General features: G+C 46.4%; 2 protein-coding genes across 4 annotated transcripts; one reads left to right on the top strand and one right to left on the bottom strand.

Moving 5' to 3' along the window:
* The first annotated feature begins 19,513 nt into the window (after positions 1 to 19,513).
* Positions 19,514 to 32,794, top strand: LOC117677648 (basal cell adhesion molecule-like). Its single transcript, XM_034437973.3, has 8 exons — positions 19,514 to 21,482; positions 24,840 to 24,964; positions 25,642 to 25,843; positions 26,342 to 26,484; positions 27,298 to 27,463; positions 30,178 to 30,313; positions 31,706 to 31,810; positions 32,352 to 32,794. Exons 1-7 carry the CDS (start codon positions 21,407 to 21,409, stop codon positions 31,794 to 31,796), a joined length of 939 nt encoding a protein of 312 aa, XP_034293864.3. The 5' UTR covers positions 19,514 to 21,406; the 3' UTR covers positions 31,797 to 31,810; positions 32,352 to 32,794.
* An 11,594-nt stretch (positions 32,795 to 44,388) lies between these two features.
* CADM4 (cell adhesion molecule 4) lies at positions 44,389 to 207,895 on the bottom strand. Of its 3 annotated transcripts, none has more exons than XM_034437974.3 (9): positions 205,930 to 206,112; positions 60,329 to 60,475; positions 59,910 to 60,062; positions 57,600 to 57,734; positions 55,841 to 56,002; positions 51,996 to 52,086; positions 47,960 to 48,132; positions 46,511 to 46,639; positions 44,389 to 44,732 (listed from the first exon to the last, which is right to left on the bottom strand). In XM_034437974.3, exons 1-9 carry the CDS (start codon positions 206,006 to 206,008, stop codon positions 44,623 to 44,625), a joined length of 1,179 nt encoding a protein of 392 aa, XP_034293865.1. In that variant the 5' UTR covers positions 206,009 to 206,112; the 3' UTR covers positions 44,389 to 44,622. The 3 variants fall into 3 exon arrangements, with proteins under 3 accessions (XP_034293865.1, XP_087732197.1, XP_034293866.2); XM_087876071.1 differs by lacking the exon at positions 205,930 to 206,112 and adding an exon at positions 207,786 to 207,895 and having other exon boundaries at positions 44,390 to 44,732; XM_034437975.3 differs by lacking the exon at positions 205,930 to 206,112 and adding an exon at positions 116,689 to 116,770 and having other exon boundaries at positions 44,390 to 44,732.
* Positions 207,896 to 260,550: the final 52,655 nt, after the last annotated feature.

Here is a 260,550-nt window from a genome sequence, read left to right as displayed (position 1 = left end):
CATTTTCACCCCACTCCAGGGGAAGGATGCTGCAAAATCCTCATTTCCGCCCGATCAGCTGGGAATCGAGGGCAGAGAATAGATGGGGGCAGGGCCAGTCAGAGGTGGTATTTACTGGTTCTCCAAACTACTCAAAATTCCCGCTACCAGTTCTCCAAAAATGGTCAGAACCTGCTGAATAGCACCTCTGGCAATGCGGTTGTTAAGTGAATCTGGCTTCACTTAACAACCAAATCTGGCTTTGATTTGCCGGTCAGAAGGTCACAAAAACATGATCCTATTGTCCTCAGGCGGACCCTGCAACCGTCTTAAATACAAGTTAAGTGTGGAAAACAGTCACTTTTTTCAGTGCCATTGTAACTCCAAACGGTGCCTCAACGAACTGTTGTAAGCTGAGGACTAGTTGTATGTGGCCATTGCTAAATGAACTCAGTCCAGCGTCCATTGGACATGACTCAGCTAACTGGGGGAAATTGGAGCTGTCCTTCAACCTATCTGGGAAGCACCAGTTTGGAGAAAGGCGTTTGAAAGATTAAAAATCCATCTTAAATCGTCCTTCTGACCCCAGCGTTGTGCCAAATCAAGGACTGAATAATAGGAAGCTTGAGAAGCGCTTTGAACATTTCAGCGTCGTCGTGGGTATGAAAGGGAGCTCCTCTTAAGTTTCCCGTTCTGCTGATGAAACAAATCAAAAGTCCTGCCAGGAAGAAAAAGACGAGTTGACAGGGGGAACGTATCTCAAACAACTCATCTAAGAAGCTCCGTTTTGTCAAGGTGGGAATTTGATCTCGTGTCAAAGGAGAGCCAGAAAGCACGTGAAATCTAAATGTTGCTCGGGGATGACATTAGAGACGCAACCTCACTCAGCCTGCAGATCGGTTTCTCTTTTGAACAGTCCTCACTTTGTCATCTCCGCTACCCCAGGTTCTTTCTCCATGCCAGGGTCTTCCTCACTGGGGAGCCAGGGAACATGTCTTCCCTCCCTCGCTTGCCAGCCAAGCCTTGGTCTCCGTTATGCCGGGTTAATTGCTGGCAGTACTAAGTCAGGAGATTGCATTTGGCGCCTTCCAGCTTCAAACCACTTGAGTTTTTCAACATGGTTTAGCTGCCAACAATACCCACTCCAAGTTTAAGCCACGTAAGACCTAAATCCTCAAAAAGCCTTCTGGGCAGGAGCACCAGGGACGTCAATTCCCCTACCCCGTTTCCCTCTCGTCCACCCCATTCCCGTCCCTTCGGCAAAAAATAACCGGATAAAATTAGCAGATAGAGCAACAGGAGAAGCTTCTCCTGTTAAATTTTGGCCTAGCAGCAATAAAATATTTGGGATATAACAATCATATGATTAATCATATTTCAACTCATTCATCTTTGCCCCGGGCATCACACGTGGGATTATGAACTGTTCCCTTCTCTTCTGCCCCATAAATCCTTTTATGGGTTATTGTTCTTTTTTATGTTATCTCTAATTGAGGTTTCCGAGGTTTTTTTTTTTTTTTTTTTTTTTTTTACAGTTGCAAATTGTTCTGAGGCTGCCAGGAAAAGCGGCATAAATCTGGCTTTTATTTTTACAGCAGCTTAACAAAGCCCAGTAGCCTTAGAGAGGATGTGCCAGGCTTAGAAAAAACTGCAGGTAGTCCTTGACTTACAACCATTTTATTTATTTATTTATTTATATGCCGCCCTTCTCCGGAGACTCAGGGCGGCTTACAATGCGTTAAGCAATAGCCTTCATACTTTTGTATATTTATACAAAGTCAGCTTATTGCCCCCACAATCCGGGTCCTCATTTTACCTACCTTAGAAAGGATGGAAGGCTGAGTCAACCTTGAGCCTGGTGAGATTTGAACTTGCAGTAATTGCAGGCAGCTCATGTTAATAACAGTGCTTTAGTCTGCTGCGCCACCAGGGCTCTGACCAATCCTCGCACTTATGACATGTCCTAAGTGGCAGCGTCCTCATGGCCAGTGGGTGCTTGGCAACTGGCACGTACCTAAGTGGCAGTGTTGTGGCCTGATGGGTGCCGGTCCCTCCAACAGCCGAATCAGATGAGGAGGAGGAGGTGTGGGAGTTAGAGTCAGCATCAAGGCAACCTGAGAGATCCAAGGGGAAAGTGGGAATGGAGTTGTCAGAGAGAGAGAGAGAGAAAGAGGCGGAGCCTGGGCTGCCCGTCAGCTTTCAGATGGAGAGTCAACAGCCCCCAGGTCTGGAGGTGGCTGATGAGGAAGAGGAGGAACAGCTGGGTCCAGTGCCTAACGCACGGATGTGCAGAAGGCAGAGGAGAGGAGAGCAGTGGAAATCTATGAGCCAGTCCTTGGGATGGAAGAGCCACCGCTGCTAGCTCTGGGGATAAAAGGCAGGGGGGCGGAGATGAATAGATGTGCCAGACAACTATTCATCTCCCGGCCAGACGGACTTGTTAGCCTGAGGTGAAGGAGAAACTTTTTGCCGGGGCTGCCGGTGTTCCTAATAAAGGAATCTTTGAGTTCATTTCAGATGGTTTGTGGTGTTTGGGGGGCTGGGTCAGAACAGGCAGCATCCCAGGATCATGTGACGTGATCAGCATTTGCGACCTTCGCAACCAGCTTCCGACAAACAAAGCCAACGGGGTGGGACGTCGGATTTGCTTAACAAACCATATGCTTCGTTTAACAACTGCAACAATTCACTTAACAACCTTGACCAAAAAAAAAAATGGTGGTCATAAAATCGGACGTGACTCGCTCAACAACCCCCTTGCTTAACGATGAAAATTCTGGCCCCAATTGTGGACGTCAGGTCGAGAACCACCTGTCTTGAGCTGCACTAGGATTCGAACCCAGCTCTCCTCGGTATGAATTTAATGCATTCTTATCTGCTGCTCCCGCTTTGGTATTTCGCCCAGAAACATTATTTCTGGTGTGAAAGTTTCTCACTTTGTGCATTTTCATCCTAAATGAAATACGCGAAGCTCTCCAACTGTGTCTCGCGTTCATCCGTCTCTCTTTATTAAAAAAAAGGCCTGCTTGCATTTTCCAAAAGAGGCAGAGAATCCAAACTCAAAGCAAAACAACAGAAATATAAAACACAAATAGACTAATAGGATTACAGGGAGCAAAAACTGCCAATCAACGGCATTCTAATTTTAAGAGCATAAGCCGCTCTTAAAATGATGTTGAAGGGGACTTCTAAATATTATACTCTCATTTCCCCCAAATCCTTTAAAAAAAAAAAAATCCCTCTGAGGCTTTAATCTTTTTCTCCCTTCAATTTATATGGTGCAGAATAGGTGGCATGATAGGAGTATTCCAGTATTTGAGGGGCTGCCACAAGGAGGAAGGGGGTCCATTTATTTTCCAAAGCACCAGAAGGCGAGACAAGAAACAATGGATGGAATCTAATCAAGGAGAGAAGCAACCTGGAATTAAGGAGAAACTTCCTAACAGTGAGAACAATTAACCAGTGGAACAGCTTGCCTCCAGAAGTCGTGGCTGCTCCATCACTGGAAGTTTTTAAGAAGAGACTGGACAGCCAACTGTCTGAAATGGTAGGGTCTCCTGCTTGAGCAGGGGGTTGGACTAGAAGACCTCCAAGGTCCCTTCCGGCTCTTTCCTGATTGATTGAGAAGTGTGAAACCAATGTCAACTTGCAAAGCTTTCAAGTTGCCATGAGCAGGAGGGAGGGAGAACTGAAGTGAATTCCATACATTCTTTCCGACCGCAATCAGAAGGAGGGTGTTAGGTTTCACAGCCAGCCGAAGTGGGTAATTGGAGAATGTTATTTATGACATGGCCAGAGAGGAGGCAAGAGACAGGGTCATAGGGGAACGTAAATCTACGCAGGATCAGTCCTAACTGCATCCCAGTATTGCCGGAATGGTGCTCCTAATAAATGACTATATTTCCTTTGAAGTTTGGATCATGGCTCATGAATTAATTAGGGCAGTTTTCAGAAACTTGACAATCATACTGTATAGCAGTGATGGCTAACCTTTTTGTCGTCGTGTGCCAAAAGCGGGAGGAGCACAGTGGGGTCGCACATGCGCATGTGGAGCCTTGCGAGGGTGAAAAACGGGCCTACCGTGCCCACCCTTACTTTTGGCACACAATGGACCGGTGGGCACGGTAGGCCCGTTTTTCACCCTCGCAAGGCTCCAGAGGCTTTTTTGGAGCCTGGGGAGGGCAAAAACAGCCTTCCCCACACCCTTGGAGGCCCTTCGGAGGTCAGAAACAGCCCGTTTCCCAACTTCCGGTGGGACTGGAAGGCCCGAAAATCAGCTGGCTGGCACGCACATGCGCGCTGGAGCTGAGCTAGGGCAATGCTTGAATGCCCACAGATATGGCTCCACGTGCCACCTGTGGCACCCGTGCCATAGGTTCGCCATCACGGCTGTATAGAATGACCACATTGGTTAGATTCAAAAACTCTCCTGGACATAAAACCTGGAGCATACAACAATGTGGAGCCACGTACTAATGATAGATTCAGGCCCTCCTGGGATCTCAAGAGGGTCTTCAATGGGTCCCTAGCCCACATGAGATGAAAAGAAAGGGAGGGGGGGCATATTATGAAACTCTGAGGCCAGAAGTTGGAAGAGAATCTTCTTCGTCTTCCATAAAGCTGTAAACAGGGCATAATTCTGAGCAGCTTTAAGTACAGATGATGGACCTCAGCTGGCTGACCTTGTGGGTCAAGGTCTGGTTTTGTTAATTTTACTGATTTATTTCTGTTGTACTTCCAACCTCCTAAGGCTTTTGAAGCAAGGCAATACATCAATGTTTTAATCAATCAGTCAGTCAAGTTCAGTGGGACGTGTCCATCAGTCTTACAGGGAGCAACTAAAATCAAGGGGATTTGAATTAGTCATCAGGTTCAATCAGCTCCGACTTGATTTCTGGCATTAGACTTTGCATCCGAGGTTCTGTATCATCCTTATCTCAAATCTAGTGCATTTTAGACATGGTGTTTGCAACTTTCCTATACATTGGTCATGCTGGTTTATAAGGAATATATAGGTGGTACACGACTTACAAGGAACGCGGTGGCTCAGTGGCTAAAACGCCGAGCTTCTCGATTAGAAGGTCGGCAGTTCAGCGGTTCGAATCCCTAGTGCCGCGTAATGGGGGGAGCTCCCGTTACTTGTCTCAGATTCTGCCAACCTAGCAGTTCGAAAGCACATAAAAATGCAAGTAGAAAAATAGGGACCACACCTTTGGTGGGAAGGTAACAGCGTTCCGTGTGCCTTTGGCGTTGAGTCATGCCGGCCACATGACCATAGAGACGTCTTCGGACAGCGCTGGCTCTTCGGCTTTGAAACGGAGATGAGCACCGCCCCCTAGAGTCTCATACGACTAGCACATATGTGCGAGGGGAGCCTTCACCTTTACTTTACACGACTTACACCAATTCATTCAAGGTTACAACGGCACTGAAAAAAATGACGTGACAATTTTTCATACTTACGACATATTGCAGCATCCCCATGGTCATGTGATCCAAATTCGGAAGTTTGGCAACTGACTCATATTTATGACGGTTGCAGTGTTCCAGGGTCACATGACCTCCTTTATGCACTACCTGACTCTGTGGTTTCTTCCCCAAACCCCAAAAACTTTAACCTTAAACTCTCTACTGTTGACCTCACCCCATTCCTAAGAGGTCTGTAAGGGGCGTGCATAAGCGCACCAGCGTGCCTACCGTCCCTGTCCTAATATTCGTTTTTACTTACTCTTTTCATGTATTCAAATTATGTTTATACTTTTACCTGTTATCTTATATGTGCTTGACAAAATAAACTTATGACTTATAATTTATGACTTTATGTTTCTTTAGACAGCTAGGCAACAACTGCAGTGAGCTAGAAGAGACTGGAGTTCGCTCCCTGTTTATATATAGTAGTTTGCAGTGGTGGGTTCCTCCCGGTTCGGCCGAACCGGTAGCAGTGACGATATGACATCACCGAACCGGTTCTCCCGCCCGCCCCTGCATTATTCCTACCTTTTATTTCTTCTTTTTTAGCCCAGCTGATAGGTGCAGCAGAGTGGATTGCCGCACCTCAGCTGGGCAGATTCATAATGCGCTTGCGCGGAGCGTCTGCACGAAGAGAACCCGTAGTAAAGCCAGTTAGAACCCACCACTGGTAGTTTGTCTTGTCCTTGTTGGCAGGAGGGTTATTTTCTCCTTGGTAGTTCCTCCATTAAAGTATTGGTTTCCTCTTGACTGTTTGTTCTAGTGTTAATCCTGGAGTTAATCCCCGTTTATCTGCATGTTGTTTGTTGGCAAGCAAGAGGCGTTCTGATCTTTTTGTTTCCTTTATAGCTTTTTTTTTATTGCCTCTTTTGTTTGTATATGTTGTTTATGTGCCTTCTAGCACTGGAGAGGTTTACCTGGGAAGGAAAAATCAGCAAGCCAATAACCAAGTTCAGGGAGGACCAAGAACTCCACTGTTCAACCCTGAGTTAGAGAGATTGCCTTCTATTGAAAACCAGTCGAATTCCAGAATCCCACGAAGCACATGCTGGGTTTTAAAATGCAAGTATTTCCACTCCCAATCGCCTTAGGCCTGCTAAGTCTTTATTTAAAAGAAAGAAGACAGAAGAATAATAACCCTAGTATAGAGCAAGGAGGTGCAATCTGCCATTGATGTCAAATAGTAGGAAAAACAGCGTAGACAAGGGTGGCTAAACGTGGAAGGGAAATTCTGGGAGTTGAAGTCCACAAAGTTCTTAAAAATTTCCAAAGTTGGACACACCCACTCTAGAGAGTTTTTGCCAGGACAAATTTATGTCCAGGACAAATGTCCTGTGAGTGATCCACATTTTTAAAAAAAATATTTTTTTATTGTTTACATATAAATATATTGAATACAGTGTAATTGTCCTGGAGTTCCACTTGCCGTGAAACAAAGGTAAAAACAAAATAACATATATACTATTTTAAACAGTGCTAGTGTTGTACAGTAATGTCTGACCATCTAGTATGTCAATTTATCTATCTGTCAGCACGTCAAGATGCATTTATCCTAGTGCTGACATGAGAAGGAGAACGCAAGTGTCTGCAACGGGACGGTTGCCTTTCACCTACTTATTTTAGCTGGAGATAATGTCCCCTAGGAGATGGATGGGAGGGGGGAAATTCTTTGAGTTGGAGCAGTAGATTAGGGGTGAATGATTGGGAAGATGGCCAATGAATGCAGAGGAGTGGGGGAAGGAAGAGGAGGGATTTTGGTCAGCACGTCAGTGCTGGCTGCATGGAGTCAGTGTAAAAGTTGCCGTGCTAAATAAAATGGAAGTTAGTTTCTAAAAAGACTTTGTTTGAGACGCAATTTATTTGAAGACGGCCTGAAAACCTGACACTATCATTCTAATACCTTTCCAAGTCCACCTAACCTAATTCTTTCGCATTCCAACTTCTACCTCGTGTTTCTAACCATTAATAGAAACTATCCCATGTAGCATAGAATTCTGTATCTCCTTTCTCTTTTATTTTTAGCATTAGTCTGTCCATTTCCGCACAGACCAGTATCTTCCTTATCGTCTCCTCCTCTGAGGGGGTGTTTTCGCACTTCCACTGCTGCGCATACACAATTCTTGTGGCGGTCAAGAGGTGTAATACTAAGTATATTCAGTGGTGGGATTCAACATTTTTTACTACCAGTTCTGTGGGCGTGGCTTGGTGGGCGTGGCAAGGGAAGGATACTGTAAAATCTCCATTCCCACCCCACTTCAGGGGAAGGTTACTGCAAAATCCCCATTTCCTCCTGATCAGCTGGGACTCAGGAGGCAGAGAATAGATGGGGGCGGGGCCAGTCAGAGGTGGTATTTACCGGTTCTCCGAATTACTCAAAATTTCCGCTACCAGTTCTCCAGAACTGGTCAGAACCTGCTGAAACCCACTTCTGGGTGTATTGTCCCTTTATCATAACCATCTGATATACCTAGTAAAAAAATAATTCTGGCTTAAACTCTATATGTTGTCTGGTCATTTGTTCTAATCACATATGCATTTGTATCCAAAATTTCCTTGCCTTGTCCACCACATGTGGTACTATGTGCCAGGTATTTGTTTACATTTCTAACAGTTTGGGGACATATTGTTAAACATTTTGGCCAATCTTGCCGGGGACAGATTGAATGACCCAGATTTTTGAATTAACACCAGGGAGGGAGGGAGATGCTCCATTTTCTCTTACGAGCTGCGAGATAACAAATTTTCTGTTCTAATCCCACTTAGATAATTATTTCCCTCTCTTATCCTGGCAGGCACCCAATAACTTGCTAGACACTTAATCATCATTAATATCTAACCTTCCCTCGCTGCCTGAGATTAGCAATTTCAAGCCTGGAGGAAGAGAGCCAGGTTGAAGAGGTATACAACTCCTTGGCGAGTCCAGTTCCACGGAATACCATCCTCACTGCTCTGGGCTCACCACGGTTGAGTGAAAAAGGACCCACTGATGCGGGTCCTGTAAATTATTAATTGGGACAATTTTTTAAAATTGTGAGTCTGTTTATCTCAGCCCTGGCACCTGCCTTAGTGTACCTCCTGCTTTGGTACCTGTCCCGTAGATTCTAAATTAGCCAGAAACACAAGAACGTCTGAAAACAGAGAAGACGCTAATGATCTTGATTTCTGAGTGACAAGCCTAATGGACTAGTCCGGGTGTCAGCAACCTGCGGCTCTGGAGCTGCATGCGGCTCTTTGGGCTCTTGGCTGTGGCTCCCTGTCGGGTGATCCCACCGCTGACTGGGCCCGCCCCTCTCCTTCCTCTCCCAGTCACTCCTCGCCTGGCCTGAGAAGGTAAGGGTGATGGTGGGGGATGGAGAAGTGGCCAGGGCAAAAACAGAGAGATACAGAGAGAGGGGGAGAGAGAGAGAGAGACATAGAGAGATACAGAGAGAGAGAGGGAGAAAGAGGGGAGAGAGAGGGAGAGGGAGGTGTCAAAAGGAGCCTTGGTAGTACAGTGGTCTAAAGCACCCTGTTATTAAGACCACCTGCCTGCAATTACTGCAGGTTCGAATCTCGCCAGGCTCAAGGTTGACTCAGCCTTCCATCCTTTCTAAGGTAGGTAAATTGAGGACCCAGTTTGTGGGGACAATAAGCTGACTTTGTATAAAAATATACAAAAAGGATGAAGGCTATTGCTGAGCACATTGTAAGCTGCCCTGAGTCTCCGGAGAAGGGTGGCATATAAATCAAATTAAAAAAAAAAAATTAAAAAAAAAGGGTTTTGTGGTTCCCCGTGTTTTTTAACAACTGGTTCTCTGCCCTAATGACTAGCTAGGTAGGTGTGGCTGGGGGGTGGTGTCATGTGACTGGTGGAAGTGAGTGATGTCAAATTGGCCACGCCCACCCAGGTTTTGTGGCTCCCGGTGTTTTCTTTTCTGTGGGAAACAGGTCCAAATGGCCCTTTGAGTGTTTAAGGTTGCAGACCCCTGCACTAGTCACAATGGCTAATGATTAGGAGATCTGAGAATTGTTCCTCATCCAGGATTGGGATGCTATGAATTCCCAACACTTGGAAACTGCTGCAACCAGTATTTTGAACTGCACTTAGAAATATACTGGTATTCAGTAGGTGGGAATAGCGCAACTGGCCAGTAACACATGGACCACTGCATTCTGAACCCTTTGAAGTTTGCAGATGTTTCTCAAGGGGAGTTCCATAGTGAGATATTAGCTCCCAGCAGTCTTGAGCTGGGCAAGTTATAAATATTAATATAATATTTATATTATATATAATAATATAACGGGATCGTGCACGATCCTGTTGCGAACCAGTAGTAAAGGTAAGTAGAACCCACCCCTGTCTTAGACAAAACCTTCCACTGACAGGAAGTCTGCATTTTCCAAAATAAAATAAAATAAAATAAAATATTTGCTAACCTTATACTAAGCAGGGCATTTTCATTGTGTCTCACTGTTTCTCAGAACTTAAAAAGAGGGGGGGAAATCCTTCCTTTTTTCTTGAAAGCAAAGGGATTTCCCCCCCCCCCTCCATCTGAGTTTAGATGTTACTTTCTCAGCCTCGGAAATTTCGTTCCTCTTAATGAGATTCTTTTAACTGCCTTTAAATTCTCACTGATGTTTGGTTCTGTGGAACTCCTCAGATCTCCTTTGAAATGGAGTGGTAAATCAACTCACACCTCAGGGCCCTGCCAGATAATCAGAAGTGTCAATTCGTTTTATTTATTCTTATTTAATTTTTGTTAAATTTATATGACTGCGCCTACCTCACAAAGAAGTGACTCGGGAAGTCTATGATTAGACTGGAAAAGCCCATTCCGATGCTCTGAGTCAATCCAGAAGGATATAGAATAACAGAATAACAGACTTGGAAGGGACTTTAGAGGTCTTCTAGTCCAATCCTCCACACAAGCAGGAAACCTTATACTATTTCAGACAAATGGGTCTCCAATCTCTTCTCAAAAACCTGCGTTGGAGCATTTACAACTTCTGGAAGCTAGTTGTTCCACTGGTTAATTGTTCTCACTGTCAGGAAATTTCTCCTTAGTTCTAGGTTGCTTCTCTCCTTGACGAGTTTCCATCCATTGCTTCTTGTTCTACCTTCTGATGATTTGGAAACTAGGTTGACCCTCTCTTCTTTATGGCTTAGATATTGGAAGGTGGCTATCATGTCACCTCTAGTCCTTTTGTTTCCCCCAAAATAAGACATCCCCTGATAATAAGCCCAATTGGGCTTTTGAGCGCATGGCAATAAGGCCAAGCTCTTATTTCAAGGTTCAAAAAAAATATAAGACAGGGTCTTATTTTTGGGGAAACACAGTAGATATACCCAATTCCTGTAACTGTGGTTTGTATGTCCTAGCCCCCAGCCCCCTACCATCTTCTATGGCCATCAAGGTCAAGTGGAGTTCAAGATGGATGCACCCCTATGCTACTCTCACCAGAGACCAATCCCATTTCTGTCCCATACAAGATCTGATTCCTGGTTGAAAGAAATCCAGATAATCCACTTCATTCAGGGTCCCCTGAAGCTGTAGAGCAACCTACCTTCTCAACCACCTGTTCCCAAAAAGGGAAGGTTAGATGCTAGACAAAAATTGTCCAGTATAGTAAGGTTCAGTGATGCCTTCCTGGAGACCTTCTCCCAGGCTTCCTTCATTCAAAGAATTCACTGCAACTAGAACCCCCTCACACTATATTCTCCAAGATGCTTTAACAAGCTAGGAGGAACATGGATCTTAGATGGGTGGGCTTCAACTCCCAGAATTCCCCAGCCAGTCTGCAAGGGAATCCTGGGAGTTGAAGTCCACACATCTGAAGGTTGACAAGATTGAACGCTGAGTCGAGCTCACATCGTGAGGACCCTGTCCACTTCCTCATTCCAGGAAATACAACTCTGGACTTTCCAACTGCTCGCACAAAAGGTCAAATTAGGTGGCAACTGATCTGCCTCTTGACGTTTCGTCCCACCCCATCTTCCCATGGGGCTTCCTGTGCTCTCCTTCTCTCCACGTGTTCTCCAGGAGAAGCCTTTGAGATCAACCAAGATCAGGCACACACTGCCCTTTGTTGACGATTCCACAATGAAAACTGAGACATTCAGTTATATGTTGAGTCACGATACGTATAAAAGGACAGTTTGTCTTTTAGGAGATCAGAGTCCCCCGTCTTCTGAAAAAAATCCAATGTGCAACTTCCTTCTTTCACCATGTTATTCTATGGGGAGCAAAAAAAAAATAAAAAATTAACAGGATATAATTGACTATAAAAAAAAAAAAGAATCCAGTGGAATTTGCTCATTACTTTCCTCCAGCAGCCTCTGTTAGACGGGCCATCCTGTGGTCTCTTGAGCCATGGATTTAATTTATGATGACCACAGTGTGGTCATCAGCAACTGACCACATCTGGGTCACAAGCCCTCACTGGCAACCCACCCCACTTGCTCTGTGATGTCATCAAAGCTCAGGGTTTCTGAAAGACAAGGGAGATGCAGGAACCCTTTGGCTCTACTGTCATGACCTGTGGTCACCGATGGATGGTCTCTTTTCTTCCCTACCAAAGAGGTCAGGATCTGTTTTTTCCTTTCTTCTGATTATGGCAATCTACAAATATCTTGGTTTTTTTTTAAATCTTCACAAAATCGACCTTCTAACGAGACCTGGTTTCTGGCTCTGCTATAAATCATTATTCTTGGTGTTGGTACCAACATTCTTCTTGACTGTTGACTCTGTTGCAAGCAGAGGTTCGACAAGTTATTCAAAGAATGGGGTCAAAGCCACCTCCCTAAAAGTATTTTCCACTACTATTAAACATCCAAGCCCATCTTCCCCGCTGTTGTACTGACACACCAGTGATTGTGTGACCATCCCTTGAAAGAAGATAGTGGGTGATGATAGTGGGCAGAAGAAGGCATTCTAAGGTCCCCAAAGTTTCTCCGAGCCACTGAGATGCCAAAGAGAGTGTGACTCGAGGCTTGCAAAAAGAAGAAGATTTTATTTTTGGCCAAAACAAAATACTGGGTGAAATCCAGCAGGTTCTGACAGGTTCTGGAGAACCGGTAGCAGAAATTTTGAGTAGTTCGGAGAACCGGCAAATACCACCTCTGGCTGGCTCCAGAGTGGGGTGAGAATGGAGATTTTGCAATATCCTTCCCCCTGGAGTGGGGAGGAAATAGAGATTTTGCAGTATCCTTCCCCCAGGAGTGGGGAGGGAATGGAGATTTTGCAATATCCAACCCTCAGGAGCGGGGTGGGAATGGAGATTTTGCAGTATCCTTCCACTGCCATGCCCACCAAGCCACGCCCACCAAGCCATGCCCACAGAACTGGTAGTAAAAAAAATTGAATTCCACCACTGGGTGAAACTATAGCCAGAACATACAGACACAATGCATGTAAGGAGTAGTCCTTTTCTACCTTCAGACATCAGTTTGGTACCCAATTCTGGCCCCCTGGCCAGTGGTGGGTTTCAAAATTTTTTACTACCGGTTCTGGGGGTGTGGCTTGGTGGGCGTGGCTTGGTGGGCGTGGCAGGGGAAGCCATTCCCGCCCCACTCCAGGGGAAGGATACTTCAAAATCCCCATTTCCTCCTGATCAGCTGGGACTCGGGAGGCAGAGAATAGATGGGGGTGGGGCCAGTCAGAGATGGTATTTACCGGTTCTCCGAACTACTCAAAATTTCTGCTACCGGTTCTCCAGAACTGGTCAGAGCCTGCTGAAACCCACCTCTGCCCCTGGCCCATGCCTTCCTTATAGCCCCATTGGCCGTGCAGCAAGGAACAGGGGGGCTGAGAGCTTAGCAACACAGGTATTTGCCCAATGTAACCCTGCCAAACCATGACATACCCCGCACCAGGCACCGAGTTGTACACAAAAACAAGATAACAGGAGTTAGGTCAAATGGCAGAAGCAAATGGCAGAGGCAATTCTAATTCTTACAGGAGCAAAGCAATTCTTACAGAAGCGAAATAGCAAGCTATTATTATGTTCCAGTAAATTCTACCTCTTCTACTATTATTACGTTCCATAACGCTCTTCCTTGGCAAAGGCAGCGAATGCTCTTTTTTTTTTTTTTTTAAATATTAAATTGTAAGCATTGGGTTACGACTTCTGGTTTGCCCTGCAACATCACGGGAGTCTGGTTTGATCGAACGGCAACTCTAATGAATGGGATTAAGTGCCGTTTTTATGGAATCGTGTTCTTGTGTTTTTGTTTTTTTATGTGGCTTTTCGCTAACTCAATAAGATGGATGGAATGATTGTTTTGTGGGGTTTTTTTAAAAAACAAACCAACAAAGAAAGTATGCTGTTTATTAAGACGTCTTAAACGGATTGTTCTGTTTCTTACTGCAAAGAAGCACTTTGGAACGTAATCTCAAATTGGAAACGTGAGACCCTCTTAAAGGATAATGGCTAATGGTGATGGATGCAGGCCTGCATCGGGTTGATCCTTGGCACTGTAAAGTTAATGATACTATAAACAAACCCAGTTCCAGGGGTGAAATGCTCTCGGTTCAGACCAGCTCGGGCGATTAGGTAGCGATGGTGGCGGGCAGTTCGGAGAACCGGTAGCAAAAATCCTTGCCCCCGCTCCCCCATCCCTGTATGTGTAGGCAGCTGAGCCGCGCGATCATCAGAGGCTTTTTTTCTTTTAAATGCCTCTGACGAGCCAAGCTCTGACGATCCCAGCTGAGTTGCCTGCCAATCAGCTGAGATCATCAGAGCCTTTTGAAAGCATTTTTTTACATGGTTTTACATGTAAAAAAATGGTTTTAAAAGTAAAAAAAAAAAATTGGCCACGCCTACCGTCACATTACCCCCCCACACCAAGCCACGCCCACAGAATCGGTGGGAACAAATTTTAGATTTCACCACTGCCCAGTTCCTTTTTCGCTAGTCAGCTAGCCCGAAGTTAATATCTGGAGCTGATTTACTGCCAGATAACTTTCATAATGTCTAAAATGGACTGCCACATTAGATAGAAAGACTGCCGTATAATTATAGATATATTAGATTTTTCTGATCCCTTTTGGCTATATCGTCCATTGTGTGCAAATGAGGAGCAGCTCAGCGACCTTCACATACAGTTATAATAATTTTATTACAGTAATAATAACAGTTATATAAGCCACAGTTAGGATTACCGTGGTCTGCTGAATGAGCCACCGTTTACACATCATTGTACAGGTAGTCCTCGACTTAACAACAGCTCATTCAGTGACCGTTCAAAGTTACAATGGTACTGGAGAAAAAAGTGACTTATGACCATTTTTCACACTTATGACTATTGCGGCATCCCTACAGTCACGTGATCAAAATTCAGATGCTTGGCCACTTGTACATATTTATGATGGCTGAAGTGTCCCAGGTCACGGGATCACCTTTTGCGACGTTCCAACAAGCAAACTCAATGGGGAAGCCAGATTCACTTAACGACCGTATGACTAAGTTAACAACTGCAGTGATTCACTTAACAACCGTAGCAAGAAAGATCGTAAAATGGGGCAAAACCCACTTAACAATTGTCTTCAGTAGATTATAGACGTTTTGTGCTCAGTTATGGTCGTAATTCAAGGACTACCTGTATTAGATTTTCTGTTCCCTTTTGGTTATATTGTCCATTGTGTGTAAATGAGCAGCAGCCGGCTTCATATGCAGCAATAAACCATTGTTAGGGTTACCATGGTTTGTTGAATAAGCCCGATTCACACATAATTTATACAACAGCACCATAATGCTTGGTGTAAATCCTTGGTAGTATTGACTTTGAAAATCTGAAATTACAGTATGGCAAGAAATAGCTACGGCATATTCTATATCAGTTTGGTGCAATTGTTAAAGACACCAGGCTAGATACTGGGAGATCCTGAGTTCTAGTTCTTTGAACCCAAAGCCAGACGAGTGACCTTGGGCCAGTCACCTCCTTTCAGCCCTAGGAAGGTGGCAATGGCAAATCACTTGCCAAGAAAACTGTCTATGCAGTTATTAGGAGTCAAGATTATCTGGAAGGTATGCATAAACACACAAACACAGACACGAATCTACATATATCTAGATTTTTATCTTCATAGATAACACACACACCAACAGCTATATATGCTTTCGGATTCTACCCTGGTTTTTAAACATGCTTTTGATCCTTTGTCTAGCTGTGCTGTATTTTTGATGTGAAATGATCAAAGGCAGAAAAAACTTTGCTAAGTTAAAAAAAAAACCACAAATGGGGGTGGCTGGGAGAGACGCCAAGAGGAATACGGGAGGACCCTGCATTATTTTTCAGGTGCTTGGCTCAATCGGGAAGAGATTCTTATATTTTGCTTTGAGTCAGGTGGACAATCTTCTCCCATCTCACTCTTTTTCAAACTTGGCAACTTTTAAGATGCGTAGACTTTGGCCTCTAAAATTCCCCACCCAAGGCAGAATCCAGACAGTTGAGTCAACTTGTTCTTAAAGATCCGGTCTCAAACCACTTTGCGTTTTAATAGAATACTGTATGTACTTCCTTGTATGACAAACGGCGGGGCAGATGCTTCTCGAACCAAAGCAAAAAGTGAGCATTGTTTGACAAAGCTCTGAAATGTTTAATGAACCTGATAAATCTATCTATTTATCTGTCTGTCTGTCTACAATCTATCTATCTATCTATCTATCTATCTATCTATCTATCTATCTATCTCTACCTATCTATCTACATTTCTCTATCAATCTTTATCATCTATCATCTCATCTATCAATCATCTATCAAGCTATCAAGCTATCTATCATCTATCTATCAACTATTTATTATCTATTTATCTATCATCTACCTAACTATCATCTATCAAGCTATCTATCATCATTATCATCTATATCATCTATCTATCTATCTATCTATCTATCTATCTATCTATCTATCCATCCATCCATCCATCCATCCATCCATCCATCCATCTATCTATCTATCTGCTTATTTACTTGCTTATTTATTTGATTTTTTATCCTGCCTTTATTACTACACATAGCTCAAGATGGCAAACATACATAATGCTCCTTCCTTCTCCTGTTTTCTCACAACAACCCGGTGAGGTAGGTTGGACTCAGAGAGAGCAAGTGGCCCAAAGTCACCCAGCTGGCTTTCATGCCTAAGGCAGAACTAGAATTCAGAGGCTCCTGGTAATTGGCCCAAAGTCACCCAGTTGGCTTTCATGCCCAAGACGGGAGTAGATCACAGCTTCCTGGTTTCTAGGCCAGCATCTTAACCATTACACCGAATTGGCTCATTTCCCAGGATTTGTACCGCAGTAAAAAGATAGAGGATCTGCAAGATATAATACAAAAGCTCAAGTTGACAGATGGGATGATGCAATCAAAGCCCCACACATTTTTAATGCCTCATGCATGCAAAAAAGTCAAGATGGCGGCAGTCACGACAATGCAATTAAAGCGCTTCTCACTTTGATTTCATCATCACAGCCATTTTGATTTATTTTTTTTTAAATGTATTTTGCAAACATCCCTGCTACAAAGTCAAGACCAAAGACATTATAGTACCAACTACCTCACAGGGTGATTGTCATGGGGAAAATAAGAGGAGGAAGGAGTATTAGGTATGTTGACTGCCTTGCATTGTTTATAAATAAGAACAGAAGGTGCTTTTTTTTCCAAAAGGCAACTGGATTATTTTTTGTTTGTTTTTGTTTTATTTTTATTCAAATAAAAAACAGTCCAGTTGCCTTTTGGGAAAAAGCGCAATTTTGCGATGACCGTGACCTGGATTACTGAGATTCTCCACAGACAAGAATAAAGGTAGGATAAAAAATGAAGTGGTGCGGGATTGATTTTATTAATTTAATAATAACAACAAACAAAACTTGGCTGATTTAAAAAGCTAAGCAATAATTCCTCCGGTTTTTAGCTGGATGGGCAACCACGAGAAAAGAGCGTAAAGGTTTAAAAAGTCAAAATCTGGAAAGCCAAAAGCTTCCCCAGAGGAAATAATAAAACCCAAGGCCAAGAAAACAAGATGCAGCAGATTTGTCCTGAAATCCCCAGGAGCTGAACATGACTTTAAGCATTTCTCTTCATCTTTACCATTTTCCCAACAGGGATTTCAAAATAAGTCACACACACACACACACAAACACACACACACACACACACACAAACACACACACATGACTTCTTTGTCTCTCTCGTCAAAACAAGGAAGTGGTGACTTTTCTGTGGTGAGGCAGTTAAAACCCCCCCCCCCGGCATCCGGCACATAATTTTCTCATTTTAATTATTTTTAGCTTGCCGACTGAGACTCCCCTAAAGCTTCATTTCATCAGGCCAGAATTCAGTCTTCACCGGAGTTCCAATTTGAAGGCCAAAAAAAAAAAAATCCCTCAAAAATCATAAGCCTTGTTGTGAAATCTTAAGTGCGGCCATCACTTTTGTTTTCTGTTCACTTATCTGAAAGGCTTACGGAGAAAACCCACAACTTTGTGCTGTGCAATGTTTGTGCCAGCAGAAACGGAGGAAGAGGGGAGGGTTGTGGAAATTTGCAACTTCTCTAGGCCGGTGGAAATTCCCAGAGACAAGGAGTCTGGGTTTGAATTACTTCACCTTGAGAAAAACCGCAATGTTTTTCTCCCTTCTCTCAATTCCAGCAGCTCATTCTCTGGCCTCTCTCTGGCCTCCTTAAGTCATAAGACAGGCGGTCCTCGAGTTACAGCCGCAACCCAGCCCAACATTTACGTTGCTAAGTGACACATTTGTGAAACGAGGTTTGCCCCATTTTACGACTTAACAGTAACGGTAACAGAGTTGGGAGGGACCTTGGAAGTCACCTAATCCAACCCCCCCCCTTAGGGATTTTCTTGCCACCGTTGTTAAGTGAAGCAATTGTTAATTTAGTAACACGGTGGTGAGGCGAATCTGGGCTTCCCTGTTGGATTTTGCTTGTCAGAAGGTCGCAAAAGGGGATCGTGTGACCTCGGGACGCTGCAACCGTCGTAAATGTGAACCAGTTGCCAAGCGTCCGAATTTTATTCACATGGTCATAGGGATGCTGTAATGGTCGTAAGTGTGAAAAATGGTCGTAAGTCACTTTTTTTCAGAGCCGTTGTAACTTTGAATGGTGACTAAATGAAGTATTGTAAGTCGAGGGCTCCCTGTAGGGGCAGTCCTTGACTTATGACCAGAAAGGGGACCCGAATTTCCATTGTTAAGAAAGGCAGGTATTAACTCAGTGGTGCCCAATCTTACAATCATTTTTGTCACAGTTATTAAGCGAATCATGCAGTCGTTAAGCAAATCCAGCTTCCCTCCTTGACTTTGCTTGTCGGAAGCCGGCTGGGAAGGTTCCCAAGTGGGGATCACAACACCCCAGGATGCTGCAACCATTGTATGTGCTAGTTGCCTGAATTTGGATCGCAGGACTCTGGGGAATGCTGTGATGACAGTCGCAAGTGTGAGAACCAGTCACAAGTCGCTTTTTCAGTGCCACTGTAACTTCAGTCACTAAATGAATGGTTGCAAGTCTAGGGACTACCAGCATTCCTCCAAATCCTACCTCCGCTTTTCTTCGAAGATAACAGAATAACGGAATTGGAAGGGACCTTGGAGGTCTTCTAGTCCAACCCCGTGCTCGAGCAAGAAACCCTATATCAGTGTTTCTCAACCTTGGAAGCTTGAAGATGGGTGGACTTCAACTCTGTACTAGAGTAGACAGAGCCTGTAGTACAGTGGACTAAAGCACTGTTATTAACATCTGCTGCTTGCAATTACTGCAAGTTCGAATCTCCCCAGGCTCAAGGTTGACTCAGCCTTCCATCCTTTCAAAGGTAGGTGAAATGAGGACCCGGACTGTGGGGGCAATAAGCTGACTTTGTATAAATATACTTTGTATAATATACTTTATAATATACTATAATATACCTTGTATAAATATACAAAAGGATGAAGGCTATTGCTTAACGCATTGTAAGCCGCCCTGAGTCTCTGGAGAAGGGCGGCATATAAATTAAAGGAAAAAAAAAAAACCTCCCAGAATCCCCCAGCCAGCACTTTTTCCCTGCTGGCTGGGGGATTCTGGGAGTTGAAGTCCACCCATCTTCAAGCTACCAAGGTTGAGATACACTGCCCTACCCCATTCCAGACAAGGGGCTGTCCAGCCTCTTCTTAAAAACCTCCAGTGATGGAGCCCCCCCAACATCTGGGAGAAAGCCACAGTCTGGGCCCCGAAGAACCCATCGGCCACCCCTGAGTGGGCAAACAAGCCACCATCATCAAACTCGACCGATTCCAACGAGAATTGCTGTCGGGGGGGGCGGGAAGCGCAATCCCCAGCGGAGGAGCCCCGCGGTCTTCGCCCCGCCAGCTTGGGCCAGTGGCCCCTTTCTAGTGGCAGGGCAAGGCGAGGACGGCGGGGACCAACCGACCCACCGGACGACGCCAACGCCTCGAGAGACGCTCGGAAGTCGCCCGGCGGCGGTTAGAATGAAGGCGAGGGGGATTGTGGAGGACCGTCCCGGGCTCGGGGTGCAGTGAGCCGCGGTAGGTAGCCAGCCATCCAGCCGGCCGTCCAACCACTTAACTGGCCACTCAGCCGGCCGCCCAGCCAAGCGGGAGCTCAGGCAGGCAGGCAGGCAGCAACAGCAGCAGCAGAGGCGCTGCTCCCAGGGCAGCGGGGGGATTGTGGCGGACGGTCCCGGACTCGGGGTGCAGTGAGCCGCGGTAGGTAGCCAGCCACTCAGCCGGCCGGCCGGCCGGACACTCAACTGGTCACTCAACCGGCCGGCCGGACACTCAACTGGCCACTCAGCCGGCCGTCCAACCACTCAACCGGCCGGACACTCAACTGGCCACTCAGCCGTCCATCCAACCACTCAACCGGCCGGCCGGACACTCAACTGGCCACTCAGCCGGCCGGCCGGACACTCAACTGGCCACTCAACCGGCCGGCCGGACACTCAATTGGCCACTCAGCCGGCCGTCCAACCACTCAACCGGCCGGCCGGACACTCAACTGGCCACTCAGCCGTCCATCCAACCACTCAACCGGCCGGCCGGACACTCAACTGGCCACTCAGCCGGCCGGCCGGACACTCAACTGGCCACTCAACCGGCCGGCCGGACACTCAATTGGCCACTCAGCCGGCCGTCCAACCACTCAACCGGCCGGCCGGACACTCAACTGGCCACTCAGCCGTCCATCCAACCACTCAACCGGCCGGACACTCAATTGGCCACTCAGCCGGCCGTCCAACCACTCAACCGGCCGGCCGGACACTCAATTGGCCACTCAGCCGGCCGTCCAACCACTCAACCGGCCGGCCGGACACTCAACTGGCCACTCAGCCGGCCGTCCAACCACTCAACCGGCCGGACACTCAACTGGCCACTCAGCCGGCCGTCCAACCACTCAGCCGGCCGGCCGGACACTCAACTGGCCACTCAGCCGTCCATCCAACCACTCAACCGGCCGGCCGGACACTCAACTGGCCACTCAGCCGGCCGTCCATCCAAGCGAGAGATCAGCCAAGCAAGCTCAGGCAGGCAGGCAGGCAGGCAGGCAGCAACAGCAGCAGAGGCGCTGCTCCCCGGGCAGGAAAAGGAAACCAAGCAAGCCAAAACAACAACAACAATAACAAAAAAACCCCAACCACGCAGCAGCCTCCGTCCGCCCCCTCGCGGGCTCCTTCTGCGCCCTGCCCGATCTTGAGTTCCTCGAACCGGTTTCGCCGGTTTAGCGATTAACTCCCCTTCCCCGCCCCTCCCGCCCAGCGCTTGCCCGGCAGACGCCTCCCCCGCTCCAAAAGCCCCAGAGCGCCGAGGCCACTCAGACGGGTCCTCCTTCCCCGACTTTCTCGCCTCCCTTGTGCCCAGCTAGCCCTGCCGGACCCCGGCCAAGCCCTTCCGCGCGCGATCGCCCGCCTTTCCTGCTTTTGTTGCAGCCCCAGCGCCGAAGCCGAGGAGGAAACTCAGCCGTCGGAGCGCCATGGCGCAGTTGTTCGGTCCTCGGGGTTGGCTCTTAGCCGCGGCCTTCAGCGCGACCCTCCGCTTCTCTCGTGCAGGTGAGTCGGATCGCGGGGTACCTGCATTCCCGCCCCCCTCCCCTCCTAGGAAAAGCAGGCTGGGTTCACACGCCACGGAAGAGGCTCCTTGTTGGAGGGTCAGCGCGGGTTGTGTGAACCCAGCGGGCAGAAGAACCTGGGTCGGGGGGGGGTGTGGCTAAACTTTGCAGGGGTCTCCAACCTTGGCAACTTTAAGCCTGGGGGACTTCAACTCCCAGAATTCCCCAGCCAGCAAAGCGCCCCCCCCCCCGGCTTAAAGTTGCCAAAGTTGGAGACCCCCTGGGCTAAAAGCGTGGAAAGTGTGGTCGTAAGTCGAGGACTACCTGTAGTCTAAAGCAGGGGTCTCCAACCTTGGCAACTTTAAGCCTAGCGGACTTCAACTCTCAGAATTCCCCAGCCAGCTTTCTGGGAGAATTCTGGGAGTTGAAGTCCGACAGGAGAGCTTTGCTGGCTGGGGGATTCTGGGAGTTGAAGTCCGACAGGAGAGCTTTGCTGGCTGGGGAATTCTGGGAGTTGAAGTCCCCCAGGCTTAAAGTTGCCAAAGTTGGAGACCCCTGGGCTAAAAGCGTGGAAATTGGGGTCTATAGAAATTCTCAGTTATCCAGGTCCTGCTTGTCCCCAAAGGTGCTTTTTTTTTTTTTTTCCTCCAAGAGGCAACCGGACATTCTTGGTTATTTCTTTTGAAGACGTTTCGCTTCTGATCACCAGAGGTTTCTTCAGTTCTGGCAGGATAAGTGGGAGGAAATGGTGCAAAAAAATTGGTGCATATAAGAATATCGGGCCACGGCAGCCAGTTTCTTCTTGCACAGGGGGGGGAAAAAGGGGGGGTTTCCTTTAAAAAGTCACCCAGGAGAGTAAGAGGAGCAACTCCAGCTATGATGATCCTTCTGGCTGTTTTTTTAGGATCCCAACCTCCCAATGCTCTTTCTTATTTATTTATTTATTTATATTGATTGATTGATTGGTTGGTTGATTGGTTGGTTCGATTTATATGCCGCCCTTCTCTGGAGACTCAGGGCTGCTTACAATGCGTTAAGCAATAGCCTTCATACTTTTGTATATACCTGCTTAGTAGGGCTTTTGGGCCCCCTTAAGCGGTGTTCTTTTTTTATACAAAGTCAGCTTATTGCCCCCACAATCCGGGTCCTCATTTTACCTACCTCGGAAGGAGGGAAGGCTGAGTCAACCTTGAGCCCGGTGAGATTTGAACTTGCAGTAATTGCAGGCAGCTGGTGCTACTTAATTCCACTTTAGTCTGCTGCGCCACCAAGGCTCTTTTAGCTTTTACGGGCCCAATTTTCACTTTCGTTGACTTTCCCAGGGAAAATGCCCCCCCTCCCCCCGCGCCGGCTTGTGCACCCCTAACTAACCTTTGGACGGACGAGCAAAAAAAGATTGGCCAAGCCCGTTTTGTGTGTGTGTGCAGAAAGGCAATGAACCCTGGATAAAGGGGGGAGGGGGGGCTGGGGGGGTTGGGGGAAAAATGGGCTGTGACTGCAATGCAAAAAACAAACAAACAAAACCCAAACATTTTCTGCTGGGTTTCCTTTTTTTTTTTGTTTTTTTTTTTGAACCCGCTTACCCGACTCCGTTTGCCGGGGGGGGCAGGGGGTGTAGGACAGACGTTTCGTGCAGAGAAAGCTCCGGCTTTAGTCACTGGAAGAGAGTCAGGCGGGTCAGGCGAGAAACCATGCTGTGTCGTTGGACAAGTGTAATCTTGGTCTCCAGCGCTTCCTCTTTTTTTTTTTTCTTTCTTTTTTTTTCAAGGAACTCGCAGTTGAATGTTGACATTTCTGAGAGGAGGAGTTTTTTATGACTTAGAGATGGGGTGGGGGGAGCTGTTTTCTTTTTCCTCCACGGAGCAAAACTGAAGGTGGCAACCTTCTTCCTGGCTTCACAGAGACCTCAGTTTTAGCACAGCATAACCAATCTGGCTGGGACATGTTTGAATCTATCTATCTATCTATCTATCTATCTATCTATCTATCTATCTATCTATGTTTGAATCTATCTATCTATCTATGTTTGAATCTATTTATGTTTGAATCTATCTATTATGTTTGAATCTATCTATCTATGTTTGAATCTATCTATCTATCTATCTATCTATGTTTGAATCTATCTATTTATCTATGTTTGAATCTATTTATGTTTGAATCTATCTATCTATGTTTGAATCTATCTATCTATCTATGTTTGAATCTATCTATCTATGTTTGAATCTATCTATCTATCTATCTATCTATGTTTGAATCTATCTATCTATCTATGTTTGAATCTATTTATGTTTGAATCTATCTATTATGTTTGAATCTATCTATCTATGTTTGAATCTATCTATCTATCTATCTATGTTTGAATCTATCTATCTATGTTTGAATCTATCTATCTATCTATCTATGTTTGAATCTATCTATTTATCTATGTTTGAATCTACCTATCTACCTATGTTTGAATCTATCTATCTATCTATCCATCCATCCATTCATCCATCCATCTATCTTCTGTCATCTATCTTTCCTTTTTTTTAATCTTTTTCTTTCTTTCTTGTCTATTATCTATCTATCTTCTATCATCTATCTATCTATATCTATCTATCTACCGTGTTTCCCCGAAAACAAGACCCTGTCTTATATTTTTTTGAACCCTGAAATAAGCGCTTGGCCTTATTGCCATGCACTCAAAAGCCCAATTGGGCTTATTATCAGGGGATGTCTTATTTGAGGGGAAACAGGGTATCTATCTCTAACTGTCCTTCTTTCCTTCCTTCCTTTTCTTTCTTCCTTCCTTCCTTCCTTTCTATCTATCTATCTACCTATCTATATCTTTTCCTTCCTTTCTTGTCTGTCTGTCTGTCTGTCTGTCTGTCTATCTATCTATCTATCTATCTATCTATCTATCTATCTATCTAATCTATCTATCATCTAATTTGCTTGCTGCCCATATAGAATAACAGAGTTGGAAGGGACCTTGGAGGTCTTCTAGACCAACCCCTGCTTAAGCAGAAAACCCCATAGCATTTCAGACAAATGATTATCCAACCTCTTTTTAAAAACCTCCAGTTATGGAGCACCTACAACTTCTGGAGGCAAGTCGTTCCACTGATTAATGGTTCTCACTGTCAGGAAATTCCTCCTTCGTTCTAGGTTGCTTCTCTCCTTGATTAGTTTCCACCCATTGCTTCTTGTTCTGCCTTCAGGTGCTTTGGAGAAGAGCTTGACTCCCTCTTCTTTGTGGCAGCCCCTGAGATATTGGAAGGCTGCTCTCATGTCTCCCCTAGTCCTTCTTTTCATTAAACTAGGCATACCCAGTTCCTGCAACTGTTCTTATATATTTATTTCCAACTTTATAATCCAGGATTCACCACCATCCGTCTGACTGACCAGGAGGGCCCTATCCTTGAGGGCAACAATGTGACTTTGGAATGCCTGGTCAGTTATGGGGAAAATATGTCAGACTTCACCTTCCAAAAATACAGCAAGGTAGGTTAATCAAGGAATTTGCTTTGACCATGCCTGCCTCTAACAAGCAAGCCTCCGTTGATACCGTAGAATTAGAATGATTAGAATAGGAATAGAAGGAATAGAATTAGAAATATGGAATAGAATAGAATAGAATAGAATAGAATAGAATAGAATAGAATAGAATAGAATAGAAGAATAGAATAGAATAGAATAGAATAGAATAGAATAGAATAGAATAGAATAGAACAGAACAGAACAGAACAGAACAGAACAGAACAGAACAGAACAGAACAATGGAACAGAAAACAGAACAGAAAAAATAGAACGGAATAGAATAGAACAGAACAAAACAGAACAACAGAACAGAACAGAAAATAGAATAGAACAGAACAAAACAATAGAAAATAGAATGGAACAGAACAGAACAGAATAGAATAGAATACAGTACTTTATTTGGTCAAGTGTGATTAGACACACAAGGAATTTTGTCTTTGGTGCAGAAGCTCTCAATGTACATGCAAATCAACAGAGTAATAATAACCATAAGACGATACCAATACAATTTAGCTTATTAGTGTCCGACCTTGGCAACTTTAAGCCTTGTGGACTTCAACTCCCAGAATTCCCCAGCCACAAACAGTGAGCTGTTGCCAATTAAGGCTCCCGATCCACATTGATCTTTCTCCCACCTCCAGTGGCTCCGTTCTTGGATCTCTTTGGATCAATCTCACGACTTGCGTTGCTGGTTTTACGATGTCGCCGTGAGTCACGACAACGGGCGCCTCCTTCTGACCATCAGCGACATCCAATCTTGGCACGCCGGACCCTACCGCTGTGCCAGCCTGAATGCCACCGACAACACCACCGTCTCGGATGAACTGGACTTGCAGATGGAGTGTACGTGGGGGGTTTGGATTCCCCCTCTAGCCACCAGAGGGCAGTAGATAAACAGGAGATGAGGACTAGGAGATTGCGTTACCCTTTCCTCTTAGAAGACTAGGCTCCTGCAGTTCACACTCCGCATATCCTTGGGATCTGCAGTAGAGTGTTTAGCTGAAGAAGACCAAGAATGGAAAGAGAGGGATTTGAAATGCCAATAAAAAGCACATTTATGAGCGGAGGGAAAAAAATACTCTCCTAGGCACGGTTGATTCTCAATCAGCACGGTGCCATTAACAGGACAGATTTAGAAGCAGAAGCAACTGATGTGAAGCCATGCTGGTTCTTTACAGAATGATATATGTAGGTGGGGGGGGGGATCGATGGAAAACCGCTTCTGAGCCCCAGCAACGGAGACCCTGAACCCTCACCAGGCTGGCATTCCGAATTAAGAAGGGGCGGGGATGATGGGAAAGGAGGAGGACTGACTTTCGGTGTCTTCTCCCCCTTCCTCAGATCTGCACAAAGTCTTCATCAGCCAATCCAACTCCTGGTGTGGTACGGTAGGAGACTCCATAACGGTCCTTGAAGGCGACAGCCTGCAACTTCAGTGTTCAGCGGACGCCTCCAAGGCACCGCTCTACGAGTGGATTCGACAGGTAAGAGAGCCGGAACAAGACTTCAGAATGGAGCAGGATAACAGAGTTGGAAGGGACCTTGGAGGTCTTAATTTAATTTAATTTAATTAATTAAATTTATATGCCGCCCCTCTCCGAAGACTCAGGGCGGCTCACGATACATTTTAAAAAATAATTATAAAAAAACATTGAAGAATTAAAAACATTAAAAACATTAAAAACTCATTCACGCCATTCATGGCCGGATCTTGCCAGATCACAAGAGTGAGATCAACGGCCCCAGGCCTGCCAGAAAAGCCAGGTCTTCACTGCTTTCCGGAAGGCCAATAGGGTGGGGATGGTCCGGACCTCAGGAGGTAACTGGTTCCAGAGAGCTGGGGCAGCCACAGAGAAGGCCCTCCCCCGCGGGCCCACCAGCCGGCATTGTTTAGCTGACGGGACCCGGAGGAGACCAACTCTCTGGGATCTTACCAGTCGCTAGGAGCTATGCGGTAGAAGGCAGTCTCAAAGATAACCTGGCCCTGAGCCATGTAGGGCTTTAATGGTAATAACCAACACCTTGATGGCGAACCTATGGCATGCATGTACATGCATACACGTTCTGGTTTGGGCACTCGGAGCTGAAAAGGTTCGCCATCTCTGCCCTAGAAACTCCAGTTGCCTTTTTAAAAGCACCTTTGGGACAACCATAACCTGGATGATTGAGCATCTCCGTAGACACTTTCCCAAGTCGTCTTTTCAGGTGTCAGAAAGCTAGCGGAGTTTGATAGCTTCATGATGTAGACCAAAAGCTTTCTCTTATCTGTGTTTTTTTTTTTCCCCTCCTATAAATAGGGAGATGACTGGATCCTGCCCTCAGGTTCCTTAACTCTCTCCAAGATAACCCAGGAGCAAGCCGGGACCTACACTTGCCAGGCCCACCATCCAACTTTGCCTCAGTTGACCAAGAGCAAATCAATCCGTTTGCTGGTGGAGAGCACCAAGCGCAGCTTCAGTTTTGGTGAGAAGCCCTGAATTTGGACGTCCAATATGAAGTCTGGCCACTTGGTATCTTCCATATTTGTTGGGAGAACTTCCAGGAAAAGAGCCCATCAGCTGTTGAGACCCTTGTTGAGTTCCATCATCTTTAACTAGGAACATCTGAGCTTCTCCACGCAGCAGCGACCCTCTGACCCAATCAAGCCCATTTCTCATTTCCTGCTGCCACAAACAACAATATTTACAGTCCAGCCTTGCATACGATTACCTAGAAATTAAATCCTGCTGTTTAGTAGGAGTTACTTGCAGACAACGTTTCTGTGGGATTGAGATCATAGATGGCTTTCCACAAAAAAGAGGCCACCAAAATGTTTGCAGCTAAGACTAGCTTGCTGTGTGGACATAACCATGTTGGTTTGTAAAACATAGTTCGTATGGCCTGGTAAGTAGGCCATGCAGCCAACTTCTTGTGGTTTGCTCAGACTACTATTAAACAATGACTTAGTATGATCTAGGAAACAGGCTGATTTGGATCTAGATTTCATCAGCCCGGCCTCCTCATTCATCTTCTTGAAAGTTGAAAGAGTCATAAAACAAGTCCCTTCAGTAGGACTCTTTTTAGGACCAATTAAGGCTCCTCTCGTTGAGGGACGTGGTGGCTCAGTGGCTAAAACACTGAGCTTGTCGATTAAAAGGTCGGCAGTTCAGCGGTTCGAATCCCTAATGCTGCATACTGGGGTGAGCTCCCATTACTTGTCCCAGCTTCTGACAACCTAGCAGTTTGAAAGCACGTAAAAAATGCAAGTAGAAAAATAGGGACCATCTTTGGTGGGAAGGTAACAGCGTTCCGTGAGCCTTTGGCATTTAGTCATGCCGGCCACATGACCACAGAGACGTGTTCAGACAGCGCTGGCTCTTCGGCTTCAAAACGGAGATGAGCACTGCCCCCTAGAGTCGAAAACGACTAGCACTAGATGTGCGAGGGGAATCTCTACCTAGGGCTCCTCTCAGATTGACTCTTTCGAAGTGATCAGTGTCCCTCAGGCAACATAGTTAATTTGTAACACAACCTTCTTTTAGTAATGGCAGTATTGCAATAAATATAAAGGCCTCGTAGGATCACATGTAGATCACATGTAGATTGTGACCAGCTATAAGCTGAGGGCATATACCATTCCAGCATCTGATTTTTTTCCCCCCAATATAAACAGTGATGCGTTTCAATGGTTAGATGGCCTAGACCAGGGGTGTCAAACTCACGGCCCGCGGGCCAGATGTGTCACATGCTGGCCACGCCCACTCCCAGTTTAGCGAAGGGATAAAGTCGCAATACGTCACGTGACGACAACGTGACGCCATGAGTTTGACACCCCTGGCCTGGACATCGGTATTTAAACATGGATCTTTTTAACATTTATATTTTATTACATTTTACAGATCTAAGTGAAATGTTAATATATATATATTGCTAGTCCATGCATGATAAAGGTAAAGGAGTCCGCTAGTTGTTGCCAATTATAGGGGGCAGTACTTATCTCCATTGCAAGACCATAGAGCCAGCACTGTCTGAGGACATTTCTGCGGTCATGTGACCAGCATGTGATGTCACGGAGTGCTATTACCTTCCCACAGAAAGGGTACCTATTTATCTACTTCATTTGCATGGTTTCGAACTGCTAGGTTGGAAGGAGCTGGGGCGAGGACGGGACCTCACCCCGTTGAGTGACGCTCGGGTCTCAAACCTGGGCTGCCGGCTTTCCCGCTGCCAAGCCCAGTGTCTTAACCACAGAGGCTGCTCCCGTGTATGACATGCCATACGCTAAGTAAATAAATAATCCTATTAGGTTTGCAGTAGTGGTGAATAGCTCGAGTGTAGGTTGAGGGTGAACGTTCGTTCACCGAGCTTGTGGGTTGGTTCCTGAACGTTTATAGTTACCAGGTTAGGTAACATCTTCAGTGGAAATTTAGGGGATGTCAGAACACTGACACCCCCTAAATCCAGGGATGGGATTCAGCCGGTTTGGACCAGTTCGGGCAAACCAGATGCTAATTTGACATCTGATTCAGATGTAAACCAATAGATGCAAGGACTGGCTGGCCTTGCCCACCCTGCCCCTCCCCTCCCAGGAGTCTCCACGTGGCCTGTTTTGGATGGTAGGTAAGTGCAGGGCTCTGGGAGGGCGAAAAACGGGCCTCCCGGAAGTTCCCGGAGGGCCTTCAGAGCTTGGGGGAGGTCATTTTCGCCCTCCCAGAGGCTCGAGAAAGACCTCTGGAGCCTGGGGAGGGCAAAAATGCCCTTGTGATGCAGGAGGCCGAGTAGGCCATGCCCTCCAGCAACCAGGCAGAGAACCCCTTGCTAAAATTTTTGAATCCCACCCCTGCCTAAATCTCCGCTAAAGATGTTACCTAGCCTGGTAACGAAACTTTCAGAAACCCAGCCACAAGCTCGGAGGATGAACCTCCGCCCTCAAACCTATTAGGATCCAGACACTCCATGTAGCGTGGCACGTCCTTTACGGGAGAAACCTAATGAAAACCACCCTCTGAAACCAGCCCTGCCTAATTTGAAGGCTTGCTGGTGCCACTCCTCTTTTAATAACACCGTAGCTGCCGTCTCCCTGCAGGTGATCCCGTGGGCACGGCTGACTGCCCTTCTCTGTCCTCTGATGGAGGCAGATGGGTGGAGGGCACCGGGGCCGGTTCCCATTTTTGTCGCTGACCCTTTGTCTTCTCCAGAGTCCGTGATGTCCCTCAGCACCCCAATGCTGGCCCTGGCGGTGGCCCTACCAGCCGTGCTGTTGCTGCTGTTGATCTTGATCTTCGCCTTCCTCATTCCACGTCACCGGGCAGCTGTCCAGAAGAAAATGGCTTTGTGAGTGTCCGGTGGGATTTTTGGGGCTGCGGTGGTCAGAGACATGCCTGCTCTGGTCCCAGGTAGTCTTCGGAGAGGGGCGACATATAAATTGAATTAATTAAATTAAATTTGAATTTTTATTTTTTATTTTTTTTTTTGCACCCAAAATTTGGCCTGTCCCACCCACATTAGCTACCATTCCTGTTAGTCCTAGTAGGGGCTCATCGCAAATAGCGGAATCTAACCTATGGACTCACAGAAGATGGAATTGGTCGTGATCATTTCACGACCTGAGGAGCCTGAGTGGCGTAGGAGGCTAATGCCTCCTACTAAGGCAGCATTTAGCATCCAGCTGCCTGCAATTACTGCGAGTTCAATTCTCACCAGGCTCAAGGTCGACTCAGCCTTCCATCCTTTCTAAGGTGGGTAAAATGAGGACCCGGTTCGTGGGGGCAATAAGCTGACTTTGTATAACATATACAAAAGTATGAAGGCTATTGCTTAACGCACTGTAAGCCGCCCTGAGTCTCTGGAAAAGGGTGGCATATAAAAATAAATAAAAATAAAATAAAAATAAAAATTTCTCCTTTAAGCAGAGCTTAAAGTTGATTCTGCAGGTGCAGAGAATTCAGTTCCAGCCAAAACATTGTTTTTTACAGAAGGTTTTATAGAATATATAGGATGGAGGTGGGATGGAGTGAGGAATAGAATAGAATAGAATAGAATGGAATGGAATAGAATAGAATAGAATAGAATAGAATAGAATAGAATAGAATAGAATAGAATAGAATAGAATAGAATAGAATAGAATAGAATAGAATAGAATAGAATACTATCATGTCGCCCCTAATTATTCTTTTCTTTAGACTAGCCCAGGGGTCAGCAACCTGCGGCTCTGGAGCCGCATGTGGCTCTTTCACCCCTCTGCTGCGGCTCCCTCTCACTCAAAATATGTGTCACAATCGCCAATGTGTGACACCCGCCGACACACAATTTATTGAGCTTTTCAACCCCTGGATAAATCCAAGAAAAGAAAAGTTTCAGAAGAAAACAGAATGTTTAATTCAACTACATATGCTAGTTTTGTGGCCGCTCAAGAAATAGTCAGGCACGGGAAGGGTTTTGTGGCTCCCGGTGTTTTCTTTTCTTTGGGAAATGGGTCCAAATTGCTCTTTGTGTGTTTAAAGTTGCAGACCCCTGGACTAGCCGGACCCCTTGCTTTGGGTCTTCCTACTGCTGAGTTTAACAGAGACTTACTGAGCTACCTCTGGGAAGCGGGAATGGATAAACAAGCACGGAGGAACCAGTAACAACATTTGCCCCTGTTCCTCAGACCAGACCAGGCCGTGTGTTGCTCAGATTGTGTGTTTATGAATCAGAAACGGTTAACGTTGGTCTTTTCCTTCATAGGGAGGAATCTGGCCAGCGAACTCCCATTTACAAAGGCAGCCTCGACTCTGTGCCTTCCGTTGGGGGAGACACCCAGCCTCTGGTGATGTGAAGCAGATACCCCCGGTTAGTAAACTTGTACAGCGCGATCTCTTTCTTCTGAAATCCTGGGGAAGATCTCTTCATTCTTGATTTAAAGTCTGTTAGAGATTCTCAGTCATCCGGGTCACAGTTTGTCCCCAAGGTGTGTTTTTTTTCAGGAGGCAACTGGACTTTCTTGGGTTTTTTTTCCTTTTGAAGACGTTTCGCTTCTCATCCGAGGAGCTTCTTCAGCTGTGACAGGATAGTGGGGATCTGGAAGGATTTATATTCAGGGGTGGGCTTCAAAAATTTTAGCAAGGGGTTCTGTGCCCAGTTGCTGGGTGGATGTGGCCATGGTGGGCGTGGCCCAGGGGTGAAATCCAGCAGGTAAATTATTTAAATCCCGCCACTGTTTAAGATGTGTGAACTTCCAACTTCTAGAACCTCCAAACTGACTGGGGAATTCTGGGAGCTGAAGTCCACCCACACATCTTAAAAGTTGTCAAATTTGGAAAAACATGGAGTTAAAATATTCTTTGCAACAACTACCAGCTGTGTTAACTTTTTTTTCCTCCCTTTTCGGTAGGATGAAACGGACTTTTTCAAGATCCAACTTTTCTTCCTGTATTGAATATGGACTGGCGGCAATATCTTTGGTGTACAGTAACTGGTTGTTTTTGTGTATATTTGGGGGAATTGTTATCTTGGCTTTTGGGGGGGAATCTGTTGGGAAGAATTGAGGGGGGGCAGCAGTGATATTGGGGTTCCTACGAATCTCTCCTTTCCGGCTACATTAGCTGCTCTTTGCCTGCCATTCTGTTACCCTTTTTAGGCTAAAATACTATTGTTTTTTTTTCCTGTGGCTCATTTGGCCAATATCTGCCCTGACCAGCATTACTTCTTTCATGTTTGGACAGATGCTGACTCTTTAATATTTTTACTTTTTAACTTCGAGTTAATGATTGAAGAATAAGGCACTGGGATATTACACAGTTTGTTTGTTGAAAATAAACAAACATTTGCTCTTTTTTTTTTACAATCGTGCTTGTTCTCCAGCAGAAGAAAATTTGTAATAAAAGAGAGAAGCCCTATTTTTTTTTAAAAAAATGAATCCTATCGAAGACAGGAAAACTCCGATTATGAAAGGCAAAGTTGACATTCTATAACCAAGAGGAGGATCAGACCCTCAAAAATTGGTGGGGAGGGGGTGGGGGTGGAAGGGAAGGCAGATTAACACTGTATCCACATCAAGGTGTTTTGTTTTTTCTTGTTTGGAGTGTATTCTGCACCCCATCTCCTCAATTTCATTCATGCATGGTCCTCGGTAAGTCCCTTTGCAAGAGACTGCAAATATATTCTCACCTTTTCTGCAAAACGTAGCATTGGAAACACGGAGGGATATAAAACAATCGCTTATTATTTTACGAACCTTGCAAAAAGTCTTCCCTCTCTTTGGCCTGTGGTTCAGTCCAACATCTTGTTGGATGAGAATATATATATATTCTCCAACATTTTGTTGGAGAATATATATATATATATATTCTCCAACAAAAAGAGAATATATATATATATATTCTCCTTTTAGACTCTTGCCGTGATCCAGAGTCGTCCTGCAGCTCTCCATCCCTGACCCAGAGGGGTGTTTTTGTTAGAGCTTTGCGTTCAGTCTTAAGGTGATAATGCCTTGAATTTCAGCGGTGTTTTGCTATTATTTGCATACAAGCGCATGCAGAAGAAGGGGAGGGCAGTTGGTGTACGGAGGACCCAGTATATATCATGCTGTCTCCGCACTATGCAGTTTAAATGTCCCCCCATCCGGCACTTCCTTTCATCAAAATAAAAAATAACAGAATCTTGCCACGGTAGCGGTTCGGAGCGAGTGGCAACAGGGTTTCCCCCCCACCCTTTTATCACCCGCATTGTCTACGGCGCCCCAGGGGGCTATAAACCAGGCCGAGCCAAAGACAGCGCAGAGCGGTGTTTCCCCCAACTTCTACCAAAACCAATCATAAAAGGCCTCCGTTGGATATTCAGTCCTCGTAAAAAAACCCGCACCGTCTCTTCCATCTCTGGGTACATCAAAAGCTGGGCCTCTCCATCATGCCAAATCAGCGGTACTCACATTATCGGGGAGAACAAATCGGGCAATGGGGTGATTACGGTTAGGGGTTGTTTTGCATCTTCCCCAGAGGCACCCCTCTTATGCCAAGGTGTACCACCTGGTCTAGGGTAACCCCTAGTTATCCATAGACAATCCAGGATAACTGGATTGCCTTTCAGAATTTATGTTCTTGTTCTTTTTTTAAAAAAAAAGTGAGGGGGAGAGCTATTGCTTGCTTTTCCAATATAGTTAAAACAAAATGAACTCCGCTTTTTAAGAAGGGTCTTATCCCCAGGGAAGAGGGAACCTGTGAAAGTTAACATGGAATATAATAAGCAGAGTGGAGTCTTATACACTGCTGTAGTGTTTCTCAATCCAAGCCACAGGATAGGAGGATTTCAACTCCCAGAATTCCCCAGCCATGGCAGGCGGACTTCAACTCCCAGAATTCCCCAGCCATCACGGGCAGACTTCAACTCCCAGAATTCCCCAGCCATCACAGGCAGACTTCAACTCCAGAATTCCCTAGCCATCACAGGCAGACTTCAACTCCCAGAATTCCCCAGCCATCACAGGCAGACTTCAACTCCCAGAATTCCCCAGCCATGACAGGCGGACTTCAACTCCCAGAATTCCCCAGCCATCACAGGCAGACTTCAACTCCCAGAATTCCCCAGCCATCACAGGCAGACTTCAACTCCCAGAATTCCCCAGCCATCACAGGCAGACTTCAACTCCCAGAATTCCCCAGCAATCACACAGGGACTTCAACTCCCAGCATTCTCCAGCCATCACAGGCAGACTTCAACTCCCAGAATTCCCTAGCCATCTCAGGCGGACTTCAACTCCCAGAATTCCCCACTCATTACGTGTGGACTTCAACTCCCAGCATTCTCCAGCCATCAAGCATGGACCTGAACTCCCCAGCCAGCATTCTGGTAGTTGAAGTCCACACCTCTGAAAGTTGTTGAGCTAGAAAAATGTGGATCTATTAGGGAGTTGATAACTGCCATGATATTTGGGCTGTAAAAAAAGAAACGGCCAGAGAAATCAACCGCGTTCTGACATAAGGTGATAACCTGATTCGTAAAACATGTGAGGACAAGACAACATGTTGGATTTCCACAATGCTGAGTCATAAACTACCCAGTCTTCATTTAGCTTCTCCTAGGATATTGTGAAATTTACATTATCCGCTTTTATCAAGGCGCCTGTGCTTTGACAGCTCTATACTAACAGCAATGAAGCCAGATAAGTGTGTGTGTGTGTGTTTTCTGCACCAGATTTGCATGTCATGCTTGTCATCTGGAAATGGAATGCAGCCAAATTCCTTTCCCCAACAGGGCATCCTTTCAGCTTTCAGGGGAGGGAGGTGGGCATGGTTTCAACAGCAAAGATTGACAGCCTGGGTCAATTTTCTCTCGGATGTATAAAAGATTAGATCGTAAAAGAGCAATGCATTTTAAGAAGCGGTGGTTACATCTACAGATTCAGAGAAACGGGTGCCCCTTGAAATTGCAAGTTCCTTGCTACCTGGGCTAACCCTCCACCTGGGTGTCCTCTCAAATTGTGAAGCTAGAATAGTAGCTGGCAAAAATGGCACTTAAGAATGGGTTGTACATGAGGCCATCCTGAGCAAATCCATCTGCCAGACTTCCCTTCCTTTGCCAGGAAAGAAGACGTAGCAGAGGTCCCTCAGCTCCTCCTTCATTTCCCATCTTGTACTCTGGATCTGTTCTGCAGACATATAGCATGCCTCTAGATTCAGCTTCCCAACAGGAATGAATACCCTAAGATTGAATATATATTTTTCAAAAATATATGCCCAACCAATCTTGCCAGGAGGCCACCAAGAAGAAAACTCACCGTCCACCCATCTGGTGTTTGGCCCAAATCACCCAGCCGGCTTTAATGCCTAAGGCAGGACTAGAACTCACCATCTCCTGGTGATTGGCCCAAAGTCACCCATCCAGTTTTCATACCTAGAGAGGGACTAGAACTCTCTGCCTCTTGATGATTAGGCCAGACACCCAGCTGGCTTTCATGCCCAAAGCAGGACTAGAAGTCACTGTCTCCTGGTGATTGGCCTAAAATCTCCAATCATCCCTAAGAGGGGACTAGAACTCACCGTCTCCCGGTGTTTGGCCCAAAGTCACCCAGCCAGTTTTCATATATAAAGCAAGACTAGAACTCACTATCTCCTGATGATTGGCTCAAAGTCACCCAGCTGGTTTTCATACCTAAAAGAGGACTAGAACTCACCATCTCCCAGTGATTGACCCAAAGTCATGCAGCCGGTTTTCATGTCTTAAGATAGGACTAGAATTCACTGTCTCCCAGTGATTGGCCCACCCAGCCACTTTTCATGCCTAACACAGACTAGAACTTACTATCTCCTGATGGTTAGCCCGGTCACCCAGCTGATTTTGATCCTGAAAATGGAACTAGAACTCACAGTCCTGGTGCTTAGCCAAAAATCACGCAGTTGTCTTTCGTGCCTAAGGTGGGACTAGAACTCACCATCTCTTGGTTTCTAGGCGAGGCCAAACTGGCATCTCATCTCCTGCCCTCCCTGATGCCAACCAACCTCACTGCTTAGTTTAATTCTTGTTTCAACCTCGCACTTTAATCCTGGATGACAAGAGGAAGAGCAAATGGCTCTATTATACCTCTGCCACGGCCATGCCCACAAGTGTGGCACAAGTGAGCTGATGAGGATTCATAGAGAAGGGGGCCCATGTTTAGATAGGGAAGGCTCCCGTACTCCACAATTTCATGTTGGAGGCTTCACACCCCCACCCCCACCGAAAGGTTGGAGGTAGATTGGATTAGGCAAACCAATGAAGCCAAAGAGCAGAAGGCTGCAAAGATGCTTACCTGTTAATGAGCGAAATGAGATTCGTTAAGAACAATTTCCTTCTTAAGATGAGTTTTGCTGCCCCAGTGAGCAGACACCATCCATCTTGGCTCTGGCAGCTGCCATAATTTTTAGCATTAGGGACAGACGGGCCCATTGGTTTTGATTCAGAAAAGGGCAGGAGAGCAAAATGGGACCAGGAAACCTGGGAAATCATTGCAAATCAAAAGGCCACTCCAAGGGCAGGGAGGATGGATCCGTTTCTATCCTCCTGGCATTTATTTTTTTAGTGATCATCTAAAATAACCATTTAGAAAAGCTGCTCTTCCTCTCCAATATGGTGTGTATAACAGTTTATAAAACTGAGATAAATTTACTGGCAAGCAGCAAAAATAGGAACCCACAGTCTGTGAATCCCAAATGAGAACTAAGGATGCGGAGTCCAGGTGGTGCAGTGGTTAAATGCAGTATTGCAGGCTAATTCTGCTCACTGCCAGCAATTCGACCCTTACCAGTTCAAGGTTGGCTCAGCTTTCCATCCTTCCGAGATGGGTAAAATGAGGACCCAGATTGTTGAGGACAATAGGCTGACTCTGTAAACCGCTGAGAGAGGGCTGTAAAAGCACTGTGAAGCAGCATATAAGTCTAAGTGCTATTGCTATTGCTATTGCTATTGCAGCGTTCCCTGACACGATGCCTTCCAGATTGCTTGGACTACAGTTCCCATCTGCGGGTGGGCTATTGGCATTGACTGGGACTAATGAAAGTTGGAAGGGAAAAAACTTACAAGGAATATCACTTGGGAAAGTTAGATTTGGGAGAGAATTTGACTAGAAGACTTCCAAGGTTCCTTTCAACTCGATTATTCTGAAATTCTGTACTGTGTGTAGTAGATTCACTTGAAATTATAAATTCATGGGATACTACCGTGTTTCCCTGAAAATACGACCTACTCCGAAAGTAAGTCCTAGCTTGATTTTTACATGTGTGCCCAATATACCGTATTTTTCGGAGTATAAGACGCACCGGAGTATAAGACACAACTTAGTTTTTGGGGAGGAAAATAAGAAAAAAGCTGATTGTCAGGTGGATCGGCCTCCCCGAATACTCCCAATCAGCTGTTCCCAGAGGTGAATTTTAGCAACAGGTTCCTTGGTTGTGAGCTCTGTGCCTTGCTTTTTTTTTTTTTTTTGCTTTTTTTTCTGCCTCTGAAACTTCTGAAACTCTGTTTCAGAAAAAACTTTTTTTCCTGCCTCTGAAAGCCACCGAAACAGAGCTTCAGAAAAAAAAAAGCCTCTGAAGCTCTGTTTGGGGGCTTCGTTTCTGAAGCTTCGTTTCTGATGCTTTTTTCAGCCTCTGAAACCTCCGTTTGAGAAGCTGGGCGGGGATATATTTGGAGTATAAAACACACCCAGATTTTCACCCTCTTTTTTGGGAGAAAAAGATGTGTCTTATACTCCGAAAAATACGGTAAGCCCTACCCCCCAAAATAAACCCTAATTAAAACCCCACCCACTCCAGGGTGCATGGGTAAAATTTAAGCTAGGGTGAGGATAGGAGGATGGAGCTGCCCTATTACTTACCTTCAGACAGTTGCAGCCAGGCCTCGCACACCCAAACACCTGCCTTGCTGGCCCATTTCTTCTGCAGCTGGCAAGGCCGGCAAGGCTTTCCTGAAGGCCTCTACAGGTGTTAACAGACTGTTATCAGCTGCAGAGGCCTTCTGTAGAAGAAATGGGTGTAAGGCCTCTGACAGCGAAAAGGAGGCTGGGGGTGATGCACGCAAGTGAGGTGAGTCAGTGGACAACATCTCCCCCCAAAATAAGACCTGGTGCCTTTTTTGGTGGAAAAAAATATATAAGACAGGTCTTATTTTCAGGGAAACACGGTAATTGGAAGGGCCCAGATTTATCTAGAATGAAAATCAAGAGGAAAGTTGTGATGATGACATAATCCAAAGAACGGACATTCAGCCAAAGACGTTTGAGGCTAATTCTGGTGGGGAAACGATAGTTGCAACATCAGTGAAGCATGCTGCATGGTTGGACAATTTCTGCCGCTTTGTCCCCAGTATTTCGGTGCCGTTGTTGCTTCCATAAAAAGAGCTGCAAACCGTAGAATTTATACCATCTTGTTTAACATTAAATCCCCACCCACCCACTTCTCCGATTGTCTTAAAATATATTTTTCCTGGGAGTTCCCAGCTGAAATATTTTCCAGCAGAAGAGTTTTGTACAGGATGACAGATGGGAACGCTGGGAAGGAACCCTCTGGGGTAATAAAAATCAGAGCGAAGGAAAGAAACGGAAGGCAGCGGAAAGCGCAAAGCGCCAGAATGCCGGCTCTATTTCCAGCGGAATCGGACTTGAAATATTTTGTTGCAAGATTTCGGCTGAACCACCAGCAGCACAAAATGTGGCCACAGGGTGTGGGGAGTGACGAAGGCCGCAAGATGGTTAAGACGCAGCTACGAGAACATGAGGACCTCGAGTAAAGTCTGAGCAAAGAGCACAAGAGCCTTGGTAGTACAGTGGTTTAATGCACCCTGTTATTAACACAGCTGCCTGCAATTTCTGCAGGTTCAAATCTTACCAGGCTCAAGGTTGACTCAGCCTTCCATCCTTTCTAAGGTAGGTGAAATGAGGACCCAGTTTGTGGGGGCAATAAGCTGACTTTGTATAAATATACAAAAGTATGAAGGCTATTGCTTAATGCACTGTAAGCTGCCCTGAGTCTCCGGAGAAGGGCGGCATATAAATCAAATTAAAAAATAAAATAAAAAAAATTCATGGTGGTTGCAGGGAAAGGACCCGCCAAGGATACTACAGGCCGTCCTCCACTTACAAATGAGCCCCAAATTCCTGTTGCTAAGCGAGACAGTATAGTTTCGCCCCATTTTACAACCTTTCTTGCTACAGTTGTTAAATGAATTTGTCGTCCCCCGTTGACTTTGCTAGTCAGGTCGCCAAAAGGAGAACACGTGACCTCAGGACACTGCAACCGTCATAAATACGAGCCAGTTGCCAAAAGTCCGAATTCTGATCACATGACTATGGGGAATGGCTGCAATGGTTATTGTGTGTGAAAAATGGTCCTGAGCCTTGGTAGTACAGTGGTCTAAAGCACCCTGTTATTAAGACCAGCTGCCTGCAATTACTGCAGGTTCGAATCTCCCCAGGCTAAAGGTTGACTCAGCCTTCCATCCTTTCTAAGGTAGGTAAATTGAGGACCCAGTTTGTGGGGGCAATAAGCTCACTTTGTATAAATATACAAAAAGGATGAAGGCTATTGCTTAACGCATTGTAAGCCGCCCTGAGTCTCCGGAGAAGGGCGGCATATAAATCGAACCAATAAATAAATAAATAAATAAATGAAGGACTTACCTGTGGTGGAGGCCTCATTTGAATCCCTCCTCAGGAACACAGCTTGCTACTCATCCAAACTCCCTTGCAAAGTTATTAAGAGAATGCGCAGGAAGGTGCTTCGGGGAGCAAAAAAGGATCTAGACCAATAGTGTCAAACAAACTCAGTTTCATTGAGGGCTGAATCAGGGTTGCGCTTGACTTCGGGGGGGGAGGTTGCGGGGTGGACATAGCCCGGATAGACATGGCCAGCTCAACGTCACTTGTGTCAGAGGCACCTGTGGCAGCCCGAGCACTTTGCCAGAGAAAACGGGCTCCCAAGCTCCATTTTTGGCTGTGACGGCATCCTGCAACCCTCCGCCAGCGAAAATGGAGTTCGGGAGGGTAGCCCTCCCAAGCTCCGTTTTTGCTGGCAAAGGCATCACACGCCAGTTCTTTGCTGTTTCCAGGGCAGCCCCGGAGGCCACATCTAAGCACCGTCCAGATCCAGGCCCCGGGGCCTTGAGTTTGACACCCCGATCTAGACTGATCTACTTCTGTAGTGTGATCTACCCCTCCCGTGTGGATCCTTGGGGAAGCAAGCAAATCTCTAATTTCCCTTTCTGAAAATAGCACTAATCTCTAGAAACAGCCCAATATTAAAGTCCAAGGGTGTGACTCATCTGGCACAGCTGATGTTCCTGCTTTATTTATTTATTTTATTCCACCTTTATTTATTCATTTTATTCCACTAAAACCTTATGGTAGGACTCAACAAGCACAAATGTAATGTCTAATTATGGATAAGGTACCAACAGTGCTGGAGCTTGTAGGCGGGCTGTCATTAATTCTTTTAAAACGTAGGCAGTCCCAATGCTTTCTAAGTCCTCAGAGTATTGCAGAGTTGTGTGTAACAATGTCAACCTCTTCCAAATTGTTGCAATCTCTTACTACTACAGTAGTAGTAGTACTCTGGGCTTAGGTGACGGTTCAAAGTTCCAGGGGCATTGAAAACGTCATTTACGACCGTTTTTTTCACACTTACGACCCTTACATGCTCACGTGATCGAAGTCCAGAGGCTTGGCAACTTGACTCGTATTTATGACAGTTGCACGGTATCTTGGGGTCCTGTGAGAGCCTTTTTGCGACCTTCTGACAAGCAAAGTCAGAATCCGGGGGAGGCGGATTGGCTCAGCCAACGTGTTGCTGGCATAACAACTGCAGTAGTTCGTTTTGACAAAATGGGGCAAAAAAGGTCGTACAACGGGGGCAAAACTCATTTAACAGATGACTTGCTTAGCCACACAAATTTTGGGCTCAATTGCGGTTGTAAGATGAGGACTACCTGCCATCTCCTCTTCCACAAGAGAGCAGCAGTCAAATGCCCCCATTTAGCTCTTTCTGAGGGCATCAGGCTGGGCAGAGGCTGGCCTTCCAAGTGCCACACGACCCCATTGCTGTGTTTACTGTGGGCACCTGTGAAGTCTGAAATTGAAAATAGCCTAGTGCAGGGGGGTTGGGGAATTATGGGCCTTTTATGGCTTGTGCACTTCAACTCCCAGAATTCCTCAGCCAGTATGGGGAACTATGGGCCTTTTATGACCTGTGGACTTCAACTCCCAGAATTCCTCAGCCAGTATGGGGAACTATGGCCTTTATGACCTGTGGACTTCAACTCCCAGAATTCCTCAGCCAGTATGGTGAATTATGGGTCTTTTATGACCTGTGGACTTCAACTCCCAGAATTCCTCAGCCAGTATGGGGAATTATGGGTCTTTTACGACCTGTGGACTTCAACTCCCAGAATTCTGGGAGTTGAAGTCCACAAGTCATAAAAGAGCCATTGTTCCCAACTTCTGGCCTAGTGGATGTATCCCATTATGTGCAGGTTGCCCCCCCCCCCGCCCCGCCCCCCCGTTCTGCAACCTTCACTGCAGGCTTGTGCACGCTCATGAACAAGGATCGCACAACCACTGATGTTAAAAGAATTAATCAGGGGGATTTATTGAAGTATCAAAGGTGGTTAAAAGGCAGACATAGATATTTACATATATATTAACTTTCGGGCACGGGGGAAACAGTCTTGGGCTGCAGAGGAATAAGCCCCTCTGTACACATCCCAATCCCCAGTTATATATTAATTATTATATTTTTCCTTTTTTTTTTTTAATCTCCCCTTCTTTCCAAGACACAAACAATAAAAAATAAAAAAACTGCGAGCCAGAGACGGACACAGAATCACATGGTCAGTTTTCTTCTTCTGTTTTTTTTGTTTGCAAGTTTTCTCCCCAGACAAGAGACAAAGGGGGAAGGGATGTGGGGAGGGTGGGGGGAGAGATTTGCAGAGAGAACGGCAGGGAAGAGGGGAAGGGTGGGCATTTACTGGCACAAATGAGAAAAGTCTGCAAAAATCCTGGAAGGAACCATCGGGAATCACCAGGCGTTAGGACGTTTAGAGAATGTGTTGGAAATGCCCCGGGGGTGGGGGGTGTAGACCGGGGCGAAGCACAAGAAGGGGGCCGGGGAACGGCAGCTGCCTTGGGAAGGGTGAGATAGGAAAGGAAGTTCCCCAAAATTCAGCTATTCCAGGCATTATTATTATTTTTAAAAAAAAATCCACAGCAGTCCGTTGCAATTCTCCGTGGGGCAAAGCAGATATTTTTAAGAGTGGCTCCTGAACCCATCTTCTACCACAGCTGCATCTTAGAAGGTGAAGTTCATTGAAACAGGATCCAAGCCTGGGGCTGAGTAGTCTCTAACATTCTGGTTCTGTTTGTTTGTTTGTTTGTTTGTTTGTTTGTTTCATTTTGCAGAGCAGCCAAAATCAGCTTCTTCTGAAGGAGATGGACTGGGGAGAAGAGGAGGAGGAGGAGGAGGGAGAGGGAGAAGGGGAGAGGACGAGGAGTGGAGAGGAAAAGAGGAGAAGGAAAGCAGAGGAAGAGAAAGAGGAGGGGGGAGAAGAGAGAAGGAAAGAAGAAGAGGAAGAGGAGAGGGTAATCTAGGCCAGGGGTCTCCAACCTTGGCAACTTTTAAGACTTGTGGACTTCAACTCCCAAGAAAGCTGGCTGAAAGAATTCTGGGAGTCGGAAGTCCACAAGTCTTAAAGTTGCCAAGGTTGGAGACCCCTGATCTAAGCTACCTTGGGGTGTTGGGTCAGAGAGCAGGATGGTCATCACCACCTACACAAAAGGGAGGGAGGTAAGAGGAGGAGCTGGAGACAAGTAATCTGCATTCACCAATATATTTAAGCCGGCTGGACTTAAAAACATAACAATAAAAAAATAGCCACTTAGTCTTCCACTTTCCGCAGAAGCTGGCCCGAGAAAGCTGTGCTGCTGTCCAGGTGGACGGATGACGAGGGGTGAACATGGTGTGGGAATTGGATGCTCAGGTGGCCTTTGTGGGTCCCATTTCCTGCCGTCTGGCCAAGAATGTCACAATAACAAGGATGAGACAGACAGACAGACAGACAGACAGACACCCCCCCCGTCCTCTTCCTCCCTCCCTCGCCCTCCCTCGCCCTTCCCAAAACTATCATGGCTTTGAAGAAATAAAACCTGCTTCTGACAGCCCAAGAGTCCTCGAGCAGCTCGGCCCTGACCGGGAAAAGCATGCAGCCGAAAAGGATTTCCCCCCCACCCTGAAGAGACACCCCTCCCCCCTCAAAGACATCCCCAAGACGCCTCTCGGGCCAGACGGCCATCACGACGGCACTCCTGAATGGCGGGATGACGGAGGGCGAGGGACGCAGACACAAGGTATCTACATGGTCATCCAGAACCTGGAACTCAAGATCAAGGGTTCTCCATCCATCCAGAAGACCGGGGTGGCCCCCAAAGCTACCCCCATTAGCCCTGCCCTCCCTCTCCAGATACTGTGAATCTCAGTGCTAATACCTGGGAAGGTCGGATATAACAAGCAATGGGGGGGGGAGGGGGCACTGGGACATCCCTCACCTTCAACATCCAATGGGCCTTCCACCTCCCATTTGGACTTTATATACAAACAGCCCCTTTCCCCCCCACCCCTCAAAAGTACTGATTCCACCCCAAAGGGGGAAAAAAAATATGCAGCAGCTCTGCCCCCCATCCCGCTTTTTTTTTTTTTTGAGGGGGTGGGGGACAGAGCTAAGCATGCCTACCCAGCCCTACCAAATTAACCGGGTGGGGATGAAAAGGTTTTGGTGGAAAGAGGCATCTGAAGGCAGAGGGGGGAGGGGGTGGAGCTTCCTGGATAAGGGGAGGGGTTAAAAAGTCCTCGGTTTCAAAAATCAAACCGGGAAAAGAGTGGCAGCTGCCGGTGGTCGGTTTTGTACACGATGGGGTTTTTTTTTTTTTTTTTGTATTCCTTAAAGCATCTTTTCGTTCGGGTTTTTTCCGTTTTTGAAGCCAGCCCTCCCCACCACCCCCCACAAGCCGGCTTTTCTCCAATCCTCTCTCCCCTTTTCCAGCACGCACCCCTTCCTTCCTTCGCCAGCTTCTCCCCACACAGCACCCAACACCCCTTTCCCCCGCTTCTCCTCCTCCTCCTCCTCCTCCTCCTCTTCCTTTCCCCGGCTTAGATGAAAAACTCCTCCTTGCGTTTATGACCATCTCCGCCATTCAGAAAAGCCTCGCGGGCTTCTCCGTGCTCATCCAGACCACTGGCCTCGTGCGTCAAGTAGGAACCTGTGAGGGCAGAAAAGAGGGGGGGAAGAGAGAGAGGGGGTGGATTAAGTGTGTCCCCCAAACTGGCTCCACTCTTGTCTAGTTCAGGGGTGTCCAACCAGGGGTAGGATTCAGCCGGTTTGAGCGAACCGTTAGCCTTCTCCCCCCCCTCCCCACCAGGCCCTCCGGAGATAGGAAACAGCCTGTTTCCCTACTTCTGGTGGGCCCAGAAGGCCCGAAAATCAGCTGGCTGGCACGCTCATGCACGCCAGAGCTGAGCTGGCGTGCCCATTGATATGGCTACATGTGCCACCTGTGGCACGCATGCCATAGGTTTGCCATCACGGTGCTAGGACTTATTTTCCGGTTGGGTCTTATTTTCGGGGGGAAATAAGAGCCTGGTTTAGCTCTGCAGACTAAAGCACCATAATTAACATCCAGCTGTCTGCAATTACACCGGTTCAAATCTCCCCAGGCTCAAGGTTGACTCAGCCTTCCATCCTTTCTAAGGTAGGTAAATTGAGGACCCAGTTTGTGGGGGCAATAAGCTGACTTTGTATAAATATACAAAAGAATGAAGGCTATTGCTTAGCGCACTGTAAGCCGCCCTGAGTCTCCGGAGAAGGGTGGCATATAAATCAAATTATATATATATATAAAAAAAGGTATTCTCTGGGTAACAGAACAAAGATGATAAGGAAGAGCCAGCCAGGCATCTGGCTTTATGGATTGGGCAGCCTTTGTCAATCCAGTGCCTTTCAGAGGTTGTGACCGTCATCCCACCAGCCACAAGAGACATCGTAGCTGCAACAGAAGTCTTACAGCTGTGGCTCTAAGGTGGGACCGCTTTGCCTGGAAGACTCGTGTTTAAGAATTACAAGTGAGATCACAGCCCATCAGGGCTGAATCACAAACCCATCCCAATTCGACTGGATGCCAAAAAAAAAACAGCAGCTTCAGTCCAGGAAGGCAGACAATAATAACTCTTGCAAGCCACAGGAGAACCAGCAAACCATGACACTCATAGATCATGTCAAGTGCCATCATATTTCAATCCAACTCACACACCTACATGCTGTTAGCTCTGGCGCATTATTTAAGGTATGTACAAGGCCAAGTTATTTGTGAGGCTGAAGGTATCTGCTCATCCCACTAGGTCAGATAGACTAGAGATTCTATGGGGTGGGGACTTCAGAGGCACACCTTCTCTGTAGCCACCCCAGACGTTTAGAATAGCCTACTGAGATACTGAGAGCACGTGGTGGCTCAGTGACTAAGATGCTGAGCTTATCAATCGAAAGGTCGGCAGTTCAGCGGTTTCAAATCCCTAGTGCCGCGTAACGGGGTGAGCTCCCGTTACTTGTCCCAGCTTCTGCCAACCTAGCAGTCCAAAAGCACATTAAAAAAAATGCAAGGTGAAAAATAGAGCCCATTTTTGGCCTCCCAAACCCCCCATGCATCATATTTTTGCCCTCCCCGGCCCCCAGGAGCACTCCGCAGGCCTCCCAAACCCTTTGCGCATCCCGTTTTTGCAAAAAACGGGATGCGCAGAGGGTTTGGGAGGCCTGCGGAGTGGTCCTGGGGACCGGGGAGGGCAACAACTTTTTTTTTCTTGTTTACCTCTTCGAAATCTTGGTGCGCCTTGTACTCCGGTGTGTCTTATAGTCCGAAAAAATACAGTACATGCTTGCAATGCCCACTTAGAAGCAATCCGAGAAAGAACATCAGGTTCCCATTCATTGGTCAGAGGTGAGAGATGAGGTTACTTAAAGAGACCCTCCTGGGTTCCCCTCACTAACCTTTCTGCCGGATGGAGCACCACACCATGACGATGAGTACGCAGATGACGAGAAAGACGAGGAGAGCCAGGATGCCCCCCACAATGGCATAGGGCACTGAAGTCTGGGCCTCTACAATAGCCCCAGGATCTGCAAAGGACAAAGAAGGTGCTGAAGACACGAAAGGAAGGTGGAAACGTCTCTGGCAAGAATTGCGCTGCTTTGCAAAAGGAAAGGGGGAAGGAAGAGTCTCCTCCATTTTTCCTATTTCTGGCCACCCTCCCTCTTGGCAGAGGAGAGCCAAAGGCCCGCAGCCAACAGGGAGCCATTTCCACCCCAGGCCTCAGCAGAAAATGTTTCACCTTGACTTCTGTGGAGATTCTCAAGTCATCCAGGTCGTGGTTGTCCCATTTTTTTTTTCCCAGAGGCAACTGGGCTGTTTTGTTTTTCTTTGAAGACGTTTCACTTCTCATCCAAGAAGCGTCTTCAGTTCTTCAGAAGAGAAGAGTCCTCCTTCAGAGCTGAAGAAGCTTCTCGGATGAGAAGCAAAACGTCTTTAAAGGAAAACCAGGAAGTCCAGTTGCCTCTTGAAATAAAAGCACTGTTGGATTTCACCTTGGCACCTTGAAAGGATGAGCTTTGCAGTTGGTCCTCATCAACAGCTGGCTGACCCAGACTGAAAGGGGCTCCATCTCCATCTGGTGGCCGCCATCTTGTGCTAGTTTTACATGAAAGGCATTGGGCAGGGAGTGGGAGGAGGAAGGGGGTTTAGCGTAGATCAGGAGTGTTAAACTCAAGGCCCGGGGGCCGGATCCGGCCCACAGGGTGCTTTGATCTGGCTTGCGGGGCCGCCCTGGAAACAGCAAAAGACCGGCCTGCGGTGCCTCTGCCAGTGAAAACGGAGCTCGCGAGGGCTATGGGCAGCCCTCCCGGGCTCCATTTTCACTGGCAGAGAGTTGCAGGAGGCCATCACAGCCGAAAACGGAGCTCAGGAGCCTGTTTTCTCTGCAAAGCGCTCAGGCCGCCACAGGCGCCCCTGACACACGTGACATCGAGCTGGCCACACCCACCCTGGCCATGCCGCCCTCTTGCCCCCCCCAAAATCAAGTTTGACACCCCTGGTGTAGATAGTCACTGTCCAAAGTTAAATATTGGGACCAGAATTTCCAGTGCTAATCAAATTGGTTGCTAAGCGACTCGTGCCTGATTTTTTACAACCAGGGCTGGGTATGCAGGGGGGCACTGCATTATGGGTGTGGGAATGCGCGCGCACGACCCCCACCCCTTGGTGCCCCACCACACCGCGCTTTTGGCACACGACGGCAAAAAGGTTAGCCATCGCTGTCCTAGACCCAAATGCGAGGGCTGGATCTGGGACCACAAAGACCAAAAGGAGCAAATGCCGGAAGATCGGGAATGTGAGGTTCTAGGTTGAGGCAGAAGCCGAGGTGGCTGCAAAATTTGACTTACCATAAACCACCAGAACGTACTGGTCCGAGGACCGTCCATGTTTATTGGCCACTTGGCACGAGTAGGTGCCGTTATCCAGCATGCTGAGACTGGGGATGGTCAGGACTTCGCCCTCTATCAGGGCTCGCTCGGGCAACGTGTCATTCGCTCGGCTCCATTTAATGTCTCTGGGCCTGAAAGGGGCACCCAAAAGAATCTGTTAGCCTGTGCCTCAACCCCGCCCTCCTTCGCTGCTGCCGCCTTCTGGCCACCAGCACAGCATCCTTTCCACCTACACACACACACATACTTTCGAAAAAGCAGCTCTTTTCTCTTCAAGGTTATCCGCTGCCAGACCAGGTGATGGATGGACACGTGAGGCAGTGGCTGGATCAAGGGGCACTCGAGTAATAACTCTGCTCAGGAATTGTACCCATCAGTCAGGCGGGTCAGGGAGAGAGGCAAGGACAACTTGTTCACAAAAGGGTGGGAGAAAAAAAAATTGAGGATCGGGTCTCGGGACCTGTAGGAAGTTAGCACCCACCCATCTCCTAGAAGAATGAAATATTCTAGGAAATATTAAAAAGGCAAAACATGATACCTCCCTGGATGAGAAATGGAGAAACATGTTTTTTGAGGCAGGAAGCAGGCTCACTCTTAATAGCCGCCACCCTCCTCAATAGCCCACAGCAGATGTCAGCACTTAAGAAATAAAAAGATAGCTAGGTCTATTCATAAGCAAATGCCCTCACCCAAGATCCAACAAAGGTAGGGTTAACCATCTACCCATTTAGCAGCATAACTCACCACGTGGCACCTGGGGAGATTGCATCACCCAGCAAGGCTCAACCAAGCCTGGGACTCAAAAGACAACCTACAAAGTTACCCAGGCATGGCCCCATGGGAGTCTGACAACCAATCAGAATACAAGCTCAAATTCAAAACCCAACAGAGGGTATAAATCTCTTTCTCTCTCTCATCCATGTGCTTTTTTGCCCAGGACCTCAACACCATGTGATCCTGTCCACCATTAAACCATCTTTTCAAGCAGTTTCCATGTTTCCAGTGTCTTTCTCCCCACTTGGAACTGAACCCAGATGGACATTTCTTCCAACAAACCCTAATGGGACAGGAAGACATTTAGGCAAAATGGCTGGCTATTGATGGTAGCCACAGCCAAGACAGGAATCCTTTTTCTTAAAAAAATATATATATATATTTAGTTTATTTAAAAAAAAAAAAAGTTAAAATACGAAACACCAAACTATTGGGAGGGTGGGGTGGGGAAAGAAAAAACACAAGAAAGAAGACATTAAAAAGTACCTTTTTTAAAAAAGATTAACTCATATATACATAGAGTAGCATCCTGCTGATTAATATAATACAACAGTGTGAATCTCCCACTCCTTACAAAACAGGCCAAAAGAATTTTATATCAATAACAAAATAGTTAAGAGGGAAATGATACAAATAATACACAAAGATATAAAAACAATAAAGATTATCTGTAATAATGAAAAGGGAAAAAAAGGGGGCAAGATTAAAATTCCCCCAAACCTTCTGTTAACCAACTGTTATGGTAATTGACTCGTAGAAAATTTACTACACGCTTCAATCCAACATCATCCCCCAAAATTAAGCCTAATTGATCCCGGATCCAATAACCGTGTCTAGCAATTATCAGTGGCTGATTGGTTAAATACAATAAATCCAATTTTCAAAGCCAATCTACCCAGGACAGAAATCCTGCCCCCTCTTGTGCAGAGAAGAGCAACAAAGATGATTAGGGGACTGGAGGCTAAAACATATGAAGAACGGATGCAGGAACTGGGGATGTCTAGTTTAATGAAAAGAAGGACTAGGGGAGACATGATAGCAGTCTTCCAATATCTCAGGGGCTGCCCCAAAGAAGAAGGAGTCAAGCTCTTCTCCAAAGCACCTGAGGGCAGGACAAGAAGCAACGGGTGGAAACTAATCAAGGAGAGAAGCAACTTAGAACTAAGGAGAAATTTCCTAACAGTTGGAACAATTAATCAGTGGAACAACTTGCCTCCAGAAGTTGTGAATGCTCCAACACTGGAAGTTTTTAAAGAAGAGATTGGATAACCATTTGTCTGAAGTGGTGTAGGGTTTCCTGCCTGAGCAGGGGGTTGGACTAGAAGACCTCCAAGGTCCCTTCCAACTCTGTTGTTCTATTCTATTCTATTCTATTCTATTCTATTCTATTCTATTCTATTCTATTCTATTTTTGAGCCTGTTGGCATTAGTGGCAAAATACAGAGATGAAAGACAGACACAATGAGCCAGGAGCAAGCAAGGGTTTGTTTCCTGTCCTAGTTTTGCATATTCTTCCCGCCCCCCCCCCAAATTACGTCTCCTTCGCCAAGGTTATATAACAACACGCCAAACCCGACCGTCGGAGGAGAAAAGTGACTCAAATGTGCATGTGCCACCAACAGCTATTCCTCTTCTAAACTGCCATTGGCTGTGAAAACTGTCTCCCATGTCTCATTTTTCACACATGCACGCACACACCGTTTTTGAAACAGCTGATGCTCCAAAACAGAGAGAAGTCAAAATTGAAATCAACATCTCCCGGAAGAGAATGAGATAATTTGTGCTAGATCAAAAAGGTTCTCAGTTGGTTTATAATAATAAGAACTTTATTGTCATTGTACACAGTATGTAGTGGCAAAAAAAAATAGGGCTCCCCCATCACTAGATTGGACCAATCGAATTGTAGAAATTAAGATTTAGGTGGGAGGGGCAGGAGTCAATGAGTCTTGAAGTTCATCATCATCATCATGCTGGCTGGGGAATTCTGGGAGTTGAAGTCCACACATTTTCAATGGTCAAGGTTAAGAAACACTGTTTTATGGCATTCCACTCCAATAACTTTAAACTCTGGCCTCCATTTCGTATTTGGTTCTGCCCTTCAAGCCCAAATATCTTATTTTAGAAATGGAACCAGTTAGTGGACCTTGAAATCTTAAAGTTTGTTGTTGTTTTTTTTTTTTTTAAAAAGGCAGAACTTTCAAACTTAAAATCTGCCCAGTTCTTTTCTAAGACATCCTGTACCCTGGGCTACAGGCAGGGTGAGAAATTTATTTATTAGATGTTTATCCTGCTTTTACTATTTTTATAAATAACTCAAAGCAGCAACCATAGCTAATACTCCTTCCTCCTCCTATTTTCCCCACAACAACCCTGTGAGGTAGGTTGGACTAAGAGCGAGAGAGACTGGCTCAACATCCCCCAGCTGGTGTTCATGCCTAAGGCGGGACTAGAACTCACTGTCTCCTAGTGATTGGCTCAAAGTCACCCAGTCGGCTTTCATACCTAAGGTGTGACTAGAACTCACAGTCTCCTGGTGATTGGCTCAAAGTCACACAAGCTTTCATGCCTAAAGCAGGACTAGAACTCACTGTCTTCTGGTGATTGGCTCACCCAGTCAGCTTTCATGCTTAAGGCAGAACTAGAACTCACACTCTTCCCAGCATGCTCTCTGGGGAATTCTGGGAGCTGAAGTCCGCACAGCTTAAAGTTGCTAAGGTTCAGAAACATTGCTCCAGAATTCCACACCCACACCCATTGGCCACGCTGGCTAAAAATCAGAAATCTGCAAGTTCTCTCCGAGGTTCCCCGGATGGCTGATCAGCTGTTCTCCAGGAACTGCTTCCCCCATCAAGAGACCCAAAAGCAAAAAGGCCTTTTGTGAAAAGTTGGGTTTTTGATCTATTGTTTTAGTTAAAATGCAAACAGAGGCAGATTTGGTCTAATAATCAATACCCTTGGTTGATGAAGCCCAAAATATTCCAATATCTTACTTGACAGCTCTCATTTGTTAGGGGTCGCCAATTTTAGCTTTTCTCAGCACCAGATTTGGGTTTTAATAAATGTCAGTAAAAATTGGTTTGTTTTTTTTAAAAAAAAAAACAGGATAACCGCTGCCATAACCATGTACTTCTTTTCCCCAGATTTTCTGCACAAGGTTCTTTCCTGCTGCCACCAAAATAAGTCCAAAATGTGCTTTTTCCCATCCAGAAAAAGGACTTACAGTGGGTTGCCGTTTACAGCGCAAGTCAAAATTAAGGTGTCTCCTTCCCTCATGACTCCCTGAGGGGGATGAATTCTTGCTGTGGGTGAATCTAGAAAAAGAGAAAGAGAAAAAAAAGAACCGAAATAATAATAATATCCTGCTAACAATTTGTAGCCAATACAAAATATAAATAAAAAATTTGTATTCTCAAAAGACCCTGGAGATTCCTGCCTTTTCTTGGCTTAAAAATACACAAACTCTTCAAGAACAAGTAGACGCAAACTATAGAACCAACTGTTCCCTCAGAATGTAGGAATCTGATCTGACGCCACAGCAAGTTTAGAATTATTTGCAGGTAGCCCTCGAGTTACGACCTTAATGGAACATGCCCATCATGGTTTTAAATCGTAAGAGTCATAAAATGGATCAGCCACATCACCAACCCGATTTTTCGACCTCTGCTGTGGTGCTTGTTAAGCTAACGTGGTGGTAGAAAGTGAATACGGCGGTCACTGAGCAAATGCCATGGTGGTCGTTAAGCAAATCTATTTTAAGTGCCAGTTTGGGGCATAAACCATGGTCACGTGACTATGGGATGCTAAAAGGTAAAGGTAAGGGTTCCTCTTGCACATATGTGCTAGTTGTTCCTGACTCTAGGGGGCAGTGCTCATCTCCATTTCAAAGCCGAAGAGCCAGCGCTGTCCGAAGACGTCTCCGTGGTCATGTGGCCGGCATGACTACACGCCAAAGGTGCACGGAATGCTGTTACCTTCCCACCAAAGGTGGTCCCTATTTTTTCTACTTGCATTTTTTACATGCTTTCAAACTGCTAGGTTGGCAGAAGCTGGGACAAGTCACGGGAGCTCACCCCACTATGCGGCACTAGGGATTCAAACAGCTGAACTGCTGACCTTTCAATCGACAAACTCAGCGTCTTAGCCACTGAGCCACCGCATCCCTTCATGGGATGCTACAAATGGTTATAAATGCAGCCAAATTGTCGAGCATCTGAGGTAACAGGATTGCATGTGGGGGGGGGGGGCAACTGTTGGAACTTTGGATTCGGGTCATAAGTCCCCTTTTTGAGTCCTGTTGCAACTTTGAACTGTCGCTACGTCGTAAGTCAAAGACTAGCTGCATTCCCCTCGGTAGCTTTTCTTTAACAAGGACGGTCGAATTAAAAGACAGAGGCAGATGTTGGCTTCCGTCAAACATGTTCAGGTTGGTTCAAAATGTTTCTGACAGCTCATTGAAGGAGTCCCTTTGTAGCCATTGTAGGAGGGAACTCACGGAAGCAAAGAAATATCACAGCCCGGTCGCCCTTATTCCGACATACCAATTTGAATCAAAGGCAGAAGCTTGAGGGAGCTGCAGCTTTTGTGAGCTTTTGAATCCAGTGTGTGAGTCGGAAAAGGTGCTCCCGGTTTCCTTCTGATCTCTGGAAGGAATCCTGGCATCCGTCTCCGTGTGACAGCCTTTCAGATTTTTTGACGAGTTGCTATCCTTGTTCCTTTAATCTCTCTTCACAAGATTTAGTTTCCACTCTTCTGACCGTCTTCTCACACTTCTCTGAACTAGTTCCAGATTGCCTTTCCCCCCCCCCTCCTTTTTCTTTTCTTTCTTTCTTTCTTTTTTGACTCATATCACACGGCTGTCTCAGGCGGCTGTCTCTTAATACGCTACCCTTGCAAGTTCTTCTCCACAAAAGAGGCAGAGCCAAGCCAAAAATTCCCCGCTCCGCAGAGGTGCAATTGATCCGTTTTCCTAAAATATTAACTTTGCATTTGACAACGTGTCCAGCCTCCCGGTTAGCTTCCTGCCCTCTTTCCCAGCTGATCAAGACCGTTTCAAATTTTATTTCTGCCTCCTTAGAATATTAGCTAACCTGCTCAGCCAAGGGTCATCCGCAAATGATCAGCATTCTCTCTGCTCCCTCATCAAAAGTCATTAAAATGCTGGAGAGCTGGGGTTGAACCGTGATGCATCTTCGCTCCCCCCTCTGATGAAGAACCTTCTCTGCACACTTTGACCTAAGATTTTCAAGCCAGCTATCTGTCTACTTCATGTCACACCACCCAGCCTACACTTAACTACTTTGCTAATCAGACTACGGTAGAGTGTACTTGTTCAAATGCTGCTTCTGGGCTTCTCTGCGGCATCTGGTTGATCGATGGGAAAACAGGACATTGAACTAGATGAGTTTTTAATCTGATCTAAGAAAGCTGCTCTCGCTCTTTGTTCTCCAGTTTAAAATGCTGGAGTCAAGCTCTTCTCCAAAAGCACCTGAAGGCAGGACAAGAAGCAACGGGTGGACACTAATCAAGGAGAGAAGCAACTTAGAACTAAGGAGAAATTTCCTGACAGTGAGAACAATTAATCAGTGGAACAGCCTGCCACCAGAAGTTGTGGGTGCTCCATCACTGGAGGTTTTTAAAATGAGATTGGACAACCCTTTGTCTGAAGTGGTGTAAAAGTTTCCTGCCTAAGCAGGGGGTTGGACTACAACAGTGATGGCTAACCTTTATGTCACTGTGTGCCTGCATCCATAATGCAATGCACGCATGACTGACCCCCCCACCCCACGGCCCATTTTGGGCCTAGCAAGCCTCCCTGCAGCCTCCTGGGATCAAAAACGGACCACAGGGGGCCCGTTTTTGGTCCCAGGAGGCTGCAGGGAGGCCTGCTAGGCCCAAAACGGGCCACCGGGGGGGGGCGCTGCACCCCCCCACTCCCTACTGCCCCCTGCGCATGTGCGCGTGACCCCCCTGTCCCCCGCACATGCGCATGCGACACCCCCACCCCCCGGGTAGGCAGAGATCTGAAAATCAGCTGGCTGGCAGGAGGTGGGCGTATACGGGGTGGAGCTGAGTTGGGCGGGGGACTAGAAGGCCTCCAAAGTCCCTTCCAACTCTGTTATTCTACTCTATTCTACTACTATTGGTTTTTTATATATATCCAAAATATAGCGCAGGACCCCTTCAATACCCAGGCTCTGGCAGAAACTCTGAGATTGAGGAAGATACATGCCACCCATAGGAGTGAGAAGGGAGTTTAAAATATACATATATAACTTTATATATATATATATGCTTTCTTTACATGCTGGATTTGTAAACCAGTAATTTCTATAGCCAGAAGTGTGAACGTTTTACATCACTATCCCCTCAGAAACTTCATCCATCATTAATGCCTTTAAAAAAAACCCTACACTTTATTTATTGTCAACAACCTTAGAAACCTGCTAGTAGGCAGAAAAAGGCAGAATTAAAAAAAAAAAAAATCAAAATGAGTGCGTAACGTAGTAAAGCTGTTTTTCAAGCACAGCTCCCAAAGCAGAGCAGCTAAATAAAATATTTTAAAATAATAAGCCAAGAATTAATATCGATATTAATAGAATAGAATAACAGAGTTGGAAGGGACCTTGGAGATCTTCTAGTCCAACCCCCTGCTTAGGCAGGAAACCCTACACCACTTCAGACAAATGGTTATCCAACATCTTCTTAAAAATTTCCAGTGTTGGAGCAGTCACAACTTCTGCAGGCAAGTTGTTCCACTGATTAATTGACTAGATTAACTAATTCTACTTTAATAGAATTTTGCAAGTCTGAAAGTACTTCAGACTTTTTAACAGCCTGTCTGTTAGGCCGGATCCTTGCTTAATTTTTTCCTCTGACCGATAAACCACTGAGGATTCATAATTGTTGCCCCCTTCATTCCAACAAGACAGGGGGAAAAAAGGGCAACCAGGATGCAAAATGCAACATGGCTTCATTTCTCGATCTCGCTAACCCAATCCCGTCTTACAAAATCTTTCTACCTCTCCTGCGCCCCTCCCTCCCTAGGGAGCTCCAGCGGTCACTTACACTGTACATCTAGCACGTACTGCGTCTGCTTCCGCTGACCACGCAGTGCCGGGTGGATGGCTTCACACGTCACAATGCTGCTGTGGTCCTTGCGATCCACCCGGAAACGCACCATGCTGTTGATGCTGAATACTTTCCCATTTTCTTGCTTGCTGCTTGTTCCTGAAATACACACAAATGGTGCACCAGCCCCGTCAGATAACCCTAGCGAGCAGTTAACAACTCCCCTTTAAATCAGGGGTGTCTGACCTTGGCAGCTTTTAAGATATGTGGACTTCAACTCCCAGATATGTACCATGTTTCCCCGAAAATAAGACCTGTCTTATATTTTTTTGAAAGCTGAAATAAGTGGTTGGCCTTATTTTCAAGGAGGTCTTATTATTTTGGGGAGCATGAAGCAAGATGGGGATCCTTTTGCTGTCTTACCTGATTTCCAGCTCTGTCTCCCTAACCCTAACCAGAGGAAATGGCGGGGACCGGCTGCACATTTAAATATTTTCAGGGGGGAGGCTTATTTTAGTGCATGCACTCAAAAACCCGATTGAGTTTATTATCCGGGGAGGTCTTATTTTCGGGGAAACAGGGTATTATACCAGGGGTGTCAAACCCAATTTCAGTGAGGACTGGATCAGGACTGTGGTTGACTTGGGGGGGGGGCGACTGAGTGGGTGTGGCCGACTGGGTGGGCATGACCAGCTGTACACCACTCCCCAAACTGCTGGCATGTTTCCTCTTTGCATTGGGTAGACCAGGCCGAAGCCACGTTGGCCTGATGTTGCCACTTCGTACTGGGTAGACCGGGCCGAAGCAGCGCAGGCCGGCCCCTTACATTTCCCAGGATGGTCCCACAGGTCGGATCCAACCACATCACAGTCTGGATGTGGCCCGTGGGCCTTGAGTTTGACACCCCTGTATTATATGGATGATCTCAACAACTGATTCTGGGCGGACTCAAAATAAAAACAATTTAAAACATTACAAAAGTTAACATACACAATGGACAAGCAGCATCAACCCAAATCACTAGCCTAACTAAGAAGAGGGTCAACTTTGACACCCCCAGGCCTGGGCAAAAAAACCCCCTGTATCTTTATTGGAGAAATAGTTGTTGTCCATCCAAAATTGTCAGGCGGGAACTCAAAAGTGCTTTTTTTATTTAAAAAAAAAAGTCAACTGGATTGTTTTTTAGGAGGAGAAGAGGAGGAGAGGAGGAGGAGGTGAAGGAAAAAGAAGAGGAGGAGGAGGAAAAGGAAGAAGAAAAAGAAAAGGAGGAGGAGGAAGAGGAAGAGGAAGAGGAGGAAGAAAAAGAAGAAGGAAGAAGAGGAGAAGGAAGAAGAGAAGGAAGAAGAAGAAGAGGAGGAGGAGAAAGAAGAAGAAGAAGAAGAAGAAGAGGACGAGGAGGAAGAAAAAGAGGAGGAGGAGAAGGAAGAAGAAAAAGAAGGAAGGGGGAAGGAGGAGGAGTTCCACTTCTCATCCAAGAAGCTTCATCATGGATGGAGCTCCTTGGATAAGAAGCGAAACTACAGTCCAGATACCTTTTGAGCACTTTTGAGACAACTATGACCTGGATGACAGAGACTCTCCATAGACATGTAAGGCAGACGTATCCTCTCACCACTCAAGGCATCTAACTGGAGGATAGATCAAGTGGAAGAATAGGTTGACTTTGGCCTAAACGCCAACAGGAGAAGTGGTGCCTGGATCCCACTTCCCAGGAAATATATTCCACAGGGGCCCAATTCAGCATTTGGAATGACACCTTTTATCTCTTTCCGGTCCCGGTACCAGCGCAGGGTGGCCGCAGGGCGTGACCTGGGAACACTGCAGGTGAGTTCAACTTCTCCTCCTTCTACCGCCTGTTCCTTCACCTCCACTAAAGGACTGTCCGGGGGAACTGGAAGAAGAAAAACCAGGCAGATCATTAGTCATCCCCTCTTTCACCTCACATCCCATGGCTGAATCCTTCACTCAGTACCTGAACCGCCTCCAATGCGGCAACTTTCTTAATTAATATTTCAACGGTTAGTGATAGTTGGGAGGAGATGTCTTCACCCAAGCTTCTCAGTTCGGAGAAGGTCATTTTAGGAAGGAAAACAAGGACTTAGCCTTCTACAATGAAGCAAAGAAGAAAAACAAAGAGAGGCCCAAGGGATGGGCATGAATTTCTGAAGATTACAAGGGTTTGCTAAATCCCTTGACCTCTATTTGTTCCTTCCAACATTTCGTGCTTGCAAAATAAGATAGATTTTTTTTTTTTTTTTTAAAGGAGTTATAGCTTTTGTTTTACTTGCATCAATGCTTCCACTGATGTTCTCCTAAGGACGAATCCAAATCTTTTCTCTCTCACTCTCACTCTCTGAAGATTATCTGCTCCCCTACTGCCAAAGGCTGACCTTGAAAAACGATCATGTCTTCTAATAGTCTTTTGTCTGGCAGGTTAGGTAGATTCCTGAAAGTGTGACTTTCAGAAAGGCTACAGCTCAGCGTCAAAGCACATGTTCAGCACGCTAAAGATCTTAGGTTCAATCTCTGAGCTCTCCTGAGGGGGAATAAAGCAGACGGGTCTGAAATTGTGGACAGCTATTGAAGCCCGTCTAGACAATCGTATTGCCAGAATGTTCTTTGCACCGGCAGCTTCCAAAACATACCTGATTTTTTTTTTCCCCTTTGGGTCGGCTGCAGTCAGACTTAGAGGCAGGGGTGAGATTCAGCTGGCTCGGACCAGTTCGGGTGAACAGGTAGCTCCGAGGATCAGCTGAGAGTGAACCGGTTCGCTCCGATGATCAGCTGGGCCCGCCTGCCCGCTTCTGCGCTATACCGACCTATATTTCCTTTGTTTGAAGCCCAGCTGATAGGCGCGGCAGAGCGGATTGCCATGCCTCAGCTGTTTTACTCACTGGGACTGCAGTAAAAGGCTGTACTTCCTGAGAATGCTCAGGAAGATAAATCTATCTCAGCATCTACTTCTGTCCTACTATCGCAGCACCATTGAGAGTGTCCTGACCTATGGCATTCTTGCATGGTATGGGAGCAGCTCTGTAGCGGACAAAAAAGCTCTACAGAGAATCATTAAAACCGTCCAGAATATCATCGGACTCCAGCTCCCAACCCTGGACGATATCTTCGAATCTCGCTGTTTGAGAAAGTTGCATAACAGAGACTCTTCCCATCCCTGCTTACAATCTTTTTGGACTGTTGCCTTCTGGCAGAAGATACAGAACAATTAAAACTCGGACCTCACGTTTTCTGAATAGTTTTTATCCCAGAGCTATAATTGCACTCAACAATGAACTAAAGGGCCACCATCAGTGAGCTGTTGGACAGCATTACTTGGTCTGTTGTGTGGATGTTTGGGTGGTTTAGGGGTGGGGAATTGTGGTGGGTGGGAGTGTGTTTGGGGATTGTTACCCTGTTTCCCCCAAAATAAGATATCCCCTGATAATAAGCCCAATCGGGCTTTTGAGTGCATGGCAATAAGACCTGGTCTTTGGGTGTTAAGTGAATTTCGTTGTATGGGTATACTGTGTATACACGTACAATGACAATAAAGTTATTATTATTGTTGTTATTATAGAAGATAAGTTTTTCAAAAGCACTGTGCGCAGGGGAAGCGTGTGTTTGGACCACTCACAAGGGAAGCAAGCATGTGTGCACAAAGCAGGCGCCCAGCGAACCAGCTGTTACACCAGTTGAATCCCACCACTGCTTAGAGGGGTGAACTTTAGAGGGATGAGTTTTGGGAAATGAGTGAAAAGCCCTTTGCCAGATTGAAGGGTATGAAATCAGAGCAACATATACACACTGAACAGGGGAGGCAAATGGTTCCCCCATGCATATTATCAAGCAATTGAGTATTGTAAACTCAAGGGATGATACCAGCAGACCTGCTGCTTTTAATCTGGAGCAGCCCCATCCTGGTCAAGTGGTGGTGGTGTGTGTGTGTGGGGGGGGGAATATTCAGTTTAAAAGACTAAACTATGGGTGTCCAACCTTGGCAACTTTAAGATTTGTTGGACTTCAACTCCCAGAATTCCCCAGCCAGCCAGTTGCTTAGCAGGGTGACGCCTACCCAGGACTGTAAGGATGGCAATCTGATGATGAGTGTCTTCTGTGTACAGCTGGCAATAGTATCCACCTTCATCTTCCAGACGGGCGTTGGAGAGCACAATGCGGACTTGTTTTTGGGTGAACTCCACCAACTGGAAACGTTCATCCTTCAAGGCTGTAAGGAGCAGAAGGGAAATATGTCAGTTGTGGACCAATAAAATAAACAAGGATCATCTTCATCTCCCAGGTCACAACAAGCCACAGTCATGGTTCTGAACACTCCTGGTCTCCAGTTCAGGACAACATTGTAGATCAACATGGAAGGAACATCAAGAAAGTAGATGACCCAACTTCCATGTGGCTTCGTGGCTCTTTAGATCAAACCGAGATCCCATCCCCAGCCCACAATTTGACACCTTGAAGCCTTAGAAACAAGGTTACCTCGCGTGCCGTTGAAGAAGAGCGTCTGCCGAGATGGATTCTGGATCACCACGATGGAACCATCGTATTGGTGCAGTTTGCAATTGATCTCAGCCTGTCCGCCTTCTGCTACCGTCACATTCTCGGCTTGGACCTCCTGAGCTCTAGCTGGGATGGAGAAAAAGAGAGAAGGGGTCACCAGCCTTATTTCCTGGAGAAAGGACATCTGGTCATCATCAAGGAAGTCTGCTTACTGGGTGGACCTATCCTTATCAAAACCAGCTTCTTGCAAAGTTGATGGACTTCAAGGTAGCTTTGGAAATTCCGTGTCGGTGAGAACTAACTCAAAATAAGGATGAGCAAGATACTAAGCCCTAAGAAATGACTTACTGCCACTTCAAGAGTGTTCTCCAAGCAAACCCAGAGGGGAGCAGAAGAGGTCAGAAAACGAGTCAGAAAAACCATGCTGCTCCCCAACTTCAGCTGCCACATCTGGGTTGCAAAACTCCCCCTGGCCATTTGATGGCAGGAGAGAGTAAGAGTTCTTTGCTATTAGCTAGTGTGTATCCAGTAATCGTCATTTTGCCCAAATATGATTGGCCTACCTAATAATGTAATGGCGAACCTTTTCGGCACCGAGTGCTGAAAAGGTCGTGTGGAAAGGTCGCGCATGCACGCACACACTCATCGGGGCCATGCTCTGGAAAAGCCAAACTTCTGGGTTCTAGCGCACATGCGCGCCTGACAATCAGCTGGCCAGCAAGTGAGCATGTGCAGGCCGGTTTCCAACACTGCCATGCACATGAATGGATCGCGCTCTGGAAAAGCCGAACTTCCAGGCTCTGGCACGCATGCGCACCCACAATCAGCTGGCTGGCACACATGTGCTCACTGGTTTTCGGCACTGCCGCGCATACGAAGGACAGCTGATCGTAACACGCGCATGTGTGCCCGAAACTCGGAAGACAAACAGGCAAGGCTGCGCGTCCCGGGTGACATGGCTTCACATGCTACTTTGGGCACGCATGCTATAGGTTCGCCTTCACGGGTCTAGCCTCACTATTGGTGTGTGTGCGTGTATGTGTTTTTATTATAATTTTGTCCCAATAAAGGAGAATATTTATAGCTCAGTGTTACGCCGAGGGCTCCTTGATGCTAGTGCTGTGATTAGCACTGATAATGTTATCTAGTTTGGATAATGAAAGTCTGCAAGAAAGCAAACCAAGCTCAGAGAGCACCAAGGATCGCTTATTATAATTTTGGCTTGTTTTATGTGAGGCCATCTAGAACTATTCATCTGCCTAACTGGTTTATGCAGACTATAATCTGAATGATAATGGTCAGCGGTCAGCGGGTGGAGAGCCTTGCCAAGCGGCTAAGAGCCGGAGGGAAATCCGGACGATCTCCTTCTCGTCCTTTGAAGCTTAACTAATCGTCCTTCCCATCCTCACAAGTCAGCTATTATTCCACAGAGGCGTAAACAAGAGGACATCGGAGTAACACACAAAAAAACGGTAAAGTAAAAACGTGAAAAGAGGAGGGCATGACAGGTGTTGCTGGAGAATTCCTTATAGGAACAGCCTCATCCCGGGTGTGTGGATTACAAGGCATAATAAAATAAAATAAAATAGCAGGTTGCATGGCCTCGTGTAGGCATTTCAGGGACTGCGTGCAATCTTAAGGAAATACACAGTGCTTCGTTGAACCCAGTCCTGGCGGGTATTTATTTATACCTCTTAACAATCCCCCCCCCTTTTTCCCTGCCTGTAGGACAACACGGAAAATATTAAAACCCTTTTTATAAATAGCACAGAGACAAAAGGGCCCCAGGCCAGTGTTAGCGCCGTGTTCTTCCCACACCATGCTTCAGCCCCTGTTAAATAAATGCTAAGTAGTGGAAACCTCCCTGCTAATAGGCTTAGCGCGATTCCAAGGTTCGCCGGTATTATCCATGCTAAACGCCAAGAGGCACTGTACACAACCCTGCACAAGACAAACGCGACATAAACTGAGCTTTAAACTTGTGACTTAGCCGCAGCCTTCACTGCATCGCTTTCAACTCCGGGCATTTTGAAATGGGGAGAGGGTTTGTATTAATTAAAAAGGAATAGAACAGAAGAAGAGCTGATCTATTCCATTCCATTCCATTCCAATTTCTATTTTATTGTTCTGTTCCTGTTCTGTTCTGTTCTGTTCTGCTCTATGTTTTTTGTTTTTTTTTTAATTTGATTTATATGCCGCCCTTCTCCGGAGACTCAGGAGGGCTTACAATGTGTTCAGCAATAGCCTTCATCCTTTTGTATATTTTTATACAAAGTCAGCTTATTGCCCCCACAAACTGGGTCCTCATTTCACCTACCTTAGAAAGGATGAAAGGCTGAGTCAACCTTGAGCCTTGGAGAGATTCGAACCAGCAGAAATTGCAGGCAGCTGTGTTAATGACAGGGTGCACTAAACCACTGTACTATCAAGGCTACGCTACGCTACGCTATGCAGTGGCGCAGTAGTTAAGAGTGCAGTAGTTCAGGCTACTTCTGCTGACTGCCAGCTGCCTGCAATTTGGCAGTTCAAATCTCACCAGGCTCAAGGCTGACTCAGCCTTCCATCCTTCCGAGGTGGGTAAAATGAGAACTCAAATTGTTTTGGGCAATAGGCTGACTCTGTAAACCGCTTAGAGAGGGCTGTAAAGCACGGTAAAGCAATATATAAGTCTAAGTGCTATTGCTATTGCTATTGCTATTGCTATTGCTATTGCTATTGTTATTGCTAATTCTATTCTATTCTATTCTATTCTATTCTATTCTATTCTATTCTATTCTATTCTATTCTATTCTATTCTATTCTAATCTAATCTAATCTATTCTATTCTTCTATTTCTATTCACTACTCAAAATGTGGGGATGCAAAGGTCTATCAAAGAAGAGAGGAAGTGAGAGATAGAGGAGGTCCTGGGGCGATGGACTGCAGGAAGTCCTCGACTTATGACCACAATTGAGCCCCAAATTTATGTTGCAAAGCGAGTCATTTGTTAAGTGAATTTTGCCCCATTTTACGACCTTTCTTGCCACACTCAAGACTGAAGATTCCCCTTGGGAGTTGGGTGACATAGAAATATGATTAATTAAATTAAATTAATTAAATCGCTGCAATTGTTAACCGTCATAAATATGAACCAGTCGCCAAGCATCCGAAATTTTGCTCATGTGACCATGGGGATGATGCTGCAAGAGCCGTAAATTGTGAAAAAACGGTCATAAGTCCCTTTTTTCAGTGCCGTCGTAACTTTGGAAGGTCACTAAAAGAACGGTCGTAAGTCGAAGGCTACCTGTACATGAGAAGTGTTTTTTCTAAGTGGCAGTCAAATTGGTGAGAGAGAGAGAGGGTGAGCAAGCTCGTTCCAAACCAAGGGATGTGATGTTTGGCCATTTTGTATGAAGGTGGCCCCACCAAAAGTGTTTCTCCGGCATCTCAAAACCACACACAAAAATGTCTGCCTGAAGATAATCCCCTCTTGTCATTCAGAAGGACTTTTTTTTTTTTTTTTTAATTTTGCAGGTTGCATAAATTATGCATCCGTGTGGCAAAGTTCCTCACTTTAAAATGATTACACGGTGTCGATTATTCCTCCCCCGTTTCACCCCGTATCACATCGTCGCGCCGTTCAACCACGGAATTAAAAGTCTAAAAAGCATCCGTAGTAACCCATCACCATCTGGGTACCCCCGAAGACAACAATCGATGCTGGTCCAAGACACCTGAAGGGCACCCAATTCCGATTCTGGCCTTGCCACCTCCACTCTGTGAATGTTGTTTTCGTGTTTAGGGAGGTCTCAAAGCAATACAGAGCAGAGATGTGAACAAAAGCCTCACAAACATCTCACAGGTGCAAGGACAAAAGAGCACACAGGCAAACATGGACAGGAAATCTCTCCAGAAAAGGTCTGTGTCTCTCTTCAACCATAGCCCAGATTATCATCATCATCATCATCATTTAACGACCCCATAATCCCTTACGGCAGTGGTTCTCAACCTTCCTAATGCCGCAACCCTTTAATACAGTTCCTCGTGTTGTGCTGACCCCCAACCATAAAATTATTCCCAAGACCATTGAAAATATGTGTTTTTCGATGGTCTTAGGCGACCCCTGTGAAAGGATCGTTCGACCCCCAAAGGGGTCACGACCCACAGGTTGAGAACTACTGCCTTACGGGGTGGAGTCCTGGCAACTGAATGGAGCTAGCAAAGCGTTTAATGGCCGGATGCCTTTCCTGTCGCCAATGCAGAGTTTTGTTCAGCAGATATATTCTCATTGTGCCCAGAGAGAGACATATCTGCCTCTACCTAGGATCGAACTCACAGCCTCCCGATTGTGAGGCGAGAGCTCCACCTTTAGGCCACCGCACCACTCTAATCACAGCCCAGATTATGAGGGTGTAAATTTTTGTCGTTATATCCAGCAATTCCAGGATACCACATGGTGGTAGTACCCACGCTGCTCTCCCACCTCTCCACCCTGCAGATGGGCAGCAGGTGGAGGATGCCCTCCTTGCCAGAAAAACTACAGGTAGTTCTCGACTTACGACAGTTCATTTAGTGACCGTTCAAAGTTACAACGCACTGGGGAAAAACAAAGTGACTTATGACCGTTTTTCACACCTCCAACCGGTGCAGCATCCTTATGTTCATATGATCAAAATTCAAGTGCTTAGCAACTGACTCCTATTTACGACCGGGGTCATGTGATCACCTCTGCCGGCCTTCCGATAAGCAGAGGGGAAGCCGGATTCAGTTAAAAATTGTGACAAGAAAGGTTCGTAAAATGGGGACAAAACTCACTCGACAAATGTCTCAACTTGGCAACACAAATTTTGGACTCAACCGTGATCGTAAGTCGAGGACTACCTGTACTACCTTGGGTGAGGTTTAGTGATTTAACAACCACAGCAAAAAAAAAAAAAAAGATTATACTCATTAAACAACCACTTTGCTTAACAACAAAAATTCTGGTCCCAAGTCTAATCATAAAACAAGGACTATTTGTATGTTATAGTAGGGGTCCCTAACTCTTTGGACTGGGTCCCATTACTAGGCCACGGCCTGTTCGAAACTGAACCGCGGGAGAAATGGGCAAGAACACACGAAGCTCCAGTTGCAAGAGTGGCGAACAAGCACGAGAGATACTCCACTCGCTCGCTCGAGTGAAGGTTTGCACGAGTGTGCGCCCGCCACTCACACACACACTCTCTCTCTCTCTTACACACACACACCGGACCAGGCCGCCAAGCTGGAAAGGTTTGGGACCGTTGTGTTATAGCCCACGCTTTGAAATGATACGGAACAGATCTTACCTTTTTCTTTTAATCTGACATCTTTTCATAAGGTTTCATTACCATATTCCCCCCGGGGTCTTCTCTTCTCAAGTCTGAGCAGCATCCCCAATTCCTTTGATTTTTCACAGAATTATAGAGTTGGAAGGGATCCCAAGATTATCGAAACCAATCCTTTGCAACGTGTAGGAAAACCAATTAAACCCTCTGTGAGAAGAGGCTGCCAGAGATAGAAGAGCTAAGACTATTCCGCTTTGAATGAGATTCTCAGTGCCAGGAAGTTTTTTCCTGCGATTTGAAGGAAATTTCAGGTCGCTGCAAACCTACATTTGTTATTTCTGGATCTAGTTTCTGGGGGCTATGAAAAAAAGATCGCTTTTGACCATCTTCTTATGTTCCTGTTGCTTCCCAGGCCTTAATTTCTACTCCCTGCTTACAATCATAAAAGGGGCTGGAATTCCCATCGCTAAGCGAGGCGATTGTCAAGTTAGGGGTGTTCAATTTTATGATCTTTTTTGCCAAGTTCGTTAAATGAATCATATACTCAGTAAGCGAATCCAGTTCCCCCTTCGACTTTGCTTTTTGGAAGCCAGCTGGGAAGGTCCCAAATGACCCTGGAATGCTACAACCATAATAAATATTTACCAGTTGCCAACTGCCCAAATTTTAACCACATAACAATGGGGGGGGGGATAGAGTGATGGTCATAAGTGCGAGGACTGCTCCTAAGCAGCATCATAACTTTGAACAGTGGCTAAACAAATAGCTATAAATCAACGACTACCTGTATTTGGATACAAACCCACCTGCCTAAAAGAGATTTGTAGAAAGGTAAAGCTCTGTTGAACATCCCGGAGAAAAAGGCACCGTTATCTTTTAATAAAGAAATAAAACAAAAAGAGAGAATGAAAGGGGGGTGAGTGGGTAGAAGAGTGGAAGGAAGAGGTGAAAGGTATCTCTGTGGATTTTCTGGGGTTTTTTTGAAGATGTTTCGCTTCTCATCCAAGAAGCTTCTTCAGCTCTGACTGGATGGTGGGGAATGGAAGGATTTATATTCCTTGCAGACAGCTGGACATTTGCACCCTTTTGGAGGGTCCTTGAAGTGGATTTAGAAGATCTATCAAGTGCTTCAACGGCCCTCTAAAAGGATGCAAATGTCCAGCTGTCTGCAAGGAATATGAAACCTTCTATTCCCCACCATTCAGTCAGAGCTGAAGAAGCTTCTTGGATGAGAAGTGAAACGTCTTCAAAGAAAAACCGGAAAGTCCAGTTGCCTCTTGAAAAAAAGCACTTTTGGGACAACCATGACCTGGATGATTGAGAATCTCCATAGACATGCATCTCTTTGAAGATAAGCAATGCGGAGGTTCTACTCTAGTGTAAAGCATCCTCTTCCTCTCCCAATCATTGTCTCCATCACCTCCTTCCAACGTCCAACATTTAAAGCCTGCCTGGAATTCCTGGGGAAACATTCCCAGCATATGCTTCTTGCTAAGACTAGAAAATGCCAATCCATTCAACAGGGCACCATGCCAGAGATGGAGGAATTAACTCGGCTGCCACAAAGGATCTTCTAGAGCAGGAGTCTCCAACCTTGGCAACGTTAAGCTTGGTGGACTTCAACTCCCAGAATTCCCAGCCAGCTTGCTGGGAATTCTGGGAGTTGAAGTCCGCCAGGCTTAACGTTGCCAAGGTTGGAGACCCTTGCTCTAGAGCACTGGAAGTGATGGCAACAAATCCAGGCCAAAGACCAAGACCACCAAGACTCAACTCTCTTTTGACTTCTCACAAAACTGGGCATCAGTTTCAGACACTGATGCCCAGAGTCTGGTTGCCCAATCTGGACCAACCAACTTTCCAGGATGCCAGCCAGTGACTAATAGGTTTGATCTGAATCCTCCTCTACGGAATCCCTTCTTTTTTTTTCAAGCAACTTTGCCCCAAATAACAAGACCCAGAAGAGAGGCAAGAGATTGTACGATCATTATTCATGAGTACCATTTCCCCTTTGATCTGTCCCCGAGCGCTCGGGGCCAGCTCGGGTAAAGGCGCGCACATCCATTTTTAAGGGAACTGCAGAAGAGAAAAACGTCCAAAAGATTGCGCCTCTCGGAGAAATACGCTAATTTGTTGTGTCAGCAAAAATAAAAAATAAAAAGGAGGACCGAAGAGTGTGGGGCTGGTAGGGGAGATGAGTAGCTCTGTCTTAAGTAATAGGTCTACATTATCTCTGCCTTTGGAATAAGCCCACGCGGGAGCAGAGAGATGGTTTTTTTTAGCCGGACTGTCAAACTCCCTCCAGGAAACATCTGGAGTGCTGAGTTCTTGCGGCATGAACCTCACTGCAAGGCGAACGCATCCGGCAAATACAGCTCCATTACCTGAACTAATAAATCTGTCAAATTTCTCAGGCTGATTTTAAGCGGTCTTGATCAACGCACGCTCCATTCCACAACAGCAGGGCAACAATTCATTCACGACGGTTCTGGCTGAGCTACGCCAGCGGAGAACACTCGCCTGCGGCTGCGTTCAATGCGGCTAACTTGCCGGACCTCCTGAAGAGAGAAAAGAACGGCCTTCCGAGCAATGAGGCGGAGACGTCCTTGTTCAAAAATATATATATATATATATATAAAGGAATATTCTTTCATTCAGCCCCCACTCGCCTCCCCGGAGGTCGCCATCCTTGGCCAAGCAAATGTCAAGCCACAAGATAACCCAACTTAGGCATGTGGGAAATAAGACTGGGCTTTTGTCCACTTAATAGCATGACGGGAGAATAAATCAGAAAAAGCGGAGACAGAAATTAAAAACAGCAGGGATGGATTTGGTAGGAGAGAAGGGCAGAAGGCGGGAAAGCATGCAGATTTCATAGCGCTTTTTCCATCAAATGTTGCAGGGTTCACTTATTTATTTATTTATTTATTTATTTGTTTGTTTCCACGCATAAAGATGAGAATACAGATAGTCCTTGACTTACGATTGCAATCTGAGCCCATAATTTTCTATCGCTACGCGAGTCAAAAACAAATTTTGCTCCGTTTTGCAACCTTTCTTGCCACCGTTGTTAAGTGAATCAGTCACACGGTTGTTAAGTGAATTGGGCTTCCCCATTGATTTTGCTTGTCAGAAGGTCACAAAAGGGAATCACATGACCCCCCGGGATCCTGCAACCATCAGTTGCAAAACGTCTAAATTTTGATCACGTGACTGTGGAGATCCTGCAACGGTCGTAAGTGTGGAAAACAGTCACAAGTCGCTTTTTTCAGCGCCGTTGTAACTTTGAAGAGTCACTAAACGAACTGTTTTAAATCGAAGATGCTTTTAAAAATGCTATTTCTCAATGGAGGTTAAGCCTCCCTTTTACAGCATGTTCAACGCCAGAAATTAAGGTGGTTTTCTGTTCTGCTCCTCTTGAAGCAAGAGGCACAGAAGTCCATCAGTGCCACACAAATGATTCATCAGTGGCACAAACAGATATCTTTGTTTATTTCTTCTTCACTTCTATCTAAGAGTGAGCAAGATACCAACCAACACAGCTTCTTTTCACAGAAATTCGGTTGAAATAATGCCTCCCCTTTTCCTTGCCAAAAGCTGAAGAAGGAAAAAGAACAACAACCCTATCAATGCAAACTCTGTGTGTGTGTGTGTTTTTTTAAAGTTTGTTTATTCATCCTGAATAGGTTTAACACAATTTTGGCAGACTGCAATTTTTTTATTTTTCACAAAAGCAGGCCCCCACCCCTCCTTTTGTTCTCCTTGTCTTATTTTCCTTCTTGGGTTGTGAATGTTTAGAGCGTCAGTCTGAGGAAAGGAGCGCTGTGAATTTTTATTAAACCGTAAGCCATTCTAGGAGATGTTTATTTTTATTCTTGGTAAACCAATTTAATCTGATGGTTAAGGCGTCAGGCTAAAAACCAGGAGACTGGGAGTTCCAGTACCATTTTAGACAAGAAAGCTAATTGGGTGACTTTGGGCCAATCACCAGGAAACTGGGAGTTCCAATCCCACCTTAGACAAGAAAGCTAATTGGGTAACTTTGGGCCACTCACCAGGAGACTGGGAATTCCAGTCCCACCTTAGACAAGAAAGCTAATTGGGTAACTTTGGGCCACTCACCAGGAGACTGGGAATTCCAGTCCCACTTTAGACAAGAAAGCTAATTGGGTAACTTTGGGCCACTCACCAGGAGACTGGGAATTCCAGTCCCAACTTAGACAAGAAAGCTAATTGGGTAACTTTGGGCCACTCACCAGGAGACTGGGAATTCCAGTCCCACCTTAGACAAGAAAGCTAATTGGGTGACTTTGAGCCAATCATCAGGAGACTGGGAATTCCAGTCCCACCTTAGACAAGAAAGCTAATTGGGTAACTTTGGGCCACTCACCAGGAGACTGGGAATTCCAGTCCCACCTTAGACAAGAAAGCTAATTGGATGACTTTGAGCCAATCATCAGGAGACAGGGAGTTCTAGTCTTGCCTTAGGCAGGAAAGCCAACTGGGTGACTTTGGGCCAGTCACTAGGAGATGGTGAGTTCTAGATTTACCTTAGGCATGAAAGCTGGCTAGACGACTTTAAACTACTCCCTCTCCCTCAACCCAACCCACCTCACAGAGTTGTTGTTATTGTGCGGGAAATAGGAGGAGGGAGGAGTACCCGGTATATTTGCCACCTTAAAATTATTTATAAACTAATAAAGGTGGGACTGTCAGCAATCAGGAAACCAAGCAAACTGTGAATAAGAGTGAATAAAAATATTCCGATCACGGAGATCTGCCATTTAGGAAAATTAACTAGGAATAGCCTACAGCAGTGTTTTTCTCAACATTAGCAACTTGAAGATGTGTAGACTTCAACTCCCAGAATGCCACGGCCAGCATGGAATCTTCTGGAAAGCGTCCCTATGGCAGCTACGGAATTCTGGGAGTTGAAGTCCACAAGAAACACTCATCTAGAATGTGTAGCTTCTAGGATTCTTTCCAACCTTTTAATACAGAGATGGGGAACTATGGCCCCCTTTTAGGACTTGTGGACTTCAACTCCCAGAATTCCTGAGCCAGCAGAGGAATTCTGGGAGTTGAAGTCCAAATGTCATAAAAGGGGGCCATAGTTCTCCCACCCCTGCTTTAATATGGCTCCACTGAGTTGGAAGCAGAGGTGGGTTTCAGCAGGTTTTGACCAGTTCTGGAGAACTGGTAGCGGAAATTTTGAGTAGTTCGGAGAACCGGTAGTAAAAATTCTGACTGGCCCCACCCCCAACTTTTCTCTGCCTCCGAAGTCCCAGCTGATTGGGAGGAAATGGGGATTTTGCAATATCCTTCCCCTGGAGTGGGGAGAGAATGGAGATTTTACAGTATCCTTCCCCTGCCACGCCCACCAAGCCACGCCACGCCCTTCAAGCCACACCCACAGAACCAGCAGTAAAAAAATTTGAAACCCACCACTGGTTAGAAGGGAATTTACAAAAGAGCCCTCGTCTTCTCTCCATCCATGGCAACCTGTAAGCATCTTCCAGGTATCCATGGGTGCTGCTTCCTGACAAGCTAAGGAACACGCCTGCTCATAACCCTTTTGCCAAGACAAAGAATCACCTGCTCTGTGGCTCTGTCTCCATGGGTTTCTCCCAATCCAACAATCCCTATTGCAATCTCCAGAGCTGATTGATGGGAAAAAACGAGGCTGCCACTGGGAGGGAGTGCGCCCAAACAGAGAGGGGACAGAGCAATGTCCTTGGCGGACGGCCATAATTCAACGCCAGCCAATGAGAAGGAGCTGAGCGTTGAAAATATCCTTCCCTACACTCCCCCCCCCACCTCGCACTGCCACCCACCCCTCTCCTTCTTCAGGCGCCCTATTCAGCTCAGTCCCTCCACCGGCTGCTTAATGCATTCTTCCCTTCCAGAGTTGACAAGGGTCACGTTCTTCAGATAGCAATGTTTGGTCTTAGGATCTTGGATTCTGTTCTCGGGTCTAGAAAGAGAGGGAACCTCTCCGTCCTTTGTCCAGTTCCCGCGGAGTTCCAATCAGCTCTAATAAAATCCAGGAAAAAAAAAAAAAACAACTTCTTTTAGATCAGTGTTCTGCAACTTTAAGATGGGTGGACTTCGACTCCCAGAATTCCCCTAGACAGCAAAACCATATTTGGGAAATTTGCATACTTGCATGGCTGGCTGGACGGGGGATTCTGGGAGTTGAAGTCCACCCATCTTTAAAGGTGCCAAGTTTGAAAAACTCAGAGCAGCGGGCATAACCTCAAATAGCACCAGCAAACGATGGGACGATTCATAAGGACGGATAGTTTCAAGAAGAGCCTTGGTAGTACAGTGGTTTAAAGCACCCTGTTATTAAGACCAGCTGCCTGCAATTACTGCAGGTTCGAATCTCGCCAAGGCTCAAGGTTGACTCAGCCTTCCATCCTTTCTAAGGTAGGTAAAATGAGGACCCGGATTGTGGGGGCAATAAGCTGACTTTGTATAAATATACAAAAGGATGAAGGCTATTGCTTAGTGCATTGTAAGCCGCCCTGAGTCTCCGGAGAAGGGCGGCATATAAATCAAAATAAAAAAAAAAATAAAAAAATAAAAAAAAAGAGACTGGACTGCCATTTGTCAGAAATGGCGTAGGGCAGTGATGGCGAACCTTTTCAGCACCGGGTGCCCAAACCGGAATGCATGCATGCGTTGGAGCACCGGAAACCCAAAGACCAGCTGGCTGGCAAATGCATGCGGTCTTCAGGTTTCCGGTGCGCACATGTGTGCTGGTCAGTGCGTGCGTGCCGGAGCGCCGGAAACCCGAAGACTAGGTGGCCAGTGCGCATGGTGGAAACCCGAAGACCAAGTGGCCGGCATGCAGGAAGACCAGGTGGCCGGAGCGCATGGTGGAAACCTGAAGACTAAGTGGCCGGCGCGCATATGCGCACTGGAAACCAGAAGAGCAGCTGGCAATGGCGCACGTGCCCACAGAGAGGGCTCTGTGTGCCACCTCTGGCATGTGTGCCATAGGTTCGCCATCACAGGTGTAGGGTCTCTTGTTTGGGTAAGGGGTTGGACTAGATGACCTACAAGGTCCCTTCCAACTCTGTTAATCCAGGGGTGGGCAAATGTGGCTCTTTTACAACCTGTGGACTTCAACTCCCAGAATTCCTGAGCCAGCTTGGCTGTCTCAGGAATTCTGGGAGTTGAAGTCCACAGGTTGTAAAAGAGCCACATTTGCTCACCCCCTGTGTTAGTTGATTTAAGATGCAGATCCTACGAAGTATAGGAAGCAATTTGTTCTGTTAATGTCACTTTAAAGATCTCTTCTCCACTTTTATGGGGAAAGAATGAATGATGAGCAAAGGATGAAGTAAAACAGATCCTTGACCAAGTTAATGAAGTTTAAGCTCAGCCTAGACTACAACTTCATGTCAATAATGCTAAGAACCCATAAATGTTGCATTCATTGAGAGAAAGATACCCGATGGGACCAATCAAAAGCATAAACTTGCTCATTGGATTTTTCTGATACAGCCCAGCTAATTCCAGTTTGAGTTTTCTCAATTCTTTTGCGTCGCAAGGGATCCCTGACTTCTCCACTTTCTAATGTTAAGATCACAGCTGGTTTTCGATTTATGACCACAATCGGGAGAATTTCCATTGTCAAACAAGGCAGATGTTAAGCAAATGGTGCCTTGTTTTACAACTTTTGCCATGGCTGTTAAGCGAATCACTGCAGTTCTTAAGTGAGTCAGATGGTTGTTAAGTGATTCGCTTAACTTTCATTGATTTTGCTTATCAGAATTCAGTTAGACAAGTCGCAAATTATACGACCATTTTAAGAGGTTAAGAGGTGGGAGGCAAATCGATTTTAAAAATACCTACAGTAAATGGCCAAAATTGTGGAAACCTTTTGGGAAAAGTGTATTTTTTAAAACTAGCTAATAACATCACTTTTTTGGGGGGGAGTAGTACCATAAAATTATATATCAATGCAAAGATAATTTAATCAAGGAGTCTCTAGGAGTCTCTGGAGGCTGGGGACAGCAAAGAATGTCACTTCCTGTCCCACCGGGAGTTGGGAAATGGGCCCTTTCAGGCCTCTGGAGGGCCTCGGAGGGGGTGGGGAAGGCGGTTTTCACCCTCCCCAGATGCATATAGAGGATCTGGAGCCAGGTAAGAAAGAAAAATGGGCCTCCCCCCCCCAGGCCCTCTGGAGGCAGGAAACAGTCTGTTTACCTACTTCTGGTGGGCCCAGAAGGCCTGAAAATCAGCTGGCCAGCGCACACATGCACGCCAGAGCTAAGCTGGCATACCCACTGATATGGCTATGCTATAGGTTCGCTATCACAGCTCTATGCCGTCCTATTTAGGTAGAGGTTTGAGGCTGGGTGCATGGGCAGAAGGAATGTGTGTGAGCAAAGCACATGCACATAAGGCTGGGCACATTCACAGAAGGTGCACGCGTGAAGTGAGCATGCACGCGCATGGCAAACCAGTGGCAACAAAATGTGAAACCCACTGCTGCACAGTAGGGCTTATTTTGGGGGAAACATGGTAATTAGAGATATTCAATGAGACCAAAAGATAGGCCTGAAAAAAACTCCCCAAAAATGAGCACCATCCCACAGAAATGGGCAAAGTTACCTGGTCTGAGCTGAGGGAAAGGCCTACAAAGGCTTTAACCCACTTTTAAAAATCAAATAAAAATAAAGCAATTATTCATTTGTTGTGTACACTGCTGTGATCCCAAAGGAATTCTGGCGGTTTTCAACAGATATGAAAACAACCCCAGTAATTTAGCAAAGCAACGGTTAAAACGTCATCCAAGACAATGAATTCCGCCGGGATTTATGCAGGGGAATAGGCTGATGGGTAAACAGTTCCTCCAAGGCAAGGGCATCTGCCATTTAATATTTGTTTTCTTTCTCTCTTGGGTCGTATCAAGTAGGAACGGCATCAGAGATTTTATGCTACGCAGAACAAAAAGCAGAAACGGCGGAAAGACGCAAACTCGGTGCCAACCCTGCACAGTTCAAAGCCTTCAACATTCCGCCTGTCACAACATCCACCACCTCCTGCTTTAATTTAATTTAATTTAATTTAATTAATTCAATTTATATGCCGCCCCTCTCCGAAGACTCAAGGCGGCTCACAATACATTTTAAAAAATCTATAAAAAAACATTTAAAAATTCAATCATTAAAAACGTTAAAAACTCATTCACGCCATTCATGGCCGGATCTCGCCAGATCACAAGAGCGAGATCAACGGCCCCAGGCCTGCTGGAAAAGCCAGGTCTTCACCGCTTTCCGGAAGGCCAATAGGGTGGGGATGGTCCGGACTTCAGGAGGTAACTGGTTCCAGAGAGCTGGGGCAGCCACAGAGAAGGCCCTTCCCCCGCGGGCCTGCCAGTTGACATTGTTTAGCTGACGGGACCCGGAGGAGACCAACTCTGTGGGATCTTACCGGTCGCTAGGAGCTATGCGGTAGAAGGCGGTCTCGAAGATAACCTGGCCCTAAGCCATGTAGAGCTTTAAAGGTAATAACCAACATTGTGGCCGGAATTGTGACCGGAGACCAATAGGGAGCCAGTGCAGCTCACGGAGAATTGGTGTAATGTGGGTGTACCTAGGTGCACCCACGACAGCTCGTGAAGCTGCGTTCTGGACCAAATGTAGTCTCCGAACACTTTTCAAGGGTAGCCCCTTGATGGAGAGAAGGTTGTGTGCAAGGCTCACAGAGTCAGAATATCACAATAACAAGAGTTGGAAGGGACCTTGGAGGTCTTCTACTCCAACCCCCTGCTTAGGCAGGAGACCCTATACTCGAGGTGTCAAACTTAATTTCACTGAGGGCCGCATCAGAGTTGTGTTTGACCTGGGGGATGGGGTGGGCATGGCTGGGATGGGCGTGGCAAGCTCGACATCACTTGTCAAGGCTCCATTTCAGGCCGCTATGGCCTCCTGCAGCCCTCTGCTAGCGCAAACAAAGCTTGGGGAGACTGCGTGTGGCCTCCCCGGGCTCCATTTTCGCAGGCAGAGGGCTGCAGGAGCCATAGTGGCCAAAAACGGAGCCCAGGTGGGCTGAGCACGGCCCTCCCAACCTCCATTTTTGCTGGCAGAGGCACCATCGGCCCGTCCTTCACTGCTTCCTGGGTGGCCCTGTGGGTCAGATCTAAGCCGTCCCTGTCCCCCGTCCCTTGAGTTTGACACCAGTGCCCTATACCAGTGCCCTATACAAATGGTTGTCCAATCGCTTCTTGAAAACTTCCAATGTTAGAGCATTTACAACTACTGGTGGCAAGCTGTTCCACTGGTTAATTGTTCTCACCGTTAGGAAATTTCTCCTTAGTTCTAGATTGCTTCTCTGCTTGATTAGTTTTCCAAGAATGGAGGGCTGGGTTTTTTTCTCTCCACCTTATATATCTGCTGGCTTAATGCCGGGCAGTAAATGAACAAGCACAGAGCTGAAGAAAATAGTAAGATCTACTGATCTTTCTCCTGCTCTCTGCAACTCGTGATCTTGGCCTAAGACTTCAGGTCACCGCAAACCACACATCAAAACAATCTCGATCAATGCACGAAAAAGAACAACGTTTGAAGGAGAAAGAAGAGGGGAACAAGACTAGTGGTAGCTCTCGTTCTGATTCCAAGGGGAACAATGGGTCCTGTTCTTTTTCTGGGCCTTGGCTCCATCCATCACTGGAAATGTTGCTTGGGCAGCTGGCATCACAGTCGCTGCCGGGGCACACCCTGGCACCAAAACTCAACACTCTCCTGCAACTCACTCCTTGGATATACTGTGCATTTTGTGTTCCGAAGGCAAATCGGATACACCAAAGACACCCAAAATGTCCTTCCACTTGAGCTGCAGTGACGTCTTCCGAAAACTATTTCTGGCACCTGATCTCCTACAGCAGGAGTCTTCAACTTTGGCAACTTTAAAACGGGGGGAACTTCAACTCCCAGAATTCCCCAGCCAGCATGACTGAGAAAAATCACTTTACAGGTGAGGCTATATATGACACTGACAAGCCTAACCCACAAAATCAGCAGGACTGAGATTTTCTGGGGAATTTGCTCTGATTGAGAGAAGAGGGCCCTTTTTAAAAAAAAATATATACCGTTTTTTTTCAGACTATAAGATGCACTTTTTTATCTACCAAAAGGGGGTGAAAATGTCTGTGCGTCTTATAGACCAAATATTGCCGAAGCCCTGCCCACCCACCAGCCGGTTTTTTTTGCCTCCACATGCCCCATTTTTGGGTCTTTTTTTTGGCCTTTTTCAGACCTTTTTTGGCCCGTTTTTGCGGCTTTTATCAACCCGTTTTCACGGCTTTTTTGGCCAATTTTTTCAGAAAAAATGGCCTGAAAAAGCCTCAAAAACGGGCTGAAAAAGCCTCAAAAACGGGCTGAAAAAAGCCTTGAAAATGGGCCAAAAAGCCTCATAAAAACGGGCCCCCAAAAAGCCTTGAAAATGGGCCAAAAAAGCCTTGAAAATGGGCCAAAAAAGCCTCATAAACGGGCCCCAAAAAAGCCTCAAAATGAGCCAAAAAGCCTCAAAAATGGGCCAAAAAAAGCCTAAAAAATGGGCTGAAAAAAGCCTAGAAAACAGGCAGAAAAAAGCCTTGAAAATGTCCGAAAAAAGGCCCGGAAAGGAGGCGTGCGGCGGCCAAAAACTTTTTTTTGTTGATTTCCTCTGCTAAATTTAGGTGCCTCTTATAATCCGAAAAATACAGTAACTAAGTCTAAGCAAAATTAAGCCTCTGCTTTTTCAGTGGCACAACTGGAAGAGATTCACAGGCTGCCTGCTGTTCTATAGCTCTTCCTGGCATTTCGTGGGGGGATGGGAGTGGGGGGAGAGCAGGCTTGAGGGGGGGGGGCGAGCAACGAGCATGGCAGGATCAAAAACGTGCGAATCCAGTTGGAGAAAATGAGGCAGACCAAACACATCTTTTTCAATATTTTGGCTGCAGCAGCACCGAAGTGCAGTAGCATCCCTAGCTCTATAGACCATTCAACAGCTGTCTCTGGGATATGCCATGCCTATAAAGACCTGGCAGGAATCCTTCAGCTTTAATGGGCCTTGGAAATTTCCCTGGATTAAGACCATCTGTTGAGCTTGGCCAAGAAATCTGGCACTCAACAAGCTTTAGATGGAAGCCACCAGGATTCATGGGGCAGACCCGGCAGGGACAGGTGCAAAGGAAGGAACCCAAAAGAAAGAAGAGGAGAAATACTTCCTGGTGTCTACTGGGATGGAATGTGGTCTACTGGTAGTCCTTTGATGTACGACCACAACTTGAGTCCCAAAGCTCTGTCGCTAAGCCAAACAAAGTTGTTAAATGAACGGTGCCCCCATTTTACGACCTTTCTTGACACAGTTGTTAAATGAATTTTGGTTACCATGATGTAAAAAAGATATTTTGACTCTAGAAAGAATGCAGAGAAGAGCAACGAAGATGATTAGGGGACTGGAGGCTAAAACATATGAAGAACGGATGCAGGAACTGGGTATGTCTAGTTTAATGAAAAGAAGGACCAGGGGAGACATGATAGCAGCCTTCCAATATCTCAGGGGTTGCCACAAAGAAGAGGGAGTCAAGCTATTCTCCAAAGCACCCTGAAAGCAGGACAAGAAGCAATGGATGGAAACTAATCAAGGAGAGAAGCAACTTAGAACTAAGGAGGAATTTCCTGACAGTGAGAACAATTAATCAGTGGAACAACTCGCCTCCAGAAGTTGTAAATGCTCCAACACTGGAAGTTTTTAAGAAGAGACTGAATAACCAATCTGCTAAGCGAGAAATGTGTTAAGTGAGTTTTGCCCCATTTTACAACTTTTCTTGCCACAGTGAATCACTACTGTTGTTAAATTAGTAACATGGTTGTTAAGTGACATGGCTTCCCCGCTGACTTTGCTTGTCAGAATGTCGCAAAAGGTAATCACGTAACTCCAGGATGCTGCAACCGTCATAAATGTGAGTCGCTTGTCAAACCTCCGAATGTAAATCACGTGACCACGGGGGATGCTGCAACGGTCGTTAAGTGCAAAAAATGGTCATAAATCACTTTTTTTTTTAGTGCCATTGTAACTTTGAACACTCACTAAACAAACGGTTGTTTAAGTCGAGGATTACACCTGTAATTGCTTTAGTTGGCCAAGATTTCTGTCCGTAGGCAAGGAACCACTCAGAGGTAACTCTGTCTTTCTTGGGTTTTGAAGCTTGATTAAAAACCCAACAGAAGTCACATCGACAAAGCTAAGAACCTAAGCTGGAATCGGAACCCCTCTTCACCTCCCCACTTAAAAATATAGGGTTCACCTGGGGCAGTTTTGCTGCAAAACAATTGATTGCAGAGACTCACTAACTGGACGTGAAAATCAGCGGGCAATCAACGGTGTCAATTGCTCTGTCGTGTGAGAAGAGCCCTCTGCACGTGCTCCAAGGCCATTGTCCTTAATGAGGGGACAACGGGGCCACATTCTAGCACCTGCAAATGAGGTTGAAGGTTCACAAGCAGGTTAAGTTGTTTGTGGGCGGAAGGGCTTGGCTGGTTTAATAGGACAAAGCCAATTGACTTCCCCGCATTAGTGCCATAATTGCACGAGAACATTCCCACCACCACATATAATATGCAAATACGGCATCATCAAAACAAAAATAAGAGGAAATGCCAACGTTCAGCCACACCTCTCACCGAGTTGTGATTCACCATTCGATCTAAAACGTCGTTGTTTTTCCCTAACAATGCTTCCCCTTGGATGTCGCAAAATTAAAAAGACGACAAAGAGCAAAACAACTCCAAAGCCATTCAAACATGGCTCATCGCCTCGGACGGGCCGCATAGCGATCTACAATCAACCACAAGAAAATTGGGCGTGTAAATAACACCTGCACTCGGTAGGATTTCACAGCCGTCCTCCTTGCCTGTGGTTTTCCAAGCCCAATAAATAGAACTCGAGAGGGTTTTTTGGGAAGTGGGGGGGTTGGTTGCAGTTGAAGCACGTTGCCTACACCACCTCCCCGACGTTTCAGCAAAAGAAACCGGCATGTTAGAGAAGGCAGCTTCAGGTTGGCATTGAAGCTGCTCTCAAACATGGATTTTCTTCTGGAACTGCTGGGCCTTGTTCGCGTGATCTATAAAAAGTCAAACTTCATTTGGAACCCTCCTGTGTTTTATTACCACTGCTTTCGTTTGTTTGCTTGCTTTCTTGCCTTTCAATAAAAACCCTGGATTTTTCTTGCCAAGGAGTTTAGAAGCAGTTTGCCACTGCTTTCTTCCTAGGGGCTGAGAGAAAGGGACTGGCCCAAGGCTCCAATTGACGTCTGTGGGAAGCCTCCAGCCGGTTCGTACCAGTTCTGGCGAACCGGTAGCAGAGATCAAGGGTGGGCCCGCCCGTCCACTCTAGTGCTATGCTGTCCTATTTAGGCATGGGTTTTAGGCCGGGCGCATGCACGGAAGGTGTGTGAGAGAGTAAAGCACATGCGTGGAAAGCCGGGCACATGCACAGAAGGTGCCCGCACGTGGAGAACCAGTTAGTGGTGGGTTTCAAATTTTTTTACTACCAGTTCTGTGGGTGTGGCTTGGTGGGCGTGGTATGGCTTGGTGGGCGTGGCAAGGGAAGGATACTGTAAAATCTCCATTCTCTCCCCACTCCAGGGGAAGGTTACTGCAAAATCCATGCAGTTTTCTTGGCAAGATTTTGGCAAGATTTTAGGAAGTGGTTTGGCCTTGCCTTTTTCCTAGGCCTGAGTGACTGGCCCAAAGTCACCCACAGATGTCCAGGCCTATGGCAGGACTAGAACTCACAGGGTCCTGGTGTTTGGCTTGATGCCTTTAATCGCTACCTCAAATTGGCTATTTTACAGACTTCAGTTAATGAACTTATTACATAAGCAACTCTTCATTACCAGCTTCTCTCGTGGGTGCTCTGTTCCTCACTCATTTGTTTTTTTAATTTATGTTGTAAACAATCTTAAAATTCATGCATCCATCAGTGGAAATTGCCAGATGGAGGAGAGAGGACAACCTATTTAGCATATATTTCTTCATTTATCAGAACTGCATTCCACCTGTAATTTTGTACTAAGGTAGTCCTCAAGTTTCAACCATAATTGAGCTCAAAATTTCCGTTGGTAAGCGAGACAGCTGTTCATGGAGTTTTGCCCCATTTTGTAGCCTTGCTTGCCACCGTTAAGTAAATCACCGCAGCTGTTAACACGGTTGTTAAGTGAATCCGGCTTCCCCATTGACTTGGCTTGTCAGAAGGTCACAAAAGATGATCACATGATCCCAGGACCATCATAAATAGGAGCAGGGGTGAAATCCAGCAGGTTCTAACAGATTCTGGAGAACCGGTAAGCGGAAATTTTGAGCAGTTCGGAAAACCGGTAGTGGAAATTTGGAGTAGGTTGGAGAACCGGCAAATACCACCTCTGGCTGGCCCCAGAGTGGGGTGGGAATGGAGATTTTGCAATATCCTTCCCCTGGAGTGGGGTGGGAATGGAGATTTTGCAGTATCCTCCCCCTGCCGCGCCCACCAAGCCACACCACGCCCACCAAGTCACGCCCACAGAACCGGTAGTAAAAAAAATTTGGATTTCACCACTGAAAAGGAGCCACTTGCCAAGGGTCCAAATTTTGATCACGTGACTATGGGGTTGCTGCAACAGTTGTGTGAAAAATGGACATAACTCACTTTTTTCAGTGTTGAAACTTCAGACAGTCAGTAAATGAATGATTGTAAATTGAGGACTACCTGTACTCAAGGTGCTTTACCCAATGCGCCCTTCTCCTGTTTACCCCACCACAAGAAGAGAGCAACTGGCCCAGTGGTGGGTTTCCAATTTTTTTACTACCGGTTCTGTGGATGTGGCTTGGTGGGCGTGGCATGGTGTGGTGGGCGTGGCAGGGAAAGGATACTGTAAAATCTCCATTCCCTCCCCAATCCTGGGGAAGGTTACTGCAAAATCCCCATTTCCTTCCGATCAGCTGGGACTTGGGAGGCAGAGAATAGATGGGGGCGGGGCCAGTCAGAATTTTTACTACCGGTTCTCCGAACTACTCAAAATTTCCGCTACCGGTTCTCCAGAACTGGTCAGAACCTGCTGAAACCCACCTCTGAACTGGCCCAAAATCACCCAGCTGCTTTCCACATTTAAGGAAGGACTCAGAGCTTCCCGCGTTCAAGTCCAGCACATTCACCACTATACCCAACTGGCTCTCTAAATTTTAAATATCGGCCAAAGATAGCCTGTGAAACCTAAGCTACCTTACACCTTGAAGGGCCTTTTTCTCAAATAATAGTTGTCTGATTTATTCTTCCCATCCTTCAGAGGTGCCGAACTACAAATCCCAGAATCCCCTTGACCACGGAAAAGCTGCAACCAAACTAGAGGATAACAATTTCGCTTTGAAGTTAACGATGACGATGATATCCATTTGGTCGTGTCCAACTTTTGGCAATTCTACAGGCCGGGTCTTTCCACATCTTCTGATTTTGCACTATTTCTTTTGAGTTTTTCTATGCTCTGGCTGGTGTTAGCTTTGATGATATCCTGTGTTCTTCAGCAGTCTGGTTTCCTTTTACTGCTAAATCTTCCTAACATCATTGCTTTTTCCAGTGATTATGGAGATTCTCCGTCATCCAGGTCAAGGTTATCCCAAAGGTGCTTTTTCAAAAGGCAACTGGACTTCCTTTGTTTTTCCTTGGAAGATGTTTCGCTTCTCGTCCAAGAAGCTTCTTCAGTTATAAAGATTTCAAAGGGAAAAATAAAGCAGCAATTCCTTCAGAGGCTTATCCACCTTTATCCCAACTAAAGAAGCTTCTTGGATGAGAGGTGAAAGATCTTCAAGGAAAAAAGCAAAGAAAATCCAGTTGACTTTTGAAAAAGATCACAGCTTTGGCACTTTCTCCAGTGAATTCCCCCCGCAAAATAAATGAGATGCAGTTTTGTGGTTTGCCCTTCCAGTGACATATCTGGTGTTATGCACTCCTGTACCAGCTTGTAGTCACCTTTGCTGTCCAAGGAATACGCAGGTGCCTTCTCCAGCACCGCAGCTGAACTCGTGGCAAAACTGCAACCGAACTGGGACAAACTATTTCAAGCCTGGAATAATTTAACTCTGAAGCTGGTTGCGCTGCGTTCTATCTGTACCCACCATTGCGTCCTCATGGAGAAATCTGCTGGTTTCCATCAAGAATTAGAGTAGTTATATTCTCTAGGATTTATGTCCCAGTTAGAGGAATGCAGTTAGTGCTGCTTGCCGAGACTAACAAGAATCCTTCTCTGGATAATCCTACTCCTCGGAAATTCAGGATTTTTGCCTGCTGCTTTGTCCACTGACTTCCAACCTTTTCTCTCCCGTGTGCAAAATAATGACACTGTCTCATTGTAGCGGCTGTACACGGCCCCTGGGACCCTGTTTTCGGCTGGGATAGCCTCCTTGCACCCCTCTGTCAGTGAAAACAAAACTGGGAAGGGTGTGCGTTTTCACTGGCGGAGGGCTGTGACTGGCAGGAGGCCGTCCGGCTAAAAATGGAGCATGTGAGGGCTGCGCACGGCCCTCCTGAGCTCTGTTTTCATTGACAGAGGCACCGCGAGCCGGTCTTTCGCTGTTTCCCGGGCGGCCATGGGGGCCAGATCTAAGCACCCCAGGGGCCATATCTGGCCCGCAGGCCTTGAGTTTGACACCTCTGGTATAGGGTTTCCTGCCTGAGCAGGGGGTTGGACTAGAAGACCTCCAAGCTCCCTTTCGGTTCTTCTATTATTCTGTTATCCTGCCTGCCGAGATCTCTGCTTAGGATTTCACCTAGCTAAAGAAACACATCCTGGCTGCGCCAAAACCACTTAAACAAGAGTTGCAAGTGCCTTTGCAAGCACTCTGCAATTTGCCGGACGCAGCTTGGGCATGAAAGGAAAACAAAAAACAAAAAACACCCAAGACCTTGGCCATGCAGGGATGAAAAGCAAAAGAGAACTCAAGCTTGAAGAAGTGCTTTTCTCAAAACCCAGGGAAGCAAGAAGTGCATTGTGCACAGTTCCGATCCATTTTCCTTTCAAGAATCCTGTTAAAGAAACCCTTTAAGAAAGGGAGATGAAAGAGACAATTATAAAGGTTTCAAAGTGGAAAAGAAAGAAAAGAAAGAAAGAAAGAAAGAAAGAAAGAAAGAAAGAAAGAAAGAAAGAAAGAAAGAAAGAAAGAAAGAAAGCAAGCAGCAATTCCTTCGGATCTTATCCACCCCAAACGATGCACAGATTTGTATTGCCTTCCGTTTAACCAAGTTTTGCCCTCCCTGTCTCTCCCAGTGTGACTGGGAGAGTAATTGAGTAAGGAAGGGTGGATTCTTAGCAGACAGAATAATTTACGTTTACCTTAATCGGTTCTTATTTTTCTGTTCAGGACTGACAGGGTCCTGTAATTATTTTCCATTAGATTCACTTGCTTGCATTCAAACCAAGGAACTGTTTAACTTCTCCCCAGCATTTAGCTCGGTCTTTTGTGGTTTTTTTGTTTACTGTCGTAAGATGTATGCACACGCTGGACGTGTGCGAGCAGGGCCGGGCGCTGTGGGTCTGCGAGGCTTTTTGCTAATCCTTTCTGTTGTTGTTGGTTTTTTTTTTCTCAAATCAATCAGGGGGCTCCTATTGTCCCCTTCCCCTCTTTCTTTTTTTAAAAAAAGAAATGCAATTATTTATTGTCGATGCTCATATCGCGCTTCATCTCCGGCAAGCCGCAATTTAAAAACCACCCAAGTAAAACAATAATCGCGAAAGAAAGGGCCCAGGATAAAAGATCTGGATGCCATTTAACACGTTCTTAACTCTCTTTAATGAGCTTAGCTGCCAGACAAACCCATCCGGAGCTTTCTGGCCTCTTTCTGATTTCTTTTGCTTTCCAGAGACTGGCGTTTGCCACGCGATCTGATCCGCTTCGTCTTCCCTCTTAAGGGGAATCCGCTTCCATTTGCAAAACCAGCTTTGTTTCCGCAGAATTTATTTATTTATTTTTTTTGATGGGAATCGATGATGGAACAAGCTGCACGTTGAGCTAAGATTGGTGCCTCCCCAAAGCGTGCATCAGGAACAGCGGTGGGTTTCACATTTTGTTACCACCGGTTTGCCTCGCGTGCGCACCTTCCCCACATGCGCCCGGCCTTCCGCGCATGGACTTTGCTAACATGCGTGCCTTCCGCACATGCACCCAGCCTCAAAAACATGCCTAAATAGGATGACATAGCGCTGGGGCGGGTGAACGGGCTCTCCCGTGATCTCCGCTACTAGTTTTCCCGAACCGGACCAAACCAGATAAATAAATAACTTTATTGTCATTGTACGTGTATACACAGTATTCCCATACAATGAAATTCACTTAACACCCAAAGACCAGGTCCAACACACATAACAATCCCCAAACACACTCCCACCCACCACAATTCTCCACCCCTAAACCACCCAAACATCCACACAGCAGACCAAGTAACAGACCAAGTCCAACAACTCACTGACGGTGGCCCTTTAGTTCATGGTTGAGTGCAATTATAGCTCTGGGATAAAAACTATTCAGAAAACCACCTCTGATCAGGAAGCACCTCGATTCAGAATGCAACCACAAAGTTCCTTTGAAATGTGGCGTTACAGGTAGTCCTCGACTTACGGCCACAAGCGAGCCCAAAATCTCTGTTGTTCAGTGAGACGTTTGTGAAGTGAGTTTTGCCCATTTTACGACCTTCCTGGCCATCCGTCGTTGAGGGAATCCCTGCGGTTGTTAAATTAGCCATAGTCCTCAACTTACCACAGTTCATTTAGTGACTGTTCGAAGTTACCAATGGCACCGAATCCCATGGTCACGCGATCAACGTTCAGACGCTGTTGGCAACTGGTTTCATATTTATGACCATTGCTGAGTCCCCAGGTCATGCGATCTCCTTTTGTGACCTTCTGACCAACAAACTCAAAGTTAAGTGAATCTGACCAGATTCACTGTCGTAAAATGGAGCAAAACTCACTTAACAAGTGTTTCACTTAGCAACATCAATTTTGGGCTGAATTGTGGTTCGTAACTCGAGGACTATCTGTAGTTAAGACACATTCCTAAACAAACCTTCCTTCCTTTGCCTGCCTTCCTGTACCTTCCTTCCTTCCTTCCTCTTTCCTCCCTTCCTTTCCCTTCCTTCCTTCCTTTCCCTGCTTTCTTGTATCTACTTACCGTCCTTCCTCTTTCCTCCCTTCCTTTCCGCTCTTCCTTCCTTTGCCTGCTTTCCTCTACCTACCTACATACCTACATACCTTCCTCTTTCCTTCCTTCCTTCCTTCCTTCCTTCCTTCCTTCCTTCCTTCCCCCCCTTCCTTCGCCTGCCTTCCTGTACCTTCCTTCCTTCCTTTCCTCACTTCCACTCTAGGATTCTTCACTTGAGGGTTCCCAACCTTTGAGCATTTAAGTCTCCTTTGAGCAGAAGCTCAATGTGGAGCAATTAGCAGATCATCGTGTTTTGCTTCACGCCACAAAAACTTCCTGAGCTGGCTGGCGCTCACCAACTCCGTTCAAAGTGCTGAGCAGGCCAGGCTGTTCTTTTCTGCCTTGGCATCTCTGGCTCGGTTTGGCAGCCATCCCCCTGGGGCTGGAAGGGAGACCCCGATTTCAAGGCTGCCAAGGGAGGGGAGGAAAGAGGCAGGCTCTGCATTCAGGTTTGGAGAAGCCCAGACCAGTCTCTCTTTTTAGGGGCCCTGTTCCTCGGTTGCGTAGATGGAAGAGGGAGGGAGGGAGGGAGGAGAGAAAGAGAGAGACAGAGAGAAAGAAAGAAAGAAAGAAAGAAAGAAAGAAAGAAAGAAAGAAAGAAAGAAAGAAAGAAAGGGAAGGGAAGGGAAGGGAAGGGAAGGAAGAAAGAAAGGGAAGGGAAGGAAGGAGGCAGAGAAACAGAGAGAAAGAAAGTGAAGAAAGAAGAAAAGAAGAGAGAAAAGGAAAGGAAAGAAGGAAGGAAGGAAGAAAGGAAGAAAGAAGGAAAGAAAGAAAAAAGAAAAGAGAGAGAGAGAGAGAAAGGGAGAGAAAGGGAGAAGGAAAGAAAAAAGAAAGAATCAAGAAAGGAAGGAAGGAAGGAAGGGAAGGAAGGAGGCAGAGAGACAGAGAGAAAGAAAGTGAAGAAAGAAGAGAAGAAGAGAGAAAAGGAAAGGAAAGGAAAGAAGGAAGGAAGGAAGGAAGGAAAGAAGGAAGGAAGGAAAGAAGGAAGGAAGAAAGAAGGAAAGAAAGAAAAAAGAAAAAAGAGAGAGAGAGAAAGGGAGAGAAAAGGAGAAGGAAAGAAAAAAGAAGGAATCAAGGAAGGAAGGAAGGAAGGAAGGAAGGAAGGAAGGAAGGAAGGAAGAAAGAAAGAAAGAAAGAAAGAAAGAAAGAAAGAAAGAAAGAAAGAAAGACAGTTGTAAGTCGAGCACTACTTGTCATTCCTACCAAGTCAATACGCAGCAATTAAGACAATGCTTCTCAACCTTGGCAGCTGAAGATCGGTGGACTTCAACTCACAGAATTCTGAGAGTTGAAGTCACCCATCTTCAAGTTGCCAAGGTTGAGAAACATTGAGTTAAGATTTGGGCGGGGGGGGGGGAAGGGGAGCTCCTGGGCAAAGCAGATGGGGTGGGGGCCTGGCAGGAGAGGGATGATCCATGGAACACTTTGTTCCTTTAAATCTCTTGGCAATTTCTCCCTCCTCCTTTGACATCGTAATGAGTTGCCATGGGAATAGCATTAATGAGCTTGATGCATTTGTAGACAGAAAGTGTGCAGGCTGGGGGGGGGAAAGGGGACGGGGGGGGGGGGCAGAGGGGGGGTTTGACTCTCCTGAACAGGGGGTGGTGGAAGATAAGGATGATACCCCGATCTTAGCCCCACCAACCATAATACATGGAGATTTCTACTTGCTGAATTTTTTTTTTCTCTTTAAGTAGCTACTGCCAATTTTTTCTTTTTTCTTTTGAAAGAGACTATTCTTACCTAAGTTCCTTTTCAAAACCTGCGGAGCTTCTGGGACCTGCAGAAATTTTTGCAAGACTTGATGGCAGAGGATAAAAAAAGACAGGAAACTTTTTATACTGGTGATTGGTTGCTGGCTGGCTGGCTGGCTGGCTGGGAGGAAGCCTGGAACTGGGGAGAGGTTTCCTAGTGCTGAGAGCAGTTGACCGATCGAGTGGCTAGTAGGTCCTCCGTTGCTGGAGGCTTTTGAGAAGAGACTAGACAGCCACTTGCGTGGAATAGTATAAGGTCTCCTGGGGGATGGACTAGAAGACCTCCAAGGTCCCTTCCAACTATGTTATTCTGATATTCTGAATTTGCTTGCAGAGACAGCCATTCTCTCTGATACTGATTTCTTCTATATCAGCTAGAACAGTGATGGCGAACCTTTTCGGCACAGAGTGCCGAAAAGGGAACACTTTCTGCATGCATGTGCGCTCTACAGGGCCGCGACCAGGAAGAGGAGCTGCCCAGAGGGCATGTGCACGCCGGATAAGTTACTTCCGGTTTCCGGTGTGCACAGCAAGTCTTCCAGTTACTGTCACACATGCGCACGCACCGATTAGCTGCCCTCAGGTGCTTTGGAAAATAGGTATCTGCTGTTTGGGGAGAGGGTTAAACTAGAAGACCTACAAGGGTCCTTCCAACTGCTAAAGTAGCACTTAGCTGCCAGCTGCCTGCAATTACTCCAAGTTCAAATCTCACCAGGCTCAAGGTTGACTCAGCCTTCCATCCTTTCGAGGTAGGTAAAATGTGGACCCGGATTGTGGGGGCAATAAGCTGACTTCGTATAAAAAAAAGCACCGCTTTAGAGGGGCCAAAAGCCCTACTAAGCAGGTATATACAAAAGTATGAAGGCTATTGCTTAACGCATTGTAAGCTGCCCTGAGTCTCCGGAGAAGGGCGGCATACAAATCGAATCAATCAATCAATCAATCAATCAATCAATCAATCAATCAATCAATAAATAAATAAATAAATCTGTTATTCATCAAAATAAACATTTGCCATTTCCTTTCTTCGCATTTTTTTGAGGGGGGGGGCAATGTCACCTGTGGATTGGAACTGAAAACCTGTGATTCAAAACACTAATGCCACTCTGGTAAGGACTATATGTCAATGGGCAGTGGAGAAACCCATCTAATCCGTTTGAGAGCTTAACTATCAACCAGCAGCCCAGTTAGTCCATTCAATTTTATTTTATTTTTTTGATTTATATGCCGCCCTTCTCCGGAGACTCAGGGCGGCTTACAGTGCGTTAAGCAATAGCCTTCATCCTTTCGTATATTTTATACAAAGTCAGCTTATTGCCCCCACAAACTGAGTCCTCAATTTACCTATCTTAGAAAGGATGGAAGGCTGAGTCAACCTTGAGCCTTGGCGAGATTCGAACTTACTTTAATTGCAGACAGCTGGTGTTAAATTACAGTGCTTTAGTTTGCAGAGCTATCCAGGCTTCAGGCTAAATAAACCAAGGCCAAAAGCCATAGGAAAGCAATCGCACCAATTAAGACAAGCAACCGTTCATTAAGACCGGCCACCCTTTCCGTGATTCTCCGCTTTTTCAGACGGGATCTAGATAGGAATGGGGACGAGCAGAAGCGAAGAGACCTTATAGTACATAGAGGTGAGGAACTATGGCTCCTTTGTGACTTGTGGACTTCAACTCCCAGAATTCCAGAGTCAGCACTGGGCCCAGGTTTGCATTTTATAACAATCCCCTAATAGGCTTCAAGCGATGGGGGTATGCAAATCCGAACAGCAAAGCTAAGCATGTTACCCTCAAGAGGAAACCCAACAAGTTTAATGGAAGTGACTTCCTAGCCTAATACAATTTGGGATTGCTGCCTTAATTAGCGTGAAGTATGCTAAGCGCAAGGCGAAGTCCAAGCACAAATCATATGTAATGGGAAGTCCCATTGGCTGATTCACACACCACGCTATATTAAAGGGCTGCCTAATTTGAGCAGCTCAAGCAGATTGTCTTATGAAGCTGTTAGTACCAGACCACAACATTAAGATGTTTCATCTGGGCATAGCCTGTACTTTGCTTTTTGATTAACTGGAATTAACTTTAGAGGTTAGTAGGTACCGGTAGTATTAATGCAACTAATGTGTCATTTGGAGGTAAGTGTGCAAAGGGATGCAATCTCCAAGATCTTCCGGGACAAAGGAGGTTAAATCCCACCTTAGGCACAAAAGCCAGCTGGGTAACTTTGGGCCAATTACCAGGAGACTTGGAAACATAAGACATTGTCTTATGATGCTATTTGTAGCAGATCACAGCATTAAGATGAATCGTTTGGGCATAGCCTGTACTTTGCTTATGCTTTTTGATTAACTGAGGTTAACTTTAGAGGTTAGTAGGTACGAGTAGTATTAACGTAACTAATGTGTTATTTGGAGGTAAGTGTGCAAAGGGATGCAATCTCCAAGATATTGGACAATATCAGACAAATATTGGACATAAATATCGGACATAAAGGACAAATCCCGCCTTAGGCACGAAAGCCAGCTGGGTAACTTTGGGCCAATTACTAGAAGACTGGGAGTTCTAGTCCTGCCTTAGGCACGAAAGCCAGCTGGATGACTTTGGGCCAGTCACATTCTCTTAGCCCAATCACCTCACAGGGCTCTTGCTGTGGGGAAAACAGAAGGAAGTAGGAGTATTATGTTTGTTCACCCTCCTGAGTTACTTTAAAGTAATAAAGTAGGAATAAAAATCTAATCAATCAATCAATCAATAATAGTACTTTTATTTTAAAAGTTGCAAATATTGCCTGGCTAGGTAGTATCCAGGTAACCTTGGCTGATCCGAAGTAAACAGTGTTGGACTGACTCATACCTTAATTGCGAGGGAGGGGGCCGAACAGAAGTGAATGCTCCCCCTCCCCCTCCTCAGTGTTTCTCAACCTGGGACACTTTAAGACATGTGGACTTCAACTCCCAGAATTCCCCAGCCAGAAAAGCAAAGCTGATTAGAGAATTCTGGGAGTTGAAGTCCACATGTCTTAAAGGTTGAGAAACACTTTATCTGGCTCACTGTGTAACGAATCATAATAGAAAATACAATGGCAACCCACGTCCATACAACTGCCAAAAAAACTCAACACAGATCTTGTCCATGAATTTACTGGAGGAGCTTTAGAGTACTCAAAAGAGGCTTTACAGAAATCTAAGTCTTACTGCTTAAGCAAACGTACACAGGTTCCTTGCGAATCCTAGCAAAAAAAAAGATGAGGTTTTACGTAGCAAACAGGAGATTAATTTTCAGCCTTGCACTAGGAAAAGGATAAGCAGAAGCCCAAACTGGATAGCTTAAATGGATAACAGCCGTTTTGGTTTCTGTGGCTTCTGACCATTATATTTATTTCATTTTTATCCCACCTTTATTATTTTTATAGCAACTCAAGGAGAATTGCATATTTAATACGCCTTTCTCCTGTATCACGTAAAGTCCAGTTTGGTTAATATAAAGCCACTGGTGTGCTAAAAATCTGGGCTTGAAAGGATCCAGTTAAATTTTCTGCAAAACACAGAATGCCTTCAGAAATTAACCCAGTCGGTGGAATAAAATGGAATTAAAAAAAAAAAAAAGACCAGAAGGGAAATCTCAGGACACAGGCCAGTCAGAAAGAGTGACTTGCTTGGAATTCTGCAGAATCAAAATTTTCACCCTTGGTTTCTTTCAACAACTCCGATGCAGCTGTTTTCCACATGTGCAAATGGCCTTAAGAATTCCCTAGTCCTTCCATCTCTGCGCACCACCACAGATGTTAAAGAGACCAAAACAAAAAAACAAAAAAACAAAAAGAGCCTGGTGGCACGGCAGACTAAAGCACTGTTATTAACAGTTATTAACATTCAGCTGCCTGCAATTACTGCAAGTTCAAATCTCCCCAGGCTCAAGGTTGACTCAGCCTTCCATCCTTTCTAAGGTAGGTAAAATGAGGACCCGGATTGTGGGGGCAATAAGCTGACTTTGTATAAATATACAAAAAGGATGAAGGCTATTGCTTAACGCATTGTAAGCCGCCCTGAGTCTCCGGAGAAGGGCGGCATATAAATTAAATTAAAAAAAAAAAAAACCAGGATGGGATGTATACAACGGAAAGAGAGTGAGACAGAAATGTGCAAACTTTCATCGCCATCCATCAATTATATTCCTGTGGGAAAAAGCTCTTTTGGGGAACCCTCTGCATTCCTTAAATCTGTTTCCCTTCTCCAATTTCATCTATTTCTGACATGTTCTTTACTGCTTTTCCCTCAATGCTAATCCCTTGTGTAGGAATGACAAAGACTGCACAGTCTGATCTTGGCAACTTTTAAGGCTTGTGGACTTCAACTCCCAGAATTCCCCAGCCAACTGGCAGAATGGCTGGCTGGGGAATTCTGGGAGTTGAAATCCCCAAGTCTTAAATTTGCCAAAGTTCGACCGCCCTCCCTGGCCTAAATCTTTCTTCACCCTGGAACCCTATCAATTTTTTCACACTTCCTGAACTTTGGAATCTGCTGTGGGAAAGTCACATTGAAATGCTCCGCAGAGAGCAGCTGATATTCTTTCAAACTGCTGAGCGACCGTGGTAAAAGGAGCGTTACTTTCCCAAAGTATTCTATTCCATGAAACAATATCTGAAAACAGAGCAGGAATGAAATGGGAGTATCTGAATATGAAAGATGGCGTTGATTCTAGTATGTTTTGGATGTCCTGAAGAGAGAAGGGAGAGAGAGACAGTGTTCAGAGGCTTATGATAGATGAGGGGTGGGCAATTAACAGTAACATAGTTGGGAGGGACCTTGGAGGTCATCTAGTCCAACCCCCTGCTCACGCAGGAGACCTGTACTAGGGATTCGAACCGCCGAACTGCCAACCTTTCTAATCGACAAGCTCAGTGTCTTAGTCACTGAGCCACCTAGTCAGGCTTTTAATTAATTTTCCCAAGAGGCTGAAACTGGACCTGTTGTGAAGAGACAAACCAATACAGCTGGTTAAAATTTGGTTACAGATAGTCCTTGACTTATAACCGGTTGCTTAGCGACCATTCAAAGTTATAACCAAAGAAGGGACTTTTATGACTTGGATTTGAGGTTCTGATGGTTGGCTCCCGTCCATCGTGACAGAACTTCAAGCTCACAACCACATTTGTAGTGTCCCACCATGGTAACGTAACCATTTTTTCGGAGAGAGTTTCGCCAAAACCTGGCAGTTATTCCAATTTTGGCAAAACTGCACCCATAACAAACCGCTGGTCCGCTTAAAGACCGCGGCTTCCATGTAACGACCGCCACAAAGACGATCATAAAAGCGGCTGACCTGTTTTATGACTGTTAGGACATACAGCCGCGATGGGCAGGCTCCGGTATGGTCATATAGGTCGAGGACTAACTCTCTGTACTTCCAAATATGTTTGTGAGGGAAAGCAGCTGTTGTGGCCTTCTACGTCTCTTTCGCCTTGTGTATTCTTGATTCACACAACATACAGGCCATGTTTTGGCTAGCCGTGGCATGTTGTCTGAGCTCAGACCGTGGGTTAAATTGTGGCTAAGGAGCAGGGCCTTGGTGTACTCCTCTAAGCCACAATTCAGTGTCTCTTCTGAACCTAGACCTGGGGTTAATCGATACAGCATGTTCCTTTCAGCCTCCAGAGGAGGATGAGAGAGAAATGAGATGTTCCACTTCCAGCGTTTTGTCTCTTCCTGATTTTGACTCCTCTTTTAACAGAATATAACAGAGTCGGGAGGGACCTTAGAGGTCTTCTAGTCCAACCCTCTGCTATAGACAGACCCTATATCATTTCAGAGAAACCTCGTCCAAATTTTTGCCAATTGTTGGGTGCAGATGAAGCTCAGTGGGTGGAACAAGAAAAGAGATTTAACCTTCCTCCATCTCACCTGGGGTGGCTCAAAGCCCAACAGCTCATTGCATTGCTTCAATTTTACTTTTTTACAGAAACATTTTTAAACCCTCAGAAAGAGTGGGCTGGCCGCCTCCTGCAAAGACAGCTGGGATGTTAAAAGAAAAGGAAGGAGAACTCTCAGACCATAATTGATCGTACTTTGGGATCCTTGGTGCTCTCTGGGCTTGGTGGTTTTGTTGCAGATCTTTCATTGTTATTTTAGCACTTAGCACTTAGCAATAGCAATTAGACTCATATACCGCTTTACAGTGTTTTTACAGCCCTCTCTAAGCAGTTTACAGAGTCAACCTACTGCCCCCCACAATCCGGGTCCTCATTTTACCCACCTCAGAAAAATGAAAGGCTGAGTCAACCTTGAGCCTGGTGAGATTCGAACTGCCAAACTGCTGGCAGCCGGTGATCAGCAGAAGTAGCTTGCAGTACTGCACTCTAACCACTGCACCACCGCGACTCTTATTTCCATTGTTTCCTTCACAGCTAGCATTGATAATGTATTGGGGGAAAACCACCAAGCAGAGGTGGGATTCACTTACCTTCTCTACCGTTTTGCAAATATGAGCACGCACGTTCTGCGCAGTAGTTGCGCATTACATCCGGGCAGGTGGCGGAGCCTCCCACAGTCGCCGCTACCAGTTCGCGCGATCCGGAGAGAACCGTCTGAATCCCGCCACTGCCACCAAGCTCAGAGAGCACCAAGGATCGCACAGTTCTCCTCCTCCTCTTCCTCATACCCCATTCACTTCTAACACTGATGATGTTATCTAGTTGGGTAATGAAATATCTGCACAAGAAAACCACTAAGCTCAGCGTTCCAGAAAACCTCCCAACTCCTAGTAAAAACTCTGAAGGAAGCATTTTTCAAAGTTCCATTTACTAGAATAGGTAAACTGGCACATCTGGGAAAATCCGAATCTGAGAGGTCCGGGTTTTCCCTCAGTAAATCAAAACCCCCAGAACCATCCCCTCACTCCTCAGTCGATCACAGGCTCCAATCAACGTCCGTCCCATCTCGAGACATCACTCCGATCACTCCTTCTCCAGATGCAGGATCGGCCTGACTTTGACTGACAGGAAGAATGCTATTATGTCTAAAGACAACCCCCTCTACTAAATCCCCCCTCCTACTTTCCTACACATGAGAAGGTGGCAGCATGGAAGCTTCCGGCCTAATATGGCTTCCAAAGCTGACACAGAGAAAATCAAGGACTCTACAGTTGTCGTCCTCCTCCTGTCCTCTCCTGCATAATCATGTTACTTAGTTGGGTAATTAAATGTCTGCAAGAAAACCACCAAGCTCAGAGAGCCCCAAGGACCCCACAGTTCAAACCCCGAGCTACCAAATATTCTCTTCCTATCGTGACCGTACTTTGCTAATGTTTCCTAACGTCACACCAGTAAGGTCCTAATTCTGGCCCTCGGAAGAAGTGCGACAGTTGGCTTGGGATGTCATCCAAACAAATTCCATGCTAATAAACCCCCAACAACTGAAGTGAAATATTTTATTCCCTCCCCCCCTTGAATTAACATGGAACGAAAGGAGGTGATGCAGATGGCGCCCAAATATAATTACAACCAGAAAGGCTGAGACACAAGCTCCCTTGATTGTGACTGAAAGCGAACGCTGGAAAACAACACCTGGGGTTTTTGTCCACTAATTTCCACATGCAACTTGATAGTGCGATTGGCAAAAAAAAAAAAAAAGGAACACGTACGCATCGGAATATATTCAACCTTCCTACCAACATTTTCTTCCCCCGTTCTTTGTCCCCCCAAAACTCACATTCAATCCGTCACTGGGGAACGCGGTTAACAAAGGGCCCCCTGGATAAATATTGCTTACTCATTTTTCTAAGACAAGCGAGAAGATCTCCGCTATAATTACTGGGTTTATCCTATCATGAGCACCGGAGCAAAATTCATCCCGTTCTGCTCTAGATTCAGAAAGCGGCTACATCTGCGCTGCACCAGGCTGTTTTAGAAACAATGCTGCGATCTTCCTATCGCTGTTTTGGTAGACAGTTTGCCAGCCGATTTCTCATCCGCAGGAAGAACTGGGGAGCATAATCTGAAATCACTTTTTAAAATTTGGAGATGAGGCAGAACACAGATATTCTGCCTTCTGAGGATGGGCTCCAGCAAGAGTCTGAAAGCTCGGAAGACAAAACCTCGGGTCACGGTGACCGACTCAGATGGGATTCTGCAACGTTATCCTGGGACACGTACATTCGCCTTTGTTCATGAGAATGCAGAGAGTCGAACTGTAAAGGAGCCCAAATTTCCACCGTAAGTCATAAATCAGGGTACCCACGCAACCGGGCTCGATTTTATGACTTTTCTGCATAGATCTTTAGAATAGAATAGAATAATAAAATTGGAAGGGACCTTGGAGGTCTTCTAGTCCAACCCCCTGCTTAGGCAGGAAACCCTATAGCAGTAATGGCTAACCTTTTTGCCATCAGATGCCAAAATTGGGGGGAGCGTGGGGGGGTCACGTGCATGCCCACACCCATAATTCTATGTGCCCTGCCCCCCCATGCATGCGCGCGCAACCTCACAACACTATCCCTGCTTTTGGCACGTGAATGGCCCGGTAGCCCTGTTTTTTGCTCTCCGCAGGCTCCAAAGCCTTGCTAGGAGCCTGGGGAGGGCGAAAACGGCCTCCCGCCGCCCCAGAGGCCATCCGGAGGTTGGAAATGGCCTGTTTGCCGACCATTTTCGGCCTCCGGAGGGCCTCCAAGGGGGGAAGGCCATTTTCACCCTCCCCAGGCTCCTAGAAAGGCTCTGGAGCCTGGGGAGAGCAAAAAATGGGCCTTCCTGTTTCCCTACTTCCAGTCTGGCCAGCACACGCATGTGTGCCCGAGCTGAGTTCGCGTGCTCACCGATATGGCTCCGTGTGCCACCTGTGGCACGCATGCCATAGATTCACCATCACAGCCCTATAGCATTTCAGACAAATGGTTGTCCAATCTCTTCTTAAAAACTTCCAGTGTTGGAGCATTCACAAGTTCTGGAGGCAAGTTATTCCACTTATTAATTGTTCTCACTGTCGGGAAATTTCTCCTTAGTTCTAGGTTGCTTCTCTCCTTGATTAGTTTCCACCCATTGCTTCTTGTCTTGCCTTCTGGTGCTTTGGAGAATAGCTTGACTCCCTCTTCTTTGTGGCAGCCCCTGAGCACCATGGTCATTATAAGCGAATCCATATGTTCCTCTGGGTGTTTTTTTGCTGCTAACAGTTGAAAAGGCCGGAAACTGGAAAAAAATAAATAAATGGCAGTCACGAGACTGCTATTACTGGCTATACAGGTGAGCTAGGTTGCCAAGCCCCTGAAGTGCAGTCATGGGACATGGGTGTCTGCAGCCGTCAGAACTCTGGAACTAGGTCATAAGTAGTTTTAGAAAGGCTGTGTTATAATTTTGAACAGTTGCTAAGTGAACAGTCTTTCAGCGAGGATTATCCGTATGTAGATCAGAGGGTGAAAAATGTCACTTAAGCATTTATAATGGCTCAAAAGAGATCGCGGATTTTCTACCTGGAGTTAGCTGTAAACAGATGTAAAAAAGATTGACTTTTCAAGCTGAAAAGCCAATGAAGTTCTACCTCTAGGGAACTTCAAACGTTTCATCTTTGTAAAAATATCTCCACTTATCTTCTACTTCTACATTTCTAAGAACAATAAATGTTAATATGAGACACGTGGGGAGAGGGGGGGAACCCTAATCCTGTTAGTATTGTGGGAAACTGGGGAATATAGAAACAACCAGCATCAACTTATCCTACTTTGGATAATATCCCAAAGGTGCTTTTTTCAAGAGGCAACTGGACTCTCTGGCTTTTTTTTGAAGATGAGCTTCTTGGAGGAGAAGCAAAACATCTTCGAAGAAAAACCAGAAAGTCCAGCTGCCTCTTGAAAAAAGCACCTTCGGGACAACCATGACCTGGAAGACTGAGAATCTCCATAGACGCCTACTTTGGATACATTATGAGAAGCGGGGAAAATGCTAGGAAAAGTTAAAAAGGAAGAATAACAGAATAACGGAGGTGGAAGGGACTTTGGAGGTCTTCTAGTCCAACCCCCTGCTTAAGCAGGAGACCCCATAGCCGTGATGGCGAACCTGTGGCACGCAGCGCCATCTCTGATGGCATGCGAGCCGTCGCCCCGGTTCAGTTCCCCTGTGCATGCGCCAGCCTCCCACACCACACAGCTGATCTGTCATGTGGGGGGGCGGGGTTTGTGGGGGGGGTGTAGGAGCCACACGCGCATGCACGGGGGCGGGGAGCATGCGTGGGGGCAGCATGCACATTGCATTTTGGGGGTTCAGGCGCGCGTGTGCACACGCTTTGGGCACTTAGTTCGGAAAAGGTTAGCCATCACTGCCCTAAAGCATTTCAAACAAATGCTTGTCCAATCTCTTCTTCAAAACCTCCCGTATTGGAGCAGCCACAACTTCTGGAGGGAAGACCTTCCACTCATTAATGGTTCTCCCTGTCAAGAAATTTCTCCTTAGTTCTAGGTTGTTTCTCTCCTTCATTAGTTTTCATCCCTTGCTTCTTGTCCTGCCCTCAGGTGCTTTGGAGAATTTTTTGTGGCTGCCTCTTAGATATTGGAAGACTGGTATCATGTCACCCCTAGAAAAAAGGAAAAAAGAAAGAGGAGGAGAGGAGAGGAGAGGAGAGGAGAGAGAAGGGAAGGGAAGAGGGGAGGGGAGGAGAGGGGAGGGGAGGAGAGGAGAGGAAAGGAGAGAGGAGGGGAGAGAGGAGGGAAGAGAGGAGGGGAGGGGAGAGAAGAGGAGAGGAGAGGAGAGGAGAGAGGAGGGGAGGAAAGGGGAGGGAAGAGAGGAGGAGAGGGGAGAGGAGAGGAGGGAAGGGAAGGGAAGGGAAGGGAAGAGAGGAGGGGAGGGGAGGGAAGAGAGGAGGGGAGGGGAGGGGAGAGGAGAGGAGGGAAGGGAAGGGAAGAGGGGAGGGGAGAGAAGAGAAGAGAAGAGAAGAGGGGATGAGAGGAGAGGAGAGAGGAGGGAAGAGAGGAGGGGAAGGAAGGGAAGGGAAGAGAGGAGGGGAGGGGAGGGGAGGAGAGGGAAGGGAAGAGAGGAGGGGAGGGGAGAGAAGAGGAGAGGGGAGGAGAGGAGAGGAGAGGAGAGGGGAGGGGAGGGGAAGCGAAGAGGAGAAGAGAAGAGAAGAGAAGAGAAGAGAAGAGAAGAGAGGAGAGGAGAAGAGAAGAGAAGAGAAGAGAAGAGAAGAACTAGCAGCAAGGTGGACAGACTCAGTTACGGTAGCAATGAATACATAATTAGGGGACCTGAAGGAGCAGGTTGGGAAAAGAGACTCCGAGAGAAAATCTATCTGTGTTTGCTAAGAGTGAACACCAGCTTGCTGGCACATAAATCAATCAATCGGTCGCAAATGGTTGGGTTCACACATTGCGTTCAATTATAAAACATGGCTCACCATCCACCATGGCTGTGCTCACTGAACCTTGATCGACATAATGTGATTTTCTTGGTTTTTGGCTTGAGAGCAATAGGAAGTTTGTGAATTCCGTGCAATTGCTGTAGAGGTAATCTAACATGGACTATAGTGAGATCAGAGCTTCAGCGAAGTCCTTTTAGGAAATGAAGAGATTCCGATCAAACAAGCGACACAGGAAAGAGTATATATACAGTGCGGTATTTTGGATCATCGCTGAACACTTCAGCCATCATTCATCGTTTTTCTTTTTGCTGCAAAAAATACATCAAGCAAGGTAACTGTCTCCATTGGGGGAGGGATCGCTAAGATGAAAAGCAACAAGACACCAATCAGGGATGAATTTGAGCCCCCCGCCCCCTTTAAAAATATACGCATCTAATCCAGTGGTGAAATCCAAAGTTTTTTACTACCGGTTCAGTGGGCATGGCTTGGTGGGCGTGGTGTGGCTTGGTGGGCGTGGCAGAGGAAGGATACTGCAAAATCCCCATTCCCTCCCCACTGCAGGGGAAGGATACTGCAAAATCCCCATTCCCACCCTACTCCAAGGGAAGGGTACTGCAAAATCCCCATTCCCTCCCCACTGCAGGGGAGGGATACTGCAAAATCCCCATTCCCACCCCACTCCAGGGGAAGGATACTGCAAAATCTCCATTCCCACCCCACTGCAGGGGACGGATACTGCAAAATCCCCATTCCCTCCCCACTCCTGGGGGACAGATACTGCAAAATCTCCATTCCCACCCCATTCCAGGGGAAGGATATTGCAAAATCCCCATTCCCACCCCACTCTGTGACCAGCCAGAGGTAGCATTTGGTGGTTCTTCGAACTACTCAAAATTTCCGCTACCGGTTCTCCAGAACTTGTCAGAACCTGCTGGATTTCACCCCTAATCGCCCCAAAGGTTTTTTTTTTCAAAAGGCAACTGGACTTTCTTTGGTTTTCCTTGAAGACGTTTTGCTTCTCATCCAAGACGCTTCCTCAGTTCTGTTCAGTTCAGTTCTTCAGTTCAGAACTTAAGAAGCTTCTTGGATGAGAAGTGAAAGGTCTTCAAGGAAAACCTCCAGCTGCCTTTTGAAAAAAATTACCTTTGGGACAACCCTGACCTAGATGGCTGAGAATCTCCATGTGATACACATCTGATGTTGTCATCAGAATTTACTCAGAGAGACAGGCTTGTGAATTTTCCTTGAAGCATACTTAAGAAAATAAACCTGAAGATACATCTTCTAAGAAAAACTCATTTATTTGTTATAAAGAAAATAAAACATCTCACTAATCTAATTAATTACATTTTGGCAACGTTCCTGCCGGCCACCCCTCTGCGGCCGGACCTCTTGGCAGGAGAACAAAGAAAGTTAGAAGAAAGTGAAGGAATGTGGACATGCGCAGTTAGCTTACTGATAAGAAACTTGGCAAGCTACGGTAAATTTGAAAATCCAAAAATATGAGCTCATCTGGTAAATACAAAAACGCAGTGACAGCGCAGGAGTACCACATGCATGCATGGGGACGGGGCTCATTGAATTATGGGTGTGGGCACGCATGTATACGACACCCCCCCCCCCGCGTTCCCCTCACTTTTGGCACGTGACAGCAAAAAGGTTAGCCCTCACTGGTCTAGACTCTGTTTTTCATATTACTATCAATCTTTCTCTATTGATTTGCCTGACTTTATTTTGCTACTAGTTGATTAAACTCTAGAGCCCTTGAACTGTGAATTCTTCACCTCCATTTGGGCTTTCCATCTGCATTTAACACTGGGATGATTTTGAACTGTTTTGATTTTTTTTTTCTCTTCCCCATTACAAAATAACCAGCTTTAAAAAGAAATGTCAATTGCATCGCCAAGTGGTGGGCAATTTTACCTCCGCACACATTTATAATGAAATCAGCAAGTGCCGACCAAAAATAGACGCGGTTTGCCAAAGGTGGCATATCTGCCATCGTCTCAGCTTTACCTGTTTCCTCCATTGCAAGAAACACCCTCTCCAAATCGCACCTTTCAAATGGATTGCGAGATTTCTTGTAAAAGTGCCTTAGGCTGCAAGACAGTTACTGCTACCAACCATTCCAAACGTAAATGCCTGATCTGCTATTGTTCGCCTGTCAATCGCTTGATCCTGTAAAAACTTGGGATGTCACAACGAGGAAGTGTTTATATACGGTACAGTCGCTACAACTTTTGTCTCCATGCAGAAAAGCAAAGCCAGTTTGGTGTAATGGGGAAGGCGCTGCCTAGAAACTAGGAGACCAGTGAGTTCTAGTTCTGCTTTAAGGCATGAAAATCAACTGGGTGACTTTGAACCAATCAGCAGGAGACTGGGAGTTCTAGTCCCGCCTTGAGCATGAAAGCTGGCTGGATGACTTTGGGCCAATCACCTGGAGACTGGGAGTTTCAGTCCCGCCTTGAGCATGAAAGCTGGCTGGATGACTTTGGGCCAATCACCTGGAGACTGGGAGTTCTAGTCCCGCCTTAAGCATTAAAGCTGCCTGGATGACTTTGGGCCAATCACCTGGAGACTGGGAGTTCTAGTCCCGCCTTAAGCATGAAAGCTGGCTGGATGACTTTGGGCCAATCACCTGGAGACTGGGAGTTCTAGTCCCGCCTTAAGCATGAAAGCTGGCTGGATGACTTTGTGCCAATCACCTGGAGACTGGGAGTTCTAGTCCCGCCTTGAGCATGAAAGCTGGCTGGATGACTTTGGGCCAATCACCTGGAGACTGGGAGTTCTAGTCCCGCCTTGAGCATGAAAGCTGGCTGGATGACTTTGGGCCAATCACCTGGAGACTGGGAGTTCTAGTCCCGCCTTGAGCATGAAAGCTGGTTGGATGACTTTGGGTAGGTCATTCTCTTTTAGCCCCACATACTTGATTGGGTGGCTGTTGTGGGGAAAATAGGAGGAGTATTGCTAAGGAGATGCAACTGCATGACAGAAGAAAAAGATACTATTTACATATTTACAATATATTGTTGTGCATTAACTCGATTACATCCACCACTCCTATTCTTTGGCTGACAGTTAAGTTTGCTCCCGAACCATGTTTCAAATTACAAAGACTAGATCAGCATATTATGCTGATCTAATACCAACGAAACACTAACATGGCTTGTTTTTGGAGGTCTTTAATTCCATAATCCTGAATATCAGATGAATATCCACAGTAACCACATTTTCTTGGAAAAAAAATTAAGGGCAAACCTGAAAAAAGTCGCAAATCTGAAAGAGGTTCATAAGGATTTTTTTTTAAAAAAAGAATCAATTGTTATGTTTATAACTTTGCTTGTTACAAACGAAAATTCAAGAGCACAAACCAAGAAAATAAATAATTAAGTGAAATCGGTCCGATTGACAGCTTTCTGAAAGAAAGGATGGATCTTGTGTAATGTAGGAAGTTAGCACCCACCCCTCCCCTAGGAAAATGAGATATTTTAGGAAATATTAAAAGGACAGAATATTTCCCCTAAAAGGGAGGCAGAAACTCATCCCCCCGCCCCTTTGTCAATGAGCCATTAATGCCTGGGCCAGTCCATTCTACATAACAAAGATCTACCTCCTTCAGGCAGAACCATAGTAGGAATGGCCCAAACCCCTTTCATTACATCATCACCCAGCAAGGCTCAACCAAGCCTGGGACACAGACAACCTACAAAGTTACCCCCACCCCCTGGGAGTCTGACAACCAATGGGATACATTTCTTGTACAGGAACAGGAAGCTCTAAGGTGGGGCCCAAGAGAGGGTATAAATTTATCTATCTATCTCTCCCATGTGCCTTTTTGCCCAGGATCTCAAACCACGTGATCCTGTCCACCATTAAAAACCACCTTTCCAATCAGCCACCATGTTTCCAGTGTCTTTCTCCCCACGTGGAACATTTCTTCCAACAGTAATAAAGGATGTTGGGTCACTATGACAGATGTTGATCGCGAACAGCTGGAGAACCTGACTGGAACCTGACTGCGTCTACCTCTGGGTAGCTCCATCAACCAAACAGGGGGGGGAAAAAGACATTTTATGTCTGCGATTTCTGCTTTTAACAGCAGCCTGATGTGCCGAAATCACTGAGTGAAGCTTTTCACAGCCCAGGGATAAACATTATGATTTGCTAATGGATGCAAATCTTACTGCTATTAGAAACAGGCCTACAGTGGCTGGTTACTTTTATTCCATTGTTATCTTAATGTTCAGTCAAATTTGATCTCCCAAAGACGTTTCCGTTAATAAAATAAAAAACAAAAATTAGACGCCCGCTTCTCAAGGCTTTAAAATCTCTTGCCTTGGGGTCAAACATGTGGCACCGAGGGACACAAATATATCCATAATCAATCCCTTCGGTGCTCTTCAAATTCCCAGTCTAAAAATTGCTTTTAGATTCTATGCTAGTTTAAAAAGTATAAGGTAAAGGTTCCCCTCGCACATATGTGCTAGTTGTTCCTGACTCTAGGGGGCGGTGCTCATCTCCGTTTCAAAGCCGAAGAGCCAGCGCTGTCCGAAGACATCTCCATGGTCATGTGGCCGGCATGACTAAACGCCAAAGGCGCACGGAACGCTGTTACCTTCCCACCAAAGGTGGTACCTATTTTTTCTACTTGCATTTTTTACTTGCTTTCGAACTGCTAGGTTGGCAGAAGCTGGGACAAGTCACGGGAGCTCACCCCATTACGCGGCACCAGGGATTCAAACCGCTGAACTGCCGACTTTTCAGTCGACAAGCTCAGCGTCTTAGCCACTGAGCCACCACGTCCCTTAAAAAGTATATCTCTTCAGATATTTGGCGGGTTATTACATTTTTCTTTCACATTCAGTGTTTTTCCCATGGGTAGACGAGTGAGTGAATTGGGCTTGTCCAGGTCCACCATTCTGTGGATGAAACTCAAACCCTGTTTTAGCAGCCATGCTTTGAGATGCTCATAGTGTGCTTCCAGATGTTATTTGAGGATTTTTGCTTCGTGTGTGCCACAGGAGGGGTGGAAGATAAACAGGTTGATCACAGTGAGCAGTTTAATGATGCAAACAATTAGAAATGGATCCAGAACTTCTGGAGGGCACCCCGTTGAAGAAGTGCGATGTGCATCGCGCCCAAGCTGCAGAAAGCAACAAAAGCAATACTCAAAAGGTTTGCTAAAACTGACGGATGAAAACATCTTTTCTTAAGGATTTCTATGGAGCAATATTGAAGAGCCAGTTTGGTGTAATGGTTAAGATGCGGGCCCAGAAACGAGGAGACAGTGAGTTCTAGTTCCACCTTAGGCATGAAAGCCAGCTGGGTGACTTTGGGCCAATTACCTGAACACTGGGAGTTCTAGTCCTGCTTTAAGCATGAAAGCTAGTTGGGCGACTTTGGGCCAATTATCAGGAGACTGGGAGTTCTAGTCCTGCCTTAGGCATGAAAACCGGCTGGGTGACTTTGGGCCAATCACCAGGAGACTGACATTCTAGTCCCACCTAAGGCATAAAACTTGGCTGGGTGACTTTGGGGCAATTACCAAGAGACTGTGAGTTCTAGTCCTGCCTTAAGCATAAAAGTCAGATGGTGACTTTGGGCCAAACATCATGAGTTCTAGTCCTGCCTTAGGCATGAAAGCTGGATGGGTGACTTTGGCCCAATCACCAGCAGATGGTGAGTTCTAGTCCTGCCTTAGGCGTGAAAGCCAGCTGGGCGACTTTGGGCCAATCACCAGGAGACTGGGAGTTCTAATCCTGCCTTAAGTGTAAAAGTCAGATGTGACTTTGGGACAATCACCATGAATTCTAGTCCCACCTTAGGCATGAAAGCCAGCTGGCTGACTTTAGGCCGATCACCAGGAGATGGTGAGTTCTAGTCCTGCCTCAGGCATGAAAAACTGGCTTTGGGCCTGTCCCCCCCACCCCACTTCTCTCTCAGCCCAACCTATCTCACTGAGCTGTCGTGGTAGGGGGCAAAAGAGGAGGAGGAAGAAGCTTTATGTACTGTATGTTTATTGCCTTGAGTTACTTGTAAGTAAGGCAGAGAAACAAAAAAATCTAATAAACATATTGAATTTTATGAGTCATCTATACAGCTCAGCTCCCAACCCACTGACCCCCGACCGGGTTCAATTTTCCTGGGCTTTGATGCTCAAGTTTTCCTGGTCCAATCTGAAGAAGCCAGGAACTGAACCCGAGACCCTTACCAGGTAAAAGGCGAACTGCACCACTCCGCTTCTCATCTTCCTTTCCTTATTACGCCTCCCTTATTAACATATCTTCAAATTGCTTGGAAGGCTTCTGAACCCAACCAGCTACACAAGGAGCCCCTTACAGGAAGACGGGGCGAAGGCCAGCCTAACCCCGATGGGGAAGAAAAGAGCACCGTGGTTTTGAGGGGACCCCTAAGCCACCCTCCTGCCTCTATTCATCTGCAACTGATACCCGTTGCCATGCCGACCAACCATTTGCATAGCCCTGGCATCATGCCATGCTGGGTCTCGCTTCCAACGGGGCCTATGGAGTGGGGGGGGGGAAAGGAGTGGGGGAGAGAGAGAGAGAGACCCTTTACAGGCTCCCCTCCCCCTGCTACGAAGAGCATGGGTGTTCTGTTCAAAAATATATTCCCCCGTTCCTAGAATAAATTACAATTTTCTGGGAGGTTTTAATAGGCTTGCAAGAAGAGTGGTGGGTTTTGATGCACTCGGGGGGGTCTATTTTGCAGAGAAATACACGGAGGAAATCTCTTGTGACACTAACGGAATAACAGATTTGGAAGGGACCTTGGAGGTCTGCTAGTCCAACCCCTAGGTTGGATAAGCAGGATAAACCCTCTATCATTTCAGACAAATGGTTGTCCAGTCTCTTCTTAAAAATCCTCCAGTGTTGGAGGGGTTTGGGCTAACTTTTTCCCCGTTCTGCAGCTCACTCATGCAGATTAATAAATGCATGACCTATGATGGAACATTACCTTCTGCCCTTCCGTTTAAATAACGTTTATGCATCTCAATTTTATATGTTCTTTTGAGGATGTGTGCGCATGTCTTCACATAGCCATTATTTTACCTTCCCTTTGATCCTCAACAATGTTATTCTTCTTTCTTCCTTTGGTACCAATTGTTTTTCCTAATATTTAAATGCAGGTTTTACTGGTTATTGTAATTATTATTATTATTATTATTTCTTTTTTTTTTTAAACCCGAGTTCTTTCTTTGCTCTTTTAGGTATCTCTCTAAAAGCTATTTTATGGGTTTTTGATAACCGGTCATCAAATATAAGGAACGAAAAATGAATGTGATATCTGAAGTAGAAAGACGTTGATCTGTTCAGTTTATACTTGCAGTGCAACCATTCAAGGATTATTTACAGACAAGAAATACAAGCAACCACAAGACTCCCCTATGAATATGGATGCCACACAATAATTTTTCCTCACCCTTTCAGCACCCTGAGACTTCAACGCAGCTGATGCAGCGGGTAAAGGGAGCTGCAGCCATTAAAGTTGCCATCAGCCTCTCCTAACCTCCCCTCAAAGAGATGACACCAAGGATTCTGGCCCCTAATCAACGAAGGGTGGTTTTATGACATGACAAATATGTTAATTTTGAATCTTTGTGGGAAGGAAGGAAGGAAGGAAGGAAGGAAGGAAGGAAGGAAGGAAGGAAGGAAGGAAAAGTGGAGGGAGGGAGGGAGGGAGGAAAAGAGGAGAAGGAAGAAGAAGAGGAGGAGGGAGGGAAGGAAGGAAGAGGGAGGGAAGGGAGAGAGGAAGAGAGGAGAAGGAAGGAAGTAGGGAGGGAGGAAGGAAGGAAAAGAGTGGAAGGAAGGAGAAGAGAAGGAGGGAGGGAGGGGAGGAAGGAAGGAGGGAGGGAGGAAAAGAGAAGGAAGGAGAAGAGGGGGAGGGAGGGAAGGAAGGAAGAGGGAAGGAAGGAAGAGAGGAAGAGAGGAGAAGGAAGAACGGAGGGAGGGAAAGAGTGGAAGGAAGGAGAAGAGAAGGAGGGAGGGAGGGGAGGAAGGAAGGAAAAGAGAAGGAAGGAGAAGAGGGGGAGGGAGGGAAGGAAGGGGGAAGGAAGGAAGAGAGGAAGAGAGGAGAAGGAAGAAAGGAGGGAGGGAGGAAAAGAGTGGAAGGAAGGAGAAGAGGGGGAGGGAGGGAAAAAGGGAGGGAGGGAGGGAGGAAGGAAAAGAGGAGAAGGGAGGAGAAGAGGGGGAGGGAAGGATGGAGGAAGGAAGGAAGGAAGGAAGGAAGGAAGGAAGGAGGGAAAATGGGAGGGAGGGAGAACCCTTCTTTGATCTGAGCCGCGTATTCTGTATAATTCAGATTTTTTTTCAAACTACATTCTGCAGAATGCTCCGATTCCTACAGACTCTACAAGAAACATTTGGGGGGGGGGACCCCCCCAAAACCTCGCTCCAACATACCCAACATTCTGTCTGCAGAGCCTGGCCTCATGATCTGGGTTTCTGGGACTAATTGATTTTGGTTAACGGGTTCCATGGCCTGCAATGTTTGAATGGGATATAATTCACGAGCTGAGTCCTGTCTACCACAGCAAATAACAATAAAGAAACTACTCTGAACGAACTCCCTGCGTTGTTCTTGGCTCCTTGGGCCTGACATTAATCTTGCCAGACGCAAGCAATGATCTGCATAACTATTAGATATACCTGGTGAATTACTGAGGGGGGGGGCGAAAGGGGGGGGTTTGTTGTCTGCTTGTACCCTCTTCCTCCATAACACCATTTCCACCCTGATTTATCTCTCTGCTCTCTGGGAAAGAGCCCCTCCCTCCTGCGACGGCGGACGACACTCCACAACAGGAAGTCCTCCACCTGCAACCATTCATTTAGTGACCATTCGAAGTTACGACGGCACTGGGGGGGAAAATAAGCGACGTAGGACATTTTTTTTTCCACACCGACGACCGTTGCAGCATATCCCCGTGGTCACGTGATCAAAATTCAGAGGCGTGGCAAGCGGCGTGTATTTACGACAGTGGCAGAGGTGGGTTTCACATAATTTAACCATCGGTTCGCCCTAGCACAAAAAATGTGCGTGCGTGCCTCCCACGCATGCATGTGGCTTTTTGCACATGCACTTTGCTCTCACATGCAGTTACACGCATGCGCACGGCATAAAAAACACAACTAAGTAGGACGGCATAGCGCCGGGATGGGTAACTACCGGTTCGCATGAACCCGTACGAACCGGCTGAATCCCACCCCTGGATGGCTGCAATGTCCTGGGATCATGTAATCCCCTTTTGGGATCTTCTGAGAAGCAAAAGCCTGATTCACTCAACAACCTGTTACTTAACAGCGGCAGTGATTCACTTAACAACTGTGACAAAAAAAGGTCTTAAATGGGACAAAACTCGTATAACAACTTTCTTGCTGAGCAACAAACTTTGAGCTCAGCTGGGATTGTAAATCGAGGATTATCTGTACTGTGGTACGGCCACCTAGATCAACGATCCTCAAACTTTCCCGCTCTGTTGATTGACAGCAGTGATGGTGGGGGTGGGGGTGAGGCTGGTTTCGCGCGCACAATCTAATCCCGGACATGTGCAAAATGGAGCATTGAGTACTCGCTGCTTGCATGGCCTGGTTCCCAATGGGCCATGGAGAAGGGATTGGGGACCCCGACCTAGACCAACTCCATCCTCATCCTCTCCTCAAATTACTTCCCACTCCTCATTTCCCTTGGTAGTCATCCAATCTCTCCAGCAACAGGACACTGAAGGAGAACCATCTCCAACCAGACACGGGATTGTTGTTTCTCCTTCGTGGCCTCAGGATGCGATTAAAATATTTGCAGCTCATCTTCATGAAACGGTGGGGTAGTGGGAACGCTGCAGTGGGGATTGCCTGACGCACAATTTCTCAGTCATTTGTCTCTCTTTATTTATTTATTGGGGGGGAAAGCAGGGGTGAAATCCAGCAGGTTCTGACAGGTTCTGGAGAACCGGTAGCGGAAATTTTGAGCAGTTCAGAGAACTGGCAAATACCACCTCTAGCTGGCCCCAGAGTGGGGTGGGAATGGAGATTTTGCAATATCCTTCTCCCAGGAGTGGGGTGGGAATGGGGATTTTGCGGTATCCTTCCCCTGCCACGCCCACCAAGCCCCACCACACCCACCAAGCCACGCCCACTGAACCGGTAGTAAAAAAAAATTGGATTTCAACCAGTTTGTAGGGAAAGACCCTACAAACTGTTCATGGTGGAAAACCCACCCATTCCCTTTTTTATATAGATAAACTTTTTTTTTATTAAGTTATGGAGTATTACAAAATACAAAAGGAAATAGAAGAGCAGTGAGGGGGGAAGGGAAAGGGGGAAGTGAAGTGAGGAAAGATAGGTGAGGGGCGGGGGAAGAAAAAGAAGCATTGACTTCCAACTCTTGTTACAGTAAAATAAGGCATTAACATCAGTGGTGAAATCCACATTTTTTTACTACCGGTTCTGTGGGCGTGGCTTGGCGGGTGTGGTGTGGCTTGGCAGGCGTGGCAGGGGAAGGATACTGCAAAATCTCCATTTCCACCCCACTCCATGGGGAAGGATGCTGCAAAATCCCCATTCCCTCCCCACTCCAGGGGGAAGGATATTGCAAAATCTCCATTCCACCCCATTCTGGGACCAGCCAGAGGTGGTATTTGCCAGTTCTCCGAACTACTCAAAATTCCCGCTACCGGTTCTCCAGAACCTGTCAGAACCTGCTGGATTTCACCCGATTAACATCAAATCACAGCTTTTTGCTTTTCCATAATAGTATGAACCAGTCATCTCTATAAAGATCTATCAGTCTAATCTGTAAAGCCCAAAGTCAGAGTTTCATTCTTTGCCATATCAAGCACGAAATTCAGAAGTGGTTTCCATGCGGAAACAAAAGTACTTATGCTCTTTTCTTTAACCAAGGTAGTCAGTTTTGCCATTTTGGCCAACTCCCATCAACTTCTGTAGCCATTCTTCCACAGTAGGAATCGAAGCATCCTTCCATTTTTGCGCATACAATAGTCTTGCTGCTGTCGACATCTATAGTTAACAAAGTTCCAGATTTTATCTCCAGTTCTTTTTCCATTAGACTCAAAAGGAAGAATTCCGGTTTCATTTTTATCTCCGTTTTCAGAATTTTCTGTATTAAAATATGAATCACACTCCAAAGGTTTTTTTAGCTTTGTCGCAAGTGAAAACCCATCCATTCCTTTTTCAGCCATTTGTTCTGGTTCTGCCCCTCTCATTCTTCGCTAGCGGGACTCAACGGCGCGTAAGAGGTAGCAGGAACGAGCAGAGAGAGAGAAAAGAGCTAGAGACAGAATCGATGGGAGAAGCCAGGGGTATAACATCTCCCACTTAGTGCCATGGTTTTAAAACATTAATTCCCCAACTGTGTGCGCTGCAGCGCTGCAGAGGAACCGTTGGTGTGCTGGGAGAAATGTAATTAAACGGATTCCACTGGCGCAAAGCACCCACTTCAAGAGAAGTCGCTGCGGCCTCTACTGCGTGGTCTACTGCTCTGGTGGATTTCATCAGTGGAAGAGCTGGGGAGAAATTCGGCCACACTTCTGAATCCGATGGGAAAGGACTCATTAAAATTGCTTTGCGCCAAAAAATGTCTCCAGGAAGAAGGTCCCTGGATGTCTTCTGCATCCAAATGTTGAAAGCAATCCTTGGATCCAGAGCTGAAAAGTCTACAGGTAGTCCACAATTTATGACCACAGTTGAGTCCAACATTTCTGCTGTTAAGTGAGACAGTTGTTAAGCGAATTCTGCCCTATCTTACGACTTTTCTTGCCGCAGTTGTTAAGCGAATCACTGTCCTTGATAAGTTAGTAACCCGGTTGTTGTTGACTCTGGCTTCCCCATTGATTTTTTTTTTTTTTATTTGATTTATATGCCGCCCTTCTCCGGAGACTCAGGGCGGCTTACAATGCGTTAAGCAATAGCCTTCATACTTTTGTATATTTATACAAAGTCAGCTTATTGCCCCCACAAACTGGGTCCTCATTTAACCTACCTTAGAAAGGATGGAAGGCTGAGTCAACCTTGAGCCTGGTAAGATTCGAACCTGCAGTAATTGCAGGCAGCTGTGTTAATAACAGGGTGCTTTAAACCACTGTTCTACCAAGGCTCTTCGTTTTGCTTGTTAGAAGGTCGCAAAAGGGAACCAATGTGACCCTCCGGGCACTGCCACGGTCATAAGTACGAACCAGTGGCCCAGCATCTGAATTTTGATCCCACGATCATGGGGCACGCTACGAAAGCCGTAACTGTGAAAAACGGTTGTAAGTCACTTTTTTCAGTGCCATAACATTGAATGTTCATTGAACGAACCATTGTAAGTCGAGGACCCCCTGCACCATTGCAATTTTGAACCGTGGCTAAGTTAAGTCAAGGACCTCCCTATACGTTAAAGAAAAGGAATGCTTCCTTTACAAAACTCTTGAGGATTTGAGAGCGAAGCAAGACCAACCGATACCAACGTTAACACCGGAAATAAAAATAAAAAAAAATCTCTGGCCAGACTTTTTAAGAAACGTAAATCTCCGCTTAACCAAAGAGATTACAGGATGGGAAGGACACAATCCTCATCCAATTGGTGATTTACAAAGTCTTAGCCGGGGAAAATAATTAATTCACAAATGCTACATATGGAAATCAGCTTGGATCAATTACGCCATCCGTTGCCATGTCTGGCAGAAGCCCTGCTTCTCTGAATGTACCAACTGACATGCTGCGATCATAGTTCATTAGCGCAATGAGCGCTTGAGTCAGGGCATTGGAGAGGCACTCTATGCTCTTGAGTGGAGGGCACACCAATACACACACACACACCCCAACACGGAGTAGGTTTTGATTCTGGCAGCCTGCCTCTCGCATGTCAAAATGGTTTTATGAATGGACCTCTAGGCCCCAGAGCAACAAGTAGAAGTCAAACTCATCTGCCAAAGCATCTCAATATATCTCAACACGCGTCTGTCTCCAAAGAGCATCACATATCCAGGTGGTAAACAATTTAATCTCCTGGTTTTTTTTTTTTTTAAAAAAAAAACAATTTTAAAATTGGGAGCCAGAGCCCATTAGGAAGCATTTAAAAGGGAAGGAAAACAAAAAAAATAACCAGCTTGCAAGCAACGAGAGAGGTTGATGCAATCCTAAAACGAAAGTAGGTCAAAAGAAAAAGTGACTAAAAACAAAACAGGGAGCGTTCGGGAGAAAAGTGTAAAAGATGAATCGGAAATGCATTTAACTGCATGAATGAGAAAACTGGCAGCTTGGCCTCTTTTTAGATTACCCACCTGTTTATTATTATTATTATTTTTTAAGCATTCCCAAAGAAAAAGGATTTCCACTTCGGATCAGTTAAATGTTTTTTACGACTGCGAGTGGTATCCACAATTAATCAGGCAATATTTATTTACTTTTTAAACAGATGAATCGTTGTCGGGGTGTCCCCCCCCCCTTTTTTTTTTTACAAATTGCTATTAAAAGTTTTGCAAAGAACGTAAAAGCTAACAGAAACTAATGAAGAGTAAAAGCAGTAGAGAATGGAAGAAAGAAGAGAAAGAAAAAATGAAGAGAAAGAAAAGAAAGAGGGAAAGAAAGAAGGAGAGAGAGAAAAGAGAGAGAAAGAGAAAGAAAATAGAAAAAAGAAAGAAAGAAAGAAGGGAGGGAGGGAGGGAGGGAGGGAGGGAAGGAGGGAGGGAGGGGAAGGAATGGAAGGAGAAAAGGAGGGAGGAAGAAGAGGAGAAGGGAGGCAGACCGGCAAGCCGGCAGGATGGATGGATGGATGGATGGATGGAAGGAAGGAAGGAAGGAAGGAAGGAAGGAAGGCTCTGATTTCCTTTGCAGCAAATCTAATTACAACATTATCTCTTACTCTACTATTACAAAAGAAAACTCACCTTTCCTATTGTCCACTTTTGGGATGTTCAACCTGAAGAAAAGAAAACTTAAGAAGGACGGAGGCACGAAAGCTGTGCTGAGACGCACAAAGAGATGGCTCCAAAGCAGATGGACAAGAGAACTCTTTACTGTGGTGACAACAACTAAGATCAGAAATAATGGGTATCAATTTGCCTCGATTTCATTTGAATAAAAAGGAAATATTTCCCCTTAACAAGATCTACACAACAGTGGAATTGCTGGAGATTCTGCGTTCTCCATCTCTGGAAAGTTTTAAGAAGAGGCTGGCCAGTCCCTTCTGGTGGATGGCTTAATTTGTTTTCTTTCTGCACATTTCAGTGGGTTAGACTAGATGACCCAGAGGGTCCCTCTCGAGTTCTATGATACAGTAAAAAGGGTTTCTACATTAAGGGCCACCTTAAAAGAACTATATATTCACATAGTTTCACTTTACAGGGAATGCCTTTTCTAAAAGGAACTCTACAAGAAAGACACCCTTTGGAGTATGTACACATAGCTCTTGAGTTACAATCAGGGCAGGGGTGGGTTCTACTTACCTTTACTACCGGTTTGCAGCGCGCATGCTCTTGCTTCGCTTGCGCACCCGCACGCTCTTCTGCGCATGGGCAGAAGCTTCTGCGTATGCACAGATCCCCTATGATGACATCCGGGTCAGTGGGTGGAGCCTCCCGCCAGTTTTACTACCAGTTTTACTACCAGTTCTTGTGAACCGGTCCGAACCGAGAGCAACCCATCACTGAACCAGGGGTGGGATTCAAAAATTTTAGCAACCGGTTTTCTGCCCAGATGCTGGGTGGGTGTGGACATGGTAGGCGTGGCCTACTCAGCTTCCTGCACCACGGCGGGGAGGGCGGGGATTTTCACCCTCCCCAAACTCCAGAGGCTTTTCTTGAGCCTCCAGGAGGGTGAAAATGACCTCCCACAGGCTTCGGAGGCCCTCCGGAGGCTGGAAATGGGCCCATTTCCAGACTTCCGGGAGGCCCATTTTTTGCCCTCCCAGAGCCTCCGCCCGTGCGCTGCACATACCTAGCATCCAAAACAGGCCGCATGGAGACTCTCGGGAGAGGCGGGGTGGGAGGGGAGGGGCAGGGTGGGCAGGGCCAGTCAGTCTTTGCAACTACCGGTTCGGCGAACCAGATGTAAAATTAGTATCCGGTTCGTCGAATTCCATTCCTGATTACAACCATTTGTTTAATGACAAATCAAAACCACAACAGCACTGAAAAAAGTGACTTACGACCGTTTTTCAAGATTACGACCATTGCTGCATCTCCGTGGTCACATGATCCAAATTTGGATATTTTGACGCCTGGCCATGCATTTATGATGATTGCAATGTCCTCCAGATCACGTGATTCACCCTTTGAGACCTTCTTTGATAAGCCAAGTCAGTAGGGAAAGTCAGATTCACCCTAGCCCTTAACAACAGGCAGCAAGACGAGTCGTAAAATGAGACCTAACTCACTTAACTGTCTTGCTTTAGCCACAGAAACGTTGGGCTCAATTGTGGTCATAATTCGAGGACTACCTGTACGGGACTTCCCTGCCAACCAGGAGAGGAAGGGGACCGTTTCAACTCCCCCGAACCTTCAAACTTACCTCTTAATCACCTCCTAAGGGACCGGAGTTAGGAGCAAATAGGAAAAAAAATAATAATAATATTTCAATTGTGCCACTTCATTTTTGGAGCCAGGAAAAGCCTTGCGCGCACGTCAGGCTGCCGAGAAAGGCGCCAGAGCAGGGTCAGGCCAAGGAAAAGTGGCCGTTTTCAAAAGAAGATGGAACTCAGAAATCAATCCAGCCCTTGAATAGGGGGGAGTGGAATTGAACAGGGCCATTTTTATTTTATTTTTTATTTTTTTGCTGCTGTCACCGCGGCATGAGAAGCAGCTGCCTGCTTCCCACAACTTGGAAAAGCCAAAAAAGACGTGCCTGGATTAACTCTATCCAGCTCCCAGCTGCTCTGTTTGTCTCCTTCCATAATTCAGGTGCTACCTGCAAGGTTGTTTTTTTTTTTTTTTTTTTTAAAGGCCTGGTTCCCTCCCCACCCTTAAATTGGCTGCTACTTCTGCCTGCGCACCCTGGCATCTCCTCCGCCCCCACGTGCCATCCTTCCCCTGCGTCTCCTTCCACCAGGAGCCAGCATCCAAGCAAATCAGAGATTCAGCTCACGAGGACTTCTGCTATCCGGGAAGTGGGGGTGAGTCGGGGGGGGGGATGAGAAAGGAGGCAGGCAGCATGAAATGTGGCCAGGTTGCTCATCCTTGAAAACTAACCGCTCTCCCCTTGCATGGCTCTGACCTCTCCGTCGGGGCCTGATTGATATTCCAGGAGCCTTTTTCCAGCTGTGCAAACAGCTGGAAGGGGAAACCTACCCGTTAGCCGAAGGAAGGAGGTGCTGGAGGGCAAAAGAGGGCACAGTTTGGCATCTTGGAAGAGGTCTGGACTTCAACTCCCAGAATTCTTGCAGGCTGGGGGAATTCTGGGAGTTGAAGTCCAGACTTCAAGATGCTAAGGTGGAGAAACACAGGGAGGGAGGGAGAGAGGGGGAGGGAAGGAAGGAAGGAGGGAGGGAGGGAGAGAAGAGGGGATCCATCCATCCCTCTCTCTCTCTTCCTTACCAATGCATGTCTTTTAACATGCACATAGTATCGTATCTGGCTCAGATTTTGTCCTATACACCTGTAGGCTGCACCAACGCAACACACATAAGAGTTGCAGGTGGAAAACACAATCCTGCTCTATGATCCCCGCTCCACCCCATCTATATTTAATGAGCGAAGAGTCGTTTTAATACCGAGTGTCTCCTTGCCCAAGGCAAAGGGCTAGTCCCATGCTTTAAATACCAATTAAAACTCACCATTCATTCCTATTCCACCTTTCCCCTCCGCTCCCCAGCTATTCAAGGTGGCATTAGTATGGATAATCTGTGACACACAAATCCACCTACCAAGATTTTTGTGATGGGAGAGTATTAGCAAAAAAATAATAATATTTTTTTTTAAAAAAACCCTGCTGACACAGTTTAAGGACCCTGACAGAAGGAAACCTCTCCTCTTGAAAGATGCTAAAAATATTCCCTTTTTATTCCCCACCTTGAAGCATAAAAGAATAAGCCTTTTTATTTTTGATAGTCTTGGATTTATTTAATCACCACCTCCAGGTTTTGCATTCGTAACCACTGAAACGAATTTAGAATCCTCACTGCACCCAAGCGAATAAAAATGTCCTACTATTTCTTACATCTTTACAGGAAAGACACCGATATAACAATTTTAAAAGAAAAAGAAATATACGTAGTCCTTGACCTACGACCAGGGGTGAGCATCAAAAATTTGAGCAAGGGGTTCTCTGCCCCGGTTGCTGGGTGGGTCTGGCCATGGTGGGTGTGGCCTAGTTGGCCTCCTATACCACGGCGGGGAGGAGGCGTTTTTGCCCTCCCTGGGCTCTGGAGGTTTCCCTTGAGCTTCTGGGAGAGCGAAAACAGCCTCCCCAGGCTCCGGAGGCCCTCTGGAGGCTGGAAATGCGCCAGTTTCCGGCCTTCCCAAACTTCCGGTAGGCCCGTTTTTCACCCTCCCCAAGCCTCCATACACGCCCTGCACTTACCTGCATCCAAAATGGGCCACGTGGGGACTCCTGGGAGGGGAGGGGCAGGATGGGCAGGGCCAGCCAGGAGTGGGATTTGAGGGTTCTCCGAACTGCACAGAATCTTAGCTAGAGGTTCTCCCGAACCCCTGCGAACCCCCCAGCGGCCCCACCCCTGCCTACGATCATTCATTCAGTGACTGATCAAACTTACAATGGCACTGAAAAAAGTGACTTACGATTGATCCTCGCATTTGTGACGGTGGCATCGATCAACCCCAGGGTCACGTGATCAAAATCTGGCATGGTAGGTCCTTGACTTACAATGGTTCATTCAGCAACTGCTGGAAGTGACAACAGCACATGCGCGGAGTGTCAAAAATGGGACGTGATGACATCTGGGTGGGTGGGCGGAGCCTCCTGCAGCTGTGCTACCGATTCGCTCGAACCGGAGAGAACCAGATGACTACCACCAATTGTCTTCCTCGACTTACTTACTTTCATGACTGCAGCATAGTAGTGGTGGATTTGCTAATATCCACTGAATTAAGCTTCACGACAATCTGATTTATCCTAACGCCTGCCCCGGATATCCTTCTACTTCAATGTCCCCACGGCCACTATTTGTATTCCCCAATCCCTCAAAATCAGTGATTGTGTTAATTTCGCTTGACTCCGAAACACCGAAAACAGGGAGACAAAGAAATTCACTTAATTATTGCTCTGCCCCGAGCTGTTTGAGTAACAAAAATCCCATCACACCTGTCTCCACACAAAAGGATAAATAAATGGCTTGCAGGACCCTTTTATCTGTATTCTTTTCATTATCCGTTTGTTTGGTCCAACTACGCAAAAAACCAAAATCAAAAAAAACCAAAGCAACAACATTGGAGCAATTCGTAGGTAGGGATGTAGAAATCACAAGGAATGTGGAGGTGGGGGGAAAGGCAAGAGATTTTGCAAATGTGTAAATAAAACTACTCACCAGTTCCCGAGAGAGTTATAGCATTTTCTCTGAAGTGTAAATGTTTTGCGGCTTCCAATATGGTGTAATTATAGGTAATCCTCAATTTACAACTGCTCATTTAGTTGGAAGTTGCAATGGCACTGGAAAAAGCGACCTATGGCCAATTCTCACACGTATGACCATTGTAGCATCCCCACGGTCACGTGATCAAAATTCGGGTGCTTGGCAACGCACATGTATTTATGACGCACAGTCACACGATCGCCATTTGAGACCCTCCCCAGCTGGCTTCTGACAAGCAAAGTCACTGAAGAAGCCAGATTCATTTAACGACCACACAATTCACTTAACAACTGCAAGGGTTGGCTTAACAACTGTGGCAAAAAAAAACCTGTCGTAAAACGGAGCACAATTCCCTTTAACAACTGACTCGCTTAGCAACAGGAATGTTGGGCTCAATAGCGGTTATACGTCAAGGACTACGACGCTGAGAAATAAACCAATTTTTGTCAAGCACAGCCAACTTTGTGGGATCAGAACCATTTTTGAGCGATGACGGGGGGGAAAAAAATCACATTTTAGAGATGCCCTATTTTAGTCTTCCCAGGTGCAAAAAAAAAAAAAAAAAGTGCTATGCCTGCTAAAAATTTTATGACACAGGTGGACCAAAAAAAAACAATTTTACTATCGACTGGCGAGCAACATTATATAACCTCATGAAATGGTGCGGGTAAAAATAAATAAAAGTCCTAGCCAATGTTTCATCTGAGTTGTTGCAACAAGCAACAGAAACCTCAGGACATTTCGACACTCCTGAGGGATTTCACCCATTTTAAAACAAATTTTAAAAAGGCACACATGCGTGCTTTTGCCATTCTTAATGCGTGCATAGAAGAATGAGACCAAAAAACCCACAAAAAAACCCCCCAGTTTTTTTACCCAATGTATATATCCTGCGTGGGGGTTTTGTGTCTATATTGATGCAAGCCTAAGCCATTAATACAGGCAGAATAAATTTGGCTTCATTTGCATAATATATTCAGAGAACAGGAGGGAAAAAAAAACCCTTAACGTATAAATCTGGATTTATAGTTTGGCTTTGCAATCATGTTCTGGATGGCATAATCCTATTTAGGATTTACTCCGACCTGAAAGTGAATCTTTGCAAGAGACTTTCGAGAAAAAAAAAGGGGCCTTAAATAGATCAAGGCACACGGCTCTGTTTCCTACTTTAACAACATGTATTAGAACATGTTGGTTCTAGTCTCACCTCAATCAAACAATCTATGATGGTTTGTTTGCTTTTTTTTTCATCTCAGAGCTCTGGAGAAGTAAGGTTTTAACTGAGGGGTGGGCATGATTCAAGAATCTATTATCATTACCGCATAGAGCAAAGCTATCCAACTCTGGCAACTTTAGGACCTCCTGGACTTCAACTCCCAGAATCCCCCAGCCAGCATTAAGCAAATCCGGTTTCCCCATTGCTTGTTGGAAACTGGCTGGGAAGGCCAAAAATGGCGATTGTAAGACGATGCAACCATCATAAATGCCAAACGCCTGGATTTTGATCATGTGACCAACGGGGATGCTGAAACGGTTGCAAGTGCATGGATGGGTCATAAGTCACTTTTTTTCGGTGCCATCGCAACTTCACATGGTTGTAAAGTTGAGGACTCCCTGCATTGTTTTTACAAATAACAGAAGGCGACAAAACCTATCCAACACACCTTCCTCCTCCTATTTTCCTCACAACAACAACCTTGTGAGGTGGGTTGGGCTGAGACAGAGGGACTGGCTCAAAGTCACCCAGCTGGCTTTCGTGCCTAAGGCGGGACTAGAAATCCTAGTCTCCTGGTGATTGGCCCAAACCACCCAGTTGGGTTTTGTGTCTAAGGTGGAATTAGAACTCCTAGTCTCCTGGTGATTGGTCCAAAATCACCCAGCTGGCTTTCGTGCCTAAGGCGGGACTAGAACTCCTAGTCTCCTGGTGATTGGTCCAAAATCACCCAGCTGGCTTTCGTGCCTAAGGCGGGACTAGAACTCCTAGTCTCCTGGTGATTGGTCCAAAATCATCCAGCTGGCTTTCGTGCCTAAGGCGGGACTAGAACTCCTAGTCTCCTGGTCATTGGCCCAAATCACCCAGCTGGCTTTCATTCTCAAGGCAGGACTACAACGCAGAGTCTCCTGGTGATTGGCCCAAATCGCCCAGTTGGCTTTCGTGCCTAAGGTGGAACTAGAACTCCTAGTCTCCTGGTGATTGGCCCAAAGTGATCCAGCTGGCTTTCGTGCTCAAGGCGGGACTAAAACTCCTAGTTTCGTGCCTAAGGTGGAACTAGAACTCAGAGTCTCCTGGTGATTGGTCCAAATCACCAAGCCAGCTTTCATGACTAAGGCGGGACCAGAACTCAGAGTCTCCTGGTGATTGGTCCAAATCGCCCAGTTGGCTTTCGTGCCCAAGGTGGAACTAGAACTCCTAGTCTCCTGGTGATTGGCCCAAAGTCATCCAGCTGGCTTTCGTGCTCAAGGTGGGACTAGAGATTTGGGATATAAAACATCCGCTCAAAGCCAGATGAGAGGCTCATTATTATTTTTCTTGATTTCAAAGTGGCTAACGTGAAGTTATTTCTTTAAAAAAAATCGATGTTTCACCTAAAGTATATTACGCTTGCAATTGGAGATTGTACAACTGATGATACGGACTACCTACGCGCACAACAGAAACGTCTGCACACCAGACTCCTTTTGTGGTCTCACGCAAGTAACACAAACAAGATTCTGGAAGATGTTGCACAAGCTGTGTGGGCTATTGAATAATGTAACGCTTGAGATGAAACCTGAAGGAACCCCCCACCCCCCAAAAAAGAGGAGAACAGGCTATGGTGGGCACAGACGGTAGGCCCGGGGACAATATCCCAGGAATAAGAGCCTTGGTGGCGCAGTGGACTAAGTGCTGTTAAAGTAGCACTTAGGTGCCAGCTGCCTGCAATTACTGCAAGTTCAAATCTCACCAGGCTCAAGGTTGACTCAGCCTTCCATCCTTCCGAGGTAGGTAAAATGAGGACCCGGATTGTGGGGGCAATAAGATGACTTTGTATAAAAAAGAACACCGCTTGGGGAGGGGGGGGCGAAAGCCCTACTAAGCAGGTATATACAAAAGAATGAAGGCTATTGCTTAATGCATTGTAAGCCGCCCTGAGTCTCCAGAGAAGGGCGGCATATACATCGAACTAATAAATAAATAAATAAATATTTTCATCGCCATCCACAACAGCTTCCACCCAAGGAGGAAAAGGCCCATCCGGAAGATTTGTCTCAATAACTTTGAGAGCTCTTCAATTTATTTCTTAGAACTAGTGTTGCAGGAAGTGATAAATCTGGAGACATTTTTTAATACATCTCCTTCAAAAGCTTTCTGGAATTGATTTTCAAAAAGCGTTCACCACCAGTTCATTCAAGCAATTCACTTCTTCACAATTCTTCATGGATTGAGTGGGCGCTGGGGCTCGGATCAGCTCATAAAGAGTTTGCCATCACTCACACCTGTGCATCACAATGCGCAGCTCTTGGTTTGGTGTGACCCAGGCCCAAGTAGTTAGTATTAAATGCAAACAGTTCGAAAACAAACAAGTCTTTATTAGAACAGCTGAGAATTAACTCGTTCTCAGCGTCGTCCAAACTAAATTAAAGCAAATTCTTCAAAACACCATTCCTCAGTTTATCACCGACTTTGGGATAAGTAGGCAAACTGCCAAAGGCTTTTCTTGGCAAAAGTTCAGAAGCAGAAGAAATAACTACAGCCAAACTAGAAGCAATTCTCTCAACGTTGTTTTCTGGCAAAGAGGCCATGAGCCGTTAATGGTCTTTTAAGCCTTATGGGAGGGGCCAATCATCTCCTGGCCTTACTCCTGAGTCGTCCTCTCTGCTTTAGCTGCTCCTGCCTTCTGGCAGCTCTTCTCATACGTGCACTAGGAACAGGCTCCTCCTGTTCCTCTGCCTCTCTACTGTTAGCCTCTGGAGGCTCCGGAGTCCGCATATCACTCCCCGATGGCCCTGGCCCCATCTCTGCCTCCGATGCAGAGCTCTCATCCGGGCCTTCCCCAGCCTCCAGGACTGGCCCATGTTCTTCCTCAGTCTCATCGCTGTCCAACTCCGTGGCCAGCTCCGCAGGCTGCTGGCGGACCACAACATGGTTAGATGTCTGGTCCTCAACTTACAACAGTTCATTTAGTGACCATTCGAAGTTAGAACGCTACTGTAAAAAAATGACTTAGTACCATGTTTCACACTTACGACTGCTGCAGCATCCCCAAGGTCTGGTGAATAAAATTCAGACGCTTGACAACTGACTCGTATCTATGACAGCCGCAGTGTCTCATGGTCATGTGATCTCCTTTTGCAACCTTCCTGCCAGTAAAGTCAATGGGGACATCCAGATTCGCTTAACAACCAGGTTCTGTGGGCGTGGCTTATTTTGTGGGTGTGGCTTGGAGGTCATGTGACTAGGTGGGCATGGCTAGCTGGTCAGTCATTTCTGGAAAGTCCTCGCACTTACAACCAAGTCCTCGCACTTACAACCCGACTCATTTGTTTGCTTTTAACACTGATCAGCTGTAGGACGGCCCTTTGAAGCCCCGCGGCAACAGTTTAAACAGTTTTTTTCCCTCTAGTCATCAGCTGGGACTCAGGAGGCAGCAATAGATTGGGGGTGGGACCAAATAAAAGGTAAGAATAACGTGGGTGGGAGGGAGGGCAGGGGGGGAGAACCGGTTCGGTGACGTCATATCGTCACCGCTACCGGCTCAGCCGAACCGGACCGAACCAGGAGGAACCCATCACTGCTCAGATCCTTGAGCACAGTCAACCCCGTGAGATTGCAAACATCTGAAGCTGCTTTTGAACTGGCCCTGGTGCGGAAGTGATCCAAGAGAGGGCAGATCCAGGAACCTATGGCCTGGCTTTCACTTTGCACAAATGCAACTCTGCCGGTTCTCGTTTGCTGAATAAAGTGTGATTAGGCTGGTTCACACACCTATCATTAAACCGTAGTGTGTTGCCTGATTTCTGATATTGCTTGCTTAGCTCACTGTTTGTTTACTACCAGTTCTGTGGGCGTGGCTTGGTGGGCGTGGCAGGGGAAGGATACTGCAAAATCTCCATTCCCTAGTACATATGTGCGAGGGAACCTTTACTTTTACCTAAACGCTCTTTTTAAAAAAGATAGATAGGTTATCCTTTCAGTAAAGGAGGTAACCAACTCTGGAGTGGAGTAAGACATGGACAATTCTACGCTTCCCATATTTGTTGGCGTAGTGTGAATAGCTGATTATCCAAATAAAGAATTTTAGGACTTAAATCAGGATCATCTGCCAGTTCTCAGCAGGCAGCTTTCCTTCGCTCTCGAAAAATGTCAGATGCTCAGCGAAGGGAATCTTGAAAACTGCCCTGGCAGCTAAGAAAAGGAGGTTGCTCCTTCTATGGGTACAGGTCAGGGGTGGGTTCTAAATTTTTTTACTACCGGTTCTGTGGGTGTGGCTTATTTTGTGGGTGTGAACCCACTTCACATCCAAAGCTGGTTGCAGGATGATTACTATATCCCAAAGGAAAACATGAATGTATTTCAAGCTAAATCACCTTTAGGGCAATCTTCCTCCAGCCTGCACCTTCCAGATGTGTTAAGATTTAAACTTTAATCAATTCCAATAACTGTCTTTGCAATATGGGAGTTTGATTGCAATATATCTTGAGGACAAGAGGGGCAGGAGAATGGTATTGTGGGAACAAGCAAGACAATTTGAGCACAACCCACTTTTCTCTCCAGTTGTGGCACACAAAATAACTGTCAACTTGTTTAAACTAACAAGTTTAAACTAACAAGAAAGAACGTTCTTGTTTAATCTAACCACATTTCCTATACCACTGAATCAGCCCAAACCATGGTTAGTTGAACATCCTAGGACAGGGGTCAGCAACCTATGGCTCCGGAGCCGCATGCGGCTCTTTGGGCCCTCTGCTGTGGCTCCATGTCAGGTGATCCCATCACTGGCTGGCCCCGCCCCTTGCCCTCCCCTCCCAGTCACTCCTCGCCTGGTCTGAGAAGGTAAGGGTGACAGCGGGGGATGGAGAAACAGCCAGGGCACAGACAGCGACATACAGAGAGAGGGGGAGAGAGAGAGCCATAGAGAGATACAGAGAGAGGGGGAGAGAGCGAGCCATAGAGAGATACAGAGAGAGGGGGAGAGAGAGAGCCATAGAGAGATACAGAGAGAGGGGGAGAGAGCGAGCCATAGAGAGATACAGAGAGAGGGGGAGAGAGAGAGCCATAGAGAGATACAGAGAGAGGGGGGGAGAGAGAGAGCCATAGAGAGATACAGAGAGAGGGGGAGAAAGAGAGCCATAGAGAGATACAGAGAGAGGGGGAGAGAGCGAGCCATAGAGAGATACAGAGAGAGGGGGAGAGAGAGAGCCATAGAGAGATACAGAGAGAGGGGGAGAGAGCGAGCCATAGAGAGATACAGAGAGAGGGGGAGAGAGAGAGCCATAGAGAGATACAGAGAGAGAGGGGGAGAGAGCGAGCCATAGAGAGATACAGAGAGAGGGGGAGAAAGAGAGCCATAGAGAGATACAGAGAGAGGGGGAGAGAGCGAGCCATAGAGAGATACAGAGAGAGGGGGAGAAAGAGAGCCATAGAGAGATACAGAGAGAGGGGGAGAGAGAGAGCCATAGAGAGATACAGAGAGAGGGGGGGAGAGAGAGAGAGCCATAGAGAGATACAGAGAGAGGGGGAGAAAGAGAGCCATAGAGAGATACAGAGAGAGGGGGGGAGAGCGAGCCATAGAGAGATACAGAGAGAGGGGGAGAGAGAGAGAGCCATAGAGAGATACAGAGCGAGGGGGAGAAAGAGAGCCATAGAGAGATACAGAGAGGGGGGGAGAGAGAGAGAGCCATAGAGAGATACAGAGAGAGGGGGAGAAAGAGAGCCATAGAGAGATACAGAGAGAGGGGGGGAGAGCGAGCCATAGAGAGATACAGAGAGAGGGGGAGAGAGAGAGAGCCATAGAGAGATACAGAGAGAGGGGGAGAAAGAGAGCCATAGAGAGATACAGAGAGAGGGGGAGAGAGCGAGCCATAGAGAGATACAGAGAGAGGGGGGGAGAGAGAGAGCCATAGAGAGATACAGAGAGAGGGGGAGAGAGAGAGCCATAGAGAGATACAGAGAGAGGGGGAGAGAGCGAGCCATAGAGAGATACAGAGAGAGGGGGGGAGAGAGAGAGCCATAGAGAGATACAGAGAGAGGGGGAGAGAGAGAGAGCCATGGAGAGATACAGAGAGAGGGAGAGAGAGAGCCATAGAGAGATACAGAGAGAGGAGGAGAGAGAGAGCCATAGAGAGATACAGAGAGAGGGAGAGAGGGGGGGAGAGAGGAAGGGAGGGGGAGAGAGAGAGATGTCAAAAGGATTTTGTGGTTCCCGGTGTTTTTTAACAACTGGTTCTCTGCCCTAATGACCGGCTGGGTAGGGGTGGCTGGGGGGGGTCATGTGACTTGTGGAAGTGAGTGACATTGAGTTGGCCACGCCCACCCAGGTTTTGTGGCTCCCACTGTTTTGTTTTCTGTGGGAAACGGGTCCAAATGGCTCTTTGAGTATTTAAAGTTGCAGACGCCTGTCCTACGATTTGTTGAAAAGTCAGAATTAGAAGCCATAATCTGCCTTTTCCCCCACCAGTAAGAAATAGTTAACCACAATTTGGCCTGGAGCGGAAATTGTGACAAAGCGCTTAATTGAAAAGGAAAATATGTTTTTATTGGAAACAACTCTTCTGAAATGCCCTGAAAGGTGGAAATGGGTGATCCTGGGAGGTGAATCCAGCGTGTACGTTTTCACCTCTCCCGTTTCAACCTCTCAATTACCTGAATTCGTAATGAGGATGTGTGCAGAAGAAAATATTTAATGCAGCCATTAATGATGTGAAGAGAATAAATAGAGGAGGTCTGATCTCCCCCAGCTCTGAACAAATAGACCCAAAACATGGGAGTCACCAAATAAAGCTGATTAGAAGTAATTTGCAAAATTTATCACCCTAAGATGTGCAAAGACTGCTTACTTAAGATGATTTTAAAGAAGGATTAAAACTTTACAGTTTTAGAGCAGTCGCCCTCCCTTAATTAAAAAGAGAGACAGACGTAAGATGGATATTACGGAATGAAACTCTGAACGTCATCATTGTAGACCAGGGTTTTGATCAATGGATGCTGCAATGATCATAACTGTGAGGACCGGTCGTAAGTCATATTTTTCAGTGCTGTTTTAACTTTGAACGGTCACTAAACGAATACTGTGCTTCCCCATAAAATAAGGCCGTCTTATATTTTTTGGAACCGCGAAATAAGCGCTTGGCCTTATTTTGGGGGAGGTCTTATTATTTTGGGGCGCGTGGAGCAAGATGGGGCTCCTCTTGCCGTCTTATCTGATTTCCAGCTCTGTGTTTAAATATTTTTGGGGAGGGCTTATTTTCGGGGGGAAGCTTATTTTAGCACATGCACTCAAAAGCCCGATTGGGTTTATTATCAGGGGAGGTCTTATTTTTGGGGAAACAGGGTAGCTGTAAGCTGAGGACTACAGGTAGTCCTCAATTTACAACCACAACTGAGCCCAACATGTATGTTGTTAAGTGACACGTTTGTTAAGTGAGTTTTGCCCCATTTTACAACTTTCCGTGCCACGTTTGTTAAGTGAACCATTGCAATTGTTCAATTAGCAACATGGCTGTTAAGTGAATCTGATCTTCCCCATTAACTTTGCTGGTCAGAAGGTTGCAAAAAGGGGATCACGTGACCTCGGGGACACTGCAACCGTCATAAATTTGAGTCGGACGCCAAGTATCCAAATGTAAATCATGTGACTACGAGGATGCTACAACAGTCGTAAGTGTGAAGAACTGTCGAGGGTTGCTTTTTTCACTGCCGTTGTAACTTTCGACAGTCACCAAATGAAAAGTTGTAAGTCCAGGACTATCAGTACAATGTACACCAGGGGTATCAAACTCGAGGCCCGTGGGCCAGATCCAGCCTGCAAGGGGCTGCCCTGGAAACAGGGAAGGACCGGCCCGCGGTGCCTCTGCCAATGAAAACGGAGTTTGGGAGGGCTGCCCTCCCCAGTTCCATTTTCGCTGGCAGAGGGTTGCAGAAGACCGTAGCAGCCGAAAACGGAACTCGGGAGCCCGTTTTTGCTAGCAGAGCGCTCAGGCCGCCAGAGGCGCCCCCAACATGAATGACATCGAGCTGGCCGTGCCCACTCTGGCCACGCCCACCCTGGCCCCTCAAGGTCAAACACCACCCTGATGCGGCCCTCAATGAAATCGAGTTTGACACCCCTGATGTACACCCTCCACCTGTCAAATGTATATACCCATCGGGGAGGGAATATTTTGCAGAGACTCTTCCGAGATTTTAGCAGATCTATAAATCCTGTCTCTACTGCTGCCAACAGGAAGGCAAGGAATGCCTGCAAATTGCAAGCCGAGAGAGCCCATGTATAACCCACCCTGGTTCCATCTCACATCCCCACCCCCCCGCCTCCGAGGAACAGCAGAACTAGGTCTCCAGCCCAGTAAATCTCTCCCAAACTGCCTTACAGTGATGCATTCATCATCGCTGTGACTCCACTCGAATTTCCTCCAATTTGTCAATCTGTCTCTGCCCGAGAAGTCAACTTGCAATCCCGGGAACTGTCAGCAGGCCTGGAAACTCTGGGGGTCTCCCTAAGCAGGGGAGCCAGCTTCTCTTTCTGCAACCAGCTTGGATGAAGGCATTAGAGCAGGGGTGTCAATCTCAAGGCCCACAGGCCGGATCCAGTCCATGATGTGGTCGGATCTGGCCCGCGAGGCTATCCTGGCCTACCCAATGTGAAGAGGAAACATCAGTAATGGTATTCACGTACCTTCACTACTGGTTTGCAAATGTGAGCGTGCGCACCACCTCCGTGCATGCGCAGAACCTTCTGCTCACGCTCAGAGCATCAATGTCCGGATGGGTGGGCGGAGCCTCCCGCAGCCGTCGCTACCAGTTCACCCGAACCGGATAAAACCAGCTGAAAAGCACCACAGAGAAACATGCCAGCAGTTTGGGGAGTGGAGTCCAGTTGGCCACGTCCACCCAGTTGGCCACACCCATCCAGTCAGCCAAACCCACTGGGTAGGGAATTCTGGGAGTTGAAGTCCACAAGTCTTAAAGTTGCCAAGTTTGGGAGACCAAACTGGCTCATAATGCTTCTGTCCGCTTCGGTTTTTCCATGGCACGAATACAGTTCGTTCAACTATTGCGAATTATCGTCATCACCACATAACACCGTAGAATTACATAGTGCGTGATGATGTATCTGTACTTATTTTTCCTTTTATGGGCCTTTCGGTCACGGTTGTTAAGCAGATTGCGGCAGTTGTTCAGCGAATCCTGCTGTCATTAAGCGAGTCTGGCTTCCCTCATTGACTCTGCTTGTCGGAAGCCAGCTGGGAAAGTCACAAATAGCATCACATGAACCTGGGATTCTGAAACCATCATAAATACATACTTGCCTGTTGTCAAGCACCTGAATTTGGATACACATAACCACAGGGGTGCTGTGATGGTTGTAAGGCTGAGGAGCAGTCGTAAGTCATTATTTTGCCGAAAGTTTGAGCAAATGGCTAAATGAATGGTTGTAAGTCAAAGGACTACCGGTAAACCACAGACCATAGAACATATGGGAGTTTTCTTGGTGGCCCGTGTTATGCTTTGCTTGCATGCAATTAATTCTTCAATCATAATTGGAACTGGCTCCACAATTCTAACCCTGATTAGGAGACACCTGCTCTTCATTAGCGAATCTTTGCTTATCCACAAAGGAATTTTCCCTCCTCTCTTCCCCCATCCCTTAATTAAAATGAAGCATCTTAACTGGTCATCTCCCCGAGGACCAAATCTTGCCTTAAGCCGTACTTTCCTCTTACCGAGCAGGAGCTTCCAAGGCCAAGCTAAACCCATCGTCCTCTCTCAACCCAGGCAATTGGTATTCAGGAGTGGACCGTCTCAGACAATGCAAGTTTCCAGAAAGCCATCTTCAAATCATCATCTCCGGCAGCCCTCGTCCCCTCCAATTAAGTGGCCTTGTATTTTGTTTTCAAAGCCAGGCACCAGCTGGTGACTGTTACTGACATTTGGCAGCAGAGAAGTGCATAAATTATATGGGGCGAAAAAATAAAAATCCGGAGATGATGAGCCTCGATTGAACGGATTCCCCCCTTGGCCAAGATATTGTCAGGCTGCGTGTGAAATGGATGGAAAGAAGGGACTTCTCAAGATGGAAGAGGATCCCATGGAGTGAATGTGGAAGAAGGGAAGAAAACGAAGGGTTCCAACTCAAAGGAAGTTTAAGAAATTCTTACTCTACATCTGATTCTCTTTGTCCCTTTTCCCACCTCTTCTCCTTTACTCCTCTCCCATCTCTTTGGGTATGTTTTCCTTCCAAATATAAAGATATCAGACTTATGCATACAGCATGCAAGGAAAGCATATTTAAGTAAACAGCAAAGTTTGCGTTTTAAAAATAAGCTCTGCAGAAATCCTTTCCAGCTTTCCCAGGTATGAAAACTGGTTTCCTTTGGCTTCAGAGATTGAAATTGTTGATTAGAAGAGTAAGAACAGGTCCCAGTTTACAGCAACAAAGATGGAATGCTGTTAAGAAGAGCATCAAGAACATAGAAAGCCAGAATTCTAGTGGTTAAATCACTGGCCTAGAAACCAGGAGATAAAGAGTTCTAGTCCTGCCTTAATGTGAAAGCTGGTTGGGTGACGTTGGGCCAATCACCAGGAAACTGGTGAGCTGTAGACGTTGGCCAATTACCAGGAGAGTGTGAGTTCTAGTCCCAATTTAGGCATGAAAGCCGGCTGGGTGAGGCTGGACCAATCACCAGGAGAATGTGAGTTCTAGTCCCACCTTAGCATAAAAGCTGACTGGGTGACATTGGGCCAATCACCAGGAGAGTGTGAGTTCTAGTCCCACCTTAGCATGAAAGCTGGTTGGGTGACGTTGGGCCAATCACCAGGAGACTATGAGTTGTAGTCCTCCTTAGGCATGAAAGCTGACTGGGTGACATTGGGCCAATCACCAGGAGAATGTGAGTTCTAGTCCCACCTTAGACATGAAAGCCAGGCTGGGTGGCTTTGGGCCAATCACAGTCTCTCATCCCAGCCCAACTTGCAGGGTTGTTGTAATTGAGGTGGAAAGACTATAATGCATGTTCGTCGCCTTGACTCATTTATAAAATGATAATGGCAGGGGGAAAAAAAAAAGGGGAAAAAAATAGAAAAATAGAGCTTCTTTTGGAGAGTCCCTGCCAGTCAGAATTGACAATGAACACTTTCATTCTCCAAACCCTCACAGCTATTTGTAACTGATCTTTTATCATCTTCCTTGCCATCAGCCTCCAAACACCAAGAAAAGCATAATCTGTTCCGCTTTCTTTCAGCCGGCCGTGTTAATTAGTTCATTGTGGATGCATTTGTCGGGTGATTCCCCCACCACTGCCAAGAAATAACCCATTTAGACAGAGGAGGAGAATTTACAAAGATGTGAGGCTCCTAAGATGGTCGAACCTCTGCAGGGAAATGAAAGAGAGGTATTTGAATAGAATGAATGAGCTGGAGGGGACCTTGGAGGTCTTCTAGTCCAGCTCCCTCCTCAAGCAGGAGAACCTATACCGTTTCAGACAACTGACTGTCTAGTCTCTTCTTAGAAACCTCCAGTGATTTTTGAAGGCAACCCCATCCACTGGTTAATTGTCCTCACTGTTAGGAAGTTTCTCCTTAATTCCAGGTTGTTTCTCTCCTTGAGTAGTTCCCATCGTTTCTTGTGTTTTGGAGAATAATTTGACCCTTTCTTCTTTGAGGCAGCCCCTCAAACACTGGAATACTGCTATCATGTAACCCCAGCCCAACTTGGCTTAGTTTGGCTTTGCTTTGCTTGACTTTGCCGGCTGGGGAATTCTGGGAGTTAAAAGTCTATAGGACTTAAAGGTGCCGAGGTTGCACACCTCTGCTCTAAAGGCAGATGACAGAGCGCCTAGCCTCATTTGAGTTCTGGTATGCCTCTCTACAAATTAAATGTCAGAATCTTAACAAAGGAAAATAAATTGTACTGAACTTAGCAGGGTCCCCCCACCCACCCCCCTGGGTAAATATGCATAGGACAGGGCTGCAAATTTTAAATATGGTAACTCGGGTTACTGGGAAAGCATCCAAAACCTGTCCTTCATCCTTCACCTGTGTACACACACACCTTTCTCTCTCACACACACACACACTCTCTCTCCCTTTCTCTCTCTCTCACACACACACACATACACCTTTCTTTCTCTCTCTCTCTCTCTCTCTCTCTCTCTCTCTCTCTCTCTCTCTCTGACACCTACAATGTACAGATACTCGGACCTGCAGCGTAACAGCTTCAACAGAGTAGAAATGCAGCTGAACACAAGTGCTGACCAACAGGGACAATTTGGACCTTCTGGAGGCCACGTCTATGATGTCAACCTTTTAGGGTTCCCCTCTTTTCCTCCTCCCTGACTCCCTCAAATCTCCCGAAACTAAGATAGGAGCGTGGTTATGCTCCCCCCCCCATCTGAAGGTTATCCAGCTGCTTTCATCCCTGCTGATGTCACAAGAAGCTGCTACATCACCATCCCTGGCCTGGTTGCCTTAGCAACACCCCCACTGGCTGTTGCTAGGTACCACAACTCTGACTTAGTGGTGAACGGTGATGGGGGGTTGAAGTTATTGCTGTGTCAGCTCATTCCTTTTATCGCGCCCCCCCCCTCCTCTTTCGCCCCTCCCTGGAATCTCCTGCGCAGCCAACCAGAACTGCCAAGGTCATCCTCCCTCCTGCCAAGGTCAACCACCCACTGCCCCAAAATAAGCTTAGCTCTGCAGAAGCCTTTGCCGCCCAACCGTGCCCCTCCTTGCTATCCTGTGCCACCTTCTTTCCTCCCACAGACCTACCTCCAGACTCTTTTCCAGCCGCACCTTAACTCCATCCCCTTCATCTGGAGGAGGGTGGGGGGGGGAGAAAAAAATATAACCTATCTGACTCATTTTAACAAGGGTTTCTTAAATAGCATCCAGGAGAACCTCCCCAAAGAGACGTGGCAGGTTGCCAGGGAAGGCACAGATCGGATGCCATTCGCGTCCTCCTCTCCCCGTTGCGCCTGCTCTGTGCCAGGGGAAGGAGTGCCAAGCCGCTGCCTCTCTTCCATAATATAAGAAGCTTGGCCCGGGAAGAGCGAAGAGCGAACAAGAGGGCAATTATTCATTCTCTTCTCAAGCGCTGGAATTCAAGCTCAGCCAACCCAGCTGATTGACAGCTAGGCTTAGGATGGACAAGACCAAATTATTCCTTCCCCTGATGCATAACGAATCTGCAGGATTCGTCATCTGGAGGTACTTTGACAGGCCTCCTTGTATGTGGGCACTTCGGGAGGTCTCGATTGGCAAAGGGGATCCAGAAGATGGCCGTTCGCTCCGGTACCACGGAAGGCCAACCTGTAAACTCTATCGTTGCGTCAACCTCAACCAGAATGATCAATGCTCAAGGATGATGATGGGTGTTTCATATTCAAAGCCCCCGGACCGGTGTTTTTAGAACCTTGGGCGCTTTAATATGAGCCGCGGTGGCGCAGTGGTTAGAGTGCAGTACTGCAGGCTACTTCTGCTGATCACCGGCTGCCAGCAGTTTGGCAGTTCGAATCTCACCAGGCTCAAGGTTGACTCAGCCTTTCATCCTTCCGAGGTGGGTCAAATGAGGACCCAGATTGTTGGGGGCAATAGGCTGACTCTGTAAAGCGCTTAGAGAGGGCTGTAAAGCACTGTGAAGCGGTATATAAGTCTAAGTGCAAGTGCAAGATGTGTGGAGTTCAAGTCCCAGAAATTCCCTTGGAATGGGGAATTCTGGGAGTTGAAGTCCACACATCTTAAAAGCATCCATGGTTGTAAAACACTGGTCCAGACAGTCTCTCTTTTCTACTTGATGGACATGGTTATCTCTATGGATCCAGGCTGTCGGTCTAACTAAGAACTGCGAGAGGGGTAGGTTCTCTTTATAATTTCCTCTCTCTGTGCGGGATCTTCGGCTGACAACGCTGGAGACAAGCTGTTAAGCTAAAGGGGAAAAACTATTAATTGATGGAAGACTTGAAGCCCCCTTTGGGAATGCAAGTTTAAAAAGCCCAACAAAGGGAAAGAGAGAATACTGCCCCAAAGTCTAGGGAGAAATATCATCAACCGATAGGTAAGAAACTAGTCCTTCAATTGGCAAGTCTCTATTTCATAAATTGTTTCAACTTCTACCCTCAAAATGACGCTATAGGGCACTGCACACCAGAACAACTAGACACAAGGACAGTTTTTTTCCTGCATGCCATCCCTCTGCTAAACAACTAATTCCCACAACACTGTTCAAACTATTTACTAAGACTGTATTACTATTCTTCTTCTCATCCTTACATGTACCTATCTCTTCCCACTTATGGCTATATCCATGTTGCTTGTATCTTTACAACTTATATGGTTTCTATTGTTTCCTAGTATGATTTGATTGCTTATTAGTATCCTATGGCTATCACTAAGTGTTGTATCTTATGATTCTTCACGAATATATTTTATTTTTTCATTATGTACACTGAGAGTGTATGCACCAAAGACAAATTCCTTGTGCGTCCAATAAAGACACACTTGGCCAATAAAGAATTCTATTCTATTCTATTCTATTCTATTCTATTCTATTCTATTCTATTCTATTCTATTCTATTCTATTTTCTATTCTATATTATATTCTATCAGCAAGAATTTGATTGCAAACTCAGGAGAAATAAAGTCTCAGGATTCCTGGCATGGTCCAATCCAAACCTGTTGAACTTCAGCCTTATGTACCCAGCCAGGAAGAAATCCATTTCAGCTAGTCCTCATGACTACAACTGAGCCAACATTTCTGTCGTTAAGCGAGACGGTCGTTCAATGAGTCTTGCCCCATTTTACAACCTTTCTCGCCACCGTCGTTGAGTGAATCGCTGCAGTTGTGAAGTTAGTCGCATGGTTGTTAAGCGAATCTGGCCTCAGCCTCTTGACTTTGTTCCCAAAATGGGATCCTGTGACCCTGGGACAGTGCAACCGTCATAAATAGGAGCGAGCTGCCAAGTGCCCAAGTTGTGATCACGTGACCACATGGACGCTGCAACGGTCGTAAGTGTGAAAAACGGTCATAAGTCGCTTTTTACAGTATCGTTGTAACTTCGGACGGTCACTAAACGAAGAGTTGTAAATCAAGGACGGCCTGTATGCTGTTCTTCCTGGGTTCATGCAAGTTCTAAAATCCTGCTCCATCTGCTGTTGCAAGAACATATTTGCCAGGAGAAGTGGAGAAATTTGCATTTCAAATTCTCCTTTGACATGTAATGATTGGTGTGAGCCGTCTCCCCTACTTTTCAGCCTTCAGCTCCCCTTTCTAAGAAAACAGTAGTAATACTAAAATATAAAGGGCACTAAAAATAAGAGCCGGGGACTATAATTTTGAAGAGAACTGAAGTGGTTTGCAAGAGGACTCACGTCTAGTGAAACACTTCTGAAAGATTTGGGAAGAATACCAAGATCTGATGCACTGGTGGGATTGGACACAGGTATCTTAAGGTAGATGCCTTTATTTTATTTTTGAAAGCGCTTTCAGCTGCTTGAAAGCGTGGGGGGGTGAGGAAAGAGACACGCTATTGTCTCTTTGTTGATATGCATGCCGTATAAACAGAGTGCTTTTCGCAAACAACGCTAAGAAGGGCATTTGAATTTCTCGTGTCTGCAAATTGGAGGGGAAAAAACCCCACATTGATTAGAATGCACATTCAGTTTAAGTGCGCACTTTCATTCCGGATCGCATTTACAGCATTCAGAAGTGATGCATTCGAGACTATCTCCAAGCCTTCCCCCAAACGCCGCCCAAGAGCCGCTCTGGGAGAAGACACATCAAAGCGCTCCCAATACACCATTCTCCGCAGACGGTGGTGGGTTGGGATGGGAACAGGATCGATGATCCCAGTGTGGCTTTCCCCGAAACTGAGGTCACCAAGAGGAGGATAATCTAATGCAGAAGGAAGGAATAGCTCCTGATCTCTCGGGTCCAGCCCGAGTTCGGTTTCACACGATCCAATGATGCTGTTTATCCAGAAGCCAGTCACAAAGAGTTTACCCAGGTTAAATTGGAAGGGTATTTCCTAGTTCAGTGATGGCGAACCTTTTCGGCACTGAGTGCCCAAACTGGAATGTGCACGCACGCCGGAGCATCACAAACCCGATGACCAGCTGGCTGGTAAGCATGTGCACGCCGGCCACCTGGTCTTCGCGTGTGCCGGAGCGCCGGAAACCCGAAGACGAGCTGGCCAGCGTGCACGAAGACCAGCTGGCAGGCGTGCATGCGCGCACCGAAAACCAGAAGAGCAGCTGGCGACAGCATGCATGCCCACAGAGAGGGTTCTGCATGCCACCTCTGGCACATGTGCCATAAGTTCCCCATCACGGTCCTAATTGATGCATTCTGCATGTATGCTGGACCCAGTGTTTCTCAATCTTGGTGGCTTGAGGATGTGTGGACTTCAACTCCCAGAATTCCCTCAGTCAGCCATGCTGGCTAGGGGAATTCTGGGAACTGAAGTCCGCACATCTTCAAGCCACCAAGGTTGAGAAACACTGTACCATTATTCACATTCTAACTCAACACAGCCAACCACCTCTGGGGACGGAGAAAGGGAACACAGCCGAAGGATGAACGGGGAAAAGCTACAGGTAGTCCTTGAATTATGACCAATTTGGGGACCAAAATTTCTGTCGTTAAGCAAGGTGACTGTTTCCCAGGGCAGGCCCAAGAAGCGGTGGATGGGTCACATTAAGAAGGGCGTGAAATGGGTGGGTATCTCACACATAAAGGTGTCCTGGATCCAGCCAAATGGAGGAAGATACGGCGAGAAGCCGATCCTGCCATAGCACAGGAATAATGCTAGGAAGAAGCAAAGGGGTTGTTAAAGGACTTTTGTGCCCAATTTTGTGACCTTGGCCATGACTGGTGTGCGAGTCACTGCAGTTGTTAAGCGAATCACGCTGTCATTAAGTGAATCCACCTTCCCCCATTGACACTGCTTGTCAGAAGCCGATTGGGAAGGTTGCAAACGTTGATGAGAATGACTCTAAAATGCTGCAATCCTCATAAATACAAGCCGATTGTCAAGCACTTGAATTTTGACCCCCCATGGCTCTGGGGATGCCCCAATGGTCCTTAAGTGGAAGGACCAGTCATCGGTCACTTTTTTCCAGTGCCATTGTAACTTGGGGGCGGTCATTAAACGAATGGTTGTTAAGTCAAGGACTACTTGGACATAACATTTTGTGCCATTCATCCAAGATCTCTTACTTCAGAGCAGCGGTGAGCAATCGGCAGCCCTCCCTCTGATTCTGCAAGGAATTGTTCCGCCTCTAACAAAAACAATGGATTGACGCATTAGAAAGAAGGGAAATAAGAAGGATAAAGATAGAAAAGCATCTCAGGAAGGGAAGGAGAGAGGAGAAGAGGGATATTTTGCAGAGAGAGAGGGAGGGAGACAGAGAGAGAGAGGGAGGGAGAGGGAGGGAGGGAGGGTGGTCCTTCCAACTTACATAAAGCATTCCTATTTTTAACTCGCTTGTTTGGATTCTGTTTTGACTTCCAGAGGTAAATACTTAAAGGGGTTTTGCTTCAGGCGCCAACATAAACCTGGTGGCTCTAGAGATTCCACACCTTGACTTGAAATGTTTTGAACCAGGAACCAGGGTGGAAGAGAAAACATTTCCTTCTGCTGAAATTCCCTCCTCCAAGAAACCAAAAGGGAAGGAGAGGAAGAAGACGCGTCCTATTTCACTGAGATCAACGCTCCACTTCCAGGAGAACCTCATCCTTCTGAAGACATCTTAGTAGTGGAAGGATGATCAGCCCAACCGTGGTCCAAAAGACGGGAGGACCAAATGAAACAGGAGCAGAACTGTTTGCAAGGGGGAGTCAAAAATAAAGTCAAGATCATAACTCAACCATCTCAACCAACAACTCAACCAACATATGAAGAACGGTTGCTGGAATTGGGCATGTCTACTTTGATGGACTAGGGAGTGACATGATAGCAGCGTTCCAATATCTCAGGGGTTGCCACGAAGAAGAGGGAGTCAACCTATTCTCCAAAGTACCTGAAGGCAGGACAAGAAGCAACGGGTAGAAACTTATCAAGGAGAGGAGCAACCTAGAACTAAGGAGAAATTTCCTGACAGTGAGAACAATTAACCAGTGGAACAACTTTGCCTCCAGAAGTTGTGAATGCTCCAACACTGGAGGTTTTTATGATGTTGGATAACCATTTGTCTGAAGTGGTGTAGGGTTTCCTGCCTAAGCAGGGGGTTGGACTAGAAGACCTTGGCTCCAAGGTCCCTTCCAATTCTGTTATGCTATGCTATGCTATGCTATGCTATGCTATGCTATGCTATGCTATGCTATGCTATGCTATGCTATGCTATGCTATGCTATGCTATTATCTAATCAAATCCCTGCCCTTTTTATATGTGCTTCTGGTCGCCATCTTGACTTTTTTGACACCCCACCCTCCTCCTGCAGACAGTTCGGCAAGAGCAATAGAGTCTTGAAAGCACCCACCAGTTAGAGCCTCTGCACAACTGACAGAACAGAACAGAACAGAACAGAACAGAACAGAACAGAACAGAACAGAACAGAACAACAGAGTTGGAAGGGACCTTGGAGGTCTTCCAGTCCAACCCCCTGCTCAAGGCAGGAAATCCTCTTACCATTTCAGATGGTTGTCCAATCTCTTCTTAATAAATGCCTCCAGTGATGGAGCACCCATAACTTCTGGTGGTAAATCGTTCCACTGATTAATTGTTCTCACTATCAGGAAATTCCTTCTTAGTTCTGGATTGCTTCTCTCCTTGATCAGTTTCCACCCATTGCTTCTTGCCCTGCCTTCAAGTGCTTTGGAGAATAGCTTGACTCCCTCTTCTTTGTGGCAGCCCCTGAGATATCAGAAGACTGCTATCATGTCACCCCTAATCCTTCTTTTTTATCAAGCTAGACATACCCAATTCCTGCAACCATTCTTCGTACGGGAAGGGGAACAGACCTTCCTGAAAAATATTGCCTTTGTTGCTAGTTGACTAATTATTCACATGTTGAGATTTCTTTGCATACAAACGGCATCTGTTATGCATTGGTAACAGGTTTGGGGAAAGGTGCAAATCCAGGAGTGATACCCCACCCCACCCCAAATATACCCCTGTGCATCCAGTCCCCAAAACGAGAAGATTTGGGAGGGATGCAGGTGCCCCCCGAAAGCAAAATCAAGGACCCACATTCTCTTTTGTCTTTTGGAATTTCTTTTATTGGACAAAGATTCCGAAAAACCTTGTGTTTTTCGCTTCATCCTTTCCAGCCCACCCACCTTTTGTTTATTTCATTAAAAGAATATTTTAAACACCTTTCCGAGCTTTCCTCTCTCTCTGGGTGAGAGTTTTAACAGACAACAGTGGCCCAATTTGATAATGAGATCATCGCTGGTGTGGTTTTTTTTTTTTTTTTTCCCTTTCCGCTTTTCCGAATCACACACAACAGCCGAAAGGCTTCCAAATACATCTACATCATAAGAAGAGGAAAAAAACACCCCATAAATCTTTCACAGGCATGCACATTCAAAAGAACAGCAGATTAAAGTGAGATAAAAATGAAAGATTAAAAAAAAAATGTTTTTAAACTTCAGAAAGAAAAAAATAAAGCCACAAATTATGAGCACCGGAGGAAGACATCCCATAATCAAGAGGAGGGGGAAAAGACAGATGAAGAAGATGGTACGATATCACAGGAAAATTTTTTATCTATTTTCTTCTCTATTTTTTTTTTTTTTAATCTCACAGCAAGCAAGAGACCGGGCATAATGAGGGATTTCAATTATATATTCCATTCTTGGGAGAAAAAAAAAATTGCAGGCTGAATTAAAGAAGTCCCAATGAATTCCCATTAGCTTATTGCTTTGTTAATCCTCTCATTTACCAATGCATATTGATTTTTCACTTGGGTGACCCTTTTTCAATCTGCTGCCCATCAGGATATACTCATCACCATCATTTCCAGCCGATACGGGCCAGGCACACGGAATCTCACAGACACCTGATTTTGTGCCACATTATTCATATATATTATCCTGAGTAATATTTCCATCTTAACTTCCTGAAGGGTTACAGGAGACCTATCAATTCCTCTTAATGCGACTCGGTATTATGTCCCAATCAGAATTTTGAATCATCTGCTATTCTAAAATGGGAATAATGGAGAGGGAGAAGCAGTCCATATGTCTAGTTTAATGAAAAGAAGAAGTAGAGGTGTCATGATAGCAGTGTTCCAAGATTTGAGGGAGGGGCTGCCACAAAAAAAGGGGGAGTCAGCCTGTTCTCCAAAGCACCGGAAGGCAGGTCAAGAACCAGGGGTGGGATTCAGCCGGTTCGGACGAATCGGTAGCTACGGCCAGCGGCTGGGCCCGCCCACCTGCCCCGGCGCTATCCCATCTTATACAATCGCCGTGTTTTTTACACAGTACGCATTTATTTATTTATTATTTATTGTTTTGATTTATATGCCGCCCTTTTCCGGAGACTCAGGGCGGCTTAAAATGAAGCAATAGCCTTCATACTTTTGTATATACTTGATGTTTAGTCCTCTGGGGCGCATGCACGCAATTCAGGGGACACTGCTGGTCTTCGGAGCTCCCTTGCGTATGAGTGCATCTTTGTGCCTGCGCACCAGATTGTGTGTGCATGCGCAGACAGCATTTGCGCCATGCATTTTGCATGCAAAAGCGGTGCACATAAACATATGGTGAGATTGTGTATGCAGCATGCGCTAGTGCACATCCGCAAAAGCTGCACGCATGCACAGATGATGCGGTTGCACACGCAGGGAGGAGCCGCGCGTTACCGCAGGTGGCACGTGAGCGCGCGCAGGGCACGAAGCATGTTCCTGTTCGGCACTCGGTAAGTAAAAGGTTCGCCATCGCTGGTATAGAGTTTCCTACTTGAGCAGGGGGTTGGACTAGAAGACCTCTGGGGTCCCTTCCAGCTTGGTTATTCTGTTATCTTTCAGCTACTTGTTCTGGAAATCAATTGTGCCTAAGTTTGCCTTCTGGAATTCTTTGGTCTACCCGAGGGATGGGCAGAAGACTTTGTCTTGCTGGTAGATTCCTGGCGTTCTGCAAGAAAATGTTGGCGAGACCGAAGTTAAAGACTCCACCTGACAATGGACTCACCTGGGTGACTTTGAGGCAAGCCTCTACAGTTCATCCTCGACTTACAACCACAATTGAGACCCAGAATGCCCGTTGTTAAGGAAGGCGATTGTTAATTGAGCCACGCCCAGTTTTACAGACCTTTCTTTTCTTTCTTTTTTTTTGCCATAGTTGTTAGGTGACAACTTCACCGCAGTTGTGACATGACTGTCAGGCCTGGAAGTCATCTTTTGCAGTGAGTCTTTTAGCAAAAATCTGGCTTATGTTTAAGCCAGGGGTCGGCAACCTTAAACCCTCAAAGAGTCACAAAAGTCCTAACCAGAAGTCCCCGTTCAATTCTGGAGCCAACTGGAACTCCGGTTCCCCCACCATAGAGTCTCCTCCTAGTGCGGTGTCTGTTTTCCTCTACCTGTCCTAACCAAAAGCCCTATCAATTGTGGAGCTGACCAGAAACACCCCCGCCCCCTTGCCATAGAGTCTCCTCCTGGCACGCCATGCTTCCCCCCCCTCCCTAACTGGAAGCTCCTCTCAAAATTGTAGCACCGACCAGTGACAGGGAGCCACTGCAGAGAGATGAAAGAGCCACATGCGGCTCCAGAGCCGTGGGTTGCTGACCCCTGGTTTAAACGAACCCGCCCAAATTTAGATCGCAAGAGGGTGGAGATAGCTGCATCGGTTGTAAGTGTGAGGACCAGTAGCAAGGGGAACTCTTGTTCCCAAACTCCCAAACTCTTGTTCAAGGTTGACTCAGCCTTCCATCCTTTCTAAGGTAGGTAAAACAAGGACCCAGATTGTGGGGGCAATAAGCTGACTTTGTATAAATATACAAAAGTATGAAGGCTATTGCTTAACGCATTGTAAGCTGCCCCGAGTCTCCGGAGAAGGGCGGCATATAAATTAAAGCAAACAAAACAAACCAAGCTGCTATCCCTCTGCTATTTTTCTCATCTACTCTGGAGAGCCTGACCTGCAGGGGAAAGGCTCAAGCCCAGGAAATGGCATGAGACAAGACTCCCCACCAGTGGGAAAATAGCATTGGCAGAGTTTCTGTGCTTCCATCGCAAACAGGCTCCAGCGTGATTCCTCGGAAACTGCAGCTGAGCCAGGGGGCCAAAAAAATAAATAAAAATCGGCTGTTGTGAACAAGGACAACAGCGTGCAATCCTGACAGTATGGACCTGATGCAGGAGTGGCACAAACATGAAGTGTGAACACCACTTTATAATGTCTTGGTAAGGCCACCCTTGGAATACGGCATTCAGTTTTGGTCGCCACGATGTAAAAAAGATGTGGAGACTAGAAAGAGTGCAGAGAAGAGCAACCGAGGTGATTAGGGGCAGGGAGTGGGTTCTACTTACCTTTACTACTGGTTTGCAACGGGGGCCGCGCACACACACAGAAGCTTCTGCGCGCGCAGAAGCATTTTGATGAGGTCAGGGTCAGTGGGGAGAGCCTCCCGCCGGTTTTACTACTGTGATCTGTCCCCGTCCACACACACACACACAAACACAGCCAGCCGAGGGTTAAGAAAGTACTTGGCACGCACACAGGTCGTTATCTCAAACTTGGCAGCAATATAATCACCGTCTGCCAAGAGCTTTTACTGCAACAGATAACATAAAATTACATACGCATTGCAAATAGTCCAGCAAAACAATATCCCTTTCGGCAGCTTCAAACGTTGTTCAAGTGATTAGCCAAAGTTCGTTTTTGTTCGTCACAGAGTTTTACCAGCCACCACCCTCTCTTATATAGTCTCTGGGGTGTGGTCCAGTGACTCAGTTCTAATCCCTAGCACGCCTCCTTAACTGCTGCAACCGTTTATCACGCCTTCGTTGGCGTACATCCAGGAATGACGGCTCTCCTTCGCTCTCATCCGGGACACCTGGCTCCTGGCTAATCTCCTCTCCCTCGGCCGGCACCTGAGACAGTGCCAGAGGGGAGGGGCCTGGAGAGGCAGGCATGGCTGATTCCTCTTCCTCATGTTCGGAGCTTTCTTCCTCCGATGAGATAGGCTCAGAGGGTGGGGCCACAATATACTGGTTCTATAGAACTGGTGCGAATCGGGGGCAACCCACCACTGATTAGGGGACTGGAGCAGTGGTGAAATCCAAATTTTTACTGGAATTCTGCTATCACGTCACCTCTAATTCATCTTTTCTCTAGACTAGCCAAACCCAAATCCTGCAACCGTTCTTTGTATGGTTTAGTCTCCAGGGCTTTGGTCATCTTAGTTGCTCTTCTCTGAACTTTTTTTCCCAAAGTCTCAACATCTTTATAATAAGGATAATAAGGTGAGTGGTGAGGTTCCATCTCCTGGGACATCCACACACACACACACACACACACAAACACAATTTCTCAGTAAAAGCCAGTGTTGTCGTATTCAGCAATTACATCCAAGCAAGCCCTCTGCTGCCAGGCAGCTGCCCTCCGAGGCCCCGCATTGCGCGAAGGGCATGCAACCTTGCATTGCTGTCCGCTTTCGACAGGCTTCGCTCATTCCCCATCTGTCTCTGCTCTGCTCCCAGCCAAGCGGCCTGACAGTCTTCTGTAAGTGTTAGATTAATACGACGACAATGTCGTTTTACATGTTGTTCGACACTTCCATCTCTCCTGTAATACAGCAGTTCCCCTCCCGGATCCCAGCCAATCACCAGCCGTCACTTGGCGGAGTGACAGCCATCATAATTCCCGGAAGACCCTCACCGCGCCCCTCTCTCGCTTCCCCTTAGGACAGTATCCTTTTTCCGTTAGCAAATAAAGGAAGAAAAGCATCGCACCGCCAACGAGGAAGGCTTTGACAGACAGGGCGTTCAATCTTTTTCTACTCTATCGTAAAAAATAGACTAGACTAGGGGTCTCCAACCTTGGCAACTTTAAGCCTGTAGGACTTCAACTCCCAGAATTCCACAGCCAGCAAAGCAAAGCTGGCTGTGGAATTCTGGGAGTTGAAGTCCGCCAGGCTTAAAGTTGCCAAGGTTGGAGACCTGGCTGTGGAATTCTGGGAGTTGAAGTCCGCCAGGCTTAAAGTTGCCAAGGTTGGAGACCTGGCTGTGGAATTCTGGGAGTTGAAGTCCGCCAGGCTTAAAGTTGCCAAGGTTGGAGACCTGGCTGTGGAATTCTGGGAGTTGAAGTCCGCCAGGCTTAAAGTTGCCAAGGTTGGAGACCTGGCTGTGGAATTCTGGGAGTTGAAGTCCGCCAGGCTTAAAGTTGCCAAGGTTGGAGACCTGGCTGTGGAATTCTGGGAGTTGAAGTCCGCCAGGCTTAAAGTTGCCAAGGTTGGAGACCTGGCTGTGGAATTCTGGGAGTTGAAGTCCGCCAGGCTTAAAGTTGCCAAGGTTGGAGACCTGGCTGTGGAATTCTGGGAGTTGAAGTCCGCCAGGCTTAAAGTTGCCAAGGTTGGAGACCTGGCTGTGGAATTCTGGGAGTTGAAGTCCGCCAGGCTTAAAGTTGCCAAGGTTGGAGACCTGGCTGTGGAATTCTGGGAGTTGAAGTCCGCCAGGCTTAAAGTTGCCAAGGTTGGAGACCCCTGGACTGGAATAGAGAATCACTGGGACCCCTTAACACCTCTACAAAGACTCTGAGACCTATTGAAATCAGAGGGCAAAGCTCAGATCAAGGGTGGGCATTCAATCTGCCCTCTGCTTCTGTAGGGAAGGTCACCCAATCCCTAAATCTCTTTTTTTTTTTTTAAACTGGGGAAAGGAGGGAAACGCATACTGGAACTGGGAACATTCCAGTTTTGGCGCTGTACGACAGGAGGTCCACCACGTCCTCCTGGAATTTCTCTGGGTGGATAAAAAGAATGGCGCTTTTGAAGGTGCCCGTGACTCAGTGGCGCCCTCCACGAAAAGGGAGCGTGACCTAGCATTCTTCGCAGGCCACAAGCTGAAACCCAGAAGTGTCAGAGCTGCCCACAGAAATAGATAAGGGGGTCTTTTGTTCTGCCCGTTGACTCATTTCTCTTCATCAGGCCGGCCCGTTCTTTCGAAAGAGCTGGGCTCCAATTCTGTTATACCAAAGAAGGGGGACAAATGTCTAGCTATATTCGTGTTGGGGTCCCCAGCTGGTGCCTTCTATGGCGTTGGATCATAGAGGGCAGATCCAACGCCCTCTATGCCTGTTGGATCTGTACCTTCACAATTCTTTCTTCTTCTTTTTTTTTTGGCTGCGTTGGGTGGAAATTTTGGAAGCCAAAGTCTAACAAGCCGCAAAAAAAACCCCACATCTGTTTGGGCAAAGCTGTATTTAGATGTTCTCTTATCCAATTCTTCTTATTTTATACTCTCTTCTCTCTTTCTCTCTCTCTCTCTCCATACTTCACACACAACCTTCTGCTGGCAACAAGCCCCTCTGGAAACATCTGCTTTCCATCCAGATATAGCCCACCTTCCAGCATAGAGGGAGGAAAAAAAATCATTATTAAAGCCAGGGCCATAGGCAAGAGCAGGCCAAAGAGCCAGCTTAAACTGGGCAAAAGGAGACATTTCTTGCATTGGCACCAATCTGGATGTGTTTGAAATGTGAAAATATTTTGCACAAGTGCAAAACTTTCGTCTGTGGCACAGGTCCTTTCCTACTGTTCCTTGGCTGCCATGTAGGAAGGGATGGATTAAAACAGATAACTTGCCTTCCTAACCAGATCATTTCACCCTCCAGAACTGAAATCTAACAGCTCAGTTGTTTTCATCGGGAAGGAAAAGACAGGCCACATCTGGCAATGAGAAAACGCATTCTTTGTTCTCCAGACTGATCATACCCAATGCTAACTGTAGGCAAGAGTTGCTGGCTCTGTGCAAAATGGGACAACTCGTTGCAGCCAACTCGCCACAGGAGAATCCACACGGGATAACTCAACACGATAAGTGTTATCCATCACTGGTGCTTTGACATGATCTCTACTGACAAAAATTAGGTTTATCGTGTTGAGTTTATCCATGTGGATTCTCCAATGGTGACTTGTTCTTGGCCGCAGAGATGGCCATGGCAAAATGGCCAGGCTGGGTTGGCCGTGGCAAGATGGTTGCGGCAAGATGTCCGTACCGTGTTGTCCTAGACCCGGCTTTGGGTGCAAAGCTTGCCTGTACACCCCATCAGTTTCTTTGTGGCCCATGAGAAGTTCTCCTGAAAAGTCACCCCCCATGAAAAGGAGAGCTAGCCTCAACGCTTAGTGCTCAGGAAGGTAAGTGCTAAAGAACAGGAAAGTTCAGTTCCATTAAATGACGGTAGCAACAGACAAGGACAGCACAGTCCCCAGAATAAATGTGCCCTCGCTTGTTCCGTCAAACCAGGGAGTGTCACCACCTGTCATGGAGTTTGCAAGGTAGCTAAGCATGTGTGAGGAAGGGACAAAATTGACATGGAGGAAAAGATTCCAACTCGGTATGCACATTTGGTATCTGAATTTGTGAGTTGATGAGAACTGGCTCCAATTCTTTCCCTCCTTCCCAAAGTCTGCCCTTGCTGTTCTGTTCAAAAAGTTGCAGGACTTTAAAGCATGTCACCAAGTTGTAAGGTGGGCTGTTGCCGCTCACTGTGAAAGATTGACAAGTCGGGACCCACATTTTGTCCACACCAGGCTCTTTCCGCACCAAAAAATCTTGCAAAGCTTCCTTGTTGGTTTAGAGCAGGGGACTCCAACCTTGGCAACTTTAAGCCTAGAGGACTTCAATTCCCAGAATTCCCCAGCCAGCAAAGCTAGAGGACTTCAATTCCCAGAATTCCCCAGCCAGCAAAGCTAGAGGACTTCAATTCCCAGTATTCCCCAGCCAGCAAAGCTAGAAGACTTCAATTCCCAGAATTCCTCAGCCAGCAAAGCCAGAAGACTTCAATTCCCTGAATTCCCCAGTCAGCAAAGCTAGAAGACTTTAATTCCCAGAATTCCCCAGCCAGCAAAGCTAGAGGACTTCAATTCCCAGAATTCCCCAGCCAGCAAAGCTAGAAGACTTCAATTCCCAGAATTCCCCAGCCAGCAAAGCTAGAGGACTTCAATTCCCAGAATTCCCCAGCCAGCAAAGCTAGAGGACTTCAATTCCCAGAATTCCCCAGCCAGCAAAGCTAGAAGACTTTAATTCCCAGAATTCCCCAGCCAGCAAAGCTAGAGGACTTCAATTCCCAGAATTCCCCAGCCAGCAAAGCTAGAAGACTTCAATTCCCAGAATTCCCCAGCCAGCAAAGCTAGAGGACTTCAATTCCCAGAATTCCCCAGCCAGCAAAGCTAGAGGACTTCAATTCCCAGAATTCCCCAGCCAGCAAAGCTAGAAGACTTCAATTCCCAGAATTCCCCAGCCAGCAAAGCTAGAGGACTTCAATTCCCAGAATTCCCCAGCCAGCAAAGCTAGAAGACTTCAATTCCCAGAATTCCCTAGCCAGCAAAGCTAGAGGACTTCAATTCCCAGAATTTCCCAGCCAGCAAAGCTGGCTGGGGAATTCTGGGAGTTGAAGTCCTCCAGGCTTAAAGTTGCCAAGGTTGGAGTCCCCTGGTTTAGAGCAAAAATGCTGTTGCTCTAAACCCGTGATGGCAAACCTATGGCACGCATGCCACAGGCGGCACACAGAGCCATCTCTGTGGGCACACGAGCCGTTGCCCTAGGTCTCTTTCAGCGTGCCTGCGTGCGCACCGGCCAGCTGATTTTGGGCTGGCCACGCCCACACCACCCCTCCCCTCCCAGGAGTCTTCACATGGCCCGTTTTGGATGCCAGGTAAGTACAGGGCTCACACGGAGGCTCTGAGACGGTGAAAATTGGGCCTTCTGGAAGTTCAGAAATGGGCTGTTTCTGGCCTCCGGAGGCTTCGGGGAGGCCTCTTAGGCTCAAAATGGGGCACAGGAGGGTCGTGCACGCATGTGCAGGGGGCAGGGCATCCCCCCGCTTTTGGCACGCGATGGCAAAAAGGTTTGCCATCACTGCTCTAAACCATTGGAGAACTACAATGCTGATCCAGCCCTCGAAGAAATCCAGTTTGACCCCCCCTGTTTTAGAGTCATGCTGCTTATGGGGAAGAAATCCATACCAGCCTAGAGCTTGTTCAGAACAAAACAAACCAGCATTCTGGCTGAATGCACGGTATTTTAGCTTGATTTTTACAGAAGGGTGCCACGCTGTCCCTTGCGTTGCGCTTTAGCGACATAATAATCAAGCAGAAATACGGAGGAATTTCCTGTCGGTGAGAATGATTAATCAATGGAACACAGCCTGCCTCCCCGAGCTGTGAGTGCTTGATCATGGAGGTTTTCAAGAAAAGGCTGCACAACCATTTGTCCGGGATGATATAAGGACTTGGGCAAGGGAGGGTTGGACTAGAAGACCTCAGAGGTCCCTTCCCCAGCCCTATGATTCTATGATTGTATCGTGATAGGCTGGCTAAAATACAAGCCTATGGCCTAGCTTGCAAATAGCCCTGTCTCGCCAAAATCGTATGTGCGTATGCTTTGATCTCCAAATCTCATTCTACGTCAGTAATTCCCAACCTTTTGGGCACACTGGCAACTGGATCCGTGAACAGAGAGGTTTTTCCACGGACAGGAGGAGTGTGGTTTTCCACGCTGCCTCTATCTCGCAGATGGAGCTCCGATTGCTTACACGATCTGGTTTCTGGCAGGCTGCAGTCCGGCGTTGGTCCATGGCCTAGGGATTGGGGACCCCTGCTGTACATCATTCTTGCAAAACTGGCCCTCGGGGTGCCTGCTAGGTCTCGGCCCAGAAAGAGGGGACGGGAAGCAGGGCCTGAGCTCGCCCGCTCCCCGCCTGTTTGGGTAGCCCTTCTGGTGCCATAGAAAACCCAACTGCGGGTGTCATTAGCAGCCAGGGGAAGATCCCAGCTGCAGAGGCTGAGATAAGGGATTTACCTGCTGAAGCATCTCAAGGGGGAGCAGCTCTCACAGGGTCGGAATTAGTTTTCTGTCTTATCTTGGAGGCAAGCGAGATGGGCATTGCTTTCAGAGGGATGAGAGCTGAGTTGGCGTAGCCCTGGTGGAGGAGGAAGTAGAGAGGAGGAATAACGGAGGAGGAAGAATGGAGGAAGAAGTATGGAGGAGGAAGAACAGAGGAGGAAGAACGGAGGAGGAAGAACGGAGAAGGAAAAATGGAGGAGGAAGAATGGAAGAGGAAGAACGGAGGAGGAAGTATAAAGTATGGAGAAGGAAGAACGGAGGAGGAAGTATAAAGTATGGAGAAGGAAGAACGGAGGAAGTATGAAGTATGGAGGAGGAAGAATGGAGGAGGAAAAACGGAGGAGGAAGAACGGAGGAGGAAGTATAAAGTATGGAGAAGGAAGAACGGAGGAGGAAGTATAAAGTATGGAGAAGGAAGAACGGAGGAGGAAGTATGAAGTATGGAGGAGGAAGAATGGAAGAGGAAAAACGGAGGAGGAAGAATGGAGAAGGAAGAACGGAGGAGGAAGAACGGAGGAGGAAGAATGCCACAACTGGGAGATAATTTGCTGCAAAGCTTCACTGGCTCCCTCCAGACCTATTCTGGAAAATGGGACTTCCACTCCATCATCTTACCTCGCCTTTTTCACGGAGCTGCCCAAAACACAGCACGGGACCCATATTTCCTAGCCAATCCCCTTGGAATTGTTGGCCACCGCTGCTTTTGCAGCCCTCGTTGCAGACGTCCATTTTTTGACCTATAAATCAAGTTGCTTCTAGACCGCGATGCTGCAGAATCTCCAAGGGGGAACTGGGCTGGGGGGGGGGGAGAGTACAAAGCAGGCTCCCGGTGGCATAATTCAGCCCACTGGAGAATCTGTTTTCATGATCGAAGGAAAAGCTGCTTCCCCACTGCAAAGGAGGGGCGGGGGGAGCCTTGCCAAAAGCTACCAGGAAGGCAGAAGTAGCTGCATCTGAGCATCTACGATTAGGTTGCAGCTTCAGTGCTCTGCCAGTCTCCTAATCTTACCTGTCCTGCCGAACCCAAACAAGGCAAAATAAGAAATAAATGTAAATTTGGTCCCTCTGACACAGGCACGCCAGCGAAGGGGATTCAGATTTTTTTTTTCTTAGCAAGTCTTTTGGATTGGCTGGCTGGCGGCCGATTATTTTATTTTTTACATTTGGATGGGAAGGAGCTCAAAGGAGCTTTAAAACAATGGAACAGAACAAACTGTTAAATGAACTGGGATCTCCAAACATTTTTTTAAAAAATTACCTTCTCCCATCTGAGGATCTGCCACACACACACTCACACACACCCAAAAGAAAAACCCCAATGAGGAAAGATCCCAAACAAAAGAGGTCTTGGTTTTGGAGATCGCAATGTTCCACTCCGGCATGTTGTGTAGATCCCCAGATGCCAACTAGCATCACCAGACCGTAAATCAGCCCCAAAGTGGGTCACGAAAAAGGAAAGACCGGGTTAAAATGAAGCGATTTATCTGCTGGGATGCCAGCCTTCCCTGCAACCTGAGTTCCTTCCAGACATTTTGGGACTACAGTTCCCATCAGGCTAAGGACAGCATGGCCCGTGACTTGGGATGATGGATATGGTAGATATCTAGAATCCACCAAGATGGAAAAGGAGTACAGGTAGTCCTCAACTTACGAACCACAATGGAGTCAACATTTATGTCACTAAGTGAGACATTTGCCAAGTGAGTTTTGCCCCATTTGACGGCATTTATTTATTTATTTATTTATTTATTTATTTATTTATTTATTTATTTATTTATTATTAATTAGTCCAATTTATATGTCGCCCTTCTCCGTAGACTCAGGGGGGCTTACAATGCATTATAGCCCTACCTCGAAAGGATGGAAGGCTGAGTCAACCTTGAGCCTGGTGAGATTCGAACTTGCAGTAATTGCAGGCAGCTGGTGCTACTTTTAACAGCACTTAGTCAGCTGCGCCACCAAGGCTCTTATTATGCCTATTTTTTGGGCGTTTTCAGGCCATTTTTCAGGCTGTTTTTCAGGCCAAAAACGGGCTGAAAAAGCTCCAGAAATGGCCTGGTTTTTGGCTGTTTTTAGGTGCTCTGGCGCCAGCATAGCCCATGCGCACCAGAAACCAGAAGAGCAGCTGGCGATGGCGCACGTGCCCACAGAGAGGGCGCTGCATGCCACTTCTGGCACACCTGCCATAGGTTCACCTTCACAGTTCTAGACCTCCTTGGCCATAGAGAAGTTCACTAGGTGACCTTGGACCCGTCCTTCTCTCTCAGCCCAAGAGCCACTGTGATGTCCTTGAGACCCGGGGCTCAAAGTCTTCCAAAGGCTCCAGAAATGCTCTTCGTGGCTCAAACCTTCAAGGTGGAACCCCTTTAGCTATTTCAAGACAATATTGTGTGTGTGTGTCCCCCGCCTCTTAAAATTCTGCAGCTTCAGCAGAGGAGCGAACCTTTCGCCAGCTCTCTCCGCAATCCCATCATGAAGAAAACAAGAGAGGTGGTGCTCGTTTTATTATTCCCCTCCATCAAATTTAAGCACCTCCTATATTTTAACAATGTCGCTCACTCCATCTGGAATTATCAACATTTTACAGCCTCCTATGTTTAAAAAGCAGTTATTTATCTGTCGGAACTCCAGGTAAATACGGAGTGCTGATGAGTAAGTCAGAGGGGGGGGGGTTTGATCCCAGCCCAGGTGATGGAAAATGCCATTTCAATAGGCCCCCAGCAAGCGATGGTTTTAAATCAAGGTCAAGCTGAGCGATGGGAAGCAGCCGGCGTGGCTCAGAGCCCCAAACAGGGCCACATCTGCGATCCAACAGCCCCTGGCACGATTTCTAGGAATCGTCACAGATAGGAGAAAGCCACGATATTCCCGTCTCGCACAAAATATGCTTCCAGATGGGTGGCCATGTTAGCCTGTTGCAACAATATGTTGCAACAGACCAACACCGAACAGGCTGGCTCCCACGTAATGCACAGATGCTTGGCTTTAAAGCAGCACCCAGGTTCTGGTCTTTTGCGCTTCCCGGAGAGAAAATACGCGCAATATTCAGACCCGGAGCAGCAGGAGAACCTGGAGCCTTAAGGGAACCCTGCTGATATGCTGATGGAGAAGGTCAGGTGAACCTTGCGGGCGAGAACGGAGGTGAAGCAGTTCTGAATTGCTTCGGTAGTCATGCAAATTATTGTGCGGCAAGGCGCTGGAGGCTGGGAAGCGCCAGTGAGTATCTTGGCAATTCCAGATGAGGACATTAAAGCGAAGATTCCACGCCTTTCACCAACTGTGGCCGGTTGGCTTTCAAAAGGATGATGGCTTGGGGCTTCTTAACTTCTTAGGGGGGTCAATTTATTTTCCAAAGCACCAGAAGGCAAGAAAAGAAAACCATGGAATGGCGAGACCCATAACCAAGGAGGAGAAGCAACCTGGAATGAAGGAGAAACGTCCTAACCGTGAGGACAATTAATCAGTGGAACCGTCCTCATGACAATGTGATCAAAATTCAGGCGCTTCGGCAGCCGGCTTTTATTTATGATGGTTTGTAAGCATCTCAGAGTCACCTGACCACCGATAGAGTCAATGGAGAAGCTGGCTGGGAAGATTGCAAATTGGGGTCAGGCGATGCCTCGTTTATCAATGATGGCTCAATGATGAATGTTCTGCTACCAACTGTGGTCCTAAGTCAAGGACTACGTGAAGCGAGAGAGCAGATCTATTTTAGGTTATCTTAAGGAGAAGGGTTAGGGTGTTAAGGGACGCAGTGGCTCAGTGGCTAAGACACTGAGCTTGTCGATCAGAAAGGTCGGCAGTTCAGCGGTTCAAATCCTTAGTGCTGCATAATGGGGGGAGCTCCCATTACTTGTCCCAGCTTTTGCCAACCTAACAGTTTGAAAGCACGTAAAAAATAGGGACCACCTTTGGTGGGAAGGTAACAGCGTTCCGTGCACCTTTGGCGTTGAGTCATGCCGGCCACATGACCACGGAGACGTCTTCGGACAGTGCTGGCTCTTCACCTTAGAAACGGAGATGAGCACCGCTCCCTAGTCGGGAACGACTAGCACATATGTGCGAGGGGAACCTTTACCTTTATCTTTTAAGGAGCAGTAGGTTCACCGAGCCCAGGACCTTGAAGCTACCAACCCAGAATCATCTCCCAGCTTCTGGGTGCTTCTTTCCAAGCCACCTGGCTCCCCAGATAGAGTGCCCCTGCCCTTGGAGGTGCATCAGAACCACAACACACGACCTCCCTCTCTCCCCAGAATAAGAAGTCGATGTTTCTCTCCTGAGAGCTGCTGGGCTGTTTCCCCTCCCTTTTCATCTGGTGCCAGGCAGAGATGACAGCTCCTGGCTCATCTGGTGGAGGGAGAAGAGAGGAAGAAAAGCAGGCCTCCAGGCTGGGAACAAAAGCCTGAGAGGCAGCTCTGTGTGCCTTCAATCTCTGCACAGGGGGCCCCTTATCCCAGCCAGGGAGCAGAGAATGGACCATTGTGCACCCACAAAAATCAGCCCAGTCCACCCAATTTCATTGATGGACACTCGGGAGGGCAGGGAAACGGGGGGGAGGTCTCCCTGTAGGATGGGCTGAGGCGGCCTTTGGTCAAATCTATCCCATTCATCGTCTTCCCTCATTTTTGCAAAATAAAACCCCGGGGGGGGGGGAATACAAAACATCCAGCCTGCCTCCCTCTGTGGGCTGCGGAATACAATCCTCCACAGACAGAAAAACGCACATGGGGTATGCAAGCCCATACAATGCAAAAACCATCTGGAGCACAATCTCCAGCAGTAGACTTCCTTCAGCATGGAAGCTCAGCATTTCACAGTTTTCCTGGCCTCTGCAACGCCAGCTGGTCAACAGCTGTTAAAAACCAAAAACCAAACCCACAAAAAGCTGGGAGACCACAAATTCAACCTGAAAAGCCTCTCACATTCTTCCCCTCTGCTGCGTCCAGGTGTGTGCCAGGGAACTCTGGTTGGATCGCAAGGCTGATGAAACAAACCGGTGATGATCGATTGGTCGATCTGCTTGAGTTCTGGTGGCTCAGCAGACTAAAAGCATTGTGATTAACACCAGCTGCCTGCAATGACTGTAAGTTCGAATCTTACCAGGCTCAAGGTTGACTCAGCCTTCCATCCTTTCTAAGGTAGGTTAAATGAGGACCCAGTTTGTGGGGGCAATAAGCTGACTTTGTATAAAATATACGAAAGGATGAAGGCTATTGCTTAACGCATTGTAAACCGCCCTGAGTCTCCGGAGAAGGGCGGCATATAAATCAAATTAAAACAACAACAACAACAACAACAACATCTGGAGGGCCGAAAGTCCTCCACACCTCTTGCTTTAGGAACGCTCTCCTGAACCAATGATGGCTAACCTTTTTGCCATCACGTGCCGAAAGCTGGGGGAGTGCGGGGTGGTTGCGCGCGTGCGTGCCCACACCCATAATTCTATGCGCCCTGCCCCCCCGTGCACGCATGTGCGACCCCCCCATGTTCCCCCCGCTTTTGGCATGTGATGGCCCGGTGGGCCCGTTTTTTGCCCTATACCGGTTCCAGAGGCTTTCTAGGAGTCTGGGGAGGGCAAAAACAGCCTTCCCCACTTCCCCAGAGACCCTCTGGAGGCCGGAAACAGCCCCGTTTGCTGACTTCCGTTGGGCCCTGAAGGCCCAAAAATCAGCTGGCCAGTGCGCGCATGCGTGCTGGAGCTGAGCTAGGGCAACACTTGTGTGCCCATCAATATGGCTCCGCGTGCCACCTATCATGGTCCTGAACCGTACCCCTAAAAGGAGATAGTGGTCAGAGAAGAATCCATCCTTCTGAGAAGGAACCCAACCGTAGGCCTTTTCCTCACCCCAAGAAACCCAGGGGCCGGGTCGGGCTGGGCTCGGAGCTCTTGCTCCACGGCCATTTGCAGACGCTGGAGTTTCTGCTGCCAAGTAGGAAGAGGCCCTCCTCCTGTGTGTGTGATCAGATAGCCCCTTCTTGGCACAGGGATGGTCTCCTCGCTAGCACTTGGCACCAACGCCAGCAATCTATTAAGGCCTCATTCCAAGGACTTGATTCATTTCTAAGCACAAGGAGGAGAAGGGGGTGGAGGGGCCAAGAGAAGGCTGCAAGGCTCGGTGCCAGCCAATGCCATGGCGGTAGGCAAGAGGTGGGAGGGGGAGAGGGACACTCAGGAAGACATGCATCTGGGAAGGGGAGGGGGGGAAGAGTACACCGGTGGTGGGGTGGCATTCACCACCAGTTGGGCAGCAGCCAAAGGATTATTTCATTAAAGTGTATAATTGAGACCTCTCGAGGAAGCCAAGCAAGTGGTTTCCATGCGCCAAGGGAAGCCAGATGGATGCTTTCTAACCGGGAAAGTCAGGAACGAAGGGCGACCCCGGTTAGGTCATCAATGTAGGGTCCTCGGAGATCTCCCGTGCTTGGTACTTTTCTTGCAGAGGTTTCATTTAGCCAATTAGGTAACATCATTAGTGCTAGCTAGGTTTGCAGGAGGAGGAAGAGGAAGAGGAAGAAGAGAAAGAAGAGGAGGAGGAGGACAAGGAGGAGGAAGAAGGAGGAAGAGGAAGAAGGGGGAAGAGGAAGAAGAGGAGGAGGAGGAAGAGGAGGAGGATGCTCTCGGAACTTGGTTCTTTTCTTGCAAACATTTCATTACCCAACCAGGTAACATCCTCAGTGCTAGAAAGGGGTGGGTTTTGCTCTCAAGCCAAACCAGGCCAATGGCTGCACCAAGAAGCTGATGAGAGCCCATTCCCTTCTAGCACTGATGAAGTTACCTAGTTGGGTGATGAAACATCTGCCATTTATTTATTATTTTATTTTATTTATTTAAATTTCTATACCGCCCTTCTCCTTTCGGACTCGGGGCAGTGAACAGCCAAAAATAAAACATTTGTACACAAAAGTTAAAATAGTTTTAAAACAATTAAATAAAGTTTGGCCCATAATTTAAAACATTTCAGTTAAAATCAGTATCAATTTTAAAAACCAATATAAAATCAGGCCAGCCCGGCTAACTGAAAGAAATAGGTTTTAAGGACCCGACGAAAAGTCCGGAGGTCTGGGATCACTCGTATCTCTGGGGGTAGATTGTTCCAGAGGGTAGGGGCCATCACAAAGAAGGCTCTCCCCCAGGGGTCACCGGCCGACCTTGTCTGGCTGACGGCACCCTGAGGAGGCCCTCTCTGTGGGAGCGAACTGGCCGGTGGGAGGCAATTGGTGGCAGAAGGCAGTCCCGTAAGTACCCCGGCCCTAAGCCATGGAGCGCTTTAAAGGTGATCACCAACATCTTGAAGCGCACCCGGAAGTCCACCGGAAGTCAATGCAGCTCGCGCAGGAGAGGAGTCACATGGGAGCGCCCCGTCGCTCCCATAATCCCCCGCACGGCCGCATTCTGCACCAAGCTTAGAAAACGACAAGGACTTCACAAGTTCAACCCTGGGCTACAAATATCCTATCAATAAGTGATCACTGTATTTATTTTCGCGCCCCCCCCCAAACCTCACCCCTATCCTACAGGCATGTCTGGAGACCAAATCAGGGCCATCTTCAGCCTCCCAGAGAACTTTCCAAGGACAGGGCACAAACCAGCAATCCTCCACACTGGTGCCATGGTTTAAGATGTACACCCACTTAATACTCAATTTAGTGACAAAGGAGAACATTTTACTCCAGGATTGCATGCGAAATGGTACAAGGTTTCCTGCTCGAACAGGGGGTTGGACTAGAAGACCTCCAAGGTCCCCCTTCTGTCCCTTGGATCCTTCTGCTCCTTCTAGGCTTTTGCATCAGCTTCTCAGAGCAGACGCTGGTTTGGATCCTGCAAATCCACAGGAGGGAACGATGCCATCTATTTGACAAGGGTCTTATTCTTACACCAGTGGGTTGGTTTCAATGGCTTTTGGGAAGGGTGGGGGTGTCCCTCTTTCAACATCTTGTTTTTCTGAGCATTTCTCCCCCCTCCCCCCATTATATGGATGGATTGACGCCTTCTCAAGTGACTGCCTGTCCCTCCAATCAGCCAGGCAGACAAAGGAGGATTGACAAAATGTTGGAAGGCTGGAGAAAGCAAGCCGCCACTTCGAACCAAATTTGCAAGTCAAGATTTCCCCCCCAAAAAACCCAATAACCACAATAAGGGACGATTAGATGCAGTGAACTGCACCCTCACTGGATGGAGGCGATTTCAATCTTGCATATGGTGAGGAGATTCGAGATAAGGAAGGCTGGAGGCTAAAACATACAATGAAAGGTTGCAGGAACTGGGTATGTCTAGTTTAACGAACAGAAGGATTAGGGGTGACCTGGTAGCAGTTTTTCAATATTTGAGGGTCTGCCCCAAAGAAGAGGGGGAGGGGGTCAACCTATTTTCCAAAGCACCTGAAGGCAGGACAAGAAGCAACGGATGGAAACTAATCAAGGAGAGAAGCAACCTGGAATTAAGGAGAAATTTACTGACAATGAGAACAACTAACCAGTGGAACTGTTTGCCTCCAGAAGCTACGGGGGCTCAATCACTGGAGGTTTTTAAGAAGAGATTGGACGGCCATTTGTCTGAAATGGTCTAAGGCAGGCCTAAGGCAGGGGTATCAAACTCAAGGCCCATGGACCGCATCCAGCCCGCAGGGGTGCTTAGAGCTGGCCTGGAAATAGCAAGGGACCAGCTCATGGTGCCTTTGCTAGGGAAAATGGGGTGTGGGGGGGGAGGGCTGTCTGCGGCCTCCCCGCACCCCGTTTTGGCTGGCAGTGTGCTGCGGGAGGCCGTCCAGGCCGAAAACGTTTTGGCTTTCAGAGGGCTATCAAACCTAAAAACAAAAGGAGAAATGTTTCCCCTTTTGCGTCTGAGTATGCAAGAAGGGGCAGGAAAGGAAAGAAAGAGGAAAGACAAAAGAAAAAGATGGAAAGAGAGCAAGGAAGGAAAAATAAGGAAAGAGGGGAAGGAAGAAGAAATTAGAATGAAGAGGGAAGGAAAAAGAAGAAAACGAAGGAAGGGAGGGGAGGGGAGGGGGGGAGGGGAGGAAGGGAGGAAGGGAGGAAGGGAGGAAGGGAGGGAGGAAGGAGGAAGGAAGGAAGGAAGGAAGGAAGGAAGGAAGGAAGGAAGGAAGGAAGGAAGGAAGGAAGGAAGGAAGGAAGATTATAATGAGAGGGAGGGAGGGTCTCAGGAAAGTCCAGCCTTAGCACTTGGCCACCACAGGTATCCCCCTCCCGAGACGAGTCCCGTGTCATGCCCCCCCGGCCACATGTCGTCCCCCCCCCCCCGGCCCTCCAAGGTCAAACACAACCCTGATATGGCCCTCAATGAAATCGAGTTTGACACCCTAAGGTCTCCTGCTTGAGCAGAGGGTTGGACTAGGGGTCCTCCAAGGTCCCCCCGACTCTGTGGTTCTGTTCAATTTCCTTCCCTCGGCAGCCTTTGAGCCTTCTGTTTCGGCCTCCTCAGAAAGGAGCAGCTCCGATCCAGCTTCCGAGAGCACCAGGGGTCTCCGGGGAAGAGAAAGAGTTTCATTAAATCTTGACAAACAGGAATGAATTACACACGCTTGCCCTTGGCAGTGGCCTGGCCTTCTTACTCTCCTCCTTCTGGCCCGCTGGGATCTCAATTCCTCATGCGCTTGGCCAGGTTGACCCCGTGATCTGGCAGGGGACAGGATGGATACCTGCCTGCATTTCTCTTCCCGGCAAGCTTTCCTGCAACCCCCCCCCCCCACACACACACACAGAGCTTTGCACCCTGTGGGAATCAAGCAGACCAACCCAATTCACATCCCAGTTTTTCTCTCTCCTGACATGTGGCCAGGGGCAGGCTGCTGCGGGTTCGTAGGGGTTCGGGAGAACCTCTAGCTAAGATTTTGTGCAGTTCGGAGAACCCACAAATCCCACTCCTGGCTGGCCCCACCCACCCCACCCTGCCCCTCCCAGAAGTTCCCACGTGGCCCATTTTGGATGCAGGTAAGTGCAGGGCATCTGCGGGGGCTTGGGAAGAGCAAAAGACGGGCCTACTGGAAGTTTGGGAAGGCCGGAAATGGCCTGTTTCCGGCCGGCCTCCAGAGGACCTCCGAAGCCTGGGGAGGCTGTTTTCACCCTCCCAGAGGCTCAAGAAAAGCCTCCAGAGCCCGGGGAGGGCAAAAATGCCCCCTCCCCATGGTGCAGGAGGCCGACTAGGCCACGCCCACCATGGCCACACCCACCCAGCAACCGGGAAGAGAACCCCTTGCTAAAATTTTTGAAGCCCACCCCTGCATGTGACTCTTTCAAGTCTTTTTTTTAAACTGGGCCCAATTGGACTGACCTGGGTTCAAGAAATACACAAAAGTGCTACACAGGTAGTCCTCGACTTATAACCGTTCGTTTAGTGACCTTTCAAAGTTGCAACAGCACTGAAAAAAAAGGGAATTATGACCGGTGTTCATACTTATGTCCATTGCGGCATCCCTGCGATCACATGATCAAAATTTGGGTGCCATTTGCCACCTTCCCAGCCAGCTTCCGACAAGCAAAGCCAACGGGGGAAGCCAAATTTGCTTAACGTCCGCATGATTCCCTTAACAACGGCAGCCGTTTGCTTAACCACAGTGGCAAAAAGGTTGCAAAATGAGGCACAACTCACTTCCCGACTGTCTCGCTTAGCAATGGTAAATTTTGGGCTCAATTGTGATTGTACGTTGAGGACTACCTGTGCCTTGAACAGGAAGTCTTTTTAAACCTCCCTGTAAGAATTAGGGAGATGTGTTAATTTGTAAAAACAAATAGTTACTTGGTAAAAAAAATAAATATAGTGTACTGATTCGTATCCCAGTGTTTCTCAACCTTGGCAGCTTTTGGATGTGTGGACTTCAACTCCCAGGATTCCCCAGCCAGCCTGTGATAATTAAAGTGATAATTACTACTACAATACATATTACTCTTCAATTACTACTGCTATGCCAATGTTTGGACTATTTTCTACTACTCTATTATAATTACCTACATACGATGTTCTGCCTTATTGCTATTCTACATCAACATGTCTTTCTTAAGCCTGTTCGCTTTTAAGTCAACTCACTCTGAATCTCCTTCTCCTCTTCCTCCTCTCCTCTTCTTTCTCTTCCTCCTCCTCCTTCCACTTCTTCCTCCTCTTCATTAATCTCTTCTCCTCTTTTTCCTCTTCCTCCTCTTCCTCCACCTCTTCTCTTCCTCCTCCTCTTCCTCCACCTCTTCTCCTTTTCTTTCTCTTCCTCCTCCTCCTCTTCATCCAACTCTTTGCCTCTTCTTCCTCTTCCTCCTCTTTTCTCTTCCTCCTTCCGCTTCCTCCTCCTCTTCCTCTTCTCTTCTTCCACTTCCTCCTCTTCCTCCTCCTCCTCTTCCTCCATTTCTTCTCCTCTTCTTTCTCTTCCTCCTCCTTCTTCTGCTTCTTCCTCTTCCTTGTCCACATCCTCCTTGCCCTTGTCCTCCTCTTCTTCCTCTTCTTCCTCCTCCTTCTCCTTCTTCCTCCTCCTCCTCGTCACAGCCAGCGTCTTGCACCTTTCCTTACATTGTGCTTTGTCGGTTATACTTCTTCCCTGCCTTTCCTTTGGCTGCTGTCCCTGGTTGGCTGGTGGCTGCAGAGTTCCAAAACACACGTCACCTCCCACACCTGTCTCAAGGTTGCAAGTTTTATTGGCAAACACATTTTTATTGCTGAGGATGGGGAGGGCTGATCTGGGAGGCCAGGCAGGCTGCAGTTTTGAGGCCTGCAATTTTGTTCAAGCAGCCTTTTCTTCCGTAGGAAGTCAGAAGAGGAGAAGAGAGATCTGATGGGATGAGGAAATGTCCTTCCTGTGCTGACCTTCTCTATTACTATTATTATTTATTCATTTATTGGCATCCTGCCTTGATTATTTTTTACAAATAACATGTCAAACACACCTCCCGTCTCCTAGTTTCCCCACAACAGCCCTGTGAGGCAGGTTAGGCTGACAGAGAGTGATTGGCCCAAAATCACCCAGTTGGCTTTCACTCCTATGGCAGGACTAGAAGTCCCAGTCTCCTGGTGATAGGCCTAAAGTCACCCAACTGGCTTTCACTCCTAAGGCGGGATAAGAACTCACAGTTTCCTGGTGATTGGCCCAAAGTCCTCCAGCTGGCTTTCATACCTAAGGCGGGACTAGAACTCCCAGTCGCCTGGTGATAGGCGCAAAGTCACCCAGTTGGCTTTCACTCCTAAGGCAGGACTAGAACTCCCAGTCTCCTGGTTGATAGGCCCAAAGTCACCCAGCCAACTTTCATAGCTAAGGCAGAACTTGAACTCAGAATCACCCATTTTCTAGCCTGGCGCCTTAACTAACTAGACCAAACTGGCTCTCCGTGCATCCGCTCAATGCACCCTTTTGATACTGAGTTCATAAATCCAACCACCCCTTGGGAACAGCTGGCTGGCCCTGATGGGAGGTCCAGCAGACAGAAATCCTACTCGTCATTATTTTGGTCACCTCCCCATTATTGGGGAGGGGAGGAATGCCGCCCCCATTGAGCTCCAGCCTGCGATGCAGCCCTTAGGGACCAAAACTGCTCTCATACGGGAGAAAAAAACAAAGAATATCTACTGTGGGTCTACTGAAAACTAGAAATCTTCCATTTGCAAGGTGCCCTGAGGGTGGAAACAGATGTGACTCAGGATCTCAGGATATCTTCTAAGTTTCTTCCTATTGTTTCCTCGCTCAAAATATTCTCTTCCTTCCCAAACCTGCTATTAGCAACAGAAGGGGGGGGGGGGAATTAGTCAGATGCCTGTATTTTTTTTCTCCCAGCAGGAAAAATAGAGGGGTTTGAGTTGATTTAGAGCCGTGATGGAGAACCTATAGCATGCATACCTGAAGTGACATATGGAGCCATGTCGGCTGGCACGCGTGATGTCACCCATTCCTCTTCCGGGTTTCGGGCACATACATACGCGACGATCAGCCTTTATGCACGCGGCAGAGCTGGTCTTCTGTTTTCCGGCGTGAGCACGCACGCCGGCCAGCTGATCGTCACGCGTGCATGCGTGCCAATAACTGGAAGTCTAGCTGGCCGGCACGCATGCACCTGCTGGAAACTGGATGTGCATTTTCCGGCATGGGCATGCCTCCTGGGCAGCTCCTCTTCCGGGTTGCATCCCAGACTAGCATGTGCGCTCCCTTTTCGCCACTCGGTGCCGAAAAGGTTCGCCATCACCGATTTAGAACAATCTGCACAAATGTGGAAACTGGATGATACGCCATCAGAGGAAAAAATAATACAAAAAACAAGAGCCTTGGTAGTACAGGGGTTTAAGGCACCCTGTTATTAAGCTGGTTATTAAGACCAGCTGCCTGCAATTACTGCAGGGTTCGAATCTCGCCAAGGCTCAAGGTTGACTCAGCCTTCCATCCTTTCTAAGGTAGGTAAATTGAGGACCCAGTTGTGGGGGCAATAAGCTGACTTTGTATAAATATACAAAAGGATGAAGGCTATTGCTGAGCACATTGTAAGCCGCCCTGAGTCTCCGGAGAAGGGCGGCATATAAATCAAATTTTTTTAAAAAAATGGAATGTGCGGAAATGGACAAACTTACCAAAGAAATACAAGGAAAAGAAGATTCAGATTACTACTTAATTTGGCAAAAATGGTACAATTGGTTAGATAAAAAGAACACGAAATAAGGGAATACCACCCAAGAATACAAAAATAAGGAAATAAAATGAAATATCGTTATATAAACATTGTTATATGATGAAGGATAAATATACATAGATATATAGATATATAAATTACCGAAGTAGCTCTATTTTCAAAGTTCAAGCTGTACGACTTGATTTTACTGTATAGTTAGTTTATGTATAGTTTGTTTAAATGTCTACGTCTGTATATGTATGTTTGTTTATTATTAATAAAAAATTGGGGGGGAAAAAAAGAACAATCTGCAGGATTTAAAAAACAAAACAAACTAACAATACTACTGGCCCTAACAAACCAGGAGTCCTCGCAGGTGTTTTTGTTTAAAAAAACACACACACGAAAGTAAAGCAAGGACATCCAACTCATTTTTCCACATCTCCATCCTATTCTGGCCTCCAAAGAGACCCTGCAGCCGGTTCCAAGTAACGTTAATCAAGGGTTGGTCACCACGTCAAGCGATGCCGTTAAAAAATCAGAGGGCAGGAGAGGAGAGGCCCTCCCTGTAGCCGCAAACAGCAAAAAACAGCACATGGTGCTCAGCTACACCAGCTTGAAGAAACCCCACGTGGCTCTGTCCTGCCTCTATGCTTGTGTTGTAAGCCATGATATTAAAAAGGTATCGAGGCTTTAGAAAGAGCTTTGGGGAAGAGCAACAGAGGTGATGAGGGGACCTGGAGGATAAAATATACTAAGAATGATTGCAGGAACTGGGTATGTCTAGATTAATGAAAAGAAGGACTAATAGGGGGTGACATGATAGCAGTGTTCCAATATCTCAGGGGCTGCCACAAAGAAGAGGGAGTCAAGCTATTCTCCAAAGCACCTGAGGGTAGGACAAAAAGCAATGGATGGGAACTAATCTTCTTTGTTGAGACTCTAGAAACTAGAGTGCAGAGAAGAGCAACCAAGATGATTAGGGGATTGGAGGCTAAAACATATGAAGAACGGTTGCAGGAACTAGGGATGTCTAGTTTAATGAAAAGAAGGACGAGGGGAGACATGATAGCAGTCTTCCAATATCTCAGGGGCTGCCACAAAGAAGAGGGAGTCAAGCTATTCTCCAAAGCACCTGAAGGCAGGACAAGAAGCAATGGGTGGAAACTAATCAAGGACAAAATCAACTTAGAACTAAGGAGAAATTTCCTGACAGTGAGAACAATTAATCAATGGAACAACTTGCCTCCAGAAGTTGTGAATGCTCCAACACTGGAAGTTTTGAAGAAGATGTTGGGTAACCATTTGTCTGAAGTGGTGCAGGGTTTCCTGCCTAAGCAGGGGGTTGGACTAGAAGACCTCCAAGGTCCCTACCAACTCTGTTATTCTAGAACAGTGGTTCTCAACCTGTGGGTCGGGACCCCTTTGGGGGTCGAACGACCCTTTCACAGAGGTCGCTTAAGACCATCAGAAAACACATATTTTCAATGGTCTTAGGAATAATTTTATGGTTGGGGGTCACCACAACATGAGGAACTGTATTAAAGGGTCGCAGCATTAGGAAGGTTGAGATCCACTGTTCTAGAAGTAGGTCATTTCCTTCCCCCCCCCCCCCGCCCCAGGTCTTTTAAAATCCTGCTATCCCATTTCATCTTCTTGGCATGAAGTATCCGAATTGTCTTCCTTTCCTGCCTGATGCTAGCAACTATGCCAAGATGGCGAATTTGGGAACATCCATTTCTTTTTGGCCCAATGCATGCACCTTTCTTTAACAAAAAATATAAAACTGAAATTCTTATCAGATGCATGTTGCTTGGGAAGGTGCTAGGAGCAAAATATACTGTTAGCAACGAAGCAATATCTGTCCCTCCGGAGAGCAGAGAGCCAAGCTCCATAGACAAAAGGCAAGACAAATATTTGGTATGAAAGGTCAGTAGCAACTGCACACATAACAAAGCCTGGATGAGTAAAACTGGACGTGCGTGGCAACAGCTGGACACATACTGAAGTCACATTTTTAAGAAGGGAAGGCTCGCCCCCAAGAAATCCTAGGAATGGTAAAAGTCAGCTAAGCAGCCCATATATTTTTTTTTCTGATGCTTTTTTTCAGGAAAACTATAATTCCCACAGTACCCAAGAAAGAGGGAGGGGTGCGCACTAGACCAGTTAAATGTGGGTTGTAGTAGATTTTGTGTGTGTGTGTGTGTGTGTGTATGTGTGTGTGTAGGACTGCTTGCCCTGGCAGACTTATTTGCATTTGCATAGCACTTTGGGGATTCGGAATTGCTGTGCAATGGATGAATGGAGTTGAGTTGCCTAATACTGCCATTAAAGATAATTCCATGCCAAGAGGGTAGCATCTTCGGAGCTTGGAGCACGAGGACAAAGCTATTCATAACCCTGCTGCAGATTTTTGTTGTGGCAAAAACCTGGCAATGTATTTCGGTTGGGGTTCTTTTGCCCCCAGGATTCTACTGTTTTTAAATCCTAAAGCCATGGGGAAAAAATTGTCCCGTTATCATCTCTCTTGCCCCAAAAACCTCACCTGCAAGGAAAGCAACGTGGATGCGGAATGGGGTCTGCGTACGGCCCAGCCCTCCCCGACTGAGCAAGGAAGACACGGCAAAAAACAAAGCCATCAGATTGGAGATGACAAGGCAGGCAGCGAAATCCACCAGACAACTTTCCAGTAATGTGAAGGAACGTAAAATAATTTCCCTTCTCAGCCTTAGTAAAATCATTAGTCACATCCCAAAATGCAGCCACCAATTACTGTCAAAGCAAATTTGCTGCTCAGCCATCATTCTGACTTACTTACTTACTTTCTTTCTTTTTCTTTCTCTTTCTCTCTTTCTCTCTCTCTCTTTCTTTCTCTTCCTTCCTTCCTTCTTTTTCTTCCTTTTCTTCCTTTTCAGAATGAAGAAGAGAGAAACCCATCCAGGGGCATCCACAAGAGAACTTGGTTGTGCCTAGGACCAACTGGTACCGATAGTCCTCAACTTACAACTTTTTTGTTTAGTGACCGTTTGAAGTCACAACGGCATTGGAAAAAAAGTGACTTGTGACAGTTTTTCGCACTTACGACCATGGCAGCACCCCCATGGTCCCGTGACCAAAATCAGATGGCAACTGGCATGTTATTGATGACGGTTGCAGTATCCCGTGATCATGGGATCAACTTTTGCGACATTCTGACAAGCAAAGTCCAGAGGGAAGCCAGATTCACTTAACAACCGTGTCACTAAGTTATCCAGTGATTCACTTAACAAGAAAGGTCATGAAATAAGACAAAACTCATTTAACAAATGTCTCACTTAGTAGCAGAAATTGTGGGCTCAGTTCAGGTCATAAGTCGAGGACTGCCTGTACCACACCGTTTCCTTCCTCAGAAAAATGTCCCCTCTGCTTTTCAACTGAGCCTGTTGCTTTAAAAATATATATATATGGAGAAGAAAAAAAAAGATAAAAGGACACATCCACCTTTAATGGAATGAGGATGACAAATTTATTACAATCATAGATCAGACAGAGTATAAGATAAAAACATCCATACAATCAAGACAAAATAGATTTGGAAGTACTACTGCAGGCAAAGCAAGAATAATGGCCCCCCGATTCCTTGCAGCAAACAGAGCTGGTGTTTAGGCACAACCTCGCAACATCTGTTGTTCTTGTCGGGTGCCGATCAGTCACAAGAAAGAGTTAAGTTAAAATTTTCCTGACCTGGAATCTTAAGGGTGGAAGGGCAATAAGTCCTTATTTAGGTGGAGCCTCTCTAAAAGATGTATAAATGGTTTAGGGCAGTTAGTCCCCAACCACACAGCTGCATTTGCGCGAGTGGCAGGAACTTGCGTGCACGTGCGATGCTGCATTTGTGCGAGCAGCGGGCATGCACAAATGGAGCTTCACACACACGTGCGGGAGTGCCCACCGCTTGTGCAAAATGGAGCCACACACACGCGTTCGCCTGCCTCTTGTGCGGGCCACGGCCTCTGGCTTGGGGACCCTTGGTCTACGGCAGGGGTGTCAAATTCGATTTCATTGAGGGCCGCATCAGGGTTGTGTTTGACCTCAGGAGGGCCAGAGTGAGCGTGGCCAGGGTGGGCGTGGCCAGGGTGGGCGTCACTCGTGTTGGGGGCGCCTATGGTGGCCCGAGCGCTTTGCCAGTGAAAACGGGCTCCCGAGCTCCGTTTTCGGCTGCGACGGCCTCCTGCAACCCTCTGTCAACAAAAACGGAACTCAGGAGAGCCACCTGCAGCTCTCCCGAGCTCTGTTTTAGGTTGCGACAGTTTCCTGCAACCCTCCACCCGCAGCCCTCCTGAGCTCCGTTTTAGGTTGTGACGGTTTCCTGCAACCCTCCACCCGCAGGCCTCCTGAGCTCCGTTTTAGGTTGTGACAGTTTCCTGCAACCCTCCACCCGCAGCCCTCCTGAGCTCCGTTTTAGGTTGCGACAGTTTCCTGCAACCCTCCACCCGCAGCCCTCCTGAGCTCCGTTTTAGGTTGCGACGGTTTCCTGCAAACTCCACCCGCAGCCCTCCTGAGCTCCATTTTAGGTTGCAACAGTTTCCTGCAACTCTCCACCTGCAGCCCTCCCGAGGTCCATTTTCGCTGGCAGAGGCACCACGGGCCGGTCCTTTGTTGTTTCCAGGGCATCCCCACAGGCCAGATCTAAGCACTCCACAGGCTGGATCCATCCCTCGGGCCTTGAGTTTGGCACCCCTAGTCTACGGCCTCAGTTTCTCCTGATCTATCTGGACAGACCCATTTGGAGAGGAAATCAGAAAAGTAACACCCTGACAACAGGACCCGGGAGGGGGGGACGAAACACATTAAGAAGAGGCAGCGTAAACAAGGGCCTGATTTAACACCCTAAGTAAACTGTGCCACTGTAGCTTTAAATGGAAATATAAAATAAGGCAGCCAGATTGTTGAAACATGGGAAGTGGAGGTGCATGTCGGAATACGGAATTAACTTTCTATCCTCCAGCTATTTAAATCTGTCGCATGCATTATGGGGAAAAGGGGGAGGTAGCCAAGTTAGCTCAGGGTGGGCACACGACATGTTCCTTCCCATCTCTGTGTTTCGGAAGATTGACGGGGCAAACAGACAAAAGGCAGGCCGGCCAGCCATTCTCTCGGGTGCCCCAAATATTTTGATGGGCCTCCTTCTCTCTCTCTCTCTCTCTCTCTCTCTCTCTCTCTCTCTCTCTCTCTCTCTCTCTCTCTCTCTCTCTCTGGTGTGAAACCCAAGCTCTGCCTCGGAGAAGCTGCTCAGCGTGTTTGGAAATCTGGAGAAGATCTCAGCATGATCTGCTCCCGGAGAAGCTAATTTTACGACGGCCTCATTAAAGTTGGAGAGAGAGGGCCATAAGGAGCTATTTATAAGAGCTCCTACGGAGAAGCAGGAAAGTAAGGGTTTCGTCTGGCCTTTCGCTGGGTCCAGTGATCCCTCTGCTTTTGTTTCTGCAAGCAGAAAGATCCTTGGCCCTGAATTGATGAGTGGATCTCTTTCTTTTTCTTTCTTTCTTTCTTTCTTTCTTTCTTTCTTTTTCTTTCCTTCCTTCCTTTCTTTCTCTTTCTCTCTCCCTCCTTCTTTCTTTCTTTCTTTCCTTTCTTTCTTTCTTTCTCTTTCTTTCCTTCCTTCCTTTCTTTCTTTCTCTTTCTCTCCCTCCTTCTCTTTCTCTTCCTTCCTTCCTTCCCTCCCTCCCTCCTTTCTTCCTTCCTTCCTTCTTTCTTTCTTTTTCTTCCTTCCTTCCTCCCTCCCTCCTCCTTCCTTCCTTCCTTCTTTCTTTCTTTCGTTCCTTTCTTTCTTTCTTTCCTTCCTTTCTTCCCTTCTTTCCTTTCTTTCTTTTTTCTTTCTTTTTTTCTTTCTTTCTCTTTCCTTCCTTCCTTTCTTTCTTTCTCTCTTTCTCTCTCCCTCCTTTCTTTCTTTCTTTTTCTTCCTCCCTCCCTCCCTCCCTCCCTTCCTCCCTCCTTCCTTCCTTCCTTCCTTCCTTCCTTCCTTCCTTCCTTCCATCCATCCATCCATCCATCCATCCTTCCTTTTTTTCTTTCTTTCTGAAACAAAGCTTCTTTATATAATTATTTGCCATTAACAGCAACATATTCTGGGTCCCTCAAATGCTTATGCAGTTAAATATTTCTCTCCTGCTATTCCCACCCTTCTTTTTTTGGCCAATGCATGGTTTTCTAAACCTAACATTCTTCTCTCTCTCCCTCTCCCTCTCTCTCTCTCTCTCTCTCTCTCTCTCTCTCATTGAGTGTGTGTGTGTGTGTGTGTGCGCGCGCACATGCGCATAAGGGAGAACAGTCTTTGTGGTTATCAAAAATGGACCAGTCGGGTAGCACAATGAAGGTTCTGCAGGGAAATAAAACAAGAGCCGGCTGCCCTCCAGCTCAATTCTTGGAGGAATCTTGAACCACTGGGTAAAAATAAAAGATAATCACAAAACTGCTATGGATCGAAACTCAAATTATGCACAGTTGAACCGAAGCTAAGCTGGTGTGTGTCTGTGTGTACTTAATATCAATGCCAACATGATAAATCACAGCAACAAGTCACCTTCTGCGGCTCAAAGGAAAATCTTGGCTTTATTTAGTAGAGATCAACAGATCAAAGTTACAACGGCACTGAAAAAAGTGACTTACGACCGCTTTTTCACACTTATGACCGTTGCAGCATCCTCCTGGTCACCTGATCAGAATTCAGATCTACTTGGCAACCGGTTCATAGTTTTGATGGTTGCAGCGTCCCTGAGACATGTGATATTCCCTTTTGCAACCTTCGGATAAGCAGGCAATGTCAATGGGGAAGCCAGATTCACTTAACAACCGGGTCACTCACTTAACACGTGCAATGACTCACTTAACAACTGTGGCAAGAAAAGTCGTAAAATGGGGGGGGAGAAATTCACTTAACAAATGTCTCACTTAGCAACAGGGTTGGACAATTGGACTCAATTGTGGTCGTAAGTCGAGAAGTACCTGTACTTTCTTTCTGTGAATTCTGTTTCAGGATTTAAGTCCCAAATGTGAATTTTAAAAAATCTGGATTTCATACTCAGTTTAATTTACCCAGAAACACCCCACTGGATGGCAGGCAGGGCAGGGCAGGGCAGGGCAGGGCAGGGCGGGCGGGAGGGAGGGAGGGAGGGAGGGAAGGAAGGAAGGAAGGAAGGAAGGAAGGAAGGAAGGAAGGAAGGAAGGAAGGAAGGAAGGAAGGAAAAGTAGAGAAGAATTTCACCAGTCTCCCTTCAGACATCTTAAACTAAACCTTCCATTATCTACAGTTTGCAAGAAGCCAGAGATGGATGCTCCACACTTGGAAAGCATCTCCACATTTGAAAAACAGAGCAACTTAACATAAACTTGATGTTATCTTTTTCTACTTAAAACAATTATACTCCCTTCATCAAAATGATAATGCTACCCAGCTTGCAGGAAAGGAAATATTGGGTGCAACAGAAGCTCCCCAACCCGAGAATGTGATGTGTGTGTATTTGTGTGTGAGTGTGTACAAATATTGAGCTGAAAATGTAAAGAGAAGAAGCCTCAATCCAAAGATCCAGAGCTTCACACACACACACACACACACACACACACACACACACACACACACACACAGACAGACAGACAGACAGACAGACAGACAAATGGGGCAGAAATCCAGGCGCCTTATTTCCCCTGAACTCCTTCGGTTGAATAAGCATACTGGAGAAGATAATCCGTCTCTCCTTCCAGCCGTAGCTGGGACATTTCCTGGTGTTTCTTCCTCCGGAGAAGCTCCAGATGAATTAAAGATCATTAAAGATTGATCGTTACAAAAAAGAAACCCAACTGGGCACATGGAGATGTTGGCGGTTATTTGCCTGCCTTCGCACACGGCCAAACAACAGAGCCTGCTGTGCAACCCCAGGCCTCTCTGATTATTAGAAACAGGGGTGGACGAAGTGTGGCATGGCCTATACCGTCCCTGCAAAGGGACTATCAAACGCCAGTGGCTGTTGACGGGCAAGGCCTGATGCTGATGCAGCAAACTCATTTCACAAACTCTGTTTAAGCCTGCATAAGAAGCACCTGGAGCAAAGGAGAGTTCCAATTCTGTTTAGTTTATTGATATCTTGACTTTACTGTTTTTTTATAAACAACTCCAGGCAAGCGAGGGTTATCTAATGCTCCTTCCTCCTCCTGTTTTTCCCCACGACAACCCTGTGAGGTCGGTTGGGCTGAGAGAGAGAGAGAGAGAGGGAGGGAGGGAGGGGGAGGGAGGGAGGAAGAGAGAGAGAGAGAGAGAGGGAGGGAGGGGGAGGGAGAGCGAGAGAGAGGGAGGGGAAGGGAGGGAGGAAGAGAGAGAGAGAGGGAGGGAGGGGGAGGGAGAGAGGGAGGGAGGGAGAGAGAGAGAGAGAGAGAGAGAGAGAGAGAGAGAGAGAGAGACAAAGTCACCAGTTTCATGCCTAAGGAGGAACTAGAACTCACCGTCTCCTGGTGATTGGCCCAAAGGGGCAGAATGGCTTTCATGCCTAAAGTGGAACTAGAACTAGAACTCACAATCTCTGGGTGACTGGCTCACAGCCACACAGCTGACTTTCATGCCTAAGGTGGAACTAGAACTCACCATCTCTGGGTGATTGGCCCAATGTCACCCAGTTGGCTTTCATGCCTAAGGCGCCACTAAAAATTGGACTCCAACTGTTGCTTACGTATAAATAAGACAGATGCGTAAAACAAGCAATGCAGTTGCCGCACAATTCAACGAGCGTGGCTGTGCCATCCCCTCTAGTATGCCCCGGGCCAGGAACAACCAAGAGGTATCCTTGAAACCGTCTTTGTGGTCAATGCTGAGTGGCAGCCTTGTTTGATATCTCATGATCCAGTTGAAGGGAAACCAAAAATGGCAGCCTTCTGCTCCTATCAACCGGGGTTGTTTCCACTATTGGAAGAGGACAATGGCGGAGGCCCTATGCCAGGGATGGTTAACCTTTTCGGCACTGAGTGCTGAAACTGGAGTGTGTGCGTGCGTGCCAAAGCACCGGAACCCAGAAGAGAGCAGCTGGCTGCTGCACATGTGCACGGCAGCCAGCTGCTCTTCCGGGTTCCGTTGTACGCATGCACACCAGCCAGCTGCTCTTTTCTGGGTTCCAGCGCACCAGCTGGTCTTCGCTTGAAGATCAGCTGGCTGGCGTGCATGCATGCACCGGAACCCGGAAGAGCAGCTGCCCGCCACACATGCGTGTGCGCTGGACCACAGATGAACAGCTGGTGATGGCGCGCGTGCCCACAGAGGGCTCTGTGTGCCACCTCTGGCACGCATGCCATAGGTTCGCCATCACGGCCCTGTGCCAAGCATGGTGCTAGCGCTAAGTTAGATCCCAGCTATCGAGAGCACCAAAGATGGAGGTAAATATACGTGTCCCAGGATAATGTTGCAGGATCCAATCTGGGTCGGTCACCAGGACCAGAGGTTTATTCTTCCAAGCTTTCGGACTCGTGCTGGAACCCATCCTCAGGGAACTTCTCTCTCATCAGAACAAGTGGTGGTATTCAGCCGGTTCTATCCAGTTCAGGCAAACTGGTAGCGGCGGCTGCGGGAGGCTCCGCCCACCCACACGGACATCATCACGTTCCATTTTGGACGCTCTGCATATGTACGGAAGGCTCTGCTTTTGCACAGAGGTAGCGCGTGTGATCGGAGGGAGCATGCTCACGCTAACATTTGCGAACCAGTAGCGAAGGTAAGTGAATACTATGCCGATCAGAAGGTCTCTCTCACTCTTTTCCACGTTCTGGTGAGAAAGAGAAGTTCCCCGAGGAAGGGCTCCAGAACAGTGGTGGGTTTCAAAACTTTTTACTACTGGTTCTGTGGGTGTGGCTTGGTGGGCGTGGCAGGGGAAGGATACTGTAAAATCTCCATTCCCTCCCCAATCCAGCGGAAGTTTACTGCAAAATCCCCATTTCCTCTCAATCAGCTGGGACTTCGGAGGCAGAGAAAAGTTGGGGGTGGGGCCAGTCAGAATTTTTACTACCGGTTCTCCAAACTACTCAAAGTTTCCGCTACCGGTTCTCCAGAACTGGTCAGAACCTGCTGAAACCCACCTCTGCTCCAGCACGAGTCCAAAAGCTCGGAAGGCTAAATATCTGGTCCCATTAACTGACCCAGATTGGATCCTGCACCAAAGATTTTGCTCTGGTAGAGATTTGCTTCCAAAGATGAGAAGCCAGACGAGTCGTATACTATTAACTTAACAGGGCTGCTTTTTTCCTCCCTTTGTCCTGCAGAATCCAAACCATCTTTGAAACAAAAACACTCACAAACACACACACACACACACAAAGAGCTGGGAGCTGAAGTACTCCATTCCTGACTTCTGTGGGATGCAATGGGCTTTTTTGACATCTGCTGCAGGCTGTTTTATCTCTAGGATAAAACAATCACTGTCTTCAGCCATTCGGGGCCCCCTTTCTGCTTCTCTTAGCGCTGACCCAGGTTACGCCCCAATTCTCAAATGCAATGCGAACACATATGCCTGGAGACAAAAGCAGGCAAACTCTGATCAGATTAGACCCATGTTGTTGTTTTTTTTCCTGGCTGTTCGATAAACAGCTAGGGGAGAAATTGAAGTAAGCCATTTGGTTTTTTTTCCCCATCCCTGGGAGGAATATGAAGGAACGAGGGGAAATGGCAGGAGGGAAGGGTGGACGGGGCTTTTCATTTCCCTACCCCACCCCCATCCCTCCAGAAACTAAAACCCCTGCTTTCCCACGATGTAGAACGGATGGTCGGTTGGTTTTTTTTTTTTAATTTGATTTATATGCCGCCCTTCTCCGGAGACTCAGGGCGGCTTACAATGCGTTAAGTAATAGCCTTCATACTTTTATATATTTATACAAAGTCAGCTTACTGGGTCCTCATTTCACCTACCTTAGAAAGGATGGAAGGCTGAGTCAACCTTGAGCCTTGGAGAGATTCGAACCAGCAGTAATTGCAGGCAGCTGTGTTAATAACAGGGTGCTTAGACCACTGTACTATCAAGGCTCTTTTCAAAAGGGAAGGGGTGTTTTTTTGTATCAGTTGTGCGTGCGTACTGAACAAGTCTAGCGTGTCAAGGGATGGTTGGAGGAGTGTGGACGTGCGTGTGAATAAGCAGTCCCAGATGCACTGAGCCAGGTGGCCCTTGGACCAGTGGTGGGTTCCTCCCGGTTCGGCCCAGTTCGGCCGAGCCGGTAGCAGTGACAATATGATGTCACTGAACTGGTTCTGGCCCCCCCCACCCCCGTTATTCTTACCTTTTATTTGGCACCGCCCCCAATCTATTGCTGCCTCCTGAGTCCCAGCTGATGGGCTATAAGGAAAAACCGCAGGGCTTCAAAGGGCCGCCCTACAGCTGATCAGTGGTAAAAGGCAGTTTGGTGGTAGACCGGTGCCTCCAAAAACAAATGAGTAGACGGGTGCCTGCAAAAATAAATGGGTAGACCGGTGCCTCCAAAAATAAATGAGTAGACCGGTGCCTCCAAAAATAAATGAGTAGACCGGTGCCTGCAAAAATACATGAGTAGACCAGTGCCTGCAAAAAATAAATGGGTAGATCGGTACAGCTCTGCAAGCAGTTAAAAGCCTGGTAGACCAGTACCTCTGCTAAATCCTAAAGATGTTCCCATCCCCTTAGAAACATGCCACAACAAGGGCTTTTTAAATTGGAATCCTTTCCTTAGCTCAGGCCAGGAATATCGCAGGGTAATTAGAGAGTGTTCATGAATAACTGCTTTTTAAAACAAAAACAAAAAAACCCAACCATAATTTTTAGCATTCAAAACCAGTCTCGGCTCCCAGCAGCCTGTGCTATCCTCTAAGACATCCTGGAATTATTCCCAAATACCCTGACATACATGGAAATCCTGTCCCAGATCCCAGTAAGGAAGTGGGGTTTTGTTTTTTTTCCCCTCTCTCTCTCTGCCTTTAAGTCCAAAGGAGCTCATATGAAAAAGTTCCACCGAACTGGTAGCAGTGGACATCACCGAACCGGTTCTGTCCCCCGCCCCCGCCCCCCCACCCCGCATTATTCTTACCTTTTATTTGGCCCCATCCCCAATCTATTGCTGCCTCCTGAGTCCCAGCTGATGGGCTATAAGGAAAAAAAAAACTATTTAAACTCTTGCTGTGGGGCTTCAAAGGGCCACCCTACAATTGATCACTGGTAAAAGGCAGTTTGGTGGTAGACCGGTGCCTGCAAAAATAAATGGGTAGACCAGTGCCTGCAAAAATACATGAGTAGACTGGTGCCTGCAAAAATACATGAGTAGACCAGTGCCTGCAAAAATAAATGGGTAGACCAGTGCCTGCAAAAATAAATGGGTAGACCAGTACAGCTCTGCAAGCAGTTAAAAGCTTAGTAGACCAGTACCTCTGCTAAATCCTAAAGAATTGTCACGTGACCATCAAGCCACGCCTACAAAATTAGCCACGCCCACAGAACTGGTAGTAAAAAAAATTGTAGAACCCACCCCTGTACAGTATGCTTGTAGAGGGGAGGGGCAGGGCTTGGCAAAAAATCAGGGCAGAAGGGTGGAGGAAGGGCAAAACTCCAGGGCCTTGGAAGATGCTTGACAGTACCAACTTTGGAGACTGTGTCTGAAATAAAAGCAAAAAGATAACCCCGCGGGGGGGAGGGGGAGGGAGAACCCAATGCCAACTTATCATTTTAAATCGTGATTCCCTACAGGACTTCCTTCCTATACCTTTGAAGTTTATCACTCAATCTGATGAATGAATAATTATCATTAATCAGATGAATGATCAAATTGATTAGACAGATGCTCTCAAATAATCAGGTAGCGGATACATTTAAGTGGATGTTTGCCAAGGGGAGGAAAGCGTAGAACTGTGCTTCACACAGTCACACTGGAGCAGATACACACACACTTCCTCCACCTTCCATCTTTCCACCCTCTTTGGAAAGAGTAACAAAAATTATTCCTGATCGTGCCCAGAAAATGCATTTCCATGGGGAATTGGCTTATGCGCCATCAAACGTGAGGCATACATTTGTACATCTGCAGGCACTGACTTGTATCTATAGCATTGCTTCTGGTACTGTTATGGGGTGGCTGTAAGGCACAAACAATCAGATCCATGCATGTAAAGTTCTTTACAGTACTTCATTGTTCTATGCCTATTTTACAGGAATCTCCCCAGCCTGGCAGTTTTCGCCTGGGAAAGACCACATAAGGTTCAAAGGTATTCAAGGGGTGGGAGGTCAGATCTGGCCCTCTTGTGTTTATGTAGCACGTCTAGACTAACTCCGTGAGCCCACCTCCCAACTGGGAGGGTTGACCTCCAATCGTGCCTAAATCCAAACTCGCAACCTACACTAGCAGAAGGGCAGACATCTCCCCACAAGAGCCCATTCCTTCAAACGCCCATCTCCCTTCCCAGCCAAGGAAGACAAGCTCACGCTTTGGCCCCCCCATAGCAAGCCTCGTTCCATCCAATGAAGCCACAGGAAAAAGCCGGCCATCTTTGTCCCACCATTTGAGGGCTGAGGGTGCTCTCACGAGGGCTGCAGGAGGGAGCAAAAGTTGGCTCATTTGTACAAAAACTGCAGGCAAAGGCAGCGTTCCAATCTGCGCCCATCGTACCTACGCCCCCCCACAGGTGTGCCATGCCACAGCGCATTCTGGGACCACAACGTGGCTGAACTGCGCAAAGCTAATAATGCAAATGAGGTTGTGCTTCAAAATTCCATTTCCCATGTCAGGCTTCCCACAAAACAAGGCCTGTTAACTCTTGCCATAAGCTCTATAGCCGTGATGGTGAACCTATGCCACGCATGCCACAGTGGCACATGGAGCCATATCTGTGGGCATGTGAGCATTAGCCCTAGCTCAGCTCCAGCGCGCATTCACACGCCGGCCAGCTGATTTTCGGGCCCACCGGAAGTCGGGAATGGGTTATTTCCGATGTCCAGAGGGCCTCTGGCAGTGAGGACAGCCGTTTTTGCCCTCCCCAAGCTCCAAAAAAGCTTCTGGAGCCTGGGGAGGGCAAAAACGGGCCTATCGGGCCCACCGTGCCATTGCCTGCTAAAAGCGGGGGGAGCATGGGGGTCGCGCATGCATGCATGGGGGGCATTAAGGGGGCCATCACTGCTCTATAGGAAATTGGTATGGCCCTAACACGCCATTTATCTTGAAAGCAACTTGTCTGCTTTGGCGATATCAAAGGCTCTAATTGTGTTTATTGGTCTTGCATCGCGCGTGTGTTTTTTTGTACCCGGCGTTTCCGTGGAATGGAATGGAATGGAGACATTTTTAAAACAGCACGCAGCGAGCCGCCCCACCACCATCACAAAAAACACGAGCCGCTCTCTACCTCCTTCCCAAGCTCCATTTTTCATACAACGTCATAAAACCATCGGATTGAAAGGAACTGCCAGTCTCTCTCTACCTCTGGCCGGTTCCTCCGAAGCATATTTGTGGAACTGCCACTCTAACCGTTCCACCTTAATCCTTGGCTTTCGTTCCAGATTAGAATCAGCCCAAAGCTTTCTCAAGATTGCTCAGCACAGATTAACATCAGCTCTCCAGAATGCTTCCTCCGTCTTCCCGAAAAGGCAGAGCGCCGGAGCAGATCGCAGATTCCTCTGATTGATCAGAGGAAATTCAAGAGAGTACGGTACGTCTACTCCAAACCAGAGGAGGCAACTCTCAGAAATCCATCCAAATCCTAGAAACTGGTACAGTGACAACATGAATTTAACACGTTTACTCAAATATAAGTCTGCCTCTAATGCAGAGGTCTTCAACTCCCAGAAGTCCACAAGTCTTAAAGCTGCCAAGTTTGGGGACCCCTGGTCTAATGCATCTGAAACATGACTTCTGCCCCACTAAACGGGTTTTTAGAACAGGAGCAGCTTCACCCTTTGACACAATCTGATGTAGTCTATGGAGATTCTCAGTCATCCAGGTCATAGTTGTCCCAAAGGTGTTTTTTTTCAAGAGGCAACTGGACTGTCTTGCTTTTCTTAGAAGACGCTTTGCTTCTCCTCCAAGAAGCTTCTTCAGTGAGTGGGGAACGGAAGGATTAATACTCCTTGCAGACAGCTGGTCATTTGCATTCTTTTTAGAGAGTCGTTGAGGCCACTTGGAGGTTTGTCTGTGTCCTCAGGGTCACCTGAGGAGTGCAAATAGGTGTGGAGCCTTCTACAACACAGTCCTTTCAGCAGTTCCAAGAAGGCTCCACGCCCATTTGCACTCCTCAGGTGACCTCCAAGTGGCCTCAACGACTCTCTAAAAGGATGCAAATGACCAGCTGTCTGCAAGGAGTATAAATCCTTTCATTCAAATCCTTTGACTCAACTTGCAACCACAATTGGGAGCAGAATTTCCGTTATTAAGCAAGGCGGTGATGATGTGGATCGTGCCCAATTTTATGTCCTTTTTGTGAGGGTTGTTCAGCGGGTCACTGCAGTTGTTAAGTGAATATTCTGTGTTCTGTTGTTTATGAATCAAGTGGCCGTTAGGCGAATCTGGCTTCCCCCAATGCTGGTCGGATGCTGGTTGGGATGATCATAAATGATGATCACATGACACCAGGACACATGCTGGTTGCTAAGCACCTGAAATCTGATCACGTGACCATGGGGATCCTGCAACAGCCCTAAGCACAAAGTCAAGTCATAAGTCATTCCCTTTGGTGCTGTTATAACTTCCAACGGCCGCTAAATGAACGGTTGTAAGTCGAGGACTACCTGGATGTTGGATTTTCAGTGTCTGGGTCAATCCATACGGTCACAACCAACATTTTTAAAGAAAGAGCCAGGAGGGGAAGGGCTGTCTCAGAACATATCCTGGCCTGTGGTTCTCATTTTTGCCTGGGCAAGGCCGAGGGTGGGCCCAGACAAAAGAAGCCTTGCGATATTAGATTAAAATTTTAATTATTAAAAGAGGTATATTTCTTCCTCGCCCGGCTGTAAAACCTCTGTGAAGTCAACTCTTCTCCTTGCAGAGGGACCACGGCGCCACGAAGTGTGAAAACCCCTCCGATCAGGGGTGGGCTTCAAAAATTTTAGCAAGGGTTCTCTGCCCGGTTGCTGGGTGGGCATGGCCTAGTTGGCATCCTGCACCATGGCGGGGTGTGGGGAGCATTTTTGCCCTCCCCAGGCTCTGGAGGCTTTCTTCAAGCCTCTGGGAGGACGAAAACAGCCTCCCCAGGCTCCGGAGGCCCTCTGGAGGCCGGAAACAGGCCTGTTTCCAGCCTTCCCTAACTTCCGGTAGGCCCAGTTTTCCCCCTCCCCGAGCCTCCGCACACACCCTGCACTTACCTGCATCCAAAACGGGCTGCATGGGGACTCCTGGGAGCGGCAGGGTGCAATGGGCGGGGCCAGCCAGGAGTGGGATTTGGGGGTTCTCCAAACTGCACAGAATCTTAGCTAGAAGTTCTCCCGAATGCCTGCGAACCCCCAGCAGCCCACCCACCCCCGCCTCTGATCCATCAATTGAAAAAAATCAAAGTGCTTTGAAAGGCACCCCAAATATTCAGGTAGCCGATAAGCAAAATGGTTCGTTTATATTAATACGAAAGCTGGTATTTTCGGAGATCCCGACCTGCATGAAATGAATGCCAGTTGAGAGAGTCGGATGGCTTTAAAACCAACACGCAAAGCCATTGGGGATGGGAAAGCTTTTAAAAAGGTTTTTTTATACATTTTGTAGTCATCCTTGGAATAATAAAAAACATGCCTATTAATCCAAGACGTGAGAGTTTTAGAGCAGGTAAAATCTTGTTTGGGCGAACTGCTTATCGTTATCTACAAATAGTCCTCGACTTACAACGGTTTATTTAGTGACCGTTCAAAGTTACAAACGCGCTGAAAAAAAAAGTGACTTAGGACCGTTTTTCACACTTACGACCGTTGAAATGGGGAAGTCCATTTCGCTTAACAACCAGTTTAATAACTTATCAATGGCAGTGATTCACTTAACAAGTGTGGCAAGAAAGGTGTTACAGCCGAATCAGAGGACGAGGAGGAGGAGGCGTGGGAGTCATGGTCAGCATCAAGGCAAACTGAGAGCTCCGAGAGGGAAGAGGGAATGGAGCTGGCAGAGAGAGAGAGACAGAGGCGGAGCCTGGGCTGTCCATCAGCCCTCAGATGGAGAGTCAAGAGCCCCCAGGTCTGGAGGTGGCTGATGAGGAAGAGGAGGAACAGCTGGGTCCAGTGCCTGATGTGCGGATGCGCAGAAATCAGAGGAGAGGAGAGCAGTGGAAATCCGTGGGCCGGTCCTTGGGATGGAAGAGCCACCACTGCTAGCAAAGCTCTGGGGATAAAAGGGACGGAGATGAATAGATGTGACAGACAACTATTCATCTCCCGGACAGACGGACTTGTTAGCCTGTGGTGAGAAAGAAACTTTTTGTCGGGGCTGCTGGCACTCCTAATAAAGGAATCTTTGAGTTACCGGTAACTTCAGCGGGTTGGTCATGTTTGGGGAGCTGGGTCAGGCCGTAAAATGGGGCAAAACTCACTTAACAAATGTTTCACTTAAGAACAGACATTTTGGGCTCAATCGTGGTCGTAAGCCCACCTTTGTAACTCTGTAAGGGTAAGGACTGCCTGTATACATAACTTCAAGCAGACCGTTTTCTGAATGGTCACTGCTAATGATTCAATTGCCATTTCTGGCAGTTTGGGCATTTTATTTTCCTTAAACCTCCTTCATTCTCCTCCTCCCCGAGCACCGCTGCATACTAACTCAGAGCTCAAGCAGCTGAGGAAATTAACTACAGTGCACAAAACCTTACCCAGTCATAAACCAGTGGGCACCCTAAAAAAAATCTGGTGGATTTTTTTTCCCCTCGTAACAAATACGGCTCTCCTTCGGCGAGATTCTGCTTTCCTAACTTTTTTTTAAAAAAAATGCTTTCCAATTGAAAAAGCGCTGAATATTTCTTTAGAAGAGGCATATTTCTTCCCACCAAGAAAGAAACTGGCTGGATCGGATACCTACCTGCTGTGACACAGACATGCAGCTAAAAGGGAATTTTTCCCTCCCATCAAAACTATTGTTTTATTCATAGACGCATTTATTCAGATCTAATTACAACTCATACAATTAACCACATCAAGTTTCTTTAACTGAATGATTGCCCTAAATGATAGGTTTGAAATTGAGTTTGTAGCGTATTGCTCGGAAAGCTATACAATCTATGCTCCCAAAGCCACAGAACTTTTAAAAACCGTGATGGGTGGAAAAAGCGTTTCAGAAGTTCTCAGTACATAGGCCCATATACTGCATGATCAAGCCGTGGTTGAGACAAACTGGAATGCAAGTAGTCCTCGATTTACAGTCATTCATTTAGCGACCAAAGTTACAACGAAACTGAGAAGAATGACTTAGGACTGGTTCTCGCGCTTACAACTATTGCAAAATGTCTATGGAGATTCTCAGTCATCCAGATCGTGGGTCTCTAACCTTGTCAACTTTAAGACTTGTGGATGTCAACTTCTGGAAGTTGACTTCCACAGAAGTTGACGTCAACAAGTCTTAAAGTTGACAAGGTTGGAGACCCCTGATCCAGATCAAGGTTGTCCCTAAGGTGCTTTTTCAAAAGGCAACTGGACTTTATTTTTCCTTGAAGACGTTTCGCTTCTCATCCAAGAATCTCGTTCAGTACTGAGTGACTTCTGACTCGGTCAGAACTGAAGAAGCTTCTTGAATGAGAAGCGAAACGTCTTCAAGGCAAAAACAAAGTCCTTTTGAAAAAGTACAACTTTGGCACAATTGTTGCAATGTCCCTGCTGCAATCACATGATCAAAATTGGGGTACTTGGCAACTTGGCATGTATTTAGGACAGCTGCAGAATCCAGCAAAGTCAATGAGGGAAGCCGGATTTGCTTAATGGCTGCATAATTAATAAAGTCATTACACTGGGTATGACTCACTTAACAACCAGCTTGCTTAGCAACAGGAATTCTGCTGCCAATTGTGGCTGTAAGTTGGATATTGAATCAGCCATCCTGGGCAAAGTCATGCATTGCAATGAACCATGAATCACAGAATTCTGCAATTTCAACTAACGCAATTCTTAGCCTGACCTAATTACATCAGGAGAGCCCAAAGTTGGGAAAGATTAATCCAAGAAGGAACAACTATCTTAGGAGTTAACTAGCCCGTATAATTTGCATCCCACAGAAAGGTATTTACAGAACAAATTAATTCAAATCGCTCAAGCGTAGAAGCCTGCCAATTATTCCCAAATGATCGACTTGTTTTGACCATAAGATCATGTGTATATTGCCGTATATACTTGCACATAAGCCAAAGAGTTTTTAGTGCCAAAATACACTAACATGGAGTTCAGTTGATCAGCGGATGGGCCTACCTGTGAGAATCTTATCTTAATACTTTTGAAAATTACCCACCTTATATTTGCGGATATGCCGTGGGTCCGTGGATCAACTGACCCTCAAAAGTTTTAACGCAAGGTATCATGAAAAATGTGCCACCCGCAGATCAGTCAATTGGGAAAATTAAACCGTACAAGAATTTCAACGGTCGGCTTCTCCAAAGATGGGCTTATCCACAAGTATATACGGTAACTTACGATGCAAAGAACACCCCTTCCTACCTACAAGGCTGTCAGCCCTCTCAGGTAAGCCAGTCAAGAAACAGGACTAGATGAACTAATTCTACTACATTTTAAGGCTACATTGACCGAGTCTTGCAAATCTGAAGGCACAAACTTCCTGCCACCACTTTTAACTGCTTGATCCACTAGGACAGGTCCTTCCTAAGTTTCTTCCTCCAACCGTTGACCAACTGGGGGCTCCTGCCTCTCTTCTCTGGTTGTTTCCCAAGCAGCATCTCTTTCACCCCTCTGCTGCGGCTCCCAGTCACTCAAAATATGCGTCACAACCGCCAATGTGCGACACCCGCCAGCACGCAATTTATTGAGCTTTTCAACCCCTGGTAGGCCAACCATGGATAAATCCAAGAAAAGAAAAGTTTCAGAAGAAAACAGAACATTTAATTTAACTACATAGGCTAGTCTTGTGGCCACTCAAGAAATAGTCAGGCACAGGAAGGGTTTTGTGGCTCCCGGTGTTTTCTTTTCAGTGGGAAACGGGTCCAAATGGCTCTTTGAGTGTTTAAGATTGCAGACCCCGAGTCTAGTCTCTTCTTTAAAGTCTCTACACAACTTCTGAAGGCAACTTCTGTTCCATGGGTTGATGGGTCTCACTGTCAGAATATTTCCCCTTATTTCCAGGTTGAATCTCTCCTTGTTCAGTTTCCATCCATTATTTCTTGTCTGGCCTTCGGGTGCTTTGGAGAATAGCTTGACCCCTTCCTCTATGTGGCAGCCTCTCAAATATTGGAAAACTGCTATCATGTCCTGACTAGGTGGCTCAGTGGCTAAGACACTGAGCTTGTCGGCAGTTCAGCAGTTCGAATCCCTAGTACTGGTCTCCTGCATGAGCAGGGGGTTGGACTAGATGACCTCCAAGGTCCCTTCCAAATCTGTTACTGTTACTGTTCTATGTTTCCCCTGGTCCTTCTCTTCACTAGACTATCCATGCCCAGTTCCTGCAACTGTTCATCGTATGTTTTAGCCTCCAGTCCCCTAATCATCTTGGTTGCTCTTCTCTGCACTCTTTCCAGAGTCTCAACATCTTTTATATAGCGTGGTGACCAAAACTGGATGCAGTATTCTAGGTGTGGTCTTACTAAGGCTTTATGGAGTGGTATTAGTACCTCCCTTGATTTTGATTGTATCCCTCTGTTAATGCAATTTAGGATTGCACTGGCTTTTTTGGCTGCCGCTGCACATTGTTAACTCATATTTAGCTGATTGTCCACTAATACTCCAAGATCCCTCTCACAGTCACTGCTATTAAGCCTGGTTTCCTCCAGTCTATAATTGTACTTCTGGCTTTTCTTGCCTAAGTGTAAGACTTTATTTTACGTTCAGGTCTGCATCCCAACAAACCCTACCCTTAAACAGATGGGAAGCTGCTCCCAGAAAGTCAGGTAGCCTCCTGTTAATTCTTCCACACCATCAGTGCTCAATGCAGCTACAGGCCGGCCTCAGTTCCCGGAGGCCTCTGTTTCTCTCTGGATCCAGCATTCACAATCTCCCGATGTGCACTGCGCACCAGAGAAAGAGAACGCTGGCTCGAACGAAGTCCTTAGGGATGAGCTTAGCAAGCATCCTCTGTACATAAGATAATTAGCTCCCCTTGCTGACTTCCTAGGTCACTCCGTCTTCGTAACCTGGTAGCCTAGAGGAAAGAAAACCATCTTGAAAGAAAAGTGCCGAGCAAGCAATAGACACCCCCCCCCCCCCGGATTACAGACGGCAATGTTTAGTCAAGATAATAGAGGAGGCAGCAAAACAATTAGGCTCAGCAATTGAAAGCAAACAAGAGGGACGCAATCGCAGCTCCCGAAGAGGACGCAACGTAAAACGTGTTGCGAGTTGGGATCCACGACTTCTAATCCAGCCAGGAAAGTTAGCTGACCGAACTGTCACCAGCTGTCTGCAAGGAATATAAATCCTTCCATATCCCCACTATCCTATCGGAGCTGAAGAAGCTTCTTGGAGGAGAAGCGAAACGTCTTCAAAAGAAAAAAAAAACAAGGAAGTCCAGTTGCCTCCTGAAAAATCACCTGTGGGCCAAACGGTCCCCCTTTCATCATTCTGTCTTGTCCTAATGAAAACCTATTTGTAATAAACACATCAACATTTTTAAGAGGCGTTTGTTCTGCAGCACCATGGACAGGTAAACTAACTTCCTAAATTAACTTCATTCTCAAACCATCCTTTGAAAACCAGAGATGGACAATGTGATCCAATGGACAAACAGAGGAATTCTTGAACTTGGCCACTTGGTCAGCCACTTGGACTTTGGGAAGTTCCAAGTCTCCATGACTTGGTCATTCCAAGATATTTTGCTACCTAAGACATGATAGCATGCCTCCTTAAAAAAAAAAAAAGCTGGGTACACAGAAGCAATCTAAACTTATGTTGATTCTGGAGAGGGGATAAGGTAATCCATTCCACCTGCAAACAGATTACTGTCTTAGGGCACACTGGGCAAACTATTTGTTACACCCCATTCTAGGCGTAAGATGATCATCATAACAGCCCCATAATCCCTTGCGGAGTGGAGTCTGGGCAACTGAATGGAGTTGAGTGTTTACTGGCCGGATGCCCTTCCTGTCGCCAATGCGGACTTTTGTTCAGCAGATATATTCTCATTGGGCCCAGTGAGAGAAATACCTATCTCTACCTAGGATCGAACTCGCAGCTTCCTGATTGTGAGGGGAGAGCTCCATCTCTAGTCCACCGCACCACTCCCCGTTCTAAGCGTTAAGATGTTACCTGCTAATTGTTTCACCTGGCAAATACCTCTATTCAAACAGATACTGCAATGCAGTGGTACCAGCATGCCTCCTATCAGCAGAGTAACCACAGGAACAGTGGATTCTCTGCCTGCTCCCTCAACTAAGGGTCTTTTCCCAAGAGAGTACTTTGCAACACAGCAAGAAATGGGAGAATGAACGGGGCTGATCAACAGCGTAGAAAAAAGGAAATCCTACTACTGACAGCTCCGGAGAATTAAACGGTCAAGAGTGAAGTCATGAGGGCCATGTCTGTGGAACTTCTCAATCATCTGGATCATGGTTGTCCCAAAAATGCTACTTCCAAAAGGCAACTGGACTTCCTTGGGGTTTTTTTTCCCCCCTTGGGTTTTTTTCCTCTTCAAAAACATTTCGCTTCTCATCCAAGAAGCTTCGCCAGTTCCCTGAAGAAGTAGCTTCTTGGACGAGAACTGAAGAAGCTTCTTGGATCAGAAGTGAAATGTTTTCAAGGAAAAAACCCAAGAAAGTCCAGCTGTCTTTTGGAATTAGCACCTTCGGCTCATGAGGACCATCCTTTCATCCTCTCGTTATATCACCTCAGGTACCTGTCTTATTTTACCTCAGGTTAAGTTCTTAGGGAGGGCTGGTGACGTATAAATATAGGAACCATAAAAGGAAACCTTCATAGAATAGCTATGAAGCCAGGATTCCCTCAAAAAAAAAGATCTTTCTGGTACTGTTAGAGGCAGATCCATGCGTCTGAATCATCAAAAGTGATGCCACTTTAAATTTTTACTTCTCCGCAGAGAAATCTTGAGAAATACACTGCTGTGAAGGAGGTTTTTCCTCTAGGGAGTCATAAGGAAGAATGAGACCCATATATATTTGTAGAGCACATATCTATTTTATTTTATTTATGTAAGATCAGTCTGCCGAGGCATTCGGTCTAAGGAATAAGCCCCCATTTGCCAGGAGAGAGAAACCTATTCTCAGAAATTGGGAGTCTCTTTGACTAGAACGTATTCCCTGAACTTAGATGAGAGAGAGCCCAGTTGGAATCCTTCAAAACGAGACGGTGGGACAGTAGTAACCACAGCTCAGCCTAACTCACGTTTACACATTTTTGTGAAAATAACATCAGGCCCAGAAGTAGGCTTCACATACTTAGCAATCGAACCGCCCAGCACCAGAAATGTGAGCGTGCCATCCGCGCATGCGTGTGGCATCACAAAGCATGCCAATTCTCTCATGTGTGCTGTCCACACATGTGTGCAATGTCAAACAACATGGCAATTCCACATACGTGTGCGGCGTCAAAAACGCAGCAATATAGGATGGGATTGTGCCCAGGTGGGTGGGTGAGCAGGTCGCTATTACCAGTCCAAACTGACTAAATACCACCTCTGATCAGGCCATTCAATGTACATAATTCCCCCCAGCCATCTTAAAATATGCAGAAATATACGGACAATACCAAACAGAGTATTTGTGAAATCCTCAACTCCCAGAATTCCCCAGCTAGTGTGGCTGGCTGAGGAATCCTGGGAGTTGAAGTCCACAAGTCTTAAAGTTGCCAAGTTTGGAGACCCCCCCACCCCCACCCCACGGTCTACATCAAAGGCTCAGAGACTATTTCATCCCACAAGAGCTCAATTATCAGTCTAGAACAGGAAGCTGTATTTGAAAGCAGCTACAAAGACCTGTCATAAGCTTAGCAGAAAGGGGACGACTGGTCTCCAGAGTTACCTGTAGCATTTGGAAAGGACCAATCGAATCTCAAAACAAGGAGGAATCTGGAGATCCAGATCAAGCTGATGAAAACTCAAGTCGAAACCTTAGAGAGCTACCACCAGACAAGGCAAACTATTCTGATTTTAAAAAGTCCTAGTTGATTGGCTGGGAAGGTTACAAATGACAATCAAATCAAACCCTCGGATGTTGCAACCGTTGTAAATGTATGCTTGTTGCCAAGCCCCCACCCCCCAAATTCTGAAGACATGAATGTGGGGAAACTACAAGAGTCCTAAGGGTGAGAACCAGTCCTGAGTTATAATTTCAGTGCTGTGTAACTTCAAACAGTGACTAAACGGATAGTTGTAAAGGGAGGACTACCCATAGAAGGCCTAGGCCCAGTGGTGAAATCCAAATTTTTTTACTACCGGTTCTGTGGATGTGGTTTGGTGGGTGTGGCCTGGTGTGCGTGGTATAGGGTCTTCTACAGTGGTGGAATTCAAATTTTTTTTACTACTGGTTCTGTGGGCATGGCTTGGTGGGCGTGGTGTGGCTTGGTGGGCATGGCAAGGGAAGGTTACTGTAAAATCCTCATTCCCTCCTCACTCCAGGGGAAGGATACTGCAAAATCTCCATTCCCAGCCCACTCTAGGAGAAGGATACTATCAAATCCTCCTTCCCTCCCCACTCCAGGGGAAGGATATTGCAAAATTTCTATTCCCAACCCACTCTGGGGCCAGCCAGAGGTGGTATTTGCCGGTTCTCCGAACTACTCAAAATTTCCGCTACGGGTTCTCCAGAATCTGTCAGAACCTGCTGGATTTCAACCCCTGCCTGGGCCCCAATATTTTGAGGTAGGGGCTGGGAAAATGCATTGGCTGCACCCCTGGAGAGCTGCCACCAGTCTGGGTCCATGGCAGTGTCCCAGATGGACCAGTTCCGTGGTTTGGAACGAAACAGCTCCGCAGGTTCCCAGATACACAGACTGCCTAGTGGGCTGCCAGAAGCAGCCCACTCCTCTCTGGAACGGAAGATACCTAGCACACAGCCGAATGGAGGTCAAACCTTTATGGGTCCCTTCCATTTCTAAGACAGGACCAAGGCACCGTGCCCAGAGCGGGCTTCTCTTGGCTGTCCTAACAGCCCAATCGCCTCTTTGGCTGCCATCTCTTCATTAATGTTGTCCTTTAATAACGACACGATGATGGATGGGCAGACCCAAGCAAAGCTGACAGCAAATGAACAGGGCATGTCTTGGGATTTGTAGCCCAGAAAGAACTTATGTATCCCCCGAAGGCTTAACTTCCTTCTTCTGTCACCTTCAAGAGGACCAGTAGCTTGATCAGCCCTACCCCATTTGGGTTTATCAATCTCTGACACACAACACCTTTTCTGTCACAAGCAAGCTTAAAACAGTGAGGACAATTCACCCGTGGAACAGCTTGCCCCCAGAAGTTGTGGGTGTTCCATCACTGGATGTTTTTAAGAAGAGACTAGACAAGTCAGTTATCTGAAATAGTGTAGGTACTCCTGCTTGAGCCGGGGGCTGGACTAGAAGACCTCCAAGGTCCCTTCCAGCTCATTCATTCTATTCAAACCCTCTTGATGGCATCTGTACACGTCGTCTCAGTTCTTACACAACTGTTTTATGCATCCTTTTGCTGCCTCTCTTCTGTGCTGAAGAGGGTTAGAGCGCCGGGTCCTGATAGTCCTCAACTTACGACCACAATTGAGGCCGACATTTCTGCGTTAAGTGAATTTTGTCCCATTTTACAATCTTCCTTGCCACAGCTTGTAAGTGAATCTCAGCTGTTGTTAAGTCAGTAACCTGGTTGTTAAGTGAATCCGGCTTCCCCCACTGTCGTTCATCAGATAAGATCGCAAAAGGAGATCACATGACACACACACCCCCGGACACTGCAACCGTCATAAAGATGAGTCAGTTGGAATTTTGATCACGTGCCGCAATGGCCGAAAGTGTGAAAATGGTCATAAGTCACTTTTTCCAGTGTTTTATTGTACCTTTCGTCACTAAATGAATGATTGTGAATTGAGAACTACTGTATTTCATAAAAGTGCAACTCAGCCTAGATGGTGAGAAACTGGGAAGAAGCATTTCAACTCGTTTTAAGAGACTCCCCCTTAATGAGCTCCTCATACAGAAAGTCCTCGAGTTAAGACCATAACAGAGCCTGCCCATTACCATCGTACGTCATGATGGTTACAAAGGGAGTCAGTTCCATGACTGACCTGATTTTACAACCCTTTCGAGGGTGGTCATTAAGCGAACGCTGCAGTCATTAAGCGAGCCAATGGTTCTCCATGTAGGTAGTTTTGCTGAAAACTGGAAGTGCCGGTTTTGAGCAAAATTGTCCTAAAACTGTGATGGTGAACCTATGGCACGTGTGCCCAAAGTGGCACGTGAAGCCAGGCACGCGCGGCCTTGCCTGTTTGTCTTCTGGGTTTCTGGCGTGCATACGTGCACAATGATCAGCTGTCCTTTGCCCGCATGGCAGTGCCAAAAACTGGCGTGTGCATGGATGCCAGCCAGCTGATTGTTGGGTAGGCATGCACGCCAGAACCTGGAAGTTCAGCTTTTCTGGAGCGTGATCACTTTGTGTGTGTGGCAGTGCCGAAAACTGGCCTGTGAATGCATGCCAGCCAGCTGATCGTCGGCCGCGCATGCACGCTAGAACCCAGAAATTTGGCTTTTTTGGAGCACAGGCCCGACAAGCGCATGTACGCCCGCACGACGTTTCCACGTGACAAGTGCCGAAAAGGTTCACCATCACTATCCTAAAACGTGGGAAGCTCCAAATGGATGTAAATGCAGCCATATTGCCAAGTGCTCAGAGTGAGGTCATGTGACTTGGGGGAAATGGGAGGATGGTCAGAACTTCACAACCAGGTTGTGACTTACTTCCTTCAAGCAAGCCTGTCAGCGCTTCGACGCTGGCATAGAGAGCAGAGGGGAGAGAGAGATAAGCTCTGAACTTTTGCCTGCTAAATCCCTTTGAAGTCGGGTTGTCGTGGAAATGAAGGGGGGGAGACATTCCTGGGAAATGACGAGACAAGAAATCTGAAGAATGACTTGGAAGATAGCCAATGAGAAGCAGAGATTTGGGGATCGGAAAGGGAGGGATTGGGGGGCAAAAGGTCAGTCTTGTCCGCATCGCGTCATGATCCGGTGGCTGTGCTCAATTAAAGAAAAGATTTCCTTAAAGATTGGCAGTTTGGAAATTCATTTATTTTGAGATAGCATCGAAGTCTGACAAAGCCGTAACTTCAAACACTAAGCAAATGGTCATAAGTCAAGGCCTACTCTGTATCCGAGGCTGGGAAATTCTTCTAGCAGTTTCCAAGGGTTTTGGGGTTTTTTTGCCCTGCTCATCCTGAAAACCTGCCTATGTGAGATTTGAGATTTTGAGTGTCTCCGAAGGGGCAAGCGTTTTTTTGTGCTATTCTGGTCCCTGCTTTGCCAGTATGTTCGCAGTTCTCGGCAAGAACCGGGTGGCAGAGCCAAAATTGAGGACGAACAAGTGCGAAACACAGCTTGAGGGAGGCTTTATCTTAAGCAATTCACACCTCATTCATCAGACACTGAGACTGTTCCCAGGCTGGGTGGGGAGAGCCAAAGCTGGAAGGGGCTTGCTTCAATTGGACCCCCTACCCCAGAGGGCAGGAAAGGTTACTTCATATTAATTTGCCTGCTTCGTTATAGAACCCGGTGGCAGAGTTCCTAAAACACTCGGGCAAAAACGGCTGCTGGCGAGGGGACACATTTATTTAAGGGAGAGCGGGTTACGAGGAACATCTACACCCAACTGACATGCAAGATGGCTTGTCCCATGAAGGAATGGGGATTTGGAGGTGGGGGAAGAGAGGAGGGGAGAAGATTAAAAGCTGACCAGCCCAAGCAAAGAAGGGTTAATTTCCTGAAATTAGAAATTTTTGCAAACCGATTGCACCGGCTCGGAAGAAGCCATTGTTGGCCGCAGAGTGCAAAAAATCCAAATTAAAGCCTTTACGGCCCACGGCAATGAAGACTCAGCTTGAAAGCAGTCGGAGAAGGGAGCCCATCACCTCTGTGGCTAATTGCCTCCGTCATTAAATTGCTCTGGCTGGGAGGAAGCTGGGTTTTTTTTTTCCTCCTAACATTCAATCAGAACAGATCAGATAATCACAAAGCCTCCGGTGGAAATTAGCGTTCGACTCACCAAGTTTGTTCCGAAGTCTATTCTACACGCTGGTGTTTCTCACTCTTTGGCAACCTGGAGATGCGTGGACTTGGTCTCTCAGCCACCTGGGGAATTGTGGGAGGTGACGTCCATACATCTTTTTAAGATGCTGAGATATTGAGAAACGCTACCTATAAACTACCTACCTGCTGGTTTACCACTGTGGAGTTAGCACCCACCTCTCTCCTAGAAGAATGAAATATTCTAGGAAATATTAAAAAGGCAGAATATTATATTCCCCTGGATGAGAAATGGAGAAACGTGTTTTTTGAGGCAGGAAGCAGACTCACTCTTAATAGCCCCCACCCTCCTCAATAGCCCATAGTAGATGTCAGCACTTAAGAGTTAAAGAGATGGCTAGGTCTATTCATAAGCAAATACTTGGGTCTTTGTTGGACCCAAGATCCAACAAAGATAGGATTAGCCCTCAGCCACAGTAGGAATTGCCCAAAGCCCCTTCATTACATCACCCAGCAAGATTCAACCAAGCCTGAGACACAGACAGCTATAAAGTTAGCTAAGACCCCTGACCCCTGAGAGTCTGACAGACAATAGGATACCTGTCCTTGCCACAGGAACAGGAAGCTCAAGTTCAAAGCCCAAGAGAGGGTATAAATAACACTCACTCTCCAGTAAAGTAAAGTAAAGAGGCGTAAAATTGCCAAGGTTGGAGACCCCTGTTCCAGTGATGAAATCCAAATTTTTTTACTACCGGTTCTGTGGGTGTGGCTTGGTGGGCCTGGTGTGGCTTGGTGGGCATGGCAGGGGAAGGATACTGCAAAATCTCCATTCCCACCCCACTTCAGGGGGAAGGATACTGCAAAATCTCCATTCCCTCCCCACTCCTGGGGAAAGGATATTGCAAAATCTCCATTCCCATCCTACTCCAAGGGAAGGATACTGCAAAATTTTCATTCTCACCCCACTCCTGGGGGAAGGATATTGCAAAATTCCCATTCCCTCCCACTCGTGGAAGGATACTGCAAAATTCCCATTCCCTCCCCACTCCAGTGGAAGGATACTGCAAAATCTCCATTCCCTCCCCACTCCAGGGGGAAGGATACTGCAAAATCCCCATTCCCATCCCACTCTGGGGCCAGCCAGAGGTGGCATTTGCCGGTTCTCCGAACTACTCAAAATTTCCGCTACAGGTTCTCCAGAACCTACTGGATTTCACCCCCTGCCCTGTCTACCGCACACAGGCCATTCCTGCCCTTTCCCAAGGAAGGATTTAAACTCTGCGACAAACAGTGTAAGGGAATAGTAGTTTCTGTGGAAGGAAAAAAAAACCATCGGTGGAAATGAAGACATAAACATGCAGGGAAGGCTAAAGCCTTCACCTTGGCAGCCAGAGAGCCGGGCACGGCTGCTATTTCCCTGGCGGTTGAGACCAGCAGGCCAACTGCTATTAAGCAGTTCACCGCACTCTTCTCCCCCATTCCCCCCACCCCACCCCACCTCTGGAATAATTTCTTTTATAAAAAAAAAAAAAAAACAACCACCACCTACTCAAACCTCAAATGCCAGGCGAAGCACCGATTATGGCAAATTAAATACATGTGCATCACCTTAATTAACTGGCATAATTAGTTCTGTGCCTGTCTCCCTGACACCGACGCTGGAACTGGGGAAGGGAAGGCAGCTGAGCCACACAACCCCCGTCTCGCATCAGCTAAAAAGAAAGAAAAAGTGGTCAGGTTGGGTTTGGGGGTTTCTTTGTTTGTTTTTGCAAGCCCCCCCCCCCCCAAAAAAAATATCTCAGAGGTGGCGGGGCAAAAACACAGCCTCCCTTGGCTGCTTGCCCCCTTATCCCAGTCCCCCTCCCTCCGTCCTCCCCAAATAGATGACCTTGTGAGGTCCCGATTGGATTTTTTTTTTTTAATGCCTATTTTCTGAATGGAAGGAAAGCAAGAGGCGAGGAGTGAGCTGCATGCTAAGAGAGCCGTGCCGCCGTTTCTGCTGGGTCCTACTGCCCTGCCACTCCTGATCGCGGGAGGAGCCCTGCTTGGGAATCTGTGGGGGGGGGGAGCGAATGGGAGTTGCTTCCCTCCCTGGGGGGGAAAAAAACCCACCTCCGGGGCAGGGATGAGAGACGCAGGGCTTTGCTAACTGGGGGAGAGAGGGAGATGAAAGGGTTCAAGGTGTAACAGTAACAGAATTGGAAGGAATCTTGGAGGTCATCTAGTCCAACCCCGTTTACGCAGGAGCCCTGTACTAGGGATTCGAACCGCTGAACTGCCAACCTTTCTGATTGACAAGCTCAGTGTCTTAGCCACTGAGCCACCTAGTGGGTGCAGTTCTTAAGAGATCTCCCCCTCCACCCCTCAGAAGGAGAGATTCAACCTAGAAATAAGGAGAAACGTTCTGACAGTGAGAACAAACAACCCAATGGAATAGAAGTTGCCTTGGGAAGTTGTGGGAGCTTCATCCCTGGAGGCTTTCAAGAAGAGACTGGACTGCCATCTGTGAGGAATGGTGTAGGGCCCCCTGCTTGGGGGGCGGGTTGGACTAGATGACCTTCACAAGGTCCCTTCCAACTCGGTTAATCTGTAAATTTGCAATCGTTGCTTCTCGACACACCCGGGGACCTCATCCTGGCCACCTTCGCTGTCAGTCCCATCAGCAACATTGAAATGCGACCGATAGCTTTCTTTTCAAGGTTTTGTTTCTAGAGTTATTGGCTTGTCTTAACTCTATACATGGCACCGTCCATCTACTGGTGAACAGAAATATTAGATACAGGACTCAACCAAGGAAAACTTGCCTCTTGTGAAAATTTTACAAATTGCATTTTATACAGTGAAAGTCAGTGAAAGCGTCAACATTCCAAGTGCAAACAGTAGTTTAGTTTAGTTTAGTTTAGTTTAGTTTAGTTTAGTTTAGTTTAGTTTAGTTTAGTTTAGTTTAGTTTAGTTTAGTTTAGTTTAGTGTTATTGAACCTCGTACAACGAAATTAAATGCCATCTTCAGCTTGGGTGAGGGATTGATTAGATGACCTACAAGGTCCCTTCCAACTCTGTTAATCTGTAATACATTTATCTGATGCAGGAGTCAACAATGGCTAGTTTTGATCCAAGAATAGCAATAGCACTTAGACTTATATACTGCTTTACTGTGCTTTTACAGCCCTCTCTAAGCGGTTTTGCAGAGTCAACCTATTGCCCCCAACAATCTGGGTCCTCATTTTATTGACCTCGGAAGAATGGAAGGCCGAGTCAACCTTGAGCCTGGTGAGATTCGAACTGTTGGCAGCCAGCAGTCAGCAGAAGTAGCCTGCAGTACTGCACTCTAACCACTGCACCACCACGGCTCATTTGCATGCCCCCTCCCCAAGATGCTTAAACTTAGAATTTAGACTAATTTTATTGTCGCTTTGAATGCATGCTAATTTGCATACATTAAAATAAAATTTTAATGTATGCAAATTGCATGCAGCTTTCAAAGGGTCTCCATGTTCAGGTTCTCCCTCCCTCCATCTAATTTCCTACAACAGTGTTTCTCATTAGAAGATGGATGGACTTCAATTCCCAGAATTCTCCCAGCCAGGTCTTCTGGGAGTTGAAGTCCATCCATCTTCAAGTGGGCCAAAGTTGAGAAACATTGTCCTACAAACAACCTTGCGAGGTAGATTCAGCGGAAAGAAAACGCTGTTATTCTGCTTGTGGTTACGTAGGGATTCTATTTTTTATTATCATTATTTTTAGTTTATAATATCAAATACAAAAGGATACAAAAGAAAATAGTGGGAAAGTAATGGAGGGCAAAGGGGAAAAAATTGTGCTGACTTCCAACTCCCTTTGGCACAATAGAGTACAATAATAGCATCAAACCTCAACTTTTTGTTTTTACAGAGCAATATAAACTAGCCATCTCTATAACAACAAACTAATCCGTAAAACCTAAAATCAAAGTTTCATTTTTCCCCCCCACCTCAAGGACAAAGTCCAGAAGTGGTTTCCAAGTAGAAACGAAAATAACTGTGCTTTTTTTTTCATTAATCAAAGCAGTTAATTTAGCCACCTCTGCTAACTCCATCAACTTTTGCAGCCATTCATCCATTGTGGGAATCGAAGTGTCCTTCCATTTTTGCATTCAGCTGGTGGTTCCATAAGAGATCCTAGACTGATTCCTCTTTTAAAGAGACAGTTAACCAATGGACTGTCTTGATTTGGTCATGCCTGGCGCGAACTCTGTCTGCAAGCTCAGATATGTCACTTCAGTTCATAACTCTGCCAGTTCTCACAACTTCTGAAGGACATTTGGCCTCCCTGAGAATGAGCAGATCTCAGCCTGCCACAGACTCCATCCCCAAATGCTGGGCCCCCAGGAGTCTCCAAGCTGCACTATTCTGAATTCATGTACAGCACTAACAGACAACTTTGCTTTGTTATTTATTTATGATCCTGGTTTATTGAGCAACCCACGCAGGCTTGATTCACACCTAAACCCAGGTGACAATTCAAGAGTTTATGCATGCACAAGAGCCGATTCATACATCTGGCTTAGCTAAACCCAAAAAACAGACATTCTAGAAAAAGGTAAATCCGATTTTTATTTTTATTTTTTTACTTCCTCGGTTAAAGAGTAGCAGGCTAATCGTGGACAATGCAGCCCATAAAACCGGGTGGGGAAAATGCATGGTATGTCAAAAGGCTGCACAGGCATTCTCTTGCCCCTCCCCCCCTAATTTCTTTCACAAAGGGAACCATTGATTTCGCCTTCAAAGCTCTTGCCCTACCCAGCTGATTTCTACTGGGAGAACCAAACCAAAGAGACTTTTGATTTGAGACCGAGCTTGCTGATTTCTGGAGTGTATTTTTTTTGTGCAAACTAGCAGCAAGTACATTTGCCATCCCAGGGCCATCAGATGTGATGGTGGTACCTACAGCCAGGGGTGGGCTTCAAAAATTTTACCAAGGGGTTTTAGCAAGCCCAGTTGCTGGGTGGGCGTGGTCATGGTGGGCGTGGCCTAATTGGCCTCCTGTACCGTCATGGAGGGGGGACTTTTTGCTCTCCCCAGGCTCCGGAGGCTTTTTTTGAGCCTCCGGGAGGGCGAAAACGGCCTCCCCAGGCTCCAGAGGCCCTCTGGAGGCGGAAACAGGCCCATTTCCGGCCTTTCCAAAGTTCCGCTATGCCTGTTTTTCAAACTCCCTGAGCCTCTGCGCACGCCCTGCACTTACCTGCATCCAAAACAGGCCGTGTGGGGACTCCTGGGAGGGGTGGGGTGGGCAGGACCAGCCAGGAGTGGGATTTGGGGGTTCTCCGAACTGCACAGAATCTTAGCTAGAGGTTCTCCCGAACCCCTGCGAACCTCCAGCAGCCCACTCCTGCCTACAGCCCAAAGTCTTGCTTTGGCATCATGCATGCAAGATTCATCCCACACATACCCTTCTCCTGGCTGCTGCACAGGAGGGAATCACCAAAGCATCAGAAAAGCAGAGCCAACTCTTTTAGCATTCTCCATGTGGATGGGAAGAAAAACACCCCAGAGGCCTTTTCTGGGTCTTGAACTAAATTAAAGGTGACAACATTCCTGATATCTTTTTTTTTTTTTAAAGAGAGACCTGCTCTTTATCATGCTGAAAGTAAGAAGCTGTGTTAAGGAGTGAAAGAGGTTTGCGTAAATGAGGCGTCCCGAAATATCTCCTCTACCCAGGTAGTCCTCAAGTTACGACCACGACATTTCTGCTGCTACTCAAGACAGTTGTTAAGTTTGCTTTTTGTCTCGTCTTGCCACCGTTGTTAAGCGGACCACTACGGTTGTTAAGTTAGCAAAAGGGCTGATAAATGAATCTGGCTTCCCCGTTGACATTTGCTTATCAGAAGATTGCAAAACTGGAATTACGTGATTCTGGGAGATTGCTACCAATCTTAAATATGAACCTAGTGGCCAAGCATCCAAATTTTGACTGTGGGGATGCTGCAATGATCGTGTGAAAACCAGTAATAAGTCACCTTTTTCCATTGGTGCAGTAACTTCGAACAGTCACTAAACAAAAGTCTGTAAGTCGAGGACTATCTGTGCACACACACTCCTACAAATACCTTCCTGCACCTAGAAGCTTTTTTCTCCCCGTCTGCAGCTGAATGGAGAGCAATCCTGATCGAGAGATTTTTCCAAAGAGCAGCTTCAGTTCCATTTTATGTAAGATTCCGGCAGGTGCAAGTGCCAACCTTCCAGATGTCTAATTGCCATCCAAGGCAATTTGGGCCTCGGTTTGGAAGAAAAGGGCTGAAGTGCACAACTCTACCGCATGAGTAGGGTTACGATCAAAATCCGCCTCCTTCAAAGATAAGACTTGGGAGCCTAGATCAGGGGTCCCAAACTACCGGTCCATGGACCGACACGGTCCGCAGCATGCTAGAAACCGGTCTGTGCAAACAAGCGAAGCCCCATCCGCGGGATGCAGGTAGCATGCAAAGCCACACTCCCTCTGGACTACAGAAAAAAACCTCTCTCTCCGGAACCGGTTCCTGGTACCCAAAAGATTTGGGGGTCACGGGTCTAGATCAGGAGTGGGTTCTAAATTTTTTTACTACCGGTTCTGTGGGCGTGGCTTATTTTGTGGGCGTGGTTTGATGGTCATGTGACAATTCTTTAGGATTTAGCAGAGGTACGGGTCTACCAGGCTTTTAACTGCTTGCAGAGCTGTATCGGTCTACTCATTTGTTTTTGGAGGCACCGGTCTACTCATTTGTTTTTGGAGGCACCGGTCTACTCATTTGTTTTTGGAGGCACCGGTCTACTCATTTGTTTTTGGAGGCACCGGTCTACTCATTTGTTTTTGGAGGCACCGGTCTATTCATTTGTTTTTGGAGGCACTGGTCTACTCATTTGTTTTGAGGCACCGGTCTACTCATTTGTTTTTGGAGGCACTGGTCTACTCATTTGTTTTTGGAGCATCCCGGTCTACTCATTTGTTTTTGGAGGCACCGGTCTACCACCACACTGCCTTTTAACACTGATCAGCTGTAGGGCGGCCCTTTGAAGCCCCACGGCAAGAGTTTAAACAGTTTGTTTTCTTTCTAGCCGATCAGCTGGGACTCAGGAGGCAGCAAATAGATTGGGGGCGGGGCCAAATAAAAGGTAAGAATAACACGGTGGCGGGCAGCTCCCGAACAAAGAAAACCGGTTCAGTGATGTCATATCGTCACAGCTACCGGCTCGGCGGAACCGGGCGGAACTGGGAGGAACCCACCACTGGTCTAGATCCAGTCAATGGCCACCAATTTCCTATTACAAGTTCCCTTCCTTTATTCAAAAACACAGAACGAGCTGCCCCAGCAAACAGCAGGTCTCTTCCACCCCTGTAACTTAAGCAAGATTCAAGCAGATCCATGAAAGACACTTAGGTGTCGTACAGGGAGCCTCGACTTACAATCATTCATTTAGTGACTGTTCGAAGTTACAAATGGCCCTGAAAAAAAATGACCTATATACCCGGTCCTCACACTTACAATTGTTGCAGCATCGCCATGGTCACATGATCAAAATTTGGGTGCATCCCAGGGTCATGTGATCACTCTTTGCAATCTTCCTAGCCAGCAAAGTCAGTGGGGGGGGGACTGGACTTGCTTAAGAACAATTTAACGACTGCAGTGATTCACTTAACAACCATGACAAATAGGATGTAAAATTGGGCAAGACTCCCTTAGCAACCGCCTTGTTCAGCAACGGAAAGTCTGATCCCAAAGGACCACCTGCAAACCTAAGTTATGGGCCCAGCCCAGCCAGCAGTTTTCTATTTCCAGTTTTTACCTCCCATTTTAAAATCAAATTCCCATCCTCCATTTCTCCAAAACAAAGGCAGTTGCTCCATAACAAAGGGCTATCTTCCCCCCACCCCTCATTGCCCCAGCCCTCCGTGACTTAGCAGGGTGCAAACAAACCCGCTTTCTGCTCACAGCCCTGCACCGTGCAAATCAACCCCTCCTAGCACACACACACTATAGATACGCACAAAAACCAATCAAGGAACAAGAACACACGCATAAAGAAATTGCCATTTGAAGCTAAAATCCTCCGTGATTGCCAAATTGCAGATCGCTCTTTTGAATTCGCCATCTGCAACTGGCAGTGTGCTTTTTTTTTTCCCCCTTTCCCCAAAACTGGGAAGAAAACGTCACTCTTCCTGCTCCTTTTCTGCTTTCCAAGGCAAGTAAGTTGTCTTTGTGTGTTTCAAAGGGATAGCAAAATCAGTGTTTTTCAATCTTAGGAATTTAAGATGTCTGGACTTCGATTTCCAAAATTCCCCAGCCAGCTTGAGAAACAGTGTCCTAGGAACCTATGGCATGTGTGCTGGAAGTGGCACGCAGAACCATCTCTCTGGGCAAGTGAGCCGTCACCCGTTGCTCTTCTGGGTTCCAGCGCGCTCAGGTGGTCTTCATGCACGAGGGAGCGCCAGAAGCCGGAAAAGCAGCCGTCCAGAGCACATGCACGCGCTGGGAAGATGATCGTCCAGTTTCTGGTGCACACATGCGCACCTGGTCTTCATGCACACATGCATGCCAGAAACCAGAAAACCTGGTGGCCAGTGTGCATGCGCATGCATGCCGGAAACCGGAAGTTGATCTTCCTAGCGTGCACATGCGCCCCGGGCAGCTGCTCTTCCAGTTTCCGGCACGCGCATTTGTGCACCAGCCAGCTGGTCTTCACGCACGCATGTGTGCCAGAAACCGGAAAAGCAGCCGCCTGGTGGACATGTACATGCCAGGAAGATCATCTTCCAGTTTCTGGCATGCATGCATACTCTTGTTTTGGCACTCAGTGCCGAAAAGGTTTGCCAACACTGTCCGAGGTCATCGGTTAGGATATCCCTAAAAAATTGCTCCCATAACCCAAAAACACTCCTTCACACATTCAAGCCGTGTGAGCGTTTCATTGCCTTCTGCTATGGAATGACAACATTCCACACGCCATGTTCAACCACCATTTAATTCGGAGGATTCAGCAGTCCACGCAAAGTGCAATTTTTCAAAAGGACAAGTTGGAGGGATCACATTAAAAAAAAAAAGGGCAGGGGGAAGAAACCAACCAGATCAAGCTTTTCAAGATATAGACTAGAGCCGGGGTCAGTAACCCGCAGCTCTGGAGCCGCATGTGGCTCTTTCATCCCTCTGCTGCGGCTCCCTGTTGCTGGTCGGCTCCACAATTGATAGGGCTTTCATTTAGGACAGGTAGAGGAAAAAGGATGCCATCCTAGAAGGAGACTCTATGGTGGGGAAACCGACTTCCAGTCGGCAGAGGAAAAAGGACGTCATGCTAGGGGGAGACTCTATGGTGGGGGAACCAGACTTCCAGTTGGTTCCAGAATTGAACGGGGGCTTCCAGTTAGGACCTTTGTGGCTCTTTGAGTGTTTAAGGTTGCCGACCCCTGGACTAGAGGGAAGCATGGTCAAAACTCACTCTGCCTTCCCTGGGATTCTGCTAAATGTGCAAGTTTAGGGAACTTTGCTTCCAGGTGTTCTACAGGTGCTCTGTTTTCCCTCTTCATTTCTTTCTTTTTCTTTTTTTAAACAACCTTTCACCTGCTTAAAAGAGGGAAGGGATCTGTAAGCATTCCCCCTCCTTCAGACGTAGATTTGTTATAGTTTGTCGTTTTTAACCATTTATTCGAGTCCGGCTCTTGGGTGAATTTATAGCGCTCTCCATGTTACCCTGTCAGTTTCTTTCAACTGTTGTTATGTTCAATTTTGCATCAGATTTGATGTTCCCAAGCCAGCGTGTTCTTTGCTTGCCTCTTCTTCTTGTTTCACTGACCATCCCTAGCACCACTGCCAATGAATTCGCACGCATAACATGGTCCAAGTAAATCAGACGTAGCCTTATGAATATGGCTTCCAGTGATGTATAACAGAAAACAACAGAGTCAGAAGGGACCTTGGAGGTCTTCTAGTCCAACCCCCTGCTCAAGCAGGACACCCTACACCACTGCGGACAAATGGTTGTCCAAGCTCTTCTTCAAAACTTCCAGTGATTGGAGCACCCACAACTTCTGAAGGCAAGCAGTTCCACTGGTTAATTGTTCTCAATGTTAGGAAATTTCTCCTTAGGCCTAGGTTGGTTTCTCCCAGTGGGGAAATCCATTTTTTTTTAACTACCGGTTCTGTGGGCGTGGCTTGGTGGGCATGATGTGGCTTGGTGGGCGTGGCAGGGGAAGGATACTGTAAAATCTCCATTCCCTCCCCACTCCTGGGGGAAGGATATTGCAAGATCTCCATTCCCACCCCCTTCTGGGGCCAGCCAGAGGTGGTATTTGCCAATTCTCCGAATTACTCAAAATTTCCGCTACCGATTCTCCAAACTGCTCAAAATTTCCGCTACCAGTTCGCCAGAACCTACTGGATTTCACCCCTGGTTTCTCCCCTTGTTTATTTTTCCTCCATTATTTTTTGTCCTGCCTTCAAGTGCTTTGGAGAATAGATTGACAACCCCCCCCCCTTTTCTTTGTGGGAGCCCCTCAAATATTGGAACACTGCTATCACGTATCTGCTTTTATACCATTTCACACTTCTCGTTAGTTATTCTGGCGGCCCATGGTACATGCAGTAATTCACGCCAGCGCCACAGTTCAAAGGCGTCAATTCTCCTTTGATCCGATTTGTTATTCTCAATATAATAAAGGCAATACGGACTGAGGGGAAGGGCAGGCCTTGCATTCTTCAGGGTATCTTTTTACCACTGGACATGGTCCAAGCTAGCGCTAGATTCCAGCTCTCACAAAAGTTAGCCTAGTGGAAAATCCGTTTCTCTTCCATCCAATATCCCACCCTGGCAATTACCAAAAAGAACAAGGGCATGCAGGATGAAGGGGAAAGGGGTTGGGGGGTAACAGACTTGCTGCATTCTAGTCACTTATTTTATGCATTTTTTAAAAAAAGCTCTCACAACAATTAATTCTGGCATCAAACAGAGGAAGTGTTTTGTAAGCACATTTGCATAAAAGGGCTCATCAGTTGCTGTCTCTGGACTGCACATAACACACCCCTTTTCTTTCTTTCTTTCTTTTTTTTTTGCAGGACGGCTGTTTTTCTCTTACACGCACACACAGAGTATGTTCTCTTTGGATACAGACCTGGGAGTGTGCCCCCATCGTGGGGGGTCTCATGCACCCGGCTGGGTGCTCTAGTGCACATATAAGGAGCCTGGTGGTGCAGTGGACTAAACTACTGTTAAAGTAGTATTTAGCTGGCAGCTGCCTGCAATTACTGCGAGTTCAATTCTCACCAGGCTCAAGGTTGACTCAGCCTTCCATCCTTTCGAGGTAGGTAAAATGAGGACCCAGTTTGTGGGGGCAATAAGCAGACTTTGTATAAAATAGAACACCGCTTGGAGGGGGCCGAAAGCCCTACTAAGCAGGTATATACAAAAGTATGAAGGCTATTGCTTAAAAAGCATTGTAAACCGCCCTGAGTCTCCGGAGAAGGGTGGATATAAATCAATCAAACAAACAAACAAACAAATAAATAAATATTAATGAGCAATTACAGGGTAGGAGGGGAAACGAAGGAGGCCGACTCTTCCTTTTCAACAGTAGCCAAACTGCAAACTCTACACCATGCTCAGAAGTTCTCCATTTCACAGGTATGTGCTTAAGAGGTATGTGCCCTCTTTTCAGAGCTCCAGTAGGCGAGGGGAACAAGAATTTTCAAAATGTGGATCGCTGCTCATTTTAAGGAACTTCAGCTGCTACCCAAGGTTCTTTATTTAAGAGTTACTGCCCCTTCCACCAGAAGCTCATAAATCTATATAGAACATAGCAGATGCTCCCTTGTTTCTTTTATCTTTTCAAGGCTATGTAAAAAAATAATAATAATAAAAAAACCTGCTGTCTTATTTCAAACCCTGCTTTTCCAGAAAGTCTTTTTATTTTGAAATTATTCAGTAGATAAACCTGGTTACCAGAGAACATTCATTTTCAGTGTTAAGGGATTGTCCCTGGGAAAGAAGGAAGGAAGGAAGGAAGGAAGGAAGGAAGGAAGGAAGGAAGGAAGGAAGGAAGGAAGGAAGGGAGGAAGGAAGGGAACCCAACAGACTAAAATAGAAACGGAAATGCCAAACACAGCACTTTTAAGCATGTGCAGAATGTCTTATTCTGAAAGCATACGCCTCTTTCGGGGAGAAAGAATGGCTTCCACATTAAGGATGCAACATTTTAGAGCCAGCTTGGTCCAATGGTTAAGACTCCAGATTAAAAACCAGGAGAGGGGAGTTCTAGATCTGCTTTTGGCATGAAAGATTGGAGGACTTTGGGCCAATTACATGGAGACCATGAGTTCTAGTCCCGCCTCGGGCATGAAAGCTGGCTGAGTGACTTTGGGCCAATCACTAGGAGATGCTGAATTCTAGTCCCACCTTAAGTGAAAGAGTCAGCTGGTGACTTTGGGTCAATCACCAGGAGACGGTGAGTTCTAGTCCCACCTTGGCCATGAAAGCTGGCTGGGTGACTTTGGGCCACTCCCTCTCTCTCAGCCCAACCCACCTCCCAGAGTTGTTGTTGTAGGGGAAAATGGGAGGAGGGAAGGAGTATTATGTATGTTTAGAAACCTCTAATGAGGCTACCAGCCCTAAGGCCTTGTACAAACCCGAAGACTGCAGCCCTTTCCTTCCAAAACTCTAGAATGGCCTCTAATTACCACGGCCACCCATGCAAAGGCTGGTTTTGAAGACACTTTCCTGTCATTTCTCTGATCCCAGTGGTGCCCACACCCTTATTCCAGTTCTGCGGCCTGAAGGATGAGTAAAAGTAGGGACGGGAAGGAGCCATGGAGAAAGAGGAGGGACAGAAACACACCCTCCCCCTCCCTGACCTAGAAAGTAGATTTAGTCCAGCTATTGATTAAAGCAGAATGCAATTACCCAGTGCAGGGACCTGCTGCCTCTGATAAGGAACAGAAGAGAGTTCGTTGCAAAGTCACAAAATTAAAGTCAAGACCAGTTCCATTTTCCTTTGCAAACCAGATCCTCACCCCCCTCCTCTCCACCCCTATCACAGGCACTTTCGGCTGTTGCTTCCCCTGCCGGCTGAGCATCACTCCCTCTTGCGCGCAGCCCATCTAACACTGACCATATCTCCCATCTCAGCCGAGCAAAACCCTTTCATTTAGCAGCCAGAGCTTCTGCCTTTCAAACGTCCTTCTCTGCTTTAAAACTTGTGGGTTTCTCTCTCTCTCTCTCTCCCTCTCTCTCTTCCAGTTGCCAGAAAAGCTTCTGTCCCTGTTATTCTATTTTTTTTTTTTAAACCAAGCGATGGGAGACACAGAGGGAACATCCAACAGTTTTATTTTGAGCGACTCATGCATGTATACAGAATTCACACTTCTTTTCCTGCTGCTTTTCCAGCCCGAACCAAAAAGAAACACCAAGCCTGGAGCGCTAGCTTAGAATAAATAAATAAATAAATAAATAAATAAATAAATAAATAAATAAATAAATAAATAAATAAATAAATAAATAATCGGGCTTTTAGGTCTGCCCCAATGATAAAAGGGATCAATAAATCAGCGGAACTGAAAATCTGGCTGAAATTGAACTCGAAATCTGCAAGGCTGCTCTGTCCTGGGGAAGGGGAGAATCAGGCTCTAAGCTTACTGAAAAGACGATGTGGCTTTTCTCACTTCAATCGGCAATTTTGGATTTTTTTTCTCCCAAAAGCTTTGCCTTATACAGCCCACATTTACTGAAGACAAGTCTCCCAGGGATCGGACACGCTTTAACAGGCTTGTTCCCAAAATTAATAAGATGTACACGTATCTTTAACAAGAACATTTTACAGTTTTAAGTTCATTTTCCTAAAGATGTATTTCATCCTAAAGCCCAGGTCCCGTACTAGGAAATGATGCACAAACAGTTCTGCAAAATGCCAAATCTCAGATGCAGCCACAAAACTATTACACAAAGTTGGATTTAACAGATAAATAGATAGATAGATAGATAGATAGATAGATAGATAGATAGATAGATATGATTGTCTTGGCCCTTCCAGCTGAAGAGCAAGCCAGAATAGCCCAGAAGCCCTCTCTGAATGTACTCTTTTACTGTCTCTGCCCATTTTATTATGGTGATGAAATAAACCAATTACCTAAGCTGAAAAGTACCTAACCAGCTGATAGAAGCATGGTAGGAGAACATGTAAAGGTCACCCGCGCACGCTTGCGAACCCGGAACCCAGCTTCAAGCCCCATTTGCCTCCTGCCACACGCAATTTCTCGTCCGAGCCATTTGCCGGCCTGCCTTATAATTGCATCCTTGAGCAGTGAAGGACAAGAGAGGTGGATGGCTTTGCAAGGAAAGATCACAGCGAGAGAGAAAACGGCCTGGAAGGCGCACACACCTGACCGAGACTGCAGACTCTACCATCACCACGCTGCAAGGGAACTTCTGCCCAGAACAAAAGCTTGACCTCTCCAAAGAGGAAAAAAAAAACGGGATCCATCGATTTGATTGATTGAGAGGCCAGCCACTTGCAAAGTAAAGTTCAGCGCTCTTCTGTAAAGTTGGGGGATTCTGACCTTTGGTATGAATTTTCCCACCCACCCTTCAAAGAGCCTCTTTTCTGGCTCTTTTCTGGCTCGGTTCGCAGCGAGACCCTCTACAAGGCCATTAAATGGGAACACTTAAAACTGGAATCAAAGGGACTCGTCCCTTGTACTTCAAATTCAAATAGACCAGGCTGCTCCTGAATATCAAATTATTTTTTCACTTCTTTTTTTTTGTTTTCCCCAATGTTACTTTCCGGGGCTTTGTTCTCTATTCCCCGTCAAGCCCCCTCCCCTCTTTCCTCCCCTCCTTCCCTGTGCTTGCTGCATCAGATGGGAATTGATACCCAGGATGGGTGGGAGGGGGGGAGGTATGTGATTTGGAAACGCCATTTTTCCTTGTATAATTCTCCCCATTGATCAGAGCCACATTCAGGAAGGTCGGTGCAGGGAGAGGGAGGGGGGGTTTCCAGCGGTCAAGCAGCCACCTCATGGCCTTGCAGGGAAGGGAAGGGAAGGGAAGGGAAGGGAAGGATGGAAAAAAATGTGACAAAGGAAGATCGACTTAGAAATGGATGGGAATCGAGGCTGGACCCCTTCACATGGTTTTTTGTTTTTTTTTTGTTCGTTCTACAGAGGAAAAAAGAAAAACAACTCGTGGCACCCGGTTGCTGCTGCTGGGAGAGAAGAATGAGGGCAAAAGGAAAAGAAAGGAGGTGGAGTGGGGGGAGAGAGAGAGAGAGTGGGAAGAGAGATGATGTAGCTATTTAGCTGCCCTTTTTTTAGTACCGCGATCCATTTGAGCGAGCGGGATGCAAAATAAAATAATAAAAGAAAAAGAAAAATAAAAGCCCAGGCGCGCCACTCACGAAACAAAAGAAAAGCGACCACTCAACCAGCCCCCCCCCTTTCCCCCAACTGGAACCAAAAGCAACCTCCGAGTTGAAAACACCGAAACGGGTCGACGGGGGGGTGGGGGGGGAAACGGGTCGACGAGGGGGTCTTTCAGGACATTGTGAGGTTTTCTCACACAAACACACACACACACATACACACTTCCACTCCGCAATAGGAGCGAGCAGCGCGGAATCCAGACGTCGCCGTTCCCCTTCCCCCGAAATCTAATTTAGGAGTTGAAAGGAAGGAAGGACTTCTAGGAGGTGGGGGGGGGGACTTCCAATGCAAAGCCCCCTCTCCCCCCCCCCCATTTCCATTCTCAGGACATCAGAGAAAACCGGGAGGGGGGAGGGGGGAAAGGGACCCCCTCGAAGCCATCCACGCGTGGCTCGCCGGGGACAGAGTGGGGAACGGGACACACACACACACACACACGCGCAACACACGCGCGCGCGCCCCCAACACCCACCAACCCGCGCTCAAACAAAGCCTCGCCGGGGCGGCTCAAGCGCAGCTCGCAGCGCAGCGCGGGCCCCTGCAGCGCGCCCCGGCAAAGCGAGCGAGCGAGCGGGTGGGCGCTCCGTCATTGTTCGCTCCCCTTCGGCTGCTGCTGCAGAGGGCTGTGGAGGGGGGGGGGACGTTAGGGTCACCCCGTTGCGGGGGGAAAGAAAGTGGGGGCTTGGTGGGGGGATCCTCGGCCCCGGGAGGATGCCACGCCGGCGGCTCAAAGCAAAGGGGTCCCTGCCCGGCTGGGTCGAGTGAACCGGCGGGCAAAAAAAAAGCGGGCAAAGGCTTCTTTCGGGCTGGGCTCAGTTCTAGCCCCGCTCCCCGGTTGGTGGTTAGAGGACAAGCGGGCGAGGTTGGCTAAGGGAAGCGGCGCGAGGCGCAACCCGGGGAGGAGGCGAGGCTTTGAAGGGGAGGGCGAGAGACGAAGCAGCCTCGCCTGCCGCCGCCGCCGCCGCGCTTACCTCGGCCCGCCAGGCACAGCAGCAAAATCCCCGCCGCGGCCGCCAAAGGCGAGTGCCTGCAGCTCCGCGCCGACCGCATCCTGCCGCGCTCCCTCCTGCCGCCTCGCGCTTCCCCCTCTCGCCGGCTCCGCACCTGCACTCCGGCTCTCCCCCGGCCTTAATCTATGCTAATGAGATGCGAGCGGGGGGGCCGGGAGGGGGCGGGGCCTGTCCGCCAAAAAAAAAAAAGAAAGAAAGAAAAAGAAAGAAAAGGGGAGGCAACTGTTTACAACTCCCATGCGGGAGAGGGAGGGAGGGAGGGAAGAGGGGCCGAAGGGAGGGGCTTTCAAGGGAGAGGGGAGGTGGGCTCTTACACACACACACACACACACACCTTCGGAGTGGGAGGGGGGGAGCTCCACCGGGATTGACACCCAGACTGACAATGATGGGAACTTTGGGAAGGGTGGGGTGTTGGGGGGCTGGTTATTATTATTATTATTATTATTATTATTATTATTATTATTATTATTATTATTATTATTAAATTATTATTATTATCATTATCATTATCATTATCATTATCATCATTGTTATCATTATTTTCTACATCTTGTTTTTGTTACCTGTAAGCCGCCTATCTACATTATCTTAAGTAAATAAATAAATAGATTTATTGCATGCATAAACTTTTCTATATATTTTTTAATATTTAGATTTTTTTAATATTTATTTATTGATGCATGCATTTATGATTTATATTGATTGTTTCCTAATATGATTTGATTGCTTATTTGTACCCTATGACTATCATTAAGTGTTGTACCTTATGATTCTTAACGAATGTATCTTGTCTTTTTATTTATACTGAGAGCATCTGCACCAAAGACAAATTCCTGGTGTGTCTAATCACACTTGGCCAATAAAGAATTCTATTCTATTCTATTCTATTCTATTCTATTCTATTCTATTCTATTCTATTCTATTCTATTCTATTCTATTCATATGCACCAAAGACAAATCCTTGTGTGTCCAATCACACTTGGCCAATAAAGAATTATATCCAGTGGTAGGATTCGGTCAGTTTGCACCACTTCGGGAGAACCGGTTGTTAACTTTCTGAGCAGTTTGGCAAATTGGTTGTTGGAAGAAATCATTAGGGCAGAGAACCGGTTGTTAAATTATTTGAATCCCACCACTGATTATATCTATGCATAAACTTCCCCTCCCCCCCCTTTTTTGTTTTTTGTTTAAATAAAAACTGTTTTGGTGAGGAGCCACACAGCCCCAGTGGGGGCTATTTCCCCCAAACCATTATCAATTCTTAAATCAGCCTAAAAAGAGCAATCTTTTTTTTATAAGTCGGGGTATTCTTTGTTGTTATTGTTGCTATTGTTATTATTATTATTATTTACCATGCCGGTATGTCACTAAAATGAATATGCGTGTGCTCTGTTGGAGATTGCAGATCACAAGAAAGACGAGCAGTAAATTAAAGGTACATTAAGGGTGTTAAAAATGGTAAAATACGCACTGCAAAGCAGTACATATTTCACATGGCATAGAGGGGAAAATGCTCCTGGGAACCGTCTTTCAGGATTGCCAGACGTATAATTCTTGATGAGGTGTCTTTTTATTAAAAAAAAAAAAAAATACCAGTTTTTCCTAGACAAAATGCAAAGCTAATGGCTTTTTCATTCACTCTCCCATCTTTGCTATGTAACTAAGCATTAACAATGGACCGGGCTCTATTTTTACACAGAAGAACTCCAGAAATGGCACATGAGCGTGTACACCTCTTCACAATCCATCAAGCTAATCTTGAAAGCCATTTTTCAATGAGGAAAAATGATTCTCCCATTTTGTCAAATACTTACTGGCTCCTGTTTGGGGACACATCCAGATTGTGTTAGAGGAAAGTTGTACGGGAGCAGTTAGATTGCCAGATGATATCTATTACTTTTCTTTTAAAAAATCAACACTTTCCCTGCAAAAAAAAAAAGAGAGAGAACGATGAAAATAGTCTATAAGGACTTCCCTCTATTGTCTCACTTTTATTGTTTTTCATTTCTTCTTAAACACCTTAGTTTAAATGTCAGTGCTACTCTGAACGCTGTTTGTTTTACATTCTTGCTGTGCAGAAGGAGGCTATGCTCTAACCTGGTTTACCCATTAAGCCGCAATGTGTATTTTTTTGTTTTATATATTACTTTATGCACCCAGCTTTTGTCTTAGTGTGTTGTGCAAACTCAGTCATTTCGAACCTCGATTGTTGGTGTTGTCTATTTTGCAGCTCCAGACAACTGTAACAAATTCAATAAACCATAGTTAAAACAAACCTGAGTTGTTTTAGTTCATGAAACCAATTTGTTTAAATTGGGGTAGGCAACCTTTAATTTTAGACTAGACTAGACTAGACTATGAATTCTCTAGATATTTTGCCACCTCAATAAACCCCAATAGCTAAAATTAGGGGAGATTCAAAATATCCAGAGGGTCTCAATTTAAAATAAATAATATAAATCTAACTGAACTACTGAATTATTCTTGCTGGATGTGACTGGACAATGTTCTGCTGGGGATATTTTCACGCATATTCCCATAGAACAGTTTTTTTTCCCCAACCTTGGCCATTTTAAGATATATGGACTTCATCTCCCAGAATTCCCCAGCCAGCATGCTGGCTGGGGAATTCTGGGAGTTAAAGTCCACAGATCTTAAAAATGACCAAGAATGAAAATCTCTACCATAGATGTTTGGATTTAGCGACCTCAGCAAATCTTTTAACTCTAAGCTTCTAGGAAAGGAGCGATTTGACAATATTCCCAAGCTTTCCTTAGCAGAGAAGCTCATGTTACAGAAGAGGAAGATTGTTACCCGTTTTTGCACTTTTTTTGAAGGTTTGTTCCACTCTAAACCTCCACTATTTAGAGGTTTGTTGAAAACCTCTAAACAGTGTAAAGCAGGGGGTCTCAACCTTGGCAACTTTAAGCTTGGCGGACTTCAACTCCCAGAATTCCCCAGCCAGCAAAGCAAAGCTGGCTGGGGAATTCTGGGAGTTGAAGTCTGTTAGGCTTAAAGTTGCCAAGGTTGGAGACCTCTGGTGTAAAGGATTAGTTGCCTACAGTACTCCTTAAGCATCCTTGCAACAAACATTGCAAAACAAATGCTCACCACACATTGAAGGAAGATTGCTTATAAGCTGGTCAGAACAGAGAATTACCCTGGATTTCAACTTGGAGAACTATGATCTTAGGTGTAAGGCTGGCTTTCCTTGTGGTTATGCGCTTGAGATAAACGCTTCCATCTTATCAGTCGGAAAAGCTACTGGATTTGTCTCCAAAAGCTGCACGATAGAAATAAACCGCAGTCGAGCCTCTGGGACAAGAGACCCTGCCAATATGCCAGCCAGTCTATTTTCTTTTAATGCTCTCTTAACCGTCAAAGGCTAAGATTTTATTATTTTCGATCATTAGGCAAAAAAAACATTTAATGCTCCCACAATAAAAGCTCTTCCTCAGAGTTGTTAAACTGTTATTGCAGCTTGGAAGGAAGCTGGTTACGAGCTCTGGCGTCATCCGTGAAAATACGACTTTTCTTCCGCAACAGGTGATTAGACAGGCCTCAGGCAAGGTGACTGCATCTACAATTCCAGAGAAGAGACAGTGGAACTGTCCCTTACACTTTTTCCTTCATCAGGCCCAGATCAGGGGCATCAAGTATATTTAGGAAGATCTAAAACAGTGACTGGTATAAAGAAAATTTAAGGCAGGCGTGGCTTCGATCAGCATCGGAATCAGTGTTTACCTAGGACCGGTGCCAAAAAGGTTCAGCATCACTGACCTAGGATGACAACTTCAGACTTAACATCACTCCCTATTTAGGCAATGTACACGTAGTCCTTATAACCAGAGTTGAGCCCAAAATTTCCATTGCTAAGCAAGCAAGTTGTTAAGTGAGCTTTTTCCCATTTTACGACCTCTCTTGCCACGGTTGTTAAGTGAATCCCTGCAGTTGTTAAATTAGCAACACGGTGGTTAAGCAAATCTGGCTTCCCTGTTGACTTTGCTTGTCACAAAAGGTGATCACATGACCCAGGGACACTGCAACCGTCCTAAGTACATGCCAGTTGCCAAGCTTCCTAGTTTTGACCGTGTGCCCATGGGGATGCTGGAACAATCATCAGTGTGAAAAACCATCATACGTCACTTTTTTCAGTGCCGTTACAACTCCGAATGCTCAATAAATGAATGGTTATAAGTTGAGGACTACCTGTAGATGATTTTCTTCTAACTTGATTGCAATTCAGCTCCAATCACCGATCATCGATTATATACTTTAGATTTAATTCCTTAAGATTTGGCGTTAGCTATTTCTCCATCGCGGATGCAGTGGCTCAGTGGCTAAGACGCTGAGCTTGTCGTTCGAAAGGTCGGCAGTTCAGCGGTTCGAATCCCTAGGGCCGCGTAAGAGGGTGAGCTCCCGTTACTTGTCCCAGCTTCTGCCAACCTAGCAGTTCGAAAGCATGTAAAAAAAAATGCAAGTAGAAAAATAGGGACCACCTTTGGTGGGAAGGTAACACCATGTTTCGATGCCAGGTAAGTGCAGGGCCTGCGCAGAGTCTCTGGGAGGGTGAAAAAAGGGCCTACTGGAAGTTCCAGAAGCCTCCGGAGCCCAGGGGAGGCTGTTTTTGCCCTCCCGGAGGCTCAAGAAAAGCCTCCGGAGTCTGGGGAGGGTGAAAACGCCCCCCTCCGTGGTTCAGGAGGCCAAGTCGGCTACGCCCACCATGCCCACGTGCACCCAGCAACCGGGCAGAGAAACGGTTGCTAAAATTTCTGAATCCCACCCCTGAATTTTCCCCACTTCTTTTCAAAGCACATAAAAGGATATTTTTGTTCCTCGGTGGTGCTCAACCTTAGCAGCTTGAAGATGTGTGGACTTCAACTCCCAGAATTCCCCAGCCAGCTGAAAGTCTCACGCCTTAGGCATGAAAGCCACTGGGAGTTGAAGTCCATACATCTTCAAACTGCCAGGGTTGAGAATCTCTGCTCCAGAAACTGTCGTAAGCTCCTCTGAAAACAGGAGAATGCCTGCATGATAACTTTTGCACTCTTCGGTTGCTCTGCTGGAGGGAACGTTGTGATCCGCGTCTGTTCCCAGCCGTTGAAGATCACAGAAAAAAAGATGATTCCACTGTCAGTTTTAATACACCTGGAATGAATCTGGAGCTGCCTTTTGTGAGATCAATGAGCCAAATGAATAGAGGATTGCTAGAGGAAAATGCTCCGTCTTCAAATCCATGGAGGATTCCCATTACCAAATGCCAGGCCAGCTAATACCTCCACGTCTTCCAAGAAGCTAAGATTCAAACTTTGGCAAGCCGCCATGTGTGAGTTCCCAAGTCGCAGGCAACTAAAGATCTCTCGAAGCCAACCTTCTGTTTTCAAAAACTGACCTCACCACATTAGCCAAGAAGGGAACAAGAAGGCCAAAAGAAGCAGGTAACTACTCTTTGTTCCGCTGGCTCCCATTCAGCCTGTACAATTTCTCAAAGAGGATGGAGCCATCAAACATCTTTTGTCTGTGCCTTCATTTAAGAACTACAACCAGCTGCAGAAGGAGAGAACTACAGGGTGGAAAGGCTGCAAATCTATCTCGAGGCAACGGCAGGAATCGAATCTAGACCTACTGTTCTGAACTCAGCAGAGCCGGTTTGGTGGATTGAAGGAGGTGCTGGCCTAGAAACCAGGAGACAGTGAGTTCTAGTCCCACTTTAAGCAGATACGCCGGATGGATGACTTTGGGCCAATCACCAGGAAACAGTGAGTTCTAGTCCTGCCTTAGACATAAAAGCCAGTTGGGTGACTTTGGGCCAATCACCAGGAGATGGTGAGTTCTAGTCCCACCTTAGGCATGAAAGTTGGATGGGTGACTTTGGGCCAATCACCAGAAGACTAGGAGTTCTAATTCCACTTTAGGCATGAAAGTCACTGGGTGACTTTGGGCCAATCACCAGGAGACGGTGAGTTCTAGTCCCACTTTAGGCAGGAAAGCCAGTTGGGTGTCTTTGAGTTGTCTTGTCACTCTCGCTCATCCTAACCCACCTCACAGAGTCATCCTTGTGAGGGAAAATAGTAGGAGGAAGGAGTATTAAGTATGTTTTCTGCCTTCGGTTATTAATAAAAATAATAAAGGCGGGATATAAAAAAATAAAAATAATAAAAGTGGCATGGTAGAACAGCATGCAACCCAGGATATCAGCCTGGATAGGTGTAAAAAGGCCAGGATGGTGGCCAACAGACATATAATCAATGCCCTCCCCCCACCCCCACTCTGATACCTGTAAAAGAGGACCAGGATATAATTTCATCGTAATAAACCTCATCTTGATTTTTGTTTGCCGTGACATTCTCCTTCCTCTAATAAACAATCTGATATTCCTATAAATAAAAGAGGATGAAGCTCCCTCCAGGTGTAAAAAGGTACCCATCAGAGGTGGGTTTCAGCAGGTTCTGACCAGTTCTGGAGAATCGGTAGCGGAAGTTTTGAGTAGTTCGGAGAACCGGTAATAAAAATTCTGACTGGCCCCTCCCCCATCTATTCTCTGCCTCCCAAGTCCCAGCTGATCGGGAGGAAATGGGGATTTTGCAGTATCCTTCCCCTGGATTGGGGTGGGAATGGAGATTTTACAGTATCCTTCCCCTGCCACGCCCACCAAGCCACACCCACAGAACCGGTAGTAAAAAAATTTGAAACCTACTACTGGTACCCATGTTACATCATGCTGTGATCGCGAATGGATCATAGCTTCAATTAATCGACACACACACACACACACATACACAAAAAGCAAACCACTCTGTAGAAAACTCCGTAGCTTCAACTTTGCAGAAAACTACTGCCTAAAAATTACAAGGCCTACAAGATAAAATTCATACCGTACAAGGTAATTGTCACTTTGTACGGCATGACTCTGGAAGTTTAGCAGCTGCAATCCAGGTAAGAAATCAGCAGGCAAAGAAGAAACCGGTAAGAGAAAAAGAGCAGGGGGAAGATTTTAAGGGACTTAAAAGGGAAAACCCTTTGAAGGTTTGCCTGTCAGGTTCCATATTGTAAGAATACCCTCTGTACTGGGAGTAATAAAGGACGGAGAATATCCCTACCTACCGTGTTCGAATTTGAATCCTCGTTGAAGTGTAACCCATTAAAAGTAACTCTTCATTTGAATAGATGAAGGAATTATACATAATGGATGAAGGAATTAGGTAATTAAGCTCCTGGCTAAATAATGGGTCATTGTCTCAGGTTGCCATTCTGTGGTTCCTGGAAGGGCCTTTTCGTTTCGAAGGCTCTACAAGCAAAGAACAGGACAAGACAGGACAGATCAGGACAGGACAGATCAGGACAGGACAGGACTGGGCTAGACTGGGCTGGGCTGGGCTGGGCTGGGCTGGACTGGACTGGACTGGACTGGACTGGACAGGACAGGACAGGACTGGACTGGACTGGACTGGACTGGACTAGACAGATCAGGACAGGACAGGACAGGACAGGACAGGACAGGACTGGACTGGACTGGACTGGACTGGACTGGACTGGACTGGACTGGACTAGACAGATCAGGACAGGACAGGACAGGACAGGTCAGGACTGGACAGGACAGGACAGGACAGGACTGGACAGGACAGGACAGAACAATAACTTTATTGTCACTTTGAATGTACACTAATTGGCATACATTAAAATGAAATTTAATTGCATACAAGATATGCTCTTGGAAAATTTGTGGGTGCTCACTAGGAGGGAATCGAAAAATAGACAGGTAGTCCTCAATTTACAACTTTTTGCCCACCTGGAGGCTCAAGAAAAGCCTCCGGACCCCAGGGAGGGAACCCCCCCCACCCGCCGCCATGGTGCAGGAGGCCGACTAGGCCACGCCCACCATAGCCATGCCCACCCAGCAACCCGGCAGAGAACCTTTTGCTAAAATTTTTGAAGCCCACCCCTGTGTGGTACCCACGTCTGCCCACCTTGCTGCTGTTTATCCTCTGCTCCTCCTCGTTCCTTCTATCTTTCCCAGCATTATAGACTTTTCATATTAGTTCCAATAACAAATCCAAAATACAATCATTTGTGCCTTGAGTGAAAACTCCGCATTGATTGGTTCCACGATCTATTGTTTGTTTTGTTGGGTATCCAGAGTATTCTCAGGACTCTTTTCCAACTTCAGGATTTTTTTTTTAAAGGTTTTATTAAGGTTTATTAGAGTATAAAATACAACTTCAAGGTTCGAAAGTGACAACGTTCTTTCTATCCTGTTTCTTCAAGGTCCGAGTTTGGCTACCATAGAAGTTCGCAGGGAGAACCGTTGGTGGCCCAGTTCCAATCTTTGTAAGGGATTGGCACGTCCTGGTAGCTGAATTCAGATAGTGCTTACCGGTAACTTATAACCATTCGTTTTGTGACAGTTCAAAATTACAGTGCACTGTAAAAAAGTAACTTATGACCAGTCCTCATACTTATGACTGTTGCAGCATTCCCCCCTGCTCATGTGATCACAATTTTGGTCCTTGCAACCAAGAGGCAATTACGATGGTTGCAGTCAACCATGATGGGCAACTTCCCACCTGGTTAAGTCGGAATCACTTAACAGTGGCAAAACCAGGATGTAAATTTGGGCGCGACCAGTGGTGGGATTCAAATAATTTAACAACCGGTTCTCTGCCCTAATGATTTCTTCCAACAACCAGTTCACCAAACTGCTCAGAAAGTTAACAACCGGTTCTCCCGAACTGGTGCGAACTGGCTGAATCCCACCTCTGGGTGCGACTCCCTTTTAAAAAAAATCTCCTGGCTTGACGATTTTTCAGAGGTCGTAAAGCGGGGTAAAACTTACTTAACAGGCGTCTCGCTCAGCAACAGACAATATGGTTCCAGTTGTTCATAAGTCAAGGACTACCTGTATGTGTTCAGGGCCTACATGGCCAAGTGATAGTCTGCAGCCTATTTCTGCTTATTTCTTCTCCGTTTATATTGGCATGCCATTTCTTTTTTTTTTTTTTTACCTCTTTACCAAAAGGCAGAAAGATGAACATGGGCCATTGTCCTGCCACCCCTTCTTTCCCCCCCCCCTCTTTTTTTTTTTGCAGGACAATTTTGTTTTTAAGTGGTCTGCCAGCGAAGGAGGAAAACATCTCAGCCACACACACCCCAAGAGAGGGTTGCAAATCGGGGAGGCAGGTTAATTGCTTAACGCACTGTAAGCCGCCCTGAGTCTCCGGAGAAGGACGGCATATAAATCAAATTTAAAAAAAATTTAAAAAAACCAAGAAGGCGCGCTTATGCTGAGCCAGGCGAGAGGATAAAAGGCCAGAGAAGCCACCAAATTGCACTGGGCAATGGACCAGAAAAGTAAAGATGAATGGACGGTGTTTTTGTAGATCAGAAAAGGGGAAAGCTTGAGTTACAAGGAGAGATTAAATTGAACACAGAGTAGCTAAATAGCCAGAGAAGAGGAACATCATCTTCGACACCGAAATATCTACTCGGAAGATACTAAAGGTCACGCATGGAAGGAGGTTGGAGTACTACTTTGTAGAAGAGAAGTCCGGGAACATCTCACTGAGGGAAACTTCACTTCGACTTCGAGAACAATCAACCCGTGGAATGGGTCTGGCCTTCAGAAGTTGTGGAAGCTTCATTACTGGAAGGTTTCGAGAAGCGACGACAGCCATCTGTCGGAAATGGCATAGGGCAGTGATGGCTAACCTTTTTGCCATCGCGTGCCAAAAGTGGGGGGAGTGCGCGGGGTGGTGGTGTCGCTTGCGCGCGTGCCTACACCCATAATTCTATGCGCCCCGCGCATGCGTGTACAAGCCCACCAGCGCTCCCCCCACTTTATGCATGCGATGGCAAGCTAGGCCCATTTTTTGCTCTCCCCAGGCTCCAGGGCCTTTCTGGGAGGCTGGGGAGGGCAAAAATAGCCTTCCCCACTCCCCTGGAGGCCCTCCGGAGGCCGGGAACAGCCTTTTTCCTGACTTCCGTTGGGCCCAAAAGGCCTGAAAAACAGTTGGCCAGCGCGCGCATGCACGGTGGAGCTGAGCTCGCGTGCCCACCGATATGGCTCCATGTGCCACCTGTGGCACGCATGCCATAGGTTCGCCATCACGGGCATAGGGTCTCCTGCTTGAACAGAGGGTTGGACTAAATGACCTACAAGGCCCCTTTCAACTCTTATTATTCTGACTTCAAGACAGAGGTGGGTTTCAGCAGGTTCTGACCAGTTCTGGAGAACCAGTAGCGGAAATTTTGAGTAGTTCGGAGAACCGGTAGTAAAAAGTCTGACTGGCCCCGCCCCCATCTATTCTCTGCCTCCTGAGTCCCAGCTGATCGGGAGGAAATGGGGATTTTGCAGTAACCTTCCTCTGCTATGCCCACCAAGCCATACCCACAGAACCGGTAGTAAAAAAATTTGAAACCCACCACTGCTTTAAGCAGATGGCAAAAGCCCCCCACCCATTAGTGGCTACTCCCTCCTCCCACCCTCCGATCTCTCGGTGCCATCCTCCCTCCAAGTTTGTTTGGTTTGGGGCTTACTTAATGGCATTTGTGAACTTAGACACAGTGGCTTGTCCATCAAGTTTTGTAATTCAGTGTGTGGTGCAAATCCAGACAGTAACGAGGTTTATTCAGTAAAGCCTAATCAGCAAACAATAGCTTAGCATAAGCCAGATCAGTGTCAAGTAAGTTCTCAAGCCCGCTTTTGAAATCAATGTCTTTCCACGATCATGAATCGTCTTCTCACATTTGGGAGATAGTTGTTCCTGCGCTGTTCCCGGAGAAGAGTTGTTCAAGGATGGGTCTCACTACAGGTAATCCTTGACTTGCGACCGAACAGGAGCCTGCCTATTAAGATCGTAAGTCGTGATGGTCTTAAACACGGGTGGGCTTCAAAAATTTTAGCAAGGGGTTCTTTGCCCGGTCGCTGGGTGGGCGTCGCCATGTGTGCGTGGCCTAGTCAGCCTCCTGCACCACTGGGTGGGTGGGCTTTTATGCCCTCCCCGGGCTTTGGAGGCTTTCCTCGAGCCTCCAGGAGGGCGAAAACAGCCTCCCCAGGCTTCGGAGGCCCTCTGGAGGCCGAAAACAGAACTTCTGGTAAGCCCATTTTTCGCCCTCCCCGAGCCTCCGTGCGCGCCCTGCACTTACCTGCATCCAAAATGGGCCACATGGGGACTCCTGGGACGGGAGGGGTGGGTGGGCCAGCCAGGAGTGGGATTTGGGGGTTCTCCGAACTGCACAGAATCTTAGCTAGAGGTTCTCCTGAACCCCTGCCAACCCCCAGCAGCCCACCCCTGGTCTTAAAGCAGGTCACCCACCTGATCAGCCTAATTTTATTACCTTTTTTGCAGTGGTTGTTAAGCAAACACAACAGGTATTAAGCAAATGCCACAGTCATTAAGCCAATTGTTCGCTGTGGGGTACTTTGCTGAAACCCCACGTGAATGTTGGTTTGGGGCAAAAACAGAATACAGGTAGTCCTCGACTTACAACAGTTCATTTAGTGACCATTTCGAAGTTACAACGGCACTGAAAAAAAAAGTCACTGATGAACTTTTTTCACACACTCGCAGCATCCCCACGGTCACGTGATTTTACATTCGGATGCTTGACCACTGACTCACATATATGACAGTTGCAGTTTACAAATCGCGGCTTAACAAATGCGGCAAGAAAAATCGTAAAATGGGAGCAAAACTCACTTTACAAATGTCTCACTTAAGAACATAAACGTTGGGCTCAATTGTGGCCGTACGTTGAGAGCTACCTGTAAATTGCAGTCATCTGACCATGGGAAGCTGCAAATGGCCATAAATCTGGACCAGGTGATGTGATTGTGGGAGACGCAGCCTTCAGAACTTCAGAGCTGAGTTGTATATCCCCTTTTGGAGGCCCATCATCACTTTGAACGGCTGCTAAGCAACTCGTCATAAGTCAAGGACCACCTGTATGGACAAGAAGCAAATCTCTAGGATACAAGGCAAGGATCTTTCTCAGCCTTCCTTAAAAGTGCTAGAAATTCAACCAGGGACCTACCGCGTAACTAGTCTGTCCATTTCCACTTACTCTGCCTTCTGTCTTCAATTTAATTCCAGGGATGGGAGGGGGGAGAGTGTATTTCTGCTATCAGACTATTGAAAACCTGGTTTCTTTGCAGAGCAGAAGTCGCTGGAACCGACTCAAGAAAATCACCTTTTCAAAGCTACAGCCCAGAAGCTTCTCCTGTAATCTTCTGCTTGATTGTTTACGGGTCTGTTCCACTGTGCCAGCCTTCAAATCCAGCCAGCATTCATACCCTCTCGCCTTTGAAAAATGCGTCAGTTTTCATTTAAGGGAAACACATCATCAGACGCACTGGGAGAATTCTTAACTGTTTTTTTTTTTTTTAAATGTTGCTTCTGGTTTCCTGGAACTGTCTTTTGGTCCTTTGAGGCTCGTTGGGTGTTCTGGAGTGACACCAGATTGTGCTACCCCGTAAGGGAAAGTATTTATTTATTAAATTTACGTGCAGCCTATCTCGCTGCTCTCGTTTAACTGGATTCATCAAAAGATGCACTTCGTTGCAAAATTGAGAAACTCAGGAAAGGAAAGCTACGTTTTCTGCATGCACACAGAGACACCCGGCTAAAATCAATCTCATCAACTGGAGCAGTTTTCCTTTGTTGTTGGAGCTCTCCCAAAATCAGAATTTCCAGAAGGATGGAAGGCAGTTTTGAGGGAAATCTCTCTAGGCTGACAGACAACAGCGGTGAAAGTGAAAAAGGGGTAAAGATCGAGATGTTTCGGTCATATGTTGACATCTGCCAAGGTTGGCCTCTGCCCTGCTGGATCTCCAGCACAGCTGCAAACAAAATTAAGATTGACAGGTCTAGAAAAGAGTAGAATTTGAACAAGCCGATGGATTGTTGGTTCTAATGCTAGCCCAGGTACTGCTCGGTTTACCACCATGAAATTTCTGTTGCTAAGCGAGACAGTTGTTAAGTGAGTTTTGCTCCGTTTTACGACCTTTCTTGCCACCGTTGTTAAAAGAATCGCTCCAGTTAAGTTACTAACATGGTTATTAAGTGCATCTGGCTTCCCCATTGACTTTGGGGGGGCTGGGGCATGGCCGGTGGTGGGTTTGGCCATGGTGGACGTGACACAGGACTTGTGTCAGGGGGACATGTGGTGGCCAAGTGCTAAGGCAGGACTTCCCTGAGTCCCTCCCTCACTCTCATTATAATCTCCTTCCTTCCTTCCTTCCTTCCTTCCTTCCTTCCTTCCTTCCTTCCTTCCTTCCTTCCTTCCTTTTCTTCTTTTGAAATGGTGGTAGACTTTAGGAGAAACCCTTGCATACTTCCACTTCTTACAATATTAGACAACACAGTATCAACAGTAGAGACCTTCAAATTTCTAGGTTCTACCATATCGCAAGATCTAAAATGGACAGCTAACATCAAAAACGTCATCAAAAAAGCACAACAAAGAATGTTCTTTCTGCACCAACTCAGGAAGCTCAAACTGCCCAAGGAGCTGCTGATCCAGTTCTACAGAGGAATTATTGAGTCTGTCATCTGCACCTCCATAACTGTCTGGTTTGGCTCTGCAACCCAACAAGACAGACACAGACTTCAAAGGATAATTAGAACTGCAGAAAAAACAATTCCTACCAACCTGCTTTCCATTGAGGACCTGTATAATGCACGAGTCAAAAAGAGGGCTGTGAAAATATTTACAGATCCCTCATATCCTGGACATAAACTGTTTCAACTCCTACCCTCAAAACGACGCTATGGAGCACTGCACCCCAGAACAACTAGACACAAAAACAGTTTTTTCCCAAACGCCATCACTCTGCTAAACAAATAATTCCCTCAACACTGTCAAACTATTTACTAAGTCTGCACTACTATTAATCTTCTCATCGTTCCCATCACCCATCTCCTTCCACTTATGACTGTATGACTAATTTTGTTGCTTGTATCCTTACGATTTATATTTATATTGTTTCCTGATTGCTTATTTGTTCCCTATGACTATCATTAGGTGTTGTACCTTATGATTCTTGATGAACGTCTCTTTTTTTTTATGTACACTGAGAGCATATGCACCAAGACAAATTCCTTGTGTGTCTGATCACACTTGGCCAATAAAAAAATTCTATTCTATTTTTCCTTCCTTCTTTATTCTCCTTTCTTCTTCCTTCCCCTTTTTCCTTATTTTTTCTTCCTTGCTCTCTTCCCTTCTTCCCTTCTTTTTCTTTGTCTTTCCTCTTCCCCTTTCTCCTTTCCTGTCCCTTCTTGCATGCTCAAATGCAGAAGGGGAAACATTTCTCCTTCTGTTTTCTTTTTAGTGCACAGCCCCCCCTCACCCCGAGCTCCATTTTCACTAGCAGAGGCACCACGGCCCGGTCCTTTGCTGTTTCCAGGCTGGCCCCACAGGCAAGATCTAAGCATTTTATGGGCCGGATGGAATGCAGAAGTAAAATTGTGGTCCCAGGATGATTGCAGGATCCAATCTGGGTTGGTCACCGCGACCAGAGGTTTTGTCTTCCGAGTTTTCGGACTCGTGCTAGAGCCCATCCTCAAAGAACTTCTCTCTAGCAGAGTCTGTTCGGTTCTGTGTGTGGTATTTATTTGCTGCCTGTTGTATGTGTGACTTTTTAGATGTTGATTGGGGTGTGTTGATAGCTGGCTTTTAAGTCGTTGGTTGTCCTTTGCTTGTGCCACCTTCTAAAATACTTGATAAACTAGTTGGCCAATCAGCATTCCTGTTGACTGACGAGGGGCCCATTTCCCAGGCTTCAATCCCTTCCCTGGCTGTTTTTGTACCTGCTCGTCCAACAATCTTAGTAGCTGTAAAATTGATTGACGGAATGATTGACGGGCGATTCGGTTAACAACCACAGGGAAAGTAAGGCCATTAGCCTGTCCCATGGTTTTCCACTTAGCGACCACAGTGTTTAGCGAATGAGTTGCCCATCTAATTGTGCTCACTAAGTGTGGACTACTTCTTCATACACATTGCAGAAAGAGGCCTCTCTGTTAAGCAGGGCGAAACCGTAATTATTCTTACGATCTGACTTCAGTTTTCCTTCACTTTACAGAACCTTCAAAGTTCATGAATGTGGACATTGGTCACCAAGCTGCTTTTTCATCCCTGTTGTACCAGTCGTTATATGACTGTTCAGTCATTAAATGAGGATTACCTGTGTTTTCCCATTTTCTATCAGCGGAGAACTGTTGCTACATCAATTTTCCCGCTGAAGAACTCTTCACGTCCTCCGCAGAGTCTGTCTATATTTCAGAGGATTTTGTGTAATACCTCTCAGTGTGCTGTTGAGTCACACAAGGGAAATGCAGGGAAATGCTCGAAAAAGAAAATCAACATATCTACTTCGCCAGACCAAACATGCCCATTTCCTCCAGGTTTTCCTCCTGGGATCTGAATTCTTGATTGTCTTTCTGCATTCAGCAGAGAAGGAAGAGGGGAAGAGAAGATAAAACTCTGATAAGACTATATGGTTTAGTCCTCGATTTACGACCACAATGGAGCCTGGAATTTTGGCTGTTAGTTGCCACGCCCACCCAGTCACATGATCACCAAGCCACGCCCATCAAGCCATGCCCACAGAACCGGTCGGGAAAATTTCTGAATGTCACCACTGACTGGAATGGGTATGAAGCCCAAGGAACATGGCTCAGGAATTCTGGGAGTTGAAGTCCATAGGTCATAAAGGGTCCATAGTTACCCATCCGTGCTCTAATGTATTTGTCTACCTTTATTTATACATTTAAATTTATCAATTCCCTTATAAAACAGATTCCCTTGGGCCTTAGGTGAATGGCAAAATCAGATAAAGCATAAGACCACAACAATCCAATATGCACACACACAAAAAACATAAAAATAAAAAACAGCACAAAGCAAAATAACCCACCTGGTCATTCGCCTACAAATCACAGGAGCTTTAAAACCACCGTGGATACCACGGGGAGTAAAATCCACTAAAATCTTTACCAACCCAGATACTCCATCAACTTCCTCCTCGACATTCAATAAACAGTAAAATGGGAAACTTGGAAGGCGCCATGGCAGTAGGATGATCTTTTTAACTGCAGGGCCAGAGATATTTCTTTGCAGTCTGGCAGCTGCAGCTGTTCCCCTCTGCCCTCGGTTGCAGGAAGCAGGCGGCCGACCTACAAATGTATGGGAAACTGGCATTGCGAAAACTGCAATGTTCCCCAGAGGTGGGGCTCTGTTGTTTGCAGAGCGGCTGTCCGGAATGGCAAGGGTTAAGAGGTGACGATTTTTGGCCTCCCTTCAAATGCCACCTGAAGCAAGATCTGCCCAGGCTGGTACCTGGCCCTGGCAGTAATTCTCTTCCCCATTTATAGATTAATTCACAGTTGATGGAAAGCAAGGTTCAAACCCAAGCAATCTTTTAATAACCGCCTGGCTCCCTTCGCTTATGAAAAGTATGCCAGATAGGTCGCTTGCTCTGAACCGTCATGCCGCAATTTATCGTGAGTTGGAAACTCACCTCCCTGACACCAACGATGTTCAAGAGCTGAGCTGATTTGTTTCTGGCTCAGCCACATGGAACTGTTTCCTCAATTACTGAGATTCTTGTCTTTGACTACCAGGGATTCAGCTGTCCAAACAGGTCTTCCAAGAGGAAAGATAGCTTGGCTGGCTTTGCAGTTTCCCCTCGTTGACACCGCCTTGATTTTCTATCTTACGAACAGACAGGTGCAATTTATTTCTTTTTTAGGTGTGGAGGCGCAAGGCAACCTGTGGCCATTTGGAGCAGAATGAGTCTTTACCCTTTGTATCCAGGGTCCCGAGGTCAGAAGAAGAGGATTATGGGTCATCTTGAGGCTACTAGCAAGGGATTGTTATTCTGTTACTCTGGTTCAGGAATGGAAAACCGTATAATGGATAAACAAGGTGCAAACAGAAAAGGAGAGAGGGAGGGAGGGAGGGAGAGAGAAAGAGAGAGAGAGGGAGAGATGGATGGATGGATGGATGGATGGATGGATGGATGGATGGGAAATCAATCAATCTAATTTCCAGGAAGGACTGAGCCTTGTTTTCTATTAAAGCTTTTATATCTAAGATAGTGTTTCACAATTTTAGCAACTTTTAAGATGCATGGACCTCAATTCCCAGAGCTGGCTGGGGAATTCTGGAAGTTGAAATCCAAAGATCTTAAAGTTGAGAAGCACTGATCTAGGAGTTCTGAATAACCAACAAGTTACGGCTTGTTGGGCAAGCTGCTGGGGAACAGTGCAAACCCAGAAACAGTTTGCATTTCAGTTAGTTGCATTGTCAGAACCTGTTTTACAAGACAGGGCATCATCGTTCATTGTCTCTGTGTGAATCGACCATATTTTAACCTTTCGTTTTCATATTGTGACTCACAAGCAAAGCAGGATCCTTGCTCCTTGGTTTTGCAAGTCCAGCAATCAAGGCAGGTTGAGTTTCACTTTGCTTATTCCAGGAAAAAAAATGTTATGATTCTACAAAATAAACAGATCTATTTTTTTTTTCCTCAAGGATATTAACACTGGCTCCTAAACCATCACTCCGACTCTGAAATAAGTCTCCCATTAACATAGTTTTAATAGAGGGCAACCAGACCCAACTTGGCGCTTTCCAGATGCGTTGGGATTAAAATTCCCAGAATTCCCCAGCTATTGGCCAACGGTCAGGATGCAAGGGAGTTTAAAGTCCAAAACATCTGGTGGACACAAGATTGGCTGCCCCAGCTTTCATCCATGTAATCCTCCGGGCACATTAACTGTTCTTTTTTTTTTTGCCTCAACACACAAATTGGGAGCAGTTGGGAATAGAGTATGGATCATTGCTCCAGACACCAATTGGAGAAAGTGAGCTCAGGGTGAAAGAGCAGGTGTGAATTTGCATCTCTCCAAGAATATCAGATTTATCCAGTTGGGACCTGGCCAAATCGGGAGCTAAGGTATCTGAAAGCTACCTGGGGTTAACCTCTGGATTTTCAAAGGAGCAGCTGGATAAAAAGATTGTCTTCTTTACAGAATGGCAGCTTGGAAAGTATTTCTACAAGCAGTTTCTTGGACCCTGCAATTTCCGCTGTCATGGTTTTGCAAATCCGCCTGGCTTTTAATTATCTTCTATTGCCTTTTAAAAGAAGGGTGATTATTTTAAATAATTAATCTGGCTGCGTGGAAAATGCAAACGGCTTTGCAATTTGAATATTGTTCGCTTTCTGCAAAACTGGCGAATAAGTTTCCCGTTTTAGAGATTATCTCTCCCCTAAGAGGGAGTGGGGGAAGCCCATGGGCTGTTTAATAAATCTCAGGTTATGCACTGGCTAATGTACAGGTAGTTCTCCACTTACCACAGTTCATTTAGTGAGCTTTCGAAGTTACAACGGCAATGAAAAAAGTGACTTATGACCCTTTTTCATACTTATGACCGTTGCGGCATCAATTACGGCTATAAATTGAGGACTACCTGTATACACACACACACAGAGAGAGAGAGAGAGAGAGAGACCACACACACACAAAATCTAGCTCACTGATTTCAAATAGAAACACATCTGATTCAAACCTAGGCACTTCCTAGGGTGAAAATTAGGAATATTTGGGAATATTAGGAATATTACTATTAGGAATATTAGACATCCACTGATGCCTGTGTAGATTTACTTCCTCATCATAGAGAAAATAGGCCTGCTTAGTGACCATTAACCCTGGCTTTTAAAATTATCAATATTTAGATTATATATTGATATTTAGATTATATATTGATATTTATTTAATAATATAAATATCCTCCATGCCTTTTGTAGCATCCATGCCCTTTGCATAAATATTTATTTATATTTATTAACCTTTTTTTTAAAAAAATGAATTTAAGAAATATTAAGAAATGACTTCCAGCCTTCTCTTCAACAGATAATTAAAATCCTATTGTCGTTCCCCTTTCTTAAACATTTTGCAAATTCTATCGCCCCCTCCTTTAATCCTCCTCTTTTGGAGTCTTCAAATCCATAAATCATCCACTCATTTTTCTTCTTCTTCTTTCAGCAAAAAGTCCATACAGTATAAGATTTGCAATCGCTGGGAAAAAAAATGTTGTTCATTCTTTGACCAAACAGGTCAATTTTACCATTTCTGCAGATTCTGACATTTTCAAAAACATTCCCCCATGGTGGGAATATCATTATTCTTCCATCAATGTGCATACATACGCAATGCAATAATTTAGCTGCAGTGAGCTTCTGAAATTACCTTGTTCAGTGTTTCTCAACCTTGGCAAGTTTAAGATGAGTGGAGTTCAAGTCCCAGAATTCTTTGGGCTGGCTGGGGAATTCTGGGAGTTGAAATCCACCCTGTTCTGATCCGGCTTTCACAGAAGCAAGAAACAGACTCCCCACAAGGAAAATCCCCTCTTTATTTACACATTGGGAATTAACTGCGTTCACCAACAGAAAGTCCAGGCTGCTGTGGTCCGCCAGCAGCCTGCGGAGCTGGTAGCGGAGTCGGACAGCGATGAGACTGAGGAAGAACATGGACCAGTCCTGGAGGCTGGGGAAGGCCTGGATGAGGACTCTGCGTCAGAGGCAGAGATGGAGCCAGGGCCATCAGGGAGTGATGTGCGGACTTCGGAGCCTCCAGAGGCTGATAGTAGAGAGGCAGAGGAACAGGAGGAGCCTGTTCCTAGTGCAGGTATGAGAAGAGCTGCCAGAAGGCAGGAGCAGATAAAGCAGAGAGGACAACTCAGGAGTAGGGTCAAGAGATGATTGGCCCCTCCCATAAGGCTTAAAAGACCAGCAACGGCTCTTGGCCTCTTTGCCAGAAAACAGCATTGAGAGAATTGCTTCTTGTTTCACTGTATTCATTTCTTATCGGCGTCTTCTGCTTCTGAACTTTTGCCAAGAAAAGCCTTTGGCAGTTTGCCTAATTATACCAAGGTCGGTGATAAACTGAGGAATGGTGTTTTGAAGAATTTGCTTTAATTTAGTTTGGACTACGCTGAGAACAAGTTAATTCTCAGCTGTTCTAATAAAGTCTGTTTGTTTTCAAACTGTTTGCATTTAATACTAACTACTTGGGCCTGGGTCACAACACAGGCAAGAGTCCTGCAAGAAGTTAACAGGACTAATAGTCCTTATCAGCTCGTTATGATAAATACAAGGCCCTGAGCTCCCAGCTGGGAGGCTGCAAATTAAGTCAGTTCAAACAGAGAAATAGACAAACCTCAGTTCTACAAGGCCATCTTTGTCGCAGGATACACACAAGGAGCAAACTTTCCAGAAATGCAAACTGTTGTCTCCTACAACAACCAAACCACTCCCCTTTCCTTCTATTTATTTCCCAGCGGGGGGGGGGGCATTCAGCACCCACGTGTGCCTTGCTTCCCAAGTCGACTCCTTCTCCTCTCCTAACAGCTCTGCGCATATGTGCATCTGGAACAGGCCCCAGCTGTTCCTCCTCCTCACTCATCTCTGACTCCAAAGGCAGCTGCCTCTCTGGTGGCTGGGAAATGTCGGACAGCCCTGGCTCTATATCTGCGTCCGACGCTGAGCATCCATCAGAGCCTTCCCCAGGCTCCAGAACTGGCCCAAGTTCTTCCCCAACCTCCTAGATATGAGCCAGCCGTGTGCAGCAGCTGCCAAAAAAGCCAACACAGTTCTTTGCTGCATAAACAGAGGTATAGAATTAAGATTACGTGAAGTATTAATACCACTTTATAAGGCCTTGGTAAGGACACACTTGGAATATTGCATTTAGATTTGGTCGCCACGATGTGAAAAAGATGTTAAGACTCTAGAAAGAGTGCAGAGAAGAGCAACAAAGATGATGAGGGGACTGGAGGCTAAAACATATGAAGAACGGTTGCAGGAACTGGGTATGTCTAGTTGAATGAAAAGAAGGACTAGGGGAGACATGATAGCAGTGTTCCAATATCTTAGGGGTTGCCACAAAGAAGAGGGAGTCAAGCTGTTCTCCAAAGCACCTGAGGGCAGGACAAGAAGCAATGGATGGAAACGAATCAAGGAGAGAAGGAACTTAGAAGTAAGGAGAAATTTCTTGACAGTTAGAACAATTAATAAGTGAAACAACTTGCCTCCAGAAGTTGTGAATGCTCCAACAGTGGAAATTTTTAAGAAGATGTTGGATAACCATTTGTCTGAAGTGGTGTAAGGTTTCCTGCCTGGGCAGGGGGTTGGACTAGAAGACCTCCAAGGTCCCTTCCAACTCTGTTATTCTATTCTATTCCTCATCGTCCGAGTCTGCCACCAGCTCCGCTGGCAGCTGGTGGGCCACAACACACCCATCTTAAACTTGCCAAGGGTTGAGGAAGGCTAACCTGGTTTACAGATGCAGAGACCTTCCGCCAAAGTGTTTCGTTTCATAGCTGCTTTCTTAAGCCAATTTGAACTTCATCATGCAAAAAGCATGGATTTTACAAAGCTCGAACTGGGAGGAGATATCCATACGATTAACATGAAGAACCCACTCAGCTTCAGACATGTATGTTTCAAATGTGAGGACAGTCAATTCATCTGCCTGCTTGCTCAGTAAACAAATGAATTAGGAAGCTGGAAATGTGATTGGAATCAATTATTTAAATTGGCCTTTTTTTTTTTCTTCTTCGGCGATTGAAATACTTTATTTAAAATTGCTTCAATTTAAAATCAATGCAGCCTGGGGCATACACAGGCAAGTTGAATACTATTTGCTGGGTTCTGCCCCCCAAAATCAGATATGCTCTATTCTTTTAATTAACAGTTAATGTCACCCCCAACCCTCCGTATGAAGTAGCGCTTTATGGATAGAGCCTTTTGTAACTGACAGGCAGGGCTGTGATGCAACGTCTAGAATTTTAAATTCTATTTTCCAACTGCCAAATGGTCAGAGAACCTTGAAGAAAAATTTTTTTAAAAAACCAACATGACAAAAACTTAACCCAGTTTGAGGCAAAGGAGGGTGGAGGGGCGGAATGACACCGCTCTTTCAAAAAAAGGAGAAAAATAAAACTCACAATAGCATTTCTTATCAAAAAAAACACACTAAAGCACGAAAAGGGACAGAGCTGTTGGCCACATTGGAAATTGCGGCCATCTTTAAGGCCACTCAGATCTCTGCCAATAAAGTTTGGAGCAAAGGACTCCAATCCTGGCAACCTTACAACCGGTGGACTTCAACTCCCAGAATTCCTCACTCAGCCCCTGGTTTAGAGGACTGAAGAATTCTGGGAGCTGAAGTCCACAAGTGATAAAGTTGCCCAGGTAGGAGAACCTCTGGTTTAGAGCATCGGATTGGGCAAGTAAAAAACGACTGAATCTTGTAAAAAAAAAAGGAAAAGAATCTTGTAAAAAGATTGAATCTTATAAAGAAAAGAAGCCGCCAGTTGCAATCTGCAATCAGGTTGCAAATAGAATTTTGCTTCTGGCGGGTCAGATGTATATCTGGTAAATCTAATGGAAAAGGATGGTGGGAAGCGGGGAAGGAACCCCCAAGGACATTAGACTCCGGAGATGAATTAAGGTCTGGGAGTTGAAAGAAGAAACTGATGAGTTATTGGCATATTCTAAATATAGACAGTGCAGGCAGAAAAACACCCATCCTGCATCCATAGCCTTTTATGTGCCGGGGGGGGGGGGAATATATTACTTTATTTAAATATTTGACAGAACTTAGAAATTGTATCCTTCTGACTGGTGACTATTTGTTTCAGGGACTGATTTAAGTTTGGGGTATTTTTCTTAATCTCTTCCTCAGCAGATCTAGTGGTAAGCAAGGGATCCTTTTTTAGAGTAGCCAATAATAAAGATTTAAATATAGCGCTGGCTGGGGGATTCTAGGAGTTGAAGTCCACCCATCTTCAAGCTCCCAAGGTTGAGAAACACTGCTCTAGAAAGAGTGCAGAGAAGAGCAAACAAGATGATTAGGGGACCGGAGGCTAAAACATATGAGGAACGGTTGCAAGTACTCGATATGGCTAGTCTAGTGAAGAGAAAGACCAGGGGAGATATGATAGCAGTTGTTCCAATATTTGAGGGGCTGCCACAGAGAGGAGGGGGTCAATCTATTTCCCAAAGCACCTGAAGGCCAGACAAGGAATAATGAATGGAAACTGAACAAGGAGAGAGTCAACCTAGAAATAAGGAGAAATTTGCTGACAGTGAGAACAATCAACCAATGGAACAGAAGTTGCCTTCAGAAGTTGTGGGAGCTTCATCCCTGGAAGCTTTCAAGAAGAGACTGGACTGCCATCTATCAGAAATAGTGTGGGGTCTCCTGCTTGGGCAGGGGGTTGGACTAGATGACCTACAAGGTCCCTTCCAACTCTGTTATTCTGTTAAAACTAGAAGTTTCTCAGATCTTTGTCTGGATTATGGCTTTTCCATGTTGGCTGAGGAATTCTTGAAATCCACCCCTCTTAAACGGCCAAACTTGAGAAACACTGATATAGATTTTTTTCAACTGGATTATTATTATTTTGTATTTCTAAAAACGTGCAGGTCAGGAACTTCTCTTTGAAAAGCTGCTATCTGAGATCCCTAAGCTTCTAATAAATTCTTTCGATTCTCCCCAAGGTGAATGAGGAAGGTTTTCTATCCCTACTGTATTTGCAACCTGTTATCTAATTGTCAAAAACTGAAAGGATGTACTAGCAACCTAGGACTGGAGTGAAATTAAAGCTAACAGATGTCTTCTAGAAAGCAGCAGGTTTTCCAGCCAGAGGCATGCAAACAGCGAACATGAATGATGCCCTGGTGTTGGTGCGTTAATCATGGTCCACCGTTATAGGAAGTCTGAGATAGTCAGCAAGATCTAAATGGATTCAGCTGAGTTAATAGTTACACAGGGGCAAAAGGGGGAAAAGGTATATTGCCAATAAGAAGAAAGAATGGAAGGAATCCATTTTACTTGAGTGCCCCATAACTGGGGTTTGGAAACCCATTTCAGGAAAGGTGAAAGTCTCAGTAGAAGTCCTCTCCTGGTGGAGAACCTGTGGTCCTTGTTGAAAAATACTGGGGAGCCAAAATTGGGGGTTCGCTGCTGGGGATTCGCAGGGGTTCGGGAGAACCTCTAGCTAAGATTCTGTGCAGTTTAGAGAACCCCCAAATCCCACTCCTGGCTGGCCCCGCCCACCCTGCCCCTCCCAGAAGTCCCCATGCAGCCCGTTTTGGAGCAGGTAAGTGCAGGGCATCTGTGGAGGCTTGGGGAGGGCGAAAAACGGGCCTACCAGAAGTTTGGGATGGCCGGAAACAGGCAGGTTTCCAGCCTCCAGAGGGCCTCTGGAGCCTGGGGAGGTCATTTTCGGTCTCAAGGAAAGCTTGGGGAGGGCAAAAACACCCCCTCCCCATCGTGGTGCAGGAGGCCGACTAGGTCCCGTCTTTTCCTACATCATAGCCACACCCACCCAGCAACCGGGTAGAGAATCCCTCGCTAAAATTTTTGAAGCCCACCCCTGGCCAAAATGTCCCATGTTGTCTGGTGGCAGGCGAGACTGATGAAAAAGAAATTGAACTGAATCTTCTCCTCCAAAGTACAGGTAGTCCTCGGCTTATGATCACAGTTGAAGCCAAATTTTCTGTTGCTAAGCGAGACACCAGTTAAGCAAATTTTGCCCCATTTTACAACATTTCTTGTCACAATTGTTGTTAAGTGAATCACTGCAGTTGCTAAGTTAGTTACACGGTCATTAAACGAATCTGGCTTCTCTTTTGATTTTGCTTGTCAGAAGGTTAAATCATGGCATCCAGACCAAAGTTTATTAAAACTGAGATGTTTCGTTATTTACCCAAGTAACTTCAGTCAAAATGAAAATTCGGATAGGCAGAGAGTCGTAGTAAGAACCAACTTTGCCACACAGACTGCAGGGGGTTTCCCCCCGAAATGAAAAGCAACACTTCATGTAAATGAATCATCCAGGCCAAAAGTATCTGAAAGTATCTCATGGCAAAAAAAAAAAAAAATCACAAAAGAGGATCACATCACCCCGGGACAATGCAACCGTCATAAATACGAGTCCATTGTCTAGCGTCTGAATTTTGATCACATGACCATCGGAATGTTGCAACGGTTGTGTGAAAAATCAACCTATGTCCCTTTTTTTCAGTGTCGTCGAAACTTCGAACATTCACTAAACGAACTGTTGTTAAGTGGAGAACTACCTGTAATCTCAAGGCAGAACAAGAATCAAAACCCTGAAAAAGGAACCACAGATCGTGGTGTTTACCTTCAGCAAAATCATCGCTTGCATCCACCTGCAGCTTCAGGTGTCTCCAGTGCTGGGATTCAGCCGGTTTGTGCCAATTCAGGCAAACCGGTAGTTAAATTGCTGCCTGGCCCCACCCCTTCCAGGAGTCCTTACGTACCCCATTTTGGCTCCCAGGAAAGTGTAAGCAGGCCTCCTAGGCCCAAAATGGGGTGGGGGGGCGTGGCCTCTCCGCGGCCCATTTTTCCTCCCAGGGGGATGCACGGGGTGCCTGTCACACCCCCTGGCCACGCCCACCATGGCCATACCACCCAGCCGGTCATTAGGGCAGAGAACCGGTTGTTAAATTATTTGAATCCCATCACTGGGTGTCTCTGGAACAGTGTTTCTCAACCTTGGCGACTTTAAGACGTGTGGATTTCAACTCCCAAATTCCCCAGCCAGCCATGCACCCAATTTTTGATGACATGACCATGGGGGGCAGGGCGGGGATGCTGTGGCAGTCGCAAGTGTGAGGACCGATGGTAAGTCACCGTTTTCCGCGCCCTTGTAACTTTAAAACGGTCACTAAACGAACGCCTGTAAGACAAGGACAAGCTGCATGTTGGAAGCCTGCAGCCTTTTGTACGAGGAGGCAAATGACTTCCTTTTTTAAATTCACCTTTTAACAGGTTCCCCTCCTCCACCTCTTCAATCTTTCAAACTCTGACATTCCTTGTTAGTCTCATACGTATTTCTTATAATTGACTTGTTCTTTGATCGTGCTGACGTGCCATGAAACAAGGCAGCCTATTAATGCTTTAAATATTTAGCAACACGTTGGATGGAGTTCTATTTGGGAGTTCTGTTTTCTAAGCTGGTTGAGTGGAGCAGCCAACAAGCCAAGGCCCTTCAATTCAACTGGGAGGGATGTATGTGTGTGACCGGAGCTTGTGAAAAGGAGGCACACATCCAGTGATGGTTCAAGAGGGGCAGGAGCCCCGTGAGTAGGGCGCGAGTCACGACACACAGCCATCCTTGTCAGAAGACTCTTTTTAATGACTGTCCGCAAATGTTTCCTGCCGTTGAAAGCCTCTACAGAAAGAAAGAATAACAACCAAGTTAACAAGGCCATATCTCTACTTGTACGGTCCCCAGCGCTCAAGCGAGCGAGATTACAACTGCTTGTGAAGATACAGCAGCCTCCAGTGAGAACATTAAGAGTCACAGGAAGTTGGAGGGAAAGAAATGTTCACAGGAAACACAAGTTTGTAAAGCCAGGAAGGGTATTCAGACTTCAGGATACAGGCGCTGCTCAATTTTATGGCCACAATCAGAACCAGGCTTTCCACTGCTAAGTGAGTCCTGAACAATTTTATGACCTTTTTTTGCCAGGGTTGATAATGAATTACGGCAGTTGTTGCAGTGGTGGAATTCAATTTTTTTTTACTACCAGCTCTGTGGGCATGGCTTGGTGGGCGTGGCAGGGGAAGGATACTGCAAAATCTCCATTCCCACCCACCCCCCACTCCTAGGGGAAGAATATTGCAAAATCTCCATTCCCACCCCAATCTGGGGCCAGCCAGAGGTGGTATTTGCTGGTTCTCTGAACTACTCAAATTTCCGCTACCGGTTCTCCAGAACCTGTCAGAACCTGCTGAATAGCACCCCTGAGTTGTTGTTGTTGTTTTTTTTAATTTGATTTATATGCCGCCCTTCTCCGAAGACTCAGGGCGGCTTACAATGCGCTAAGCAATAGCCTTCATACTTTTGTATATTTATACAAAGTCATCTTATTGCCCCCACAACTGGGTCCTCAATTTACTTACCTTAGAAAGGATGGAAGGCTGAGTCAACCTTGAGCCTGGCGAGATTCAATCTTATTTTAATTGCAGACAGCTGGTGTTAAATTACAGTGCTTCTGTCTGTTGAGCTAAACCAGGCTCCTTAGTTGTTGAGTGAGTTGTTGAGTGAATCATGCAGTCATCATTAACAACTGCACATTGGGGTAACATGATAGCAGTCTTCCAATATCTCAGGGGCTGCCACAAAGAGGGAGTCAAGCTATTCTTCAAAGCACCTGAGGGCAGGACAAGAAGCAATGGGTGGAAACTAATAAAGGAGAGAAGCAGCTTAGAACTAAGGAGAAATTTCCTGACAGTGAGAACAATTAATCAGTGGAACAACTTGCCTCCAGAAGTTGTGAATGCTCCAATACTGTAAATTTTTAAGAAGATGTTGGATAACCATTTGTCTGAATTGGTACAGGGTTTTGAGCAGGGGGTTGGACTAGAAGACCTCCAAGGTCCCTTCCAACTCTGTAATTTTATTATTCTATTATGATTAAGTGAATCCAGCTTCCCTCATTGACTTTGGTTGTCAGGATCCTGCTGGGAAGGTTGCAAAAAAGTGATTGCATGATCCCAGAACACTGCAACTATCATAAATACATGCCAAACACCCAAATTTTTATCACGTGATTTCAGGGATGCTGCAACAGTTGTAAGTGTGAAGACCAGTTATAAGTCCCTTTTTTCAATGCCATTGTAACTTGGAACTGTCACTAAATGAAATGGTTGTAAGTCTAAAACTACCTATATGTCTGTCGTCCGTAAAGAAGGATGAGGTAGCTTCGACAGAATGGACCAAGGCCAAATTTTGACAAGGGAAGTTGATCTCATGCCTAACGATGTTTTATTTATAAATTCTGGCCAGACCATGGTACTTTTAGATTCATTGGAAATGTTTGTGTTGATGCTTGTTCTGTTTTTGTTGGGTAATAAGATTAATGTGAGATTCTGATGTTGGGCCATTTTGCGGCAATATCTATTGTGGTTAGTTTTGTCTGATCTTATTGTATGTTAAGTAGAGGTAGTCTACTACTACAATTCATTTAGTGACTGTTTGAAGTTACAATGGCCCTGAAAAAATACCGTGTTTCCCCAAAAATAAGACCCTGTGTTATATTTTTTGCACCCCGAAATAAGCACTTGGCATTATTTTTGGGGAGGTCTTATTATTTTGGGGCGCATAGAGCCCCAATAAGAAGGGGCTCCTCATGCCATCTTACCTGATTTCCAGCTCTGTCTCTCTAACCCTAACCAGAGGAAATGGCGGGGACCGGCTACGCACACGCTTAAATATTTTGGAGAGGGCTTATTTTCGGAGGAGGGCTTATTTTTGGGGAAACACGGTATCTTATGACCATTTTTCACACTTACGACCATTGCAGCAACCTATGGTCACGTGATCAAAATTCAGACGCTTGGCAACTGACTCATATTTATGACGGTTGCAGTGTCCCGAGGTCATGTGATCCCCTATTGCGACCTTCTGACAAGCAGAGTCAATGGGGAAGCCAGATTCGCTTAACATCCATGTTACTAACTGAACAACTGTAGTGATTCACTTAACAATTGTGTCTAGAAACGTAAAATGGGGCAAAATTCACTTAGCAACTGTCTCACTTAGCATTTGGGCTCAATTGTGATTGTGAGTTGAGGACTATCTTTAAGTGACTCACACTTACAGTTGTAAGCCAGGATGGTCATTAAGCGGGTCATCGTGTAACCATGCTCAATTTTACAACTTTTTTCATGGTTGTTAAGTGAATTCAGCGGTTGTTAAGTTTGCTGTGAGGCATTTTTACCCAAAACAGAAAATAAACCTCGGTTTCTCAAAATAAACATCAATCACAGTTTTGTGACTCTGCGACACCGCAGAGGACAATAAATGTTGGCCGGTTGCTGAGAGCCCAAAATGTGGTCAGGGGGTTGTCAGAATCTCAAACCTGGGTCATATATCCTAAATAACTTCTTTGGGGAGGGGTCTGTTCTTTCATTTACTAAGAGACCCGTCGTAAATCAAGGACTACATGTGTAGGTTATCATTTATTACCATCTATTCAGTTTTTTTAAAATTGGTATTTTAAATCTATTTCCAAGTTAGGAAATAAATGCTAGATTGCTTACGACGTCTTTCATTTTAGGGGTGGGTTTGGGGTTAGAATTTTTTTTTGTTCATTTGCTTTTTCTGGCATTCACGACAACTTAACAGTTTGCTCGCATTTGTTTTCAAATGCTGTGATTCTTAAAAATGATTCATACCGTTAAAAAAGTCATTAACGTCGTTGTGCCTACCCAGATTGACCCTTCTAGATACAGGCGCCTGGAAAACACATGCCAGCCTCAATCTTCAAGCAACACAACGCTTTCCTGAAAATGTGCTGCTTTTGGAAACAGTTTATTTACAGGAGGCAGTTTTATTCTCCTTTTCCAGACAACGAAACAGCCCTAAAAATACCCCTACGGAACAGAGAGGAAAGCTAAAGACAAATTAAACCGAGTACCAAATAATGTATCTTTTCTGAAATTATTCCAAGGGTAAAACAGTGCCACTAAAACACAGTCCAATATAGGGTCAAAACGCTGTGAATGTTCTTGAGAGCCAATCTCAGATGCCAAAAAGATATTCGATAGATGCCAGACCACTCTTTCTAAGAAAGCACTCCGTACAAGAGAGCTGAGAAATTGAGGCAGATGAAAGGATCCGTCATTCTGAAGAGGAACCCAGAGGGTCTCCATAACTGATGGCTCTGGTCCTCCAGGAGAAGTTTAACCCACTTCAAACTCCATTCACCTGAAAGACAATCCATTGTCATCATCTTTTAATGACCCCATAATCCTTTGCGGGGTGGGCAACTGAATGGAGCTAGCAGAGTGATTTAATGGCCGGATGCCCTTCCTGTCACCAATGCGGAGTTTTGTTCAGCAGGTATATCCTCATTGTGTCCAGAGAGAGAAATATCTGCCTCTACCTAGGATCGAACTCACAGCCTCCTGATTGTGAGGCGAAAGCTCCATCTCTAGGCCACCACACTACTCCTATCCATATGGAGGCTAAAACATATGATGAACGGCTGCATGTCTAGAACTGGGTATGTCTAGTCTAACAAAGAGAAGGACTAGAGGCAGGGCTGAAATCGAGCAGGTTCTAACAGGTTCTGGAGAACCGGTAGCGGAAATTTTGAGCAGCTCGGAGAACCGGTAGCGGAAATTTTGAGCAGTTCGGAGAACCGGTAGCGGAAATTTTGAGCAGTTCGGAGAACCGGTAGCGGAAATTTTGAGCAGTTCGGAGAACCAGTAGCGGAAATTTTGAGCAGTTCGGAGAACCGGTAGCGGAAATTTTGAGTAGTTCGGAAAACTGGCAAATACCACCTCTGGCTGGCCCCAGAGTGGGGTGGGAATGGAAATTTTGCAATATCCTTCCACCAGGAGTGGGGAGGAAATGGGGATTTTGCAGTATCCTTCTCTGCCACGCCCACCAAGCCACACCCACAGAACCAGTAGTAAAAAAAATTGGATTTCACCACTGACTAGGCGGGATATGGTAGCAGTCTTCCCATAGTTGAGAGGCTGGCAGTCTGGCACAGAAAAGAGGGGGACAACCTATTCTCCAAAGTACCTGAAGGCAGGACAAGAAGCAATGGGTGGAAACTAATCAAGGAGAGAAGCAACCTAGAACGAAGGAGGAATTTCCTGACAGTGAGAACAACTAACCAGTGGAACTGTTTGCCTCCAGAAGCTGTGGGGTGCACCAACATTGGAGTCCCAAAGGAGCTTTTTCAAGAGGCAACTGGACTTCCTTTGTTTTTTCTTGAAGACATTTCGCTTCTCCATCCAAGTAGCTTCTTCAGTTCTTTGGGGCAACCACGACTCGGATGACTGAGAATGTCCATAGACCCGTGATGGCGAACCTATGGCATGTGTGCCCAAAATGGCACGCAAAGCCATGTTGCCTGGCACGTGCGGCATCGCCCGCACCTCTTCCGGGTTTTTGGCACGCCTGCACATGCAACAATCAGCTGGCCTTCGTGTGTGCGACAGTGTTGGTAACTGGAAGAGCTGGTCTTCCATTTTCCTGCATGAGCATGCGTGCCGGTCAGCTGATCGCCATGTGCGCATGCACACCAAAAAAATTAAGTTCATTTTTGGGGGCGCACATGCATCCTGGGCAACTTCCTCTTCCGGGTTGCAGCCCAAACGAGCATGGGCGCGCTCCCTTTTCGGCACTCGGTGCCAAAAAGATTCGCCATCCCTGCCATAGACCATTCAACACTGGTTGTTTTCAAGTAGAGACCAGAATGGTTTAGGGCAGGGGTGGGCAATTGTGGCTCTTTTACAACCTGTGGACTTCAACTCCCAGAATTCCTGAGACAGCCAAGCTTGGCTGTCTCAGGAATTCTGGGAGTTGAAGTCCACAGGTTGTAAAAGAGCCACAATTGCCCACCCCTGGTTTAGGGCCTCCTGCTTGAGCAGGGGGTTGGGCTAGAAGACCTCTAAGGTCCCTTCCAACTCTTATTATTCTGTTTACATCTCCTCCTCATCTGGATGACTCAGCCGTTTATTGGCCTTCGCGCAGTCCGTTAATCAGAAAGGACACACTGAAGTTCACGTTAATATACGTTTCCCAGGAAGGGGGGAAAAAAAGTCAATTTTTGATCAAGTCTGTTTGTCTGCCAGAGTGATGCCTTCCGGGCAATCTTGAGAGATGGGGATTCAGGATGGTTTAGCGCTGGGTTGTTGTTGTTGGTTTTTTTGTTTTTTGCCCTCTTTCTCCATCAGAAATGCCAGCCTGTCTGTGGCACTGAAGCAGAACTCCCGCTGGTTCGCCTGAGCTGCTCCAAAGGTAGAACATCCAGGCACGCAGATAATGGGTACTAATGACCATCTCTGCAACTGCTCACTGTAAAATAGATTCACGCCGCCAGCGTTTCTGACGGCCTCACTCCATTTACCTCGTCTGAGACAGCAAATGTGCCAGGCTGTTACCATCTTGACCAGCCCTGTCCTTTCCTTCTCCTGCCACCACCAGAGATGGGAGGTAGTTTATAAAGGCGCCAAGCCGACTCCCTCAGTGACACCTGCCAGGTTTCTCTTCCCTGTGTTTAAAAAGGGGTTACTTACCAGGGCTGGTCTTCATTTACTTTCCCTACCGGTTCGCAAAGGTGAGCACCTGTGCGTCCACGCTCGTTTCGCTCACACATACCCTGTCTACGCATGTGCCCTGCCTTCCATGCATGTGCTTTGCTGGCACATGCACCTTCCACACATGCGCCCAGCCTCAAAAATATGCCTAAATAGGATGGCATAGAGCCAGGACGGGTGAGCAGAGCCACCAGCGATTTCCGCTACCAGTTCGGGAGAACCAGTACGAACCGGCTGAATCCCACCTCTATTACTTACCCTCCTAGAATTGGCAAATGAGCCGTACAAAATAAATACGTGTAGTCCTCGAATTACAGCAGTTTGTTTAGTGACTGTTCGAAGTTACAACGGCACTGAAAAAGGTGACTTATAACCATTTCTCACCCTTACGACCATGGCAGCCTCCCCCACGGTCACCTGATCAAAATTCAGATGCTTGGCAACTGGCTCATATTTATGACGGTTGCAGTGTCCCGGGGTCATGTGATCTCCTTTTGTGACCTTCTGACAAGCAAAGTCAATCGTGAAGCCAGATTCGCTTAACAACCATGTTACTAACTTAACAACTTGCATTCGTTCATTTAACCAATGTGGCAAGGAAAGTCATAAAATGGGGTGAAACTCACATAACAAATCTCTCACTTAGCAACATAAATTCTAGGCTCAATTCTGGTCATAAATCAAGGACTACCTGTATGTGATCAACTGTCAAGGGAGCCACACATTCCAAAAGCATACACACACACACACACACACACACACATCAAACTGACTTTTTATGCCTGCAGTATTCCAGCCATCTAAGTGGAACTGGGCTCCACTTAGAACTCAATATCCTCGTTCACAATTTTGTACACTTTCACACAACTCTCAAAGATTTTTGCACAAGCTTTTGGTACGCGCCCCCTACCCCCCGTACTGCACACTGTTCTTCAAGCAAGAGACACATTAACTCAACAACTCTGACAGTGCCAACGGAAACATTTTGTTTGTAAAATAAATATTTGTAGGGGATAAAAGAATTTCTACTAGGGCTATTATAGAAAGAGTGCAAAATTCTGGGAGACCACTAGAGGGCAGCAAAGCCAGGTTTTTTGTAGAACTCCTGTCGCTGCCCTCCAGTGGCTGATCAGGTTTTTGCATTGCAGATAGGATAGCTCGAGTAGCTCGTAAACAGATTATTCTAAACAATAGTAACATCAAAAAAAAAAATTTTTTTTTTTTTGCAAAATAAGAATTGGAAGGGAGCAAATAAAAGGCGCAGTGGAGTTTAAAAGGACTGGGGAAATATCAGCTCTTCATGCTTCAGTGGAAGAATGGGCCATATGAGTGCAGAATTGATTGATTTAAAACTATTTCAGAAAAAAGAAGAAGAAACAGCTAAAGCAGAAATGTTCACTTTGTAGAAGAGGGAGAAAAACACACAAAGGATCACATTTGTCACAATCATTTGAAAAAGTGTCTCTAGGCAGAAATGATTTGGCTTCGACCATCCTTTGGACAGCTGTTGGATCACAGATTGGACAATTCCATTCAGGAACAAACAAGTCATGGATTTTCATTACAATAAAGGTAGATATTTCAGCATGATTAAAACTCGGAGCTGGCATCCACTGGAGGACAGCGAATCCAAACTCCTCCAAAGCTGTCCAGGAGTTTTGCCTGGTTTGAGCGAAATGCTGTGTGGGGCTCCAGCTTTTGCAGTTTGTTAGCTATGATTTATGGCTTATCATCAGTGAGTATGCCAGTGACTTCGGCTTGAGCAAATCTTAGTTACACCAAAACATGGCTCAACGTGATAGGCAAACCTGCTCGTTAATGCGGGGCTTTGAATCCAAGATGGAAATCCATGCTAAACCAATCAAGGAGAAAAGCAAGCTAGAACTAAGGGGAAATTTCCTAACAGTGAGAACCATTAACCAGTGGAATGGACTTGCCTCCAGAAGTTGTGGATGCTCCATCACTGGGGGGTTTTAAGAAGAGATTGGACAGCCGTTTGCCTGAAATGCTGCATAAACAGAGGGATAGAATCAAGATCACGTGAAATGTTAATACCACTTTATAAGGCCTTGGTAAGGCCACACGTGGAATCCTGCATCCAGATTTTGTCACCACGATGTAAAAAAGATGTTGAGACTACAAGGTCACTTCCAACTTTGTCCTATTCTATTCTATTCTATTCTATTCTATTCTATTCTATTCTATTCTATTCTATTCTATTCTATTCTATTCTATTCTATTCTATTCTATTCTATTCTTATAAAGAGTGAGACAGCATTAAATGGTATAGGGCAGGGTTGAAATTCAAAATTTTTTACTACCAGTTCTGTGGGCATGGCTTGGTGGGCATGGCTGGTGGGCGTGGCAGGGAAAAGATACTGCAAAATCCCCATTCCCACCCCACTCTGGGGCCAGCCAGAGGTGGTATTTGCCGGTTCTCCGAACTACTCAAAATGTCCGCTACCGGTTCTCCAGAAACTGTCAGAACCTGCTGGATTTCACCCCTGGTATAGGGCTTTGAGCAGAGGGTTGGACTAGAAGACCTCCAAGGTCCCTTCCGTTATCCTGTTCTGTCATTCTGCCTCCTCCCTCTCCCGCTTGTCTTCAAAGAAAGATTTCAAAACCAACCATTTTACAAAAGCACAAGAAGATGGGGAGAAAAAGCCAAATTTTAGCAAGCTTTTCCGCTTAGAGCTCTCCAACGACCTTCTATCACTTCCAGCTCTGCCAGTAATTCAAAAAGATGAACCTCTATACATCTGGACAGCTGTTCTGCTTTTTCCCTGCTCTAGCAAGGAAAATAATGTTCTTTCTGAAATTCAGAGCTGGAAATCCTGGCTGCTCTTGCCAACTGTAAAGCGGTATTAAAGAAGTACTTCACAACATTGGCCAAATATGCTCAACTCCTTTTTTTTTGACAGATGTTATTACACAGGAGTTATTAAATCATACCACCTGTTGTTGTTAATTTCTTTCTGGAGCACATAGATAACGAAACCCTTCAGCAGCCATGGGCAATCGCTGTATTGCAATCCCATTTGGGGCTGGAGCTGCTGACTGGGCCTTCTGATCAATGAAAATGAAATACCACCGTTTCTTTTCCCTGCCTATGGACGGCAATTGGCCCTGCAAGACATTAGGGGCTGCCTTTTCTTTGTTTTCTTTATCTTTTTTTTTTTTACAGCTTTTCCAACTTTTACTGTGAATTAAAGCACACAAACCTCCCTTAGCAGAAGAAAACCAGTTTAAGCCAAGCAGCATTGATTTCCAAGTCTGAGGTCGCTTCCAATTCTGTTATCTTTGCTTCATTAAATAGCAAGGTGATATGTTTGGTTCAAATCATCACCCTCACCAGGTGTGGGTCAGCCACAGCAAGATCACGTATTGGGATCAAGGTGGATTTTCTGAAGCGGTGGCCAAATTCTGCTACTCATCTAGCTTTTGGCAGGAGACAGAATCTGCACTGGCTGCAAAAAGGGCCCGACATGAGATGCTTCCCCAATGGGTTGGGAGAAAATGACTTGTAAGATCTGGTGCTAGAGGAGATCAACCCTGATTGCTCTTTAGAAGGCCAGATCCTGAAGATGGAACTCAAATACTTTGGCCACCTAATGAGAAGGAAGGACTCCCTGAAGAAGAGCCTAATGCTGAGAACGATTGAGGGCAAAAGAAGAAGAAGGGGACGGCAGAGAATGAGGTGGCTGGATGGAGTCACTGAAGCAGTCGGCGTGAGTTTAAATGGATTCCAGAGGATGGTAGAGGACAGGAAGGCCTGGAGGAACGTTGTCCATGGGGTCACAATGGGTCGGACACGACTTCGCAACTAACAACAACAAAGATCTGGTTCTCGGTCAGATAGATTCCTCGTAAATAAACCACCAGCTATAGATCTCCCAAACAGAACCCATTGATATAACTTAAAACCGGGAGAGAAAAAAAATCTCAGAAAGTCTCCACCTTAATATGTACTGAAGTAGATTGGTTCTAAATAGAAAACTAATTCCCTAGCTAGAATTCTTGTACCGTTCCCAACATGAATCAGCCAAGAGGCCCTTCAGACATGAATCAGCCAAGAGCCGTTCAGAAGAACTCATTGGGGACGGCATTGGGTCTTCGGTCTTCTATGCCGGCCATGGAAAAGAGCTCCTTCCGTCTGATCACCGGTTGCTAAGATAGAAGCGTGCTGAGATAATTGACTCAAGGAATCTCTGCTCGTTCGATGCTTGACTCAAAGGCCAGTTCCTGCAGGTCAGAGAAGAGATTGAAAAGGAAGAAAAAGGCAACAAGGAAGAGTGGCTCGGGAGGAAAATAAACCACCTCAACCCTCTACGAGAAAGAGCAGCTTCCTCACCAGCAAATGTGCGCATTTAGCAGAACCAAGAGCTCGCGACTTGCCCAGGCCGTCGGTTTCCCTAAAGCTGACCGCTATGCCGACTCCATAAATCACTCTGGAGCACAAATAAACAGTAAACAAGGCAGGAAGCCACATTTCTACAGGCCACACAGCAGGGAAAAGAAATCAACAGTTGCCCAGAGGCAAGGCACAGATGCGGTTGAAAGAAAAGGTGGGGTGGGGGAGGAAGGGAAGAGAGGCTTCAGAGAGGCCTTTGTAAAAGGACCCTTCGTATTATTTTAAAATACGTTCCCCCCCCCTGAACTTTTTAAAGGAAAGATAACAGCAGGAGGAGGAGGAAGAGGGGAGGGGAAGGGAGAAAGGAAGGGAGGAGGAGGGGGAGAGAGGGAGGTGGGAGAGAGAGAGGGAGAGAGGAGGAGAGAGGGGGGAGGGGGAGGGAAGAGGAGGGGGACAGAGGGAGGAAGAGGAAGAATGGAGAGAGGGAGGGAGGAGGAGGGAGAGAGGGAGGAAGAGGAGGAAGAAAGGAGAGAGGGAGGGAGAAGGAGGGAGAAGGAGGGAGGGAGGAGGAGGGAGAGAGAGGGGGGGAGGAGGGGAGGAGAAGGGAGAGAGGGAGGGAGGAGGAGGGAGAGAGAGGGAGGTGGGAGAGAGAGAGGGAGAGGGGAGGAGAGAGGGGGAGGGGGAGGGAAGAGGAGGGGGACAGAGGGAGGAAGAGGAAGAATGGAGAGAGGGAGGGAGGAGGAGGGAGAGAGGGAGGAAGAGGAGGAAGAAAGGAGAGAGGGAGTGAGGGAGGTAGGGGGAGAGAGGAAGGGGGAGGGGAGAGATGGAGGAAGAGAAAATAAAGTATTTTTTATAATAAATAAAAAGTATTTGTTATATTGGATCCTATTGGATTATATTGGATTAAAATATTTGTCTGCTTAAAGAAAAGGTTCTTTAAAAACAATTAAGGGCTTGTTTTTTTAAACTAAAAAAAATGGTGGCATTTAAATTAGACCTATTAAAAATAAATCCCACAAAGAAAATACAAAGCCCACATTGCTTAGTAGGCAGTATTTTATTGGAAGTGCGGTGTTTTATGTATATATGTATATGTATACATATATATATGTGTGTGTGTGTGTGTGTGTCTGTATTTCTCTCTGTGTGTGTGTTTTACAGAGGAAAGGCAACAACACTTCAGATTTCAAGATTTCAGTCTCTGTGGCAGATGGCAGGAGGGAAAAAACACCCTAAACTGGGTCCTATTATAGCCAGTTCCTGGACATTACATCCCTTGGTATCTCCCTGAAGGGGGGTGAGGTTGCATCTATGCACCAAGCCGAAGAAAGGAGCAAAATCCGCACTCAAACTGCAGGTGGAGGAGCGTCTCTTTGAAGGCCCCCATGCATTCAAACAAAACGCTTCCTTGCACACAGCAATGCAGTCCTATAGGCAGGAATTGTGTAATTCAGCCTCTTCCTCTTGTCTACTTTTTTATATTTGCTTTTTTTAAAAAAAAAAGAGGATGTGTTTGTATTGCAGAGTTTCTTTAAAAGGCATGCGTTCCCCACATCTGTAACGTGAATTGGTACAGTCCGCTGTACCGTCTATGAGTACGGCTCAATGGGATGTGTAGAGGGACAATAGGATGGTCTGAATCATTGAACTGAGAAACTTCTCCTTTTAGCTAACACCACTGTGAAGTTCTGCATCAGGGCTTAGCTGTAGAGATTTCGATCTCCTAAAGTGTCCTGTCATCCGTCTTTGGGGCTGAGCAAGGCTTAGTAAATCCACATCGGCGTGGTACAAAATGAAACAAAATTTCACAACATACAGGCAGATTTAACCCTAGTTTCAAATGGGAAGCTGTGAGCATCCTCGACCAAGCCATGTCCAAAAAAAATCAGAATTCCTGGAAGCCTGGCACTCAGACAAATTGGCCATCAACAGGCACACAAAATAAACAACATCTACACACCATTCAAAAGAGATAACCAAAAATCAAAAATGGAAAGAAAAAGACCCAAAGACCTCCTCACTAGCAATCAACACCCAGATGGACCAAGATAACATGAGACCAACCATCATAAAATAAACAATACCCCTGTTGTGGTCCGCCAGCCGCCTGTGGAGCTGGCAGCGGAGTCGGACAGTGAGGAGGCTGGGGAGGAACATGGGCCAGTCCTGGAGTCTGGGGAAGGCTCTGACGAGGGCTCTGCGTCGGAGGCAGAGATGGCCATCTGGGAGTGATGCACGGACTCCGGAGCCCCCAGAGTTGGACAGCAGAGAGGCAGAGGAACAGGAGGAGCCTATTCCTAGTGCACACATGCGCAGAGCTGCCGGAAGGCAAGAGCAGCTAAAGCAAAAGGGATGACTTGGGAGTAAGGCCAGGAGATGATTGGCGCCTCCCATAAGACTTAAAAGAGAAACAGAGGCACTTGGGTCTTTTTGCAGGAAAGCAACGTTGCTAACTCTGTTTCCAGTTGGCATCTCTTGTTTGTTTCTGAACTTCGTGGGGCTTTGCCAAGTAAGACCTTTGGCAGGGTGTCAAAGAAGATAAAGGTTGGTGATAATTCCCAAGGACTTCTTCCGAATGACTTGTTTTGCAACTAATTGAGACGCAGCTGGGAATGAACATAATTCTCAGCTGTTACAATAAAATAGGTTTGTTTGGGACTAATTGTGTATTGTAATTACTCAGTAAGCCTAGGTCACAACAACCCCAATCAAGGAACTATCAACTCAGATAAACAAGTTAACAATAAACAACAGCCTAATCAAGGAACACACCAACCACCAACAGTGATAAGGCAAGTCACTAGTATAGTAAATAAAATGAGAGCAAATTCCACTTCCTTCTAGCACTGATGATGTTAACTAGTTTTGTAATGAAACATCTACAATAAAACAAGCAAAATCAGAGAGCACCCCTCAAAATAAAACTGCTTCTCCATCTGGTGTGTCCAGATACACTGTCCACCATTTTTATTTATTATTCTCAGCTAACTTGGTCCTAATTAGGGATTGAAAACCAACATACCTGAAAAATACCAGCTTGGCAAGATTACCCTACCAAATCTGGCATGTTTCCTTGCACCATCTTCTCCATTTTACCCAACTCTATTTTGAGGAAGTTTTACAACATTCTCAGAGACTCTTCCCATCCTGCTTACAATCTTTTTGGACTGTTGCCTTCTGGCAGAAGATACAGCACAATTAGAACTCGGGCCACATGTTTTCTGAATAGTTTTTTTATGCCAGAGCTATAATTGCAGTCAACAATGAACTACCTGGGGCTGCCCTTGAGGACCACTCGGAGACTTCAACTGGTATAGAATGCAGCCGCGGAGGTTGTGATGGGAGGGTCCCAATACTCCCATGTTACACCTCTCCTGCGCGACTTGCATTGGTTACCGGTGGCCCTCCGGGTGAGATTCAAGGTGCTGGTGGTGACCTATAAAGCCCTACATGGCTTAGGCCCAGGATACTTGTCGGACCATCTGCAGCCAGCAACGGCTTCCCATCGCCCGGTGCGTTCTCACAGGGAGGGACTTCTCCGGGTGCCGTCGGTTAGACAATGTCGGATGGCGCCCCCCAGGGGTAGAGCTTTCTCTGTGGGCGCGCCCACTCTTTGGAATCAACTCCCCCTGGGGCTTCAGTTGGCTCCTGACCTTCACACCTTCCGCCACGAATTAAAAACATCGCTGTTCACATCGCCCAGCCTGGACTGAGGGAGGTTTTGATTATTTTATGGGTTTTAATATATGTTTAAATTATATATTTATACATTTATGTATTTTATGTATTCATATTTATGTATTTTACGTGTTATTGGGTTTGTTTTATTTGTTGTGAGCCGCCCTGAGTCCTACGGAGATAGGGCGGCATACAAATTATATTAAATAAATAAATAAATAAAATAAATAAATAAAGGGCCACCATCAATGAGCTGTTGGACAACATTACTTGGTCTGTCGTGTGGATGTTTGGGTGGTTCAGGGATGGGGAATTTTTGGTGGGTGGGGGTGTGCTTGGGGATTGTTATGTGTGTTGGGCCTGGACTTTGGGTGTTACGTGAATTGTATGGGTATACTGTATATATACATACAATGACAATAAAGTTATACTACTCCATGTTTTGGTGCTCAACAATTGCCAAATCCTTTAGAGAAACCTATGCAAATTCAAATGAAGGGTGGCAAAATTGGAACCTAGGAGATAACATCTCTGGTTTCTTTTTATGGGCACGAACACTGCGCTTCTATCAATCTGTGCACATTAATATGCCAACTTTATTATACAACTAAAGAAGAAATGAGAAGGCGTCTATTTGAAAAGTAGTCATGAACAGTAGGCTCAGTATACAAAATTGGAGCCCATAAAGCTATTTGGCCATAAAATCAAGCTTCATCAGTAGTAACTACATAAAGGCAGCAGCGAATAATGGATTGAAGTTGCTGGACAATTTTCAAAATACAGACATTGATGAAATTACAATAATAATCATAGTTTGGCACAGTAAGGCACAAAATTCTACTCCTGGTTTCTCATCTCAGAGTGTTTTAAAACCCCTAATATTCACCTAGCCCAATCTCCTGCTTTGAGACAACCTTATTTCTAGACACATATTCTTGATAAGTAAAATGAGCGGTGTGATGGCTTAGCAATGAAGACGCTCGCCTCCTATCCAGAAGGCTGAGAGTTGATATCCTAGGTAGCAGCAGATATTTCTCTCCTAGGGTGCACAGAAAAAATACCTACTGTGAACTCCACATAGGTGTCAGGAAGGGCATCCAGTCAATAAGCGCTCAGCTCCATCTAACAGCCCTGAATCTTCCCTAAATTAAGGGAATACAGAGCCTTAAAAGGGAGTTATTCTTGATAGATAAAGTCAGGCTTCAAATCAGTGGTGGGTTCCTCCCGGTTCGATCCGGTTCGGCCGAGCCAGTAGCGGTGACGATATGACGTCACCGAACCGGTTCTTCCCCCCCTGCCCTCCCACCCCCCCACCCACATTATTCTTACCTTTTATTTGATCCCACCCCCAATCTATTGCTGCCTCCTGAGTCCCAGCTGATGACTAGAGAGAAAAAAACTGTTTAAACTCTTGCCGCGGGGCTTCAAAGGGCCGTCCTACAGCTGATCAGTGTTAAAAGCAAACAAATGAGTCGGGTCTTAAGTGTGAGGACTGGTCGTAAGTGCGAGGACCTTCCAGAAATGACTCTGACCAGCTAGCCACGCCCACCTAGTCACATGACCTCCAAGCCACACCCACAAAATAAGCCACGCCCACAGACTCGGTAGTAAAAAAAATTTAGAACCCACCCCTGCTTCAAATGTAGAATGGGCAGCATATTCCTTGATCCACAAGTACTTCAAATGGCAGGTGGATTTCTAAAATCCACAGAATTTCATAGGGAAGACTCTAACCCTCCTGAATGACATTTTTAAGGTCATAAAAAATCAAAGTAAGCAAAACAAAAGGACGGGAACCCTGCTTGATTATATTTTTCAAGTTTACAAATATTGATGTCAAAGGCTGGCAGGAATGAACTCGTGGTCAGGTTCTGCCTCCCACATGGACCCATTTCTGTGGGGACATTCACAAGACTGATTCTCTTCCATGCCACGTGAATTGCAACGAGGGGCAACCTCCTTTTTCCTCTCCACTCCTAGCCAGAGGAGGGATGGGGCAGCTCCGAATTTGCAAGCCTGACACAAGATGCTGAAGAAACATTCCCCCAACCGAGCTCAATGGAATGGAGATCTTCTCACCAAAAGGAAAGTGCCAGGAGGCCTACAGCCACCATTTTCATGGGGGAAGGGTTAAAGCAAGGGTCCCCAATCCCTGGGCCACGGACCGCTACCGGACCACAGACCGTTGGGAACGAACCAAAGTGGTGAGTGAAGTTTCATTTGCGCATGTCCAGGATTTAAAACCACCACTGCCACCGCCACGGGTCCACACAATCAGAAAGGTTGGGGACCCCTTGATTAAAGGACAGAAGCTATTTCCAGAGGTTTCCTACCCTGAGATAAAACAGGCTTTGCATCTTGGACGGTGGTGGGTTGCCCCTGGTTCGGACCGGTTCGCAAGAACCGGTAGTAAAACCGATGGGAGGCCCCGCCCACTGCCCCGGATGTCGTCATCGGCGATCTGCGCATGCGCAGAAGCAAATCATGCGTGTGAGCGAAGCATGCGCGCGTGTGCGATCCCGTTGCGAACCGGTAGTAAAGGTAAGTAGAACCCACCCCTGATCTTGGGGGTTATCAATCTAAGAAGCTCCTGCATTTCTGAGCCATTTCTGTTTCATCCTCTTTTTTTCCCCAGCCTTCCTCATCTTTCACTGATCTGGTGACATAAGGATTATGGTAAATATTCATTTTGTTCCAGAGCGTTGAACCAAAATAAATCAGAAAGGGAATTATTTGTTTGCATCCAACAAGGTTCATTTCCCAGAGCATCTTCAGGTAGGACATTAATTTGAGGATGTAGAAAATCAGGATGATAAAACAATCCTAAAATAATTGGACCAATATTCTATAGCCTTCGTCCAAGCCAGGGCATTCCTTCCTAAATATTCCAATTAATTTGATGGAGTCACTACACCCTTGCTGGAAGCAAAATATGCTCGTTGCTCTCCAGCTTTTAGCCAAAATTGAATGGGTGGTGGGCACTTAAGACGTGCCCCCAAACAAGCCTACAGTTTCTAGCCCCCACAGCAAGGCCCAATGTTCAAAATATGCTAATATACCACCACAGTCCTACATTTTATTGGGGACACTTGTTATTCTCCCCTTTTATAGGATCACTGCTTCGTTATTTTTTGTACAGGGGCTCTTTGGAGATATTATTATATTTTATGCTGAGCTGCCCAGAGCCTCCAGGAATAGATGTCATACAAGTAAAATAATACACAAGTTACTGTTCTTGTCACCCGCTCAGTATAACCAGGGTCGTTTGTAAGTTTCTTGTTCGTTACTCAGAGGTTGCACTCTCTGCAAAGGCAGCAGAGGTGGTATTCAGCCGGTTTGGGGAAACTGGTAGCAGAAATCATGGGTGGGCCCGCCCCCGCCCTCACCCACCTGCCCCACCTCCACCCCCCTGCCCCAGCTCTATGCCATCCTATTTAGGGATGTTTTTGAGGCCGGGCGCATACACAGAAGGCAGGCACACACAGCGAACCGGTAGTAACAAAATGTGAAACCTACCACTGAAAGGCAGCTAAAAAAGCTGGGTGGCCTAGAAGAGGTAGGACAGGAGGGAGGAAAAAAAATCACATCCTCCTTTTTAGAGGAAAGCTAAAAAACAGAGCTGAAAAGCCATTTTGTGGGATAAGGAACACATGTTCCATCTATCCTTCTCTGTCATCCCCTTCATGAGAGCGAAATGCATCAGTCTTGCATATTCTCATCCATCAAGGAGCATAATCCTAGCACAGGACAAAGAAAGTGCGTGCGCGGGGGGGTGGGGGGAATCCACAACCGTGGCTGTAAATCAGAGGGACGTCAATTTTTTAAGAATCCTGATCCTATATATCATCAGTTAATGCGTTATATCAGGTTGGGCTGGGCTACCCAAAGCCCTCCATTCCTGGAGTTGCAGGCAAAAAAGCAGGGAGTAAACCGGCTCTCGTGTTTTTTTTCTTCTGGCAAGCGGCTAGTTAATGCACTCAGAGCCTTAGAAAAGAACAACGCGGAGAACTTTGTGTGTGTGTGTAGTGTAGTGTAGTGTGGAGGGTTTAAGGTGAAGCAGCTGAAAGAGCACCAGGCTTCCCCACAGAGGCGAGGAGAGCCGATGGAGGAAAGCAAAGCGAAGGAGGAAGCAAGGAATTGGGACTTAATTCTAAGCGCTGTTCTTCACGGAGTGAAGTGTTTCTGTTTTCCTAAAATTATCCGAGGCAATGGTGCTGAAAAGAGCTGAAACGGGGGTGCTGAAGGCTGGGGAGGGGGAGGGGACTTCTGTCAATAGGAGATTCAGAAAGACTTCGCCTCCTGCCAACATCTCTCTCAATTCTAGACTCTGAAAACGAGCCACTGTGGCCTCTAAAGTCCACATAATGTGAACCTTTAAGATGCAAAGCACGAACTTCTGATGTTTCAGGACTAATCTTGGTCATTTTTGCATCCTGAGCAGAAAACACACAAGACAGACATTTTAGGGGGCTTCTAAAAAGGTGGTCTTCAGATCCTGAAGGAGCATCAAAGATTAGCAGATTCCTCCTGGGGCCTCTTACCTGACCCTCTTTCCTTTCATCGCCTCTATGCTCTCTAGGTTTTTCCCGTCAGGAAAAATAAGTGGCATTGATGTTTATTTGCTTTTTTAATTTAGGACCGGCCCAGTAATTATTGTCCTGCAACCAATGTAAAGAAAATAAAATCAGTTGACCGTCACAGGGAAGAATTCAGTCAAGCAGCCCATTAGAAAACAGGAGGAAAAAAATCATTCGAAGGTACAGCAGATCAAAGGAACCTTTGAACATACCAGCAGGTTAAAAAAAGCAACATTAAAACACTGCACAATACATGGGGTAGAGATTTAAGTTGCAAAAAAAAAAGACACTGAATGTGAAAAGGGGTTTTGCCGGATCGTGCAAAAACCTTAAAACAGATGTAAATGGCAAAGCTTGCAGATTAAGACAGGGTTTAAATGAGGATGAATTCTTAGGAGGTTTTTCTGAGATCTCCATCTCAGATTGCCAAAATGCTGAAGAAAGACTTTTGTAGATTAGGGGTCCCCAGACCCCGGTCCATGGAGCGGCATTAGGTGCCAGAAACCAGGCTGTGCAAACAAGCAAAGCCCCATCTGCGGGATGCAGGCAGCATGCGAAACCACGTTCCTTCCGGTCCATGAAAAAACGTCTCTGCACAGAACCGATCCTGGGTGCCCAAAAGTTTGGAGGCCAATGCTGTAGATCGGGGTGTCAAACTCGATTTCATTGAGGGCCGCATCAGGGTTGTATTTGACCTCAAAGGACTGCAGTGGCTAGCTCGATGTCACTCGTGTCAGGGGTGCCTGTGATGGCCCCAGTGCTCTGCCAGCAAAAACGGGCTCCTGAGCTCCGTTTTTGGCTGCGACAGCCTCCTGCAACCCTCTGGCAGTGAAAACGGAGCTCGGGAGGGCTGTCCTCCTGAGCTCATTTTTGCTGGCAGAGGCACTGTGGGCCGGTCCTTCACTGTTTCCAGAGCAGCCCTGTGGGCCAGATCTAAATCAGGGGTGGGTTCTACTTATCTTTACTACCGGTTTGCAACAGGATCGCACGTGTGTGCTTACTTCACTCGCGCACACATCTTGCTTCTGTGTATGCGCATGCACAGATCGCCGATGATGACATCCAGGGCAGTGGGCGGGGCCTCCCGCCAGTTTTACTACCGGTTCTTGCAAACCAATCTGAACCAGGGGCAACCCACAACTGATGTAAATATCCCATGGGCCTTGGTCATCCTGCTGTAGATGATCACAGATGAGGAATTAAAATCTTAATTTACTGCATCTTCAAACCACGACAGAGTCTCTTGAACTACAACCAAAAACAAACTGGAAACTTCTAAAGATATTATTTGCTTGGAATAATTAACTTATAATGCCTAGCTGTGGTTAGGACTCTCTTGATCTTACTCCATGCCAAGGTCCCTGAGTATGTCCAACTGCGGTTACATTTACAACCCGTTATGTTCTTTAGGCCTGTCTAGGGGAGCTGAGATTCTCGCTTTAGCTAAAATATTCCTCCATTTTCCTCTTGATCCCGAAGCAAAATCAGGTGCACCCCCTCCCAAAAAGAGTCATAAAACAGCAACACCCCAATATAAGCACCCCAACTAGGCTGCATTAACAGAGATATAAGAGAAAGATCACACAAAGTGTTAATATCAATTGTTATCTTCTTATCCTTCACTTCCACCCAGGAGTGAAATCCAGCAGATTCGGACAGGTTCTGGAGAACCGGTAGCGGATATTTTGAGTAGCTGCCTTGAGTCTTCGGAGAAAGGTGGCATACAAGTTGAACAAATAAATAAATAAATAAATAAATAAATAAATAAATAAATAAATAAATAAATAAATAAATAAATAAATAAATAGTTCGGAGAATCGGCAAATACCACCTCTAGCTGGCCCCAGAGTGGGATGGGAATGGAGTTTTTACAATATCCTTCCCCCAGGAGTGGGGTGGGAATGGAGATTTTGCAGCATCCTTCCCCTGCCACACCTACCAAGGCACACCCAGCAAGCTACACCACACCCCCCAAGCCACGCCCACAGAACTGGTAGTAAAAAAACCTTGGATTTCACCACTGCTTCCAGACATGGACAGCCAGATTAATTAACAGAGAAGTGTTAAATGGCATAAAAGCAGACACATGATAGCAGTGTTCCAATATCTCAGGGGCTGCCCCAGAGAAGAGGGAGTCAAGCTACTTTCCAAAGCACCAGAAGGCAAGACAAGAAGCAATGGGTGGAAGGAAGCTAATCAAGGAGAGGAGAAACCTAGAACCAAGGAGGAATTTCCTGACAGTGAGAACAATTAATCAGTGGAACAGCTTCCCTCCAGAAATTGTGGGTTCTCCAACACTTGAGGTTTTTAAAGGAGAGATTGGGCAACCATTTGTCTGAATTGGTATAGGGCCGTGATGGCGAACCTATGGCATGCATGCCACAGGTGGCACCAGAGCCCTCTCTGTGGGCACGCCAGCCGTCGCCCCAACCCAGTTCCACTGTGTATGCGCACACGCCTCCTGGGACATGCGTGGGAGGGGCACTCGCATTGCATTTTGGGGGTTCGGGCAAGGGCACATGCATTCGCATGCACGCGTGCATTTTGGGCCCTCGGCGCCAAAAAACGTTAACCATCACTGGTATAGGGTTTTGAGCAGGGGGTTGGACTAGAAGACCTCCAAGGTCCCTCCCAACTCTGTTATTCTGACTTTCCTCTCAATTTGCTCTCTGCCTGTAAAGCAGGCGAACCAACCTAGCGAGAGACATTCAGCCGCATAATAGCAGATGCCAACTGGTAATGTGTATCTTTGCAGACTGCCATTCCATATCAAATTAAGCGAATGCGCAGGAGGGGATCCCTCATAAAACTTCACTTAAATATTTTCTTCGCTCCTCGAGTGCACAGCTCCCGCCGAGGAAGGGGAAAGAAGACGATGCTCCAAAGGGGAAGATTGTCAGTCTGAGGTAAATTTTCTCCTTGGGATTCTGCTGTCAAGGGGCATATACTCATTTTGTCCCTCCGGACAGCAAACAGAGGAAGGAAAATCCCTCCAAAAATGCAAGGTAAAGGTTTTGAAGAAACTGTTTCACCGCTTTTGCAAATTACATAGTGAACCGACATCAGGGCTGGCATGAATTCCCATCACGCAGTTTCCCCCCCCCCCAGCAGGGTCCTCAGGGAAGGGGTCAAAAAAGTCAAGATGGCGACCACAGCATTCTGTCAGAATGGGATTTTGCAGGAAGGCAATTCAAAGCTTGAGTGATTTATGGACAGGAGAACTGAGATATGCCTCATCTCACCCAGTACAATGGGAAATATTTCCCCAATATGCTCCTAGTCTGCTAATTACTGTGCTAATTATTATGTACCAGGTGGGTACCAGTCAGTTTGATGGCCCTGTTGGCCTCAAACGTCACTCATTCTTACAGTCTCTGTTCTCTCCCCTCAGCTTAAAAATTATTTGTTTTATCAACCCAACAGTGTGAAAAAAAAACCTTACACTCTTCGTGGCAGTTCTCCATTCAGCTAAGCGCCATTCTTGTTCATGAATTGTTTGTTTATTTATTAGATGTTTATCCTACCCTTATTGCTTTGTATAAGTAACTCAAGGCAGTGAACATACCTCATGCTCCTGTCTCCTCATATTTTCCCAACAACAACCCTATGAGGTAGGTTGGGTTGAGAGGATGATTGGCCCAAAGCCACCCAATCGGCTTTCATGCCTAAGGCAGGACTAGAACTCACCATCGCCTGGTGATTGACCCGAAGTCACCCAGTCGGCTTTCATGCCTAAGGCAGGACTAGAACTCACGATCTCCTGGTGATTGGCCCAAAGTCACCCAGTCGCCTTTCATGCCTAAGGCAGGACTAGAACTCACCATCGCCTGGTGATTGGCCCGAAGTCACCCAGTCAGCTATCATGCCTAAGGCAGGACTAGAACTCACCATCGCCTGGTGATTGGCCCGAAGTCACCCAGTCGCCTTTCATGCCTAAGGCAGGACTAGAACTCACCATCTCCTGGTGATTGGCCCGAAGTCACCCAGTCGCCTTTCATACCTAAGGCAGGACTAGAACTCACCATCTCCTGATGATTGGCCCGAAGTCACCCAGTCGGCTATCATGCCTAAGGCAGGACTAGAACTCACCATCGCCTGGTGATTGGCCCGAAGTCACCCAGTCGGCTTTCATGCCTAAGGCAGGACGAGAACTCACCATCGCCTGGTGATTGGCCCGAAGTCACCCAGTCGGCTTTCATGCCTAAGGCAGGACGAGAACTCACCATCTCCTGGTGATTGGCCCAAAGTCACCCAGTCGCCTTTCATGTGTAAGGTGGGACCAGTGATGGGTTTCTATTGGCTTGCCCCAGTTCGGGCAAACCAGTAGTGACGGCGTGGGAGGCTCTGCCCACCCGCCCGGACGTCATCACAGATGTTCTGCGCATGTGCGCGAGAGCTCACAGTTCTGAACTGGTAGCGAAGGTATGGGGAACCCACTACAAGGTGGGACTAGAACTCACTGTCTCCTGGTTTCTAGGCTACTAGAAGCTGACTCTCATGGCTAAATTCATGAAGGACAAGTGGATTTATAGCTCAATATAACAGCAAATTGAAGTCCTTCCTGACTAAGTTTGCATGGTGATGCCTTCAGCATATGTGCAGATGCCCGTTTAGCTGCTATTCCCAGGTTTTTAATTGAGGTTTCCAGGTTACTGATTCGTTATAACGCCAAATGGCCGCCCTCACAGCCACTGCAGAACGGAGACTCCGTAGTGCTGCTCATACGGCAACCCAAACTAGCGGTTGATTCTGGTTTAAACGTCGCAGGAAGCCAGCGGTAAACCTCAATTAAAAGTGAGGAGGAAACAATAGGGAATTTACTGCTACGATGCTGATTTTGCACACTTTTCACTCACACGATTAGCCAGGCTTGAAGCAGTACACGAAACAAGATAGATAAAGCAACGGCTGGGGAATTCTGAGATTCTGAAGTCCAGACATCTTAAAGCTGCCAAATTGAGAAATTTCTATGACAAGGAGAGTTGCATTCTGCACTGTACTTATTGGACGGATATGCAGAACAAATTGCTCTATATGGGTCGTCCTTGACTTATGACGGTTCAAGGTTATGATGGATTTCCACCAATGGTGGGATTCAAAAATTTTTTTACTACCAGTTCTGTGGGCGGGGCTTGGTGGGCATGGCGGGGCTTGGTGGGTGTGGCAGGGGAAGGATACTGCAAAATCCCCATTCCCACCCCACTCCAGGAGAACGTTACTGCAAAATCCCCATTTCCTCCCGATCAGCTGGGAGTCAGGAGGCAGAGAATAGATGGGGGTGGGGCCAGTCAGAGGTGATATTTACCAGTTCTCCAAACTACTCAAAGTTTCCGCTACCAGTTCTCCAGAACTGGTCAGAACCTGCTAAAACCCACCTCTGATTTCCATGCCCCAAAGACTTCTTCTTCTCTCACACTGCCTTAGAGCTCACGATCATCTATTGAAACTAAATGCAAAATTTAGGATCAATAGAAGAAAGGGCTTTTTTTAAAAAAAAAAAACACACACACAGGACCTAGAGAAAATGTGTTGAATTCACTGCCAGCAATTGTGATCAGGACAGCCAATTTGGCTGGTTTTTGAAGGAAACTAGGCAGATTCACTGGGAACAACAAGCTATTATTGATGGTTACTGAGGGTGCTTTATGGCTTTCTGAATCTTAGGTAGAGAGATGTTGACATCGGACGCTGGACGTGAAAGATAACAGAATAACAAAGTTGGAAGGGACCTTGGAGGTCTTCTAACCCAACCCACAGCTCAGGCGGGAAACCCCATACCTTTTCAGACAAATGGTTGTCCAATCTCTTCTGAAGAGCATCTAGGAGCATCCACAACTTCTGGATGTAAATCATTCCACTGATTAATCGCTCTCGTTGTCAGGAAATTTCTCCTTGGTTCTAGGTTGCTTCTCTCCTTGATTAGTTTCCATCCATTGTTTCTTGTCCTGCTTTCTGGCACTTTGAAGAATAGGTTGATAAAACTCCCCCCTCCTCTTCTTTGTGGCAGCCCTTCAGATATCAGAAGACTGCTATCATGTCACTCCTAGCCCTTCTTTTCATTAAACTAGACATATCCAATTCCAGCAACCGTTCTTCATATGTTTTAGCAGCCAGTCCCCTAATCATTCTTGTTGTTCTTCTTCTTACTCTTTCCAGAGTCTTGACATCCTTTTTTACATCGTGGTGACCAAAACTGGTTGCAAGGCATTATAAAGGGATACTAACACTTCACGTGGATTTGATTCTATCCCTCTGGCAATGCAGTCTAGGAGGACTGCATTGGCTTTTTTGGCAGCTTCAGCACACAGCTGGCTCATGTTTAAGTGATTGTCCACTAGGACTCCAAGATCCCTCTCGCCATTACTATCATTGAACCAGGTAGCACGTATAACAGGAGGCTGCAACCTTAAACACTCAAAGAGCCATTTGGACCTGTTTCCCACAGAAAAGAAAACACCGGGAGCCACAAAAACCCTTCCCATGCCTGACTATTTCTTGAGCGGCCACAAAACTAGCATATGTACTTGAATTAAACATTCTGTTTTCTTCTGAAACTTTTCTTTTCTTGGATTTATCCATGGTTGGCCTACTGGGGTTTGAAAAGCTCAATAAATCACATGCCGGCAGGTGTCGCACATTGGCAATTGTGACGCATATTTTGAGTGACGGAGCCACAGCAGAGGGGTGAAAGAGCCACATGCGGCTCCAGAGCCGCAGGTTGCTGATCCCTGATCTATACCATACCTGTGCATACCTGTGCATTTGGTTTTTCTTGCCTGAGGAGGGATGTGTTCTATGCCTTGAGCAATTTGTAAACATAATAAAGGTGGAATACAAAGAAATCAATAAAAAAAAAACAGAATTGCCAGATCCCATATTACGGCCCTAAAGAGATAAATAGGATCTTGGCCCACCTGGATTTTTAGGTCACAGCTGCTTGCTATTTTTCTATAGATCTCCAATCGCACAATCGCACAACTGGCTCAGCAACACTCCAATCCATCTTCTTGCAGGCTGCAGCATTACCAACTGTGTCAACCCTGAAAACGCTCTTCAATAAGCCCAGTAACAAGAATTCAATAAGATTCACTTGGCTGAAGTTCCAGATATTAATTTTTCTTCTCTCCCTGTGCTGTGTTCAGTGGCCTGAAAGCTTTTATTACTGCGAAGGGAGGATGGGTGAAACAGAGAATGTGTTCTCAGATGTAAGGACATCAGATACACAAGCATCATGCCAGCACACTCACATGTAACCAGTGTGGCAAGATGCTGGTTCATGGGCTACTTGATGAGAGAATAGCAGCATAACTGAGTTAGAAGGGACCTTTGGAGATCTTCTAGTCCAGCCCCTGCTCAAGCAGAAAGCCCTATACCTTCAGACAAAAGGTTGCCCAATCTCTTCTTAAAACCTCCAGCAATGGAGCACCTACCACTTCTGGAAGCAAATTATTCTACTGATTAATTGTTCTAACTATCAGGAAATTTCTCATTTCTAGGTTGTTTCTCTCCTTGATTAGTTTCCACCCATTGCTTCTTGTCCTGCCTTCAGGTGCTTTGGAGAATAGATTGACTCCCTCTTCTTTGGGGCAGCCCCTCAAATATTGGAACACTGCTATCATGTCAACCCTGCTATCATGACCATTTTTAACTCCTGCCTGGGAATTATTTGACTATGCTCTGCCAATTCGACCCCAAACAATCTAGCATCAAGGCCATGAATGGGCCTTGGTGGTGCAGCGGATTAAATTGCTGTTAAATAGCACTTAGCTGCCAGCTGCCTGCAATTACTGAGAGTTCAAATCTCACCAGGCTCAAGATTGACTCAGCCTTCCATTCTTCCGAGGTAGGTAAAATGAGGACCCGGATTGTGGGGGCAATAAGCTGACTTTGTATAAAAAAGAACACCGCTTGGGGGGGGCCAAAAGCCCTACAAGCAGGTATATACAGAAGTATGAAGGCTATTGCTTAACGCATTGTAAGCCGCCCTGAGTCTCCGGAGAAGGGCGGCATATAAATCGAACCAATAAATAAACAATAAATAAATCCGGATTCACAGGCTCATTTTTCTCCTTGTAATTCTGAATACATTCTTCCTTGTAGAAGGTTTAAGGGGGGGGGGGGGAAACCAAACCAGATTGAGAAGGGAGATTAAGGGCTGCTGGTTTATTAAAGTTTAAATATTCACTGTACTTTTAAATATCGGAAATCTTTTTGACTTACAGCCAGAATTAGGACCGGAACTTCCATCGTTGTGGCTGATTTTGCAGCTTTTGCTGTGGCTGTTAAGTGAATCGTGTGGTTGTTAAGCAAACCCACCTTCCTCCACTGACTTTTGCTTGTCTGAAGCCAGCTGGGGAGATCACAAATGACGATCACGTGATTTAGGGATGCTGCAAACCATCGTAAATATGTGCCAATTGCCAAGCGCCTGGATTTTGATCACATGACTGCAGGGGCATTGTCATGGTCATAAGTGAGAGGACCGGACATAAGTTGCTTTTTCCAGTGTTGTAGTAACTTGGGTTACAAACAGGAGTGGGATGCTAATTTTACATCTGGTTTGCTGAACCGGTAGTTGCAAGAACTAGCTGGTCCCACCCACCCCGCCTCTCCCAGGAGTCTCCACGTGGCCCGTTTTGGATGCCAGGTAAGTGCAGGGCCCGTGCGGAGGCTCTGGAAGGGCAAAAAACGGGCCTCCCGGAAGTTCTGGAAATCTGAAAATGGGCCTGTTTCCAGCCTCAGGAGGGCCTCCGGAGGCTGGGGGAGGCCGTTTTCGCCCTCCCGGAGCTTGGGCAGTGCAAAAATGCCCCCCTACCCCCGCCATCGTGCAGGAGGCCAAGTAGGCCACACCCAGCATGGCCACGCCCACCCAGCAACTGGGCAGAGAACCCCTTGCTAAAATTTTTGAATCCCACCCCTGGTTACAAATGGTCATTAAATAAATTGGCATAAATCAATTGTCCCTGTATGTCTCACAGGGAGCAGTTTATACACTGAATGGATCTCCCTGGCTCACCGAAGGATGTTTGCCTTTGATGTTATATTTCTGCAATAATACCCTTTCTTTGGGTGTGAACGCAGGGTGTGAAACATTGACAATACTGCAAAAAGCAGGTGAGGCTGTTGTCACATCTTTGCAGCCGAGACTCAGTTCAGATTTCCTTTCTACTGGAAATAAAAACTCGGGATTGCTAATGACATCTTGTCCAGGCTGCCCTCAAAGTATAGCTGAAAAGAAAACTTTTAATCTGTTGTTTTACACGAACGAATCAAATGTTCTCTATTTTACTTTGGAAGACATTCCAGAAGACCAAATTTAAAGCACATACAGGTAATCCTTGTTTAGTAACTGCAATTGGTAACTCGGTCATTAGGTAAAGCGGTCGCTAAGTGAAACCACTAATCTGTTTACAATCCGACTTCGGCTTTCCATTGCTTTATGGATCCGCGAAGGTCGTAAATGCGAGGATTGGTCGCGAAGGTATTTTGTCATCGCGGTCGTAACTGAATGGTGGCTAAACAAGGCAGTCGCTAAACAAGGACTACCTGTATTGTGTACTTGCTTTAGAAAAAAATGATAGTTCCCAAAAACTAGGGATGTATTTATAACACATTTGAGAAATTTGAGATGGGGTTGCTAATTCAGTACTGTAAATCAGGGGCATCTAAACATGGCGAGGCTGGCTGGGGAATTCTGGAAGTTGAAGTCCACAGGCCTTAAAGTTGACAAGTTTGGATCCCCTACTGTAAATCTTTTTAGCATTATTGATTTTGCTTTTTTGGCTATTTCTACGGCCATACGTCTCCAGCC

Source organism: Pantherophis guttatus, chromosome 10 (genome assembly GCF_059756535.1).
Source record: "Pantherophis guttatus breed Tessera chromosome 10, ASM5975653v1, whole genome shotgun sequence".
In the NCBI taxonomy this organism is placed as follows: Eukaryota; Metazoa; Chordata; class Lepidosauria; order Squamata; family Colubridae; genus Pantherophis; species Pantherophis guttatus.
Note: the sequence above shows the minus strand (reverse complement) of the source record. Positions and strands in the feature narration are given on the sequence as shown.

What these genes read in the sequence shown, in the direction of transcription:
- LOC117677648 (XM_034437973.3), top strand. Translation starts at nt 21,407, where the DNA reads ATGGCGCAGTTGTTCGGTCCTCGGGGTTGGCTCTTAGCCGCGGCCTTC. An exon ending in CCTCCGCTTCTCTCGTGCAG is followed by an intron (nt 21,483 to 24,839) that starts GTGAGTCGGATC and finishes TTTATAATCCAG; the next exon opens with GATTCACCACCATCCGTCTG. An exon ending in TCTACGAGTGGATTCGACAG is followed by an intron (nt 26,485 to 27,297) that starts GTAAGAGAGCCG and finishes TCCTATAAATAG; the next exon opens with GGAGATGACTGGATCCTGCC.
- CADM4 (XM_034437974.3), bottom strand. Translation starts at nt 206,008, where the DNA reads ATGCGGTCGGCGCGGAGCTGCAGGCACTCGCCTTTGGCGGCCGCGGCG. An exon ending in CTTCTTCAACGGCACGCGAG is followed by an intron (nt 60,063 to 60,328) that starts GTAACCTTGTTT and finishes TGCTCCTTACAG; the next exon opens with CCTTGAAGGATGAACGTTTC. An exon ending in GTGCTCCATCCGGCAGAAAG is followed by an intron (nt 44,733 to 46,510) that starts GTTAGTGAGGGG and finishes CTGCCCTCACAG; the next exon opens with GTTCCTACTTGACGCACGAG.